The sequence below is a fragment of the Fundulus heteroclitus genome, chromosome 13, assembly GCF_011125445.2.
Source record: "Fundulus heteroclitus isolate FHET01 chromosome 13, MU-UCD_Fhet_4.1, whole genome shotgun sequence".
NCBI lineage: Eukaryota > Metazoa > Chordata > Actinopteri > Cyprinodontiformes > Fundulidae > Fundulus > Fundulus heteroclitus.
Window position 1 is genome coordinate 3,494,398 of NC_046373.1, and position 288,358 is coordinate 3,782,755.

General features: G+C 39.9%; 9 protein-coding genes across 10 annotated transcripts; 6 read left to right on the forward strand and 3 right to left on the reverse strand.

The window, feature by feature from the left end:
• Positions 1-17,426: 17,426 nt before the first annotated feature.
• LOC105934266 (voltage-dependent calcium channel gamma-1 subunit) lies at positions 17,427-34,513 on the forward strand. Its single transcript, XM_012874171.3, has 4 exons — positions 17,427-17,996; positions 27,576-27,650; positions 31,288-31,434; positions 31,560-34,513. Exons 1-4 carry the CDS (start codon positions 17,759-17,761, stop codon positions 31,787-31,789), a joined length of 690 nt encoding a protein of 229 aa, XP_012729625.1. The 5' UTR covers positions 17,427-17,758; the 3' UTR covers positions 31,790-34,513.
• Positions 34,514-43,148: 8,635 nt separating this feature from the next.
• Positions 43,149-115,817, reverse strand: helz (helicase with zinc finger). Its single transcript, XM_012874169.3, has 33 exons — positions 115,731-115,817; positions 104,391-104,633; positions 104,013-104,049; positions 103,103-103,227; positions 101,303-101,359; positions 101,094-101,142; positions 100,793-100,868; positions 99,085-99,283; positions 95,333-95,440; positions 95,048-95,189; positions 92,239-92,394; positions 91,862-92,132; positions 89,223-89,349; positions 88,877-89,089; positions 87,437-87,567; positions 82,870-83,049; positions 79,439-79,540; positions 76,266-76,444; positions 67,673-67,791; positions 65,578-65,723; positions 61,225-61,372; positions 58,890-59,073; positions 57,786-58,014; positions 55,513-55,810; positions 52,539-52,584; positions 51,334-51,521; positions 51,049-51,253; positions 50,849-50,931; positions 50,233-50,737; positions 48,073-48,337; positions 47,252-47,903; positions 44,867-45,146; positions 43,149-44,762 (listed from the first exon to the last, which is right to left on the reverse strand). Exons 2-33 carry the CDS (start codon positions 104,613-104,615, stop codon positions 44,401-44,403), a joined length of 6,087 nt encoding a protein of 2,028 aa, XP_012729623.2. The 5' UTR covers positions 104,616-104,633; positions 115,731-115,817; the 3' UTR covers positions 43,149-44,400.
• A 2,207-nt stretch (positions 115,818-118,024) lies between these two features.
• Positions 118,025-125,534, reverse strand: psmd12 (proteasome 26S subunit, non-ATPase 12). Its single transcript, XM_036144906.1, has 11 exons — positions 125,336-125,534; positions 124,889-124,948; positions 123,081-123,209; positions 122,562-122,669; positions 121,658-121,762; positions 121,356-121,505; positions 121,090-121,224; positions 120,322-120,434; positions 119,939-120,113; positions 118,589-118,666; positions 118,025-118,446 (listed from the first exon to the last, which is right to left on the reverse strand). Exons 1-11 carry the CDS (start codon positions 125,441-125,443, stop codon positions 118,237-118,239), a joined length of 1,371 nt encoding a protein of 456 aa, XP_036000799.1. The 5' UTR covers positions 125,444-125,534; the 3' UTR covers positions 118,025-118,236.
• A 12,281-nt stretch (positions 125,535-137,815) lies between these two features.
• Positions 137,816-225,281, forward strand: LOC105934268 (phosphatidylinositol transfer protein cytoplasmic 1). Of its 2 annotated transcripts, XM_012874173.3 has the most exons (10): positions 137,816-138,121; positions 201,201-201,349; positions 207,470-207,558; positions 210,442-210,449; positions 212,740-212,811; positions 216,111-216,206; positions 216,731-216,886; positions 218,021-218,084; positions 219,120-219,259; positions 220,278-220,399. In XM_012874173.3, the coding sequence occupies exons 1-10, from the start codon at positions 137,951-137,953 to the stop codon at positions 220,281-220,283; spliced, it is 951 nt and encodes a 316-aa protein (XP_012729627.2). In that variant the 5' UTR covers positions 137,816-137,950; the 3' UTR covers positions 220,284-220,399. The 2 variants fall into 2 exon arrangements, with proteins under 2 accessions (XP_012729627.2, XP_012729626.2); XM_012874172.3 differs by lacking the exon at positions 219,120-219,259 and having other exon boundaries at positions 137,817-138,121; positions 220,278-225,281.
• Positions 225,282-229,300: 4,019 nt separating this feature from the next.
• Positions 229,301-231,702, reverse strand: LOC105934280 (ecto-ADP-ribosyltransferase 4). Its single transcript, XM_036144907.1, has 3 exons — positions 231,622-231,702; positions 230,542-230,584; positions 229,301-230,198 (listed from the first exon to the last, which is right to left on the reverse strand). The coding sequence occupies exons 2-3, from the start codon at positions 230,578-230,580 to the stop codon at positions 229,362-229,364; spliced, it is 876 nt and encodes a 291-aa protein (XP_036000800.1). The 5' UTR covers positions 230,581-230,584; positions 231,622-231,702; the 3' UTR covers positions 229,301-229,361.
• Positions 231,703-232,003: 301 nt separating this feature from the next.
• On the forward strand, positions 232,004-237,221 carry LOC105934279 (ecto-ADP-ribosyltransferase 4). Its single transcript, XM_012874190.3, has 3 exons — positions 232,004-232,147; positions 232,358-232,497; positions 235,773-237,221. The coding sequence occupies exons 2-3, from the start codon at positions 232,360-232,362 to the stop codon at positions 236,649-236,651; spliced, it is 1,017 nt and encodes a 338-aa protein (XP_012729644.2). The 5' UTR covers positions 232,004-232,147; positions 232,358-232,359; the 3' UTR covers positions 236,652-237,221.
• A 1,988-nt stretch (positions 237,222-239,209) lies between these two features.
• On the forward strand, positions 239,210-240,712 carry LOC105934249 (NAD(P)(+)--arginine ADP-ribosyltransferase 1). The gene is made up of 2 exons (XM_021322379.2): positions 239,210-239,273; positions 239,392-240,712. Exons 1-2 carry the CDS (start codon positions 239,214-239,216, stop codon positions 240,229-240,231), a joined length of 900 nt encoding a protein of 299 aa, XP_021178054.2. The 5' UTR covers positions 239,210-239,213; the 3' UTR covers positions 240,232-240,712.
• Positions 240,713-254,836: 14,124 nt separating this feature from the next.
• Positions 254,837-256,305, forward strand: LOC105934254 (ecto-ADP-ribosyltransferase 5). Its single transcript, XM_036145855.1, has 2 exons — positions 254,837-254,842; positions 254,938-256,305. The coding sequence occupies exons 1-2, from the start codon at positions 254,837-254,839 to the stop codon at positions 255,685-255,687; spliced, it is 756 nt and encodes a 251-aa protein (XP_036001748.1). The 3' UTR covers positions 255,688-256,305.
• A 21,361-nt stretch (positions 256,306-277,666) lies between these two features.
• LOC105934247 (ecto-ADP-ribosyltransferase 5) lies at positions 277,667-280,642 on the forward strand. Its single transcript, XM_012874148.3, has 3 exons — positions 277,667-277,818; positions 279,587-279,683; positions 279,787-280,642. The coding sequence occupies exons 2-3, from the start codon at positions 279,606-279,608 to the stop codon at positions 280,537-280,539; spliced, it is 831 nt and encodes a 276-aa protein (XP_012729602.2). The 5' UTR covers positions 277,667-277,818; positions 279,587-279,605; the 3' UTR covers positions 280,540-280,642.
• The last annotated feature ends 7,716 nt before the right edge of the window (positions 280,643-288,358 follow it).

The window sequence follows — 288,358 nt, forward strand, 5'->3', positions numbered from 1 at the left end:
TTAATGTGTTTTTTTGTTATATTTTTCATGCAGTGAAAAACAATTGTCAGAAATTATGTATTATAGACAATATAGACAATTTTCTAACACTTAAGAGCCTTTTTAACACTGTGTTAAAGGAGCTATAAGTAAAATGTTTAATGTAAAATCAACCTAAATCATTCTCATTTGTCACCTAGGATTAAAGGAACATTCCCTCTAAACAATCGATCCTCTCCATCAACAATGTCTTAGTCACGTTTTTCTCCTTTCAAACCTAGAGATACGGTCCGGAACTAGTTCGGTACAGAGTGTAGTCCGTGTTTACATCCTGGTTCCTCAGCCAATCATACGAGAGTTCCCAGGATTTGCAAGAAAGAGCAGAGCTTTTGGTATTTTATCTTGGCAAAAGACCTGCAGCCTGCTAATACGGAAGCCAGTAAGAGCAGAGGACCAGAAGTAGAACAAAATACAACATCATAGACCCGTCCTGTGTATGTAAAAATTCACACCAGCAAAACACCGTTTAAAAATGGCATATTAGATTGTTGTGATTGGCAATCTGTTATACCGATTTGAGCCACAAGGTGGCAATATTACTTATAACTCCTTTAACACTGTGTTACAACTCAACCCAAAGGGGTTAATGTATAATTTTCAACTCAGTTGAATTTTAGTTCTATGGTGCCAATTTACAACACGTCATCTCAATCACGGTACAAAGGCAATTCAATCAAATCATACAGACAGATTGGTAAAAATAGTTTTCTATTAAAAGAAACCCAGAAGAGTCAGTGACTTGCAGCACTCATTCCTCCTGAAAGAGCATGTAGTGACAGTGGGCAATTACTTGCACTGTGTCTTTGACTTTGTAGAAATCCCTCAAAACAAGCAGGCATTTACTGACAGTGAGGGGAAAGCTCTCCTTTAACAGGAAGAAACCTGTTAAGAAAAACTAGGCTCAGTGTGAAAGGCCTTCTGCCAAGACCACTGGGGTTAGAGAAGACGATAGAGCTTACTCACAAAAATATTAGGTTTAGGTAACATTTTATGCAAGTTTATGTTGTTTACACCTGTGCTAACTTGTAGCTTATTCTTAAACACTCGTTCTCTCAAATCTCCATGGATTTTAGCTGGAACGATCTGTGTGTGTTGCATTTAGGTTTTGCTCCATGCTCTCATAAGGTCTGAAATGTTATAAATTCACTCTGTGAGTGTCAAGTATTCAGCACTGTGAAGGAATAAAATATTAACCTCATCCAAAGTGTAAATTTGACACACCAGTGATGGATTGTATGTGAACTGGCACAGTGGTAAAATTAACACTTTGCGAGTTAAATTTAGAGAGCAGATTTTGCAGGGTAGTATTGTTTAAAGTACTTTGAAGTTTCTGTTATAACCAGTGATTGAAATCTGTTCTTCTTGTATCCCTGATTCAAACTATTGTCTAGATTCCTCAATAAGAATTTCATGTCAGATTCTCCAAAGCAGGATGACACTGGTTGCTTCATGAGTACTCCACATAACGCCACTTTCTGAAAACAATCCGTCCCTTTAACTGGATTATATCTTGCAGTCACTGCCTTTGTGTAAAGAGAGGTTTTGTATTGTAGCAGTTTTTCCTTCATGTTGCAAGGCATTGCACAGGTTGACATGTTGACAGGATGGATTTTAAAGGGGCAGAGCAACCTAACCATCAATAAACTGTTTTTTTGCATCAGGATGGAGTGATGTGACTTTCTTTTGCAACTGTTGCATGATAAATAAAGATGGATTTTCAATTTTACTGACAACAATGGGTCCAGATTTTTCCCAGATTCAGAAAACATTTTTACAAGACATTTTGACTTTTTTTTCTTTTTTTTTTTTTTTTTGAGAAATGCAAAAAATCTAAGTGGAGCATATATCTGTAAATGTTTAGGAAAACAAAGCAGAGAAATCAGCAGAAATTATCATTATTTTTGTTTACAAAATGTATAAAAATGTTGAAATGAAATGTCATATTTCAACCTCAGATGTATCAAAAACTAACAAAACTGGGCGTTTTACAAACCTTTAGTATATTATTATTTCTTTTGATAATGTTTGATGACTGTATTTTAGGAAAAGTATCATAACTGCAGTTTGTTATTGCAACAATGTTAATTCAAGATCATGGGTTAATTTTCAGATTTTAAGTTGGATTTAAAGTCTGTTTTTATTTCCTCTGGACAAGGAGCATATCACTTTATATAATGTAAATACAGCCCAGTAGCAATAGGGAAATAGGCCTGTGTTCATTTGATCACACATAATTTTTGAACCTCGGGGAGGCATGTCATCCTGCTTTGTTAAAGTAAAAAAAAATTGAGACAACAACTTTATGTGGAAAGGAAGGCTAGAAAGTTACAAACATTCACCTTTAGGTTTCCAACTATCAGCTCCACCATTGAAGCCACTGCAGAGATGCTGAAGTCACAAGACTTTCCCATTTTACCATTCAGCATTATTGGCTTTTTCTTACGTTGCTACGTTTTTTTTTACGATGCCAGCTATACTTTCTGGCTTGACATTCCTGATGTCTACAGTCTATGAGAGGAAACATTTTTCTGCTGTACAGCAAATGAGTGTGTTTTTTTTAAATGTATTTCCCATTATAGCTATCTTAAGTTGAACAATTAGTTGTTCCTTCATTTGAGATAAAAAGCTCAATTCACTATAATAATTGCTTGATTTAAGTAATTATCCTTGATTTTAATTAGCCAGCTGTCGAGTAAACCAGGCAGGTGGGTCTTTTTTCTTGTTGAGGAAATAAAAACTAAATTGGACAATAATTGTCTATTATTGTAATACTCCAACTATGACAAAGGGGAATTTGATTTAATGATGATTCAGTGATTAGACGAATTACACATTTTATTTTTAAGTTTCTATGGTAATTCCTTTATTTGTGCAAGACAGAGCACAGTCACCATTACTGATATTTTTATCATTACAGTGGACATTATGTTCAACATCTAAAATAAAGCAGACTTTTTCAGTTCAAGCCTAAGTGATTATTCAAAAATAAACAAATGATTTCCACCTTGGGATGATGACTAAACAAAGTCTGTTATCTGAAAATATTGTCTGTGAGCTTATGATTCATCGATCCATTAATTATCTACCCGCTTATCCATGCCGGGCCATGGAGGGCTGGTACCAATCTCCCCCTGGAAAGGTCACCAGTCATCAAGGGCTTAACATAAAGAATCCTGTAAAAAAAAAAAAATGATAATAATAATTTTTTACATATTATTGGAATTGTGTGCTTTTTTATTTGTTGTTTCATTTTTAGTTTCTGATTTCTCTCTATTTCATGTATTAATTTATTGGCCATGTATTTGGATTATTTTATCTTTTTTTTAACCAATGTACGAGGGACTTTACTGATTACAGCTAAACAGTGATTTTTGGAACAGCTACCTTTTGGATGCTTGTATTCTAAGTATAGCTTTTACTTGATGCAAACTTTGTCCAAAGTGCTCATCAAAAATCTCAATAGCTTGTCTATAAAAAAGGAGTTGGAGCAAAGTTGATGTTTGTGTGTAGCGTGGGTGGATCAGAGTTTCTGTTCAGCCCATGCTTGAATAGTTTCCATCTCAGCTTTATGGTTTGTATGCTGCTTAGATTTTTTTTTTCCCCCTCAGAGGTCGTAATTGGTTAGATTTCCCAGCTAGTTTGTGACTCCATAGCTCAGTGGCTTCCATGTGTGTTTCCAAGGGTGAATACTCTGCTCTGCCAGCCATAGTTGTCATTCAGGTCACTGATGTTTTCAAGGAGACTCCTTGAATTAGACCAGACACATTTAGATCCAGCATGAGATTTATGTGTATGTTATGCCAATCTGGTTTGATGTCCAGGTTTTCCATTCGAGCCATGAACATGAGCGATGCTTCTCCGCCCTTCCCTCTGCCCATCACTGGACCTGTGAAGCCCTGTGGATCTGAATGTCTTGAATCCTGACTGATATTTTCACCCACAGGAAAGCTCCCCTACCTCCTGTTGTGTCTGTAAGCGAAACATCTTCTCCGGTAATTGAAAGGAAAATGGCGAGGTCACCTTTCCATGCAGTCACAGGAATAACCAATGTGCTTGTTAGCATTCATAACTCCCTCTAAGTCTTTATATAGTTAAAGCTCCACACTTTCCCAGCAAGCCGGATACATGCAGCAGCATATGTTTTTTACGGCTAACGTTTCTTTTTACATGGGACATTTTTATCAAATGATTGATGATGATAAATTTGCCAATCTTACAATAAAATGAACGATTAAAAATTATATAAATGAGTCAACATCATACAGTTTTTTTTAAATAAAACACCTTTTCCTGCTCTTAATGCACAGGCTTCAGAGAGGTTTATGATCAGAAGCAGCTATTAACTCCACTAGTGGAATGGAAATGATCAAATTTCCTCTGAGGTCCTATCTTCATGGGCATCCTCTCTTCCTCCCTTCCTTTCCTCCCAACTTCTTGAAAAGCTTTCACACTGCAAAAAGAGAACTAAAAATAAGTACAATTTTCTTGAAATGAATGTATTTGTCCTTGATTTGAGCAGGTAAATAAGATTATTTGCCAATGGAATTAGTATTTTTTTCACTAAAATAAGATAATTAGATATACTTCACTTGAAATAATATGATGGAGATGAACTGTGCCTATTTTAAGTGCAAAAATCTTATTCCATTGGCAAATAATCTTATTTACCTGCACAAATCAAGGGAAATTATCTAATTTCAAGAAATAATTTCTTATTTTGAGTTCTATTTTTGCAGTGCATTGGTTTATATGGATGTCCACTTTGGGGGTAACACTAAAAATTATCAACCCGAATTCAACTCTGGCATCAGACTCAGTGCCCAGTGGTCCGGCTATGGTCATGAGAAGAACTTCCAACATCTGTAGGTATAGCAGACAAAACAACTCTGGCATCAGACTCAGTGTCCAGTCTGGTCCTGTGCCTTATTTTACATTGCATCACCACTACACTCCCAAAAAAAGGTAGCACTTTATGGTATGAGCAACTAATACTAATTACAGCCTGATATTTGATAATCACAGCATGACACCAGACCCCCACCCAAATCAACCCAAGCAATGATAATCATCGTTATCAAATTATTATCACAATTTGCCTGTGCAAATTCTCAATTATCCAGGTCATCGCAACAGCTAACAGGCTTAAATAGAGGCCCATCCTCCTAGACGCATTTTACTTTGCATCTGACAGAATGCGCCTTGGAGGAAGGGCCTCCATGTCTTTGATAAACAGCAGTTGCTCATTGTTCCGTCCATTCTGGGCGGCAGAGACTAAGCTTCTACTTACATTAGGATTTAAAAGCGAGAATGATTACCATACAGTAGGTATGAAGACATCTTGTATGAAAAATCGGCTTGTTTTTCAATGCAACAATAATTGAAAGAGAGGATCTCGGCAGTTACCAGCCACTAGCACTCACCTTGCATCTAATGAAGACCCTCGAGGTTGGTCCTGAACCCTCTTCGCCCTCCGGTGAGGTCTTCATTGGATCCACTACACTTTGTCTACCAGCCTGACATCAAGGTGAATGAGGTCGTTATCTACCATCTGCACTGAGCTCTGACCCACCTGGAAAAGACTGCCAGCAATGTTGGAGTTCTCCAGTGCTTTTAATACCATCCAGCTGGAACTTCAGAGGGTTAAGCCGGATCTGTCAGGAGTGGACCGCCACCTGTCCCAGTGGATACGGGACAACATCCCTGGCTGCCCACAGAATGTGAGGACACAGGGGCGTGTCTCTAACAGGCTGGTGTGCAGTATGGGAGCCCCGCAGGGAACGCTTCTGGCAGCGTTCCTGTCCGTCATCTACACTGGAGATTTCTCCATTAGCTCCCCAGAAGTTCTCATATCTGCCATATCGGCCTCATCAGAGGTGACGACCACTCAGAGACCCTGGATAGAGTTTTGTAGACTAGTGCCAGCAGAACCTCCTTCTAATCAACAAGGGGAAAACCAACAAGCTGGTGGTAGATTTCCAAAGGCGCAGACCCACCACACGGACGGCGGTTAACTTCAAGGGAACCGACATTAGAAAGTGGACTTTTTATGATTACCTGGGTTTTTAAAACACTGCTGCTCTTTACAGGTAGAGCATACTTTACCTGCTGAGGAGACTGAGGTCTTTTTAAGTGTAGAGGGCGCCACTGAAGACCCATTGTTCCGAAGGTATGTTTCGTCAATGGGGTATGAATGACTTACGATGTAGAGGCAGCTGACCAATGAAGACCCATTGTCATGTGACTCCACTGCTTATGCAGCTTCATTGGCTCCCGGTTTGTTATAGAGTGCATTTCAAAATTTTAGTTTTGATTTGGAGAACTCTGCAAGGACAGACACTGGTGTACATCTCTGAACTACTAAATCCTTACTAGGGGTCCCTACTTATTATCCCTCATTCATGAAAACTAAAGGACACAGAGCTTTCTCTTCTGCGGCTCCAAGACTATGGTACTCCCTTCCTTGGACTCTGAGATCAGCAGACTCAGTGGTTTCTTTTAAAGGAGGTCTAAAAACGCAATCTTTAAATTTGCATTTGTTTAATTTTGTCTTGTGTCTTTTTTATCTACTGTTGTAAATCATTTTGTGATTTTTTTTTATCAGCTATCTTCTGTGGTGTAGTTTGTTGGAGCAGCAGCTTATCTACAGCTGAAAGGAAGAGGTTGGATAAAGGCATCAGGAGGGCCCCCTCTCTGTCCTGGGATAAACCTCGACCCAGTGCAAGTGGTGGGAGACAGAGCAATTCTAGCAAAACTAACATCTATGTTGAACAGCGTCTCACACCCCATGCATGAAGCTGCTGCAGAGCTGGAGAGCTTTTTCCGTTACAGACTGCTGCATCCTAGATGCTCAAAGGAGCGTTAATTGTAGATCCTTCTCCCAGCAGCTGTTAGACTATGTAACTACCAATGCTCCCAGCAAACATTAAACATTTTTTATTACCCTGCCCAGTTCCATTTTCCTTTAAACAGAGTATGCTATTTTTAGTAACTGTACAGTATTTTTCATGTTTTAACTTTGCCCTTCCTGTACAATCTTTCATTCTAATTTTGTTTTTATATTTTATTTTGTGTAAATCTGCATGCTTCCATTTTCCCTATCACTTTACTGCTGGTTCACCAGAATTTTCCCACTGAGGGATAACAAAGGATATTTCTAAAATATTCTGAAATAAGATTAGTAAAAGAAGGAGAAACAAGCAATTCTAACTTAGAGAACAGCAACCTACAAGCTAAATACCGTGTTAACTTTTCCCGCTAAATAAATATTTTCAAGTGCTGCAAAACCCTCAGAGTAAAGATGGCTCACTAAGGTTTATAAATGACAACTTAATTTTTTTTATGCTAATATTTGGGGATCATAAAGTCATTTCCATTTTTAGGCTTTAGAAGAAAGTGGGAAAAACATTTACATTTTCTTGAATAGACTGTCCATAATCTACTGTAGGGGAAATTATATACAAATATTGCACAACAGCCTTTTTTATTGCATTCATGAGCACAACTCATCTATAGTGAGCATAAACCATCTATAGTGAGCATGACCCATGTACGGAGGCCTTAGTCCTCGACACGGCTGACCTGGGTTCGATTCCGGCCTGAGGTCCTTTGGCGCAGGTCTTTCCCCATCTCTCAAAGCCTCTTTCCTGTCAGCCTGCCTTGTAAAAAATTAGCCACTAATGCTGAAAAAAACCCATAGAAAAAACTAAAACTCCTCAGTTTCACATCATCTCTGGCCAAAGTTACTAAGAGCCACAGTGGAGGTAACCTGACCCTAGCTAGATGTATTTCACTCCGCCTAGCTCCACTCATCCATCTGGGACAGATCCATAGGAATGGCGTTTCAGAAGGCTGGGCCTTATCAAAAATCCTTGCATATGATTGGATAAGCCACTTGTCTGTCATCTTTATCGACGTGCTATTTCAACCACTCACACCGAAGCCAACCCGTGAGAGCGACGCAGTAAAAAACAAAAGTTTTTTTAATTTTTTTTGTTAAATGTGTTTGCGGCTCTAGTGGCACGCGTTTTATTGACAGTGAGCTGACAGGAAGAGGGGGGAAGACAGGCGGCAAAGCGCCACAGGTCGGAGTCGATCCCGGGCCGACCGCGTTGAGGACTAAAGGCCTCCTAATATGGTTTGCGCTAACCGCTCCGCCACGGGCGCGCCGCGGAAAACAAAACTTGCCAAATCCGGTCAGGAGAAGGGCGAAAACATGGTTTCCACCAACAAAAGCCTTCAGAGCCGTTCTCTGATGTTCTTTTAATGAAACAATATTAGGTAGATTGGACAACACGGAAGAAATAGCAGCATCAATGTTAACGCTTGCTTCCTCGATGCGAGCCGCCATTGTTGTCTGAATCAAAACAGTCTCACGTCACGGTCGCTTCTCCACTACGTCACATCTATGAAACTCCAGCCCTGCGTCCTGTTTGGCTGGACAATATAATTGATTGCAGAAATCACTCTCTATGGGAGATGTCCCAGATGGATGTGAGTGAAGCTAGGCGGAGCGATATCAATCTGGCTAGAGTCAGGTTACAGTGGAGGGCCCAATGAGCCAAATGCAGCTTGAGAGTTGCAGGATGCAGAACTCTGGTCTAACTGGTCAACATGTGTAGCTAGACTTTATCCAGGAAACCACGGATAAAAACAATATTAAATTCTCATTATTTATCTGATACCTCAAATCAGATGACTGGTTTCTTGTGCTTGTTAGTTCCCAAACCAACATTTTAGAGTTACCATCTGGTTCTATAATTATTATCTGGGTTTTAATTAATTTTATGAAAAGCGATTTATTGGTAGTTGGCCTGTCATTTTTATTTGAAAGTATTATTTATCTGGAACAGTACAGTATTTCATTTTGATACGGGCAATGCTAAATTTCAGTTCCAAAACATTGAATGTTATTTAACATTATTTAAATGACAAAATAACTAAGACAACATTAACCTATACAATGCAAATACATATTCGAAACGTGAATATATATTTGAAAAGTTAATGTTTATTTGTTTATTTACTTAATTTACTCCTTTGCTTGAATTCCAAAAGACGACACATGACTGATTTGGCACAGATGACAAAATAATAAAAAATAAAAAATAAAGAAGAATAAAACAAGAGAGCTGACTTAATCATCTGTAATTAAGGTAGCAGTGCATAATGACTGCTTTCAATCATTTAGATTTACTGGCTCAGCTTCAGTCCGTACATAATTAGTCCACCAGATGAGGTTAACTCCCTTGGAAGATATTTGTAACACTCGAAGCATCCCTGAGGACTTAAACTCCCCACACCCAGCTGTAAGGTTATAGTCTCAGTGTGATGAAGGGTCATAGGGCAAAGCAGTCGATGCCTTTGAGGTCAGGTGTTGCTACTTTTTAAAAGGTCATTTAGACACTTCTATCAAACAGTATAATGATCAAAGGGATTTGCAGCCAGGGAGGGTTTACTGTGTAGACTTTTTATCACAATTAGCACTGGGTGTGAGGACTAAAACTTCATCCACTTCCATGTATGCACCTTTTTAAAATTAACATTTTAAAAGGAGAAATTATTTTTAAAAAGTGAAAGTAATATCTTCAGGGCAAGCAGAAAAACACACTGGTCAATATTTTAGATCTCTTTTTTTTTTAAATGGTGTTTAAATAAAATAGCATCATACATTGCCATTTATATTCCTTAAAGTGGCCTAATTACGTACTATGACTTTCTACTCCAGTAGCTCTCTCTGGTTGCGTTCATAGGTTTTCAAATTAAATTATCGCGCCCTGTTGGCTTATAATATTTGATTCATGTGTTTTAAACTTTGTTTGCTGTACTTGTCAGTAAACAAAGCTCTTTTGTGTATATTAACAGTTCTGAAATTAAATGCTTTTAAGTTATTTAATGTTTAATCAACTATCCCACAGTCTTTTAGGTATTGCCCGGTGAATATCAGCCCAGTTGACTTTGGTATTAGGACAATAGATCAAAGAGTGACTCTCGAGCACTAGGATTCTCTAACAGAAAACTTTGTACACATATGGAATAAATTTCTTTTCAAATGTACCCCATGAGGGATTAAGCAGGTCAGAAAATGGATGGATGAATGGATGTCCAGATTTGTTTATGATCATCCCTCTATTTCAAGGTTTTAGGTATCGGATTCAAGGATTTGGCTTGTAATTGTTTTCATCTTGAGCTGTTTCAAACGCTTCTGTGGTTGAAGGTAAGAATATTTCTAAGAGTTAAAAAAGGCTCCAAATCAAAGTAAACTGGAATTAACAGAGAGGAGATCAGATGAGCCGGAGACACTGGTTCAGAAGTCACATATAACACACAGAAACAAATCAAATACCTAGTTTCTGAAATAGAATATGGTTAAAGTAACAATAACTAGCAGTATGACAGTTCAAGTTAGGTTTAAAATAGCAGAATGTGAAATATTGCATCCGAAAAAATTCTCTGAGTATGAAAGCTGAAATACATCAATATGTATATAAGTAAATAATAAAGATTAATTCTATTTATTCCTAAAGTAGCTTTGCTTGGTCATAGCTCTTATTGAGATTATGAAATTATTGTATGTAAACCTGTTAGTGGAGACCAGATGTTCATTTAACTGCTAACGGAATAGTATAATCAAAGAAAGATATAAACTGCAAGTTCTGTAAACCAAAATAAAAAATAGAGAAAAAACCAATAGGAGCACAGACAGATGCACAGAACTCAGCAGAATATCTGATATGTTAGAAAACACCAGAACAAAGGCGGGTTTAGCTTTAATGTAGCTGGTAGTTGAAGGTTGTCTTCCCTTTTGTCCTGCTGCTCCCTGCTTCCTCACAGTGCAAACCTGGTGTGTGTGTGTGTGTGTGTGTGTGTGTGTGTGTGTGTGTGTGTGTGTGTGTGTGTGTGTGTGTGTGTGTGTGTGTGTGTGTTCCTTGAGGTTCTATAATTCATCTCTGTGCTCTTGCATTAGTGACCAACAAATCTTCGCATCTCCTCCGGACTCGTCTGCTGCTCGTCAGACACTAAAGGCACTATATCTTGCCGGGTGTCTTCTCCACTCTACACCAGATACTGCATTTACCAGCTGGATTAACACTCAGGGTCAAGCCTTGCTCTGAGAGAGACATTTTTTCATCAATTCTGACCAATCTTGATTTAGGGTTATACAGTATATCTTGTGCCTCTCTGTTGGTTAAAAAAAAACTCAGAGCTTTTGCAGGAGTGAGCTGATATTAATTTAATGTCACAATTCTAAGATAAAATCTTTTATCCTTGCTGATCCTGCATAGTCGTAAACACTTAGTTTGGGGGAACACATGAAGCATATTTATGGCATGTTCCCCAGTTTGTTTGAACAGGGTTAGCTGCTACTGGACTTTTTTAATTCGGTTGGTGCAGTCCAAGCTCCTTTTGCCAGAGGTGTGACTTTGATTGTAAGGTATGATGAATTAATTATATTTGGATGAAGAATGACATTAAAACCACTGATTGGGCACGGCACAGAGAGCTGCCCCATGAGGAGAATCTTAAAGGGGACATGTTATGATTTTCAGTTCTTCCTTTTTAGATTAAAATTATTCAGTTGTAGTCTATATAAAGCGGAACTGCGATGCTTTGGTCTGAATTCCCCGTCAATTTACCCCCACATTCCCCCTATTGTACCCCTGTTCTGGGGTTCGTCTGAGAGCAACTTGTTTTGATGTGATCTCTATAAATCTAAAGGAGGCACATCACACCCCGGCCCCTCCAGGTCGCGACCAGTTCCACTCCACCCTGTTCAGACATTTTGTAGTATACTGGAGGACAATGAATACAATTTTGACTCATTCGGCATCCTTCAGCTTGGACTATAAAATCACTCCTAGAAATAAGAATGCCAGATTGGTGAAAGCAGTCAGCTGGGAGTCCATGACTTTGGTTAGCAGTCACGCAGCAAATGCTGTGGCATGATTGTTGTAAAACCTTTAGAGAGAGAACTGAATGGGTGAAAATATGAGCCAAAAAGAAAGATATTTGCGCAGCACCTGAACAGAACACATTAAACTTTCTTGCACTCCTACAGACTACAAGAAAGTAACTTTAAGTAATCAATTAGAGCACAAAGTCACATGAAAACTAAGAGGTTACAATGACACATACACACTAATTTGTCTGGCGAAATGGACATTAAAACATTAAATTCATGAGAGAACAAATGTGACAATTAGTTTTTATTTCTTGATTGATGTTTTTTCTGTCTAAACCTTTGATGGGGGGATACTGTTAAGAAGCCCCCGCCATTCTCTGAACCTCTCATTTTAGTTGGTGCAGTGATGACATCATTTAGAGAAATAATTATGTCATATTTTTTTCTGCCTCTCTCAGGCATGAGGTACTGAATAAATAATAGAATCCCACTTTTTATTGGCTGTATAAAATTACTCTGATTGGCTGATCTTCCCCCTTGTGATGGAGCCTCTCCCACAGACTCATGGGGGGGAGGGGGGGTGGTGGGGTCTTAGTCCAGTGTCTCCGCAACACAGAACCAAGAGGCGTTACTCGGCTGACGGAGACAGAAGTGATCACTCTTTAGAGATTCAGTTGCGATAAATGTGTTTGTCTGCGTGCGCTGTGTACCATTTAATTTTTCTGTTCACTTTGAATATGTGCTCAGTGTTATTTAGTTTTTCTTTCGTGTCTGATTTGGCTCTAAATCCAAAGGGGAGCCTGCATGCCAGAGTGCCTTTTTGTTTTGGCAGACACAACAAGTGTTTGTGCAGCCTTTTCCCCGTCAGCCCAACCAGGAGAAAAAAATAACGTTGGCTCTGTGAGTAAGAAAACAGCCCAATTTCGGACCACATGCGGGGTGATCAGTTAGTGGCGGTTCTGCCGATGACAGCTGTGAGGTCCAGGTGGTTCCAAGACTTTGATTTCCTTCCAAATGCAGTTGTAGATCAGCATCCAGATTGAACAACAAAAAACGATTTCCTTTAGACTCCCTAGAAATAGACAAATGTTTGCTAATCTCTACATCTTTAATCAGGTACATTTTGGACATCATGTAAAATGGATTTAGTTGTTTTCTTTAGCTTTGTTAACCATTGCCAAGGAGATCTTAGTGTGATTAATGATCAAATAAATTCTTGTTTTCTTTTATTTTTATCTCATCACAAAGAGAGCTGATTTCCCACAGGAGGGTTATCAAAAGGGTGGAAACATCATTTGTTTTGATACCTTACATGGTCAACATCCTACAAGGCTAAGTTATATAAACAGTTTTAGACAGACTTTAGTACACAGACACCAAAGGTGCAGGTGTTTGCATATAAGAAAATCTTCAAAAAAATTATTGACAGCAAAATAAAGAAGCCCTTGGGCGTCTTATACATCTTTCATAGATCTCACCGAGGTCGATAAATGATTCCAAATCAAAAGGCAAGGCCTTGTTTTTACACTCTTCCTCTACTTCATAAAACATTTTCTTGTGTAATGGAAGAAGAAATGGAATGGATTTAATTATTTTTCCTGCCAAAGAATGTTGATCTACAACACAGAAAACTGCTTTTTGAAATTTAAGACATTAAAAAGCTGCAAATGTATGTTTACATCAAAGCTGCAAATTGTATTTGAGTTGCTGTTAACCATGCCCTTTGCACCTGATGAAATTTCAAAAAGCAGCTCACCTAAAAGTCCCAAAAGCCTAAGAGCATCCTTATTTGCTCTACAGTTTTATTAATAGAGATTTAATAATAAAAACTTAGCAGCTTCCAGGACGTTTTTTTTCAAGCCTGAATTAAATTTTTGATCGCTTACAGTTTCTCTGTAAATATATTGCTATTGACTTTCATTTTACACTATTGTAACAACCCGAATAATTCACACATCAAATAAAACCAAAGTCTCTGAATCAAGTTACATACACGTGTAATAAAGTGGACTTAAAAGTGGAATAAGAATTCAACACAGAAAGAAAAAAAGCTGGAAAATGGATGAAAAGCCAAAGAAAAAACAGCTAAAGTGTTGATTAGAATCAGTCCTAATTGATGGTTTATGAAAATGTTTTTCTAAGCAAAGTATCACACAAAAAAAAAAAAACATCTCAGGTGTGAAGCAAAGAGCCCTTTCAACACCTTCAACATCTGCTATATTTGCTATAGTGATAGCACTGGTTACGGGCGTAACTACGGAAAATCTGGATGAGTCAATGAAATAATGTCCAATCAGAAAAGTCTTTGAATGCTTTCGCATTCAAAGAATGTTTGCAGGAGGAATATCTGCACATCACCCCAAACAGCACCATAAGCAACAGATACGGTCAGAGGTGAGAAAATAATGGTTTGGGACTATTTTTCAGTTTATGTCACAGGCAGATAATCTTGATAAGTAATTGGACGTGAAATGATGATGAGTTTTTCACCAAAGACAAACACATGGTGAAGGAAACTCTAATAAAATGGTCATCATTCCATCATCATTCAGCTTGAATCAACTTTAAAAATCTTTGGAAAGAAAACTGAAAATCATGTGCATAGAAAAGGAACCCTGAACTTTATGATATGAAGACGGTTAGCTCTTTGTGTTTGTAGATTACTTTGGATGTTGCCTAAAACTGGTTTTAAATTTCAAATTCTTATTAGCTGTATAATTACTGCATAAAACAGCTTTTATTTTTTTATATTTTCTCTGCTAGTTTCAGAGTAGCTATTACACAGGACCTAACTTGAAATGCATAATTTTTGATACAAATAATTCTGTGGCCTCTACCTCTTCAACAAAGTCAGCATTTTTATGAACATACAATTTACAACATGCAAATGAATATATTTTACAGACCCAGTATAAAAATGCAGACGAGGAAAATAATTTTTTTGGTTAACGCATCCATTACGATACAAAGAAATAACTGAAAGCCTGACATTTTATTTTTTTTAAAGCAACCAAAGCAATTTTCTTTTTTTTTTTTATGTGAAGTTTCCTCAAAATTACTTGCATCAGGCTGTAAAGGGTTAAGTAAGTGTGTGAGTATGTGTGTGCATATACACACATACTCACTGGGCGGGGGGGACGGGGATAATGCAAACCCTTTCATCAGAGGTCAAAGCAGTTCAGTGTTCTTCTAATTGTGCTGTCATGAAATTTATCATGTAACATGCAAGCTGCAGGGTCTGGAATGTAGCTCTTGGGGGAGTTTAGCAGTGTCTCCGAGGATGGCATGATCTGACCTGTGGGTGAACTTGCTGGGGTCTTTCGATGGAAAAGACTGGCAGTTTTTGTTTCCCACTTGTGAATTACTGCAAATTATTGGAAACTGACCTTGTAACCTTTCCCAGATTTATGAATAGCAAGAGTTCCTCCGCCGAGAATATTGATGTCTTTTCTTGTTGGTATTATCCTACGTTGGCACGAGTCAGGAAGGTCGTCCTGTAACCGCCGGGTTGCCGGTTCGATCCCCAGCTCCGACCGTCTCTGGGTAAGACACTTCACCTGCTGCCTGCTGGCGGGGGTGAGAGGGTCCGGTGGCGTCGACGTATGGCATCCTCCATCGCCGTGTGAATAGGAATGTGAGTGATGCTTTGTCGACGTGTGTCACTAATGGGTCGTCTAAGTGTGAATACATGCTGTTTGCATAGGATCGCAGGTTAGATCACTGTTAACGCTTGCTTGATGGTGGTGTAAAATAATATGCTGACCAAATTAGAAGTTGCTGTTTACTTCCTCTCCCTTGCCATGGTGCTGAGGGAGCAGTAAAAACCCTGTTCATGTTGAGCAACAAGTCACCAAGGCAACCAGCCACTTGCATAGGGTACAGTAGGCCCAATGGGCCAAAAAAAGAGGTGCCATTTACTCAAATAGTCTACACCCACCAGTTTCTCACCAAAAACAATGCAGCTGCTGGGGTATCATGTAACTCGGGGACTGGCTTTTGCTCTCTGACATCTCTTTAAATTACTGGTACAAGAATTCAGCTGAACTGCACCCACATGTCTGAAACTGAGGGAGCAGTATCACATTACCCATTAACTAATGATCTTCTGTCTGATAATCAGGCAAAGATTAAAAGGTTACCTGATCAGCAGCACCTGACTATAATCGTAATGTCTTAAATCTTACAGAAGCAGCAAGTGTCTATTTAGTTTTTTTCTCAAACTGCTTTCAACCAAATTTGCGTACACAATCAAATAATCTGACTTTGGTTCTACTTTGCTCTCAATGAAGACAGTTTAAGTGTATGTATATTTAAAGACGTGGTGGGATTGGTGTAAATGTGCATGGTATCGAGCTGGGCTCTCTGACCGAGAACTGTTGATGAGGTTGACAGCCTGGGGGAAGGAAATGTGTCAGTAGCAGCTTGTTTTTGTAAATAGCGCGCAGTAGTGCTGACCTAAAAGGTAAAAGGCTAAACAGTTGGTGTCCAGGGTGTGTGGGGTCTACAGAGGTGTTTGTTTCCCTTTTCCTGACCCTAGATCTGTACAAGTCCTGAATGCAGGTAGGTCCGCCCTGATGAGCCTCTCTGCAGACCAAATTGCTGGTTGTAGTTTTTGGACCTTTACCTGTTTTGTGGATGAGCCAAAGCACACAGTGATGGACCTGCACGAAAAAGACTGAAGAAGACTACCAGCTGCTGCCGTGGCAGGTCGTACTTCCTGGGTTGCTGCAGGAAGCGGTGCTGTTTTCCTTGATTTTAGGACCTAATAAGGAGAAAATGGAATAGTGTATGATATGATATGATTCAATGCAACATATGGTGCATTTATCTCCTGTTGCCCTTCATGAAAAACTGGGTATAGACAATGGTTGGTACATTCTTATAAATAACATTTTTAAATCCATAGAAGCTTATTTCTATTTTTTTGTTGATTGTGCTTAATTTCTTTGCTCTTTATCTTGTTGCCCTTGGTGAGGAGTTCATGTTTTGATACAGAAGTTCAAGAGAAAGACCTGGTTTATGTTACCACTGTGGACTCAGTGTTTAACTCAATAGCTGGTATTAATTACTAAGTGTACTGGCCTTTGAAACAAACCTGACAGGAAGGAATTAAAACAATATTTTATTCCACGAGGGAAACTTGTTTACAGCTAGATCCTAGCTGCTGTTCATTATAAACACAGCCGCTTGGTCCTTTTGAAACGTTTATAGAGAAAAATCCACGCAAAGACAGCACTGAGGCGAGAGTCAAAGTAAAACAAGGGAGAGATGGTTTGATGCTTACCTAAAGCAACCACTTTAAAATTCAGCATGCATTAATATAGATCAAGAAACTGTTATGTTAATGCACTTATGATTGCACGTTGCTAATCTCAACACGGCGATACTGTAATAGGATAAGCACAGAGCCTGACAACCTGACTCACTGGTCATTTATAGCACACAAACCCTGAGAAACACACCCATTCCCCACCATGGCAGACAGTCTGGTCATCAACTTCTCTGATCTGCCTCAACAGCTGACTATCTGAACTCAGCCCGCCAGTAGAGCGGCAGTGCATAATGTGAGGGGGGAAAGAGGGACATGAAAGTAGGACAGAGGAGTCTAGCCCCCTTCCTTTCGAACCAAAGGCACAGATTTGCGGCAGCGGGAGAGAAGACGTTAGACCTGGGTGGAGAGAGAAAAGACAAAGCCTTCTTTTTCTCTTAGGCTTGCCACTTAGGTGAAGAGGTCTCCGGGTTTCAGACCAGTGGGTCCACTTTGCAAAACATTGGGTCTTGCAGGTTTCCAACCGACCAGAATTTGCACCAACGGGAGACATGCACAAGCGTACCAAGATAAAGATTGCCATCTTCGTGCTGGTGGTGGGAATGGCGTGCATGTTCACGGCGGTGGTAACGGACCACTGGGCAGTGCTCAGCCCGCTGGTGGAGAAGGCCAATGAAACCTGCGAGGCGGCCCACTTTGGCCTGTGGAGGTTGTGCAAGAAGCACATCTACATCACCCCGGAAAACTTTGCGGAGGGTCATGGCTGTGGACCAATCAGCCTGCCTGGAGGTAAGAGGGAAAAAAAACGGCAAAACATGCTAGAACTCATCCATGTAACCAAAGCAAATCTTAAAAAAGATAGATCTTTGCAGATGTGAGTGAGATTTTAGCTAGAAATCCTTGCTGCATGAAGCACAATTATTATTTTTTGTGGCACAGCCTCTGCTATGAAGTATGAAGCTACTAAGAATAGAGGTCCTAACAGAGGAAGTCATGTGACTGTCTAAAATCCCCCTGGAGATCCAACAAGGATCCTGTTGCAGTTGGTTTATTCAAACCCTTTGACGATGCTTAAACTGTTTTTGTAAACAAAATCCTCTTAAAGTTGTTAAAATGTGTTAAAGTTGAAAGACAGAACCCCAGACAGGCAAATAAGACCCCTTCAGTTGATGCGAAGTTTTAGGACCACAACTCAATTTCAGTCTTGTTTTTTAAAGAAAAAAATAACCTTACAAAATATTCTCATCACGGTCACCATGCTTTAAATGTGCACAACTATTTTTCTGTGTGTATTTGCATTGATTATTTTGGAAACTTTAACCTGGTTAATTCCATTTAATTATGTATCTAAAGTAGAGCACAGACTGCACTTTGTATTTGTGGTTTTTGGTCACTTTTACCTATGAGATCATGCTGAAATGATATTTTGTCACAAAACAAAAACCTTGCTTCAAGTCAAAGTGAATTTAAACAGAGTGCGGGCAAACAATGGACCTTTTGTATTTTATATTGCAGAACATGGCATTGTCTTGTTAGAGGGTGATTCTGCTGATGTTCCTTTACTTTCAATACAATCACTGTTTTTTTTTTTTTTTGAGATGCTATGAAAAAGTGTTTCTAGCGATTTCATCTGTTATTTTCCTTTTTGTTGCTGGGAGATTTTCCAGGTCATCAAACATAATATTAGACAAAGACTACCTGGCTAAATACAACATACAGTTTCTACATGCTGATTTTAACTATGGAGGAAGGAGAGCCATCCAAACCAACCCCGGTCCAATGTGGAACAAACAACCCCCTAGCATGACAACATCATTTTATTTATGATTTATCAACCAAGCACAATTACTTTTTAACATGGGGGCAGATTGGTTTGGGATAGCGTTTTCTCCTCCCAATAAGCGGAAATCATTATTTGAAAACTGCTTTTTGTGTTTCCTCGTGTTACCTTCTTCCTGCTATTTAAATTTGCTTGTTGGTCTGAAACATCGTGTGAGGGGGAAAGAAAGCAAAAACATGCTGGAGGGCACATTTATTTCCACAGCCCTGTGTTATTGTAATATAGAAAGCACCAAAAGTAGCTTTTGTGCTCGTTGCTGCTGGTATTGATGTAATTCTGTTTTTATTTTACTAATAATTTTAGTTTTACTGGTTGCAACAAAGTTAAATTAAAAGAAACTTTAGACTGAATACTAAAATTGTTTTATCCAAAGAGGCTTTCAATGTCATGTCTTATTGTTCTGCTACTACAGCAGCTGAAATTAAATTACAGTTTTACCTGATTTCATCTGATGTTTTTTTTTATTTATTAGGCAGAAGCGGCATCAACATCCCTTGAGTTTTTCTACAATTTGTTCTGTTAAAATCACACAATTATATTTAATTTACTGGGCATTCATTTCAATGGGCCAACACAAAGCAGCAGCAAATTATAAAGTGATTCATTTTTTACTTAAAAAAAAAGTCTGAAAAGTACGGCACTCGTTTCTATCAAACCCGCTTTCCTGTAATACCACTAAAATTAAATCCAGTGAAACCAATTTTCTTCAAAAATCACCTAATTAGTAAGTAAAGCCCACCGCCGTGTGCAAAGACTTCAGAGGTTTGTTAGAGAACATTTGTGAACAAATATGCGACAAAGGCGACAGACCGCACCAGACAGCTCAGAGATAAAAAAAAATATAGAGAAGCTTTAACTTCAGAAACATTAATAAGCAATAAAACAATTTCCCGAAGAACTTTTACCAGAGTGCAGTTTAATTCACTATCCCAAAAAAAGAAGAAGAAAAATCAGACATAGAGCTCCACCTAAATTGACTGGCGGGACAAGGATGCATTTAATCAAGAAAGCAGCCGAGTGGCCCATTGTCCCTCGGGAGCAGCTGCACAGACCCACAGCTCAGGTGGGATAATATATTGCCAAGACAACTAGTAGCAGCGCACTTCACAAATCTGGCCTTTTGCATGAAGAAATAATTGTTGAAAGTAAGCAGAAGATGTTTTAGTCACAGTTTCACACAAGAAATGTATGAGGAACCGTGGCTGTGGACAAATTATGCTGTGGGGATACTTATTTCACCACGGAGGCTGGACCAGTTGAGGACAAGATTTAGTAATGGGAAAAAATGGATGTCTTTATGTTGTTTTATTGTATAGAAATAACTTTTATTGTAAGCTCCTGTAATTGTTGCTAAAGGTTATTCTAGTATTGACTCTTAGGGGCAGAAAGGAAATGCTCGCCCCACTGGTTGTGCTGTTAATTTTATCATTATTTTTGTTGAAATGTGTTAATAAAAATCAATTTCCGAGTTATGCGTTAATTTTGGTTGGTCTCTGAAATAAAAATCACAATAAAATAAATCGAAGTTTGTAGACACACCAGCTCTCCATGGTAAACGTGCGTAAAGACCAAACCGCTGCAGGAATCAGCCAGAGGTACTATAGCTTATAAGCCACAGAATATTAAGAGATCACCACCAAGCACTAACACTTAAACAGCTAAACTGTTTTCTCCACTCAGCTGCCACAGAACCTGCTGAGAATGGCTTATGGCGGGCTTAGAGACTAATCCGTGCAAAACAATGACACATATACTAGACTCCTAATGGTAAAAGGTATGGGTCAACACACAGAAAGAATTGTGTTATACTTTACCTAAAAGGGTCTTTGTTAAAGAAAATTGGAGACGTGTGTTTTTGAATACTGTAAGCAGCAGCCAGCTCGATAGTGGCGTTTTCATTTTTAGACCACTGCCGAACAGTTTATAAATCTGAAAAATTTTGTTGTTTTGTCTGGCTCTAACTCTGATGTAGCAATTTAAAGATCATGAAAGTTTATGCCTGTCATCAGATGTTTTTAAAACTGCTTGTATTCATCAGCAGAAAGCAGCCTGCCCTCATCCACCGATGAACAGCAACTTATCAGACCGTGTCGGGCAGCTGCTGAGGTTTTTATGTCAGCTTTTGGAGACATGGCTGGAGACGCCCGTCTGAATCCCTACTACTCAGATAATTCTGTACCGATGGTGGCTGTTGGGATGCCGGCACTCTGTTTGCGCTGCGGGTCTCCTTCAGGAACAGATGAAATGCCTGAGGCGGGGCTCAATGGTGCAGACGTGCTGAATTTTCTAAATAACTTGACCCACCCAGACACATGTTGAACTCTGCGGACGGCAATATTAAGATACAATTATTATGGCTTATTGTTTTTTTTTTATCTGCAAAAGTTATGTGTGATTTGGAAAATATCCATTCAGTGGTAAAAATAAAAATTGTGATTATGGCAGTTTGATTGATTGTACTGCTTTAACTGTGCAGCAAATACTTTAAATAACTGATATTAATTGATAAACCGGACAGTGTCCAAGCTTATCAAATTCAAATAAGTCTGGTAACGTCTCAGTAAAGCTAATTTTTCTCAAAATGAATTCTTGATCTTTCCAAGGAGTAAAAAAAAAAAAACACCCTTGAAGGAGAAAAACAGGATCAAAGCATTTTTCAGTGAGAATTTTGACGTAATAAACATTAATTTTTTATGAAAAACGAATAAAATGATTAACCTTCATACTTCCTTGTTTTGTTTAATATTTGAGAGTACTACAAATGGCTTTCAAACAAGGCCATTCACCAGCAGGAATGTAAGAAAAACATTTATTTGATAGACCAGCTTGTTCTTTTGAAAATGATGCTCCATTTTAGCTAAAACTAAAAGTTGCCGTGATTAAATCTCAAAATTCAGCTGGAAAGCTGAAATCGGCAGGGGAGCACATAGTCTTTAGTGATTAAAGGTCAGAGTCCAAGGGGTGGTTTACGCTGTGATTGGAATGAGACAGATAGACGACAATGAAACATGCACTTTTAACAAAAACAAAAGCACAGGCATAAAAAAAAATATGAGTGAGAAAAATATGGTGGCTGTCGCATTAGTTAATCTGGATTTCCCCACTGGCTGGACACATGTCTTCAGACAGAAGTCAACATCTGAGAAAAAACAGGACTCGAACATTTGGCGAGGAGATCCTCTGCAGTGAGACGCACAACTTGAAAGTATTGGCTGCCCTTTTTTTTCAGGATGGTTATGCTGACAAAGTGCAGATGGTGAGAGGATGGAGGATAAACTTAAGACGTCCTCTGTTTGTCTTGGGGTTCTTCAAATCCAAGCATAGAACCATCTACTCTGGTTATCATCTCTAGTTAAATCAGTATTCAGAGAAGCTGCTGGTTATTTATAGTCAACATTAGATATTATACATTTATTTATTGCATTTGAAGAAAATAAAAATGTAGGATGACACTTTGGGAGTCTCCATGGCCACAGTGTTGTAAGAAGGCCAATACAATAAATAACCTAAAAGGCTCCAGAAATCGGAAGCGTGCGTTTCATTTTATGATACGCCAAGCTAGCACTGCAGTTGGTTACAAAAATAAGCCGTGTAAATACTCAGCTGTGCTGGGTCAGAGCCATGGGGGTCAAGTGTTCATGCACAAGCCCGTGGTTTCTCTGAGTGACAGGGCCTGATGGCAGATTCTGGCATAGCTCTAAGACCTGCAGTTGCACCAAACTCTTCCCTAAAGACCTGACTACGGTGACACGTCTCCTTGCAGGCCACATGCCGACTAAAGTTACTTTCCTGTCCTGGGATAGGCTCCATGGTCCAAAAAAGCTGGGGACTCAATGGTATTCTACTCTTAAAAGCACTCTAGTGCCCTACCAACAAATCAAATATGGGGACAGCAAGCCAGCCGTATCGTTTACACATGCACCGACCTGCGTGTGGTGCTGAGGTTCGGAAAATTTTACACTTCATCTTGCGTGCGAGGGGGCGTTCATGTTTGTAAAAGCAGACATGAACTAAATGCAGTTATTTTAGGACTTGCTAAAGTTGCATAAGAGTCTCCGATCTCATTTTATCGGTTCTAACGTGTCTTCTTGCAACAGAGTGAACCGACAGCATGCATCAAAACAAGAGAGTACAGTGACATGACAGTGTGCAGAGATGTTGTTAAAGCGACGTTCTCACCTGATGCTTGGAAACATGACAGACTTCCTTATTTAGAACAAGAAAGGCGTTACACAACATGTCAAGGGGACAAGGGCCAGTAAAAAAAAAGGGACACAACTTTAGCGTGTTACTGAGAGGCCAACACATGTCCACATATAATAATAGATTCATGTTTTTTATAAAAATGGCTGTCTTCATATTTACAATAGTATGTAGAAAAAATGTAAGATGGGGACAACGAGGCTTGGAACAGGTAATGATATGTTAGGATGGTAGGGAGTGGGGGTCTTCAACATGGCTGCTTCCCATGTCCATGTGAGCCCCATAGGGACTTTGTGAAGACTGCATGTGAAGTGCTCAGTGGATCTGGGCTTTAAGTAGACCTCTTTGTGTTTGGACCTATGGGGTTGAATAACTACAACTACAAGCATTTTGGCACCATGTAAGTCATAGCTCAGTCTCGAAGGGGTGTTACACACTTCAAGGACACGTATGGGACTCATTATTACCGAGAACTGTCCCTACATCACATCTGTACTGGCAATTAACATGGGGTCATTAATAATCTGTATAATCCTCAAAATACATAAACAGTCTTATCTGGGGCCCATTGTTCAAGGCATCTCCGTCTTTTGTCGGCCCCGTATGTAAATGTTTACTGGGACCTTCTGGCAGCTGTAGGATAGCAAGTTAACAGAACGTTAGGAGCAAATTATACTGTGTTTGCTAACAAAAATGCTTTAAAAAAGTTGCTTGCGGTAGCGGTCCAACTGTTAGGATCACCACTACCCCATAAAACAGATAAACCTAAACCTGCACCTTTTACAGGTGGTAGAAAGGAACTCTGCATTTTTAAAAACAAAATTGCCAACATAATGTTGGTTGTGCCACTATTATAAAGTACAAGGGAGATTGAATATTTGCAATATATGCAGATCTGCAGATCTGTCCTTGTTCTTGTTTATGAACAAACAAGCATCAGCAGTGAAGCACAGCTTGCTGCTTTAGGGCATAAGAAGAGTAAAAATTTTAAACTCACATGACCCCATTACATTTCTGTTTAGGTTCAAGCATTTTTAATTTATTTGTTTATTCTTTTAATGTGGCTAATATTTAGGCAAATAAGCAGAGCAACGCGTGTGCTCAGAAGTAGTTTTTAAAATCAGTGTTGCTGTGAGCGCAGCATGGAAAATGTAACACTTCGGCTAGCGTAAACTAATAACCAGAAGTCTAGTTTGCAATGACTCGACTAAACGTATACCAGCAACCGACTAACCGCAACTAATAAAAAAATATATATATGAAGAGAAAATATTTCACAATGCACGGGAGGTAATTAAAATGTGTTTTAAAGTTAGAATAATAAATCAGAGTAAGAATTAGAAAAGTGTGTTAAAAGACGAATAGTCTCTCACAAGCTGCTAGGAAAGTTACTTTTGGGGATCAAGGTCAAAATGTGAAGATTATGACCCACCAGGGAATCTGCCAGCAACCGCCTCAGAATCTGCTGAGGACAAGCAGAAGGTGCCTATCAGAGTTTGAGATCTGCTGTCGTTTTGGTAGATCATGGAACAGGCTGCATGCCCGCAAACATGGGGATTCCTGGGGGTTACGTCACCTCTTCAGCTAAAAGAGGCATCCGCACGGAGGACAGCAGTGCTTCTGTCGGCCACTGGGGTAACTTTAAAATAGGACTGCAGCGGTGGTCCCTTTCGCTTAGGGTTTATATATGTAATATCACTTCTGATGTAAAACCAGGTACAACTTCCTGAAAAAAAAAAACGATACGAAGGGATCATACTCTTATCGAAATGAAAGACGTCCATCCATCCATCCATATTCCAACACGTCTATCCCTTATGGGGTCGCGAGGGGTACTGGTGCCTATCTCCAGCTGTCAATGGGTGAGAGACGGGGTTCACCCTGGACAGGTCACCAGTCAATCGCAGGGCAGAAATGAAAGACGTGAAAAACAAACGCAAAGTATAGCATAGAACACAATGTAAGCAAACGTTTTACACCACCGCAGTCCAAACAGGGCTTTTATGTGCTGCTCCTGACTCGCCCTGGCTCTGAACAGAGCGCAGCGTCTCAGCTGTGCCGGCTTCCTGGAGAGGAGTCGTCACCAGGGACTCATCAGCCAATCCGAAGTAGACTTTTGGGTTACTATGGCAACAAGCTGACAAGGAAAATAAGGTATATGTTACCATAATGGACTTCCTTTATGGAATTGTACAGATGCAGCATATCACCTGCGACCTTAGGAATAATGGTTGTTTCCATGTCAGCAACGAGGTGCATCCAGCAGTTTCATAATAATTATTGGTATTTGAGGAAATCAGCTTGTTATTTTTGAGAAAGTCACAATAACAGCTATATAAAGGCTCCATATTGGCTAATTCATTGCACCCAGCTGGCCCGGCCGAAGCTGGCTGCGGAGGAAAGAGTCTTTGGAAATGAAATTTGGTCAAACTAAGAGGAGTTGTTAAATCTTAGAAGTTTTCCTGCATGTTTTCATGTCATGAAAAAAAAAAACATCCTTGACATGCAATGTTTGTTAAACCGATGGCCAGAAAAGAAACCAAAAAAAAAAAAAAAAAAGAAACATTAACTTTGTTGTCTGTTCAACCAGCGACTTTGATACCCTTTTCATGACAGGAAAAAGAAAATACATTTTCTGAGTGTTTGGTGATTTCGAAGCCGTTTCCCAGCCTTTCATTTTTCTGTCAGGTTTGACTCAGAGGTATAACTCACTGACAAGCCTCTATTGTCCCTCTTATGTGCCGTCAACAGTGAAAACAGTGGGGTTTGTTGCTTAGTAACTACCTACCCGTCTTCTTTCTCTTTATGGCCAGTCCCTGTCCTCATTCATAAAAAAACACATCTTTGTTTGCATGCAGGTACGTGACGCTGAAAGCCATCGGCCTCAGAGGCAGGGTTTAGTAAAAATTGAACATCTGATTCTTTCTTTGTTTGTCCTGTACAAATAAGATAGTATATGCTTATTAATGTTGTGTTGTTTCATTTCAGGAACATGGCAGATTGTACCTTATTCTAACATATAAATATTTTTACAGCATGGGAAATATTTCCACACAACAACGTTTGCTTCTTACTAAGTATGAGTTCTGATTTCTTTTTAACTTTGACAGAGATTTAGCTCTTTCAATCCCGGCATGCATGATATTTCAAGGTGTTAATTTTTATCTGAGGTAAGACATCATATAACTTGTACGGTATGAGGATTTGTGATAACTGCCCTGGGCTCCCGTCACATACTTGTAAAGTGTGCGGCATGAGCAAACCGTTTTCAGTGTTAGACGGTAATTCTAGTCTGTTTCTAAACTGGATTCGATATTTTATAGACTTGGCACAACGTCAAAGAACATTTCCTCTACCAAACCTCTACCATGAGCACATGAAGAATCTGAGCTTTATTCCAACAGATCCCAAAGGTTTATCGCCTCATCTTCTGGAGAAAAATGTAACTGTGATTTGTGCCGTGACCGCAGTTAGGTTGTGCGTCAAACTGCACAAAGCAGAGCGTGTTTTCTGAACGCCAACCGATTGCGGTGTTAATATTATCTGGAGGGTGTCGATCTTAAGATGCTTTTAGAGCTTAAATGTGACAGATCTGTGACGGTGTGAAGTGTTTCGAGAGAAGCCCGACATTCACAAGGTGTTCAGCGGCAGGAGGAGTTCAGAAAGTGGTGTAAAAAAGATGTGGAGCAGGACTTCAGCGGACGTGCGAAAAGGTTCGGTGGCGCAGCAGAGGAAGAGGATGTCGATTGGGAGAATATTCAGCTGCATTTATTGTGTTTTCTGATGAAAAAAATAAATGATTTAAATTCAAAGCAACAGCTTACTATGAACTGCTTGTAACACCATTTTTTTAAAGTACGTCCTTCCTGTTGTTTACGTGAAATGCATTTAAAAAAATCTCAAACACAAAGAAACATGACCTTATCATTAGTTTCAATCATTATACTCGGGTATGTAAAATCTTTTAACTATCCCAGCTGCAAGATTTTTATTTGGCTTACTTATTCTGAAGTGCTGATTTTTCCTTGCATATTTCAGTTTTTAAAAACAACTGTTTTGTGTTTCATTTTATAACACATCAAACATTTTGTTTATCAATTAGTGTGCTTTTATTGTTGTGAACAGGGGCTCCATTTTAAAAAAACAGTACAGCAGTGAAGTTTTTTTTTTTAATTAGATTCTGATTTATCTGTAAGCAGAAAGCCTCACTCTAATCATTTTAATTTAACGTGTCTATAAGGTGAACATACACTTTCTCTAAATATATTTTAGAGCTGTCACATCGTGCAGGACTTTAAAATCAGTTTTTCTCTTTTTTTTCACAGAGGAAAACTGCACTTACTTCAGGCACTTCAATCCAGGTCAAGATGCTGAGATTTTTGAATACAAAACACAAAAAGGTAGGTTGTTCTCTACGTGTTCTCCTTTTGAAAGGAAATTCCTTACCATCCGGTCAAAACATTGATGCAAAAGAAAAAAAAAAACATGATTTGCTTTGTGAATCTGTTCCATCTTGGGTGACAAGAACCAACTCGGTTCTTCAGGTCATGCAGGTGCTCTTTATATTTGGCGCTGTTTTTTTTGGCAGGGTACAAATGTACCAAGTCCTGCTGGAAAATGGTATCAGCGTCAACACAACTTTCTGATTGATGGTTCAGGAGTGGAAAAACAAAAGGAGTTCAACAGTTGGAGGCACATACCCCGGATCCGTCTGTCTGTGGTGGATGTTTAAACACCGACTCCAGCCACAGTCCACATTATGTGACTCTCCCCCAAACTCTTGAATTAGCTTTTCTGAGTAAACTTCTCGAGGCAACAGTTTTCCCTGATGCTTGTGCACTTTTTTATAGCTGTATATATAATTACTACATATATTTCCATTAAAAACAAAAAAATGTGCGTGTTAAATATATGTTTCATTTGACTTACACAATAATCAACATTTCCAAAGGGGCAAAACCTTTGGTTTTTATTTACTTTTAGTGGAGGCTGCATGGTGGCGCGGTTGGTAGCACTGATGCCCTGCAGCCAAAAGGTCACGGTCTGGTTCTTTCTGTATGGAGAGGGGTGCTGGAACCTATCTCCAGCAGTCGCTGGGCAAGAGGCGGCGCACACCCTGGACAGGTTGCCAGTCCGTCACAGGGCGGCATAGAGACAATCGGGACAAACAACCATGCACACACACCACACTCACACCCAAGGGCCTTTTAGAGCAACCAATGAACCTAAAAGTCATGTGTTTGGACTGTGGGAGGAAGCCAAAGCACCTGGAGAGAACCCATGCGTGGAGAAAACATGCAAACACCACCCAGAAAGACCCAAGGAACTTCTTTCTACAAGGCAACAGTGCTACCAAATGTGCCACTGTGCAGCCCCTCGGTCTCACAATTTTCATACCAAATTGCTGAATAAAATTTACTTCTCAGGGATAGTTTAAGTTTTTGGAAGTACCTCTACATTCACACATTAACCAAAATACCAAATAGACTTAGGACGATTATTTTCTAAACTTTAATTTCTCTCTGGGTATGGTCCAGCCCACATGTTAATTACCCTGCTCACTATCAGAACAAGGCCCCTGCCGAGCTGTGCATTTCAGAATCAAAGTATGTCTTATTCTGATTCTGATTTGGATCGGGCTGCGCGTGGAGCCCTGTCACACTCCCACGCAATCATCGGGGTTAAGAGAAACGTGCGTGAAGTCACACACACTCCTGCAACCCTGAACCCCCACATGCTAATGCAAGCATCCGTGGGTGTCCCTGGTACACATGACTGGCCCTTAAGTGGTTGTGAGTTTGCTGGAATAATTGGCGAGCTGAAGCAGGATCCATGCAGCATTTTGCACTCTTGACTGAGCCGTTGGGTTGAATGAACACAGTAGATGCAACGCCGGCAGAGACATGCCTGTCCATGCAGCTTGTGTCAGAACCACCGCAAAACAGTTTTACACAAATCATTTAATTAATGACACCTCTAATGTGTAAGCTCTAGGTAACAAGCTGCAGCTCCTCCATTCTTTGTGCAACAATGCTTGAACTCTGAATGGAATGTATTAAGCTCTATTTTCTTTAAGTTTATTTCCTTCACTGAGGCTTATAAAAGAAATATCTTTTACACACCTATATCATTTCTACACATATCACAATAAATTAAACCTTAACTATATGCAGAAACAAATGTAGGTCAATAGAATAAATTCTAATAAATAAATCAACTGGGTTTTTTTTCTAAATAGAAGAGTTGAATGTTGTTGAACTGTGTAATTGGAATAAAAGAGGGCATCCAGGACGTTCCTCCCAAAATCAGTGTCTGACTTCAAGAACACACTGCCGGAAGAATAGTTTAAACCTCGGAGAGTTTGGGTCAGCTTCGAGCGGATTTTGGTCAACGTGAAAATCCTTTGAAGATGACCTGCATGTTAAGATTGTGCCAAGAACATTTGGAAATGACGGCAGAAACTTCCTTCACCTTTTAAAAGTGTGCCGGAGCCTCCGGCCCCTTTTCCATATGTGATAGTTTTCAACCACCTACACACTAAAAATAAAAAAAACACTAAAATAAAAAAAACAGGGCTCAGTGGGTCATCGTAGGCAACTGAACCTGTACAAACAAAAGTGAACCTCATTGATACTACAGTCATTAATAATATTACTCAAGTAAAAGTAACAAGTACAGTGTGGTAAAACTTCTCCTAAAGGTGCATGCTGTTTAAGATGTTACTCCAGTAAATGGAACTAGTTACTGTCACCTCTGTTTGGGTGTATGTTTCTTTAGCTCCTTGCTGACTCACAGACAGACACACTTTGAAAAATGCAATCAAGCAGCATAAAATGAACACTTTTTTTTTCAGAAATAATCTTCACGCTGAAGCAGAGCTAGCTGCTGCAGGAAGTTAGAAAAGGAGTGGCTTAAAACTTCCATTAACATTTAACACGTAGCAGCCATATTGGCAAAACACTGATGTTGTGAGTTATCAAAGTAGTTTTCAACATTAGCATTGCTGAAGATATATAGATAATTTGATGCAAGCTTCTCAGCTTAGTCTCCAGTGTTCTCAAAGTAATGTTGGCCTATGGCACACCTAAATTAAAGTGTTTTATAAGCATACCTTTGACAGAAAGGACAACAACAACCTAAAGTCTGCTCAGGCATTTACTGTAGTTGCATGCCAAAGCTTTGCAGAGATGCAGCACTTCAAAGCCCAGAGAGTTCAGGGTGTGGCCCATCCTCCCCTGCCAGCAAAGGATGAAGGCTCTCAACCCCCCCCCCCCTCACCCCCCAAAGGAGTGCCTCCCCTAATGGCATGGTTCACAGGCGGCAGATCAAAAGCTTCTGATCATAGCCACCACTGCAAAAACACAAACCAGCTGCTCTTGCCATTACACACATGCAAGCTACAAACATAAAGCAAAGCACATTTATATTGATACATTTGTGATAATCATGACTGTTGCCTTTGGGACTTGGCGAAAGTCTATACGTGGTTTCAGTTTACAGTCAACAAATCCCGTAAAAAAAGGATAATTAACAACGAAACAACTCTGCCAAGTGTCGCCACTGTTGCCAAGGAAGCATCTTCTTCTGTGATGCTGAAATATGCTGATTAACTAAATGACACAGTCTGTCATGACAAAAATGTGCAAGTACACGTGGAATCAAAGGCAAGTCTTGCATGGATGGTGGGCCAGCATCTCCTTCTGCCACCCTACACAAAATGGAGCACACGACTGCTGACTGAACCACATTCTGACCCCACAAAAAGTGTTACAGAGGCCCTATATACATATATATATATATACATACATATATATATATATATATATTTATATATATATATATATATATACACATACCATAGGTGTGTGCACAGCACAGGTGGTTGATATTTTCAGCCATGCCACCCTTGGACGAGAGCCAAGGAATGTATAAACAAATCTAAAGAACTGCCACTATGTGGGATAGTTCAGGAATACAACAGGTGATTTTTTTCTTCTTCTCTTTCTTTACTTCTTTTTATGCTTTTTTCCCCCCCAGAGTACAACATTTCAGCTGCTGCCATCTCCATTTTCAGTCTGGCTTTCATGATCCTCGGATCCCTGTGTCTGCTGGGATCATGCACTGGGAAAGGCAAAGGAAGAGACTACCTCCTCAAACCTGCAGGAATGTTCTTCGCATTTGCAGGTTGGTTCAGCTCATAGGCAAATCTTCTAATTTTCCTGCAGTTTCGCACTCTGAGATGAAAAACCCAATAAACATTTACCCAGATGACTCTGCGGGCCTGCTCACTGATATACCTCCTCCTTCAGGTATCTGCGCTTTCACCTCACTGGAGGTGATGCGTCAGTCGGTGAAACGCATGATTGAGAGCGAGGACACTATTTGGATCGAGTACTACTACGCCTGGTCCTTCGCTTGTGCCTGCTCTGGCTTTGTCCTCCTCTTTCTCGCTGGCATCGCGCTCCTCGTCCTCTCAATGCCTCAGATGCCCAGGAATCCCTGGGAGACGTGCATGGACGCCGAGCAGGAGCAAGAGTGATGTCAGACGGTCAAATCCAGCCATGAATGAGTCCGCTCTTTTGATTTAAGACTTTAGAAATATTTTGAGAACAAGAGTTTTTTTTTTTTTATTCCTGCAAAGAATGAAGTAAATAAGAAAAATAACATATTGCTGGTGTTTGTGCATCATAGTCCTCTTTTCAAACAGTAGTTGAATGGGGCCTTTTGTGTTAATGTGATTTCCTAAACCTATGTGCTCAAAAAACAACTGAGAACACAATTCACACACTGGCCTTTTGTGTACAGCTCATCATTCACAGCCTTCGTGTTTTTCTTTTTCTTGACAAATTTATGTCGACAAAATATTCTTAATGTGACCATAGTCTTACCCGGGCTCTCATGTATTATTGTCATGCACGTTTAGACACGAATGGCCCTCGGGATTTTAGAACAAGATCAACAACAGCCTACTGACAGAGTAAATTTGAGCTCCAGCTCCACATAAAATAACCCTAGTGCACCTAATGTATTTTTGATGGCATCGCTCAAGGACCTGCTCACCGACAATGTCAAATAAACATCTCGAGGATTATTAAAAGAAGCTTCATAGGTAACGAATGTAGAAACAAGCAGTGGCTATGAGGAGGTTCTTTGAGTGTGTGCGTGTCAGACTGAATGCTAAACACCCCTCAGTCTGCAGCACCAGTCCTGTTGGAAAAGGTTCAGTTTTAGCAGGTGCAGTGCACATACACAAGGCCTCTTACTTGTCTACAGCTCCCCAGTCTCACCACCGATAAAACACAGAAAGTTTAATGTACCCGAAACATGGTTAACCTTTTAAATTTTAGAAAGTGTTTATTCAGACGTACAATAATTATCAATTCTGCTGGGAAAAAAAACAAGAGTGTAGGATTTCTAACCCAGAAAATCAGGACCCGCCATCCTTCTGTAATCCTACATGCAGGAAGAGCTGTAAGGCAGGGATAGTTTGGATGAAGTTCAGTGAAGTTATTAGTGATAATTCCCTTACCTGCAGTGGACAGATTTCATATCACTGCGAGTTTGTTTTAAAAAAAACTAAATAAATCCTTAGAGAGCTGATAAGCTAACTGCTCAAAAGTCGGAACCAACATTTTAGCTGATTTCAAGCTAAAACTGTAAATGATAAGGCATTGACCAGGACTCAATGTTAGAGGTCATTAAATGTCTACCCTTTCACAAGTTTGTTTACGGCTGTTTCATAAGCCGGATAACCTTGGTGTGCAAAAGTCATGTTTGCTGAGTGCCGTCTCATCGGGTGATCTGCACGGGTCATTTTCAAACGTCTATAAGACCTGAAAGAGCACAAAAAAAAAAAAAAACACCATGTCCCACACTGCTCCACAAATGACAACCCAATACTAACATTTAATCCACTGTCGGCAGAGAAAAGGTGACCGATGCAGCCGACAGCGTCAAGGAGCTTAGGGGAGAGACAGAGAAGCTAAGAAAACAGCAGCTATCCTGACAATGTGTTGTGAAAGTGAGGCTATTCAACCAAATAATGCCAAATGTATCATTTCAGTACGATTCAATGTAAAGCTACTCCTGAAACCTCGTCCTCTTTGTTAAAGTTTGAACTTTCCATAAAAATCTAATTCTACCCATGAGCAAAAATGCTACTTTTTTTTTGTTTTTGTTGAATATATGCATTCAGTTCGATCTTTTTGATTGTGATCATGACCCCAATGTATCACTTATGATAAACAAATGGAAGATATTTGAGAGAGCCAGGCAAGTCAAAACTATTACTATTCTATGGCAAATACTGCTTGTAGAAGGCTTTAATTGTGTTAACAGCGACTAATATAGATTTAGGTACAATGGATATAAACATATTCAATTTATATAATATTTTAAATTGCTGAAACTAGGTAGAATGGGGGTCTGGCTGATACACCGTTAGCCTTTGCTTTTCTGAGGAGCTCTTTACTTTTCTACAAGCTCAATAGTATCAAGAGAAATTCCCAGAAACTCACATAAAATCCCAACTACCACTAATGAGTGATTTTTAAGCTGTTTTTTAAGTAATTGTTGCACCATCATTGTTTATGCAGATTAAGCATTCTTGTTGCCTTTCAAAGTGCAGTTTAGGAAACGCCATGGGGGACACTCTGGAAAAAAACTAAAAAACTTTTTTATTTTTTGGTTTTTATGATTTCAAATCTTTATACATGACATTCAAGAAATATAACTAAAAAGTCGTATAAGCGATGTGGATGATGTGACTGAAAAAAGCCTCCGAATTTATTTTGACCTTGCTGGACCTCACGCTGGAACCGGTCGGTAATCGTATGCATAAGGTGAGCGGTGCAAATGTTAATTAAAGCTTTTTTCACAGAGCACTGGCAAAATGTCAGATCAGACTACACTGTTCTGTCAGAGCTGCAACAACCAGTATCTTGACCTTTCTCAGGGCTAAAATTTTGTGTTATTTTCAGTAAAATTTATATCAGTATGCTAATACACAGTGGCAGGCAATAGTTTGGAAGCGACCGTTTATTTATATTAGGTGTCTAAATTGTTCTTCATACTGTTTTATGGAATAAAAGGAATGCAGTTTGGGGGAAATGTTAACATAAAATGTGTTATAGGTCAATTGTTATTCACTATATAAATATATATTTACAGCATGCAAATGAATGAGCTTTGGAATGGAGTTGATTCTGTATTTCTTACATGTTGCAAATTTCTAAGGAAAATAAAAAAAAATGTGAAAAACAAATTTGGTATCACTTTGTTCTTTGGTGACTAACAAGGTCCTGGAGACACAGGTCACACGTTGATGGATGGAAGTCATGGGACATTAATTCGTTTTTGTTTTTTATCAAATTTGCCTAGGTGTTCTTAATTAAAAGGAAATTCTTTTTTTTTTTAATCAGATCTGCTGCATAGAAAGACCCAGATGCAAAAAAATATTTAGTAGTTGATTTGGTTCAGCAAGAGTAAAAGCTACAGTCATGACATGCATGCTGCTGATTCGGTGTAGTTGATTAATTAATTGATTAATCAGGTTTGTTAAAAATAAAATAATGTGGATGGGAGGATTTTGTTTGCATCGCATATGAAATTTGTCATGGGTGTCTTTTCATGTATGATTTGGAATAGCATTCTACAGTGTACCCAATGTGTGTATATATATTTTAAAAGCTAACATTTGTATTCTTATTAAGGCTAATCATCTAGTCCAGGTGATTATTAAAAAAAAAAAAGTGCTGGGATTTTAAAATGTGGGTGTATTTTGTTGCTTTCCTCCCTCTTTTTCTGTCCGTTTCTTATCTACAGTACACTTTTCACAATGCCAGTGTATTGTGTGAGCATTTTAAAACGAGACAAGCAAAGAAGAAAAAAAATGCATCTGGGCTAAGAAACAAGACCTTAATCAGCATCTTAGGATGCAGACGACCATCAAGCTGTAACCACATTTTGGAAGGATTTGCATTTTTGTTAGACAACAAAGTGTCTGAAGGTCTACCATAGGAAAGCGAAATACAGTCTGACTTCTTGGAAGGGAAACCACTGGATTGTGAAGCCATTTAAAAATGTGCTTTAAAAGGGTCAAAACATTTCCTCTTTGGTGGTAGATGTTGGGATTGAGTTATAAAAATGCTCCAGAGATTGTATTTCTTATCTTAAAGTAGACTGAATAATCAACTCCCAGTGCTCCTCCTGTTGGGTAAAAATATTTGTCTTTTATTGACCACATATTTTATTTTGCCCCCCTTTGATTTGATTTTCATTGTAAATGTGGCCACAAACGTCCACCAGCTTTAACCCAAAAAGTGAGCTTCGGCCCAGGCATTCATCAAACTCAGCTGGATGTTTTCAATCAAACGACGACTCTCATCCTGTTCTTGTTTGTGAGGACAAAAAAATAAATAAAAATTCTGGACGAAGAAAATTGAAAGCAGTCATCCCTCCCCCCAAGACTGTTAGCAAATGTGAGCAGGTCTTTCTTTTGATACGGCAGAAGAGCGAGAGCTTTTCATTTCTAAGATCTACAAGGATTTACGGATCAATTTTGAAATGCTTGAATGGCTCAAAAAAAGACTTTTTTGGGATATTGACACATTGACATATTTTGCGTCTTCTATTTTCTAATAATTGCTCCAACAGTTGATCTTTTTTCACCAAGCTGCTTGGTAATTACTCCGTAGCCCTTTCCAGCCTTATGGAGGTCTACAATTTGGTCTCTGGTGTCTTTGGACAGCTTTTTGGTCTTAGCCATATTAGCAGTTAGAGTCTTACTGGTTGTGTGGGGTGGACAGGTGTCTTTATGCAAATAACAACCTCGAACAGGTCCTTCTAATTTAGAATAATAAGTGGAGTGGAGATGGACTTTTTAGAGGCGGACTAACAGGTCTTTGAGAGCCAGAATTTCTGCTGATTTGCAGGTGTTCAAATACTTTTTTTTTGCAGCAATAACAAATAAATAAATGATTAAAAAAAAAAATCATACATTGTGATTTCCGGATTTGCTTTTTAGATTCTGTTTCTCACAGTGGACATGCACCTAAGATGAAAATTTCAGACCCCTCCTTGATGTCTAAGTGGGAGAACTTGCAAAGTCGCAGGGTGTTCAAACACTTATTTTCCTCTCTGTAAAGGGGAATATTTCAAGCCCTTATTTCTTGTCATTTTGATGATTGTGACTTACAGATGCTAAAAATTCTGAACATTTTAATAAGACATGAGAGCAATAGAAAAAGGATATTTCAAAGAGAGATGACAAAGGCTTCTGAAAAGTATGTTCATTTCTATGCACCCAGTACTTGGTTGGGCCTCCTTCCGTTCCCTAATGCCTTCATTTCAAAGTTTTACTCGTTACCCACAAAGCTCTCCATAACTAGGCCCACTGCTCTGTTGCCCTCCTCTTTCCTCCCCCACTCCGGACCAAGCACCAGATCTGGGGTGACAGAGCCTTCTCCGGAGCTTTGAAAATCTCTCCCCAAACATATCTGTGTCTGTGCAGACGTATCCACGTTCAAATCAGCAGCTCTAGAAACTCGCCTTTTCAGAAAGGCTTTAAATGTGTGATTTTGTGTCCCGTCTTATTCTTATCCTGTTTTATGTCCATGGTTATGTATTCAAGTGTCTTGCTTTAAGATTTTGATTTGTTCGTTTTTTTTGTACTTAAGTGTTTTGATTTTTATAAATTTGCCTGATTTTCTGTAAATTGTCTGAATCTTAAACTGCATTTTGCATGAATTAGTGCATCAGTACGGTGTGGCATAGAGGCATTCAGCCTGTGGTTCTGCTGAGGTGAAACCGAAGCCCAGATTGCTTTGATAGGGGCCTTCAGGACATCTGCATTGTTGGGTCTGCTGTCTCTCGTCTTCCTCCTGACAAGAATCCGTAGAGTTTCTTTTGGGGTTCAGGTCAGGCGTGTTGTCAGGCCAGTCAAGCACAGTAACACCAGCGTTTGGTACCTTTGGAAGTGTGGGCAGGTACCAGGTCCTGCTGGAAAATAAAATCAGCGTCTCCATAAAACTGGCCAGCAGAAGGAAGCACGAAGTGCTCTAAAATGTGCCTGTAGATTGGCTGCATTGACTGTGGACTTTAGAAAAACACAGCGGACCAACACCAGCAGATGACATGGCAGCCCAAACCATTACGGCACTTCTGTGACTCTTTGATTTGGTTTTCAAATGCAAACTTTCCTTTCATCTGTCTTGAACGGAGAACTTTGGACCAACCATTCCATATCTGACCAGGTAAGCTGCCCCCTACATTGTCTGCAGTTCAGGAGAGGCTTGACACGAGGAATACAACATTTTGTAGCCCACGTGTAGGATTCATCTGTGTAGTAGCTCTTGATTTACTGATTCCAGCTCGAGTCCACTCCTTATAAAGCTCCCCCCAAATTATTAAATTAATTTTGCTGGACAGTCCTCAAAGCTGTGGCTATCCTGGGGCACCATTTGCTACCACGCATTTTCCTTCCACTCAGGTTTCTATGAATCTACTTGGATACAACCAGCTTCCGTGAATCTACAACCAGCTTCCAATGAGCTTTTTTTGTTCATAATCAACATTACAAGAAACAAATGTGTGAAATATTTCATTATGTATAATAAAGCTATATGGGTTTCACCTTCAATAATGAGTTGCAAAAAGAATGTTTTCCGTAAAAACAACTCAAAAAAACGGCCAATTGTTTTTCATCGTTTTGGCCAAGAACTTTTTTTTAGCTTATTTTCACCAACAAAGGACATGGGTTACTCTTGTAAAACATTTGCTGTTTGGCTTAACTTTATGAATGGGGGCACCCAGTGTCTACTTTCAAGTAAAACCTGCTGATTGATTGCTGTCCTAGTTACAATGACATTAAAATAAAATAGGAATATATAGCCCCAACTCAAATCTCATAGAATCTGTAAAGGGAGCACAAGATGAGGGTGATGGCAAGGAGGCCTTCCAACCTCTAAGACTTGGAGCTCGTTAGCAGATAAATCATCCAAATACAGACGGAAATGCTGGCCAGGGGTTTTAAGAAGGCTATGATTGCTACATCAATTAAAAATAATATTCATTACCAAGGTTATGAATAGTTTTTGACATATTATAGCAAAAACAGTTACCTTTTATCATTTTCTGAGATATGCCCGTTTCATTTCAGAATCAGAAACAAACTTCCTGGTTGCATTAAATTATTTTAAACCTAAATTGGGGGTATGAATAATTTTAGGCATAACTGTATTCACTGTTGTGCTATTTTGTATCATATAGTACACATTTTCATTTTAATTTGTATTTTCTTTCGATTTTTAACAGCTCCATCCTGGGGAAAATCTTACCCAAAACAGATTTTTTTAAGTGTATATCTGCATCAGCTGCTGTGGCACTCAATACTGTTGCTAGGGGGCTAAATTTGAATTATTCTTGATTTGGAGATGCAGAGCACACAAAATACCTATTGGCAAAAAAGAAAAAAAAAAAAAAAAAGAAAAAAAAAGGCCCACAGGCCAGGACATCCCTCACACTTAATAGGCTGAACTTTACTCTGTTACAACAAATATTAGTGACCTTGGGGAAGAAAAAGGATCTTTAAATGAATGTTTTTAAACAGCATTCAGGTCTAACGCAGGTCAGCGGCTGCATTTTAACAGGACACCACTGGCAACCAAGTTTTAAAAACGTGTATTTTTTCCCCCAAACAGAAAATTGAGAGAAAGCCACACGGCGTCAGGTCTAGGAAACGCCCCGTCGAGCAATTCAAGCACAGAGGTCCCTTTTATGCGCCCCAGCGCTGCTCAGAATGAAAAGCGAGAAAACTCCAGCAGTTTCAATAAAAACACTTTAATAGAGAAACAATTAAAAAAAAAAAAAAAAGGAAAATAAAACCTTTTAAAACACAGCCTAAATCAGTTCTTATAACAACCACCAGTTGAAATGAATATTCATTACTTTTGAAGTCACGAGGGAGAAACCGGTGGGAAGTGGGAAGCAGGGAGAACAGGTGTGCCATTGATTCACTGCAGCGGGGGTAGAACAGAGGAGTGCCAACAGATAACAGGAGAGGATGGTGCTTAAAGAAGGCTGAACACAGCGCTCTCTGCTGGCCGGGCAAAAGGTTGCTCCCTTACCTTTCTATGCTATGCTATGCTGTGCCACACCCTTGAGCTGCTTTCACTTCGTCCAGGCAACTTAACGAAATATTGAGCAACGTCGGGAGCTTTCAAATCCAACTTGGATCAACTCATTATTACTTGTTTTGATGAGGTATACGCAGGGCCAAGAAATGAAATATTAGAAATAAACCAAGGGGGGAGAAGAAAAAAAAAAAAATGCAACACTGCTAACGAAATCCCTTTAAAATGTCTTTGGCTCAATCTCTTCTGCCTAAATAAATAAAACTGCAGGTAAAGAAGCGGTGAAATATTAGTATTGCACAACTTTAGAGATTAGCCAATGACTGCTGTGCGCGGAGGGGAAGGAAAACGGACCCCCCCCCCCTCCCTCACACACACACAATCCCCAGGGAGCAACCTCAGCTTTAGCCCTTCTAACTGCAGGAAGAGAAAAGAATGGGAAACCTATACAACCATTACGTTTTTTTTTTTGATCGACACATTAGTAAAAGTAACAGTTTTTTTTTTTATGTAGAATGTCACAAGTTATTATTGTACACATCAAATAAAATACCAAAATTTAACTCTTCAGGTTTGAACAAAAGTTGTTTTTTTTTTTTCCTTTACTGTTTTTCATCCATAAATCATTACAAACCGATAAAAACGGGGATCAAAACCCAACAAGGTCATCTCAACATGCAAGAAAAAGAAAAGAAGAACAGACTAACCATTGAAAAAAATAAAAATAAAAAAAATGAATGCGTGTGTTGATTGTTGTACAGCTGTGGTGAGAAAACAGAACGGGACAAATCCAGCAACGTGTACTTGAAAATACAGATATAGTACAGTAAATTAGGTTGTCTTAAAACAGCGCAACAGAAGTTCTCCTCTACTGAACAAGACAGACGCCTTTTTTAAAAAAAAAAAAAAACACAAACAAAAAAAAACAAAAAAAAACCTACAAAGTTACAAGATGATGCAACTACCAGTCAGGTTGTTGTCCATTTCTTTATTTTCTCTTTTTATTTTTTGTGAATTTGCATAATTAAAAAGGGCATACCTCTTCATTGATCGGCTTCTACAAAATCGAGGCGCTCCCAAAGTTTTTCATTTGTAAATACATAGAAAATGTATATTTACAAGTACGTGTTTATCTGCTAAAATCAGAAAAAAAAAGAAAAAAAAAAAAAAATCAGGACCTTGTCTTTTAAAAACGTCAAAACCTGAAAAATAAAACCATGCTTTTAATGGAGCTTTGCCATTTAAAACGTCTTCGATTTTAGCTGCAAGGCTTTTAAAAGAATGAGACTAACAATAAAACCATGACACCAGCGAACACGTTTCTTAAATTCGTCAGTCTGCGGGTTTATTTCAAATTTGAAATAAACTCGCCACGATTTCTCCACAAGTGTGGTTTTCATGAGCCTTAGCAAGCATGAAGCAGGAGCTAAGCGATTCTCAGGGGAGCTGCTATAACGGGAATTCACGAGAATCCGATTAAACCAAATAAGTGGACCATCTTTTTTTTTCTTTTTTTTAATAAATCATAATTTCCATTCCAGCTCAAGTATGCAGAGGTTCAACACAAACATACCTGCAGTCAAAGGTTTTTGAACAAACTTCGCTGATGGTAAAACATTTTTTCAAACAGGAATCAGTTCTTTTCAAGCTATCCACGTCTACAGCCGGTTGGTTCGCATTCGCTAAAAACTAATTTTTGGGGGTGAATTATTTTTTTTTTTTTGACCAAGTTAAAAACAATGCTCATCAATTGGAAATACACCATTACTGGTGTTAAACCAATTAACAGTTTAAATGGGACATATCATGCAAACTCCACTTTTTTTAGCTTTTAAATACATTTTGTTGTGCCCAGTTGAATGTAGTCCATCCAGCAGCTGTGTGGATATCTTTATATTCTGTTCGGGTCATATTTTTCAAGCCATTCAGTTTTTTTGTTTTTTTTTTTTTTAAACAGGGCTGTTAAGTCGTGACGCATCTACCACTGCTTCCATCCGAATCCATCGTTTATTCAATATGCCGCTGTGCTGTGTTCTGTGCTGTCTTAATAGATCGGAGACAAAAAAAATAAAATAAACTCCAGCTGTCATTTAACGTTTCCTGTGCGACGAGAAAGAAGTGGAGATGGCTGCAGTTGATTCTCCAGGAAATTACTAAAATGGTACGATTTTTGCTGACTCGTCGCGTTAGCATTGAAGCGTGAGAATTAACCATAAGCATAAACAACAGGCGTCATGAACAGCTGATGTGGACCCGTAAGTTCACCGTGACGTCAGACCTAACCGGATAGTGGCCAAAGGTTCCTCCAGCTGTAAAACGGCCACAGAGAACCGCAGCGCTCCTCTTGCTGTGCACTGCCTATCAGCTGCTCTACCGGGGCAGGCAGCCTAATTAACCAGGTATTATGCTAGTTAATTAGTTGGGTTGCTCTGTAAAGAGCAGAAAAGTTAAAAAAAAGCATAAAATTGTCTGCACCCTAGATGTTTTACTTGAAAACTATGAACAAATGTATTACTTTTTTTCCCCTCAAGTCTGTTTCACATTAACAATAAATGTGGAAATAAATCTTACCATGGTTTTAGGGCTGTTCTGTCTATAAAATATCTGACCCATTAAACTTCACCCAGCACTCTAAAAACAGCTTTGCTGTGAAATAAAATAGAATTATTGTACTGCTGAATTAGCTGTTTTAAAATTACATAAAGTTTTAACCATTACTGAATACAATTGCCAAGTCTAAAAAAATGTTGCTTGCAGAACAAAATGGTTTTATTCTTCATAAACCAAAATTCTGTTCTGAAATTAAGATGAAAATATACATCTTGAAATAAAAACTGGAGATAAGTTGATACACACTGCTCAAAAAAATTAAAGACTTTAAAAACCCGTCAGCACTCAATCGGAAATAAAATCCTGTTGGATATCCAGACTGATAAGGAAAGGCTGTGTTGGGTTTAAAAAAAAAAAAAAAAAAGGCGGCGCCATCATTTCATGACAATGATCAACCTGCAGAGGGCTTCATTCAAAGTCACAGAAAGCGAAACTGAAAAAGTGATGCGACAGGCCGGTCGCCTCCGGGTTTCTGCAGGCCGTACAAATTACAGACATGCCTGACAGCCGCGGCACGTGCTCCTTATGAGATGAAGGACGGTGCCTCCTCCTCGACCCTGACCAGCGCTTCAATGAGCTCCTGGACAGTGAGAGGTGCCACTCAGCTGCATCGGATAGACCTAAACACGATCTCCCAGAGAAGTTCTGCTGGCTTCAAGTTAAGGGAGCATGGAGGCCGGTCAGCGGTATCAATTCCTTCATCCTTGCCACACGAGGCCGGGCATTACCATGCACGACTGCAACCTAGGACATCTGCACCAGGAAAGGGTTAAATAACGTTCTGAGCAGTTCATTCTGAAAATCTTTTTTTTTTTTTTAAATCTATAAAATACTACTTTACTCAGTTTTAAGCGTATTTTTAAAATTTGATGACGTTTCCCTTCCAAAAATAAAAAAATAAACCCCACCTGGTAAAAGGGGTTCACCAGTCTGCGGCACTGTTATTTTGGGGGTCAGAGGCTAAAAGGTTTGGGAACCCCTGATCTAGAGGTTTGACTTAGAACTACACTCTGAAGAAAAGGTGACGCTTCAATTTTTCTGAGCAGTGTATTTCACCTCAACAGCTGACATGTGTTATGTCTCCATGATAATTTAAAATTTCCAACAACAAAAACAGCAGCTGAAAGAGTGGCCACTGGCTGCAGCACTTTTGCTCCGGCACTCGATCACTTTCCTCTTTTACTCCTCGGGTGTTTTCCTTTTTGTGTGTTCAAAAACCTGTTTACTGCATGTATTGAGCCCACAGTAGTTCTGACCTCGCTCAGACCTCAGCGCCTCTCTGTTCACATACACAAACCATCCGATTACTGCAAACGTCTTACCACACAATTCAAATTTAATGTTTGGAAAAATATGTCAGGGACAGATTTTACATTTAAATACAGCCAAGAGTTTAAAGTAATGTCAACGTTAAAACTGTTAAAAATTAAAAAAAAAAAAAAAAAAAAGTAAAAAGGAAGCAGAGCAGTTCATATCATCACTTAAAAATGGCGCGTGAAGCCGACAGAGGAGGAATGAAAGCTGTTCAACGGACGTCTACACCCTGTACTCCTCCCGATGGGATCCTGGTGAAAAGTTTGTATTTTTTATTTTTTTTTTCCTTTCTATAAATAATCACATTTAATCACTAAATCACCAAAGATTATTTATGGTCATGATGACTAAGAAATGAAAACAAAAAAAACAAACAAAAAAAAAAAAAACTTGTAATGCAAATACTAACAGGATTCTTGTGGAATACAGTTCAGTCTTTTAATTTCTTTGTCTGTACAGTTTAGAGGAAAATGCATCTACTTCTATACACTGATCCTTTCGGCTTCGCTCAGTCGACCACTTAGCTTTCATGCATTACGACGACTGCAGCGGTGGGAACTCCCAGTGTTCACTTACAGAAAAAAAAAAAAGAAAAAAAAAGAAAAGTTGTCGAAAAAGAACAGTAGTTAGGAGTTAGATTGGATTTAAAGAGACCAACTTAAGCAGGGAAACTAAGCAGATAGCTAAGTGGTCAACCAAGTCTTCTTTTTTTTTTGTTCTTTCATTTTTAAAATTTTTTTTGGTTGTTTTTTTTGGGGAGATTTTTGTGTTTTTAAGCATTACGTACATGTACAAGTGTAGTTAATATAAGTATATATTCATATATACATAATGAGTATGTATATATAAACCAGTAATTTGCTATATATATACTGACTTCTTCACAGATATGTCAGGAGAAGAAAAAAAAAAAAAAACAAGGAGTTAAAATAAAATGAAAAATAAAAATCTAAATCTATTAGAAACAATCCTTTAAATGCACTTTTCACTATTTTTTTTTATTTTAAGAAACTTTTTACCTTTTTTTTTTTTTTTTTTTTTTTTTTTTTTTAGTTTTTGTTTGTTTGTTTTACTTACTATGTGGGAGAGGTGACTCTCATTTAAAGTAAGAATAATAACCATTGCTACCGTTTGAGCTTCCGATACTCAGCTCCTGGAGAAGGGAGAGCGGGTCGCTGTTCTTCTTCGCCTGTTCGGGGCGAACGGCCCTCGGTTTGGGGGGAGCTCGGAGGGCACTGGCGTAGGACATGGTAGGTGGCTTTGTTAAATTCGGAGCCCCCGGGGTGGGCTCTGCTGGAGGCTGCGGCGGGGGCGGCGGCGGTGGGGGCGGCTGCTTTTTGTTGGGCATGAGTGGGGGGAACTGGTGCTGAAGGGAGTTGAGGTTGTGTGGGTGCGCCTGCTGCGCTGCTGCGGGCTCGGCCTTTACCTGCTCGTCTGTCTGCCGATGGACCTTGGAAGCTGCGGGTGAGAAGGTGAACACGATACATAAAAAGGTCCAAAGCTACGCTGCGAAAGAAACCAAGAGCTGCGGGAGAAACTGGAATCCCCCCCCCAATACCTACCAAGAAGGTCGCGATGCTGAACTAGTGTGCTGGCTCCGTTACATGGAATGTTCTGAAATGGACCTGGACCCCCGCCGTTACTGGGCCAGAGGTGGTCGTGGGAGGGGTAGCTGTAGGAGCCGTGCGGGGGGTGCTGCTGCTGATGCTGCATTTGCGGATGATCCTGGGGTTCTGGCTGACAGGGGTGGGCACTGAGGCTGTTGGCTGGAGATGATTCATCTGGGTAGCTGGAGGAGATGCGGCGCTGATAGAGGGGCCGGCCTGGACCTCTCGGTTCATACTGTGCAAACAGGAAGAAAGGGAGGATTTATCTGCCTATGCTTAGCTCTCTGCACAACACTGAGATGAGACTGAGTCAAGCAAACTAACATTTTAACTAGAAACCAGTCATGCAGTGTAGCTAAATATCACAGTGCTGCATAAAAAGAAAATGGATTTAATAACTCAAGTAAAAGACAGTGACAATCCACCAGACATCAATAAAAGCACAATTACAACTTCAAAGAAAAATACATCAAGAAAATGTTGTTACTGTGGACAGACTCAGCGACATAATTACAGAAATATGGACCTTTCACTTTTCCTTTTTATAAACCAAATTTCCCTCCTTTCCCAGTCAATCTATTCCAATTTCAAATTGTCAGTCTTTGATTGATTTTTTATTCTTCTTACAGCACAGCTTACCTGACTCCGCCAGATAGATTTGCTTCGCATATCCATCTGGAAACCTTCCGTTGAAGTAATTTTGGGAAGGGGCGAAAATACTGTTTAGCTGATTGGCCTATGTTGGTGATAGACGGGCCAAATAAACCAATCAGATTCTTCGTCGCTCGTAACAGAGCGACGACGAAAACACAACCACAAGCCAAGCTGCTCTTGCTGCTGCAGGTAAAGGCTCGTTAGCTCAGCAAAGAAATACTCTGTAATTCCGATAAAACTTGCTCGATAGCCACGCTAACGCTAGTTTCATCGGCTGAAGCCGCCATGTTGTTTAGACTGAACTGTCGCGCTTCCCGTTGCGTCACACCTCAACCCGCCTCAAAGCCAACGCTGATTGGACGTTCGTTTGGTGAACGGCTCCAAATTTTCTTCAACGGAGAGTAGCCAGACTGATCTGCGAGTGAAACCTTGAAAGCTCGCGAGATCAGGATGGTCTCACGAGGCTACAGCACAGCAACAAGTCCCTGCTTTCATTAATCACATCTATGACTTTTAGGGGACTAAGAAACACTAGATATCCACACTTGTTGGGGCATCTGATATTTCTAATAGATCCTTATGTTTGATGAAGACCAAACATTAGCAGCTGATGAAGAGCAAACAAACAACAGTAATTATGAAAAAAAAACAAAGACTGAATTGTAGGTATTAAAATATTGAAAAATATTGGTGTAACGAAACACGCAGCTTGCAAGATGAGCAGATATATAAATATTTAAGAAAAACTTTGTTGTTTTCACAAACTGAGTAAAAGTTTAACCAATCAAAACCTGTAAACGGTGTAGAATATTTCAGGTCTGCCACATATTTCCTGCTTGCCTCATTCCAAGAAAAAGGGCCTGGGATATGCTCGATTCGTTGGAACTGAAGTTGTGTTGTAATCTATCCAGCATCAAATTAACTACTTCATTAAGTAGTTCATATTTTGAGCTAGAGGTGATAAGTCAAAATAGGGAAATGGTCCCTTACAGCAGCCTCAGCAGGAACACAGATGCTAACTGCAGTCTCGTTAGCCAGTCACATAATACTTCCAGCACTTATAAACTGCAGCAAGGTTGCAGCTTTATGAGCGTGACGGTCAGTACGACACGGATGTTTGAGAGCAACAGAGTAAAGTCAGTAAAGCTCTTGAACGCGCATCAGCGCAGCTATAAACCTCCTAAACCACATTACCCAACGCTAGCTTTTAGCAGCTTAACGAACAGCCCCCTTCGAGCTGCACTACGCAACGCTGCGCTTTGGTAACACATCCAGGTCGCTGGTGTACGCCTCTCCACCGTTACTCTGGGAAACGATCTCAGGACCCTGGACAGGGCAACAATTTAAGAACTACTTTCTTTCTTACTTCAAAATGAGACTCGAGCAGAAACCCAAGTTCCTAGCGTTTGAGATTTTGTCATATCTGGGATTTAAAATGATATTTTTCACTATTATAGCAAGTAGAAAGGTAAGAAATATGTTTGCTACTGAAATCTAAGCAGGTCTAGAACCTGCTTTAAAGACGCAGGTTCTAGACTTTTAAATAGCGTAAGCTATTGTCGATACATTTAGCATACTTTTGTGATGTGATTGCTCTTTGAGACCCACCCTATGTGTGACTAAATACTTTAGTGTGCTTGTCACACTGCATCATATGTGTCATAAAGCCAAATAAAGAGACTCTACCTCATCTACACTGTGAAGGGCTGCAGCTGCTGATGTTCTAGGGGACAGTGGGTGGTAGGACTCCGTGTCTGGGCCTTGATTTTGTTGCTGTTGCTGCTGCTGTTGTTGTTGTTGTTGCTGTTGTTGTTGCTGCTGCTGCTGCTGCTGCTGGTGGTGATGAAGTTGCATCAGCACTTGCTCCTGCCTGCTGGGGTGAGCCATGATGGGCAGTCCATAAAGAAGGCTATGGCTCTGGTTCCCTAAAAGGTGGTTCTGCTGTGATGCAGACGCAGGCCCGCTGTGGGGCCACTGGGCTTCTTGCAGAAGATATTTGACTTGTGATGGGGGAGGGCTGCCGGACTGAGCCGGTGGCTGATTTGGGTAGCTACTGGTGTTGTACAGGGGGTTCCCTGGGTGTTGTTGCTGCAGGGCTTGATTGTTGAGAAGATTTTCGTTGAGAAGATTGCGACCGGTTTCATGAGAATAGAGTCCAGAAGGAAAGGGGCCAGCGTGATTGGACAGGGGAGCTAGAGAGGATGAGGGGTCTCCAGAGGCACGGGACTGAGACTGTCGATACTGGAGCAGGCGGGACTGAGGCGGGGGTTGCACTTCTGTTGCCTCCCTAGGTTCCGGATGCTCCTGGGGGGGCATCTCTCTCAAAAGGCCTGGGTACCTTTAAAATAAAAGATTAAAAAAAAAACATCTCTTTTTAAAGCAACATAACACAAATCATTTTTATTTGATATCCAACTTTAGTCTTGTGTAACAACCAATAGAATAATACAACTATAGTGCATCGCTGACATGTTTCTACCATACTGATATACAACATCTAATCTAACCTGGAGCACGTTGGCCCTGCAGTGGCCGAAGAAACCGCCTCCTCATCAATATTGGCACTGAGCCCCCAGGTGGCAGCCCGCAGCAGCTGAGGAGGAAAGCGAGCCATGCCAGACTGGGCGAGGTGGGCGAGCTGTTGGGGCAGAGGAAAGGCGACACTGCCCTGGAGGAAAGGGCCTGCAGCTTCCCCCCACTGGCCCAGCCGGGCTGCCTGCTGTTGCTGATGCTGCTGGCTCAGGGCCTCTAGAGCCAGGGGACTCTCCAGATCTGGAAGTAGACATGTATGATTAGTCAATCTTGTAATTTGAATGCACCAACTCACAATATTATTATTATTATTTAAATTTTTTTGCATTTCAAAACATAAAAAGAAGGGGACCCCATCAATTACAGCAAATTATCCGTTGATCATGAAAAATTATGAGGATTTTCTCCAGGGTACATTTTTAAATGCTTTTGACAACTTTTAAAGCAACATTCAGTACCACAATAAAAAAGCAATTTTGTTCAAGTTGATATCATTAACATTGGTATTCATAATACATACATTTCTTTATATAGCCCTTCGCAATAACCACTAGGTTGACCAGAGTGCTTAACCAAGAGTAAAATGCAATAGAAACACATAAAACACAAGGAATATAACAGCGTGAAGAATTAAAAGAGGAGAAAAATGGAAAATGAAAAATAGCTGTAAAAAAAAAAAGTGTCACAATACTAGGTATTGAAAGCCATCCTAAATAAATATGTCTTAAATGTTGACTTGAAGAGGGCCAGGTCAGAAATAAGTCTTAATTCAGCTGGGAGAGTTTATTTCAAAGTTAAGGCGCTGCCACAGAAAACGCTTGATCACTGCTGTGTTTATGTTTAGACCAGGGTTCTTCCAATAGGCGCTGAATTTTGGCCCTTCAGACTCAAAAAGTTAACAGATCACACAGATACGATGGAGCCAAATCGTTAAGAGCTTTGAAAACAAGCATTACCATTTTTAAATCAACCCTAAATTGAATGGGGAAATACAGGGTCTCATAAACAATAACCTGCAAAACTACGTTTACACATTACAGCCACAAATCTTAATGTATTTGACTGGGATTTTATGGATTTTAGAGACCAGCACAAAGCAGCATCGCGGAGTCAAAAGCTGAAGATCATGTTTCACTTTCTTTCCACTTTGTGTCGGTTAATAACATAAAAACTCCAAATAAGATACACAGAGACTGTAAAGTGACGAGAAGGTTCAAGGTAGGCGCCAGTTTTACAAGTAGTAAGTGCCTGGAGTTTCATTGAGTGCAGCTTTCATTTTCCTACCCCTAATGCTGAAGGTACTGATCATAACTTAATGAAGCGACCGCTTCTAACGCTGATTAGTTCAACAGTCCACCACAGCTGAAGCCGTGTACGGCCTGGGATGCAAGACAAATGTCCAAAACAAAACACAGCCGTTCATCATAGAGATCCTTCTTCGTTCCGCGATCCTCCATTCATCATCAAAGTCATGTTGCTACAAAGAGCACCATTCCTTATCTCAGATAATCAAAAACTCTAATTAGGGAGTGCTTCACCCTCATTATCAACTTCTGAGTTACTGTAATGGGATTTTTAATCAAACTTAAATCTAATCTGCGGTGCTGCTTATCAAGGCAAATTAATTATTGAAAAGAACAGAAAGCAGGGAAAGGAAATTATTGCAGCAACAGTTTAATCAAACGAGATTTGTTTTATTTCGGCACCTTAAATACACAATAACATAAGCAACCCTGAAAGCAAAGCACAGATTTAGGAATAAGGGAAGGATGCTTCCAGTATTCTCTTTGGATGAAATATGTCTTTTATTCATTAATGGAGATAAAAACCAAAATATTTAACTACATTTTACATAAGGCATTTGCTAAAACCTCAACAAAGCCAAAGATTTGCTGCAGCCAAGTTAACTCTCCTCATCTTTTAAGCTTTTAATGAAGTGACTCAAAATGATCAAATACTATTTTCTTTCTGCTGAGCTGCTCCATCTATTGTTTTTCCTGATTTATGTTTTCACCTGAGATCCAACCAAAGGACTTTTTTAGGATTTACCTTGAACATTAACATTCTAGCATTGTGAGAGCGTGTATGTGAATTTAAAGCTTTCTCAACAAGTTATAAAATGTTTTTTCACTCACCTAAACTGTCTACCAGACCTCCATCCTGTCCATCCTCCCCAAAGTTGCTGACCCTGTTGTGCTGCGGCAGGCCTGGGTGCTGCCCCACTGGGTGGCCCATATGAGTCCTAATGGTGCTGCTCATCTCCTCTGGCCCCGCAGACTCTGCCCCGTCCACAGTGGGCGACTGCATGGATCTGTGACTGGGTATGGAGCCGCTGAAGAAGGAAGCGTGGCTTCCACCGGTGAAGGCAGGACTGAGCTGTTGCTGATGATTCTGTTGGGGCATTCCTGGATGTGGAGGCTGGCTGACCCGATAGGGAAGTCTGGGAATGGGATACTGCTGGGGGAAGGTTCTTCCACTGGCATGATGCGGAGGAAACGCTGGGCTGGGGGGCGCCAGGTGGTAGTTGAGGGATCTTTGGGTAGCCGAGGGGTCTTTTCGGTGAAGCAGAGCATTAGGAAATCCAACTAGCCCCTCTGTTTGGGAATCTAAACTGCGGTTTTGACCTGTGTCTAAATCTCCCTGCACAAAAATACACAAACATTTTAATGTAATAGATGAATAATAAAGGCAATTTCAATGATTTCCACAAGAAAGCAAACATGTATTTGTGAACTAAGAGGAAAGGCTTGCCTGTTTTTCCCTCATGTCTGTGTTTTTCCTTTCTGGCGTCTGAAGACGGGTCTGCTCAGCCTTTGTGCAGCCATCTACTTTACCTAAAAGTCACAACATAAACACCCTCAAACGACTTGCTGTTGCTCACAGGTACTTCTAATTCACGGTTATTTGTAACTGCGGCTGATAGCCTGACGTTTTAATGAAAAAAAGCAGACCGTTCCTGGCGAGGTCAGCCTGCAGGTCCTTCTCAGGGCTGGGCTGGGCCATCCCTAAAGGAGAGGGGTGGGCGACGCCGCTGTAAGGGACGGGAGAGCCTCGGTTCTGTGGCTGCAGCAGATTTAGGTTGTAGGCCATGGCTGCCGGGTGACTCATGATGCGAGGATCCACGGCGAAGCGGTTCTGATAACCTGGCCAAGGCAACTTAGGACAACAAGACTGTTTTTCAGACACTGGCCTGATCTAATGTACAAGCTTGCGGTACATATATGGGGGAAACCTACCGGCAGAGGCATGGGCATGACCATGTTTCCTCCGTACACAGCTGGGACATAGAGGATGCTGGCTCCTGTGTGGGGATCGATCCGCTGCACAGGGCTGGGCGACTTCCCTATGCCAGCTGGTGCAGCACCCAAAGGCGGCGTGAAGGCCCGGATAGGATTTCCCATCAACACCGCAGGGCTGGATTGCACTAAAATTAGAAGGATTAAAAATGCAATTTAAAAAAAAAAAAAAAAAACTTGGCCGTCCTTAATTTAATGACAATGATGCAGCTTACACTGCTGACTGTCAAATACGTGATTCCTTTAAATCGCTCTGTTCCAAATTCAAAACTTTTCTAGATTGAGTTTTTTGTTCGATTTAGCCCTTCTGCCTTCTGTAAACCACGAATACAGAAATACCCCAAATGTATTTCTGTCAAGATCAAACACAAAAAGCAACAAAAAGACTGACTGGGTGATGAGAGAAACAAAGAGATGGCTGGATGGACGGACAGATAGATAGAGCGATGAATGCAGAGATGCAGAAAGAGAAGGATGGATGAATTAATGGATAAATTCGCCTGCAGGAAAGAATAGATGAACAAACAGATTCTTAACAGATGGATTGCTAGCAAACGGATTGACAGAGGAACAGATGCAACATTTCAGACTAGGGTACAAGAAATACTGTTAAAAATACGTTTTCATTTATGACAACAACTTTTTTCACTTATAAGCACCAATGCCTTGACCTGTCAAAAACCTTTCCGCTTCGCGTAGGAAAGTTGCAGCCCCTATGATTCCTTAGATGGAGTCAGATTTAAGATGCCCACAGCTAACTTTTTAAAAAGGACAGACTAATGTAGCTTGCTGACACCAACTTATGGCGTTTCCCTGGTAGAGATTACTCTGTTGTTGGCTGCTTCGCTCCGATGGTGTCAACAGCCTCAGGCCTCGGTGCATCCATCTGGGCTGCTGCATCACAGAGAGCTCATGTTGTGTTCATTTAGAGGCAGATCATCTAACTGCATGTTTCTTGTTCTTGACTATTTTCCCTACCTATACTAACGGCATGCAGGCAGGTGAAAATTCTCACTAAACCTAACTAGACTAGTTTCAACAAACAAAAACAATTCAGTGACTTTATTTTTGATTAAAACATTTTTTTATTTGATCACAGGGAAGGAAACATGAATATTTATGGAATCAACAACAACAATACTCACCATACCCATCAGGTGGGAGGTGCTCTGTGTGGTTCGCCTGTTTCCCCTACAGGAAAGCAAAGATATTAGTCAGAAACCACACTTCATAAGAGCAGGAGAAGACAATGTAATGGAATAACCAGTACGGTTGCAGTAAAACAAAAAACACACAGTGCTCCATTGTATCTAAATTTACACTGCTTTCCATTTCAATTGAGATACAAAGCTGGAAACAGAAGTGTCACTGGCATATTTCATCTAGATCTCCACCGACTGACCGCTCAGAAAGTCACAAAGCTGATCTTTTTAAGGCAATACATTAGGCGCTACCAGGCGGCCTGGATAGCACCACTCTTCTGTGTAGACACTGTTACTGAGGGAAGAAGACGCAAAGGTGGCGGTTTACAGTAACAGTAAACTGTTTAAAATCAAGCCAGAGGAAGCACAGGGAGTTGAGTCGGTATATAAGAGGGAACGGTATTTTCTAAAACATGCAGGGACATGTTTGCCTTTCAGATGGTAAGAAAGTAGTAGGAGAGAGCCAGACTTTCAGCAGATAACAGGAAGTTAAAGTGGAGTACACCTCTGATATTGTATTTTGAGCTTTTTACATCCATCTTTGAACACGGGATATGGAAATGTAGGCAGCTTTTTAAAAAAATCTTAAAGTTATGGTAAGGATCTGCATTCTACAGCAAACAAAGATAAGAGTGATGTTTTAGCAATACCGACTGCACTATTTAATAAGAAAAGATGCTAAAGACGGGTTTAAAATGTAATCGGCAAGCATTTCCGACCTGCTTTTGAATCAACCAGCAGTCGACGAATTTCAGGATTTTCTTTTTTTTTTTTTGGTCTTAAAGTGAAATCTGAATAAGCTAAAACAGATCCCGACTGGTCAAAGCTTTAGAGAAAGCCGGGCTGCTGCTACGGTGCCGCAGAGGCAGAAAAACAGAACCCACGTACAGAGGCCTCAGTCCTCGCCGCGGTTGTCCTGGGATCGAGTCTTGACCCAGAATAAATCAATAAAAAAGCAACATTTTCAATTTAGTGCAAATACAAAAAGATAGCATGGTACATTTTAGAGAATAACTTGTGATAAGTTAGATACGTATAAAGATTTTCAATTATCTGGGCTTTAAAAACTTAGAGATGGTAGTTTCTGTCATTGTAACCTATGTTTTTTTTTTTTTTTTTTTTTACTTGTAGCTTCATGTGTGAGCGTGCTGTGAACTGCATATGATATGGCCAAAACGGAGGAGAGGAAGTGTGTGTTTATCTCTAAAGCTGGCTGCCGGAGCTGGGGCTCATTAGGCCCAGTGGGTGATGGCAGCAGGTTGGCAGCTCTGCTGATTTCGTTAACCTTTACCTCGGGGCAGGCTGCGAGAATAGACAGGCACACAAAGACGATTTAAAGCCGGCTAAACAATCCAATGAGAGGAAACCTTCTGCCGAACAAACAACGCTGGATTTTTATTCAGATTTTGATTTTATTTTTTTCTCTCCCTGGATGACAAATTGGCAATTACGAAATCATTTCCCGTGGTGAACAACTTGTTGACTATTTTAACAGATGTGTAATTTGTTTCCCACCTTCTAAAAGCTTTAGCATTTTATTTTTTTTATATTTACAAGAGGTGCGTGATTTTGGCACTTTCTTTGCCAGATTAATAAAGCATGAAGATATCCAAGTCCAACAATATTTTGTAGAATCCAGGTACCCTGAAAACACATTATTATTCTACACAAAATTATTCAACTATACATAAAATACAGAATGTTTATTTTTGTTTTTAGGTTTCATTTAAAAATGTTCAAATGTGTACCCTAACTCCAAGACTCCAAGAACATTATCCAATCAAGCATCGTCTTAGTTTTAAAGCTCAAAAAATTAAAGCAGAAACACTTTGTTGTGCTCTGTTCAGCCTTCCTGTTACCTGCTCGCCATTTTACTCTCTCTCTCAGGCTGGATAAAATGGAAATATGTCTTAGCATAACTTCCTGCAGCTGAAAGCTTTCTCTGACTTCGGCCTAAACACCTTCCTGTCACGGAAACAAGGTTTTCTGTCAGTAACAGCATCAACACCAGATTGAGTTGGTCGCCTGGTGATGCTTAGTTATGGTTCATTCATGACTAAAGAAACTTTTGATGTTAGGGTTTCCAATAATCAGTCTAAGGTTTTGTTTGACTAAACATTTGATTCAGTAGAAAAGCTGATTTATCTCTGCTTTTCTACAAAAAAATGCAAACAATGCAAAATTAAAAATTGTGAAACTGAATCAACCTTAAGTATAAAAGCACAAATATTCTTAACTCTTGCTTCCCAGAGTTAAGGATACCCACTTCCATGGGAATGAACTTCCTCTAAGGTTTTGTTTTCACATTGCTGCGATCCTACATAAACTCTAAGCAGAGAAGCCAAACTTGATCAACGACTACTGCTGTAATCTGAATGATAAGGGTTAAACTGTAATTATTTTTGTTTCCAAACAACAAAAGTTGTAGCTGAATGTAATTTTGTTCCTGTTTTTATAAACTTTCAATAAGGCAGAGGTGGGCAAATAAGGCTTCAGAAAGTAAAAACCCTAGTTTTCCTTCATCCTGTTCACTTAACCAGGTGATATTAAACCAGTGGTTTTCAACTCAAATCCTCAGAGGACAGTGTCCTGCAACCTTTAGATGTGTCCCTCGCCCTACACTCCTGAATCAAATGGCTAAACTAGCTCACTAGCATGCAGTGAAGCTCTGCAGAGCTCTGCTAATGAGCTCATATTGGAGTCAGGTGGGTTGAAGCACAGATGCAGCTAAAAGTTGCAGGACATCGGCCCTCAAGGACTGGAGTTTGAGACCATGTAAGCATCAGTCAGACCTGGAAACGCAAATAGATGGAACTAGTCTCTGTACAGGCTTTTTGCTTTCTGAACCAGGAATACCAACCTCTGCAATTAGGTGTCAGGATTTCTACTGTGCCGCTCTTCCAGATCAACTACCTACCTTTGGAGGGGACTGCTGCTGCTGCTGCTGTTGGTGGTGATGTTGCGCAGCCTGCTTGTTGGAAGCAGGCAGAACATGCTGAGGATGTGGATGATGGTGGGGATGAAGGCCCTGCGACGAAGACTGGTGTCCCTGAAGGGGCCTGAGGGCCCGCGGAATGAACTCGGGGGCCAACGGGTTGAGGACATAAGTCTTCTTGAGCTCCAGAGCCTCCAGCTGAGCCTTGATCTGCTCGAAGGTGATGCCATGGAGGCTAGAGTTTTCATGGCAGATGGAAATGAAGTGCTCCCAAAATTTTCTAGAACGGGCCCAAGGAAGAAAAATTAGATAAAGTGAAAAAACATAAATATACTTGCTAAAATTAAAGCAGGCTAATTTGACTTCATTTGCAAGTTGTCTTTAAACGCAGACTTTCTAAACCAGTTTCATCCGCTCCCTGACCTGAGCTTCATTCTATGTATTAACGGCGAACTCGGCTACGTCACTGATCTCGACCTTTCGGTCCAGGAAATTTGGGTAAACAATGCGCTCATCCTAATCACATCAATTTTACTGGCCTGACGCTGACAGGCTGACAGCCAGCAACAGCCTGACAGGGAAATCCTTGACATGTTGTTTTGACTAGCATTGACACCCCGCAGCCATTATGGAGACAGCTGTGGAGGTAGGACACATTAATTCGAACCATGATTGATCCAACACAGTGCTCGGATAAATTACAACCAATATCCAAGCACAGAAACAAATGCATTCCAGTTGAGATAACGTGTTCGAATATAATTTAGGTCGAAAACAGATATAATTGTCAGTGAATACACATGACTCAGTTTTTATTCTACTTTCCTTCAATTTGTTTTAACGAAGGAAGGGACAATCCACTTGCAGCTATTGTTTAGGAGAGAGCACACAGCGCTTTTAAATGATCAATTTATTGATTCCCTGATGAAACTTAACACTTCTTGTTCATTTACCTTCTGTGATTTTGCAGCTCCACCCAAATAAGACCACATTTTACACAACTAACTTTTAGCAAGTATGGTCTATTTTTGTGTGCACCACCTCTAAAACTACAATGTATTTCGTATACATTGTTTAGATAAACTAACTTAGGTTTTCTGTGCATAATCTAAGCCTTTGTGTATGCTTAAAGATCAAATTAGCAGCATCAAAAAAGCTGCATCTATGTTGCATTTTTTTTATTTTTAAAACATTTAAAGCAAAGGACCAAGTCTCCAAAGTCATGATTAATTGGAAGCGCATGGAAATATATTAAAAGCCAAATTATGTCACATCAAAACAATGTAACAAAGACGCCAACATAAGCCTAAGCAATTATCCTAATTGCTGAGCATGAAAACAGCAGGACACCAGCAGGACGGGAGTTTATTGAAGACTGTGGCTGTATGACGAGTCAGATGCATTAGAAATGAATGATAAAGCTGCTGATCAGGTGAGCTGTTGTCACTACATTACATTAGTCTTCTTTATCCCAGTTAACATGAGATGAAACGATATTAAGGCTGATCTACATGAAAAGTAAGAACAGGAGAGGCTGCAGGGTCCAAAATGTCATGGAGAAGAGAATTAAGTTCAACACTGATCAAATGTAGTCCTTTTTTATAATAAATGTAAAGTCTTTATATGAATATATATAGAGTTTTCAAGAACAAACATGAAATGTATATTTATTTTCAACAAGCATCGCACTGCCAGTTGGTACTGTCATAAACCTATTCTTAAATAATTTCTACTTGCCACAGAGTTGAGTGAACATAATAGTGAAAAGTAAAATATAAAATTGACAAGTATATACATGAAAATATTCAGCCTGAAGTTAATCTTTCACTAGAGCTGCGCTGTATTAGTTATAACATCTCTCTCAATATTTAACTGTAGAGAACCTTTCCACTTTTAATATGAGATTGTACGTGCTGACTCAGACAAGTTTGAACTGAATCAATTAAAAAGGCACCAATTTTTCCACTTTAGCAAATGCTTGATGTAATGCAAAAAGCATTTAGGAATAAAATGAAGAAACATGGTGTTTTCCCTTTTAACACCGACATAGGAAGCATTCATTATTTTCTTATGTGTATGCGTGTGTCATCCACCACACAGGAACCAGTTTCTAATTAAATGAAAATTTTAAATTAAAAAGGAATAAAAATGTTTTGCTCTCAGCCAAACGGGAAACGTGGGTTTTAATTTATATTTAATCTTGGAACTGTTCTGCTCCAGTTTGGAAGATTGTGGCCAGAAGTCCAAAGGATTACCTGCAGCGTCCAACAGAGCACAGTGCTATGGGGTCTCCTACAACTGCCACCAGGGACTGCGCTCTGGTGATGGCCGTGTTGAGCAGCTTGTAGTTTGACAGAAAACCATAGTCAAGGTCCTCGGTCGAATCCTCCACTAGCTGCTCTTTGCGTTTGATGGCGGTCTGCTTGTGCTTGCAGGTATGCCGTGTCCGCACTGTGCTGAGGAACAGCACCCGGAACTGCTTGCCTGCAAAATTGACATTTTGAAAATTATTCATTTTTACAATAATCCTGCTTTACTGTTCAGTAATGCATTAGTCCAAGAAGATTACTCAAAACATTTAGGTTTAGCATCACTAATGTCTACAGGAGACATTTATTCCTGTGTCAATAATTCTAGTACAAAACAGGATTAAATGTTAGTTTAGTGGCAACACGTCTTTAATAAAGATATTCAAAAAACAAAATGAAGCACCTCCATAAAATTCTAAAATCACACAAAAGGTAAAATTTGGCATTATTATTTGTATGTAGCACCTGTAGTTGCACAAAAAAACACCAAAAGAAAAAAGATCACATTTGCAGAAAAAAAAAAACATAATTTAATATTTGTTCTGATAGCTGATGGCTTGCTGATAAAACAGGAAATATCTGAAACAAATTTAAAATCAAAGCACTAAGAAGACTTTAGTTTCCCTTTCTGTTTGCATGTTGCACAGCGTTTCATGTGTGACTAATGAGGAAGTAATGACATGCACAAAGTGGCTGCATGCAACACGGAGCAGCATCAGACTGAAGCAGCACAGAAGTGAAAATAAACAAACTCTCTCTGAGTCTCAGCATTACAAAGAAAGATGGAACCACTGCCAAACTGGAATTAAATACCACAAGGAACAGTTTTATAACAACGCATTTCTAATTCTCAGCCTATTTTTGTTGACAAAAGACAAATCTATCATAAAAAAGCTTCCAAAATGTCAAGTTTAATGAGGTAAATTTCCATTGAATAATTCTAATAAGTTTATTGAAATAGAAAAAAAAACACTGCAAAGTAAACACAAGCATGACTCATACAATGAGCAGAACTAATTTTCTGCATTGTTTGAAAAGTTTTGTGCTCACCTTGGACATTAAGCACCCTCTCGACGCTGACCTCGTGCATTCTTTTCTTTCGGAGTTCAGCGCGAATGCGGAAAACTTGATCGGCGTACGGCGACACCACCCCGATGCTGCCCTCGTCCAGCTTGCCCCAAGCAACCGGCCACTTCTTACGCAGCTCTTCCACCCGCTCCACGATCTCAAACACCTACAGGGGCGATGGGGCCATTAGTAACAGGATTTTACATTCAGCTCCGACAGTGACTCTAAATGTTCTAGATTAACACATTTATTAAATTAGTTTCAGCCAAATGAACAGAGAAAGACTGTGACAATGAAAGACGGCTAAATAATTCTAAACAAACACAAACCCAGCACGTTGGCATAGAAGTCGCTTTCTCTGAAAATGAACACAAACACGACAAAAAAAAAAAAACTAAAAAAAGAAAAAACTTTTTCTTTTCTCCACCTTACAAAGTCCAAAACAAAGCACCAAATTGGGTAGTTAAGCTTATCTGGCTGTGATTCTAAACTATTTTTTTGTCTCCAACCAAGCAAAATGTTGTGGATTATATTAACATTTTGAAATGCATGAGTGTCTGGGATAAAAAACAAACTAGAGGACCATGTAAAGACTAAACGGGAAGGAACAAATATGCAAATGACGAAGCTGTTTGGATCATTAAAAGGCTCGCACAGAGGCACTATACAGAGAAATGAACAAGCGCTCTATCATGAGACACTTCCCCATGAGATGATTCTCGTCCCTGACAGTTTAAACACTTACAGGCATCCCGCGCCGTACCAACAACTCCACAGTCTTCAAACCGGCAGCTGACAAGATGCTGAGCTCTGAATTATTTAAGAAAATGTTTAAAAGACGGTTGACGTGCAAAGTCCGGGCCTGCTTGGGTCTAGTTTTATGCTATGGGATTTAAGCTTAGAGTCCTTTTAATGTGCAGGACAGCAGCTTCTTTGGCTGCATGGAGTAAATAGTGAACCGCCTACTGCTGCACCCTGCCGATCAGCTGGCAGAAAGACGGCTTCCGCCTGTGTCCCTCACATGCAAGGCAGACAAATAAGGCTGTTTGGAAATAAAAAAAAAAAAAAAAAAATACGGTCATGGTATGGAAACTAAAGGAGCACCAGCCCTCACTTGTATCAAGTGAGTCAGTAAAGCAGGCCTGCTACCACAGCAAACGGCCCGACTAATTAACCAGCAAATCTTACATTTGATTGGCTGATCAGTTACTCAACAAAACTGAATATCATGCTGCACATTAAGCGTGTTCACTTGAAAACTTCTAATATATCTACTTGATAATTGTTTAACATTTTGGCTGAAAGCTCCACTGTGAGCTTAAGTCTGGATTGTAAAATAAAATAAAATTACTGTATGGTAATATTCAATCTAATTTAAGCAGCAGTTTGATACATGTTTGCTTTTCTTTGCGAAATAAAACCAATCGTGTCAGAGTTTTGTTTTAATGTTTTGTGCACATAAAGTGAAACTGTGTTTCATTGCTCAGTTGAGACAGAAAGACACATTGATTGCTTCAATGCAGACTTTCAAAGCCAATATAGAAAAAACAAAAAAAACAAAAGACAAATCCTTCCCTTTTTAAAGTAAGCCCACATACCCTGAAATGAGATTTATCAGGAGAAAAGGAGACGACACCATGCTGTTTTCACACCACGGTCCCTACATACACATGACCTGAAAGGTGCTGAGCAAAGTCGGGGATATTTTTCACCCAGCCTAAAAGGCAACAGCGGGAGGAACAAAAAAAAAATATTTGAAGAACAAAGGGGGCTTTATGACTTGTGTAGCAGTGAGGGATCAAAGTCAGTCTATCAAAACAGGAGGCTGTGCCTTAATAAGAGCAGACGTCCCGTTAAAACCTGCGAGATAAATGCTGACCAGCTCTAAGCCATGTCCTGACTATGAAAGCAAGTATATTTGGTTTCTTAATCTAGCTTACCTACAAGCACAAAGAAACCATTATGAAAGCAGAAAGCTTGTTCAGTAGTTACCTCGTTTCACAACTCTGAGATAAGTCCTTGGGCTCTTTATGTTAGTCAGCAATCAGTCCGTTTTTCTTTTCATATTTCAAACTAAACTTATGCACTTTAAAAGTTTTTAAACCCCTTCAATGAATTTGTGCTCAGAGCCCAGTTCACACTACCGTTATCGTCGTTACATCCGTAAAAAAGAAAGAAAGAGCCAAAAGGATTTGAATTGCCCTTCGAGGACAAAACATATTTAATGAAAACCACCACTTGAATTAATAATATGAATTAATATGACTGTTTATTTCATCAGATAGATGCAGTAATGCAGACACGCTCCACCCCGTACCTCCGCATTGTTGTAGTAGGCAGTGCTGTTCTTCTCCTGGACATCTTCTCCTCTGGCTGTGAAGAAGGTCAGCGGGTAGAAATCCTTATGGCATGGCTGCTTTCCACTTGCGATTAGCTTCCCGTCGTAAAACAACTCGGATGTGTAGCTTTGGGAAGAGAAGAGGCATGGCAGGAGGAACGGGAAATTAGTATTTACTTCACAAATGAATATTCCTCATTAAAACTAAATTAAAGCGTTCAGACCTGAGGCACGGAGGCTTACAGGGCTGTGATAGAGAGCAAACCTTTGTGCTTAACACGGCTCTGTTGCAGCAGAGCAGAAACCGCCCAGTAATCACCGTTGGGTCTGAAACTGTTTTGAAATGCACCGATGTGTTCAACCACATGCAAACAAAAAAAGTATTTGCTGTATCCTGTGAAATGACCCACTGTTTTAACCTCACATTTTAAAAACGTTACCAGTGTTAGAGTAGCCCAACATGAGGCGAAGTATCTAAAATATTTCACCTATTCTACTCTGACCACTTTGTTATACAAAGCAGAAACGTATTAGGATGAATATTAATTAAATGTATTGGGTTTGATTTAATCTGTAAAGTCAACGGTATTATATTAGCTCTTACTCTGCAGAACACAAAACTACTGTTATAAACAGCATGGTTGGGAGAAAAGAGATTATGGAATATAAACAAAAAAAACAAACACTTTCTTTTATCTGTTGCCCAGGTTAGAAAAGCAGACGGACGACGGTTAAAGATGTAAATGAGCCCCAGACTGGACACAGTCTTTGCATTCTGTTTTTTTTTCTTTGTAGGCTGAAACAGCGTTAAGATCCCCCGCAGTGTTTTTACTCAGTTCTTACAGATAATGCCGACACTTCCTGGAATCCCACAGAGCCAACACCGACACTAATCTGTGACTAAAGTGCCATTAAATCCTTTATTAGAAAATATCTTTAGCTGAAGAAATGAAAACACTAAATCATTGTCAGGAGTATCTGAAATACACAACTCAAAAAAATGTAAAGAACACATTTTAAATCAGAGTACAACATCAAAGCAATGAAACCCCTAGCAGAGAGGGTTGTTAATCAGTGTCGGCTGTTGTTGTTTATTATTAAGAAGCGACAATCAGACAACCCCCAAAAACAGGAATGATTTTGCACAGAGTTTTTTCCCCTCTTCATTTTTTTTTTTTTTACTGTTTCAGTAATTTTGCATTTGACCAGGATCAGTTCCTCTACTGGTAACATGAGGCGATTTCTGGACACTACAGAGGTTGCAGCAGGTGCTCCACATCCATCAGGTGGGCTCATCAATACCTGCCATTGCCAAAAGGTTTGCTGTCTCCCAGCACACCCTGAACATTATGGAGGAGATTCCAAGAGATAGCAGTAACTCTAGGAGAGCTGGACAGGGCCATCTGAGGTCCTTAACCCATCAACAGCACCAGCATCTGCTCCTTTGTGCAAGGAGGAACAGGACAAGTTCTGCCAGAGCCCTATAAAGGGACCTCCAGCCGATCACCAACATGAATGTCTCTAATCAAACCCTGAGGGCCAAACATCCTGGAGTAGGCCCTTCGCTCACTGCCTGACAGACGGGAAAGGGCCTGGAGATGCTGGGGTGATCGCTTTGGAGGTGGATCAGTGTTGGTCTAGGGAGGCATAGCACACACCTGCTCACGTTAAAGGATGGCACCCTGACCTCCATTAGGTATCAGGATTAAATCCTTAGACACGTTGGTGCAGTGGGTCCTGGGTTCCTCCTAATAAACGGTAATGCCCGGATCATATGGCAAGAGTATGCAGGCAGTTCCTGGAGGATGTAGGAATTGACACCATTGACTGGCCTCCATGGTCCCCTTAACCCAAATCCAACAGAACGTCTCAGAGGTCATGTTTAGGCACGTATGCCATCAGACTGTTGAACTGCTGAAGCCAAAAAATGGACTCTGTACAACATTCGTAGACTACACTGTTTTTTTTTTTTTTAATAATACTCACCTGTACACTGTGAAATCGCACACTGTCTTTTTCCCCTGCATTGTTTACATTGTTTACATTTAAATTGTTTACATAAATCACCGCTGCACCTTATCCTGTAATTTACTGCAATTTACTGTGATTTTCCAAGCTGTATACAAACGAAATTTCGTTCTGTACGCACTCTGTGCATACAAAATGACAAATAAAGTTGTCTAAGTCTAAGACACCATCCTTCATCACATAAAGGAGAATGCCCCGATGTTGCCAGGAATGCATACAAGCACGTGGGGGGGGGCCATACAAACTACTGAGGAACATTTAGAGTTTCTGCAATGATCTTTTAGTCTGCTGCATCAGTTTTTCAATCTATTGTTGATCCTTTTCATTTAATGACGAGGGATCATATTGTTCCTAACACATTAGCCATTCCATGTCGGTGTGACTACGCTGTATTTTATTTTCCAACTGAGACATGATGTTTTCGAGGTGTTTCTTTTAATTTTTTTTGATCAGTTTAGCAGGCTGTCAAATATCCGTTTTTTTTTTTTTTTTACTACTCTCCATGTGTCAATGTACGTGTGAAAATCAGTTGTAAATAAATGCAAGAGAGAAGATAAAAGCTTTTAGATCAGGGGTCACCAACATGATGCACCAGGTAGCCCCCCAGCACCATATATGGTGCCCTCAAGCCTGTTCAAAGAAATAACAAAACCCTCCAGTGAGGTGCATCTAAAATCCTATTTTATTCAGTTGCTCTTCCTTATTAATCATACTTGAATTTACATAGATTTAAAAATGACAAAAGCCTTAAAAACATATTTATATTACGGAAAGTTAAGGTGAGCGTGGACTCTTGTTCAAAGGTCAGTACTGGTGGCCCTTCGTACGACACAGCGGCGATTAAGTAACTCTCAGTTTCAAAAGGGTTGGTGACCCCTGTTTTAGATCCTGTAAGAAAATTTGTTTTAAACCTTGACAAAAAGAAACTGTGGTTTTTAAATTCAAAAGTTATTGTACTGTAAGACTCTCATTCAGCTGCATGGGAATAGGAAATACCTTGAAACTAATAATTTGGTTTCTTTCAGAAGAACCAACATAGAAATAGCCTTTGAAATATCATGTTTTTCCAAAAACCCTCAGTAATTTCAAATTTTCATTTCATCTTTTACCAGTACTTACTTGCATAAATAAAAGTAGCTCTTGTTTTTTTTTTCCTATAAGAGTGTTTAGTATAATCACCATTGTTGACATATTTTAACTTAACTGTCTGTGATTTGGGTCTTAAGTTTAACCAGTGCTTCTTAAATAGCGGGGTGCGCCCCCTAGAGGGAGTGTGAAGGTATTGCAGGGGGTGCAAGGACAGCTTTGACTTGTTTTGTCCAGTAAATACTGGCCTTCTAAATGTGACAACACCTCCTGTTTAATATGGACCTGCGGTCAGTAGTATGATGGATATTATTAATAAACTACTAAAAAAGTACAAACGTTAACGTAACTTAAGTTTGTCCTTAATATTAATGGCTTGACAATATTTTTGCCATACGAGGTTCATGGCTAGTTAAAAGTAACGCACCATTTTTCCAGAGTGTGAACATTTTGGCCTTTGTTTTAACTGCAGGTACAAGTCGAGTTAAAGATGTTTATATTGTTGTTAATGTTATATAGTTAAAAAAGTGTGGCAATCATAAAACATTCTAGTCGTTAGAAACCATTGTTATATGTTAGACATGAACCAGTATGTTATGTTATACATTTTACAAGGGATTCTGGGTAATCTTCACAACGACAGCTTTAATGCATTAAAACAGAAAAGGTTAAGATTTGTTGGGATGGCGGGCCTTGAAAATGTTTCCTTCACCAAAGGGGGGACACAGGAGAAAACATTTGAAAACCACTGAGTTAGATGGTGACTTTAGTTTAGAAAGTTAAATTGGAGTACATTTAAGATCGTGCTTTTATCACAAAGCGGTTGGAAAAGGAAAAATCCTTCCTGTCTGGGCAACTCTTTGAAACAGTGATCCATGCTTTTCTTTCATCCTGTTAGGTTACTGTAATGGTTACAGTCGTCGCTTTTGTGTCTGTAGTTCCCATTTTTGTGTTCTCTTAATGTATGTTTATAGTTTGCAGCTATCTTCAGCACTTTGCTTAAGCTGTAGTTGTTTTAAGGCGCTTCATGAATAGAGTTGATATGGAATAAATTACAGGCTATCACAACAGTGGGAGAACTCCTCTCTCATAACATCTGTACAATTTCCTTCTACGGGGAGACGTGGCTCTATAATCTGAGCATTCAGCAGAACCATGGCCTCCCACTGCCTCCCTAGAACTGATTAGCTGCCAGCAGTGTTGAGTGCTCACACCTACTTGATGATAGCTTCATGGGAGCGGTAGTTCTCGCACAGGAGGATGCGACAGGGGAATTCAGGGGGGTAGTGCTCGTACAACCGGTCCAGCAGTGACACGTGCAGGTTACGTTCCCGTGCAAACTCGCTGTACACAAATGGACTGAGCTGCAAATCAACAAAAATTAGGGGGAGAGATGGTTTATTTCAAAACTCGACCCAACAACTTTACCAGGTTCTATTTCATTTAGATGGTAAATGTCAAATAAAGGTCACCTGGTTTGCCCAGTCCAATAGGAGGACAAACATAAATCATGTTTTCCATCTCAACCAAGCATTAAAGTTAAAAATGAGATCAACAAGGGAAAGAAAATGCATCAAGTACTTCACGACAAAATAAATTTAACCTCTTAAGTAAAACATTTGGACAGAATCTATGTAATAATAAAAACAATAATAATAATAATAATAATAATAATACATTTAATCTGCTAAGCATTTTTATTCTAAAAAAGATTTCAAAGGGTAAAACAACAACAAAAATCTGTAAAAACATAAAAAATACAACAAACTAAAAACTCAGACAAGTGGGAAATGCATGTTTAAAAAGAAAAGTGTTTGATGCTTTTTAAAAGCAGCAGTTTTCAACGCTCTGGTTTATCCAAGCATTTTCAGATTACTGTACCTCAAGAGCACACAGGCTTAAATTGGAGGCAACTGCACCATCGCTTAGATTTTCTGAAAACTTTTTGACACCTTTTCAGGAGTCTTTGCCAATTCTGGTGGCTCGCACTTAAGTGATGAAAGTGAAGGATTCAGAAGCCAAGTGCGATCCTCAAGGCTTCTGGATCCACCATAACTGACAAAGACTCCTGGACAGGTGCTGAAATGTTTGTTAAAATGACCCGGATAACTGAGAATTAGAACAGGCAAAAGAAAATTAAAAAAAGAAAGAATCACACGCACTTTGTGAAGAAACTTTAGTTTGTTTTGTTTTAAACAATTTTAATTAAATCTCTCTAAGGCTAAGACTAATTTTCTCCAAGACTACCTGTCTTCAGTTACTGTCTGGCCTCCAGCTAACTTAAAGGCTGCGTCTCACACGTCATTGCCTCTATGCTCTTCCACGTGGTGTGAACGTCATTAACTAACCACTCTTTGGGTTTCAGAGATAACATGCTTGCTGCTCTCTGACAGCTGCTTAGGAGCAAGCAAAATGGGAATTCTGTTTTGAGCTTAACTGCATGACCCCAGTAGGTACAGAACCTCTCCAAAACACAGGTAACGTCTGAATCTTTTCACCTTAAAAGCAATATTGAAAGCTGACTGGAGAAAATCGCCTGAACCCCATATTTTAATATGTTCCAACTTGATGTGAAATATCTAAAATATTTTACCCTTTCTAGCTTTTCTTTTTTTAATACAAAGCACAAGCTTAATTAAATGTATTGGCCTTGATTTAATCAGTAAAGGCCACAGTCTTGAATGAATATTATATTAGCTCTTACTCAGCACAACTCAAAACTACTGCTGTAAACAACGTGGTTGGGTGCACAGAGATTAAGGAATAAAAAAGAGAAACCATTTTCTTTTTTCTGTTTTCTGGGTTAGAAATGCAGATGGAAGACGGTTAAAAGCTGTAAATGAGCACCAAGCTGGATACAGTGTTTGAATCTTGTTCTTAACATTGTTTGGTAGGTTGAATCAGAATAAAGACCTCCACAGTGTCTTTACCCTGTTTTTACAGATAATACTGTACACTTTCTAAAAAATCGCAGGATAAGAAAAATTAGGCTTTAAATCCTTGTGCTCGCTTGAATCACAACAGTTTTTATTTCTATCCGTGGGCGGAAAAGTCTAAGGAGCCATTATTGGCACCTGATATTCAAATGCCTGTTAAGAGCTGTGCTGAGTTCTTTTTTTTTTTTACATCAAATTCATAATTTAAATAAAACATCCAAGCTTTTTGAAAGCAGCATGTAATCTGCATTTATAGTTGAAGGAAATAAACATGCGTCGAGGCAGCCTTTTGTTTCCCCTCCTGAACAAAACTTTAACAAAGTGAATTGAATCCTCTCTGCGGATTTCCCTCGTGCTCCACTCAGCCTCCTACTTGCCTGCATATGGTCCCCAGCCAGCACGATGCGGGTGGTCTTGCTAGCGAGAGGAAAAGGCATGATGGTTTCACACTCCATGGCCTGAGCTGCTTCATCCAACAGGATATGGGTAAACAACCCTGCCAGGAAACACACACACACACAGACAACTGTCAGTTTACTCTCTATTCCTCAAAGCGCTGAATGCCAAACACGGAGACGGCGAGCGTCGAGTCTAACAGGTAATGAGCCTTTTGTTGTTCGAAACGCATTCAACATCAGCAAAGAAAGTCAGATTAACCCAGGGGTGTCAAACTCATTTTGGTTGAGGGGCCGCATACAGCTTAATCTGATCTCAAGAGGGCCACACGTGTTGATTTTTATATTAAATTAATTTTACTTTTACACAATATATTATGAATAACCTCAGCGTTTTTAAGAAAAGTATGTGCAATTTCAACAATACTTTTACTCAGTTAAACATTTACTTGTGCATTATGCATAATAACTGATCACAGTGATTATACAATGTTGAAAAACATTTATTCACATTTTTTGGAACTTAAAAACACTGTCCTGCATGACAAAATACATCAAACAGATAAAAATTAAGAAATGATTTAAATTTTTCCACACCTGAAGCTTAATCTGCTAATTAAAACACAATGCCCCTCGTGGACAATATAGGAACTGTAGATTTTCAATTAAACGAAGTACATGTTTTTTTCAATAACTGTTTTATCATTCTCTACCTTTTCTTTTTTTCTTCTTGTTCTTACTTTCCTCTCCTACTTTCCCATTGTAGTGTCCATATCATTTGAGATATTCCCCGCATGAATCATAATAAAACTATTCACATTCATAAATCAAGCGGAGCACTATGGCAAAAGCCGTACTGCTCCACTTGTGAAAGTCAAATCCGATGAGCTCTTTTTGCCATTAAGACAACAATTCTTATTGCCACATTTATTTATTTTTAGACAGGACACTGGAGAAAAAAAAAAAAATTTTTTTTTTTTTTTTTTATAATGATAATGCATTTAGCCACAGGGCCGGACAAAATACAAGAGGTGGACGTGTTTCTGATCAAAAAAGGCAACTGGACCTCAAATATAGTCTAAAAACTTATTAAAGGGAGGGTAAGCAGAAAGCCGTCTCTGAATGACAACATTTCGAACCCTGAAGCAGATGTGCTGTAGCAGCACGAGAGCAGCCAACATGAATTCACCCCGCCTTGTATGAACGGTTCAGACTGGTGGTATAGTGGGAACTGGGATATTTCACTGACCATCGTTTCAACAACGTCCGAGTATCGTCACCGATCAAGCCCGTCCCTTTATGATCACAGCAATCGCCTGATGGGAGATTGCTGTGGGAGAAGGGAGATTCCCCATCATGGATGCGCAGCCGACAACTGTGCTGCAACCGAGCAATGCTTTCATCTCAACATGGCGCGAAACCTTTCTTCAATCTCGACCGCAAAGACTGGAGGCAGTTCCAGCGACAAGAGGAGGTCCAACGTGGCACTTGAAAGGTGCATCTAATAAAAAAGTGTCTGGTGAGTGCATGTAGACACAGCCTAAATATACGTGATTAGCATTTAAATCGCCGCATTTTGTGCTCATCGGGGGCTCCCAAATGTTCTGCGATCGCATTTAACCGGTGCTGCCAAGCCAGGGCCGGGTTTTATAGAGCGTTAGGGAAGGGTTGAACCCTGATTTCAAAAGCCCAACCGGTGCTCAGCAGCATGAGTGGTGGAGATAAAACAGCATGGCAAATGAGTGCTGGAGCAGGGAGTGTGGGGGGGAATAGAGAGGCTGAATAACAACCAGCCAGCAGCCTCTGAAGCTACACCAGTTTCACAGGGAAGGATACGCCGACATCAGATGTGACAGCTGGAAATAAAATCTACTTTCATTTCACAACATTTCTCCAAATGTTGTGATAAAAAACGCCTGCCCGGCCTGTCACACGGCTTATTACATGTGGGCAGCATCATCTCAGGACAATTCTGATAAAGCTTGCGGTGAGCTCTTTTATTTCTCTAAAACTGGTTCCGACTATGCAATCGAAGTCGTCGTGCCGAAAAGCCTATGCTGTAATTACTGAATCCGGGCAGCTTTATTCAGCCTCTGGTATAAACTGTGTTGAAAAGAAATCCCCAAAGTATCATGCCTAGTTTTTTTTTTTTTTTTTTTTTTTTGTACTTCAATCCACATGAACACAAAGCAGCCTAATAAAGCTCAAAAAATGATGTACAGGAGCCATTAGAGATGAGAATGTTTCCCCAGGCAAGGAAGCGGAGATTAGTTGGGAGACAGGCGGGGAAAAATATGGTCTTTATGAACAACATGTTGGCAGAGAGGCAGGGAAGGAGGGCCACGGTGCTCCACGTTTCACCTTAGAAATGGCCACCGGCATCGGGGGAACGCTTCTCTAAATCAGAGCTCCAAATTACATTTCTATGGCCGTTATATGTTACTGAGCTTCTAATGGTGTTTGCATTTGCAGACGCCGATAGTTAGATGTGAGAGGGTTAATAAACAGAGGCGAGTAAGATCAGAGGCACTGTGCTGCAAATGTGATTAAAAAAAAAAAAAGAGAGAGGCAACGAGCTAAAATTAAATGACAGCTGCCAGTAATCACACGCCCCCTCGAACACTTTTATGTTTTAATTTACCTTCCGACCCTTTCTACGACACAGAGACGGTTGGGAGAGTCTGGGAAAAGCTCTGTGAATGAAGCTACGGCAGTTTTTTTCTTATTAATCCTGGGCTGTAAATGTTTGTCAGATTTATCATAAATGATTTTATGAGGCTAATATTGGAGATCTTTTCCGACGTATTGTGGTTTCTGCAGCAGTTTGACACAATTTAGGACCCAACTTAATATCAGATCACAGCGTAACCTTTATTGATGGGAAGTGTAACTGCAGGCTTGAATCTTTACTGCCAAGCTGTAAAATCCCAGAGTCTCAAAACCTATAAATATATACATGAACTAGAGAGGTTCTCATAGAAGGGGGAGGGAAAGAGCACTATTTATAAATGCATGCATATGTCCAGCACCAGGCCTGCTTATAAACTGGATCATTTACATTTTGATTTATGTTTTATTCATTACTATACAAGTTTGATAAATATGCAAATATACGGTAGATGTAATCTGAGCGGACGTGTTTATCTGTCACTCCTGTTTCAGAAATGAAAGACTTTTTGAGACCTTTGTAAGGCCATGTTGATTAAATCTTTAACCAAGAAGAAACAGAATACACTTAGATAACTTTGTTCCTCAACTTAAACAACCTTTGTAGGTTTATCGTGGTGTTTTTAATTCCAGCATGTGAGTCAAGCTTCTCAGACTTTTTTCCGCAGTCGATTTTGTAAGCATCAGAACATTTACTGACGACAGGTTTTAGCCAGCTATTACAATCTGTGTTTTTTTTTGTTTTTGTTTTTAAACCAGACCTCGTTAAACATAAACTGCATGGCCAAAAAATAGTCGCCACCTGGATTTCACTAAGCAAATAGGTACCAGCCTCCCACTGGATAATTACTGCATGGGCGATTATGCTTTAGCTGCCAACAACTTATTTAACCCCAACCGGTGCAATGAGTTGTTTCTCATTTCTTCAACCACCATGTGGAACGACACTTCCCGGGGTCGTGGAAAAGATGTCAGTCTGGTTCAGAATGGTCAAATCATTGGAATGCAGCATCAAGCAGAGAAGACATCGAAGCAGATTGCAGAAACTATCTAAACTGGGTGAGGAACTGTCCGACGCATTATTAAAAACTGGAAGGATAGTGGTGACCCATCGTCTTCGAGGAAAAGATGTGGCCCGAAAAAAATCTTTATGATTGTGATCGGCGATCACAAACATTTGGTAAACTCAAATCGAAGAAACAGTAGAACTCCGGGCTATGTTTAATAGTGAACCTAAGAGCATTTCCACACACAAAATGTGAAGGGAACTACAGGGATTGGGATTGGACAGCTGTGTAGCCTTAAGAAAACCACTAATCAGAGGCTAACCAGAACAAAAGGCTTCGGTTTGCTAGGGAGCATGAAGAATGGACTCCAGAGCTATGGAAGAAGGTGATATGTTCTGATGAGTCCAGATTGACCCTGTTCCAGAGTGATGGGTGTGTCAGGGTAAGAAGAGAGGCTGGTGAAGTGATGTTCCCATCATGCCTAGTGCCTACCTTTTCCCCAGGGTGGAAAGTTTGATTTCATGATGAAAAGTATGGGCCTAAAAGCATGACATGACTGAAACATCACTGGTTCAACTTTGTAGTCCAACTGTTTTTAATATATGCTTTTAGTTTAGTTTCTCCATTTTATTTATTTATTACAATTTGCTTTTATTCCATTTTATTTTCCTATGTTTTAATCATGTAAAGCCATTTGCGTTGCCTTTGTATTGAAATGTGCTATACTAAAGCTCAAGGTGGTCCAACGAAATATTAGATCAGAGATAGATTAGAGTGTGTGACGTTTTTTTTTTTTTTTTGGTGGTGACTTTTTTTTGGCCAGGCGGTGTACATTCTCCAGAAAGAGGATAAAGTGCAATTCCACAAGTGAATAATGATAACGTTTCTGAGCTGGTTTCTTTTGCATGTTGTAGAAAATCCTTAATGTTTAGTACTGCGTTCTCTTTGACTGGACTGTTGCATTATGAGCTGCATATTTTGTCACAGTGCCGTGACTCTTCAGCCAGAACCACAACATACAAAGTGAATGACTGCTGCCAAAGCAGGTCTGCAAAAAGAAGTATTGATAAATCAATAAGAAGCAACACATATACAATCTTAGGAATATTAATCATGATTTTTAAGCATTAGGAAGTTCTGGACATATCTGAGACCTCTTGACCCTGGTAGCAAATTCACCTCAGACCTTGTCCAGTCTTCATGAAACAAACATGGATATGTATTTATTCTGTCAATACAGCTTGATGCATATTCTGCACATTTCAAGGATCCTCTTGGAGGCACTCTAGTGGTCGAACACATGCCCAGTCGTGCAAATTTCATTAGTTTGCATCCAAAATACCCATAAAATGTAAATGATGACCTCTACTGAGGTTAGCATCTGCATGACCATATTTTTAGCTTGTGCAATCTAATCTGCTCCAAGATTATTGTTTTGATGGATAATAGTCGAACAGTCATTGAAATAAATATCAAAATGTTTTCAAAGGCTATAAACACAAGACATAGAGGGAAATTATTTAGCTCGGTATTAAGTAAAATTAATCAGTTATAAGTCACAAGCACATTTAATTGTTAATGATTCTGACGTCAGAGTTGGAGGTTAACATGTTACAAAGATTTTTTTTCATAAACTGCAACACATTAGGGCTGCGCGATATAGCTTGAAAATAAAATCTGATTTAACTATACCAAATCCAATTAAATCATTTTCTCCTCCTGTTCGTTTCACAAAAATAAATTTTAAAAAGTTGCTATTATTTCCAGCATTTCATCTGGGAGTTGACCTGAATTCAAAGTGCAACTGAACACAAGCTGTGAAACATGCTTGTAAAACAAGATGGCGACCCTGCCTTTGTAAACAACGAAAATATAACAAAATGTTTCCCATTAGTGGTTTTACATAATGAGCTAAGAACAGGTTTCACTTCACTGGTGTAACTTCAAACTTTAAAAAGTAAGTAAACAAGTAAATAAAGTGCCTCATATTAAAGTTTAAAAAAAGTTTTCTTTTTACATTATTTTGACGACATATTTTCCTAAAAATATATTCAGCATTGCATGCTAATCTCTTCATGGAAGCCGAATGAGTGCATAATAAAATCCTGATTTTATTATGCACTTATTGAAATGAAATCAATTCAATAAATTGAATTGATTTTCCGAAAATTAAATCTTAAAGAAAAATTGTAAATTCAAATTAATTTATTAAATCAATTCATCACCCAGCCTTACATCAAATTAAAGATTCTTCAGAATAAACAAACAGCATCAATCCTAGTTTTAATCCAGTCAAAACAACTGTAATTCAGAAGCATTTTAACAAAGGTTTCTGTATTTTCCTTATTTAGATGTAACTAAACAAGATGATTTAACCATCCATGACATTTAGTGAAGGGAGCTTATAAAACATGCATGCTAGTTTGTATACACATCATCTTTTTTTGTTGTTGGATGCAAATTGTACTCCCTGGCCAAAGAATCTTAAAAATTGCGTAACACGTTCAAAAGAGTTATAAGAGCTTCTGTTACAAACAGAATGTAAATAACTTAAAAGGAAAAGCAGGGTGGTTCTCTGTTTTCAAAAACAAATGCTCCAGTAGGAAAAAAACGCTGCAGCAAAGTAGAACATGCTCATGAAGATAAATGTTTAGATCTCGAACAATTCACGACACGCCAAATCTCGCTGAAATCATGGGGGACAGGATTAAAGTCTGTTGTGAAAATAATGACCTGAAGAGTCTGGTAGCAACTTCAGGACCGGCATGTTTTACTGTATTAAAATAGAAATGTGGGAAATTGGGATTTAAAGAGACACATAAAACGCCTAACTTGAACAGAATCCAGACAGTCAACGGTTAAATTAACTGGATCAATAATCCAAGACTGGCTAATCTTTTCCTACATTTGCCAGGAGCTAAAACGGTGGAGCTTTGTTGCAGTAATTTTGGGAATAACTTTTTATTTGCTGCCAGGCTTTACATGTTTTATAAGCTTAATATTAGGATAAGAATGACGGTTGACTTATTTGGTGTTAATACCACCTCAAGTAAGCTTACGGTTACTGTAAGTTTAAAGAAAAAATGGTTAAAATACAGCTTCTAAAATCCAACAGTACAGATTTAAATGAAACAGATTAATTACATTGAACTGCCTGTAAGATAAAAAAAAAGGCAGAGCATTACAGCTGAACAGTTAAATGTAACTGAACAGATTGTGGGAGTTCAGCAAAATAAGAAACTTCACGTAGATCTACCTATAAGTGGACTGCTTGAAATCTGGGAACATTGTGCTGCATTTTAAGACAAAAGAATTTTAGACTAATTTTGCTTCTGAAGGTTAAGAAATAACACCAGACTTCTGGTTCTATTGTGTCACTTTTAAATCCTGAGCCTTGTTGAACAGCCCAAATTGGTCTAGGCATATCAGACATCCGGTCTGTGAACTGACATTTAGGAGAACGAATGTAAATGTCAGCTCATGGCTAAAAGATACAACATTTGGAGTCAAACTTTTTAAAGTAATCAGCTGTCGTCTGGTTCTGAGCTTTCAAACCTGGCCATAGAAAACTTCACTTCAGGCCCAAACTCCAAATTTAGCAGTTCAAGACGAGCAAAATTAAGATGTAGCCATTTAGTCTAATTTTCATATATTAAAGCTGGTGTTTATTGATCATCACTTTTTTTTGAGGACACAGAGAACCAGATGGTACATGTGCTCAAAACAGGGACGCAAAATCTGAGCTGCACAACATATTGAAAGGCAGCTGTCACCAAGATATCAATTTCTGTAAAATCTCAATTGTGAAATACTGTTTTCATGCAATATATTAATATAGTGTTTTATTTCTAGAATCGTGCATGTCAATAATATACCTGGCCTATTTGAAAGAACATGATACATATTTTAGTAGCCAAGACTGTAAAACTCAAAGTTCATCATAATTTCCACTTCCATAGTGAAGCAATTACATGTTTTCTTATACCCTGCAGTCGTCCTGAAGCTGCATACATCTCTTGTATTCCAAAAAATATATATATATAAAACACAAACCAAACAAAATATACACAACTGCTCTGAGCTTTACACACGTTATCCCCCACCCAAATTATTTATCTAAGGCACTAAACAAAGACGGAAGAAGAGAAGGAATTGTGTTTGCACTTGGAGATCCGTTATCGCTGCTTAGAAGACTCGCTGTCCCTCTATTGCCTCGTTTCCTGTCGATTTTCATCCCCATCAAACACCAGCAGAGCAGGAGATGCAACATGGGGAGGAGGGCTAATGATGTGCAATACATTAGAAACAAGCAGATGGTGTACCCAGGCAAGAGACGAAGCCCCCTCCCCCTGACACATTAGTGCCAGTTATTAGCCTGTACCGACAAATCGGTTTGTTTTTCCATGACTTTGGCACAACTTCTACCTCAATCTTAATGGTTGTCAATGCTGGCTGTCAAAGTGACAATAATAACTAATAATAGAGGACTAATGGATAAAAGGTACATATGCACACAGGCAGGGGCTTTAACAAAACATACATCTACTTGTTTATCAGTAGAAAACAAGATGGACTGCAAAATATGAGGTCCTTTCATGCGGAGTAGTAAGTAAAAAACAAAAATTAAAAAAAACCAAAAAGGTCTTTGAATTGAATCAAGCCAAGACATGAACCTAAGGTCAGTGCTATTGATGTCGCCTGCGCCTCAAAGGATCTAAACCTTAAGAAGTCTTTTTGAAACACACAGCTGGAGATTTACTGCTGGAGGTTTTCAGTTCCCCTGATCCAACAAATAAAATTTAAACAGTTTAGACTCCTTAAGAAGGCTGATGGAGCTTTGCATTAAACAAACAACCACCTCTTTGAATCTGAGGTTATGGACAGTTTAATTCTGGACTTACCAGGCTCCAAATCCAGCTGGCAGAGGTACTGGGAGGTGCTGAGTGTGACCACGACAACACGGTGCCTGAGGATGTCCTCCCTTGTGGGCATCTGGAAAGTGACCTGTGTGCTGGAGATGAGACAGTACTGCTGGACCACAGGGTGGACGGTCTTCACCCAGCGGTTCCTGAAATATACCCTGGAAGGACAAAAGAAGGCAGAAAGAGGAAGATAAAGAGATGGAGCAAAAGAGAAATGCTTAATGTAGGCCGACATTCTAGGATATCTTCTGTGTAAGAAGACTCGAGCAAAAGAGCAAACAAGCCTAACTTAGTTTATACTGTGCCTAGAAAAGAAAGCATCGGCGCCCCACCTTGGCTTTGTTACATTCCAACCCCTGCAACCAATGACCTTCAAAAGTCACATAAGTCCACCAATCTATGGTGGGGTGGTTGCTCATATTACTATTAAATGCCACCACCATCATACTTCTAAACTGACCCTAGCCAGATGTATTTCGCTCCGCCTAGCTCCACTCATCCATCTCGGATGGATCCATAGAAATGGCGTTTCAGAAGGCTGGGCCTTATCAAAAATCCTTGCATATGATTGGATAAGCCACTTGTCTGTCATCTTTATCGACGTGCTATTTCAACCACTCACATCGAAGCTAACCCGTGACGCTGTGAGAGCGACGCAGGAAAAAACAAACCTTTTTTTTTTTTTAAATGTGTTTGCGGCTCTAGTGGCACGCGTTTTAGTGACTGTGAGCTGACAGGAAGAGGGGGGAAGACAGGCGGCAAAGCGCCGCGGGTCGAAGTCGATCCCAGGACAACCGCATTGAGGACATAAAGGGTCCTAACATGGTTCGCGATAACCGCTCCGCCACGGGCACCCCCTGGAAAACAAAACTTGCCAAATCCGGTCGGGAGAAGGGCGAAAACATCGTTTTCACCAACAAAAGCCTTCAGAGGCGTTCTCTGATGTTCTTTTAATGAAACAATATTAGGAAGATTGGACAACACAGATAAAATAGCAGCATCAATGTTAACGCTTGCTTCCTCGATGCGAGCCGCCATTGTCTGAATCAAAACAGTCTCACGTCACGGTCGCTTCTCCCCTACGTCACATCTATGAAACTCCAGCCCTGCGTCCTGATTGGCTGGACAATAAAATTGGTTGGAGAAATCACTCTCTGTGGGAGATGTCCCAGATGGATGTGAGTGAAGCTAGGCGGAGCGATATCAATCTGGCTAGGATTATGTTATCATACTTCTGCCTGAACGGTTCAAGACCGCAAAGCGACCCGCAAGTGCGGATTACAGAAGAAGACGTCTCAGAGCAGAGCGCCGTTTACAGAAGTCAGTCATGGAGAATGTAATTGTTTCGAGAAGTGTTCAGTAAAGTGTTGTTAAAAGAAAAAGACCTGAAAAGATAAAAAAAAAAAAAAAATGCAGATACCGGCTGGCATCTCTCCTTGTTATCATTAGAATGCTGTTGCGGAATGGGAGCCGTCAATATTAAGACAACATCATAGCGAGACGAAGGCAAGAAGAAAGCAGCACAGCTATTAACAACGGACTAACTGCTACTGCTGTGTGTGGATGTTTAGTGACAGACAGGAGAGTGATGTGAAAGACAGGATAAAATGCGACATGACCGTTCAGACTGTGGACGCTTTGAAAAATATCCGATTCATTGGTACCACATATGGATGTGGCACAAATCAGATTTTTTTGGGTGGGTGAAAAGATCGGAATTGGGTCTCATTTCTCTGCAGTGTGAACGTAGTCCAAGTGTCACATGATCAGTATAAACACGCTTTTTCTGAAAGGCCCAAGAGGCTGCAGCAACAATAAGCAAGGGGAATCACGCCAAATAGACCAATGAGCTCTCCGAACAAGGTAGGGAGAAAGTTGTGTGAGGGTTGACGCATCAGAAAAAATCAAAATCCTTGATGTTCCCCCAGAGCACCATCAAATCTATCATCTTCAAATGAAAGCACACGGTACCACAATAAACCTGAATGGGTCGCCCAGCAAAACTCAGAGCCCAGGCAAAAAGGCATACAGCTAACATTCGAGTGGTTTAATGGGAAACATTTAGTTGTGGTGAAATGGCCTAGTCAAAGTCCAGCCCTCAATCCAATTGTGAATCTTTGGTGAGACTTGAAGATTTGCTTTTCACAAGCGAAAACCATCCAACGCGAAGGAGCTGTAGCAGTTTTGTATTGAGGAAAGGGCAAAAATCCCAGAGGCAAGAAGTAGTGAGCTCAGAGACTGACCCAAAGCCACCAGCGGCTGGAACTGCAGCAAAAGGTGGTGAACAGTTGTATATGCTAAGCCTTTCTGTTGTCCCATTTGGTTTTTTTTCGCTTTCCGATAAACAAAAGATAACATTTTCAAATTTTTTGGCATGTTCTGTAAAGGAAATAGTAAAAACTCTTAGACATTCCAATCTAAGTAACGTTTGCGAGGCAACAAATCATGAAAAATGCCGAGGAGCAAAGCGCACTGTATTTTTCCTGCCATTTTAATGGGGGGCGGCGCCCTAGTGCCCCCTGTTAACAATCACTCTGGAGGCATCTTAGAGGGGATTCTGGAAAAGTTTAAACTTGATGAATCAGATTATGAACTTCTATGAAGCCAGAAAAGTACCTGCATAGGAAACGGGCCTGGGCTTGTCTAGAAAGACATTTCTCTAAAGAACCTCTCGGGTTACTAAAATGTTTTTGCCGGTGACTGATGAAGAGTAAGAAACCGCGGTAGTGTTGCCTGAAGGGTGGTTCAAAAAGCAGGAGAAACCTTGTGTTTACATCCCTAAGGTCAGCAAATATCTGCTTGTCGCTGCTGTTGGATGAAAACAACACAGGAACCTAACAGATTTAGTTATACTGTTGTATCGGTCCGGCTGCGGGCCTTTCAATAACTATAATTAAGAATAAATGAATCGATGGATCCTCTCTGCCTACACATGTCTGACACAGAGGCCACAGCGGAAATAACTTTAGTGGACATTGACATCAAAAGGAAATGCCTAAGACGCAGAGGCTCGGTTTTGACTGACTGATATAAAATATGTTCCTTTCTGAACTATTGTTCAAAGCTCACAGCAACCTTATTGCGTCTCTAGATTACGGTATTCCATGCTGATAAAGTAGATTAATGTGAGGTGAAAGCATGCTACAGAGTACCTGAGAGGTCTGGCGTGCTCGTTGCCTGCTTCGACATATGGATGAAGATAGTCTTTAATGTAAAGGTCAGCGGCGCTGTTGGAATGAGTGCAGATCAGGACCCTGTAGATAAAAAAAAAAAAAAGAGAAACAGCAACAACCGTAAGCTGTAGTGTGCTATAGCACAAGGCACTGAGGCTTTTTTTAATGGATTTAGATAACACCCATTAAAAAAATCTTCCAAAAAAGTAAAAATAAATAACAATTAATTAGAGTTACATTAAATACATTATGGTATCCTGTCCTAAATTTAATCAGACTAAGATAAAAAAAAAGTTTACAGACAAAAAATTTCATAAAAAATTAACCAAGCAGTACAAAAGTGTTATTCTTCTGCTTATGATCTTCAACGTCAAAAACAGCGCAAAAGTAGAGACAAACAACTCTGATTAGAAGATCTTCAGAGACTTTTAGAAAACTATTTTTTTTTTAGTTCAGATGTTTATTGCTGCTTCTGCATCTGTGAATACAGAGGAAAAACTGGGGGGGAAAAATCAGAAGGTAACGCATCAAAGAAAACACAGTTCCTCCAGGTTGATGAAATACCGACCATCTGACCTTGAAAAGTATGGAAGCCAAGACAGAGCTCAACAACGGGTGGGAAATATGAAGCAACATTTCCATAAAGAATACAGCGGTCATCTGTATTAGTGAGAAAAATCGCCGAAAAATCCAGAAATAACCCTTTACTGTAGGGGCGGCAATTATTGCACCATTTACCATTTTCAAACTCATGATTTTCTTTTTAATCACCATAATAATTCTCATTTATCATGAGAACAATGGATTTTACCTGTCTGCAAACCTTAAAAAGTAAAAGTAGAGTTAAGTTTAGAATTTTATTATTTGAGTGTAGCAGTATCTGTAAAAGTATGAGGAAATGTAGTTGTGTGTAGTTTAATGACAGAAATCAAATTAATTAATGTTACTGGTGTCTTCCAGTGGCCTATTTAATAATCGTGAAGTTGCACCTTGCTGTCTTTCTGTTTGTGGGCTTTGACTGCAGTGACATGGTCATACCAAAACAATCTATAGCCAAAAGACGACTGCGATGGGTTGTTAAAACCCTTTTATCACTTTTATTCTTATTGCAAGAACTACCACAACACCATGTTTGAGTCCGTACTGTAGAGGAAAGGTGAAATCTCTGCAGGCAGTCCAGACTTGTCACTTTTAGAAGAATAAAACATGCCCCTCTCCTTTAGGATAGGTTTGAAAAACGTACTTTTTCATTTTAAATTAGATTGTAGTTTTCAACAACAAAAAAAGTTAATGTTTTTGTAGTAGTGTAATTGCTGCTCTGCATAGTTTGTGAATCAAGGCATTCTGGGTTTCTTGAGACGATTTTCCATCACTGAACTTTATATAGTGCAGGTCCAAGTCATTAAATACCTTTGCCTTAAGAAACAAGCACTTGCGAGTCAGAGTTTGAGATTCTATTAATATATTTCTATGTGCCTGAAGCGGATTTCTGAGGAAGGCTTCACTTCTCAATATGTGCTACAGTGAATATAAGACCAGGCTGGAATATAATGAACACCATGTCACCTTCCAGCAGACATTCTCATTCTCCAACCAAGGAGAGACTTCAGTCAGAAACAAGCATGAATAGCAGTGAAAGACACCCAATACGATCCTTTCCAGTTACATCAGCGGAGAATGGTGAAATGTTGTAGCGATGGTTCCTTCAGACACTACCCAGCTCTGAACACAGTGACATATATTAGGTACACCCTAGAAAGGCGTTTCACACACTATATGATTAGCGGGTGGATCTCAATTGTGCCGAAGGCGACCGCGTTCTCTTGTCTTTGCCTTTGAAGCATCCATAATTCATCACAGAACTCAATTTAAATGTATTCAAAGCGAAAGCAGTAATGAATATTATATTGCTAAACTTTTTAAGGCTATTTTCCCTTTACCCTTGCACACACTTGCTGTTCTCTTAATAAAAAAAGCAAAATGTAAGCCTCTGTTCAGGAGGGGGGGGGACTGTCCGAGATATTGCATTCATTTTTCATAAAGACTAGGGAACCAATTACCTGATGGCGCTACATCTGTTCCTTCCCAACTCAGGAAACTCTCGGATTTCCTGTGGGCAGCGGCACACGGTGCGGCGGCTCGATAATGAAGAAAAATGCCAGTAGGGGGACTCGTGCAATCTTATATTGTTGCACATCACTGTGGGGCCTGCAGAAGTGGCATAACTTGACTGACTGCCTCGCTCTATGCATGGACTGCCATTCAGGGGCCAGGAAGTAAACTGTAATCAAACTAACCATGTGCACTCAGCACAGATGACACAGAGTTGTCCAAATGACCAGTGGGCTTTTCTTTCAAGTGACAGAACGCGCAACAATGCAAAGACAAAGCTAATCGCTCGGCACAAACAGAACCCTGGAGGAATACCCGCGTACGGCCGAGTGAACAACGCTCCCGCCACATCTCATTTCTTAATTGACCTCCCTTAAAATTTGACACATTTATGTGCCAAGTCCCTGATGCTGTTACACAACAGCTTCCTACTCGGTTACATGGAAAAACTTTCTAAAAACATTCAAATAGGTTTGTGGTATTTTACTGTCTTTCATATTTAAGCCATTCTTTTTTTTTTTTTTTTAAACTAGGCAATACATTTTTTGACCATAGTCCCTTTCAGAAACAACTGTCCTTACAGGTGTGGGATGGACCCTCTACCTGACTTTTTCCTAATATTTAGAAAATGGCTCAGGCTCAGTAAGACTGAATAGAAAATGTCTGAACACAAACTTCTGAAACTTGCTACAGATTCTTAATCGGATGTTCAGCTGAATTTCGACTGAGCCTTTTGAACACATGGAATGGCTTTTTTTTTTTAACCCATTCATTAACCCACTGTCGTTCTGGCTGCATATTTAGGCTTGATGTCCTTCTGGGAAGTGAACCTGTGCCAGTCTCACATGTTGTGCACTCTAACAGGGTTTTTGTTTCAGGATTGCTCTGTAAATAGCTCCATCCTAAAGAAAAAAAAAATCTTAGCATGATGCCGTGTTTGCCCGTTTGCTGCATTCCTTAGATGGCTTTATTATTATCCTTACTGCTTTCAATGGTCGATTCCTTCATGCCACTCTTGCATAAAAGCCACATTTGTGTCATGCACAACCTATTGTCATATCCACAGATTCTCCCAACTGAGCTGTGCATGTCTGCAGCTCCTCCAAAGTTATAGTGTGCCTCCACGCTTGGCCATGCCTTGATGCTTACTGCACGGCGTTTCAGTGGGATTTGCTAATTACCACAGCGTTACAATCCCCATGCTCCTGTGAGATATTACTGCTGGTCAAAAGTTAAACGCAAAAGTAAACGAATCGTATTAAAAACAAAAAAAAAGCAAAGACGACAAGAGCACAAACCTGCTGTTGTCCTGGCGAAGGATGTGTTTGACAGCCTGCGCCAGGGTGAAGGTCTTGCCAGTACCATAAGGCCCGATGATGAGGATTGGGGGAAGAGAGATGGAGATGGGCGTGGTGATGGCCAGGACGGCCTCTTTCTGCTTGGCATTCAGACGGGGGTCCAGCTGCTCATCCCACTGCCTGCAAGGAGAGGGTGGAAGGACGCGGTTTTAGACTAAGTTATTTTAACCTTTTTGTCTTAACCTCACTGATGTCCAATATGCACACAAAACAACGCCTTACAGCAACTTGTGAGACAGGGCGTATGCACCGTTTCTGGGATCACCATAAAAATACCAATAAAGACGAAGCAACTATACAGAGTTCAAAGTCAATCTGTACGTAGAGGAGGTTGATGGACAAAAGGTGTTATTGAGCCAGGCAGTAGACATGGCAAATACACTGAGTACACTTCAAGGAGTTGGAAATAGAAAACGGCAACAAACGTTTCCTTTATTTGACCAAAGCCGCTCATGTTGTTGTTCTGGTTCTGCGTTATGCACCTCTATACACGTTTAATATTTCCATTCAGTTGAAAACGACGCCGCTTTTGACAGTCTGAACAACTTGTATCAGAAAAAACGTGAGCGTCGCAGTTGCGCATCGATGCTCGAATCCCCCAACCACCCCCTGCTGATCGGCTGCTAATAAACCTGCAATCATGATTCCCTTCACATCAGACAAATAAGCGGCAGCAGAGAAAGACTCTAAAGAGAGGCAGCACAAATTGAGAGAGACACAGAGGTGTGTGTACAAAACAGCTGCGCGTGCGACCGCAGACATGCTCGTGAGCGATCGAGTCGATGTGGACGTGGAGTGTACGCGTGTGCCTCTGCACATTAGTGTCCTCATTATAAAGGCCGAGTCCTCTGAAGCTGTGAATCCACCAACATCAATTGATTGAACTCCAACTGAGACATAAATGAGGGTATCTGTGTGCGTGTTTATATAAGATGAAGGTATAATGCTTGGAGTGGAAAAAAGACTAACCTTTTTTCTTAAACATAAACAAGTTTTACTTATTATTATTATGGGTTCAATCAATCCTTATCTTGCAGAAAACAAAGTAGTCCTTAATCACCGCAAGGAGAAGAGGCTCTGATTCAACTTCCTTATGTAATCCAAGGTACGTACAGTTACAGACTGAATTGTTCATACCACTTGGCAGTAAAATAAACGTGTGTCGTTTCGCCGCTCTTCTGGACAGATTCCTGCAGCGGAGCTCTAAGGAGGCTGTTCGTCAAGCTAACAACAGCTAGCATTAGCTTATGTTGTTCGGGAGGTTTATAGCTGCGCTGATGGACGTTCAGCAGCTTACTGACTTTTTCTATGTTGCTCTCAAACATCTGTCTCATTAAAAATGAGCGAAACGGTCTAATTTCAGCAGGATTTTGACAACTTTCAGCGTAGCGGTCCATTACGCTGAAACGTGTTAGCGAAAACCTCCAGCGGGGAAGGTACGGCTCAGACGCGCGTTATCCCGAACGCTTTGGGGGCGGAATACAGTTTCTTCCTGTCCCAAAACCTAAAAGGAGTCTAGAGAAATGTAAAAGATGGACAAAGGCTATGTGGCTGACCTCATGAGGAGCTGAACACAGCAGTGAACAACCGCAGCGCACGTTCGCCCTGTATTAAGGTAACCCAGTTTGTCTTCGTAAACTTGGGAAAAGAGGATCCTCATAAAAAGAGGATTGCGGGTTTTTTTTTAAGGTTTAAAGAGCAAAGCCTACTTCAGAGATGATTGTGAATGAGGCTGTGGTTTATTGCTGAAAAATTAGTGATTTCATTTATTTTACTCTTAAAATGGTTTCCCAGGCACAGATGTGTGCAAACCATTAAAGAAACTGTGCTGGTACTGGACCCCAGTTCACTTAAATCAAGTTCACTCTTTGGCTTTCATCAGAATTTCAATTATAACAAACTGTGACATAAATCCCGCTCTAGAGTCCCGGGGAAAAAAAGGGCTGCTGCCAAGAAAACCTCTGAGGGATTATAGTTGACTTTGTCTCTTGTCAATAAAGATTACCGTGTCTTTTCCCTCACCTGTCCGACATGAGAGGAAGAAAAACTGGGAGAATAACAAAAGCTTTTCCAAATGGCTGGTGAGTTTGCAAGGTGAGGGATGTACTCTTATCTCTCAAATTGAGGTGAAGTCCTCTCACTGATTTCTCAAACTTATGTGATGTGTTATGAAAAAAAAAAAAAAAAAAAAAAGAGTTACGACTATGACTGGGTTCATTTGCTGTGAAAAAAACAAGGATTTTCTGAGTACAAACTCTTTTCACTGCTTTTTATAATATTCTAAATGGCAGATGCAGCCCTGATCAGCATCTGTCTGCTGTGTGGGCATTTCCATTGGTTAAGTGATCAGAATCAGAAAAACTTTATTAATTCCATGAAGGATTGGGTTCAAAACCCATATGTTCAAGATTGCCTTTTCATTATGATTTCATATTACTTTCCTGTGTGTAGTTTGTGTTGTTTCTTTTCACTATGATGATGTTGCTTTTACCATTTATTGTTTTTACCTGTACAGTGTTTTGAAAGGCGCTTGAAATAAAATGTATTATTATTATAATATTATTAAGGGCAGCTACCGGAAAAACAGACAAGTATGTGCTACAACCTTTTATACACAATGGTCAGAAATGCACTTAATTCAAGTTTAAGAACCTAATTGCAGAAGGTATAAAAGATTTAGAATGAATAGTTTTGATCATAGGCATGTAATAACGCCGACCTGAGGGCATCACACTAAAACATGTCGATAAGACATGCATCTGATCCAAATTACAAATTCAGTATTCTGTTTGCATCAAGACAAATGCTTTAATATGCAGTAGACCGATTGTAATTACATGCACTAGAAATTGTTTTGCTCAACAGAACTGGTCATATTCTCTCAGTATTTCATACCTTCTGATAAAACGGAATACTTCATGAGCTTAATTTGTGAAGAGGAAGGATTTGTTACTGAAGAGAAGCATTTCAATGTACAGCCAACTGAGCAAAGGAGATAACACAAAATAGGTAATTGGAATGTTTGGTTGTAAAAAAAAAAAACAGCAATGGTCTTAGAAAGTATTTTAATTAACTGCAACCTGCAAAAGCCTTATTATGGGATGGATTTGGTGGCTTTTCAAATGCCTTTATTGCCTCTTTTAAACAAATAAATAAATATTTCCCTTTATTGTCTCACAGAAAGGAAATGTGTCTCTGCCTTTAACCCATCCCTTAGGGAGCAGAGCACCGCCTACACTGAGTGGCGCCTGGGGAGCAATCTGGGGCTAAGGGTCTTGCTCATGGTGGCAGTCTGTAGGAATCGAACCGGATTCTCAGAACTCAAGGCGCGCTACTCTCACCACCAGGCCTCAACTCCCCCCCCTCATGATTATTGTTGTAGTTTTTGGTGAAACATTCAGTAGTAGGTTGCTATGGAAGATAAATACACAGTGAGAAAGTAGGAAAGCCCACCTTTATTGCATTATTATTCTGAATGCAGGGATAAAATGCTTTTAATTAAAGATGTAAGGCATTGGGTGGAGATCAAAATCGGACAATCTTTCGGATTGACAAGCCTGACAGATGAACAGAGAGCCTTAAACTCAAAAATCCCTTTATTTTCAGATCTGTGAACACACCGCCCTAACGGCTTGAACTGACAACGCTATTTTGTGTGCAAGTTGGTTTACTGGTCATTTGAAGTTAGCCATGTTCAGTCACACTGAGCTGCTCAAAGTAATTCAGAGGAAGCACTGCGATGAAAGAAAACAGAAGGTTTTTAAGGGCAGTTGCACTTTCTACAGAGAACTGTCGGCCAATCATTCAGCCTGCTCCTTTAAACAGAAAGAGCAGGTACCAGGAAGTCTAAATGTAATAGTCTTTTCTTTTGTAGTTTCATCCTCTATCCGTCATGGAACATGCTGGATCTGGAAATATGAACTGCATTTATGAAACCTGAGCTATAAAAAGGTAAAAGTTCACATTGTTGCATTGTGTAACGTGGGTTGGATTTGTGGTTGAGAGAAAGTGGCGGTAATATTTAGCAGGACAGTCAAAAACAACCATACTGGTTTCCATTATACTTGTCCTTAATTAAACACTCTTCCTCTTCCTCATATAAAGGCCGAGTTGTAAGGCCGCCGCTTCAACATACATGAAGAACAGAGTCTGTGCAACTCGTCGCTTTTGAGTTAGGAAGATTAAAATATAAAGTTCATCTCAAAGTCCGCACATACATCAGCAAGCATGCGTCTCCAGTAACGCTCTACGGAGAGCAGCGGCGCATACCTGTGACATCACTAAAGAGACGCCACACAAAGACAATTGTGACAATAGAAAGAAAACCACTTTTTTTAGTAATACTTTCAATTCCCATTACTAATAGAAGGTTCTTTAAATGGTTTACAATTGGTTTTAAAAGGAAAATACTCCCCTGATTTATAGAAACCGCTGTTCACATACACAGTTTGAATCCACGTACGTGTGTGTGTGTGTGTGTGTGATGGTACACATGCTGGATACGTACCTGTTTGGGCTCCAGGGGATGGTGGGGACAAGGCTAACATCGGGGAAAAGGATGGTGTTGTCTTTGATGCGATCCAGGGCGTAGTGCATCTCGCACAGTGGCTGTCTGTTGAGCTGAAACTGGAGCTCCACCTGAAACAGGCAGCAGAGAGCTCGCTTATTGTCAGGGTCCGACTACAGGCCACAGGTGCTTTAACTTAAAAAACACATTACAACCTCGGATAGCAACGCAAAAAGTATTTGGTTTGTCAGCTATGTCAGCACCGTTCTCACTAAGTCACTGAGCAGGCTGGAAATGAGTGAGCAAGAGAAGCTAAAGACAACAAATGGAAAAATAATGGGAAGATTAAAAAGCATTAGGGGGAGGATATAAAACTCTGAAGTACTTATTTTAGTAAACACTCACAATGGGGTGCCAAGCTGTTGCACACAACTAGTAAATTTAAATCTTCTCAAAATTCTACACTTTCCTGTACTTGGACCTTTTTTTACAGATTTTTTTTTTTTTTTTTTCAAATACGTCTTCATTTTCTCATCCAATCTTTTAGACGTAAGTGTAAGTAAGTACTTATTTATTTAAATATTTTTCCAGACTCTGTTGGCACCCCTGAATTATTCATGCTACACAGTGATAGCCTGAGGGTTATTTTATGACTCTTAAGACAGAGCCTTGTTTCAATTTCTGATGTTTTGGCTGGAGAAGAGAAAAACATGAAGATGAAGCAATTGATGGAAAGCAACTTTAAAAAAAAAAAAAAACATCTGAAAAATTATTTTGGTTTACCAAACAATGCTAACAAATTACACTGGTGACTTTTCTCCAGGGATTTCCTCTCTCTCTTTTTGTTTCTTATCGAAAATTACAAAACAGACAAACATGTCAGTTAAGTTTAAACCAGAGTAGAGCTGGGCGATAATTCCATAACAATATATATTGATCGATAGACGTATATCGATGATCTAAAAAAAAAAAAGTTCAATAGAACAGTTTTCCTTCCTTTTGCATTCTAGCCTATCATGTAGGTTAATATTACATCATTACATCATCCCAACCAATCACAAACGCAGACCCAGAAATGCTCTGTCACCAGGCTCCGCCCCCAACAAATAGTTTAGAGAGCATTTTGTTTTTTCATTTTGAAAATAATTGTAGTTTTGGTAAAAAGTTGGTTGAATAAAGGGTTGAGTTTAAATTCCGCGTTTGTGTGTTCTTTATCTAAAAACAGGTCGCTAAGCAACAGCATAAAATGGCCAGAGCTGCGCTTAAAATGTTTTGAATTTGTTGATAATTATCGATATGGATCAATATGATTTATATTTTATCGATATGCTTTTTTTTCCTATATCGTCCAGCCTTACACCAGAGGGAAAGAGCAGCCTATAAATGTTTTCCTGGTGATGACAGTGAAACAGAAGTCCTGTTTAACTTTTGCAGCAATACCTGTATTTCTCTGTCGGGCAGCAGCATCAGCTCCTCACAGCAGCTCTTGCAAATCCTCAGGAAGATGTAATCCTTGGTCTTCTCCTCAATCACAGCCTCATAGACGCGCTCTTTGACACCAGAAGGAGCCTGACCGCCGAAGCCTTCACGTCCCAACGGAAGCAGCAGAACTGAGTTCACCTTGGTCATTACTAGTCTCCCCGCCAGAGTGTCCTGACAAAAAGGGGGGAAAAAATACAGTTTAGGAAAGATGGCAAGCAGTTGCTTTCTGCTGACTTACATAAAAAAAAGATGCAATGGTTGTTCTTTCTGGGGTGAAAGGACACATATTTCACTTTTTGTTTACCTCAGAAAGTGTTTCAGTGAGTTTGAAGCGTGCAAAGAGCTGTCCGTTCTGAGCATACTTGGCTCCGACAGAGATGCCAGTTAGCATGAAGCTGGTTACCAGCTGAAGGTTCGCCTTGATGTTGAACCTGGTGGACGAACATGAGCCTCAGTTATGTGAGGTAAACTTTTCAGTCTAACCCCAAAAAAAATAGACTAAAAAAAAAACAAGCCCCGAGGAAAATAAACAACGGCTGACTTATTTATATAAGATGATCTGTGTGAGAGAAACAAAAGCTTTATTCAGAGGCAAATTCAAGTGTTATTGGGGAGAGAAAAAAGAAATACTAGTTCAGACTGTTAAAAGATTTTCTCTTTGGTCTCTGTGGAATTTAAACTGATGAAATAGGAAGACATTTTCTTTATGAACTTTGATGGATGATTGACTTCACCAAATGAGGTAACACAAAGTATAGACAGCGTATAGAGGTTTAACACAAACGTGACTACATGAAATATAGTCGTGTCACACAACCGAACTTCTGAGTTTCCTCTGAATATAGTCTTTTCAAAGGATTAAGTCACATAAAGCACTAATACTTAAAAACTTAAAACACACTAGAGTATGTTTATTTTGGTATTGATGTTATTTAAAGTTTGAAAGAGCCCTTAATTCCAGTAAGATAAACACATCTAAAAAGGAAAATCTTTCCTTCAAAAGAAGATTAGCATTGGAAAAAAAACTAAAAGAGATAATATGAATACACAACAGAAACATTGATTTTATACCAACAAAGAAAGGAAGGATCCCTTTTCAAGTCTTTATTTTAGGTCCTTGTGTTTCAGTATTTATTCTTGTGAATGAATGGACCAAGTTTAAAAGATTTTTTTATACTGAATAAACCAATTAAATAAATAAAGTTAAAAGTAAAAAGCTGTTTTTGAGATATTAACGCTACATGCCTAACGCTGCGAATTTATGAGGGTCAAGCCTGACACCTTGTGGTGGTTTAGCATTTCATCGCAGCACTTGAACTACTTGATGTTATACGAAACCCATGGAGGTGAATGCATGCTAAACCAAGATCAACACATAAAGCAAAAAATAAATAAAATACAGTCACTCTGCAAAAGCATTAATAGCTTTATCCTATAAACTTATTCAAATGCATTCACATTACAACCACAGACTTCATATTAGGAATCAATTGTTGAAATAAATCCAGAAAAACTTCCCTCTGCAGTTTTCTACAAGCAAGCATGTGGAAGAAGGCACAAAAGGCACAAAAACTCAAGTTTCTGGCCTAGATACAAAATTCTATTTGCAGTGGAAAACCAAGACCCAGAACACAGCGTGCCCAAAGCGGAAAAACCGAGCTGACAGCATCACGCTCGGTCCCTGATGCTTCAACAGGGAGTGTGGAGCTGGTTGAAGGTCATAGGGATATAGCTGGAGCTAATGTCATGCTTAACCTAGAAGAAAACCTTTTAGAGGCTGCAGAACATGTATACAAAGACCCTAATCTGCCACGTTGTCCTTTCGCTGCAAATAATTAAGTTATTCTTATACAAATTGCATTTGTTTTAGTTTATTCCATATAATACAATTCTACATCTACTTATGTCAACAGTATGTTTGCCTATGTGTAGCACCTCATCAAAGAAAATTCCTCATACGTATGTGTAAACTATGCATTGGCTATAAAACTCATTCTGATACTGAAACATACAGCCAAGGATACAGAGGAGTGGTTTGGAGCAAAAGCAAATCCCCAGGAAAGAACGGCCTAAATTTCAAAGCTAAGTGTTGGCAAAACTTGAAAACAGATGTTTAGAGACACTACTTATCCAATTTGACTGAATTCAAGCAATTTTTTTATGTGAGCAGAACTTTCAGTGTCTAGTAAAAATCCAGTAGAAACATACCCAAAAGGTGGTTCTATGAACTGTTAAATCAGGGGGCTGAATAAAAAGCTAGCTAGCCATTTGTAAAATTAAATAGAAAACCATCCGTCATGTTCCCTCTACTTCACAATTATGTGCTACTCGGTGTTTTAGTATCAAACAGAACCCAGATAAAATGCACTGAATTCTGGGGTTGTAATATGACAAAATGTTAAAAAGGTTTTTTGTTTTGTTTTGTAGAAAACTCTCAGTGGTCTGTGTTTTACCGGTTCTAGACCACGTTTAGCAGGTGGCCTGGGTGGGGCCAGTGTTTTTTTAATGGGAGCACAGAACAAAAAAAAAAAACCAGGGCAATTGTTCATTGTTTAATAGATTAAGTGACGTAAAGAGCCACTTAGGGCTTTGGAACTGCCTGGACCTGATCTAGCAGATGAAAACTGTGATGCTAGCTCAATATGGCTGAAGTTAAATGTAAAACAGCTTAATTTTTAATTCGCTGTCAGAGTAAAACTGTAAGGGTAAAGAACTAAAATTGTTCCAAAAGACCAATCAGTTACAGCTACTTTGCCAGCACGTTATTGTAATAAATGTATTTAACGTTATGTCTTTAGTACAGAGGCCAGGACCAAGAGCACTGGCCCCTGCTGGCCCGTCCAGAACCGCCCCCCCTGGAATTTACCACCCATAACGTTAACATAAAAGGAGACAGGAGAACAACCATTAAAGAGATGAAGTGCTGAACGTTTTTCTACTCACTTGCTGACTTCCTTGTACTGAGCGATCTCTTCTATATAGAGCAGGTCATGCAGCCGGGCCTGGTAGTTGTCTTTGGTTAGAGTCTTGTCCATGACCGACTGGGTGAAGAGCTGGTCGGCTGACAGAGGTATATGGTAGCGAGCGAGGAGGCTCCTCTCCAGGTCGGCCATGGTTTCATTGGGCGTGAATTCCACGATGGTTTTACAGGAAGAGTCCCAGCGCTTGGCGGTCATCAGGAGCTGCTGCCTGGCAGCCAATAGGTGTTCCAAGTCTGTAAAACGCAGGGAAACCAGGAAGTGGCGCCGCATAAACAGGTGAGACAACACAAATGAGGCTAGTCCTTCCATTTCTAGCTAATCCTGCTATTTCCACCATACCTTCAATCGAGGCAGCGTCCACCATGATCCTCTTCATCAACACCGGCTCGGAGCCAAAGTCAAACACGATTGTCTGTCTGAAGGTGCCGAAGATCTCAGTGCTGAAGCCCACAGCGACTTTATAGATGCAATGATCAAGACCATTGTCGGCTCCAACTGTCAAAACAGATATTTGTTTTAGTGAGTGAGTTTCAGCTTGCAATCCATAGTTCACAAACAAAGAAAGCCACCTGAGGCTGAAAGCGGTGATTAAAAATCAACACAGGTTGTGACTTTTACCGTCTATAAATGTAGGACATGTTGATGAAAAACTAAATACAACCATTTCATCACAGTTACTCACAAATAAAAAAGGTATCTTCCCTTTAACTGTCCATTGGGGACATTGTCATATAATTTGCATATTTGTTCATACATTTGGTCCAGGCTTGAGGAGAGATTTTGCCCAGAAAAAGTTATTAAAAATAATTAATAATAGTGATTAAATGTGTCATTTTAGCACAACAGTTTCAGGGACAAAAACAACATTTTGGTGACGAGGTAGCAGCTGTTGTGGTGTGCCTGTGAGACAGCGCTGAGGGAAAAAGGAACCCTCCTAGCAGCTCTCACTGCTGCCTCAATACAGTGACTCCACAACGACTGGTGCTTTTGGCAAAGTTGCCATTAAAACAGAAAAAGTTGCTCAGTCGTTGCAAGTCGCTTTTTGAAGGAAAATTCTGATAAGTCGCTAAATATAGCAACAAAGACGCTAAATGGGCAACACTGGACCGTCCTCTGAAGTTTTCCTTCTCTCCTAACAGCAGTGCACCGGTAGCCGCTAGCAGCTTTGAAGCCAGACAGGAAGAAGCAGGCCATGTTGGTTTTTCAAAATAAAGAACATCTTAACTTTTCATGATATTTAAATTCATTTCAAACTAGGATGATGGTAATAACCCTATAATAAATAGTGTATATATAGCTCATATACTTTATATTGCTTTAACATGTATATTAAAAAAAAAATTATTCTGAAGGTGTGGCGGCTTTTATTTAGCCGTGGTGGTGCGCCACGATTAATTACATGTAGTGGAAACCCTGCAACATGTTTTACATGGATACAAATGATCAAAGGTGAAGACCCAACCTAAATTGCTTCAAATGCTGCTTTTTGTAGAGGTAACTGAGCTGGGCTTTTATGAAATTTAAAAGGATTAAAAAAAGAAGATATGAATATGAATTAGCAAGCATAATTTTGATTAAAGCAGTACTTGATTCACATATATTCACCCATTACAAGGAGGCCAAAAGAAAGATATAGCGTCCTGAATCAAACTTTATGTACAAACAAGAATTTAGAAAAGACTGAATGTTCTGATGTGCCTAAGTATGAATATAACAGCTAGAGAGCAATAACGGTAAAAACAAGCCTGCAATAGCTGCTAAAACTTCTGAACCCTGAACAGAGGATTTAAAGGTTAATGTGGCTATTCATTTGTGGGGAAAACTGTTATTACAGCTATAAATAGAAAGACAATGCCTAACTTTTCCTTTTGGCCTTTGTGAGCCACGCAACCATACATGCATCAGTTAGGATGGGTGCACATTTGAGCTCTGCGGCATGAAGGAGGAGGAGTGGTCACAGAGTTTTCTTTTGGGGTGTAACAAACAAGGTTCTCAGAAAAACACGTTGGGAACCAGTAATCTAGAGCTGTGCAGAATGGCTGGTGTTTACTAGACGACAACAGAACAAGCACCTTCATCATAAGCTAACAGTTTAGTTTTTGTGATTCATTCAGCCAGAAAACAGAAGCTGTCGTGTTTCTGGCTATACTTTTCACGAGCCTGCAAAGGCTGCTCTGTGACTACCTCGTTTTTTACCCGAGCATTTTATAAGCGTTTGATCACCTTAAACTTCTCCATGATTATTCTGTAATTCCATACATAAAAATTGCATGGTTGAATCAGGCAGGGCTTTAGTGGTGATTGAATCAGGGCTACTGACTTGACTTTGGTCAAAGTTTTACAAATTTCATCACAAATTACAATCTGTGATAGCAGATGTTTGTGATATTTTTCGGACTGCAAGGCGTACTTAAAATCCTTACATTTTCTCAATAAGTAATGATGCGCCTTATATGATTACCGTTGTGCTTACTGACCGATTTTATGTGGTACAATGTGCTCAAAAATCTGTTAAAATGTGTAAAACTCTGGTTAGCAACAAAGCCGCTCCGCTCAATGGATATTCAAAGCATTACGGTACGCTGTGTCACTACCTGCATGGACCCCTGAGCTATCTACAAGACTGCCTGACTGTAATGCCTAAACCAGAAACGCATTCATGTAAGGCAGCCCGCGCCAGGAGTACGCACTAGCAACAATAAACCAAGTTAATTCAATATAAAAGTTACGTTTATTTTGGCCTTATTGTTAGAAACAAGGCAGTGTAATCCAACTACTATGTCCTCTCAACAGAGACGGATAGCTCTCTCTCTGATGAGAGTTGTGTACGTGAAAGAGCGGAATGATATTACACACTTGGGAAGAATATTTAAGGCGCCTTATAATCTGGTGCTCCTTATAGTCCGAAAAATAGGGTAGGTAGGACCCTAATTGATTTTACGGTCTTTATTTGGTTGACCATTCAATATGACTGACTGCAACAAATGATGATCTAGAATTTCAGAGTCCCCCTTCCTTAAATACATCCAGTGTTATCTCATACCTACAAACTAAGAGCAAAGCATCTCTTTGTTTACATCTCTGTCAGATTCAAGCTCCAGTCAAACCCAGAGCACAATCCTAATCATGATGAATGAATATAACCAACCCGCTGATTCCTCTCCTGGCGTCCACTCTTGGCATCCTTTGGGAACCGTCTGGAGGCGGTCCCCAGCCGAAACGCCAGTGATGAAGAAGTGTGGCCGATGGGCATCATACAGCAAGGCAATGCGGAACAGCTTTCTGGCCGGCTGGTAAAGAAAGAACAATACAGCGTGAAAAGATAAGATTATATTTTAGTTTCACTAAAAAACATCAAGTACAAAAATAAACTGTGTTTTCTTGTATTTAAAAAGGATCCACGAAGACAAACCGGTGAACGAATCGTTTTTACCTTGCACAATAAGGAAAAGATCCAGGAGTGGGAGGACTTTTTAGAGGTGACCGTCACAGAAAGGTTGGAGCTGGTTTCAACAGTCACTCCTTCTAAACTGTCACTTAACTAGAAGAACAAAAGACAACGAATTATTAGTCAGAAAAAGGTTTTTGAATTAAAAGAAACAAAAGCACAGTTAATCTCATGGCAATTTAAGCAGCCATACAGTTCTCAATTAAGAGTGCTCTCAGTGTATCAAAACAGCAGTGAGAGAAAACTTCTGTGTAGCGTCACAAGAACAGAGACAAATCTGAAAGTTTAAAAATATATTTTTTTCAAATTCAACTCAGATTGTACTATGCTTCGCCAATAAGGCCTAATTAAAAAGATGAGGCCATTTACAAAGATCTGTTTACAAACTCTATGTAAAGACAAATTTAGTGTTAATGTTTTTTCCCCCTTTATATAGTATAAAAAAAATTATTTATGGGTTTCAGGTCTTCAACTTGACTGGCCCCGACTGGTCACCAGGGGATATGAAACTATCTTTTTTGCAATGACCGAAAGCACCAAACCATTTTTAGCTTCACCAAGTCAAACTGAAGACTACACTCTTCATTGTGGACGACTTCCTGAGAAAAGGATATTTAATGTTGACGACTTTCAGTAATGATGAGGTGTTAAAAATGAAGTCAGAGAAGGAAACTGTAGTCTAAGGCTGGGTGACATGGCTTAAATATAAAATCTCAGATTTTATTATACCAAATCCAATAAATTGATATTTCTCCTCCTTTTCATTTAAAGGCATACTATGCAACATTTTTCAGTTAATTAATGTGTTCCATACCATTTTGGATGATTAAATGAGTCATTTCAGGTCGAAAAAAGGTTTTCTCGGCCGCCCTGGGGGTCTGTGGGGGAAATACCGCACTTGCAAGAGCAAGAGCTCACGGCCCGCACTCACAGAAGTCTCGCTTTACGGGGAGAACTCCATGTGTTTTTGCCCTGCCATTCACTATATGCACGCGCGAAAGCAACAACATAAACATGCAAGCATATCGAGTTTTATTTTTATTATTATTATTATTATTATTATTATTATTATTTTTTTTTTTTTTATTTTTTTTTTTATGTTGGCGAGACGCTACCGCGGCAGCCGCGGCGAGGCGGCGGCGGCGGCCGCGGCTTGGCGAGGCGGTGGCGGTAGCGTCTCGCCAACATAAAAAAAAAAAAAAAAATAATAATAATAATAATAATAAAACGGACGAGGCGGCTGCGGCAGGGGCCGCGGCTTGGCGAGGCGGCGGCGGCAGCGGCCGCCGCCTCGCCAAGATAGCGCTGCGGGAAGCTTGATGTTCATACCTTCACTGTGTTAGTCATTGTTTGTACTGCCGTTTTTTCCACTTTTAGTTGCGTTTGCCTGTCTGCTAAGCTCAAAACAACCGCGCCTGGCTTGTCGGAGAAACCAGAACAGCTGAGCATCTTTACGACAGTGCACTTTTACTTTCGCCCTCTGGGGGGAGCCTCGCTGGAAAATCAACCCCGGTTGCATAGTATACCTTTAACAAAAAGATATGAAAGAAATTATTTTTAACATTTATTTAAAGCATTTTATCTGGGCGTTGACCTGAATTCAAAGTGCAACTAAATACAAGATGTGAAACATGTTTGTTTCACAACAAGATGGCGGCCCTGAAAATTTAAAAAATGTTTGCTGCTAGTGGTTTAACAAAATGAGCTAACAACAGGCTTCACTTCACTTGTATAACTTCAAACTAACTTAAAAATAAGTAAACAAACTAATTGAAGCTTCTTGTCTTAAGGGAAAAAGTTTCCTCTTTACAATATTTTGACAATATATTTTCCTAAACATATATTCAGCATTGCATGCCATCTCCTGATGGAAGCCCAAAGAGTTCATTTGCAAAATAAAATCCTGATTTTCCAACACTATAGGATGTGTTGAGACATGTCTGTGGCTCATGAGCAGCGAGAGCACCAGCGGGGCTTTCCATAGATAACAGGAAAGCTTAGGCCTAGTCCACACCTAGCAGGATATCTGGGAAAGACGAGACCTTTTTCATGCGGTTATGCCTTTCAGCCACACACAGACGGCATTATACATCCCTTAAAACGAATGATCCTAAGAACAAAGTGGAGATTTATAAAAGCTCCAGTTTTGAGCCTGCGTGTGTGCATGAAAAGACGGATATTAATGTCTGCCTCATCACGGTCTGCGATGAATATTGTTGCGCTGTGTCACGCATGTGCGACCATTGTTTATACACTTGGCCAGATAGTGGAGTTAAAAATGAATCTTGTCAGAGAGGTGCTGATTTTTACATTGCTTCAGACACTTTTTGTTGGTACTTGGGCTTTTTTTTTTTTACAAGCCCAACTGCTGCAATACAGTGAGGGGCGGAGGAGAAAGAGCGATCGTAGATCAGCTGCATTGCATACATATGCCGCCGGCAGCTTTGGACCAGAGCCTGGACACTCTGCTGGCTGGGGGGAAAACTGAGAAGGAAATGATCTTCCCACTGGACCGTGTCCACTCGATATTTACTTCGGACACTTTGATTTCCATTGTTAAATGAGGGTTATTTCACTTCTTATGTGGGGAAACTCATTTGATGACCCCGTTGGGTAATGCTCTAAAAAAAAAAAAAAAAAAAAAAGTGCCAATATATCAACATAGTTGCTTTGACACAATCCCCAGTTGACACTGTCTTGAGTTTTATTAACTTTACATTCTAATATGGTGTTAAAAAGAACCTCAACTTCTTTATCTGTCCACAATTTTGAACCATGATTGATTCCTAAGAGGAAGTCGTGGTTGTTTTGAAGGATTCTGATTGGCTGACATAAGTTTTACTTTTGCCCTACACTGCCCCCTATGCTTCTGGCATATTTTTAAAATACTCAGTGGCATATTTCTGCGGGTTGGTGTGGATGAAAACTTAAAAAAAAAAAAAAACTCCCGTGTGTTTGTTGTTTTTAAAAACCTTGTGGGGGAGATTATTAGGGGAGATATTTGTTTTTTTAAAAACCCTGCCGTAAGTGTGGATACTGTCCCACACAACACGCCCACTGACCTTAGGGTTAGGGGACAGGGAAAGGCGTACTTAGCGCGGCGCATGTTTTTTTGGCGGCGGCTGCTGCTTATTTGAGTGCACACATTTTCTCTGTTTTATCTTTCTGAGCATTTAACCTCTGCTTAGGAACATGCTTTAGTTTGGTAATGTCGGTCTTTTAGAAACCTCAGAAGTATCTACACTCTATAATATACATGTTTGTGCAACGTTAATCACGCTAAATGCTAATTTAATGACAAAGACAACTTGGAATAGTATAAAACAGACGTGAAAAAGCATAACCTCTGCTCCTCATGCAAACAGATGGTCAATCAGTGCCTGATAAACTGTTAAAAGTTCATAAAGAGAAATTGACATTAGCTAAAATCCTCATTGGAAGGTCGGAGCTTTGCAAAGACTGAATGTCAACTTTATTACAGCAGTTAGCAGATTAACATGAATATTTGTTAGGTTAACATATTTCATTTATACCTTAGCAGACAGAATCAGTCTCGGATTCTAGTTATTTTTCAAAAAAAAAAAAAAAAGCTTTTTTTTTTTTGCTTTACACAAATTTAACAACCAGAAGAGCCAATCAGAAGTTCCAAAAACAACATCAGTTTCAGTTACTTCACTCCAGAGGCTTTCAGCCATATCACTTTTGTCCTTGCACGCCTGCTTCACGAAGCTACTCACCACTTTCTCCGGGGAAAGGGAGTTCATCCACTTTTCTATCAGGGTTTCCATGTAGTTCTCAGTGAAGTGTTTGCTCTCCTGCTGCTGTTTGAGGCGAATGAGTCGCGAGGCGTAACGCTTCTGCCACTCCATCAGCTCTTCTTGCGAGTGGGCCGACGTACACTGGGCCCCGTACCGACACAGGCCTTGCTCCAAGTACCTAAGTGAACATTTAACAGCTCGTTCAGACAGTGCTAGATTAATTAAAACAATTTTCCGGCTAGTTGGTTCACAAGGCTGGTACATTCAGTTGCATTTTAAAATTTGGACAGGTAACAAAACAAAGGCTGCATCCTCAGGTAAAATTCAGGGCATGGACAAATATGGCTCTTTAATTCAGCCGTACCAATCACTTTTTTATCCTTTGATACCTAAAGAAAAAGAAAGCGCTTTTGTCAAGCAGAAACGTTAACTTGAATAAGGAACTGACCACGATTGTGTAATCAAATAAAGTCCAACAGTGATTACAGGGTGAGGGATATCATTGCATGGGCGCTGCAGACGAACCTCCTTATTGCGGACATGGCTGCATACTTAAAAGATCAGAGAGAACCAGATCCAGTGAAATGTGGCTCTGCTGTGGAGGGTATTTGGGAAACCCTAGTGCTGCTGCCATTGGGTCTATGTAATCAGTAACGGTGATTACAACAATATCATGACGCTGATATTTCCAGTCAACACATAATTCTTAAGAATTTATCCTCCAGCATTTGTTAAACTTTTTTTTTTTTAAAGCCCCTCGCTGCAGCCTGCAGGTTTGTCAGCAGAGTTCGGCTCCGCTCACAGGTCAACGCCGTCCGAACTGTGCTATCAAGATAATTGTGGGGGACAAAGTGCTTGTTTCAGAGACGGCGTAAAAGTTTTTCCTTAGACTGCCAGAGTCTAAGGTTTTGGGAGTTTGTCAGGCTCGTAGATGATGAAGGTTGGAACACTGCGAGAAGATCTCCGTGCTACTCAGGCTACTTGATGAGCAGATTAAGTTGCATACGTTTGTTTTTTCAAGCTGCTGAATCACTGCAAAAAGTGAGAGTTTGTCTGCTGCATTTTTCTTTTGAATAAATGTTTGTGGAAATGTTTAAACTAGAACCTGAACCCACACTTGACAGATAAACACCGTCTGCATGAGTTACAATGTGCAGGCTTGAAGCGTTCATTTTGCTTCTGGCTGTTTCAAGCTTGTAGATGGTGATGCCATCTCAGTGAATAACATCTAAACCAGATCAAAATTCAAAAATAATTGACACATATGTTACATCTATAATTTCATCTTAAGATTTTAAAACCAAGATCTATTCGTGATTAAAACGAGGACAATATTTGTTTATTTCCAGTTCAGCAACATCTTATGACATTCCTAACATTCTTATTATTGAGGCTTTTTATTCTTAAAAACATTAGTGAATCTATTCTTATCTCCTACTTTAATGCATCTCTTTGTTTACATTTTTGTGGCATACACTAATAGATAAATCTAGAAACAAAATACCCTGTTCCAGATGATTCTCCTCTACATATATTACAATTTTGGAGGAAAATATGTCAATTATTTAAACAGACGACCGTAATAAACCTGTCGCCTTAGTCACAATGCTGATCATTCATTGCTCACAAATAAAAACGTAGGATTTAATATTTTAATGAAGAAACGAAGAAGAAAACTGCATATTACCTTTTACAGAGGGTGTACTCCTCACTGCTGGTGACCCCTCTGGGAGGAGGCCGGTACTGCCAGCCATCTTGGACTTCTGTACATAAAAGTAATACATCAAAGCTATATGAATACTAAACAGTGAGAAAAGCTCTTACAGCACAATGATTAGGCAATAGACCAGACAATACCTGTCAGAAAATGACTGACGGCAAAAAAGAAAAAGACACCAAATGGTTTCTTGCGTGGCAAAAAAAAATGTATAAGAAGTGTTTTAAGGAACAAAAAGGTCAAAACAAACTCGTAATACAGATCTGCTCACCTTCGTCCTGGTCGTCTGTGTATTCGGGTGGCATCTCCCTTTTTATTGCCTGGATGAAAAAGGCAGGAGAGCAGATAAAAAAAAAAAAGCACAAAAATTATTCAGCAAGTGCTTTCAGTCAAATGCGCTGGGTTTCATGTCCAGCCAATGATTGTTGTTTTTAACTGAATAACACCGCACACCCATCACCTAAAGGCAAAGGCAGTTACCTCGATTTCGGAGAAGAGCATTTTTAATCGGGTCAGGTCTTTTGTAACGATCCCATTCTGGCAGGGGAAGAAAAATGATATTCATTAAAACGTAAATTGCAATAAGTATTCCATGTTGATTACAGTCTTATTTTAACTTCTGTGTGTATTTTCTTTCAAGATTTTAAACAATAATAATCAATTCATTGTCTACACTGGTACAGAGTTTCTAATCATATCTTCATGACTAAAAGGTCCAGATTGAAACGTTTTTGGACCAGTCGCAACATCTAGCTACAAAGGTTCAATCTAAATTTACTTTCAGTATTTCTAATGAGTTCAGGCCTTAAAAATGTGAAACACAACCACAAAAAACAACAGACTGCAAGTAATTAACCAAGTAAAATAAAGAGATGGATGGATAGAAATAAAGAGATTTTACAGATGTATTAAATGCATGAAAACCAACTTTCGGTTTATAAACACATCAACCAACAGCACGCACTTTAACGCCCTTTTTTTCTTACGTTAGAAAAATAACCTGATAGAATTTAGGGACATGAGACTTTGCTGCTTAAATTTGGATGATTTATTGTGCTACCATCTTGTTTTGCAGAATTTATAACCACAATCTGCAAAAACAAACAGCGGCAGCTAGTTTTTTTCCCCTCTGTATTTATTTTGTAGTCCTTACAAGATAAATATTATTCTGTTTGAATCTGAATCAAGAGATTTGACTTTAAAGACAAACAGGAAATGGAAAGACTGACTGGTGCCTCGTAAAATCAAAGAATTGAACGATTTCCAGCTCTTTCTGGTCTAAAAGTAACAGATTTACATGGTCTAGGGTTGGTTTTTCAACATAATCGATTTTTATAAACTGCCGTTATAGTAAGCAAGTCCCAGATTTAGGTAAACTTCAGAGGCTGATGTGAACTAATTAAAAGAGAGAAAATATTTGTTTTTATCTTGAATGTGGAATAGGGAAACAAATATTTCTATATATGTATAAATATTAACTCAGATTAAATTCCATACTGTTTCTCAGGCTCTGAGTTTGTGACAGAGTCATGACATCAAAAGCTGTAACTAACCAAAGCACGGTTATTTTTAGTGGTAAGTTTTGTTAACCCATTTAGACCCAAACACCCACGCACGATTAGAGCCAAAACTGAACATAGTCTTTTAAAAAGTGGATTTAAACATTGGTTCAATGTAATGCAAGGTTGTCGCTCTGCCCTGACAATGCCAACCATAACTGTCTACTTATCATTGATTTATTTATGCTCAGGTGTAACTGGAGATTGCCTTTCTAGTTTCAATTATACAGCCACCCAAGTGCTGCTTGACTTTATGCATTTCTCTACATCACATAGGACTTTTTGAGGAAAACAAAAAGGCAAGCTGAACACATTTCTCTTTTTGCAAGGTTTATTTCTGATGCAATATTGTTGCTTTAACAGCTTATATAGATCTGGGAAACAACTTCAAGTTTCAAAATAGCCCACGTATCAAGGTGGATACTAATGCGAATGAAGGCTAAATCATCCCTTGTATACTGATGAACAGACCAGCATGTATAGAACATAAATAAATTTGTCATATTTGCTACTGGTCAAAAACTACCATCAACAGCAATAAAATACTTTATTGAACTTCTCAGGTGTAACCTGACCATTTGTATGTTCGGTTATTGATATTGTGGCTTCTATGACACAATAACTTAACAATACAGAGGTCAGATATCGTATAAAAAAGAAGTGAGATATCGTTCTCCATGGATCGTGTTAATGTTGGTAGTTAACTGCACATTCATCTTACCACTGGCTCTCCATACAAGGCCTTCGATAGGATCGTGACCACCTCTTGCAGGCTGCCATCCAAAAGCATGGAGCCCAAACTGGCCTGTAGAGAACCATCAACCCGAGCAACCTCATCTGCCAGAACTGCAAAACAGTGCAATGATTGAGGGAATAAAAAGTTCAATAAATTATATTTTAACTAGTTTCTGTGTTCAACAGAGTAAAGACCCGGCGGGCTTGCTGGAGCAAACAGTAACTCAGGCAGCGTGACAGGCTACAGCAAAGACCTGCTGTTTGACGTCTGCGGTGTTTCATGTTAACTTGCTAACCGTCCTACTTTATATCTGCAATGCTGTCAGAAAAAATAACAGTTATTATGATTTTACATTACAGCTCTGTGCTGCCTGCAAATTCTCAAACATGTTCCATAGACGTATGATTGTCTGTGACATATTCTTTCCTTTTTCCCTCTATTCTGCTCTGAACTCACATCAATAGCTGACAAAAAAAGGATAGATAGATAGATAGATAGATAGATAGATAGATAGATAGATAGATAGATAGATAGATAGATAGATAGATAGATAGATAGATAGATAGATAGATAGATAGATAGATAGATAGATAGATAGATAGATAGATAGATAGATAGATAGATAGATAGATAGATAGATAGATAGATAGATAGATAGGCTTAAAAGCAAACACTACGCCACAATTTTGGATCGAGTGCACAGAGCAGCTGTTGAGAAACCCCGGATCAAACATGGGACAAAGAAAATCAAAACCTAGAAAGAAACACACCAACTTCTGGCTCAAATCTTCCTTAGAAAAGACGTCCCAGTTTGTTTGTGGCATTCAAACTAAACAATAATGTGTGGACGCAGCCAAAAACCAAACCAAACCATGAGGAAAGCACTGCTACCCACCATGTTTGCAGTCTTCATCTGCTCCATCATAGTTTTTCTGGTGAAGGAAAAAAGAAAATATGTTCAGAACTTTTAGTTAGAGATTTAGAAACAAGACTTTAAATTACCAGACGGATTTTTATGCTATTAAGGAAATGATAAAGTGTCCATAACTTTAGCCCAAAAGAAAAAGCACTAGATTATTTTAGTGTTGAGCTCCTAAGAAGTTGTCTCTCCAAAGCTTTCTTTAAAGTTTTTTTTTACATGTTCTGCCAGTTAAAAAAAAAACAAAAAAAAACGTAGAATTAAAAACAAAGGGGAAAATGAGGCACTTAAAAACCATGGTAAAAGACGCATGGTAATCAGCAACCACTCTTAAAGAAAGCCTCTGTTCCTCACCAGCTGTAGGAAGGCAGCAATTCGGTAGAGCAGGGCGCGGCTGCGGAGCGGTCCGGCGGCGGCCACTGAGGGGGGGCTCGGCAGTACAGGGGCACCGGATGGCGAGGTTTGGGGTGCAAGGACCACCAGGGCGTCCGTGCTGTGGGTGACTGCCGCCTCGTACTCCCGCCTGGCTAACGATTTGCTGGCTTCTTCACATGACTTCTCCGCTCTCCTGTCTGCCATGACTTAGGGACAAAACATCTGGGGGCAAACAAAGACAGACGCCATCAGTCAGCACCCACCTAGAAAACAATTCAGCGCTACCAGGTGACGTTCCTTCGCAGGTCTTATCTCCGTTTATCCATATTCATATTTAAGGGTCGAACCAGCGACCAGGAAAACAAAAACCCCTTAGCGCTAAACTTCCTAGACTTTGTTTACAACAAACACATGTAGTGGCCAGAAAAAGCCATTTAAAAAAAAGGTAGGAAAAATTTTAAAAGAACTTTAGCATAAACTAAGAAAACTTATCAGCCAAACAGCGGAGAGCAGGGAGTGATCCATTTATAGGAGTGTCTCGATTGGAATATCATCAAAATATTATTAAAAAGTCAATATATTTCTGACTTTGCAACTTTCAGTTAAAGTTTTTCCTTTTACTTTAAGGGCGTCAAATACAATGAATATATTAGGTTTGCAATCAGTTAAATACTAAATCATTTAAATAATCTGCTCCAGCTCTGTTAAAGGCATTAGACGCGTAGCCAAGCTGGACGCAGCTACTTCACGTCCCGATGCGACGGACAGAGAGCGCTGTTTTTAATGTCTTTTTTTTTTTTTTTAAATCACTTCTTAACGCTGCCTCACACAGGTGGCAGGGGAGCTGAGAAAAACTATAAACGGCGTCTTAAAGTTGACTTTTTTTCATGCCGTTGCGTGCTTTGAGATGGAAAACAGAAAAAAGGAGAAAAAGATACTAGATGCTCCTTTTCCTGCACAGCACTCCCAGCCCTGTTTTGGAACCAGTGCATAGTTTCCAACCTGGTTTTTCTCTTTCCGCTGTCCAGGCGCCCGCTCGCAGCCGGGACGCAAGAAAAAAAAAAAAAAAAAAAAAAAAAGCAGCCCTCGTATTTTTTTGGGTGTTGTTGTTGGAATAGATAACTGGTTCCATCAGAAGCTGAGATGGTGTGTTGACGGTGACTCACTGGACCAACTAGAGTGTCGCGGTAACAATGCTTTAGAAAAACAGAACCTTGAACTAGAAATGAAGTTAAAGCAACAGAGCAAAACAAGCTGGACTGGGTAAAGCCAACGTTGGGCCCATTTCAGACCACAGCAACTCACTCCTTCTCCACACAAACTGACTTTCTTAAGGGCAGGACAAAAACCATCAGCCCTGGCTGGGAGGGGGGGGGGGGGGGGGGGGGGATATCATGACAAAGTCGGGGTCTCCTGATTCACGTGGTTCACTCGCAGCAGACGACGATGAGCGGCATCTGTTACGGCATTCGAAAATGGGAACGCGCCTCAAACGACAGCTGGCACGTCGCAGCTGAAATTTCACAATTAAATACTGTAACGTGCTGCAACAAATGACCGAAGCTGAATAAGCCAGCTGCAAGTCACAGACGCATGTTAGCGTCATCTGTGACACAGCTAGGAAAGGCCCTCCACCAAGAAAACAGCAACCGGTTGTGCTGTTAGCGAGCTTGAAATCTCCCGCCGGTGAAACGCTCACAAGAAGTATAGAAAGTAAGCAAGAATAAATGGGAATTTATGGGACTACATTGGAAATTTACACAATACAAAGCTGTCCCATGACAGGGCAATATACTATAGAATAAAAGACACAAACACTTCAATATCTCTGTTATTCCTCCATCATGTGTACATGTAGTAACCTGCCTTGCAGACACTTCTATGCACAAAGTTCTGATCTCAACACTACCAAAGAAGACTGAAGGCTCCATATTTCTGGTTAGCTCCACTATTAGGGTTATAAGAAATGTGGTTTGTGGTTTATTGTAATATTTTAGGCGCACATTATTAAGCATCATAATTCTTTACAGGTATCGATACGTGCATAATTAATGAGCTACTACATGTGTTCTGGTGGGCTACCGGGCGTAGGGTCAGTTTTTTTTTCTTAGTAGATTGATTTAAAGTGGTGGATTTCTTCTGTGTCAGCTCAGCACATGTTCTCACTTTTGACCAATTCTGTCTGCAACAGGCTCACAAACAGAGTAGAGAAAGTGGGGGCAAATCAGGCTAACCTCAAACTCTTTGAGCCTGACACTGAACTGTCACCTATAAGTCTGGAGAGTAGGGCTGGACGATATAGAAAAAAAGCTTATCGATAAAAAAAAAAAAAAATGCATATTGATCGATATCGATAATTATTGAAAATATTTAAAACCATATTTTATGTGCAGCTCTCCCTGGACATTTTATGATATTGCTAAATTATTTAATTTTAAAAAAGAACACAAACACAGAATTCCAATTAAATCTTTATTTAACCACCTTTTTTTTAACCATAACAGAATTTTTTTAAAGAAAAATAACTTGAGACCTGAGTTATGTTATTAAATAATGACAAAGAATAAACTAAAGCGACCAGTAAAATGACCAAAATAAATATACCAATACCATTTTATCACATAGAAGGGAGCCCAGTTTAGCTGCTATACCTGCTTTGTTTTGGAAGGAGCTCCGTATGATTTCTCCGAAGATGACGCGGAGCGGCGGCGGGGCTGACACAGCTCGCGCTGCTGCGGCAGTGAGCGGCTTACGTGATGAAACAAGTTGGTTGCGTTACCAGACTTTGTTTTTACCGGTTCCTTGCAAGTTTTACAAATCACTGTAGTTTATTTCTGTCAGGCTGGCGAACTAGTAAAACCCCGTTTTGGAACAATTTCCTCCGCCGCTCCTTGCTGCGACATATTCACGTGCTCTGTGTTGTGGTTTGAGAGGGTGGCGCTTTGTGACGGCGTGCCTGGGTCCGCGATTACGATTGGTCGAGAGGAAGTAGTGACTGTAGCATCAACTAATATGATAGGCTGAGAGGAAAGAAGGAAATCGAAGTTTTATCGATCCTGTTTTTTCCTATCCAGGGTTCCCACACCTTGGTGAACATCAAATTCAAGGACCTTTCAAGGACTTTCCAGGACCAATTTCCTCAAATTCAAGGACCACACGTGGCGTCATTTACCTACTGTGACCGCTTAATAGGTTATCATATTTTAATACAATGCAAATTCAATAAAAGACTAAACGGCATAGAAGTTGTTGGGTCAGAAGCAATGCAAGAAAGTGGACTTAATTTATAGCCTACATTGATATTGATCATATTCATAGCCTACATTTATATCCACAGTACATGGCTATGCCATACTACATTACATATAAGATGTACATTAGCCTACCGCTTCATGGAATTTTATGGAAAAAAAGTGCAGCATTGAGATGTTCAGAATTATATCAATTTGTTTCACTTACTGTCATCTTTGATTAAGCTAGTTTTTGACTTCTGTTTAAAGTGCCACGGTTGCCAGAAAGCTGCTCAGAGATATTTAAATCATTCTCAGGCTTTTGTTACCTTTGTTAAAGACACAATTTCAGTGCATTTTTTTTACACCCAGTAACTATGCATGTGACAAACTTTCCTAGTATCCTTAACAAGTAAAACTGACAAAGAATTGGCATAAACTCTGTTGGTTTATTCAACAACCCAACTCATATTCTACTATATAAAACAGAAGCAACAACTAAACCAATTAAATTGAAAAAGGAATAATAAATAAAACTTGTTCAGTTCATTGAAAATATTTAGCGTGACATTGTAAACAGCAATAACATACAATATGTAAATATAAATATTTATTTATTTTTATTAATGTTTATTTTATTACAATACTAACCCTCCTCCTTTACCCGGGTTTGAGACCGGCAAAATGAACCATAAAGAGACACTATGGCGGAGTTAAAAAAAAAAAAATTTTCAACTTTTTTTTAACATTTTCTTTTTAGTGGTTAGTGTTATCCGTTTATCGTTATCGAGGTGAACTGCTCAATATATGGTGATATTGATTTTAGGCCATATCACCCAGCCTTACTGCTAGGCTCGAGCAGCGTCAATCTTGACAGAGCAGGTCTGTTCAACTTTTCTGCCGCATTTTACCAAATTTACGATGAATTAAATACATCAGCACTGTTTTGACACTTAAAAGGTTGGTTAATATTCAGATCTGCTGACTTTTCCTCCCTATAGCTGAATGGACAGATCAAATTGAGATGGAGCAACGTCTATTTCCAAATCAGACTGGCACATGGGGTGACTTGGACAGAACCAAGTCAGAGGTGAAGGATAGTGGGAATAAAATGTAGCATTTTTTAACTACTGTTGCGCCGATGCCATTTTTGGCCCCGATACCGATACCTGGCTGCGCAGTATTGGCCGATACCGATACCATCTGAAATTGATGTGTGTGTGTATATATGAAGAACTGCATACTAATTGGATGTAAAATAATTGCCATTGTGGCTTTGTCAAGCTGCTACCTTTGTAAAGCAGGAAAAAATACTAATACAAGATGAATCCAGTAGAACTAGTGAGTGTCGAGGGAGAGAAGGCTGCGTTCAAGTGACATACAAACATCAAAATGGTATCGGTGCCCTATTTGTTGGTACTCGCCGATACCGATACCACCATCTTAGTGCTGGATCGGAGCCCCGGCCGATACTGGTATCGGTACAACACTATTTTTAACACCTATTTTCAGTATGCAAATTTAAAAAAAGAGGAATTAACAGAGCTGTGCCTCAGACTACAGATGCTAAGACGATTTTATAGAAATTAAAAAAAGATTGCTCCCCCACTTTTAAACAGAGACGCCGTTGCATCATTGTATCAGCTCCACACATTTCTTTCCATAAGCATCCACCATAGCTGAGAACAGCACACCGATCTTCACTCTTCTTCAGACGTACAGCAACATAAATGGCTTTACCAATCTGTTACAGCCACAGCATGAAGTTATTCACACGCTGGCCAACTTGATGTAAGAATAGATTGTTGAAGTGTAACAGTAAGATCCTCACAGAGACACTTCCCGTCACAACAAAGCCCTTTAAGGATGGCGCGTCGAGCATGTAGTGTTCGTCAGAGGGGACACACGGATATGAAGTAGACCCAAGCATTAAAAGTTACTGTTACTTTTTACAGACTAGAAGGAGCAGGCTCCTACCGAATAAAATCCACACGTTCTTGTAGATTTCATTTTAATTACAGAAAAGCAATTTTGGCTTTAAAAAGCACATCGAGTTTTACAAGAACGCCGTGTTAAAATTCCACCAAATAGCTGTGAACCAGACTTGAGCTGAAGCCCGAACGCTTTTAGAAACTGTTATACGTCGTCTTCGATGCTGCAGACGAGTGAGACGTCTACTTGCTGCCGCTAATAATTAATAACAAAGCTAAGGTGATGGAAAACAGGGAAGATTCCTCTGAACAGCTGATCGTAAGTGATATTAATCCAGCTACTGTCTGCGCCTACCCTTTCATATTAGTGCTGGAGTGCAGACTTGCATCATGTTCAAAGGAATACCGACATTTCACCAGCTTCAATTTAGCCCTGGGACACAGCAGCACAGGCACAGAGCCATCCTTCATTTTGCTTCAATCAAATGCAAAATGACTGGGATACAGCAATAGAAAAACAAGTTTATGAAAAGCCCCCCCCCCCATAGTTATTAAAAATGAGCTACTACAGTATTGTGAATTTATGAATGAAATGGGTTTATAACACATATCAGAAGTGTTACATTGAAGTACTATCAAAATGATCTTGGTTCACGCTCTGGTAAAGTTGTGTGTTTTCTTTGTCTCCATACTTTAGGGAAGAATCAATTGTCAGTGACTTAATATCCTTTTTGAACACACTTAAAAAAAATGGAGGTTGTGCATGTCATAATGGACCGTTTGTACGTGTATGTAAAGTGAGACCTGGCTAGGGTTACAGGATTCTTTAAAACATGCGAGGCCTGCAGCCAACACGCCGTCCCGTTCCCATCACGCCCAGCGTGTCGACAATCGGCTCAGACAAGTTGAATTAGGGAGACATACCCAGGGTATTTAGGGTTGGGTACGTTTTCACATTTAAAACCATACGGTACCAATACCAGGTACCTAACCGTACCTATTTATGGGACTTTTGTGTGTTCATGTAGTAATAATAAGTGTAGGTTTATTATTAAAATCTCTAAATTTCTCAACTTAACATATTTCTCAATGTATGAACTTGTTTGGATCAACAACCTTATTAAATAATTTATGAATTTTAATAAAGTGCCAGAATCCACAGCACATAAAAAAAATATATATAAGCAAAACAACAGTTATCAGAGGCACAGGGTGAACGAGGTGAATGAGGGATTGAAGCGGTGTGAATAAAATTCAAGGAATTGTTTTAGTGCAACAGTTTAAGAGAAAAAAAAAACGATATTAAAGACAGAATATTTTATTCAGCTTTGTAAATCAGGACAGGATACATTTGCAATCAGGGAACAGAGGCTTTCCTCTCTGCTCTCTTCGCTCCGACTACAGGCGAGTTTTCAGGACAAGGATCCCTCAGTGTCACGGTGATGCGTTTAGGTACCAAAACATGGTACCGTTTGATTTTACATAAATTGGTACCCGGTGGTACCGACTGGTGCCTATAAAAGTACTGAATTTGGAACCCATCCCTAGGGGTATTACGGCATCATGATGAGCCATCGAGTGTAGGCCTTTTGGCAATTACACCATCTCATATCTGCGTAGAAATAAGTCTGGTAAGGGAATGGTGTCGATGGTCAATAGTCGGCTGTAGGTGCAGCTGGAAGCGGCAAAGTCCAATTCCTTCAGTCGTTCAACATCCAGGGTGAGGACATGTCAGCCGCCTCACAGTTAGAGTAAGGGTCTGCTAACTCTACAGGGAATCTGCTAACAGCTACTGGTGCTATTCCTTTATGGAAGCTGCTAAGGACAGTTTCAAAGGACAAAACTAACCATTTATCCCTGTTTTGAGAAAACTGGGAAATCTACTTTAAATGCAGAGCCGTGCAACGCTGACCACGTGGCAACCTGATTATATAATTAGTCATTAATTACAACAGAAAGGCTTGATTTCATCTGTACAGATACCTCTGACCCATAACCTGGGGGATTGTACTGTACTTGTAGATTTGTGGTGACGCAGAGAGACGAATGGCTTTATATCTTTTGACTGTTTTTGAGAAATTTTTTTAATTCATTATAAATATTACTAAGACAGTCCACATTTTATTTGTTGGAAAGTAGAAACAAGTATTTTGTTGTAATTTAGAGTTATTAAAGCCCACCTTGAGTCAGCAGGTCAGACATTTACTAAATTGGTGATGGAGAATTGGTCAAAATCTCTTCTGAGCCAAAACTAAGAATCAGCCCCTCATCCAAACTGTCGGGCTCCTATTCTATTCTCTAAAAGCTACACTAGCGTTGAATCATAAAGCCTGACACCCATCTGATTTAAACGGATTAAGTAACTGTTTGCATCTCGGTGTAGTCATTCCTTGTTTCGTCTTCTGTGTGTTTATGCTATTGTGAAATTTCTCTGTTTTTCCCTTCCTGATTACAGTTGGATGTGCAAATGGTTTGTTTTTGCTACGAAAGGCAAGTAGATCAGAATGAGTCGAATAGGACTGACCCGTCAACACATCATGGTACACATGAGAGCTGATTTAAAATTTACAATGTAAGATACTTGCAAATAAAATAACTGATGCTTGTTGGTGAAGGTGTTCCTTATGTCTCCTTCGCTTTCTTGAAATAGTGTAAGTTGTGAGCTACTGGGTTCCAGCTAAGGACTTGAGAATCTTTGTTTCAGGAAATGTCCATAAAGGTGTATAGACAATAGTGTTTGTGACCAAATTGTATTTTTTTAGCAAAGCTGACAAGCCAATGCTGGTTTAAGCAGATTCTGATTTGTTTCTAGCCTTCCTGCTGTGGGTGATCGTTAATTTGATAGGACCAGAGGCAACGCTTTACCATGTATGTCAGAATGCTGTCACTTTAAACCAGGTTAAGACAAAAAAAAATAGTGTTTCAACTGTCTTTAGCATTTTATCCTAGCAAGCAGCACACTTAGCATTACTAACCGTATGCGTCAGTCTGTGCATTATTTCCAATGTAACGCAGACCACTAGTGTAAATCTGTGACTTTCATAAGGTTCCCAAAATGCTTTACCTTTTCTATTCTAGCTATCTGTTGTAGCAGTCTGAATGAACGGCCAACACGCCTCTGTAGGAAATACAAATTAGTTTTTAGACGGCTTCTCTGTGCTTCCTTTCACTTTTAGAAACACCTCACTGATACTGAAAATAGCCAATTGTAACCCCAAAAATGTACGCTGCTCTGCTCCGCCGTTCACCACCAGCTGTTCCGGTCCCGATTCCCAACGGAAGCAGATCGCTCAGCAAAAGCCGGTGATAAAAGTGGAAGTCGGACCAAAAATCAACTTGTTCTGTGGAAGCTAAAATTGTTAAAACTGCTCGACGGTTTGTTTTCTTGCATCCAGACATTTTCACGAACTGTGTTCTGCAATTGGTGAGTGCTCTGAGGGCAGAGAAGCTATATTTGTTGCTTATTTTGGTCCATTTGATGTTCAACCTTTGAGCTTTGATGAAATTAATGTTTATCACATGTGTATGTGCAATAATATAGCGAGGTTAAGAAAATCTAGCTTGTTTTTAGTGAATTACTTGGGAAAACACGGATGTGATCGCTCGGTTTCCCGTTGGTGCGGCGTGATCTGTGTACGGTGACGACAAAAACAGAATCGGGCCAAATTTTGCCGGATGGCCATCTGCGGGCCGCCGCCCTGCGGAGGCTGTGAAGATGCTGTCGGTTAATAATGGGGGCGTAGTTACTGCGGAGTTTGTGCCGTAGTCAATGTAAATATCGGGTTATTCTTTTTCACTCAGTAACAACAAGAGTGCCGTTGTCAGTGGGACCCGGCGGCTGTTACTAAAGACACAGGCACCGATCCGAATACGACCCGGTTCATGACTCTCAGTTTCGCCCATCTGGTCACCGATTAAGACTGAACATTGTCTAGTTCCCGTCACCAGGTGCTCCTTTCTTTATCTCAAGAAATAAACTAATATATACAAGTGTAAGAACAGATGTGTCCAGGGGTTTGGTATGCAGATTGGATGAAATGGTCCTCTATACTGTAGAATCTGTTTGATTTTTATTGCTGCATTATTGTTTTATTCTATTAGTGTATAAGTAACCACATCGTGAGCCTTGTACAATCCAGAGTCAAATTCCTCGTACACATACCTGGCAAATAAAGCTCATTCTGAATATGATCCTTCAACAGCACACTGAAGTAGACATCAGAGGACCTTATACCTACTTTTAAATGTATAACCCAAAACACTCAAGACGAAAGCTGAAAAACTGAGTCGTTTATCTTAAGAGACGCACCGATCCGATACCAGGCTAAGGGATATGGGCTCCGACATTGACTAATCTGCTGGATCGGATATCGGATGAATGACGCTGATCCAGCATTCCGATCCAGTCATTACTTTCTTTTTTTTTTTTTATTAATGTCATACACAGTAACACAGTTACAGCAATCTAGTCACTTCAATTATATGTCTGTAACGGCGGTTGCGTCATCACGCACGGCAGCTAGTGGCGAGCAAACACATGGAGCAAGAGCCGGACCGAGCCAAGTCTGCCATTTGGAACCATTTCAAACTTGATACTCCAAAAAGCCTGACTGCAACATCACATCTGCAACACAAAAATTGGTAAATTCAACACCATCATTCATTCAACAGCAGTATCGGCTCGGGATCGGCTCAACCCAGGTATCAGATAGCAAACAAATCTGGACCGGTGCGTCTCTAATTTATATTCGACGACACAAAAAAACCTGTTGCGGGCCACATCACCTCCAACCGTCTCCTCTCGTCCCTCCAAACACCTCAGGTTCCACTGGGCACCCAGTGACGCTTCCAAAACGTTCGTTTCGCTAAAAGGTTCAGTACCAAACACCTCCGCGGCTTTAAACCGCATCCAGCTCCTATTAATCCGGGGCATAGGTCAAGGTCATGATGCTGCTGACTGCATCTTGGCTTTTATTGGAGGTGAAAAACAACAGAGGCCAACACAGGATCTACACAGGCAGTCAGGAAAAGGTCCTTTACGGCACCATCCTGCTGATCACTTAACGCTTAGACGTGCAAGGGGGGGTGTCATTTGGCAAAAAAGGTGCTCGAATTATGGTAAAATGTGTTGATTGATAGGATACAACTACTTAGTCGAATTTTAGATAGCAAAAAAACAACATTTAAAGTGTTTGACAGCCCTATGTGTGGCAGAACCCCCCCTATAACTTACTTCATACCCACAACAAGTAGTTTGGGCGGCACTTATTAGGTTGGTAACCTTCCTGATTTATAGTCCAATGAAGTCAAACACTGGCACCAGCTCAGTGAGCTGACTTTACAGGTAATTTAAAAAAAAAAAAAGAAAAGAAAAACGTGCTTAAGCCCACACACAACGTTACTTACGCACAAGCGTTAGCAACTGTGTGCGAGGTGGGGAGAAAAAAAAATAAAAATAAAACATGCACATTCATCAGAACCGATTCCGAATAATTTCAGAGGGGAACTAAAACATGAATTTAACGACACAGACAACGAGAGGGGGGGGGGGGTGCTTATATCGTTTTCCAGCAGAGAGTTGTGGCTGTTGTTTGTCTCCCAAACTTCTCTGGACTGCTACAAATCTGAACGATGACGGCAGCGTCGCCCCCCTCTGCTCCTCCAAAAAAAAAAAGAAAAAGAAAAAGGAGAGAGAGAGAAAAAAAAAAGATCCGCTTAAAATGTTCCCTACGCGTCGCTAAAGCTTGCATATCGGTTGAACGGCTTCGGTGCCGAAGCGGAGGACGTGCAGCTAACGTTGTTAGCACAGCGGCTAGAAAACACAGCGGCCTTTTTTTCTTGGCACCAAAACTGATGAGAGCTCCCAGCGAGAATGGCTGGCCGGGTTGGTGCTAGCAAGGCTAGCTAGGCTGGCTGGCTGGCTTCGGCTAGCTCCGCCGAAACAAAACGGACTCGGGCCTGACATTTTTTTTTTTTTTTTTTTTTTTTTTGCCACCGTGTTTAGGCACGCAGCGTTCACATGACACCTTGTCCCTGCCAGTGCACGGACTGAAAACGTCCGTCGCCGTGCTACTCGTTCGTGGGAAGGGGTTCGTTTCGGTGGGTTTTGCGACGAAAAGGACAACTACAGGGGCTAAAAATGGGAAGTCAACACTTACCTAGCTTTACTTTCTACGCCATCTTGGATCCACTTGTCAGACTATCGCAAAGCATAGTGGGATGTGCTGATCTGAAGGTTGAGAGAGGGGGGGGGGGACTTGCTGCAAAAGTGCCAATGTTTTTTGGCCTTTTTCATAAAGTAAAAGTGTTGCTTTGAAAAAACATCCCAGTCAGTGAAACAAACTATTATTAGCAGCAGTATTATTTTTTTAAAACTGCTTAAATGCCCCGTGTCTCACTCTCATTATTAGGTTCGTGATAATTCAACATTAGCTTGTGGGATTTGTTGCTCGCTGCATGTTTTCCCCTCGTCCTGAGACCAGATAACCCTCACCTGCTCATCTGAAGCAAAAAATAACAATAATTTTTTATCAATAAACAGATCCGTTTTAGACCTTCTGAAGATGTTTTCCTTTTAGAATCACGGCCGATCCTGTATTTTATGAGAATCCAGCTAAATTAGGCTGTCATTGAAAAGTTAATCTACTACAGCGATCCAGTTTGAAAAGTGGAAATTATAGATTCGGTTCACAAAGAGTGATACATTTTGACTGTTTCTTTCAGTGAATTTATGAATGATGCCTTGCAGCTGCTCAAAACACTCAGAAAACTGGCATAGGGCCAATAAACAAAGTTTTATTCAATGCCACGGAGAAGACGTCCGACCTGACGGTCTTCCAGCTCACAGCTTTGGCCATACATAGGAGAGTAAGCCACAAAACATCATTGCAAAAGAAGCCGGCTGCTTGCAGAGTGCTGTTTTTTTTTTTTAAGTGTTTCAATGGAAAGTTGAGTGGAAGGAAGAGTTGTGGTAGTTAAAGGTACACAAGGAACAGGGAGAACCACGGGGCGGACTGTGTTATGAAGCAGCTTTTGGAGGATTTTGAAGCGAAGCCCATTTAAATTTGCAATAAATTCCCAAAGCATGGATTGCTGCTGGTTTACGGCTTCAAGAGCCAACACACACAGAGACGTGTCCAGGACATGGGCTACAACTGTCCCGTTCCTGTGTTAAACCACTCAGAATTGTCTTACCAGGCCTAAGGAGAACAAGAATTGGACACGTCCCAAGTGATCTAAAGTCCTTTTTCAAAATGAATGTCAATTTTGAAGCTCATTTTGAAATCAAGGTATCGCTGTGTTTGATTGACCTAACCCTCATGGAGAATGTAATATGGTTTATTGTGAAGAGGAAGAGAGACGGCAGACTCAACGGCTCAGACATGCTGAAGGCTGATCACCTCCATGCTACGCTGCGCTGATTCAATAATTAATGTAAAAGGAGCCTTGACCAAGTATTGAGTGAGTGTACAAAACTTAGGCATACTTTTCAGAGGGCTGAAAAACCTGCATTCATCATTCATCTTTTAAAATCAGTAGTATATTTTTTTTTTCTGAGAAAGTTTTCTCAACTGTAGCTTTCAGCTAAACTTTTAACTTAGCAAAATTCACAGATACAAACACATGAAATATATTTCCTGTGTACTGAATCTATGTAGTATGCGTCTAAATTTTTGAATTGAACTAATGAAATAAATGTTGCTTTTATGTATTAATTTATAGAAACATCTGTGAATGATTTGACTCCGTACAAGTCTGGGAGATTTATTAAAAATGGGAGGAATGATTTTATACTGAACATGCATGTCTATTTTAGATCTTTAGATTATTATTATTTTTTTAAATGTTAGATTTGTCTTGATTCCTATACTTGCCCCAGGGGGACCTTTTGTGAGCACAGCTTTATTTTTAAAGGCATCATAAGATAAAAGTATGGAATCCACCTTTAAGTAACAGGTAGAATTACATGTCCAGGCTTGTTTTAACATAACTATCCACTCTGATTATCTGGATCTTACAAGAATCTAGTCAATAAAACTATCAAACGTATTAGTAGATAATGAAATTTGCTCTTCAGAAATGATTGTGTTTGACGCGTTGCCATAAACTACATTAATTCACCTGGTTTGAACTCAGACGTTATGAGAGTTATTAAAAAATTATCTCAGCTTCACAGAATTGTTTAAAAGCATAATAATCTAAATATATCTAAATATATATATATAATAAGAATAAAAAAAAACAATCATTCTAAATATTCTGGCATTTAGCTAGAAGAAATAAGGTTTAGTCCTGCTTAGACAGTTATAAAAAAAAAAAAGTAACAAAGGTTATATGCCTTTATACAGTGTTTGTTAATATCTTGTTATAACTGTATTACAGTAATTCTACCTGAAGAGTAAAGACAACACTTATGATTGAGCTGCATTAAACAAGAGGAACATGCAAAGAGTGGAGGTACTCGTATGTTTATTGTCAATGTTTTACTAGACAATAAATAAAAAAAAAGGAAGGGGGCGTGTGTGTGTTTCGCCGATGTTTTTCCCCAATCGCACGACACGCCAATCAGGCCACAGCTAACGCACTGTACCAACAGCACAGCCCCCCCGCACATAAACAAAGGTAAATACGAAACAAAGCACAAAATTAGAAACTGTTCTTGAGTCACTGCAAGTTGTGGATCATCTCCTCCTTGGCAATGAGATGTGTGGTCTTGTTGACCAGGGACATGAGGGAGTTGAGCTTCTGCGACCAGTCGTTGAGCAGGTCGTTGGGGTCTTTGGGCCGCTGGAAGTTGATGATGCCAGCGAGCCGGTCAACCTTGGCGTAGATGGTCTTGTTTACAACTAGGCTGGAGAGGAACTCCTCCGACTCCTGGCAAAGCATTTTAAGCGATGCATTATTAGAGTGGGTTACTCAAAGCCTAAATTCTGAATATAAAATGTGTTTTTTTTTTTTGTTGTTTTTTTTTGCATTTGAGCTTTAATTAGAACAAACTGCTAAAATATTTGCTTACATCAACAGAGAGGTCAAGCAGTCCAGCCATCCGTTTCATTGTGATTCTAGTGTAATATTTGGCCATTATTCGGATGTTCTGAGGGAGACAAAATGAAATTGTTCAATAAAAATTACAAGCGATAATCAAACCTAACATCCACAGATCTATGCTGGGGGTGTTGCAGTAAGGATGCGGGAGCTTTTATACCGGGCCGCATCCTTCTTGGGATTCTCCCCGTTTCATTTACTCGCAACTTCTAATCTAAAATGAACGGCGGGGCATTTCTATCGCTTAAATTACCACTTTGCTCCACAATTTAAAATACTTTGTAACGTGAAACAAGAAACTGAGCCTGCATAAGTGGCTTCCCTGTCCCCAAAACACCCTAGGGATGATGTTCTTAGCAAAAGGCCAGTCTCCTTTGTGCCACACATAGCTCTCTGGCTGTCTTTTTTTACAGGGTGCTTGCTCTTTTTTCAAATTAAAATTCAGACTTTTTCCAGACTTTTTTAAAACTGATATTTTTTTCCCCCAAGACCTTAACTTTATGTACTTGTATACTTGTGTGCCTACTTCATTGGTTGAGATTGTACAAACTGTTTATTAGAAATGTTACTTTTTATAGGCTAGTATTCAATGAACAAATGCATTATTCACAGTAAATTATGCTTTTACTGATGAAATTGTTTCAAAACATGAAAATCACAAGTACATGAATTTCACATCAAACAAGTGTTTGATTCCATTAGGCTAATACAGTACGTGACCAGTTAGTAAAATTATAGTTTTATAGCCTACCTTCCTATTTCTCATTTCACAATGCCTTTGAGCATACTGTAAAATTCTACCACACATTTTTTCCCCATACTTTATTAAGACTTTCACACAAAATTAAAGACTTTTCAAGGTCTGGAAAACAGTGTTTCAAAATTCCATACTTATTAAGACTTTCAAGACTTGCGCAAGCACCCTGTTTTAGTCTCATCCCACCACGACATCTTCTCTCACATGTTTGAGTCTCCAATTTACATTTGCACTTTTAATTTTTCCTTAAGCAACGGCTTTTTCCTGACCAATCCTCCACAATCCTCCACGCTGTGCAGCTTAGAGCCGTGCTATGTCAAGACACGCCTATCTCGGCTGCTCCTCCAAGACAGCCGTTTATCTATTGGTTGCATCGCTGAATAATGTCCTTCCATAAGTGTGGCTGGTGAAGGTTGGCGCTTCAACTCAACGGGGATAACTACATGTGAACGCAGTAATTAAAAATACAATTAAATTCAAGGTCGCGAGTCATCAATCCAGAGAATGTGATTCACATTTGGTGCAATTCCAAACAGTTTGGGTCCACTTCCACGAGCGACTTACATGTTCCACCACCCTGTTCTTCAGATCCTTCCACCTTTTCTCGCCCTCCTCTGAATATGAAAAGACGTCTGTTGCCGGGCTGTCAGGCGAGCCTTCTCTCAGCTCCTTCCCATAGTCCTCCACCAGGGAGGCCCAGCGCATCAGCTCCATAGTGGTAAACTGCTTCAGAAGGTCCCTGGGGATAGAGGGAGATTATCTCATGTGTCCACACCTTAAGCATGGCCATCCTTTCTCATGACAGCACACTGAGGCCGTTGCCTTTTTGACGAGTTTGTGACAAGAAAAAGTCCACCGCACATCTAACTGGACTTAGCTTCTCACAGGCTGTGTTGATTTATTTACGGTGGAGTCAAAACACAATCAGACACACAGTTCGTCTTTACTTGTATTTAGGGATTTCTTCCAATTTCTTGTCAGCGCTGATTCTGTGCACGAGGTCCGACTGTTCGTTGTCAAAAGGAGACAGGATCACGTACAGCACCACGCTCTTCAGGGCCTGCAAGCAAAAATGCATTTACTGCTTTCCTTCCACTACTCCACAGGCAGAAAGCACAGCAGGAAAAAAAAAAGCTTCACAAGCTGCTATTGTAGCTCCACTACGCGATTGTCAGCAGAAATGAGTGGTATATGATCGCAGCATCGCTCTCCTTGTGTAGTATTAGAGCCGGGTTTTATTAAATCATAGCTGTAATTATAAACATGCCACATTTATTTTTATTTTTGTAAGAATTTGCCCAAGACTGATTTCAGGAAATAGTACACTGCAAAAAGGGAACTAGAATTAAGTGAAATTTTCTTGAAATCAGTGTATTTTTCCTTGATTAGAGCAGGTAAATAAGACTATTTGCCAATGGAATAAAATTTTTGCTCTCAAAATAGGAACAATTCATCTCCATCATCTTATTTCAAGTGCAGGATATCTAATTATCTTATTTTAGGGGTAACAATACTCATTCCATTGGCAAATAGTCTTATTTAGCTCCTCAAATCAAAGAAAAATATACTAAGTTCAAGACATTTTTACTTACTTTTAGTTGCCTTTTTGCAGTGTAGCTAAGAGCTTACACTGCTTACATGTCTGATAAATTAGCAAAACGTAAAACGATTTATCTCCGGAACCAACGATCTTCCTCAGTACGTTAGCTCTGTACCTGCTGCCACTTGCTGCTGTCCTCCAAGATGCAGGGGGTGTCATAAATGGCCTTGTAGTGCTTGCATATTGACAGGTAGGAGCCCTCGTGCTGGTCCACCTGAATCATCAGGTTGTAATACTTTAACTTCAGCTCCTGAGTAATAGGACAACATAAGGGGAGAAAAAGGGTCACTTTCATTATGCTATTTGGATGAAAATGATGCAACAGCTTCTTAAATGCTGCTGTGAGAAGAGAAAGAATACAGAAACGGCGCCGCCTCTGACCTCGGTCCCTTCCTCCTGAAAGAACTTGGTGTTTATCTTTTTGCTGATGATCTGGGTGCGGATATAATCTTTGACAGCGATGCAAAGCCTCATCTGTTCCAAGATAAACTCCACCTTCTCCTTCTTCTCCATGGAGCCATACGTCTCCACCTGAACAGCAAATAAAGCAACAAAAAACAAACAAAAAAACCCACAAATCTCATGAGGTTATTCTGAACAATTCTTTCATACACAGATGCGCCAACACCTTCATCAGATAATATCACGTGTACAAAAGAGGTAGAATTAATTAGGTCTCTCACCTGCAGCTCCTGCAGAATCGCCGCGGCCTCTTTGACGTCTCCGTTCTGCTCTTTGATGTTCGCCAGGGTCTTTGTTAGCCTCGCGCGCTCGATCTCTACATAGATCTGTCAGATGGGAGAAGTTAGTGCAGTTATGACATGCAGGTAGCAGACATGTTATTACGGGATTCAAAGGGAAAGAGAAACAGACCCAGTCAAACTATGGAGCAGGCATGGGCCGGCTCTTCCCCCACCTGTTTGCCAATGACTGTCAGCCTGAAAGAGGCAACTAGTTGTTTTGTTTTTTCGTGTTTGCAAGAAATATAAATTTGACCTCTTGAAAATATTTCTAAGTGCAAAAAAACCCACAAAAAAAGTCATAAGGTAGACACAAAAGTACCTACACCTATTCCACCTTTTAAAGAAAACTGATGTAAACCTTGAATGCATGTCTATTCAACGGCCGATTTAGCAGGTGGTTTATTTGGTTAAGTTTTGGCATCAAAATCAAAAACGGGTTATGAATAACAATATTATTACTGCAATAATCCATATGTTGTAGCAACATGTTGTATGTTGCAGCACTTGGAATCGTCGTCGCATTTTGGCATCTGTAATACAGTTAAACTGTTTTTACCCAAGGTTACAATACTGCCTCCCTTTGGGAAGTCCTATAAAAGTCAGTTTCTTAGTAGATGAGTTTAAAGAAGTAAAAAATCTGTAATTTTACAAGAACTTTAACAAACAGGGTTGAAATGCCCATAAATTAGATGCATAAAAACAGGGTAAAAGTGCGAGATCTTTGGTCATGATTCCTGTCAGCCGTTTGCGTCTCTATATTACTCTCTGCTAATGAAATATCTCAATCACAACATCCAGTTGTGTCGCTTTTAATGTGTTTCAGTGACATGAAGAGATTTCAGACCTTGCCAGCAGTCACAGTGCGAAGGGTGTCAATAAGTCTCAGCTTGATGGTCAGATCAGTCACTGCATCCACATACTTGTAGCATTCTTGCACCATTTTGGCGACAGCCTAAGATAATGAGGAAAAAAAAGAACAAAGCCTGCATTTGAGCCACAGTGAAAACACAACAAAGTCAAAATTGTTCAAGGACCTGTGAAGTTGACGACAGATGATTTCCAAACTCACTCCTGATATAACCAGCATTAGAATAAACCAGCATAATGAAAACGAAAAACACTGTGTTTTAAACGATTTGTGTTAGAAGTTTAATCCATGAAGAAATAAGAACTTGTAATTGAAGAAAAGATGAGAATGTTTGTAATTGTGTGTTTGGAGGAAGTTAAAGGCATGTGATTGACAATAATAATAATTAAACAAAAACCTCAAGCACTTTGCATTGTCTTCGTACTGAAATGTGCTATACAAATAAATGTGCCTTGCCTTGAAGAAAACAGCAGTCAGGGTAAACGGAGTACTGACCTGTTTGAGCTGACTCCTGCGTTTGGTGAGTAACATGATGTTTTCATTCAGAGCGTCCCAATCCTTTGCCTCGTAACACATCTGGACCACAGCCACAAGGATTCTGGATGTAGACACCATGTCTGACGCCTGTGAAAAGTGCAAGCAGAACCTGTACATTAAAAATACACACACACACACACACATCCAAGCTTAAACCTGTTAGGGATTTTTCAAAAGATTTCCTTTTGGTAAAAGTTTTTTTAAATTATGCAGTCCAAGACAAATGTCCCAAAACGTCTTTTTCCAGCCACTGGGTCAGTTTTTTTGCAAACCTAAATGGCTCTGAAAGAAACTAGAACTAAGTTCAGGATTTTGGTGGCTTGAGCATTTCTTGTTTTACTACTGCTTCTGGCTAAAATTCAGCATGGTCTGGCATTTCCGGACGTTTTTTTCCCGTTGTTGTACAGAGCAAAACACTCATTTAGCACTGCCCCTCGCCCATGTGTGCACTGCAGGTCAGCTGGCTGAAATAAGGCTACTACCCCTTCCCCTTGCTGACGAGACAGACAAATTTGGCAGTTTGCAAATATTTCTGGTCATAAAAACTAACACACAGTCATAATGTGGACCCTTCTGCATTATGAGCTAAAGGAGCATCCACATTATAACAGAGCAAGGCCCTAAACCCCAAGTTGCCTTCCGATGTGTGCATCAATCTATAAGAGTGTGAACGTTACTGCTATAATAGCACTTTGAGGAGTTGGCATGGCTACGTAAGGTTAAATCCATTTCTGCTCTAACTAAATAGGGACCCTAAATCAGTTTTTAATTGAGATTTGTTTTTTAAATGGGTCTAAATTTTCCCAGAATTATTCTTTAAAGGTTTAGCCACGGTGTTTTGATAAAAAAAATATATATATAGTAATTTGGTAGAAAGAAAATTAAAAGAAAACCATAGTCAACTACTATTAGTTTGTTACAGCTGTGCTACACTGATCGGTAAACATTACACTGAGACGTGGGAAGCGGGTTTGAACCGGGGGAGATTTAAAGTACCGTCTCACGTCGTTCAGAGTTGTGCCAACAACAGCCTACATCATTAACACCGCACTAATTACATGCTTTGATCAAGAAGAAGAAAAAAGGTGGAATTCCCCCCCAAAAGGACAATAAACTACATTTCTATTCTAAAAAGCTCTCAAGATTCCTTGGACAGGAACAACTGTGGTTGTTACCAATACATAAATATTTAAATTGTTCCTTTTTTTTATATAATGTGAACTCTTGATGATCGGTATTCTAGGACAGGGGTCTGCAACCTTTACAATCCAAGAAGCCATTTTTGCCCACCGTCCAGCTAAATGAAACTCGCTTAGAGCCGCAAAAACTACAAGACTTTTTTAAAGAAAAAGACAACTTAGAGCTTTTACCAAATATCTACTACAGGAAGTTGGTTGACATTTTCAAAGACTTGCCATTTAATTTTTGTTTAAAAACATTTTTTTTGCAAAAAGAGGGTTGCAATATTTTGTCTATGCAATATTGATATTTGAGGGAAATTAAATAAAATAAAAGCACATCGTCTTTAACCAAATAAGAAGAAAAATAGATCTCAAATAATTATCATACATACTTTTAGTGTCATTCTTCCGGGAAAATTCTATGCAACTATTATGGAAAACTGCTAAAACCAGCATTACATCTTTTAATATCTAAATAAAGAAAATAATTTGGTTCTTGGTCGAGGACATCAGCTTTTCCAGTGTTACCTTACAGGTAAACCCAACTTCCCCCCGTCCTGCATCAGGTGAGAGGCTTTCACTTACTGTTCTAGTCTGTTTCTCCAGTGACAACAAACTCTCGATTGCCTCTTGTAACTTCCCGTCCTGCACAGGAAAACACAACAAGATAAACTTTGTTAACACCTATAAAAAAGGACTATAACACATTGCCTTTTCCGTGTTATAGGATGCTAAAGTAAGTGGTTAACATGTTGGCTACATCTGAAGCTAACCTCGATGCTAAACATGGCTAGCATCACTTTAACAACAACCCCTGCCGTTTAAGTAAAAACACAGACGCGGCGTTAAGCGTGGGGAAAATAAATATTGAAAAAAATCGGACTTATGAGTTATCTTCGCACGGTATATCTGGACATATCAGCATAGAGCTGACGCCTCCTAGGTTTTACGTTAGCTTGAGCGCTAACGCACCGATCGAAGATGCACCATGACTCAGCCAGCGCTGGCCTTCTTTTATAACAGCTCACTTACTTTGGCCATTTTTTCGCACTCCGGGAGCCTCTGGTCTACAGTGGAACTGTAGTCTATCTCCATCTTCACAACCTTCCCATCGGACCTTTCTGATCGCTCCTCAGACATTGTTGCGGTTGAAAAAAAACGGGACTAGCTACGACTCTTCAGTGCTGTTTGTCTTGTCAATGAACGAAGCTGAGAGGTGACCAATCAGAACACAGAGAACCAAACGGAACCAAATGGCTGGTTAGGTGCCTGAAAGACCCATAGCGAAATGTTGTAATTTTGTTCAGGCGCAGTAAAGGCAGGCTTCTTCTTCTTCATGAGTTTATCGGTGTGCATTACCGCCACCAACTGGTACGAGTGTGAGTGAGAATAGTACTATATTTCTAAAGATACTTATATTATACATATCTATATAGCTCTCTCTCTCTCTCTCTCTCTCTCTCTCTCTCTCTCTCTCTCTCTCTCTCTCTCTCTCTCTATATATATATATATATATATATATATATATATATATATATATATATATATATCAATTTATAAATGCGAAATCCTCCTAATTATTCCTGTTATTATTAGATATTTAAATAAATATTGATAACATTCATGAAGGCAGACTTTGTTTTGCAGCTGTCTTTTGTAGTCCTTTCTAAAACCACAAACTATGAACAGATTCCAATCTGTAAATGCACAAATAAAACCAAAAAATGTATAACGTATATAAAAGCACGAAATGTGAAAGTATATTTAAATACATGACCACTAAGTACATAAAACACACAATTAATATATATATATATATTTGTAAAAGGCACAATTAAAAACATAGGTTTAAACTATCAGAATCAGAATCAGACATACTTTAATAATCCCAGAGGGAAATTACTTTTGTTACATGCACCAGATATACACACACACACACACACACACACACACACACACACATATATATATATATATATATATATAGATATATATATATATAGTATATATATATATATATATATATAAATATATTTGCAACCCTATATGGCGATTAGCATTTTGAGATGTGGAAATCCAACGTTCTAAGAATTTAATCAATGTCAATATAAATCAGATGTAATTTACTCAAATTTTATGCAGCCTAACAGAGTGGTTTTCCCAGGCATAGGAGGCTTGTTTTTTGTTGTCACCCGAATTATGAGCCCTTCAAAACTTGTATCTTTTGGATCCAAAATCTTCAAAACATTTTCAAGTCAACTAATGGAGAAAGAAAGACCATCAATAATTAAATTATATAGTATGACAGATGGACTAGAAGGGTATTCTGTTAGTCTGACAATGTTCCATTAATTGAGATTAACACCAATGTATATAGTCAAACATTAAGTTTCATAAAAGTGAATTGACTTTGCCAACTCCTGCGGCTGTGACAAAGGTTTGGCCGACACTCGCCCCTTAGGGTTAGTAGAAGGGAAGATTTGCAAGGCATTAAAGGACTGCATCTTTGGACCTTTTCCTATAAGATTTCTTTTCAGCAGATTTGAAGAATAAAGCAGTTTTCAAAAGGGCTGCTAGATATAGAAAATCATGCAATCGCAACATTGTTGGTGGTTACTACAATGACCCTATCAGTAGCCTTCCTCCTTTGTCTATTTTGTATTGATTGAACAGCACATCATGAAACACCAGTCGCCTTCAACATATTTTTTCTGAAAGAGACCTTGCTGATGCAGTATAAATACTTTATCTTGTTGCTGTGCTCAGTCTTGCCATAGTGTATGACCTGTGATTTGAACTTGTCTTCCACAGCCTTGCCTTGGTAGCAGCATTTGGCTGTTCCTCAACCAGCTTTAAGCTTCTTACACAGCTGGTCAACTTAACACCTGTGTTTCAATTTACTTGAGACATTGATAGGAATTAGCACCTGTTTGAAATAGTTGGCTGATCATACACCTGACTACAATCCTACAGATTCTCTGACTTTTTCCAAGGGTACCCATAAGAATTGATGCTGGTTTGCAAAGGCTGGAAACACCAAATCACTCACTTTGCATTTCGTAAATTGAAAAAAACAAACAGTCATTGTTTATGTTTTTGGAAGCATTTTCGTAAATGCCTGAAACAATTGCACAGTGCAGTATATGTATTCATTCGTTTAAATTTCAGGGTAATAACTGAGACATTTCACAGTTAAAAAACAGGAATATTTTGCCATTTTATTTATTGGTCCTAATGCTTAAAACAGCACATTTACATTTGACAGTATATTTAGTGGATCTTAGACAGGGGTCTACAATCTTTACAATCCAAAGAGCCAACTTTGCTTTCAATCCACTATATTAAAACTCATTCAGAGCCGCAAATGTTGCAGGACCTTTTGATAAAACACAACTGATGATGTTTTATAATATCTACAAGGAAATCTGTCATTTTTACAGAACAACCATTTTATTTCTATTTTTAAGGTTTAAAAAACATTTTAAAAAATTGCCAGAACAGGATGGATAACTTTCTTTCTTTTTAAAGGATGTTGATATTTGTAAAAAATAAATAAATAAAAAATGAAAGAAAAAGTGTATACTGTATAGCTTCTAACCCAATGACAAGAAAAAAAAGGACAAAAAAATGATTGCCGGTCCCTTTACTGTCATTATGTAGTGAAAACTATTTCTTGAAAAACAAAAACTTAAAACCTTCCAAAACTTGAATTTGTTATTGTATCTGTATCTAAAAACATTAGTTGGTTCTTTACATTTTAAGCCTAAGAGCCACCATTGAAGGGTCCAAAGAGACACTTGCTGCTCTGGAGCCACAGGATGCATAAACCCAGTGAAAACCAGCAGCAACAAAATCAGCATTATTATGCAAATGTTTCTGCTGAAGATTTGTAATTGGCTTAACAGGTAAAACCTAACATTACTTAACCTAAATAACATATACAAAATTATGTTCTTTTAACTTTATTCATAAAGCACAAAATCACAGCAAAAGTAGGTTTAAGGCACTCTACATAAAACAAAATGCCTAATGCCCATCAAGCCACAGTCACCCCTATGTCTTAATGGGCATTGATGGGCCCATCAAGCCACAGGGGTGACTGTGGCTTGATGGCTTGTTGTCATGTATGTTTCAATGACAATAAAGATGATATTACTATTAATTCTTAAATTCATTTATCTCAGTCATAAAAGTAGATATTTCCCTTTATTGTCCCACTCATGCCTTAGGGAGCATTTTATTCCATTCAACACAGGAACCAATCTGTGATCAAGGAGCCAGGGTGGCAAACTGATTTCCAGAACCAGCCCAACAAAGGACAGTCAATGCAAACCAGATGGGACTCAAACCCACAAGCCCCCAGCTCTGGAGGCTGATGCCTTATCCATTAGGCTACTGGGTCACATTTTTACCTTCCAGCAGCTACACTGCTTTGCGATCACTGAACTTGTGAGTGGATGGAAGTGCAGGAAACAAAGCACACTGCAATGCCCACGATCCACCAGCAGGTGTCCTTACATGACATGTACTGTGCTTTTCTATCTATTCTCTGTGAATCTCTGTAAAATAAAATAAATAAATAAAAAGACACTGAGTTCCAAGAGTTTGTTTGCAGAACCAGGCAACTGCAACAGCTAACCTAGCAGCAAATTCTAGAGAAGTGGGCAAAGATCTCCAGGGACGTGAAACGAAAAATACAAAGATGCTTCCCAGGTTGCCTTCAGTGAGCAGTTTTGATAGTAAGCAAAATATGCCTGAAAATAAAACATTTTTCTAATTAATTACAGAAACTGTAATGGCATTAGTTAGTAGTCACATAAGTACTCGGTGTCTGCAAGTACTCCAGTGTGGGTCCTTGTATTTTGTACACAGTTTAAAAAAATGTTTCTACTGGTGCATTCTTATAGTTTAATGTTGATTGTTTGCTTCCATTGCTCCAAAGAGGACAAGACTTTCTGCAAACTTGCAGTACCTTAGGGCAGAAGCCAAAAGAGGTAAGCTTTTTCAAGACAGACTCCAGTCTGGGGAGTCTCCGACGATGTTTAGAGTCCTGGACAGAAGGTATGGAGAGACCGAGGACCTTCTCAGCTCCCACCAAACCAAGAGAGTGCAGGGAGGGAAGAGAAGTACATCTTTTTTTTTGATATTTTTCTGATTTAATCTGTAATACGAAGCTTAAGCGCCCTCGGGAAATTTGTGATGAATGCTATTTAAATACACATAACACACATTTTTTTTAGGATCAGTTTTGCCTAAGAAGTTAAAGGTATACTATGCAACCGGGGTTGATTTTCCAGCGAGGCTCCCCCAAGAGGGCGAAAGTAAAAGTGCACTGTCGTAAAGATGCTCAGCTGTTCTGGTTCCTCCGTCAAGCCAGGCGCGGTTGTTTTGAGCTTAGCAGACAGGCGAACGCAACGAAAAGTGGAAAAAACGGCAGTACAAACAATGAATAACACAGTGAAGGTATGAACATCAAGCTTCTTGCAGCGCTATCTTGGCGAGGCGGTCGCCGCCGCCTCGCCAAGCCGCGACCGCCGCCGCCTCGCCAGTTTTATTATTATTATTATAATTTTTTTTTTTTATGTTGGCGAGACGCTACCGCCACCGCCTCGCCAAGCCGCAGCCGCCGCGGTAGCGTCTCGCCAACATAAAAAAAAGATTATAATAATAATAATAATAATAATAATAATAAAACTCAATATGCTTGCATGTTTATTTGACCGGCTGAGCGGAGCGGAGCGGAGCGGAGCGGAGCGGAGCGGAGCGGGGGGGAAACAAACTTTGCACCGCTGACCGGCTGAGCGGAGCGGCGCGCATATCGAGTTAGTTTTATTTTTTTATTATTATTTTTTTGGAATGTCGGCGAGGCGGTAGCGTGAGGGAAACCCTACAATGTTACTTACAATCGCATCAGCAGAAACGCGAGGTCCGCGTCAGCCTTGCAGCCTTCTATGTTCACCCGTGTACGACTCCTCTCTCTGTCCAGAGCCCTTTTCCTCTTTCTTGCCTGCTCCAACATGGGCTTTCGCTGTTTTCTCGCTGGTTCCGCCATGATAACTGCACAAATATCGCCACTGCGCTACCAACGAGCACACCTTTCACTGCGGGCGTGTAGCAGTTCTCGCCGTAAAGCAAGACCGACTCTCATGATGCACACGAGACTACTGAGCCTGTGACTGCGGGCCGACTGCTCCTGCATTGCAAGTGCGGTATTTCCCCCACAGACCACCAGGGCGGCCGAGAAAACCTTAGTTCAACCTGAAATGACTCATTTAATCATCCAAAACGGTATGGAACATATTAATTAACTGAAAAATGTTGCATAGTATGCCTTTAATTAACCCTGCATCTGGGTTCAAGGCATTTACTTTTATCGCAACATCTTTTATAATTAAATGTAACAGCAGTTCATTATATCTTTTCTGTGTAGCTGTTAATGTTTGTATTAGAGTGCAGGTGAGACTACAGACCAGTATAAAGTAATTCAAATATGTTTTTATTGCATTGCATTGGTTTAAGATTAATGTTCCATGAAAAACTCATTTGTGTTAAAAGCATCACTGTATCCTGCAAAATAGGTAGAAATAGCTCATTCATTATTCTGGTTATTCAAGGTGGAGTAAAAAAATAAAAGTGTGGTTCAAAGGGTTCGCCGTCCCAGGCAAGAATGTATTGAGTAGGAAAAAACGCATGCTGACCAGGCGCAGTTTATCAGCATCTTTACTGCAGAAATATGGGCCCAGATTTTTGCTGATTTGATCCAAACATGTCAGTCGTGTCAATACAATCAGTGGTGGTACAGCTTCCTCTCTAATGTAAAAATGACTGTTTCATTATGTGTCAACATGTTGTTTCTTGTTGTCCTCAAGACGAACAGGGCCCTGAGCAAGTAAGCGTGATTAACTACTCTAATAAGAACGACGTCGAGCTCGTCTTTCAGGAAGTATCTTCCCGTCAAAGCAGGTAAATATCGATCTAGCGGGCGCCGCCGTTCGTGGATAACACCATCAGAGCCACCGACTGAATTTCTTGTTGCCTCCAAAGATAATGAATAATACTAACAGTTATTTTAGATGAAGGCCTGAGGAAACCAGCTGAACAAGTCTTCTAACCTGAGATATCAGGTTAGATCATATCAGTCGTTTGTTCATCTGACTGAACTTGAGCTATTTTGCAAAGAACAAAAAGGGCAGAAAGGTCTGTCTACTTACAGCTGTAAATATTGACTCAATGTGGCTGAACACACGCATACCATACTTTTTTTGCAGCTATTTAAAAAAACGGAAACGCGTTGATCACATTATGTGTGATTTTTGTGTGTCAATCACCTAAATAGCTGATAAAATACATCAAAGTTTGGGATTGTAATGTGAGGAAATGTGAAAAAGTTCAAGGGGAGTGAATCTTTTTGCAACGCACTGCCCTGTACCACTACTACTTCTCATAATAATAATGATAAAATGACATCACGTTAGATTTGTCCTCTGCGTTTAAACTATCCCTTGGGAAGCAGTCGGTTACCACTCTGTTGCACCCGGGGAGCATTTTGGGAAGGGTTTAATAACTAAAAAAAAAAAAATCTAACTTTTTTTCATAGCAAAAACTTCCCATGCTTTTTTTTTTAAATCAAAATAATGCCTTTGGCTGTTTTTCTGAAATTAAACATATTGTTTGGTCAACAATAAACACATTTAAGGACATTGAAAACAAATAATTGCACCCCATTAATGACACGTAGGTTATCAGGCATGCAGGACGGGCACCCTGACTGCTCTGTAGCTACGCAGCCCAATACACAACAAATGAGTTGCAATTTTGGAGATGCTGATATTTGTGAGGGGCTATTTATCAAAATCTTCAACAGCCTATATAAAAATTCAGCATTTGCACGCTAGAAAAAACATAAAAAACAAAATTAAGCATATTATTAGGCCAACAATCAGCACCTTTAAGGACATTTTAACTATATAAGCAGTTAGTCAAGGAGCGCTATAGTCCAAGCACTTCTTGGTTGTTTGCGCAGACACGTATGAGACGTGCAAGACCTTCAAAACAGTAAAGCCACACACAGCCTTTCAGAAGTGGGGTGTGAAAGCGAGGGAGGTGGGGGCTTCCGGTGCTGTATAGTAGTTTGAGTCCACCAGTGTTTCCACCCAGACTCGGTTAGTGTCTCAGCAGCAGCGGCGGCAGGAAACGGGGTCGAGGAGGCTCTTCTAGCTGCTGTTATTTTCCGATGCGAGCTGCTTTTAACTAAAGCAAGTAGCGCTGCGGCGAGCAGAAAGCCACACTTGTGTGTGTGTGTGTGTGTGTGGTGGCGGGGGCTTTATTTTAAAGCCAATCTATGCCGTGAGAGAAACAGAGAGAGGGGTTATCTTATGCTGAAACCAGGGGGTTTCGATACGCGCTACGGTGCTCACAGCAAACATTTAATGAGCATAGTACTGCAAGACTTTAGTCCTAACGGTTCCTCCTCAAATGATAATAATAAAAAAAAAACACAAAAAAAGAAAAGAAAAAACAGGTAGAGACGTCCGGTACAGATCGTTTCAAAATAAAGTACATATGTAAAAAATAAATAAAGAAATTAAAAAAAAACTACAATTTTATTTACTTTATGCATAAATAATGTTTTAAATAATAATATGTTTGATTACTAAATGCATGATTGTATAGGGGGTTGCTGGAAAGTCAACCCAATTCAATCAACTCTCCACTGTTGCCTCTTGCCTGTCCAGGAGGAGGGATTCCTGCAAAGTCAGCACCTCCATGCAGTTGCTTAGGTTCCTTTAGAAATAAGAGTTTCATCTGTTTGAATGGCAAGATTAACGCGTCCACATTCTTTATTAACCATGATTTAATCGGAATGTACGTGACTGACTTTAAATCCGTCTGTACAATAGGACTGAATTTATGACATATTTTTGCGCTAAAACAGAATTCCATTTGTTTGGTTTAAGTGCTTTGAGATGGCATTTAATGCAGCATATAAATAAACTGAATTATATTGTCGATAAAGTTTTACTGAGATGAATAGATGTTTACATAAATTACTGCTGCACCTTATCCTGAAGCTTACTGCAATTTACTGTGATTTTTCAAGCTGTATGCAAACAGAATTTCGTTCTGTGCGCACTCTGTGCATACAAAATGACAAATAAAGTTCTCTAAGCCTAAGTCTAAGTCTAAAAGAAAAAATTAGACCATTTATTCAGGAACATATGCACATCATTCACCTCAGTATCGACAAATATCTTCCTGCTTCATTATCAACTTTTCATATGGAACATATTATTCACTTTAAACACTGATAAGATACATTTATGGACTGGCTGGTTGAGTTAGAATAGTGAGGTCTGTGTGTTGAAGAAAGTACATGGAAAAATGGCTGCCAGACAGGATTGTCTGTTACATAATGAGCTCTCCTTGATTTACTATATAGGGTCGATGCAGGACTATTTTAGATTAAAAAAGTGTGACATTAGAGGTCATCGTTATATTGTGGCTCAAAATAAATTTTCTTAATACTTGTTAATACCACAGCTTGGACTTATAAAAAGTGTCCAAATCACTTTTGTCTATTTTATTTGATTTATTTAACCCTTATAGATTCCATACAAGTGGTCCACCAGAGGTCAGGTCTACTTACCACACACTCAGCTTTAGCAAACATCTCCACCTTTTCTAGTAGTGTGTTGGTCAATACATAGACTCCACTATCTACACTGAAGTATCTATCACCAAGATGTTGGATGCAGATTCTTTAAGTCCTATGAGTAGCAAGGTGAGGCCTTCATGAACTTGCTTGTTCAGGGCATCCCACAGTTGCTTTATTGTGGTCCAGTCAACACCTGAAACACAATGTTGTACACCGCAAACCATTCCTGAACCATTTCTGCTTTGAATCAGGAGACATTTGTCTTGCTAAAAACGGACAGAGCCACCATTTCTATGTACGGCCATACTTAAATTGCAACAATGCTAATGTAAGTGATACAGATCAACGTATCAACCACAAGGATGGCAGGATTCAAGGTTTCATTGCCTCTGTCGATTTGCCTATTTCCCATAGAGCTTCCTGGTTTCAAGTGTTCCTCACTTGTGCCCATAGTTTAAAAGAAAAGATCTGTCAGATTCCACCACCTTCTTCTACTGCTCCATGGTCCAATGCTCTTATGTCAATTGGACATCCTGACTGGTCTATGGTTATGCAGCTCAATACACAACTAAAATGTTGTGATACACTGGGCTTCTGGCAACGTTCTCTCTGAACCAGCATGAGCGTCTTTTGCGATTTGAGCTACAGAGGCCTATTTGTTGGACGGGACCACATGGGCCAACCCTTACATCAATGAATCTGGGCTGCCCGTGACACTATCATCAGTTCTCCATTGTTCCTTTTCTCGGATCACTTCTGATTGATGCTGACCATTGTAGGTCAATATCACCCGTAAGAGTTGCAATTTTGGAGATGCTCTTTGCCGAATATCCAGCATAACTGAGTCCTTTTCAGGCTTGCTCAGATCCCCATGCTCGGCAATTTTTCATGATTCCAACAAATCGACATAGAGGACAAAACACTTTTTTACTAACCAAGGTACCACCAACTGACAGGTTGCATGATGAAGAGTTACTAAAGATAGTTTTTCAATGGATCTGTCCCTATGCTTGACAAAGCTAATGAAGGAGCTCCTGCTAATGCTTACTATATGTACTCTATATTACATCCTATAGATTTCACTGCTAGTTTTGAATTAATCTGTTTAGCTGTGTTTCTCTCATCAATGAAGTAATTAAGACTACAGTTCCACTGCAGGTCTTAATGCTCAATTCCAATTTTTTTTCTGAAATTTGATTATTTCTTGAGAGGTTGTTAACATTACTTTTAAAATGCTGCCAATATTATCTTACTCCAGTGTGAACTGCTTGTGGCTCCAAACTGACGGCAAAAGAACAATAACCATGAGTTCACACCCAGCACACTTGGAAGAAATAGGCGTTATGGTTTAAAGTGTCCAAAGGAAGGCATTTACTATGTCAGCAGGTGCCGACTCACTGATAAAAAGAGAGTGAAACTCTATGTTCTGGCATTTTACGGAGCTTTGACTGTCGATTTAGCACAGAGGTCTGTGTGGATGCAGTGAGCAGCCTGGAGTGGTGGGGCAGGAATGTCAACAGCTTCTACAGACCTGAGTTCATTCAGAATTTTAGGATGGTGAGGGAAACTTAATTATATATCAGAGCCTTTCCTCTTGACTCCTAAGGCAGGACACTCATTGCAATCCATTGAGTCGCATTGCAACAAGGGGCAGATTACGAAAAGTTCCCCCGGTGGAAATCCAGTACAATAGATTGCAAGAAGTGAAAACCTCTTAAGGGATTGAAAGTCCTCAGTGTGCAGCATTGTATAAGAATTTTGCCCGGCCGTGCAGTACGTCCCTCATACAAAAGGGTTCTACAATAGAGGCGTCACGCCAAATACTAATGGAATCTGACATGTCAATGTCAACTTTATTTCTATAGCACATTTAATACAGATACCTTTGTCCAAAGTGCTGTACAAAACATATATATTTTGTTGTTAAATACGTTATTTTCTAAATATATAAAATAACGAATGCACAACAAATCAAAAATGGCAAAAGATAAAATACTGAAAAAAAAATACAAATAATAAAAGAATCTGCTCAGCTTGATTTAAAGGCCAGTGCAAACAGGTGGGTTTTGAACAAAGACTTAAAAATGTAGCGACATCTCGCTGTCCCTCCACTGAGCAGTGCTGTGGCAGGCATCTGCCATCTGTCTTGTTAATGCTATCACTTCCAGCTGGCGCAAAGTTGTGACTAATGTCGATGGAAAGTGATGTCAAAGTCGCATTAAATCCGCCCTGGTTGTTCCCACTGCAGTCACATTCCAAAAGATCAGATATAGGATTCAGGACCGTACATGGAAGTTACTCAAATCAGATCAAAATCAGATATGGGCCAGATCTGAGCATTCCCACTAGTTCTAAAAACCCTGATCCCACCCCCCCCCCCTCCCCCCTCCCCCCCCCAAAAAATAAAAAAAAATCAGATTTGAGCTGATGATGGGAACGGGGCCTAAAAGAGCTGTTGCAGCTGTTCAATCTATTTTTCATTAATCTGAAAAAGTACTGCTGGACCAGTGCCTCTGTATTCTCGTTTTTTTATTTATTTTTATTTATTCATTTTTCAAGTCTGCTTCATCCTCTAAAACCCTTAGCACGTTGCTGCATATGCACATTTTCACCGTCACCGCAGGGACGCTCAGAACTGCTGCAAAGTCAGTAACTTGATCAGTGGCGACTCTGCACCAGATTTACCAGGGTGGCCAAGGTGGGGCCATTGTTTATTCATAGGGGCACATAACAAAAGAATGAAACAATAAAACAGGGCAATGTTTAATCATATTTAATAATATTATTATTAATAATAATAATAATAATAATAATACATTTTATTTCAAGCGCCTTTCAAAACACTCAAGGTCTCTGTACATGTAAAAACAATAAATGGTAAAAGCAATGTCGTCATAATTAAAAGAAACAACACAAACTACACACAGGAAAGTAATATAAAATCATAACGTAAAGGCAATCTTGAACATGTGGGTTTTGAGTTTTGATTTGAACAAGGGTAAAGACTCAATATTGCAGATGTCAGGGAGGAGAGAATTCCAGAGTGTGGGCGCAGAACGAGAAAAAGCTCTGCTCCCCATGGTGCTAAGACGGGCTGAAGGAACAACTAAGCGAGTGGTAGAAGAAGATCTAAGTATGCGGGAGGGAGTAGAAATTTGAAGTAAATCAGAAAGGTATTAAGTGAGCCACTTGTGGCTCTGGAACTGCAGTTTACAGACCCCAGATCTAGAAGATGAAAACTGTGATCACATCTCAATACGGCTGGAGCTAAACGCCTTCATTTTTAAATTCTTGTTAGAGTGAAACTGTAAAGGTGAAAAATTAAATTGGACAAAGTGACCAATCAGTTATGGTTTCTTTGCCAGTGCCTATAATCGTAAGACGTGTATTTAATGTTATGTCTTTAGTACAGGCGCCATAACAGGGACCAGGACAAGTTCTACAGGGGCATTGGCCCCTGTGGGCCCCTGTCCAGAACCGCCCCTGTAAGGCGATGCAATATGGAGGAATGCTTGGATGGAAAACCTTTTACGGATCCGTAGTGCACTGTTTCATGATCAACTTGGAATGTCTGTAATTGAATTGAAGCTGTCTAAATGAGTGGATTGATTTTCTGTGTATATAAACTGGATATAAACTGGATTTGTTTGGCTTGTAAAGTGCTGTCAGATGCAATTTGGCACTCCGCACACATGTTTTAGTTTTTATTCAAATAGATAAAACTAAATGTTTTATAGCCACCGACATACGTTTTGCGCAAATCTAGAGAACCTCACGGCCATTGAAGGCTCTTACGTCGACAGGCCACGCTTCTTCACTTCCGTTCGTGTCCCCCTGTTGTCAAACGCCGCAGCTTGACTGCTCGGCGCGGTGGGAGGGGACAACCCAGAACCAACCGGACTCATTTGTGCCGTCACACAAGGCAATGCTGGAGGCAGACCGTCCGCTGGTTCCGATGAAAGGAAGAAGTGGAGCGTAACTCGGGGCTGTCCATGCTCTCACATGCGCTCGCGCCAGACGTCCTCCAGATAAACTCGGCGCTCACACTCATCCTCCGCGGAGCTGCGTTGACACATTGTGAAACACACAGCGGGGACGCGTATAGAGGGAGAAAGATGTTAATGAAGGAGTACAGGATATGCATGCCCCTCACTGTAGAGGAGGTAAGTTTTGTTGTCCTTGATTTCCACTCTTTGGTTTCTTTAAAAAAATATATATATAGCCTATATATATTTATATTTTATTTTGCACGAGCCCAGGGCTTTCTGTGGTGCCCAGGCGGCATCGGCAGCTGGAATAGCGCTCCGGGGCTGATTTGATTCCAGACATGCGCCTGGAGGTGACGCGAAGCACGATAAATGCTTTCAGATGAACTTGAGGCGCTCCGTTGAATGAAACATCCGTTTTCTCCCAAGTCTCTCCGCAGAACGGCCAAGTTAAGAGGGAGAGCTGTTGAGTTTTGCCTCCCGTTTTCACGGGTTCAGGAATAAAATGCTGGACCATGCGCTGAGGAGTATCATCCTTTCCTCCGCCTTGCAGACGCGTTTACCTTGTTAATTTAACCAAGCGCAGTGCATCCCTATTCTGAAACTGCGGAGAGGTCTTCTCCGGACTCAACAGTGTTATTTCCCCTGCAACCCTGCAATCCTCCGTGTGCAGCACTGATTGATTAATTTCCATGAAACAGTGACCCACTGTTTGTGTTCAGTCTGATCTGTCTGTTTAATCTCAGGGCAGAGTCTAAAATTAGCAGGTGAAGACTATTGTTTTCCTGTCCTGGCATGCATGTAACTGTACATTTGGGTCAATTATCAGCTCTGCTGTTGGTTCTGTCCATGCCTCTGGTTGTATGAGATGTGTGTGGGTGTATGTTGGTTTTCCTATAGCCCAGGGCCGCTGTCAAGTGGGTTTACAGCCTGTGCTGTGACACCATGTCAGGTCAGATTTTAAGATAAAAACACTGATACCTGTTTTTTTTTCTGAAGGGGGGGGGGATTATAATTTTGATGATTGAAAGTTTGATAATGATCATGTTTATATTTAGGGATGGTATTTATTGGCATGAGAGGAAACGGGGTTTCACTCATATGTCCTTTCCCTCCCACTAACTAGCTCTTAAAAAGCAGCGATGATTGCTTTCTCCACTGACATGTGTAACCTCACAGATGGGTTGCTGGATCTGAGGAAAGCACTCTCTACAGATAACCCGTTTTATTCTGAGCGGAATGAGGTGCGTTTTCCGCTCCGTAAAACAGGCAGATGAGATGCCTTGGCATTTAAAATCTTGCAGAGAATACCACATGAATGTTTTTTTTGTTTTTTTTTGTTTTGTTTTTTTCCACCCAGTGATGGTCACCACAGTGCTGCCAGTTTCCATTTTCCTCTGCTGAAGCAGCGGCGAAGGCATTACACCACTGACTCGGTTTGGAAAGCCGAGTTCAAACGGGAAATGTCACGTTTGTAACGCAAGGCTTTTGGCTCACAGGGAATATGTTCTTGAACACCAATGCAGCGTGTGTGTGAACGACATCACACAGATGTGTTGCATGAATGCTTGCGTTTCCCAGTGGTTGTTACATTTACTGAACCAGGCACCGGCCTCTGTGCGTGCGTATGTTTAACAAACTCCTGACACTGGTTTTATTAGATGGCGGCTGAGGATCAGGAAATGTATAGGTTAAGGCACTAATTCTGTGCTTGACGGCGTACGTTTGGCAACTATTTTTAATTAAAACAACAATCTGGAAAAACACTTTTCTTTCACTTATGCAGTGGTTTAGATATATAGTGGTTTAGTACATCGCTTATGCAGCTCAGGCAGTAAGATATCCACCCTCTTAATCTTTGTCTTTGCCTCTATCTAACTTCAAATCCCGCCTCAGAAGCGAAAGTTTTTTAAATTGCTTCTTGCTTTGCAAAGTATTTTAGAAGTTATGTCTTTAACTCCAGTTGAAGAGACATATTAGGTATGTAAACATTGCCAGTACTTAGTCATGCTCCAACTAGAATAGAAATGCATTATTTTAAAGCCCCAAAACAACCCTGCACCCAAGGGGCGTGCCACTGCTGCTACTTTGGCTGCTTATGGTAAGCAGAAGGTTTGGCATCAGTAGTATCCATTGTTTGTTGGGTAAATGGGAACAAATTAATAGTCTTGTTGGCTAATAAGCAACGGTCTAAAAGATTATGTTATCTTATTAGCTTCTGTAAAAAATGGAGTATTTCAAAAATAACTTCTGATACGCATATGAACTGTTTCTTGCTGCAACTATCAGTTAGTTTTATGCATTTTGGATTTTCCGATCGGGATAAGTGAGAAACCTGATTTTTCCCATTCAGAACCTCAACAGAACCTTGGAGCGTTCTATAATTTTTTCCTTCACTTTTACAAAGTAACACAGCAAACTGAAAACGTCAAGAAAATTTGTACCATTGTTTTATCAAATCGGTCAGTATGGTGGTTCTTTTGGGGGGTTATAAGATGGTACTATTTTCAAAAAGTTTAAGAATCCATCGTTTCTGGTGTTTTCTGACATTGAATGCCTTGCAAATGCCTTTCAATCCAAGAAGTTGAGGAAAGGTCCCACAGCAGCAGTCATTTTGAATATCTTAAGGATTTATGCAGAAATTTGATAGGTATTTCTGGAGAAAACACAATTATTAGCACAAAGGAGAGGGTGCTCCAAAGATGACACACCTGCAGAACTGCCATTATTATGGGAAACGAGTAAGTTTCGTGTCATTTGTAGCAATTTTTTGTGATTTATTTTTTTTATGTTAGACTAATTGTACCAATTCCTTTTCAGAATTAAGTTAAGAGAAATCTATGTGGTAGCTCTTTGTTGGAAAATATGTTTTCTGACTTCTGTAGATTATTTTCACATTGAAGTAGCAAACCTCTTCAAAATGTCTTGTGTAAATACTTCACAATTTAATATCTCAGTACTTCAAGCGATTCAGAGCTGAAAGGTTTACAAGTTTGCAGCTGCCAGTTCTGGTCTTTTCCTCGCTACTTTGGCACAATGCAGTATGAGACATGTTTTAGTGATTGTGATGGACACTGATTATTGTCATCGGTGTACTGAAGAATATTGACGGATGTTTTGTTATCAAGGTGAAGTAAACAGTTGCTGAAGCTAAGTGCTGAAGCTCAAAGGCTTGCACTATGCACCAGTACTCAGGGACGCCGTTTTTATTGCATGCACATACAATGGCAAACCATTACGCAAAAAATCTACTTTGTTGTAATTCACATTAGAGAAATCAAAGGCTAAATAGCCAATTCAATCCGCTATAATAGTGCATAACCACAAAGCACTTAAAAGGCCTGAAATGATCCTGACACACCGTTTAACTTTTTAATTGGATAATATTTACAATCATTCCAGGGACTTGCTTGTTTTGTGTGTAGCCTGGATTGTGTGGGATGTCTAGTTTTACAGCCTTTCTAGTATCTTTGCTTTATCTTTGTTTAGTAAAAAAAATAACTGAATGGTTGTGTTGTTTTACACTTGAGGTATAATTTCAAACATTCTTGAACCTGGCGAAAAGAATAGAATAATTGACAGAGGGTGTAATTTTCTTTCACCTTAACTGTAAGCTAAATAGAAATCCGTAAAACAGGAAGCAAAGCACTTAGTGCTAATCTAATTGTGTAACAAGTAGAAATCATATCCTTGTCACCGCAATCATAGTTCAAATAAGGGTATCCATGCATGTGTAGTCAAAACTATGAGAGTGAGGGAGGTTAGCAAAGCGCAATGCACAAACAACCCTGATTGTTCTTTTTTATTAGAGGTTGTTTTGTCTCGACTTCTTCTTTAGCCCTCGGCTCTATTGACTCCGTTAGCTTGGTGGTTTGTACAAAAATGTTCAGTTTTTTTTTCACTGCTTTAAGCAGACAAAGCTACGTCGTCAGAAGGGTTATTTGTAAGGAGCCTTTTTTCATACACCTTTTGAGTCATTATCTTAAGTCTTTGGAATACCATCTTCAAGGTTTTCCACTTACGACATAGAAAAACTGGTGTTGAATCAGTGGTCTTTAGCAACTGGCTGAAAGGGAAAAAAAGGCATTTTTAAAAAGTCATTTTAATAATACACCTGTTCATTGTGCTCATCATTGCTGGCCCTCTGCCATTCAAAACAAAATATTTTGATTGATCAAAATTTAGCACTTCTATTAGTCAATGAAAATTTAGTTCCAGACACATTAATTCAATGATCCACTTTGGAAATTTCTCTTAGCGTTCTATTTTTTTTATAATGTTTGCTGTTTTTGATGATAGTTTTTGTTTGTCAATCACAACGGGTCCCTACCTACATTGCCCTTTTAAGCAGATGTAGGCGCTGACCAAACAAATCAGTTAGCCTTCCTGGGTAAATGATGCGGTGTGCTTCAAGATGGAGGCTGGATAATGGAGCCGATAGCCAGGCTCTGTTTAGAGCATAAAACAGATGCTTGTCCCTTGGATAACAAGCTGGATTATTTATAGCGATTTAACAAAAAGCATGTAAACCTGCAGGTAAGCCTGTGTTTTTGTTTTTCACTGGCTCTATAGTAACCTCTCTGACTCTAAATCAGCTGGACGTGCTAGCTTTGCTAGCAGTCAGCATCGTTTTCTGTTGGTGACGAATCTTTTGTTTTGCTACATCACTTTCGTAGAAGCGTTTTCGAGATCACAGCTGAGACATGCTAACAATGCAAACAACAATTAAAATAAACTTTAAACTTTTCTCGTTAAGTATATATGTACTCATGTTTGAATGCTTTTGTTCATGTTCAGTTTTTGTGGTGACAAAAAATAGATGTGACGCAAATTTCCATTTGATGGGAGTTCAGATTTTTGACATTTACCCCAATTGTACATGTCGTCTTAAATTGGCAGATGGCTCAAGAGACAATCAGTTAAGGAAGATTCTTGTGTGCCTTTCTTGTTGTATTTTCACCCAAAGTGCATAATAAACTATGCCTTAATATATCTACTTGTAGTTTGAGTGTAGGGTCCTCAGCAGGAAATTTTCTCAGCGTAATGGTGGACAGCTGGCGGCAGTGGTTTGTGTGTGTATGTTTGATTGTACTCTTTATTTTCTGTTAACACTGTGCCTGCCTTATCTACTGCATGCTGTTAAAACTTCCTGACTCTATAAATTGCCACAGGAAGGAAATAAAAAAAACACTTCCTTTAAATTGTAAGGTAAACTTTGACTCTGCAGAAGTGAACTGGCAGGAATCAGTTCGATTGTTCAGGTGTCAGCGTATGATGATGGTTCTCAGAAATGCCTACACTGAAGCCAAAAAGTAAGAAGCTCTCCTGCAGATGAATTGGAAATTGTGTACGTTTGTGTCTCTAGGTGCAGGAAGGTTGCGTGATTCAGCAACACTGAAAGTTTAACATTCACTTCATCCAATAACTGACACAGTTGGCTTCGGCATTCAGAAAACAAGACATCAGTCCGGTTTGGATGAGGCGCAGAAAGCATCGCGTCATTACTTGTTTACAGTTGGCACTCCTCTGGGAAATTTACTGTAGAAGAGGCAGAATTTTTTTTTTCTCTGTGTGCTCTTATCACGGCTCAACACATTGTGACGAGTTTCATCCCTCCTCTCCTAATGGGTGACTCAAAGTTTCCTGCTTGTCGGAAGACAAAAGGAAAGAGTAGTTGATGAAGTTAAAGATGGAACGTTGGGGGTGGATAACGAAGGGTGTGCCAGGGTCATCTCCTTTGTGCCGGCTGCTGAGGGGAAGGTGAAGAGGCCGAAAAATGATGGTAGAGATGATTTTTTTTAAGGGAAAAGGGGGAGGGGTAAGGGGTCATGCAGGAAGTTCTGGGAGATTTTGTTTTTCTTTGAAGCTCCAGGGGGTTACACACTAGTACAGCGTGTGTGTGCGTACATTTCGGAGTCACGGGTACATGCAGGGTCACATCTCTTTCTGTGTATTGTCTTTGAGAGAAGATCACCGTCTGCTGCTTGGCTGCGTTGCGTCATCACATCCCTACTTAACTGCAGATGTTTGGCCGGCTTTCTGTGCTGTGTTTAAACAAGTCCCAATAAACATCGTGCTCACCGAGGAAATCCTTTAATGTGTTGAGCTGTTCATTGAGTTTCGATAGTCTGTCCCTCTTAATCATCTTTGGGTGTGTGGTTGATGCAAAAAGTGCCTCCAAAATCCAGGAATTTACTTAATTCCTAAACAGTTATCCAGAAAGTCCATTTTAAGCATGGAAATATCTGTGTTTTCTGATAGGGTTAGGGTCTCTGCATTGCCTTTTACGGGTACGTCTCCAAAAAATGTGAATGTTGTGAAAAAGTTTAATATTTTTTGTCATCTATTTCAGAAAATGAAACTCAGATAGGTCCAGTATTTGGAGTGAACTCTTTCAAGCATTTATTTCTTGTAATTTTGATAATTATGGCTTACAGATAATGAAAACCCAAAATTCAGTGTCTCAGAAAATTAGAGGTTTATTTAAGATCAGTACAAAAAGGATATTTTAAACATAAATGTCAGGCATCTGAAAATGATGTCCGTTTCTATGCACACAGTGCTTGATTTTGCTTCCTTTAGCATGAACTACTGCATCGATGCATCGTGGCATGGAGGCCTGTGAGACTGCTGAGATGTAATGGAGGCCCAACTTGCTTTGATATAGGTCTTCAGGTGATCTGCATTTTCGGTTCTTGTGTTTCTCATCTTCCTCTTGACAGCAGCCCATAGATTCTCTATGGTTCAGGTCCAGCCAGTTTAATGCCCAATCTAGCACGATAACGCATTGCTCATTAATCCAGCTTTTGGCACCTTTGACATTGTGGGCAGGTGTCAAGTCCTGCTGCAAAATAAAATCCGGATCTCGATAAAGCTTGTCAGCAAAACAAACCATGAAGTGCTCTAAAATTTCCAAGTAAATAGCCGCATTCACTGCGGACTTCACAAAGCACAGTGGACCAGCACCATCAGATGACATGGCACTCCAAACCATCACCGACTGTGGAAGTGTCACACTGGACCTGGCAACATGCACTCTGTTTCCTCCAGGCTCTGGGACCTTGATTTCCAAATTAAAGGCAAACTTCACTTTTACCTGAAAAGAGAACCGAGCATCTCTCCGATCCTTTTTCATCTTAGTCCAGGTAAGACGCTTGTAGCCCATGTGTAGGATTCATCTGTGCGTAGTGGTATTTGATGCACTGCCTCAAGCCTCGGCCCACTCTTTGAAGTTCCACCAAATTCTTGAATGGACGTTGTTTGACAATCATTTCAAGGCTGGAGTTGCCACTCTTGCTAGTGCTCCTTTTTCCTACCACACTTCCTTCTTACACTCAATGACCTTTTGTTGCGTGCCATCCTTGTGGAGGGTGTCGATGACTGGACATCTGTCAAGTCATTGGTCATCCTCATCATTGTGTAGCTTATTGACCCAGCCTGAGAGACCGTTTAGGCTCAGGAAACACTTGAGGTATTTTTGAATTAATTAGGTGATCAGGATGTGACACCACAAGTTTCTAATATTTAATATATTCTATATTCAGATTCGCTGATTTTGAATTTTGGGTTTTCATTATATGTAAGCCATAATCCTCAAAATTACAATAAATTAAGGCTTGAAATATTTCACTCTGTGTATTAAACTTCTGTAAAACATGGGTGTCATTTTCTGAAATGATTGACAAAAATATTGAATGTTTTCATGATATTTTAAGTTTTCAGGTTGTGCCTCTGTTGGTTCTGGATGGGCTTAAGTTACAAGCATAAAATGGAAGATATTTTCTATACATCAATAGGTAAACATCACATTTAAGAGCCCAGACACTTAAAAATCTGGAAAGTATATTAAAAAAAATCACAGATTAAAGGCATACTATGCAACATTTTTCAGTTAATTAATATGTTCCATACCGTTTTGGATGATTAAATGAGTCATTTCAGGTTGAACTAAGGTTTTCTCGGCCGCCCTGGTGGTCTGTGGGGGAAATACCGCACTTGCAATGCAGGAGCAGTCGGCCCGCAGTCACAGGCTCAGTAGTCTCGTGTGCATCATGAGAGTCGGTCTTGCTTTACGGCGAGAACTGCTACACGCCCGCAGTGAAAGGTGTGCTCGTTGGTAGCGCAGTGGCGATATTTGTGCAGTTATCATGGCGGAACCAGCGAGAAAACAGCGAAAGCCCATGTTGGAGCAGGCAAGAAAGAGGAAAAGGGCTCTGGACAGAGAGAGGAGTCGTACACGGGTGAACATAGAAGGCTGCAAGGCTGACGCGGACCTCGCGTTTCTGCTGATGCGATTGTAAGTAACATTGTAGGGTTTCCCTCACGCTACCGCCTCGCCGACATTCCAAAAAAATAATAATAAAAAAATAAAACTAACTCGATATGCGCGCCGCTCCGCTCAGCCGGTCAGCGGTGCAAAGTTTGTTTCCCCCCCCCCCCGCTCCGCTCCGCTCCGCTCCGCTCCGCTCCGCTCAGCCGGTCAAATAAACATGCAAGCATATTGAGTTTTATTATTATTATTATTATTATTATTATTATAATCTTTTTTTTATGTTGGCGAGACGCTACCGCGGCGGCTGCGGCTTGGCGAGGCGGTGGCGGTAGCGTCTCGCCAACATAAAAAAAAAAAAAATAATAATAATAATAAAACTGGCGAGGCGGCGGCGGTCGCGGCTTGGCGAGGCGGCGGCGACCGCCTCGCCAAGATAGCGCTGCAAGAAGCTTGATGTTCATACCTTCACTGTGTTATTCATTGTTTGTACTGCCGTTTTTTCCACTTTTCGTTGCGTTCGCCTGTCTGCTAAGCTCAAAACAACCGCGCCTGGCTTGACGGAGGAACCAGAACAGCTGAGCATCTTTACGACAGTGCACTTTTACTTTCGCCCTCTTGGGGGAGCCTCGCTGGAAAATCAACCCCGGTTGCATAGTATACCTTTAAAATGCACAAAAAAGGCTTTTTCCTTTTGACTACTTTTAGCCATTTCTTCATTTCAGACATAAAATGATTTATAAATATATTGAGCCACAAGCCTGAGCAGAACTAAAAAGGAAAACTAGAAAACCTATGATGCATGCCCTTTAAAAAAACCCTAATTTTCCACTTAGGGTTATGTAAGATCTGAAGCTGCACTTGAAAGTATTCCCTGTTCAAAGTTTCCAAGCTCTGTTCTGCATTCTACTCGCCACTTACATACAAACATTTGTTCATATTAACTTTAATATTCACTCTGTATTAAGTCAAGATGTCTGATAAGTTTCAGGGATTTCAGTCACTCCTCAGACACTTTTCTGGAGTATTGGTTTAAACCTCCATCTCTGAAGATTTAGATCCAACTTTACCCTTAGCTGCTTAAATGAGAAATAATTCTTCTCTTCTTAAGTACTCTCAGAATAACTTCTCTCTCATCTCCTGCATCAGAGCCATTTATCAGACACAGTCCTTTTTCTTTTTTTTCGTGAACAGGATTGGGAGACAATGCATCACAGGAGTAGCTGTAGATATGCTTCTCCTTCACTTCTGTCTAATATTTTGCTGCATAACGTCTCCCATACACCACCCTATCTTTTGTCTGACGTCCTCTTTAAGCAAACCTCAAGAATGCAAACGGTCCTGACTCACAATTTGCCCTCATGAGCTGCGCCCTTGCTTACTAATCACTACCTTTTGTAGATGAATCAGAAGGTTTTATGACAACCAGAATTTCAGGCTCAGTTAGTCTCAACTTGCTGACAGAAGGAATCTGAGTAAGGTGATCAGTACTACAGCGTAGGGGCAATGGAAAGAGACAGATCTTAGGTGTCGCAAATGTAATTGTCAGTTTAGTGAGCCCGCAAGGAGTTCAGCATGGACGGGGAAGAGAGAAATCCATTTCCTTTTTGAATCAATTGAATATCTACATGTTTTTAGTCCATCTAAAATAGGTGATGCCTTTTTCTTGAGCGGTTAGTTGGTTGGTTTAGTGTCAGCTCTGTTATTAACTCAGCGATTGTCATGTCAAGGCTTAGTAAACTGCAAGTACCGAAAATGCACATGTATTCCCAATTTAAACATAGTGACTAAAGATGCACATCAGAAGTTCCTGGCTGACACTGGTTTTAATTTATTTTTTCAAAGGGCTATTAGACACATGGGAGGGAAGAATGTCCTTTGATAGAGCTGGTTAACAGGCGGGAGTTATGGGTAATGAACAAAATTCAGTGATGGTTGGCACCCACCTAATGAGGCAACATTCTGTTAAAGGCAGCAGCCATTGAAAAGCAATGATCCCAGGATATGTGCAATCCAAATGTTTCGTCATTAGAGTTCTTAGTTTTGGGCTTTTGGTGACTAGGCAGAAATAAAAAGTTGAATACATTGTTTTTTTCCTCCCAGTATTTAACCTGCTGGTTGCAGATCAATAAATTGATGGCCAATTCCATTCTCTTGCTGATTGTTGGCATTTTTCATAACCAGTATATATTTGGAACTGACATAAGGATTTAACACAATATCATTATTGATAAGTTATATTTAAGTATTTTATTTTAGAATACAAAGGAGTAGAATAGAAAGATCCTCTATTTTCCCACAGTGGGGAAATTAAGGTGTACCAGCAGCAAATCAAAATCATATTAATACAAGAGCACCATTGTAATAATTTCAGTCCAGCTTGGAAATCCCGCAGTGACAATTTCCTTTGAAGAATAACTGTTTGTTTGAGTAGTATTGGCAGACTGAGATAATGGATAGTTTTATTTGCAGTGAGATGACTGTGTAAACGGGAGGATGTGCGGCTGGCTGCTCGGATGGATGGATGGCTGGCTGGCTGGCTTGGCTGGAGCGGCACTTGGGTTGCTGGCTCAGGCCAACATTTTTCAAGGCATTAGCATCTCTGCAAATGTCGAGCATCGTTTGGGTTCTCACTGCTGGGTGTTAAGTCACCTGCAGCTCTGTAGCTGGAAAAGATAGAAAACCATTAGTCTACATCAGTTTGTTCACAAAGGTGCAGTTTAAAACCAAAATGTCCAGCTGTTGAAGCAGAAAAGATGAAAAGAAAATTAATAATATTTTGCTTTTTATAAAGAATTATTTATAGCAGTACTTAAAGTGATCGTGTGTATTGACTTCCAAAAATGACACTGACAGCTTGAACCGTTTTATGCAACACTACCTTTAATGGGCTAAGGCATTATTGACTGACTTGGGTGAAGTGCAGGTGGTGGCGTCTCTATTCATTGTCTACCCTAGTCATGTGAGCAGAGAAAGAATATGAACAATTGGTGGGTTGTTTAAAACATCCTTTTAACTACGACCTTTCAACATTTTTTTTAATACTAGGGCATAGTTCCTTGATGTGGGTTAGCATTTTAAATTATCAATGGGCCAGGGAGCTGAAAAAGAACAAGAGGGGAACTCATTAAACTGGAAAAATCCAACAAAATTTATTTAAAGGTCCCATGACATCACTGTATCAACCATTTCATGTAGTTGATATTGCTGCATGTGTAAATTCTCTAAATAATTTATAAAAAAAATACGTTAGCCTGTTGTCTTGTCTGGCCAAAATTCCTTCCTCAGTAAAAGGGTTGGCTGCGGTAATGCTATGCAGCTCTAACAAGTTGACTTGACTCTGTTTGACTTCAACCTTACTTGGAAAACCGGTCAAACGCGACCCTCTCCATCCACGCCTCCCTTCTCGCCGCAACACTTCGTTACAAATCCATTATGGTTATATGACTGGTTGCAGTGTTTGTATTACAGGATGTCAGACAGTTTAAAGTCTTTGTTCCAAAGGCTTTAAACTGTCTGAAAACCTTTGGACTGGTGACTCGATTCAACACGGAGGGGCCGAAATACAAAGCCACATAGACCCCGCCGTGGCGGGGGAGCTTACAGCCAGCTTCTTATGCAGTTGGGAGCCAGAACCATCGCGGTGCCTCAGTGGAGAAGTCGCTGCCAGCATACCTGCAACACAGTTAGGTCATGCAGCTGTCTGCGAACTCTGCACTGCGGTCACACTGACAGTGGCGGTGGTCGTCAGCCCACCAGACTTTTCAGTTACAACCACACCTTCCTTACATTGGACAGCATTTAGAAATGAAATAAACTTACAGGTAATGACATTGTTGTGGTCGCCACCTTCCGTGTTGGTGTTTGAAGTTTTTTGTTTTAAATCCATTTGTCGGATAAACCAGACTGGAATTCCTCCACAGGAGACCCTCTTCAGTGAAGCTCCTATAAACTGTTCTGTGATTCTCTCGTCTTTCAGAGTACTCCATGCAATTTAGACCACCCTCGTACATATCTCCTTTTTTAGTAACAGCTTTGGAGTTGGTTTCAGGTTGGTTATGGGATATTTGCGCTCTGCAGCTTCAGCGGCGACTGTCTCCTGGTTGAGCCGATACAAGGAGGCTGATCTGGGGCTGCCGTCTGCTCGCTGCTCCGCCTACCTCCTCACAGGTCAGCCGATGAATGAGCTGGGGGGAGGAGGGGAGGGGGGAAGGCTGTTTGCTTGATGGTGTGCTCTGATCGGAGAATATGAATTACGTAGAAAGATAACCCGTTTTCTGATCTAACCGTTTTTCAGCCAATTGACGAAGCTGACAGCCCCTGAGCAGGTCCTTTGGTATTCATTTTAGACATTAACACGCCTTATCAGTGCACAACAGATCATGTTATACCCCCAAAACTTTGAAGGGACGTTTATCTCTTATTGCTTGCACAGGACGTTGGCTTTGTTCATTTTTATAGAGAAATTCCTGCCTGACAGCTCTGGTCTTGGGCTTTCCATGCTTCTCCTTTTAATACACTTTTGGGATTTGAATTTGAAGTGGAAGCAGTTGCTTGCATCTTGTGTTGACAATTTATTGCTTGTGGTACCAATGTTGACTTTGTCCACAACAGACTGCTCTATTTAGAACCACCATGTTGTGTTGGCGGCATCGCGTGGCGAGCAGTCGCGTCAAACGCGGGACACCCATAGATCAAAGAAATGGGTTTAAAGGGTTGGAATTTTGCCTGCATGATCAACTCTGCCTTGCAGCGAGAAGGTGCTGGGATTTGAATCCCACCTAGGACCTTTCTGCTTGACATTTGCATTCAGTCCCCATACACACACGGGTTTCCTCCTGGTGCCCAGGATTTCTCCCACTGTTCAAAGATATGCATATTAGGTCAATTGGTCTCACTAAATTTTCCTTAGTAGTGTGTGTGTGTGTGTGTGTGTGTGTGTGTGCGCATGCATGGTTGTTGTCCTCTTTCTGTGTTGCCCAGTGATGGACTGGCAACCTATCAAGGGTATTCCCAACCTCTTGTTTTATGTTGTCATGATGTAAAGCACTTTGAACTGCCTTGCTGCTGAATCGTGCTATAAAAATCAACTTGACTTGTCCATTGACTGGTATACTTGCTCACCAGCCCCCTTATCGGTTATAGATGAACAATTGTATGGAGCTCAATTATTATCCACTGATAACTGCATGAACTTTAGCCACTTAATCAAAACCACTAATTTCTGTCCCTAGAGGACATGTGATGTGCACCTACTTATTTTTTTAATACCACTTTTGGGGTATCTGCTTTTAGGCTCTCGAGTCGATTACTATATGGGTTTACATTCCAGCGCAGTAGGGCGAGAGAATTATTTGAGTTTTCATTTGTCCCTTTAAAGCAAAATAAATTAAGGGAATTCTCACCAGAAATTTGCCAGCTTTTGTGTCCTTCTAGAGGTTTCTTTGAAGGAGTCCAGTCCTTTTGGATGAGTCCCAAGTCCAACACACCTGATTACAATGAATGAATGAATTACTTCCTTATGCATTAAGGCGGCACAGACTTTACTTAATTATGTGAGTTATGTCAGCTGATTCAGAGCAGCATCCAAGAGTTGCAGGACACCGGCCACTCAGGGACTGGAGTTTGACACCAGCAGTCTAGTGCAAGTGAAGATGACATGGAGTCTCTGCAGACGATATCGCCCCAAGTTCCTTTACTTATGGTTGCACTTTTCTCCTGTGTGTTTGTTAGCTTTTGCGTAGAAATCTTTCTTGAAGCTTGGTTAGGTTAGATGGCCACAAATTTCTGGGTTGCAACTGATGCCCCATAAATGGACCTGGATAACTAACTCTTAACTAGTACTGCTAATACAATGGAAATCACACAGGGCTTGCGATAAAGCTGACTTCCTTAAACACAAGTCACTGGACTGCATCGGCTTTCTCAGATGCTAGGCTGAAACCATTCCCTGTCAGCTGGTTTACTAAGCAGTCATTTTGCCTTGTTTAAGTTTTTCACAAGCAGTTCTACCATTCATTCAGAGTATCTTCTTTTTCAATGACAAAATCCCTCCCGTCCTCGAATGAGGTTTAGGAAATGATGTTTGCTTCTTTGGTTTCATGTTAAGGTTCAAGGCCTTTTTTGCCATCTGGTATACAAGAAAATGCTGTGATTTAATCAACATCCCATTTACTGCCATTTACTCTTCTCGAGGAAACCATCACGGGTTATGATGGATCATTATCCTCGGATGAGAACTATTCTCATTTCCTAGATGATGGCTGTGTGTTTCGACTTTATTTTACTGTCTATGCATACATTGTGCTGACGGGGGAAACAAGATGTTTCATTACATAAGAGGGTACATGAGATGATTAATCAGTGCTAACAGGCCCACTTCCCGTCAGGTTTTACCTGTGAAACAGTCTTCCTGGTTCCTTGTGTGGAAAACATTATCAGGATTGTTTTCTGAATTGAACTGGACTGTTCTGTTGTTTTCATTTAACATGCACAGTAATTTCGTTTCATTTGAAGTGAAGGCATTTATGTACTGCATCCTCTTTGTCGCCATGTGTAGGAAGTGAATCCCCCCCCCCTTCTACCCCATTATCTCTCTCCTGCACTAACAAACAGCATGAGGAATAAAAGACATTTTCTACCAGCAGTCGCAGTCTGAAGGCGGCAGCTGAATCTGTAAAACTTGCTGAAAATGGGGTCACAGCAGGTGATTATTTAAACAAAAGCAGATTTTCTTCTTTTCTTCTTTCCTTTTTTTTTTAACGTCTCCGTTCTGAAACTTCTTACTGTGAGTTCAAATGCTGCATTTCGATGCTGGCTGACAAAGGGAACATGAAACATCTTTTTGTTAACATTTATGGTACACCATGACCCAGGCATGTAAGGAGTATTATTTCTCTTGTCTATTTCAGCACAACGTTTATTAAAAAAGCCAAGAGAAAATGAGAGTTAACGAAATCATGTGAGTGAAGGTTCATAACCTTCCAGGACTTGACGGCAGACTAAGCAGCTAAGTACTCTCAAGTGCCAGCGTTTCTGTGTTTATCTGAGGGGGTTTTCAGGCTGTGGTTGAGCAGCTCTGACAGGAAACGTGACCAGAACGACACAGATCACGTTCTTCTCTTCAACACATTGTTGTTTGGAGCATTCAAGTGCACTTGTGCCATTTTAAAGGTTAGAATGTTTTTGACGGTGAGGGATAACAGGGAAGTTGATAAAACAGATATCAATATTTTTTTTTTTTTTTTTTAATGCGGCTCCTTTTCTCACAAAAAATAAAATTCCTCTTAATTTTTCAACTGTCATCTGACACCTAGGGACTTAGAATAGAATAGAAATACCTTTTTATTGTCCCACAGTGGGGAAATTTGGTCATGACAGTGACAAAAACAAGTAGATAGAAGACACCAGGCTTACACACAAGATTAAATAATATGAATAAAAAGCTTATTTAGAGTTAAGCTGTGAAGCAGAGGAGAAAGAATTTATCAGGTAAGGAAAAATTATGGTGCAAATCGATAATAAGACATATTCAGGTTAGAGTTAAATGTTCAAGTTGAAATAGATTAAAAGCAGTTGCCGATTACAGAACCATGTAAAAAAACAAAACAGTGAAATATGCATGATTGCACAACCAAGCACTCCCAGAGAAGCTAAAAAGTGGGTCGAGACTAACTACCAACAATAAGGTCCTATTTGGACAGCTGTACTTTAGTTCAGGTTTATCAGACTTGTTGTAATTAGTCGTGTTTCCATCAAAGGTTTTTTTTAATGCACATTGCAATGCTAGTATTGCATAAGAAGGGTTGGATGGAAACGCCAAAATTCCAATTAACTTGCTCGCTTGAGGTGTTTTTTGACTTGACAAAAAGCAGAAAATGCGCTAACTTCTTTTTTGCAGTTATTTTAAAAGTCCGCTCAAAATTGAGAATTGGATGGAAACACAGCAACTGAACACAGTTCTGTTCCCATGAAGACTGAGGCATCTAAAGATAATTACAAAGTAGGCTTACTATCACCTGAAGAGGTGAGGATTAAAGGACTAATGTCTCAGCAGGATCTTAAAAAAGTAATCCATGCGTTTATCTTCAAGTCAAATTAATCACTGCAATGGTGTTTTCATAGGTTTGGTAAAAAAGTCAGTTAATTAGCTGCAGCTGATCCAGAACGCTGCTGCCCGTGTCCTCACTAAGACTAAGAAAGTAGAGCACATCCCCCCAGTTCTAAAGTCCTTACACTGGCTCCCTGTATCTCAGAAAATAGACTTTAAAACCCTTCTGTTAGTCTATAAATCCCTCAATCACAGACTTGTTATTTGTGTATCAACCATCCAGACCACTCAGGTTTTATGGCTGAAGTCTACTCTGCAAACCCAGAACCAGAACCAAACACGGAGAAGCAGCATTTAGTTCTTATGCTTCATTTATTTGGGACAAACTCACAGAGGACTCTAAAAGTACATTTAGAGTTGCCTTAATATTAATGCTCTATTCAAACTATTGTAGTTATCTGAAACTTGATTAGATAAAGTTTGTAGTCCAACCTATCTGGACCTACTGCTACTCTTTCACTGCAATGTACTTTCCTCTGTGTATTTTCCATTCTTATGCTCTGTTTATGTATAACACTTTGAGTTATTATATTGAAATGTGCAGTACAGTCAATCTTACCTTGATTGCTGAAACTGCATCAAAAGATTTTGATACTAGATTATTGCAGCCTTTTTATTTATATTTACTTCCCCCCCTCTAACAAATTAACAATCTCCTTTGGTCAAATTTTTTTCCATCATAAAAACCTAACATTTTAATATTTTCAGTGATCTGTTGGCCTGTGCTCTCTGTCTTGCTTTCTGCCAGAATGAATGAATCACGAAGGGATCTTGATGTGTTGTAGAAAAAGGTATCTTTTTATGTTACTTCTTATTCCTCTTTGCTTCCTTTGACATGATTTTTAAACTCTTGAGAGAGACTGAAAATGGCAAGCTGAGAGTTTTCTTCCCTTAGTATTAGCATCCAAGCCCTTGAATGTTGCTTTTAGCAGGACCTAGTAGCATTTTTGGTGCATTCACTGATCAGAAACGTTTGGATTTTGGAGTTACAACTGGCTGATTACCACCAGTCCAGGATAGAATTGGGTAATTCTTGTCAACAGCTAGCTTGTCAATGCATCTCTGCTTTCTAAAGTTTCCTGAAAAGTACATACTTAATTAATAATTAATAAATGTTACACTTCCCAGAATATAAAAACAAAATTAGACTTTTTTTTGTATGGAAATGGCCTAATTTTTTATTTTTTTTAAATGAGCATAGCCAAAATTCCAGAGTTTTTGCACAAGTTTCCCCCCTCTGGCGATAAGTTGAAATGACATTGATTACGGTGGAGACTCAACAAAGTAGCCAAGGGTAAAAGAGAGCGTGCAGCGCGTCACACTCACGAGAACACCCAGAGAATTCGGCCCGAATCGCTCTCTCATGAACTGACTAATGCAGCCTATAGAGGAAACTGAGATTAAAAAGAGTCATATCTCATTTTACACGTCAGGCATGTATGGGGAAAGAAGATACATAATCAACTTCAAAACTTGCGCCTTGCACATTCAATTAAAAAAACAAAGAAAAAAATCACTCCTTGAAATAACTATGTTAACAATTTTGGTACACTTCTGATTGTAGACAGTAATGGGTAAAATCGGGAAAACATGAAGCTAGTAAAGTATTTATGTATCTTGAACTGAGACATTTGTTATCACTCTGAGTGAATAGTGCAGTAATAATCAACATGTTGCTCATCCCGCCTGAGGAGACAGGTTAAATTCATTCTGAAATACTGTCTTCATACATTTCATGCCAGACTGTTTCAAAACCGAGTTGTGAAATGGGGTTTAATTATTGAACGGTGCCATTATTTAGTCAATAAGAATTTATAAATAACGGAAATTAGTGTTTACTGAAGATGTTTACCGTCATCTTTGGATTGCTAATCATGTTTCTGCCCAAGGGTCACAAATGCATTCAATAATCTTTGTTTGCTGTTAGGCACTCATTAATTTTTTTATTTTTTTGCAGTTTTACAAAATAACTGTGTTACAGAGGGATTGATTTCTGTCTCTTTCATCACGTTATTTTACAACACACTTGTTGCTGTGATAAAAATAATTATTTTTAAAATTATGTTATGCCTGGGAAGAGTGTTAACCATCTTGTACCAACAAACCTTTATCTGCTGCTGTGTCTAAATGAGTCTGTGGATAACTTGGAAGCTTTGGCCTTAACAAGTCCTGCGTTTATGACTGATGACCTTAAGGACCAAAGACCCCCAGCCTCTTTAGTGTTTTGTTACTCATTGGGAAGATCGGTACCAGATAAAGGGGAAGAGAATAAAATACAACCCACCGTATCACATATTTCTGCAGAACTAGCCCAAATCCATCATTTCTCCACCATTTCTGACTGTGGATATAAAGCATTTAGGCTAATATGTTTTTGCCAAACATGACTCTATGCATTCTGACAAAAATATGTCTGTTTTGGTGTCTATTCACTGCAAGCTCTATTTGCAGTTGGATTTTACAGCTTTATTCCCACCTACTTTTTTTGTACCTCTAACCAAGCCATTTCATGCCCATGCACTAAACCGATAGATATCAGTTTACTTATTAGTCAGGGTTCGTTCACAATTTTCATCCTTTTCACAAGCATACGTGGTGGGCTCCAGGTCTTGTGTAAGCCTAAACGATGACTCGTTAAATACGGCCTGCATTTTAGCACACTTTGCTGTTCTCCTACAACAAACCTAATAGGCAAAGCGTTAAAGTCTCACACAACACATGACATTCTTCATGCAGAGCAATAACAAAGCCCACATGTGCTGTGAGTGATCCGTTCACTGCACTGTCTGTTCAGAGAGCAACCTAATACCCGCCTTCTGTCGAGCTGCTTCGGCTGCTTTTCACAGCTCCTGTTGCCGACACAGCATGCGCCGGAACGCTGCCCCCACCACCTCCCGCCTCGTACATCTTTGCGCGGACCGACCCGACACTTCCTGCATGTTGCAAATAGGTCCTAAATAAGATCACTAGGAGAGTAGATGTGTCATGGTGTTTTGATCAATTTTAAGAACACATAACAGCTCGAAAAACTGCTTAGCTAACGGCTAAGGCTCCCTCAGAAAATGAGTGTGCATGCGCATCTAGGGCTTGACAATTAATTGCATTTGCAATATAGTTGTAAATCGTAGAGCCTTGCAATTTTTGGCAATGTAACAATTAATGGATAAGAAATGTCCTTTAGGTGTCGGTAATCTTTTTTTTTTTTTTTTTTTTTTTTTTTTTTTTTTTTTTTTTTTTTTTTTTTTTGGGGGGTTTCGCAATTTACATTTGGGTGGTCCCAAAAAAAGAGTGTGTTTTGTGTACTCTTTGAAAATGTTAAGGATTGTGAACAGCCCCTTAGATGTTTTGCTAAATTATCGTGAGAAGAATTCCTGAACATGCAAAAATTTCACCAACAAATTTATTTTGTTGTATACTTCCCAAATACATTGTAATAATTTCCATATTTTCATTGATTGTTGTTTTAATCCCAGTTTGAGAGAATAAGCCTTTTTGAAATATGATCCTTGATTCAATCAATCAATCAATCAATCAATCAATCAATCAATCAATCAATCAATCAATCAATCAATTTAACAATTTCATCATTAATTCACAAATCCACTTGCTATACACGTGTGAAAATGCAACAGGAAGGAGAAAAGATCCCGTAAAAACATGCCCGTCTCAATAATTCCAAAATACATTTTCTTGGCCATATACATTAAATTACAATATAGGTTGCAAACAATATATTATTCTACTCATTATTCACTCAAAACTGTATAAGACTTAATGATTTTCCTCTTCTAAAGTCTTTAGAATTGATTTGTAGTAGAGCATTTTTGAACTTCCCATCCAAAGTGTTCCATAATGTTACTCTATGCACTGAAATGCACATTTGTTTTAAAGTAGTACACAGTTTTACTTTTGAAATCATACTTCCTCCTATAATTTCAATCATTTGAGTTTAAGACAAATAACTTTTGCAGATTCATTGGCAATAGTCTCTTTCTGGCTTTAAACATAACTAATAACATTTCCCAATTAACCACGTCTTTTAGTTTTAAGATATTTGATTGAATATAGAATTTATTCGTATGTTCTCTAGCATTCATGCTGTATAAAGTTTTCATAGCTTTCTTTTGTGTCACAAACAGAGGTTTGATGTTAGTTTTATGTGTGTTGCCCCATTCCTCTATACAATGTCATATATGGAATCACAAATGAATAATGCAAAGTGTTGACAATTCTAAATGTTAGAAGTCCAATTCTAGTTTTTGTTTTATGTGTTTTAAATGAGATTTCCAGTTAAGTTTGTGATCCAGAACAACCCCAAAAAATGCAACTTAATTTACTCGTTCCACTAGATTGTCGTCTATGGTCATTGTAATAGAATCATCTATTTTTCTGTTACCAAAAATAATAAAATTTGTTTTAGTCCAGTTTATTGATACTTTATTGTAATTAAACCACTCATTAAGTCAAGACATCTCACATACCATATGTTCTATGATGTTTTTTTTTAATCACAGAACAACATACATTTGTGTCATCTGCGAACAGGATGAATTGTAACATGTTATCGAGTATTGAAGGATGGACTCTAAATTGTGTGAAAATGATCATATAACCTTTCCTATAAATTTTGCATGCTCTCCTTTTGCAAACTGTTAGAAACGTATACCTACAACTTTCTCAAATCCTGTGGTAGCTGAAAGGATTTTCTTTTTTTTTTTTTTTCTTACTGCTTTGTTATTGTTTGATAAATAATGGCAATCACATGATTGGAGAACCTAGTAAAACTCATCTTTTAGAAATGTATTTGATGCAATAAGTAATAATTCTTCAAAACATGAGATAGTGTAGCAGCGAAACAGAAATTTAGACTTCTTTTTTTGCTTCTGGACAATTACCTGCATTGTATGTGTCACCGTTGGTTTTTAAATACATTATAAACCAAGAGATTATTGCTTCAGACCAAAGATTAAAGCACATTTAACGGTTGTGGCCAATGCACCATTTTCCAACTCTTGTCCTCAAAATGAGTTTATAATCTGATTTACCTGGATAAGACTGGTGATGAGCCAATTTTCGTCAGACACTTAACATTTAACTTGCTATGTTTTGTGCTTATTGTGGCTCTCATTAAAGACTGCCGTGGAGAAACCACATGACAAAGTATGGATAAGCACATTGCGGTTCCCCAAGTATAATTAAGGTCTGTAACGTCTGCATTGCTTCTTTAAATGTCATGTAAATAAGATTCTGCCTTTCCACATGTATCCCACGTTTTGTCTATCTAATAGCTAGCATTGTGGGGGGCTCTGCTAAATTTCTGATTTTCCTTGTCGCCAGATTTTTACTGGTTGCCCTATCTCAGCCTCCTCAGACTTACACTGCATGTGCATAAAAGTTTAAAAGTTGGGTGCCATTCCCTGCTTCAGCTCCTCAGAGAGACGCTTGAGAGGGTGCAATTGGACGCGGGAGAATGCATTACAGGAAGGTAGAGGAAAAACAACACTCCATTACCAATTTTTCTGCTCTCAGCTACAATATAAGGCAATTGGTTAGAGATGGTTAGAAAGTGGTTTGAGAAGGATCAGTAGATCGTTTTACAATTGCGTCTTGTTTCTGGGATTTTACGGCACCAGTGGCTCGTTTTTCACAAAGCAGGCTGACAGGAAAGGGGGTTTGAGAGAGGAGGGAAGGCATGCGGTAAAGGACCTCAGGTCGGAATCGAACCCCGGCGTGCCACGTCAAGGACTAAGGCCTCCGTATGTGGGTCATGCTGATACTACCCCTGTGCCATCGGAGCACGCCCCCATGGTCAAAGTATTTTTTTCAATTAAATTGAGAAAGTGAAACTCGTATAGCTTCATTACGCACACAGAATGATATATTTAAGGTGTTTCTTACAGTTAATTTGAGCGATTTTTGTCTTTAATCCAGTGAAATCCCAAAATGTAGTTTTCTCGAAGAATTTGAATCAAAATTTTACATGAGACTAAATAAAAAAAAAGGTTTTAGTACATAAATGTTATGTTATTACAAACAGATGTTTTGGCTATAAAATCATGGACAAAATGTTTATTTTAATTGGACGTTGAGTGAAAAGAAAAAGTGCAGCAGACAAAGCATCAGGATTTACTGCTGCCTTAAGAGAGAATTGTGAAACAAAGACCCTTCAGGAGTGTGGGCTAGACACGTAAGTAATAGACTCTGTCAGGAGTTGCTTGGAGGGGTTTATGCGTCACCAAACACAGATGTCCAAGACACGGGCTCCAACTGTCCCATTGCTTGTGTCAAGCCACTCACGAACCAGAGACAATGTGAGAAGTGTCACTCCTGGATTGAGGAGAAAAAAAACTAGACCGTTGCTTCGTTGTCCAAAGTCCTCTTTATTGATTAAAGTGGTTACAGCAAACAGGCTTAAATCGGAGGCAACCGGACTTAGTTTAGCTCAGTTCTTTCTGAAAACATTTTCGACACCTACCCTGGACTTTATGTCAATTCTGGTGTCTCGCACTTTAGCAACCTGCAGTTGGTGCTCTGCTCTCTTATTAAAGTTATTGTTTTTTTTTTTTTCAAGAGTTGAATGCGGTTAATGGTTTCTAAGCTCATTTAAAAACTGTCAGGGAGGCTGCACCTCGCCCCTGATTAATCAACATGATTTTACCGGTGGCCACTTTAATAGCGCTGATGATGTTAATGTGCTCCTGCAATTACTTTGCTATTGAGTCAAGCTCATGTCTGACAGGGTGCGTCAGTGGCCATTTCGGCATGAAAACGATTCATATTTTTGTCTTTTAAAGGATGTAAAAAAAAGTTTTGAAAAGCTCACTTCTGTTGTGTGTCACCAAGGATTATACGATCAGAATAAGAATACACCATCATGCTGTGATCGTCATGCTGTTCTGCCGCGCCTGCTGCCCACACACAGGTGCAATACTTTCTTGGACGAGCGATCTGTTCGGCACACACCGGCATATGTAAACATAGACATGCTATACATAGCTTTACACTAAAACGCTTCATTATCATCTCCTGTTGCTATGGAAACCAGTGCCATCTATGGCTGCCATTACTCGGCTAGCGGAGCAGATTGTAGTTATTTTTTTTTACTTATATAGTTGAGGCCATCCTCAACTGTCCAATAATGAGGCGGTTAGAGGAATCCTACCTTCTCTCACGGCTGGTATTTGGCGGTCTCTGCCCTTGCGCATGTAAAGCAACACTTTCAACAGGAGTGGAGGTCTGTAGGGTTGTCGTCTGTGTTTCAGCTTAGACACATCAAAACTAAAAGTTACCTGGCTCTGTTGGCATTACTTTAGAACATTTGCTGTGGAAGAGGTTTTCGTCACAAGTCTGTACTTGAATCAGGGAAAATGTTGCGATTTTAAATGCAGTGGAACTTTTTGATAATTCTGTTCAACTTGTCTGATTGTAGTGGGCTAGCACAGCAGGGAAGACGTGTTTCCTTTGGGGTGGGGGGGAGGGTTTAGCAATAGAAGGATAATCTCGAGTCTTATTTCCAAGTAGAATAAAGGTTATCTAACCCATGTCAGCAATTCTGTAAGACTCCTTAACCTTTATTCATACAGCTTGTTCAGTTTCACTACCGTAATTAGTTGTAATTGCTCATCGCTCTCTGCATTGTAAAACTCTGTGGAGAAGTTCACAGTGGCTCAGATGGGTAGTATTATAAAGTCCTATTTCAGGGAAATGCTTATGTAAAGAGAAAGCTCAAACGCAACATTCAGTTCACCTGTCGTCAATATGTACAGTATGACTTTTTTAAATTTTTTTTTTTTTACATCTTTGCATTTCGGAAATGCATTGTTTTTCTTTTATTGGTGCAGCTAACCTAGCTAAGAATATCAAACACATTATGTTTTATGTTAGCATGTTCAGAATCAGAACCAAGTTTATTGCCAAGTAGGTTTGCACTTACAAGGAATTTGACGTGGTGTTGATGGTGCAGACAAAAAAAAAATTAAATAAAATGTGTATACCGGTGTGTGTGTGTATATATATATATATATATATATATATATATATATATATATATATATATATATATATATATATATATATATATACACACACAGAAGCTTTATACTTGATACTATAAGTTGTGTTAGCAAACTGGCACCAACTCATAAATTGTTCTCCTGATTGATTCAGTTCACCTTTTACCATTTTTGTCTGATGCATGTCAATTTTAACAGAAAACAACGTGCTAACGTTTAGATATTAAATGTAATAACTGAATGGCATCATTCAGTTCACCAGTCATCATTATGTCTGATGCGTACATCATGAGTGGAATTTGCAGTTAATCACAAACTTAGCAAATACGCTTGCGGTGATAAACACACTTAATAGCCAGGTGTTTATTGTTAGAATGTAGACACCAGCTAATTTGCTCTTGCTACTTTAGCACGATGGAACCCTGAGACTATGCTAACAAATGATGTTTAGGTGAACATGAGCCACTTTATATCATAAGTCAAAGATGATTAATTAGTGAGTTGACAGTTAGAAATTACAAATAAAGCAACAAAGTTTTAGAACAGTTTTTATCAACATCTGTCCTAATTGTTCAGAAAGTATTGGAGATCACAGTTAAGCAACTTTACAGCATTTGTTTAGCCTTCCTATTATCTGTCTTTTTAATTATCCAAACCAACATTGGACTCTGCTGGCACAGAGTCACTGCACATGTCCAATCCTGAAAGAGTTTTCTACTGCGCTAACGTCTTTTTAGCACAAATAAGGATTTTAAGGGTTTCTTGTGTTCTACGGACAACAGCAGTGTAAGGTCAATATTCCTTTTATCACTTCCAAATGAGGGAACTGTATAGGAAAAGCGAGATAATCAACCCGCTGAATGACACTAATAAACCATGTCTTATCTTAATGGCTCCTTCTCGGTGAAGCTTGATGCGCTCTCATTCCCTCTCTCCAGCGACAGGATGAAGGAGACAGAGAGGGACTGTGCAGTTATGCAGAGGAAGGGGGTGGGTGGGTAGTGGGGGTCCTGGCAGAGTTATTGTCGGGACAAATTTCTGTTTATCACATGACATTCTCAACCCTTGCTTTAGTTTTTCTTTCTCACTGCTATGTGTGTATTTTTGTTTTGTTGTGCCCTCGAAATGAGTCAGCAGTGACCATGGCTGATTTGTGACGTAATCTAGGGGATTAGTGAGGTAAAATGCTGGCTTAGATGTATTGACTGAAGGAACTATGTGCGTGTGGTTTAAGTGCACATGAAAGCTGCTCGGTACAGGGGGGAAAATAACTGAGGAACAATCTTTAATAGCAAAAAAAAAAAGAAAACAATATTCCTTTCTATTAATTTCAGAAGATTTGGAAGAATATTCTTGATGTTAACAATATACACAGTTTGTGTGACATGTAGGCTACAGTGTTTGATTTTATGATAACCGTGAAGCATTTAAATTGTCAAGATTCAAGCGCGATCACAGACAGCAGTCTTCTGATTAAAATCATTTTGCTTTAGTAGCATGAAGCTGCCAAACAGGATAGGTTTTGTTTTTGTAGAATCACGTGACTCGTTAGTAGGGATAATACACGGCTAAGACTCCACATGGTAGCTTTGCCTGTCCAACCCAAAAGCACTCCCCCACACAAATCTCCAGGAATTCAGTGTAAAAAAAGGATTAATCCTTCAAAGAGATTAAATTAAAGAGATTTTTTTTTTTTAAAATCTTTAAAAATGGCGGCATTTGTCTTGGTTCTTCTTAAGCTTTTAATTTGTAATCTTCCATGGGAAGTGGAAAAAACAAGTGGGAGATTTACTTTTAATATGCAGCGAAGTTGATTTGTACGTCATCCCTTTATAATGCTTGAGCACAGTAAGAGTTCATCTGGAAACTTCCGTTGAAGTAATTTGGGAAGGGGCGAAAATACTGGTTAGCTGATTGGCCTATGTTGGTGATAGACAGGCCAAATAAACCAATCAGATTCGTCGTCACTCGTAACAGAGCGACGACGAAAACACAACCACAAGCCAAGCTACTCTTGCTGCTGCAGGTAAAGGCTCGTTGGCTCAGCAAAGAAATACTCTGTAATTCCGATAAAACTTGCTCGATAGCCACGCTAACGCTAGTTTCATCGGCTGAAGCCGCCATGTTCTTTAGACTCAACTGTCGTGCTTCCGGTTGCGTCACACCTCAACCCGCCTCAAAGCCAACGCTGATTGGACGTTCGTTTGGTGAACGGCTCCAAATTTTCTTTAACGGAGAGTAGCCAGACTGATCTGCGAGTGAAACCTTGAAAGCTCGCGAGATCAGGATGGTCTCACGAGGCTATTACCAGAGAGCATTCCCATTGAATTAGATAAAAAAAAATAAAAATTCACGTGTCCTGTTGTGCCATTTCAGGCACACTATATGAAGAAGTTGGTTTGCTTATATGTGCCAGGGAAGACTTGCTCTACAAAAAGGATATCTCAAGATGCAATCCTAATTGTGTGACTGACTTAATTAAATCAAGACTGGATCCAGCATCAAAGCAGGCAGGCCATATTGATGTAATAGTAACCTGTGTTTGTATGACCATCAACCATTTGGATTATTTGTGTGTGTGTGTGTGTGTGTGTGTGTGTGTGTGTGTGTGTGTGTGCGTGTGTGTGTGTGTTGGTGGACGAGCGTAGGTTTAGAAATTGGTGTATATGTGTTGAGTGGGTGTATGTGAGCAGGTTTGTCATCTGGAGGTGTACAGTTATTAGAGTGGCGAGAGTATTTGATAAATTTTTTTTTAGAAGTGATTATTTGATTAAATAAATAAAATATAAGCCATGTTTCCATCCAATTGTTTTTTTTTAAATGTCGCAAAAAAGAAAATGTCTTTTTTTGCAAAATCCAAAAACCACCTCAAGCCAGCGTAAAACCTTTTTTGCAAATTTGAGGAATTTATGTAGAATTTTGCCATTTCCATCAACCTTTTCTAATGCTATCCTTGAAAATGCGCATATAAAATAGTTGATGGAAACATGGATATTGGTCCTTGTAGTATTCCAAGGGAGCTTTATGCGTGGTGTCTGTGAGGGGTTGTTCACTAATGTCAGGAGCAGAGATGACCTCAGACTGTGTGAGAGATAGTACTGTCTGTTATATAGAGGTTATTAATTCAAAGGCAGAACCACTAAGGGGATGATATTTTAAACCAGCAACAGTTTACATTGTATTAGTGGTTACTACACTTAGCATTTCCAACTCTTAATAACAGCCTATGTATGTGTGTTCCCTACAGAATATAAATCCTTAGCTGAAATTTCCCAAAGGCTGCAAACATTTCCAAATCCAGCACATTCCTTGACAGACAAAGATGGAAAATTCAGGAAGCAAAAAGAGAGCCTTGCTGTTATCTGCTGATAACACCGCTTCTCCAATTTGACACCATATCCCAAGGGTGGAACAAGCTGACTGACCACTCCTCTAAGCTCTGCTCAGAAATGATTAAAACTGCTAAAGGAGGAAATGCCACAAGAGCAAAGTCAGTTTATACATGGGCTTTATTCATAAACGTTTTAACTGAGACTTCATATTGCCTTTGCCTCTAATATAAACAATCAATTACGGCAGGAAGGATATAAAAAATATCTTGAACTCTGGTCGTTCTAACTCAGTCATCTACAAATCTATGATCAGCCCATTTTTTCTTCTAGTTGTTGCACGTGTCTCTATCGTACTTAGATTAGTCAAGATACTCCCAAAGTGATGTTTAGCTTGTAGTTTTTATAAAATCTGAAAAACACTTGGGGCAAACCTGACTGTCCAGGCTTCTAAAAAAAAGAAGTGCTGCAGTTATAAGGAGTTGGGGTGGTCTTATTATCTATATGATCACAAATATTTTATAATGAGTCAAAAGTCATATATACATTGCCAATTTTTTTGTTGTGTGCTGATAAATAGCCAGCAGCCATTTAATTCTTGTGCAGGAGTTACATGTATTAGAATATAACATTGGGCATAGATTTGGTACAAGAAAATACATTGTATGCCAAAAAAAAAAAAAACGTTCTTGCCTGAATGCAAAAGAAATGTCATTGCAGATTCAACATTAGCCTGGGTAGGTGCCAGTAAACTCACTGCTTGTTCAGAGCTCTCAAACCTGAAAGAGTAATGATACTTGATATCGGGTACCATGCATTTCCAGAAGTAGGTCTGCTCAAACCCTGAAATTATGCAGTAAGTTCTTATTTGGGGCCAACATGTTTGTTTTCTGATGACATGGGAAATCCAGGTTTGTCGAGATATCTGCTGGTGACTGGGATGAGCTGATTTTTACTTTGATCGGCCCTGATTGATTTCCAGCAAGTCGGAAACCTAAAAGGAGAGACAAGCGTTTTCTGATTACCAAGCCACGCTTAAGTGCTAATCGCAAAAACAATAGCTCTCTTATGTGTTAAGTTTTCATTGAGGTGTTTTACCATGAAGTGAGAAAGTTTAGAAGCTGGAGCTTGTTAACAGGACACCATACAGATGGGCTAAATGTTAATTCGGGCTATTGCTTTTAGAAAGGAGGATAACTTACAGTTTATCAGGAAGGCTGGCAACGTCACTGCAAAGTTTCTGTTTTATCCTTTTGAGCGTTCATAATCTGTTTATTTTCTACAAACATGGAGGGAGCCTGTGCTCCTTCAATGAACGTTCATGACGAGACAAAGACAGCTGATTTAATGCTATTTCTATGCCTTAAAGAGAAACTGGAATTCACTAAAACTGGTATATCAATGTTGTTTGATAATTTGGCCTAATCAGGGAATGTTAACAGCAGTTATCACAAACCTGCATTTAAGTACTTACAACATTTCTGGGCCAAAAATAGCTGAACCTGAGGATTTCAAACATGTTCTCTTTGCAAACCTGGCAAAGTCCAAGAAATTGCTTTATACATATTTAATTTGCTTACTTTGTGTGCTTGTGTTTCATTGAGTCCCCATGACAACAGCTTAATGTTCTTCACATTCATCTTTGGTACATCAGCTCGTGGAAAGGGAAAAGCACTTTCTCGAATGTCCCTTTTGGATGTCCCCGCCTGTTCGTTTTAAGCTATTGGTGCAAACAGTCTTAAGTGTGCATCTCGTAAAGATTGTCTTCCCTCTCCCTTACAGTTCACCCTCCTGTCACTTTCCAGGTTTTACAGCCCTGGAAAGGCAAACAGCGGGCAGATGTGCCAGCTCTTTAAATAGAACTGAAGAGGCCTTAGCGAGTGGACCGCTCTGCTTAAAGATTGGTTGCTCCTCTACATGACACGCATCCCTTTTAATTAGTCAAATTTATTTATGCTTAGATTTTGCACTAAACCGATACAGGATCCCAAATTTATTTCATGCATAAACCTACCAATCTGGATTATGCACAGGAGAATAGATTGACTCAAAAACAAAAACAAAAAAGAAATTAGGTGTTGGAGATTTAGCATGGCAGGCAGGCCCTCATACAATACAACATAGGCTCATAGCGTATGCATATTCTTGCACGACCTGTTCTTGTTGTTGGTGACTGAAGTCTCTGTGATTTTAGCTCTGAGCTGTTTTCCAAAGCTGTTACAGGCTGCATGGGGTCACTAAACCCTGGTGTGATTCATTCTATATCGATTACCCTGTGCAGATTTCTTTCTCCCTCTTTTATTTTTTATTTTTTATTTTTTTTACTATGTTGCGTTTTGCTTTGGGACCCACAAGTGTAGTGTTTGGACTGTGGTAACACACTACTGATCACTTCCCACACATTTCTTTTCTTGGTGAGCGTGCATGTATGTTTCTATGACTCACTCCCATCCCACATCCCTTCCCTTCCGAAGAAGACCCTTTTCAATGTCCTCTGCCAAAATTCCTGAATTCACTTGGGGAGAGGAAAAAAAGGGTGTATTAAATTGCTTTCTGGTGTGTCTAGTTCTGTATGGAAAGTGTGAAATGTGGTAGGGGATCACATAAGGCTCCTCAACAAGCTGGACACAACAAATCTCAGGCAGGATAACTAATGAACACAATGGCTGTAAGAGGAGACACATTTAAATAATGATCAAAAACAAGAATTAGTTGGCCTTGTGTCATTTTAAAATGTTTTGCTCTGAGTCAGGTTAATATAATTTATTTGTTTCGGTATCAGTTTTCTGTTGTGCATAATCAACTATTATTGCAGTGCCTTGAAGGCTTACATTATAACAGCACCAAATAACAGTTTTTTAGCCTTATCATAAACTGGGATTTATTGTGCCTATAATGTGAGGATACTGCACACTGTTTACTGCACACTGTTTACTTCCCAGCCATATTTTCTTCTTGCCGCTCTTAGTGTTCCACTGAACAGCTGCGATTGGCAAAATGCACCGTCATAATCATTACAAGGATTGATAATTTCATTTTGATTTTAGCTGAAGGTTACAAGGGTCATTGGTTGCTTAAAGGGGGGCATATCATGCAAAATCCACGTTTTAAGCTGTTAAAAATACATTTTTGTTGTGTGCTTGGAGTGAGTTTCTAGAAATGCAGAAAATTTTAATATAGTTTCTCCAGGTGCTGTGTGGGTATATTTATATTCTGCTTGGGTCATATTTTTCAGTCTCTTCAGTATTCTCTGTTCCCTAACAATTACATGGACAATGGCATCACAATATTTGCTGCAGAGCTACTAAACAAGGTTATTGACTTCAGGCTAACCAATTTCCAGAATTCCCCATTTTTATTTTTCGCTTTGATTTTCTAGTCCAAGCTGAAGGATGCTGAAGTACAAGCGCCATCCATCCATTTTCTGATCCGCTTAATCCCTCATGGGGTCGCGGGGGTTGCTGGTGCCTATCTCCAGCGTTCACTGGGCGAGAGGCGGGGTACACCCTGGACAGGTCGCCAGGCAACACATAGACAGACAGGACAAACAACCGTTCATGCACACACACTAAGGACAATTTAGAGAAGCCAATTAACCTAACAGTCATGTTTTCGGACTCTGGGGGGAAGCCGGAATACCCAGAGAGAACCCACACATGCACATGCAAACTCCATGCAGAAAGACCCAGGACCTTCTTGCTGCAAGGCAACAGTGCTACCCACTGCAGCACTGTGCAGCCCTGAAGTACAAGTGGATAAGTCAAAATGTTCAGTTGTCGTTAGGTGTATTAACTCACACAATTCATTACACTGCTCCCCAGCATGCTAAAAAAATGGTCAAACGGGGTGGAGTAAAACACTGTTACCTGGAGGGGAGCGGGGTGTGAAATATCTCCTTTGCATTTAAAGAGACTGTCACTGCACCAAAAGGAGTTGTTCTCAGACGCACCTCGGAACAGGGGCAACAATAGCAAGAAATTCTGATCAAAGCAAAGCAAAGCAAAGTTCCACTTTGGCCATATCCACACGAAGACGAGGTGGAACTTTTCCTCTGGGCTACACTTGACTACAAGACCAGGAAACAAAACAGTAGGTTGAAAAGCCTGTCCAATGGCGTACCGCGCACGTGACGTCACCATCTCATGAGCAACGCCCCTTGCCGCTAAGGTAGGGCAAACAGTGTGAGAGCGCACGTAGCAACCAGCGATACAACGATATGACCGACTTTTCAGCTGTTAAACTTTCACAAGAGGATGTCCAGGTGCCCAGTTTACTGGTAGAACTGTGGAACAACATACCAACGTTCAGCTCAAACGATGGATTGAGTGTCAAGGGCTTAGAGAGCCTGGAAAACGGGCCGAGTTGATAGAACGGTAAGTCGATGTTTTTTTCCTGCTCGGCGTTCATGGCGTCAGCGGCCGTTTTTTTCTGTTTGTAGTCACCGTCCAGGAATCTGTATAAATTGTCCGGCCCGCCGAACAATTTAGTCCGGTCTGGTGGCCAAATGCATTATCAATATCCAACGGCTGTATCTCCTCGCTGCATCGACCGATCTGCACCAGATTTGTTGTGAGTCATGGGGGAGCGCTGCCGAACGCGTTCGTGTGAATCGCCCGGTGGACAGGCCGAGGAAAATGCGTGCCAGCAACTGCGGTGGGGGGCGGCCCGAAAGAGTGGAGGAAAACGCATATTTGCCCTACCTCGTACCCTGTGATATGACGTCACGTTATAAAAATAGCTCGCTCGCGGTACGCCATTGCAGCTATGGAGATCGCCATTGTGGACAAGGGAGCGCACGCGCGTTAAAGTAGAGGCGTGGTCTACAAAGGCTGACATGTACAAACCCACCAGTGTGTAGCGGGTAATGCGTATAGGGTTGTCATGACGAAGTCTCCGCGATGGGCGACTTCAAACTTATCCACTATGGAAGCTGGATTCAGATGTATTTTGTTTCGCCGCTACTTTGTTGTGACGGGATCCCCTAACCAACAAAGAAGCTTGTTCGCATACACCCAAACCCAGCTACGTCTGGATGTGGTCTATACATAGGCCTCAACTAAATGATTTAAATGTGAAAAGGAAGAACTTAAAAGCATGATAAGTCCCCTTTTATAGCTTTATTTTATATGGTGCACCGTTTCTTTATTTTCCATGCAGCTGCCACAGTTCTGTTTTACAATGGCAACAAATCCTGTTCTATTTGGGTAACATTTTCTGTCCTTTCAAGTTTAGCTTTATTTGCCAAATGAATTTCTGTAAGTAAGGTTTAATCTGACTTTATAAAAGATTATGTTGAAATTAAAGTGAAGGCCTCTTAATGCTGCACATTAGTTGCCTTAGTGCTGATGTTGTTAAGCGGCGCCAGTTTATCTGGACACTAAGGCACAAGGAGAGTGGTAGGACTGAGCTATTGACGTCTCTTGGAGGCAGGAATGTTTTAACTGGGCACTTAATTGGACGGGCCTCCGTCTCGCCTCTGCCGGATTGGAAACATTTTCTTTTTCCAACTTCCTTCCTTCTCCTCTGCCCTGCTGGTGATGTCACTGCACATAGTTACACACAACCAAAAACAGATGGCCAAAGCCGCATGCTCATGCATGCTGGATAAGAATAAACATTCCGGATACTTTGGTATATACAAAATTGCCCATGGAGGTGGTGGAGAGGGCAAAAAGAGGAAGAATAGCGTGGCTGCTGGGATGATTTGACCTTAACAGGGCTTTGTAGTCAGTATGAGGGAGCCTGGACCAGTGTGCATACTTTTAGGAGCTGCTGTCTTTTATGTGTGCTCGTTTTGCTCCAGAGGAAAACTAATTGTACTCTGTATAATATCTGAGGCCAAACTGTTGCATGACAAAAGTTGAACTGTGAATATAAAGTGATAGAAGGTTGCAACAAGCTGCAACGCAACCAGAAATTATGTAAGATATTTCATTTTAGGTCATAAATCTGCTGTTGTAATAATGTTTTCATGTGCTGCTAGTTAAGATGTTCATTATTTGCATACCGTCTTGTCATCAGATTTATTGCTTGGTAGTGTTTGTCACAGTTTCTAACTTGGCTGCCTATGTTTCGGGGATGGCTATCGTTATGGGTGTTGATGAAAAGCACATGAGCCGGGGCGACTGCAGAGGCATGACGTAAGCAGCTGGCTGGGGAAGTGGGATCTGATCCAGAGGGTGGAACCCTTCTGCTGAGCCTGAATGTTGAGCTCCCTTGAGTTTTTTTTTTTTTTTTTGCAGCAATGGGCTCTGTCCAAAAATGTCAGACATGGTTAAAGTTAAAGAAAAATGTAATTTGTCCCTGATGTAATGCAGGTTTCATTTATCCCCACACATTTTGTTGTGTGTGTGTCGCCTTACATGAAAAGTAGTTTTTGAGGGGGTAAAGAGGAAGTTAATCTCAGAAAGCTTGAAACGATCTACTTGATTTTCAGTCATGACGCAGTATAGTTGTGGTTCTGTTTAAATGAAATAAATAAATAAAAAGACTCCAATCTGTTCCGTACGAAACACTGGCAAAGACGTGGGCATTTTGCAACAATCATTTGTGTGTGGCTTTTTGTTATCAGGCTGCGGTCACGCGCCACCTAACCGAAACAGTGTGCACAAGGCCTAGATGTTCTGTTTAAATTAATGATCAGATTTATGAAGCCACAAATTGGCTCAGCGTCATGGAAAATCAGTTATGGGGACACATAGGAAGTGGGCACACACACACACATCACACACACGCAATGTACATGAGGTGGCCTTTAGGGCGACAAAGCTTTGAATGAGTGGAAAAGAGCGCCTTCCATTCAGGTTTGTCGATCTGTCATGGGCTTTGGTTAGGTTAAGGACTGATCAAAACTGAAAGCATGTTTAAGTTTGTTTTAATATTTCACCTTTGGCTTCATACTGTATGTTCCTACAGGCAAATAAAGGAATTATTTTAGAATGATCAGTTTATGTAAAAGACTCTAATCAAAGCTGCTTTTGTTTTTGACCAAATAGAAAAGTGAAGCCAAATCGTGCAGGATCTTGGCAGCCTTACTGTGTGTGTGTGTGTGTGTGTGTGTGTGTGTGTGTGTGTGTGTGTGTGGAGGCTGTCTTGTTTATGTAACCTCATTAGAACCTTTTTACAAAATCACTGACCTTGTCAGGACCAGTTTCCTTTCCAGAACACAGAGCTTGGTGCTTTAGGGGTACAGTGTGAGGTACCACATTGCAGCACAACTACCCTTATGAAAGATTTATAAATAGTTTACACTCTATTTCTCAGTTAAGCTGCGTATCATCAATACATATTTGTAAATCACTATATGTACGATACCTTGTGATGGACTGGTGACCTGTCCAGGGCGTACTTTGCCTCTTGACTAATAACCGCTGAAGATGGGCACCAGTAGGGCTGGGAAATATGGCCTGACATCTATATCGCAGTATATATTGTACACTTCACCAAAAACAATCAAAAAACTATTTTCCCTTGAGGGGGCGACAGTGGCACAGGAACTAGTGACGCCGGGTTGCCGGTTCAATCCCCTGCTCAGGCTGCTCCGACTGTCTCAGTCGTTGTGTCCTTGGGCAAGACACTTCACCGGAGTTGCCTTCTGGTCAGAGGGGCTGGTGGCGCTGTTGTATGGCAGCATCGCCTCTGTCAGTCTGCCCAGGGCAGCTGTGGCTACTAACATAGCTCACCACCGTCAGGGTGTATGTGAATGGGTGAATGACTGACTATAATGTAAATCGTCAGACTAGTTGAAGTGCGATAAAAGCACAAGCCATTTAGCATTTACCATTTGATCAGCTGTGATCAGTAACCGGCAGGTCAAACATTTTGGTTTGCTGTGCTGAGGCTTTTAAGCAGTAGTCACAAACCCAATTTCTCGAGGGTCCTGCAACTTTTAGATGTTTCTGTTGCCCTACACACCTGAATAAAATGGCTAAACTACCTCATCAGCATTCAGCCAAGCTCCACAGAGCTCTGCTAATGAGCTCATATTGGAGTCAGTTGTGTAGGAGTAGAGACACGTCTAAAAGTTGCAGGACACCAGCCCTCAACGAATGGAGTTTGAGACCGCTGCTTTAAAGTGTCATTTCAGAAATCCAGGAAGAATATGGTGAAGCGTGAGTCGAGGCTTGTATGGTTTACGGAGAGATTACGAAGAGATTAGAGTATTGACATGATTCTGAACACATACAGACCCCAATGGAGCTGCTCAGACAATGTGGATTAGTGCTGGGGATTTGCTGTTTTTTTGTGCAACTTAAAGGTGTGTTTGGAGTCTGAGAAGCTGAAGTTTTCAACTCGTGCAGTAAAGGTTTTGTTCCTCTCCAAATAAATCATTTCCATCTTAAATAGTGTTTTATACTACACTGTTGAATATATTTTCACATTTTTGTGTACTAAATGTTTTTTACAAGAACCACGTGTTTTTCTGTAGAGCTCTTCCATAAATTAGAATATTACTGAAAACTTCATTTTTTTTCCTCCATTCATTAAATGAAAATATTTAAACCAGTTTGGGTGTTGTGGACAGGTTTTATTTGTTTATTCTAGTGATTTGTGCTTCCTGTGACAAAATGTACACATTTAGCCCTAGCAAGGCTGGCTGGCCTTTTTAATGCATGTTTACTTTGGTGACTCTTGCTCTGTGTGTGTGTGTGTGTGTGTGTGTGTGTGTGTGTGTAACTGTCTGACCTTGGATCAATAGTCCATGTTAGCAACAGTGTTATGGAAACATGGTTAGTTTTTTGCCTTTAGCAACAGAAACACAGATAGCCAGAAGGTCAAGGGAAGTCAGGCAGAAGCCTTTTAAGTCCGTCGCAATACTGTACCAGCATCTGTTGGAGCACACAGACCTAATGAGTCAGCCTCTTTTCTCCTATTGACAAAACAGAAGAAAGCCAGCTCACTGTCCTTAAATAGTAGCTGAAGTCAATATGGGATGCGGGTCTTGGTGTTTTTTTTCTAGATTTTGATATGATGCACTTAAAACATAGCCTTCAATGCACTTCATTTACTTATTTATTTATTTTTTGCTTTGCTAAAGAGAATTTGATAAAAAAATTTGCAAGTGTTGTATTTTCCTTAAACATGTGACAGCATTTAAGAGCAGATAAACAGATTTTCTGCACTTTTCATCTCTTTTACTGCTAAGTTTATTATCAGTGTAGTATATTTTTCGTAGTACAGTGGTAATAGATTATTTTAAATAACGAGACATTTAGGGCTGTACAGTATTAGGAAAACATATCGTATCTAATAATGCTGGTCAGTGCTACGATAACGATAAGAGTTGCAAAAGATAAACGAGTAATTAAAAAGCTTTTGTCTTTGTCTTTTTGTCTGCTTTGGGCTCATAACACACATATGCAGCCCAGATAATGAGTAGTCTAACCAGCTACTGGAAAAAAAATAAAAGGCATTGTTTCCATCTCCAGAGCGAGGTTGAGCTTCTCTGTGCACCATACCGGCTAGACAAAACTTCGGGTCACGCTGGCATTTTTTTCACTCTCATTTCAACAAAAATCATTTTTCACCGCTGTTACAATTGGATATATAAGCAGTTTTGAAACCATAGCTGTTTTATAATTTTGGTTTACTTTGAAACTGGTAACTGGTCCAACCCCTAGTTTCAGTGTTTGCTGCACAAGCCTGAAGTTTGAGTAGTTATACTTATAAGCGAATTGGGTAAATGAATGAGATCAGGCTACAAATCTTCCTTTCTTGAGTAAGGCTCACAAAAGGGTCACCTTCACCTGTTGTGTGGCGATAACTGAGTTTTGACTTTAACAGAGAATCATTAGGATGTCTGACTCATTCTGAAATATCTTTTTTAGACAAATAAATGCAGCTACTTGCAAATGTTGTAATATGTTAGAATTTCTTGAAAGGATGCAAACATTAGCTTTTGACCCAATGAAAGATGAAGGTTGTCCTGAAATGTTTTTTTCACACAAAATGTAATCTTTGTTTTTTCACAAGTCATTTCACGGCAGAGGCAGCTAATAGTCTATGCTTACTGGCTTACTGGGATTGATATGTCTTGCAATAGATGCTTCCTTGACCCATACCACTACATGCCACTGCCTGAGTACATGTGTTGGTTTATTTATTTTGCTTGTTTGTATCGTCTTCCCCATTACATTTCCACTTTTAAAAATACATTTTAAAAAAAGCATGCAATGAACTCCTGCTTTGTCTCAGCGGCCCCTTTAAGTTATTGAATAAATTTTACTGGCAGATGGCTAAGTGCATGGGCCCTCTCTCTTGTCTTCAGCCCCATGCAGGGACCGCTCACATCATAATAATACCCATCCATGTGGAGGCACTGGAGAAATTAACAATGTTGGTCAACCTAACCATTAGAGGGACTTTTCGTCATTGCACAATGGTATGTCAGGAAAACTTTGTCTCCCCTGTGGTTTTACTAATTTGTCTGATTGTTCTTACATCCATTTTTTTATAACTCAGTTGAGAGAAAACATGCTGCATGCACCTCTGCCTCAGCTTTGCTGGCACATGGTCATCTCCCCTGAGGGGGCTGCTTATAATGGACATTCAATAAGTAGAACTCTATTGATCTTATGCAGGTGGGAAGGTAAAAGAAACCCTGTTACAGCTTCAGCAGCATCCAGAGTCTGTGTCAGCTTGCCATTCAGACTCTACAGTACTTGTACTATTCTAATACTTCGCTATGCACGTGGCTATATTTAAGTTTGTTTGACTCCACTGGTGGGCTGGTTCCATAGATTGACCAATCAAGTCTGCTGCAAGTGTGTGTTGCAAAAATAAATTGTAAAGGTTACGGAAAAGTGCCACTTGTTTTGTGTTTTAGCTATTTTTTTATTTAAACATTACTGCCCAGTGTTAATAGATGACAAAAACACATTTCTAACTACTTGGAAAAGATTTCGTCTTAAACTTTTTCTTTCCTGTGGGTACCCTCCCTGGCTCTTTGACATTTCCTCATCTGCATTAAAAAGACGACTGGCATCAGCTTGCAACTAGCAGCACTGGTAAAAAAGAAGCTGTTCTTTACTTCCTGGAAAGGCTTTGTGCGTTTTCAAAAGAAAGTAACAGAAAGAGGGGCTATTTTGGCACACTTTGGTTCCCCATGTTGAGAAAGTGCCAACTGAGCTCATTTCTATGCTCAAACAGTTTGGGGATTTTCTCATACTCTGTTCACAGCATTGTTAGCCAGGGAGTGGGACTGAAGGTCTGTGACTCAAAAAGTTGGAAAAGCTGAAATGGTTGCCAATTTACTTTTGAATAGAATAGATGGTCTGACTCAGCTCAGCTTTTTTGTTTGCTCTTTCCGTGAGAGCTGCCTCTATGTTGTATCAAAGTAATCAGCCTTTAAGATCTAATATATCCGCATCTAGAGATCTTTTAAAGTCTTACTTTCAGCGAGTGCCTTTTATTCTGTCAAGTTCACATTAAAGGGGACATATAATGCTTTTCAGTTCTTCCTTTTATGTTGAAATCAGTCAGCTGTGGTCTATATAAAGTAGAACTGCAATGCTTTGGTCTGAAGTTCTTGTTAATTCACCCCCATGTTCCCCCTTTTTACCTGGGTTCTGAGGTGCATCTGAGAGCAGCTAGTTTTGGTGCGGTGTCTTTAAACTTAAAGGAAGCAGGATGTAATGAACAACTGGACATTTTGACTCATCCATTTGTAGCTCTGGCATCCTTCACCTTGGACTACAAAATCACTCTGACAATTAAAAATGGCAGATTCACAAGATTGGTAAGCTGGAAGTCCATGACCTTCTTTAGCAGCTTTGTGCCAAATACTGTAATGAAACTGTTAAAAAAGTAATGAAAAACAAAAACTAGTAAACTGAATGGCTTGAAAAATATGACCCAGAAATATAAGGATATCTACGCAGCTCTTGAACAGACTGCATACAAATGTGAGACACTTACATTAGTTTTAGATTTATTGGGAGCAATAAACAGCAGGGATTGTATTAAAATGGAAATAATTGCTTGGATAGATAGATAAACTGATGAGGTTTTCCAAAGTCAGTATCATTTTCTGTTTTCTGTTGAGTTCTTCCCTGTCTATTTAAATTTTGGGCAATTCTGATGTTCTTCCAAGGAATTATAACACAAGTAATTTGTGCAGTCTTTTTTCCCCAACAGTTCAACAGAATATAAACACATCAACCTCCTGTTCACTTTATTGAGTTTCATAGAAATCAGGTAAAGATTAGGTGCACATGCTTTGATGCATAAATTGGAAAAATCTTGTAACGCTTACATTTTCTGTGACAAGCGTTAAAAATGTATGTCGGGACTCTTGGTATAGAATAAACAGGGTTGACAAGAAAATCCCCATTTAATGTTTTCATGTCCCTAACCTTTATCTTATTTTTCCGATTACCAGTCAGAGCTGATCAAGGGTAGATCGACTTGAGTCTACTTGGATAATTTTTGGTCTGTGGTGCTATTCATGATCAGGATTGTGTTTCAAGTATCTGTGGTTCTAAAATAATTTCTTGGAAAATCCTCACCTAAAAACAACCAAATGAGAATGTGTTATACATTAAAGTGTAATTCACCCCAAAATCAACTTTTTTTGCAGATAAACTGGACATATGGTTGTAACTTTAATGTTACTTTGCATTTTTTTACACTTTCATTTTCTTGTTTAGTTCTGCAACATTAATCTTAAAACCATCTTGCTGCTGCCTTCTTGGGGTTGAACGGTAGCTGCTGCAGTTGAATTTGCTATTTGTTGAAACGGTACATGCTTTTGCAATCCTAGCCCCGTGCTCCGGTATAAAAGCCCTTCAGTCGGACACATGTCCCTGTAGCAAGTCTGGAGTGTGAGCATTGCCAGCAATGATTATAGCATTTTTCAGGTTAGCATTTTATTCCAATGGGTTAGCTTCGCATCAGCACGTTAGCTATGATCCTGCTACCATCATTTACCACTCAGAAACTGGACTCATCCTGTCCTCAAATGCCTCAGCAGCACCAGCTTTGGACATCGCTGAGTCAGATCCTTGAGCCAGCAGCTTGAACTGATAAAGCTCAAGCCCACTAGGTTCCAAAAAGCCTCCCTCAGTATCCAGTGACGAGGGGAATGAAAAATCCTCCACATCAAAAGACCAATCGGTTGCGTAACTACCACCATCTCTCTCCTCATTCTCCATGTTTCAATATGTCAAATCAAGCTAGCTTCCACTTTCCCTAGTTTTGACCACACCCACGCTTAACCCCCACCAATCAGCCCCAATCTTAGCTCCTCCCTTCAGGATTTCTTGGCACAGCCCACCTTGGTGGAATTTTTCTAAAGTTGTTCTGGGGGTGAGTTACATTTTAAGTGAGAATTGCATTATCTCTTACCACAGGAAGTCCATCTTACCACAGGAATAAAAAAAATCTAGTGTAGAAAATCACCAACACACAGTCTATGTTTTGTTCTGTTTCCTTAAGTAGACTTTATAAAGTGACTATCTGCACTCCCTGGCAGCTGTTTAACTGTCTCATACTATGATGAGGCTCTAGGACGGAAGTCTAATTTAGACAGGATTAAATGCACTGTGCCAGGCTCAGGCATTTTTAATTATTAGTACTTTATCCACTGTCTTAATCCACTATGCATCTGCTTTGTCAAATCAACTGCACAATTTCTCCTACTTCACTTTCTCTTCTCGGTTAACTCAAAATATGTGACGCTACCCAGTGCAATCAAAGTGGCATATTGGTAACACAGATGTTTTGGTTGCATAACAAGGAGCACATTATACCAATAAGTACAAGTACTGAGTTATCACATTAAAATGTAATATTTCACAAAATGCTAGTTGTGTAGTTTTTTGGTATCCTCCAAGGTTTACATTTATTTTAAGTCTAGATGATATGAATAGGAGTGTAATTACAGGCGAGAGGAAGTTAATTTCCTGTCACTGCAAGTGACGCATGACGGCAATCCCTTTCACATTGCGAGGGAATAGTAGCTGTCCAAGGTATTGAAGCATATTTACAGCCCATAGATGTAGGTGTCTAGAGCCAAACTCACACATGCACATTTGGTTCCTTCTAAGAAAGGCTAGCGTCTACACAATCCCGAGTCTACTGAGCTTTCTGAAATTACTCATTACTTTTCCTTTGGTGGCAGGTTATTTATTTCTGCCTTAGAAATGTGTTTGTGCATGCAAAGACAGCCTTATTAAATTTTTTGGTCAGTCTTTTTGTTCTCCTGTTTAGTTAAAAGCATTTTGTCGGCCTAATTTTGTCTCCCAAATGTCAAGGGAAAATTGTGGCAATGAGGACGTTTTAAGTGAAGTGGTGTTGTCAGGGAGCTTACTGTATGTACTGTCAGGGAGGGCAGAGCAAGGTTATTTCTGTTGTACTAATTCAAATTGCTTCACAAAAGACGGACCTTAAGAGGAAACTAACATAAAACACGGGAAATACCCTAAGACCATTACATTACATTTTAGACATTGCATAAAAAGAAGCGATAAGCTGAAAATTAAAAAAACAAAGCTAAATAGAACAATAAGTGGATTTTGTCAAGAAGTTTATTTGGAGAAATAGTGTGTAAATGATTTTTGCCAGTATAAGCTTAATATTAGAGGCCAGTTTTGCATCCTGGCACTGCCCTGATCCGTTCATCAGTCTCCAAAGAATAAATTCTATTAATTCTGCTCCACTGTAGTCCTACTATACAAATAATTCGTTGTTGGTTGTGTCCAACTTTGCTAAATATTCTCTGGGGATTTTGATGTTGCCTCCACATTTCTGGTTTCATATCAGTTGATTATTATGCTGTAACTGCACCAGTTCACTCAGAAACCTTAAAAACTCTGACACTCCATATCTGGCAAAGTCATTGTGAGTTTTGTAAAGAGTAATTTATCCACAAATGTAGAAACATGACATTTAACATTTTTGTATAGACTCGTGTGAATAACTTTAAATGAGGTTCTACTGTGTGCCTAAACTGGGACTTTTTGCCACATGAGCAACAACATTTTTGTCCAATGACTTAACATTTTTCAATTGTGAATAAGTCCAAATTATATGTTTTCTTTGGATTTCTATACACTTTGTATTTTGTAGAACTGCACAGAGGTATCATTGTTGACTAGAATCAGATGGATTTTAGCTTGATCACCTCAGACAGGGAACTGGTCAGCTGCAGATTTAAAAAAAATCTGATCTTTTTCTGACCAGTGAATGCACCATACCTAAGAGCAAGGCAAACCACTCTTTTGTGTACAAGCTGCTACTGAGGGAAGACTTCTCAAAGTAGGCCCTTAGTAGGATGTGGGATGTTTACATGTAAAAAGAAAAGTCCTGTTTTGTGTGACATTTTAAAGCATGTCTGCAGTTCATTTAAAAAGAGAGAGATTATAAGAAGAAGCCAGAAATGGTGAGTGGACTGCAGAAAAATTGCTGTTTTATCCTTTTGAGTGTTTGACCACTTTTTGTCATGGAGCATGCTGGATTTGGAAATGACTTTTTGGAATCTAAAAGTTCAATTCAATTTTATTTATATAGCGCCAATTCATGAAACATGTCATCTCGAGGCACTTCACAAAGTCAAAATCAATCATATTATACAGATTGGTCAAAAATATCCTATATAAGGGAACCAGTTGATTGCATCAAAGTCCTGACAAGCAGCATTCACTCCTGGAGAAGCGTAGAGCTACAGGGAGAGTCGTCTGCATTGTCCATGGCTTTGCAGCAATCCCTCATACTGAGCAAGCATGAAGCGACAGTGGGAAAGAAAAACTCACCCATTAGCGGGAAGGAAAAACCTCCAGGCAGAACCGGGCTCAGTATGAACGGTTATCTGCCTTGACCGACTGGAGGTTAGAGAAGACAGAGCAGAGACACAACAAGAGAGACAAAGAAGCACAGAAGCACACATTGATCTAGTAATCTGTTCTAGATTTGATGGTAATAACGGGTGAGCTGTCTTCTCTGGATGATGTCTCAGATAACAGAATGCCAGACCAGATGTACCTTTTTATGAAGATAAAAGAGAGAGAACAAAACGTTATAAGCAGAAATGATGACAAGCAATGCATAATTGAAGAACAGTAGAACTGTTAACAAAGTTAAGGTAAGGGTTTACATTCTCTGGCGAATATATACATAGGACTTTTCCACCAAAGCAGATCGATTGCTTTGAATTGGTGTTGGATCTATTTCCTAGCTGTTCTTCACAAGAACCTGTTTTTTTTTTTTTTTTTTACAACATGAAGGCAAACTCAGAGCTACATCATTATATCCCGTTAATTCTCATCCAGGAAATTTCTAAATTTTTTTCCCCTGAGTTTTTCAGTGTCCCTGTGAACAGATTCTGGTCTCTGATCGGCAAACGCAGTGCTGGAAAACAGGAGCTCAACTTCTACCGCAGGATTTAGTCACACCACCTGATGACATTAAAAGGCTTAAAATATCTCAGAACTGATTAAGAAGTTTCAGCTGAAAATATCAGCTGTGATTGCAGCTCTGTGTGGTAGACTGCCCTTCTTTGACTCTTTGATGGGCGATATCAGAATAAACAGCGGGAAGATCAGAGCTTGTGTTCTAAAGTAATCCAGTGACTTTTTTTTAATGAAAAGAAAGCACTAGCAACAGTGTATGTGTGTGTATGTATGTATGTATATATATATATATATATATATATATATATATATATATATATATATATATATATATATATATATATATATATATATATATATATATACTGTATAATATTTGTTACACCTAAATTGTAATAATCAAAAAATGGTATCAAGTCAAAAACTTTACAAAAACTCTAAATCAGAAGTTAGCCACACAATTTGGATTGCCGCATCTCAAGTTTATTCCCAGTATCCTATCACACTTTTGCGTAAAAAAGAATTTTCATCACAATTACATCATTCACATTTATAACTGACATCCTACTAGGAGTGCAATCAACATTTCTTGTTAAATAACATTAAAGACACTTATGTACATGTATCGTAACAAGAACTTTTTTTTACGTCAATAAAGAATGTAATGAAGAAAACCAAGCAAACATGTGGCTTACTTTCACTTATTAAGCTCCATCCTAGCACTCACATGGGCACACCTCCTCAGCAGAGTGAGAAGCTCTGTTAATACGTTCCTCAGTCCACACAGCACCTTTATGGACCCATATTATTCACAGCTGCTCAGAGTGATTGTTTATGTGAATGTGCCCAAGAATGAGTTTGTATCCAAGAGTCTACAGCTATAACTATAATTAGCCCTTGTGTTTTGGTTGCTGTAGTAACGCCACAAAAGTCCTTGCAACTATGGTGTGTGCGTGTGTGTGTGCGAGAATTTCCCATACCAAGTGTTCAGGAGCAGTCTAACTGCATTGCTGCATCGGGTTGACAGCAGAGACACTTTTAAGTAAACACAAGTCTGAGAAGCATACAGGGCTGTTAATGGATCAGCACCTCAAATGCATTAAAATTCCTGTCATCAGTCTTGTGTTTTTAAATGAGCAACTTTGCCTTTAGGGCTGAAACAATCTGATAATTCGTGATTATCGATGCATCGATTATTTAAATAGTCATCAACTAATTTAGTAATCAAATTAACTGGGGTATCCAGACTCTAAACCTTACCATTTGCTGAAAGAACAACCCACTCATAAGTAATTAAGGCAGAGCTTCAAAGTGTATATTGTATTTTGTATTTAAGATGTAAAATCTTCATTGTAATTATGCTCTATGCAGAACCTCTTAAGGGGCTTAGTTTTAGTTTCACCTGGTGAGATTCTAGGAATGTTCCCATAAACTGACTTGTACCACTTAACGGACATGTGCCTGTATGATAAAAGGTTGAGCAGCTGCTGTGGTACGATGCTGTTTTAGGATGAAATCTCAAGGCATCAGTTTCAAAAAGGTGTGTATCCAATGGGTGGAAGATAAAAGTTACATGAATGTTAGTTTGTGAATGAAGTCTTATAAGAATATTCTCACGCTACCATTCCTGCTTTGGAGTGGCATTATTAGGAGGCAGTGGCGACTCCTACTGTTTGGGAAGAAAGCTGCAGCCAGTGTAACAAAAACCAGAAACCAAAAAAAGCAGAACTGAGTCCTTATAACTTTTTATCCCTTAATTTTCGTAATAAACTGAATTTATTATAACTATGTTTAAATAGAATTTCAATCTGTCCAGATGATTGGATCGATCTCTTTGTATATTTTTACATATGAAATGAATTTCTTTTGTTTTGTAAAGTGCCTTACGATTTTTTGCGAAATGGTGCTCTACAAATAAATAAACTGAATTGTATTCAACTAAACATTGTTTTATTGGATCTCTTCAGTCCATCTCAGTTTCTTTCACCATGGACGCGGCAACGGTTATTGCCGAAGAAAGAAGTCATCATAGGCCGTGTGGGTTAGATATACTACATGGTTGTTTGTACTGGGTGTCTCTGTGATTGACTAGCGACCTGTGATGTTTGTCATTCTCTTACATCATCCTAATTGCTGTTTTGCATCCAATCAAATTCTGCTGAATTTAGTACAATCAAAGAATGCAAAATTGGAATCATCTTTGTTTGTAAGTCACATTTAAGACTGTGTAAAGGTGCTGCACATAGATGAATAGCATGGGGTGAACTGAATCCCTGTCTGTTACCCATATTTAACTAATATAGCAAATCGTTGGCAGTGCATGGAGACATGTATTGAATTAAATACAATGCAAAGGTACCAAATTCAATAAGAATACTTTACTCAAGAACCAATCTATTTGAAAATTTGCCTTAATTTTTTTGTGCAACAAAAACTGCTAATAAAACAAAAAGTCCTTTTTTTAAGTTGAAACGAGTGTGCAATTGTGAGCATGGTCGGAGAGAAGCTGAGCTTAGCTGTTGAACTTTACAGTCTTTCCTCATTAGGAACCATTGGTGTGTGTAGCATTGCATTACAGTGAACAGTGTCGTGATTAATTGTCCCCTCGCATCACAGTTACAAGGGCTGTTCATCTGTAATGTAAAATCCAAGACAGAGGAACATCATGCACATATTAATAGTTGTTACAGGTAGCAAGGTCATGTTGTTTTGTTTTATTTCTTTGGCTCCCGCTCTTCCGCCGAAGGATATATTTGCTTAAAAAGTAGAACCTTTCAGTCAAATTGACAAGATAATTACGATTAGGTCTTGTCGGGAGGAAAATAACGAATTCACATGTTTAGATTGAGAGAGGGGGATGAAAATATAGAGATGGGGAGGTGCATCATCCTTGGCCCTCGTGGATGAAGTGAAAGTTCACCTAGCCTGGCTAAAAATAGTTCTGTAAGAGGCTCTCCTCTTATCACACTCACAGGCACCAACAGAGACTCACATCAAAGCTGCATTCACTCGTCCTGACCTTTGTCCACTCTCAAGTTGCACGTGCAATATTAGCCACTAACATGAATACACATCATTTCCATCTACAGTATTATGTCCAGATCCATTAAGTACATACAAAACCGGTTTTGCACAAAAAAAAAAAGCACTGGATGTAGTATGTTTTACACAGAGTCTTTTTGAACCTTTTAAAAGATTATTTTTTTCTCAGCATGCCATGCTCTGAAACAACAGGGTGCTAAATTGTTGAAAATGCACAAAGACAAACAAACACATGAAAAGCCTTTAAGCCTCACTGGCCAATGAATAATGTCCCGCCAAGAAAATCAGGGAGAGAAATGAAGGCATAAAGATTTGTCGAGGTTTGAAGTTTAAAGGCATTTCTTCAGAAAGCGGTCCTTGGTTTTAACAGAAAAGCAAAACGCTTTAAATTCACACGGATTTCTCAAATAACGTAATAAGCTTACCTGTTTGGGTTTGTCTGCACACATGAGTATATTTGAGAGTTGGATGGGAAAAGCTAGTCATTATTTGACATGCAGTCAAAACGTGTGCAGTTACAACATGTGCAGGGCAAAACTTCTCAAAACGAAATGCACAGATTTCTTTTTAACATCTTCACGTCTTTGAGAAATGAGATCTTCTGCAGTCAGAGTGACCGTAGGAAAAGTAAATCTTGGGTGTCAAAATGAGACTGAGTTTCTGCAGAATGTCAGACGACTGATAGGAAGATGACATGACAAGAAAAGGTCGTGATGAAAGAATATTTCGTTTCATTTTATTTTCATTTCACTCACTCAATAATGAATGTAAGTAGTTCATGTAACGGCTAAAACAAATCATGAATGAAAAGGAGCTGAAAGAAGTATAAGCTTATATCTGCCCCCTATTCACATAAAAGGAGTATTAGCTGTTCAACTCGAGACTATTACGGCCATATTTCAAATATGCAAAAAAATACACAAGAAAGCTTATTCGATGGCATATCGCTTCATCACAATGATTTTCACATTTCTTTTAAGAGCATAAAGTGCTTCAGATTTAAAGAGTTTTAGATGTAGAGAAGCTGTAAACGAAATGACAGGAGATAGATAGAACAATTTGAAGCTGGAGAGGAAATGGGACTTTAACACAGGTTGTATTGTGTTGTGATCCACCATGTGTGAATAAATGATGGCATATTATACCCCGAGTGCTCAAATAGCACTTGGGAGACTTTTGTTATTAACCTTTCCTGCTGCTGCACAATTTTAGCAGAATTTCTGAATGGGAAACAGAATTACAAATGTATTACCTTGCTGATTCTTTGTATACATCTGCAGACATGTACTGCATTTGTAGATTTAAGATGTATACTTCTCACACGCACCCTATATAATTATTGAAAACCAAAATCAGTCAAGGTCTTAATTTATTTGCAGTTTGCTACTGAGTTTTTTTCCTTCAATATGCAAAGCATGCCACAGTAGCATTGGCGTATCACTCGACCGAGATATGATCAAAAACATGAAACTGCAATGTTCTGGTGAGGTTGTAAACGATGACTAAGGATTTGCAGAAATATTAAAGAAAAACACTGATGTATTGCTTTTAACTTCATGTTGAACTTGAATATTTAAAAAAAAGAATCTCACGTGAACACTGACCCAAATGAATGTTATAATAACAGTAAAGGATAACATTTTATCTTGCAGAATTGATGAGTGTGCTCTGTGTCAGCCGGTAAAACCACTGTGTTCTGGATGCAGGTTGACATTATTAGTTATATGTTGGACATTTTCATAACATGTTTACTCCCGCACCGTTTTCATATGAGAGCTTGGTTCGCATTTTTGCACATTTACACATTTTGTGGCAGTGCATTAAAGTTCCCTGTGTGTGTGTGTTAGGGCTTTCTCCCCGATGGAACCGGCTAATGGCTTGTTTACATCCTCTCAAGTTTCGTGGGGATTTACAGTCCCTGTGTTGGCCGAAGGGTAAAAGGAGAAAAGAACAACCCTCTTCTTTTGACTCCTATTACCTTTTTCTGGGTTTAGGTATCTTTTGCGCCTCCTTTCCTGAGGTTCATCTCGAAAATCCTGTGTGCCATGTTATCACACATTAGCTCCGTTAGTGATTCCCCCTCATTTTCCAAGATGGGTTTTTGGCATTTCATTACTTTCATTTCTCTTGTGATTTCTCTTGTCCCTCTCCATTATTTGAACTCGTTTTATTTTCTTGATGCTGGCTCCTCTATTCTTTTGCAAAAAACTCCTGCCTCCCTGTACCCAATCCGTTTTGCTCTTCAGTGTGCCGAGGGCATGAGTTTAATTTCCTAACTTTTTTTTATGTGCGGCATGTTTCCCTGTGATATTAAAAATCAAGCACCATTACAAATTAGTATTAGTGGAACCAAGACGAAAAGTCTTTTTACTCTGCTTTGCATTTTCATAATCCACACCGTCAACAAATTTAAACTATAACCGTTATTACCGTTTCTCCCTAAAGTAAGGTTTTAATTAGGAATACCAACATACAAATGGGTTGTATCCTTTTGAGAATCTCATTTTGAGCTGTTTATAGTGCCTTGGGGGATAAATTGAAGCAGTTTTCAGCAGTTACTACCATTGTCCTTGATGGTCAACAAATTGTTCTCCCTATTATGAGGCGTTGTGTTGCAATTGTAACAAAATAATATGCTTAAATTTATCAGTGCACTTTCATTTTGGAAGGAACAGAGCTGAGTATTTGCATGTTTTGTGTTTGAAACAACAGGATAATGGTTACTGTCATCAGTGATTTGGGGAAAACTCCTGAGAAATGAAAAAAAAAAAGTGTAACGGTGTGGCATCTTTCAAGAGGAAATCCGAGTTATTTGAGGGTGAGGCAGACACAGAAGTCTTTCTCTTCCCTTGTAAATGAATCAGCTTTCGTCACTGTTAAGATCTGCTTTTATTTTTTCTGTATTTATTTACCAATGCGTGATCATTAATGGAGATTCCAAAATTGATATTAGGGCAGTTCTACTTTATTTTACAGACAGTGGCCTAAGAGTTAGGGCGTTTGTCCGGTAACCGTTGGGTTGCCGGTTTGATCCCCCGCTCTGTCTCAGTCGTGTCTTTGGGCAAGACACTTCACCCTCATTGCCTGCTGGTGGTGGTCAGAGGGCCTGGTGGCGCCGATGTATGGCAGCCTCACTTCTGTCAGTCTTCTTCTGGGAAACAAATGCCCAGGGCTTTAAAACCTGGGGCTTGCAATGGAAAAAGGGCTCTTGTCTTGTTAACCCAGTATCTCAAATACTCTTGTGAACTGGAAGTATCATTACATCTTTTAATAATCTAAATTATTTAGAAGAAATGTTGGTGTTTAATACAACCTTTTATTAGAGTTAACATCCTAAATAGTTTTTTACTGTTTTGTTTTAACATTGGCAGGTTATAGCAGTGCTGTCCAATAGGCCTGGACGATAATTTAATAACGATTATATATCGATCGATAGACGTATATAGATAATAGAAAAAAAGCTCAATAAACAGTTCAATAGAATAACAGCTTTCCTTTGTTATGCATTTTAGTCATTTAGGTTAATATTACAGTCATTACATCCTTCAACCAATCACAGACGCAGACCCGGGAACGCTCCGCCACCAAGCTTTACCAGTTTTGGTAAAAAGTTGGTTGAATAAAGGGTTGAGTTTGAATTCAGTGTTTGTGTGTTCTGTATCTAAAAATAGGTTGCTAAGCAACAGCATAAAATGGCCAGGGCTGCACTTAAAATATGTTTTGAATTATCAATATCGATCCAATATGATTTCTATTTTATCAATATGCTTTTTTTTCTGTATCGTTCAGCCCTACTCTACAATGTGAAATTCCCACATTTTGACAAGCTTGGCTAAAAATATAAAGGTATTAATAAAATAAATAAAATTAAACAAACTGTATATGATCTACTTGCTTTCATTCACAACAGAAAACAATGTTACTTTGCTTCAAATATTGTATAACAAAATGAATATTATGGTTTTATTTATGTTATAATAAGGTTGTCTGTGACATTTATTATTATGATTCTGATATAGAAACACATCGTATATGGAGAGTGAAAGCCAGGGTTTTCATGTACTCATAAGAATGATTTACAAATGAATAATCTTAGTAGTGAGATGAAGTCAGTTTAACCTAAAAAGGTAAGTTATTTAATAATGTTGATGACTTTCACCAAATATGCAAAGTGATATAGTAAAATGTGTAGTAAATGCTTGAATTTAGCAACTGTTTCTAAGTAAACCTACTAAATAAAAAGAACTCTACCCATTTTTATTTATTTTTTACTTTTTATAGATTAATGCAGTGAGGCTAACAAGCTAATAACAACTGGTTAATTGGCAGGACTCTTGGCTACGTTAGCACATGCTTTTTAGAATAAAACATCGCAAAGTAATTAATCACTGTATTGTTTGTTAGTAAGATGGTTATACCCCAGCATTCCTTGGGGAAGTACATCGCATCTTAGAGGATTCCTATCTCTTTAACTCTGTTGGATTGAAATCAAAGTCCTCAAATCTGTCCTGAATTGTGATTTATCTGTTTATATCTTGTTCTGCAGATTTTATTTCAGGATTAAAGCTGAGACCCGTAAGCAGAGTTGTAGCACAACGTTAATGATGAGGCGTACTTTGACGTACCGATTACCTCCACTCATGTTCCTCCCCAGGATATGTGTCTTGCTGTGTTTGGAACTGTTCTGAATGCATACACGCATGATAAAGGCATTTAATAAATTAAATTTTTGAGCCTGAATCCATTTTATGTTATGATTGTCACTGCTGCTGCTATACATAAAGAATGGGCTGTGCTTTTCATGTGTGGGCAGAAATCATTTAACTACACCCATCCTGATCCACACACATGCAGGCGACACGCAGCGCGGATCGGCCCTCACGGAAAAGACATCAGCATTAACAGAACGCATTAACCATATGTCCCTCTCATCCCTTTCACCCCAATCACTGTATCCACATAAACTGTTACACGCACACAGACACACACCGCAGTGTCGTGTAAAAGGCTGCTTATTGCGCTGCTCTTTTGCGACATTCACTTGCTGCAGCAGCGCTTATGCTTCAATCTGCAATTCATATGGGCTTTACCCCGTGGCGAATATCTAGCAGGGTTTAGGGCTACTTGACTTTATGTGCTGCACCGAAGCACTTCCCAAACTGCAAAGGTGTAGCATTATGACATATGGAAGTACCGGCCAAATTGTCTGGGATTTTGTCGTCTGCTCCGTTGTCCAGTAATTGGTTTCCTTTCGGATCCAAGTGCAGATTTATATTAAAGATGTGGGTGAGGTGGTATTGAAATGCCGGCCAAGCATTTCATTGGCTGCTTCCAAGTCTGACTTGCTCTGAGATGAACATTATACCTTATGCGTATTACGTTATACAATTTGTTTTGGAAGCTGTGTTGATAAAGGTTATCAGTAATCCTAGTTAGATTATAACAGTAAAAATAGCTGTTTTCCAGTCAGATGACACATTTGCTAGTCCAACACTCAACATCGCTCATCATTTTCCACAAGATGTCATGCTCGTTGTCTTAGTCAGACTAAAATAGCCCCCTATCCCCCAGATTGTAACCTTATTTGCTGGTATAAATGCGTATGCGTGTGTTCCCAGGGCCTGTTGTTGTGTGTTATGTTGCGATGAATAATGGGTTCGGTGGCGTATGACGCGAAATGCGCATCGGGGTTGTATGTCTCAGCTGGCCGGCACGGTCCCGTGTTGGCAGGAACTGAGCGGTTATGTGTGTAAGCTGAAGTGACAGATGGACACATTTTAATTTGTTTCACTTAATGGTCAAGGCAGCGGACACAGCAAGAACTGAAGCGGGTTTAAATGATATAATTTATTTAGTCACCTTATTCAAATATATCACCGTTCTTTTTGGTTTAGTGTTACTGGAAAGTTGGTGACGGGTTTTTTGTTTTGCCATTTGTTTTACCAATTGCAATGGATTAGTTATACCTTGAACTATTTTATGTTTAGTTATGCTATCAATAGAAAGAATAAGGACATTTTAAGCATATTAATTGTTCTAATTTCTTGTTTACTACTGCTGTCACTACTAATACTGCTGCTACTGCTAATAATAGTAATGCTGGTTATGATAATTTGTAATAATAATAGCAATATAATACGTTTACATTTTCTGCTCTGTTTGCACACAGAACTTCTTCCATCTCTTTTGACTATAATTGAGAGGAGTTGATAAAACTAAAACAATCTTTTATCAAAAAAATGGAAAAGATCTATGTTGAAAAGAATGAAAGGGGGCAGAAAAACGACTGATGTAAGGATGTTTATTTCCTGCCATCTATAACATCTTAAGAAGCAATATCAGCCGTTTTAACTATCGGTAAAGACCCACTGGCAGATTTTTGTCACTGGTATATCAACAGGAACATCATCAACACAGAATGTGTCGTTCTCACATCCAAAAATGCAGTCTCTGCTTCCTGTATTCATAGCCATAAGGATAAAAAAAGGTGAATTTCTGACTTGTAGACATATGGAACATGTTTGACTGACAGAAAATACTGGAAACGCTAAGACTGCTAGTAACTTTCTTTTCCTCATCACAGTCTTTGGCATCTTGCTCATTTGGCTGTTTTGTCTCCATCAGCACATGTGCTCTAATGACACCTAAAGTCCACGTATTGACTGTGAGGCTCACACAAAAAAAACTATTCTTATCAGTGCTGAGCAGCCTTGCGTACTGACTCCTGCTTCATTAAATACACGTAGAAAAGGCGAGCAGATTACACTTATGTTGCTTAGTATGGGCATGGCACGACTAGCATTGTCCATGATTAGTAATGAAACTAAACTAACAGAGCCATATATTATGGTTTGCATTGGTTTGTGTGTGGTTTAGTTTGAACGGCTAGTCTAAGATTGCACCTGCATTCAAAGCTTCACCCCCGCTCTCTATTACTCAGGCAGCTGTTAACCCATCTAATGTAGTCCACCATTGTTAAAGGGCTTATAGTTTGTGAGGATGAGACAGGAAAGAACTGATGAAGTGTAAAAACTAACATTCAAGCACCTGTTGTTAACATATATATTTTATTCTAAAAAATATTCAGAGACAATCTTGTCTTACTTTTTAGTTTATTTTACATATATTGCCTTATTTTTAATGAATGTTGAAATTGCATCAATAAAATGTAATATTATTCAATAAAATATACTGTTTAGAGATGGTTAAACCAAAAATAAACCCTTTATTAAGTCAGCCAAGCTTTTTTTCAGCTGATTGTGTGGCAACCAGCAAGGGGATGGCATTATTTTTACTTGCAATGGAGCACTTTTTGCAACACCCACCACTTACCCCCACTTTCCAACTTGTCTCAGCGAGTACCTCCTGTGGCAGCTTAGACATTTATCAGCTGCAGGTTAACTTAAGCCCACTTTTAGCTACTTCTCTCCTTACACAGGAAGAAGGGATTGTTCGCTAAAAAGAAATCACACTTGCGGAGAGCTCATGTGTTCCCAAAAATGTAAACCTATTAATGGTTTTTTGTGCTGTCAGTAGTCACGTTTCCATCAACGTTTTTTAATGCACATTCGGAAGTATTACATTAGGCAAGGCAAGGCAAGGCAAATTTATTTATATAGCACAATTCAGTACAAGACAATACAAAGTGCTTTACATGATTAAGATATACCAAAAAATAAAATGTAGATAGAAAATAGAATAAAAGCAAGTAGGGATAGAATGTAGTAACAAAAAAGAACATTAAAAACAGTAAAACTGTTTAACTAGAACAGTCAAAGGCAATTTTAAACAGATGTGTTTTTAATCTTGATTTAAAAGAACTCAGGCTTTCCACACTTTTACAGTTTTCTGGAAGTTTGTTCCAGATAAGCGGAGCATAGGAACTAAATGCTGCTTCTCCATGTTTAGTTCTGGTTCTAGGTATGTGGAGTAGACTGGAGCCAGAAGACCTTAGTGGTCTGGAGGGTTGATACACTGATAACAAGTCTGTGATGTATTTAGGAGATAAACCATTTAAGGATTTATAGACTAACAGAAGTATTTTAAAGTCTATTCTCTGAGATACAGGGAGCCAGTGTAAGGACATTAGAAGGGGTTGATGGGAACAACAAAATTCAAATTAATTTACTAAATTTCGCAAAAATGTCGCTTAAGGTGTTTTTTAACTTTTTCGAAAAATGGTGAATGCGCCAAAGGACAGATGGAAACACATTTGTCGAATCGGTTCTGACGTAGCGAACGTGTACCTCACATGACTGATCAGCTGTTTCTGCTGCCGGCGTCTTCTTGGATCTTCCCATAATGCTTGGAAACAGGTCTGCAAGCAACAACGGGTACGTGTGGACCGACGAAGAGACGCAAGCGTTTCTAAGTCTCATCCTTTTAAAAATAAAAAAATAAAATAAAAAAACTAAGCACATTCATTAAAGCCTCGTTCCGTTGCTGATCTGTGGTCCGTGCTAGTTGGCAACATCAACTTCCTGTTTATTACAGCCAAAGTCAACGTATGACGACGTTGCATTGTGCATCACCCGTTTAATCCGCTACAAACCAGTAAATGGAAACACGTCTGAAGCGCATTTTCTTTTTTTGCGATAGTTTAAAAGTTTGCTGAAAATTTGCATGAGAATTGGATGGAAACACAACTGGTGGCCATTAGTCTTTTGAAGTGAAAATTAAGCAGTGGGGATCACATGGAGCCGTGTTAGGTGGAATGGTTTTTCCTCTACGTTTCTCTTAGACGTTCTCAGAACCAGCCAAGCAGAAAATAGGCTGTCTGTTTTGGCTGCAATGGTGCTCCCAGCGGACTTTAAAGTGGCCCGCTTTAAGTGGAACACGGTGATTATCAGAGCTGTTAGCCCGACTATTACCTCACACTGACATTTAAATAAGAGAGGTTTGCTGACACGGCTGTCTGGTTGTACTGGAGGTCAGCCACGCGGCCTCTGATAGTAGGCTGTCATAAGATCCCTTTGCTAATGTTGGCGCTCATTTGGTGTGGTTCCTCAGCAAAAAGTGCAAGGGAAAAACTTCATGAACTTTTTTTAATCTAGTAATACACGCTTTATAGATATGAGCCCTCTCACATTATTGAATCATTTTCTTATTAAATGAGGTTATTTAATCATACATTTCTTGGAAAACATCTTTATAGGTAGGTGTCCTGATCCATCATGTTTAACTAATGTAAGCCATTATTTGTGTGATCACAGAAAGGGATATTAGTTTTGCAGACATCATTAACCACTTCAGCAAGCTCGTAAAAGAATATACATTTTGGTCAGTTCATAATGTGTTGTGGTATAATGTCGAGATGAATAGAGTAATGATTTGTTCAAGATTAATTCAATGTCTACTGATTAACAAGAATAGAGCTTAGCTGCAATATTTACATTCAGCTGTGCAAAAATGCTTTAAACTGCACAATAATTGCATAAATAATAATATTGAAATGTAAACTAAGAAATTTTTGGTAATCTAAAGGGCCCATAAGGTGAATGTAACAAATATTAGCAAACATGACCAATTAAAGATTGTAATTATCAGTGAAAGGCTATTTATTGCCCCATTTTTCTTTTTCACAATAACAATACATAATAGGGAAATTCTCAACCCTGCAACGTAACGAGAATAAATGAGAATTTCCTCTATTTTTGGAGTTTTTTTTTTAAAGAACCCCTCAAGCTTAATTTGTTATGTGAGCGAAAGTCAAAAGATGAATCATTATCTACACAACAAATTCTGTTTTGTATTTTAGCAGGCTCATTAGTTTTTCTCATATTGAGAGATGGAGAAGTCATGGTCCTGAATGGCTACGGTCTCCATTTTATTTCATCCCTATAATGCAAACCTTGATTTGTGGATTTCATGAGTCAATCCTAGAAAATATTTACCTGTCTCAGGTATTGCTCCTAAACAACTTAACTTCTTTTCTCTGTGCTATTTGCACTGCTGGTACTGCAGTTTGTTAGGCTGACTCATTGTGGGCAAACTATGTAAAGCCTTTATTTCTTCCATGAGCAATCTTGTCATAAAAATAACAAGGGAGATAATGTCTTCGTGAAAAGAAAATTGTTCCATGGCTTTCTCGATCCATTCTTGCCCGTTTTTAATTTATTGCCTTCAATCACTTAAGCTCCCTCTACTCTCCATGTAGAGTGCCTGGAAACACAGTGATGTGCAACTCTCTAATCATATCAAATCTATTTCTCTCTGTTCCTCCTGCTTGGGTGTGCAGTTCTTCGGTCTCTTCTGTCTTTACTCAACTTCTGGCCCTCTCTTTTTATTCCTTTCCTTCTCTTACTTATCCACTTGCTCCCATTTCTACTTAAAACAACTCTAGATTATTTTTTTTTTAGGTTTAGAAATGTATACAGTCTTAAATGTTCTTTGGCTGTTTTTGTTTTTGTTGAGCTATCCATCGAAGACCAATGAATTTAAACTTATCTAATGCCCTATTGATGGCTGCAGTTAAAAAGTAACCCTAACCCTAACCCTAACCCTGAATGTTTTTTTTCTTGATTGCTGTGCTCAGATGATTAAATGTAATTTTATTCTCAGTATTTATTCTTTAAAAAATCTAAATAATGTATAAGGAGTGTAGTCTCTTTTAAACTGATGCTTTAGCCTTCCCCAGTTTTGAGACTGTGTGAAATGTCTATATTAGCCTTTTTATGTATAAATAATGGGACTACTGCAAAATGCTGCTTCCTTGTTTTGTACATTTGTGACCAAACCGAAACTTCATGATTCGACATGATGATAGCGACACTCCCTACTTAACTGACTTAGACTAACCAGCAACAGCCAATCAGAGCAAATTAATCAAATAAAGACAAGACTGCTGCAGACCTCTTGCAGTTGGCTGTGCATGTAGCAGAATGATCTGTCCTGGTGTGAAGATTCCAGGCAGGAGACAACTGATGGTCTGTTTTGCTTCAGTAAAGGCAATTATCGAGACTTATTCAATGAATCAGTGTAATGCAATTTCATATGATGCTGTGCAAACCCTTCCGCAACAGGTAGGTGCCTGTCTTAAAAATGGAGAGAATCGCTGACATTCACGGCGTTCTCCAGTATTTCAAATCATCAAAATGGCCCTCGTGAGGGGCGTTGATGACGTTTGCGAGTCCTTGATATATTTAGCTGATGCTGCAGCTCGTCGTCAACAAATCGGCATGCATAATGGCATCTGTTGTGCAAATGGATGAGATCTGTGAACCTGTGTCCCAAGCCTTTGTTTCTATCTGCAGGGACGGTGCGCTCATTCTGTCACTGTAGCTCAACGGTTGCGCTTGTTTTCTGTGTTGTGTGAGGGGAAAAATAGACAAGGAGCATTTGCATTATTTACAGTAGCTCAGCACCTGGCAGACTCAGTCTTCACATCCCCAGTGCTGTTTGTAGATTTTCTTGATTTGCTTTGCAGACCTTGGGTGAAAAGGTGAGCCTTAATTAAGGGAGCAGAGGAAGTGGTTGAGGAGACACAGGAATGTTGTGACGTAAAAAGTAGAATTTGTTCTGGCTCATACCGTGGGCTTGTTGAGCGATCAAAGTGGTTAGCTAAAAGCTTAAGGGAATAATTTAGTCTAATTTAGTGCTGGATGTATGTGGCTTAATAAGAGAGCTGTGCTACAGACCTAACACACCTCAACACAAAAATGATTCCTGACATTTATAGGTGGATATTATGCAGCGTAACTGCAGTCCTGACTGTGCTAGGAGCGTCCGTGACACGATGGGCTTTTTCCAATCCTACATGTGCTCCAAAGAGTCCCAAAGCGGCCTGTAAATGTGTTTTTTGGCGACTGAATTTCATAATCTTGTAACTGACAGCCGTTCACTAAATTGCACTTGGTGAACTTTTGCCAATCTTTCTAGCGTGTGCTGTTCAAGTTGGTGTTGGAAATCTTATTTGTGAGGAGATATTAAAATAGCCTCTACTAGACTTGACTGAATTTTCACAAAAATATTTTTATTTTGCTCTCCAAGGCCATCTAAAAACGGTACTAATTTGCATTTTAAAACCAGAACAAATGTTTATTTTAGTTAAAAAATGACTAGTTAAAAAAAACTCTTTTTTAACTAGTCATCTTCCATTAGACCCAGGAAGATACTACATTATATCATTAGAATAACAATGAATTAAAATATCATGGTTTTATGGTTATGGGTACAGTTTGACATCAGAAATTAAAAAGTGAAAATGTATATACTGTGTCACACATACTGTATTAAAGAAAGGAAATGCAGTTATTAACACTTCTGTTTGTCTGTGCTGACATGCATACCTACACAAACTGGTGGTGCTCCTCTTGAATAAAAAGATATGGCTCTCCATTCATAATATGGAAAGGATAAAAAAAAAATATCTGTGGTTGCCTCTACCACTAAAAATAAATAATTGAATATCCTAGATAGTGTGGTGCAATGGTTGAAGTTATTATTATCATTGATCTTCCTCACAAATCTGTTTTTAGGGCAATAGAAGACATTCTTATTTCCTTTTTGTGTGTTTCTTGGATGTTTGTTGAAACCTGATGGCAGCAGCAACCAGCAATGCATTCTGCAGGAAAGAAAAAAGTCGAAAAGCCTTTTTGTTCAACAGGTCCTGTTGTTGCCAAGGACAGCAAAGCCTGTGTTTACAACTATTGGTTTCTGATGCCTTCATACCTTTAGATTTTATTCAGCATCAGAATCCTTTTAAAAGCCAGTACATGAAAATGAACTCGCTGCACCCAATGACATACACGGCACGGTTTACAGGTAGATATCTGGCCTGGTTGATTGTAATCGTGCCATCACATAAGGAAGCAGTGTATTTGAGCTGTGGCCTTAAAATACATCTACAGGTCCTCCATTTAATTCAGATGATGTGAATGAACAGATCAGAAGCTCACGAAGCCATGAAATCTTCATCTGCACTTTCCTAAACTGTTTAAATGCACAGCAATCTTAATGCAGGTAAGTTCTGACTTTAACGACAGTAACGTTTCTCTATAAAAATCCTCGTCATTCTTGCATTAAGCAAATAAAATTGATTTTGTTAATCCAATCTAATACATAATGTAAATGGTTTAGTCTGATTTAATTTCAGACTATCACTGAAGAAGGTTTTTGTCTTTTTTCACAGTTTTTATGAAAGTCTGTAATTAAATACAGGTATTTAATTACTGTCCTAATCCTAATCCTGGACTAATCCTGTCCTTTATAAACGACTGGGTTATTAGGGATATCATCATATGATCTGGATTCTACAAATAAAAAAAATTGTTGTTTCCATCAAAGAGATGTAGTTTCATGGACAAAATGACAAAAAATACAATACAATACTATTAATACAATAGTTCTATTTTTAGATTATTGTAATTACAATAAAACAATTAATCTACAGCTTAGTCTTTTATTAAAGCATCTACCCCTCAATTCACAGAGGAAATAAGTGAGACTCTCATAGAGGTTGCTGCGCAGAAAGGGAGGCTCCTGTCCCCCCCCCTCATGCTCTATACTTAATCAGAATTTATCAAAAGCTGTTTGATTTGCATCACCATTGTACTACAGTGTGTTAAAGCCTCATTATTCTGATTGGAGTGTCTATTTTTCAGCTGATTACACTTTTATCCCCAAAGCAGATTTGACCATTGCATGGTCTGACAATGACCACCCTCACACCTCCGTAAAACAAAAACAAAAGCATGTATCGGGTCGAGGGAATGATTTTAAATCCTCAAGAAAATCCACTGATCATGTTATTAACAGGGTGTTCATTAATCAGACTCATGTTGTGATTCTTTCCTTCCACCCTTTGCTCTTAAAATAGATGATGAACATTTTCCTTAGCCTAATTTGCTCATGATTCCTTTGATTTTAATAAGAAATTATTATGCAAGGCAACCAATTTGTTTTTCTAGACGCTGCAAATGTCTCAACAAATCCCCCACGTTTCCTTCCACCAGGCCCAGATTAACGTCCTTGGGGACTTTACATAATTGTTCGATTTATTCTCCCACATGCCTTTAAATAATTGTATCCGTCAGAGATTTTTTTTTCTAACAGCGGCTGGGTGCTGACACCATCTGTGAACGCCTGTGGGAGCTGTTGTGGGTGAGCACCTCACGTTTCCCCCTGACAGCATTTCACAACTGGGCCAGCAGCCGTGACAGGTAAAGGTCAGGGAGAGAGGAAGCCTGCGATTCAGGGGAATACGTGGGATTGGTCTCCGGTTCATTACCAGGCCCCAGCTCTCACCTCGCAGATTTTTATCCCCCCCTCTCTCTGTTTGAAGCCAATCTATGAGAGACGAGAGAATCCGTGCAGACACCGAGCAGGAAGCGGCTTCACACTGTAGAAATGATAAAAGGATTTAAAAAAAAAGAGACTTTTTTGCTACAGGAATTTACATCTTTTATATAACATTTTATTTTATATTTTGTTTTTATTTTGGCCCTTTTATCTTTCTATTAGATCCTCGATAAAGTTAACGTTGCCCTTATTTGATGCTGGTAGCATTTAACCTTTTGAAATCTTTTATTAGAATGCTGATCTTTAATCTTCTTTTCCACTTAGGCTCAGTCAGAAGTTTTAGAAAAAGATGGCATTAAACCCTCACTGAAGTGCTGCCCTGCAGTTTATTGACTTGATGTCAGGAACCAGTACGAGAGCTATTTTTTACCCTCAGTTGACTGGGCACGATTTAATATGCTGTCAAACCCGATGCAGCTTTGCTATTGAAATCTCTAACCTGACCTTTTCTTGAAAACATTTATCGCACCTGAGGAAAACTTGAGTCCCCTCCGTGTGCACTGGCATGGATTTTTATGAGCAAAGGCATAAATACTACGGGCATCTGTCAAACTATTAACACACCGTAGTGTTTGTCAGTGAGGGTATTGAAGAAATGAAGTGACTGTCATACATTTTAAAGCAAGATGCACCAGTCAAGCTTTTCCTTGCTGATACGGATTTTCTGCTCTCTTTGAGGTCTAGAGCAGTAAAATGAGAAATGCTGTTGGTTGTCTAATAGTCGTTAATGTTGAATCCAACAGAAAATGAAGGAGTCAGGCTTTGTTGAGTTTATGCTCAAAGGTGTGTATGTTTAGACTTTGTTGGACTTTTCTTAAGCTCAAAAATGTCTGCTGGTGGTTTATGGATTTATAGACTAAAGATGGTGAGACATCTTGGTTTTGTTACTTTAATGACTTTCAGTATATGACCGGCTTTTCACCAATTAAAGCTGACCAATGGAAGATTGTCCGATTCTAAACTGCGGCTGATTGAATGGTGAATCTCTCATTTTAATCAATTACCAATTTAAAGGTTGTTTTGTTTTGCTTCTTTTTTGTTACAATATCAGATATAAAATTAAACTTAGCTTGTAGTTTATTCCATCTTATTTATTTGTTTTTATATCATTATTGCACACTCTGAGGTTCCTGTAGCACTTTTATGTTTGAATTGCATGTTGGGGTAAAACAAAAGGCACATGAAGAGATGCTCCCATCATGCCCGGTGCCTAACGTGCAACCCTGTGGGGATAGAGCTATGACCTGGGGTTAATGCAGTTGGTCAGGTCATGGTTCAACACCGTGATGTGCCCAAAGAATGAGGTCAGCTGCCTATATGTTATTTTATCTGTGAATCTCTTCTTCCCTGATGGCGCGGGCATAATCCAAGATGGCAACGCGAGGGTTCATCAGGCTGAGATGAGAGAAAGAGATTTTGTTTTCGTGCACGGTTCGGCCAACACTGAGTTCTGGCCTTAACCCCATTAAGAGGCTTTTGGTTGTCCTGGAGAAGAATTTGTTGAGCAGTCCGACTCTCATGTTGCCTGCAAGATTTTGGCGAAACGTTATATGCTGTTTAGGCAGATATTCAGGGACTTCTTAGTTTTGAGTAAAAAATGGAAGTGGGGTTGCGGGTGGGGTTGAATGCTTTGATGTGGACCACTAGTGGGCCTCCACTCACACCCAGACTACACAATGTCAAGATTTCTAGATGTCTGTTTTCGTTGCTTGCTGGTACTTTGCTGCTCTGAAAGAAAATTGGGTTATTCATAAATCTAATTGACTTATTTGTGCATCTCTGACTGAAACGTAAAATTGCTGCAGCATGTAAATCTGTTTCATCCTCTTTTTTTTTCTTCTCCCTCCTAGTACCGGATCGGACAGCTGTACATGATCAGTAAACACAGCCATGAGCAGAGCGATCGGGGAGAAGGGGTGGAGGTGGTTCAAAACGAACCCTTTGAAGACCCGGTTCACGGCCAAGGACAGTTCACAGAGAAACGAGTCTACCTCAACAGGTCAGTGCAGCATAACTTTAGATTGTTCGCCATTGACTCATTGTGTTTTGGATAGAGGATTTAGTAATAAATATTTTAGAAAGTATTCCTGGGCGGGGAGGGGGGGGGGGGAACCATAGCAACAAGGATGTCAAAACAATTGGCATCAGAACCTACCCACACTCTTTGTGTATTGATGCATTTCTGAGTGCTGCAGATCTGAAATTTCCCAGAAGTTGGATCACCAAAAGGCCACTCAGCCAAATGTTTGCTTCGTTTTCTTTTTCTCTTTGTAAAGCCTAACTTAACACCTCCAGTTTCTAAACTCAGCCAAATATCAAATCTGCTCAAACTTGATATTGATTCCCATGATTTTTTTTTCAAGGTGCAAAATGCTGGAGTATTTTTGTTGTTACCTTGTCAGGCGTTACGCGATAAGGTGTCGATGTTTTCCACCAGTAGAAGAAATTAACAGCTGTGTGCATTTGCTTGCAAACGGTTGGCCACTCTTTAGTAAATATTTATTGCAGAAGAGGCTTAAAATAGATGCTCGCTTTTGCTATGTTTTTTAATGTAAGTGTTTATGCTCCAACTCAGTTTTATGAATTGTTATCAGCCTTCCTACGCAGTTTTTTAAAACTTTGAACAAAGAGTTGCAGTCATGTTGGCAAAATTCAATTTAAAATAAAATTACATCTAGTTGCTAAAAACAAAGAATGAAAACAACAAAATGATAAGATATTCACCAATAATATCGCTGGAATTGCAAATTAAATTGCTTCTTTAAATGCAAAGAAGCTTCTGACAGACATTTCAGGAGATTGTGAGATTATTTTGGTGCAGGTTTCTTCCGAGCAGAAACACTCTCATAGGTGAGTCATCAGAAAAAAAAACAACTTTCCTACATTCTTGCCAAAACACCCAAATCAGAGAAGTTATCCTCAACTAAGCGGATCCAATACATTTCAGAAAGCAGTCCTTTGGACTGTTGTGGAAGGTCATGTTTGGAGAACTAAAGGGTTTGGAACTGTGTTACAGTCTGTGGATCTCAAAACATTTAACTTGTTGAAGAAGGAATTGATTTAATTAAACGCTGTGTGTGTTTAACATTTAGATAAGCTAAATATGAGCCATGGATAGCTCTAAATGCACTTGAAAGTTGCCCATTACCCTTGAAACCTTCTGAGTTTATTTTCCTAGATTATTTGTGACTTTCTTCATTCCGGATAAATGAGGGTGCAGGACAACCCAAAGGCTTTTTGCAGAGTGAATAAACGAGAGACCTTTAAAGAATTAGCGCTGCCTAGAAATAAGGTTTAATTCTAAACCTTCTGTGACTCATTCCTGAAACATGCAATATGGGCAAACCTTAATTTAGGTTTATTTTACCTTTTTACTCTTAAGGAAACTGGAAATAATGGCAATTATAGCACACCTCCTATTATTGAAATAATAATAATCAAATTTCACTGTTCAAGACCGGGGGTGTCAAAATTTTTGTTATACGTCTCAACACTCTGTCATTAGCCTCCTTAGACTGAGCTCCACACGGATTATGTCGGCAAACTGAGTACAGATCGAGCAATGGTGAAAATCAGATTGATCAAATGTATAAGCAGAAGAGAGAATAGACACAAATAATATTGAGAGAGAAAATGGAAGAAGGGAAAAGATTCTGTTGGCCATTTGTCTTAGCACAATTTCCTGTGTCAGCATTCACTGAGCTGGGAAGCCAATTATGCTGAGTCAGCATACCTCTGCACTGCAGAACAGGAGAAAGTGATTAAAGCATTTTCCAGCCACTTGGCCCTTTAAGCTGTTCAAGTAGAAACAAATGAAATATTTTGTTAGCTAATATTGATAAGTAAGATACCATACTCAATATTGTGCATATAGAAAAAAGAGCTTGAGAATGATGGGTGTCACAAAATGTTGAAACCTGATGGTTTTGAGTAAACATGCAAAATAAGCTTCTTGCAAGCAGGGTTGTCTCAAGCCTAAAATTACAAACCCTGCACAGAAACTGAGAAAGATGCTTGGTACAATGTCATTTTTGAATCTGAGGAAGCATTTTTTTTAAAAAGGCTCAGGGCCATTTCTAAAAAAGAGCAAAAACAAACAAATAAACTATAAAATGGCATAGAATCTAAATAAGTGTGTTACATTTTGTCCTGCAACAGAATTTGGTTCCTTATGCTACATTTGCTGCAATTGCTGTAAGATAAATAAATAATTCAACGTGACACATAGGCGGTTTTCTGTCTTACAGAATACATAGTTTCAGATGCCCGGAATGATCACATCTGTGCTGTGAATTAAAACCCCTCACCTCTGACTCAAAGAAGGAAGAGAAGTTGTTTGCAGAATAAATGGAAAAGCTTAAACGCTCTGGATTATCTCCAGATAAAATCAGAAATGAAACGCAACTTATCAAATGCTAAACATTAAGCCAATAGAAAGAATATACAGTAAGCGGCTGAATTAATTATAAAACTATTGTCCACCATTAACTACTGTTACTCAAAATCAGCCCTCTAGCCATCTGGCTCTGCAGCAAATAAACATTAAGCCGATATTCACCAGCAGGGAAGTCAATCTGGACTTTATCTGTCACACTTCAACACTCTTACCCTTACGTTACATAGCAAAGTCCTTTACACGTTTACTTAATCAATTGGGGGTTAGTTAACTGTTATCTTTATTTAAATGTTTTTTTTTTTCTCCTTAGAAATTGTCAGCATGGGGTGTGTCCCCTGCAGAAATGGCCCGTAGTCTTTAAATGAACAAGGACGGAATGGGAGCAATCTACAGATGGAGGTGTAGGAGGAGTGTCAGTCTTGTGTTGGGGGGGGGAGAGAAAAAGCAATTGTGCTTGCCAACGTTCACAAAATATCACAGCGGAGGACTGATTTTATTCTCAGCAGTCATGAGGCGGCGGGAGCCATTTTTGTCCTCCTTAGCAGACAAACGAGGTGAAGACAGATTCTATAGGAAGCTGTCCGTGACAAATGGTTGAACTTAGTTCTTCATGTTTTCCGCTCGGCTTTCTGATAGTTTAAAGTTGGGGAATGCCAAGCATGCACATTCTTACGTGAAGTCCCCTGAGAGCTGATGATGGCCGAGTACCGGGGTTCTGTGAACATAGAACACATTGTAGATAACACAGAGAGGGCGGGGGTGCCAGAATGCTCTTAGGGGCTTAGAAAGATCTCAACGTGATAGGGCTGCACCTGCAAAAGTGGTTTTGTTTTTTGTTTTAAAAAAAAAATGCATTATAAAAAGTAATACACCTGTTATATCCAGTGTTGTAGTCAAGTCACTATGCCTCGAGTCCGAGTCCAGGTTCGAGTCACCAGTGTTCAAGTCCGAGTCAAGTCCAAGTCATTAAAAAAAAAATCCGAGTCGAGTCCGAGTCGAGTCCACTACTCATCCGAGTCGAGTCCGAGTCGAGTCACTATTGACGTGTGATGTATGACATGAAGCAGTAACATTCCATTTCACTAATAACTCTTTCGCTGTAGTTACCCTTGGTTTTACTCGGTAAAACTACCGCTTTTTCCAAGTCTAAGACGTCTCCTAACCATGGTTTTTAAATATTGTTGTTATGGAACGTGCAACAGCGACTCGAGGTACGCTGATAGGCCGCATATGAAGGATGTTAAAGCCGCAAGCGGCGTCGATCGGCCCTCGCAGCCAAGCGCACTCCGGCCTATTGGCCACCGCCGCGGTGCCGGCCGGCGGGCGGGGTTCGCACACCGCCGTGGCTCCGGCCGGCCGGCGGGGTTCGCGCACCGCCGACCGCCCGCCACCGCAGATGCTGTTACGCATTTTCCTCGCTCGTCCACCGGGCGATTCCCACAAACGCGTTCGGCAGCGTTCCCCCATTACTCACAACAAATCTGGAGCAGATCGGTCGATGCAGCGAGGAGATACAGCCGTTGGATAATGATAATGCATTTGGCCACCGGACCGGACTAAATTGTTCGGCGGGCCGGAAAATTTATACCGATTCCTGGACGGTGACTACAAACAGAAAAAAAAAAACGGCCGATGACGGCATGAACACCAAGCAGGAGAAAAACAACGACTTACCTTTCTATCAACTTGGCCAGTTTCCCAGTCTTTCTAAGCCCTCGACACTCAATCCATCGTTTGAGCTGAACGTTGGTATGTTGTTCCACAGTTCTACCAGTAAAATGGGCGCCTGGACATCCTCTTGTGAAAGTTTAACAGCTGAAAAGTCGGTCATATCGTTGGATCTGTTGCATGTGTAATGGCTGGTTGCTACTTGTGCGCTCTCACACTGTTTGCCCAACCTTAGCGGCAAGGGGCGTTGCTCATGAGATGGTGACGTCACGTGCGCGGTACGACATTTAGATATTAAAATCATACACCAAATAATATTCTAATGACATATTAAAATTATAGCCTAATGATATAAAAAAAAGTCGAGTCTTTTTCTCAATTTCCGAGTCAGAATGATCTGAATGTAGGAGTCCGAGTCCAAGTTCGAGTCATCAGTGCTCAAGTCCAAGTCAAGTCACGAGTCTCTAAATTTAGCTAATGACTCGGACTCGAGTTCGAGTCTCGGACTCGAGTACTACAACACTGGTTATATCAAAGCACTAAATATGCAAACAGAACAGGGTTGCACATTTTTAGCCATTCAGCTCAACCCTCCTACCCTGCCCAATATGCTTGCTAATTTCCGTTGATAGTTACTGAAAAGCAAAGGCTCCCAACACTGATGTTGTGGGTAGGATGTCGGAAAATGAAATAAAAATTAGATGGTATCGTTTTTGTTCATTGCAAGTCATGTCATGTTTAACGAACAGATGACACGTTTAGAAAATACAGTTGCATGTCAATAAAGTAGAACGTCATGGGTAGCTATTTCTTTCAGCAATCCAAGTCAAAAAGGTAAACCAATAGAGATTAATTAATCAAAGAGTTAATTATCTCCCAAACAATCATAACCATCAAAAATAAATTTCTGTTAAAGGTGCAATTTGCACAATTTCACCACCAGCTGGGCTGTTGAGCATTATCTGTAGACTAAAACAAGACGTGTGGCAAGCCACTAAATCTCTCAAACCTAAGCCCAGAACAGTTAACTGTTTCAATTTAAAAAATTTTCTAAAAAAAAAATACAAACATAAAAAAGCCCTGAATGTACGTGAGGATCACAATGGGCAGCTCACAAGCTGCACTGCAGAAATGGATCTAAAAATAAGCAAAATGTTCTTAAACATAGTGTTTTTGTCCTTGATCTGAGCAGGTAAATATGATCATTTGCCAATGGAATAAGTATTTTGACCCCTACATTAAGATAATTAGACATCCTGCACTTGAAATAAGATAATGGAGATGAATTGTTCCTATTTTAAGTGAACAAATCTTATTCTATTGGCAGATCATCTTATTTACCTGCTCAAATCAAGGACAGATACACTCATTTTAAGACAATTTTACTTATTTTTAGTTCTGTTTTTGCTAACTGTGCTAGCATAAAATCACATACCAATAATGCCTGGCCCATTGCTGGTCAAACTCCAACAATTAAGCCACATACCACAATTGTAGCATTACACTGAATCAAATCAACTGTAACACCAACAAATACAAGAATAGAAGTCCAGTTGTTTTATTTTTTAACCTTTTTTGAACCAACAAAAACAGGCATTTGACTTCATGGTGTTACTCACCTGTCCAGGAGGAGAAAAGCTAGCTCTGAGTCAAACTGGAGCTGCAGTGTGTGGCAGAAAGAGAACCAACTGCGATCTGAAAACTAGATGCAGATTGCTCCCATCTGCTAGACTAAATACTTTGCTCCTGTGTCTTTTGAGCGAAGATTGTTTTGCGAATCGATTGCAGAGATGGAGCAGACTGCAGAAGAAAAGGAGTGGAGAAATAATGCCGGCGATTGCACCGCTTTCATAAATTCCCCCACTTTGTTTTAACGAAAACCTATGTCTACTGAGTTAATTTCTCCCTTTTAGCATCTGTATAATGTAATCTAAAATGGTTTGTACAGTGAAGCAGAGGTAAATGTTAGCATCTGTCAGGTAAATGTGTTCTTTAATATGTTAAAGGTTAATGTCTATATCCTGACAGTCCCTCTCCCTTTGACTCTGCCTGCAGTAAATTACCCAGCTGGGCTCGGGCAGTGGTTCCTAAAATCTTCTATGTCACAGAGAAGGCCTGGAACTACTACCCCTACACCATAACGGGTGAGTACGCGATGCAGCTGTACTGTGCAGGCTGTTCAGCCCTGCTGTGACACTCTACCTCCTCGGTCCGTGCCAGGTACCGAAACAGAATAGCTCTGCACTGCAGTCACATGAATGCACAATGCAGTTTTTAAGGTCACCTTCTCAAACAGTTTTCAATTAGTTTTTCGAGCCGCGGCACATTTTACTCACCACTTATCACTTTGTACAGACACTTTACTGGATGTTTGTAGCGCATCGGAGTAGTGTGAAGAGACAAGGGAAGAAACGGGATCCAAACAGCAAGTCCCCGCAGCACATTTCTAACACATTTCGATAAAAAAAAAAAAACCTTGTGGAACTGCCTCCAATAAAACCCTGTGAAACTCCAGACATATGCTTTGCGGTTCTGCAATCTTGTTGGCATTTTCTGAGCGACGTTTGGAGGTTTAAACGCGGCGAAGACAAATGCTTTTTGTGGTTACACTTGGGCAGAGTGGCTCAGGTAATTGGAGTGCGGTATTTATTGAGTACAGCGGTGGAGGTTCAAACCCCCAGCACCCCTTCAGGTGGATTTCAGGATCAAAACCTTAATATCTTTCAGTAATACAGGTCATTCAGTGAATCTCATTTCATAGATTGTTGTCACATCAAGCGATCGTTTGGATGATCCTGGCTTTCAGCTAATAAAAACCCAGATTTCAGTTTCTCAGAAAATGTTATGGGAAAAAAATCAATTAGACCAATAAAACATATTTTGATAGATCAATGTTGACCTATTTAAAAAGTATATCCATGTACTTTGCAGTATTTGCACACAGTCATTTACTGTGGCTCTGTTTGCTCTTCAGCTCTCATGCAATATTCCTCTTGATAATACCCCATAGATTCTTCATAATGTTTAGGTCAAGTGAGTTTGTTGGCGGAGCATGGTGGTGAAGTTGTTAGCATGGTTGCCTTGCAGCAAGAAGATCCTGGTCGGGGGTCTTTCTGTATATAGTGTGCCCACGGGTTCTCTCCAGGTACACCAGCTTCCTTACCTGACTCCGCCAGATAGATTTGCTCCGCATATCCATCTGGAAACCTTCCGTTGAAGTAATTTTGGGAAGGGGCGAAAATACCGGTTAGCTGATTGGCCTATGTTGGTGATAGACGGGCCAAATGAACCAATCAGATTCGTCGTCGCTCGTAACAACCACAAGCCAAGCTACTCTTGCTGCTGCAGGTAAAGGCTCGTTAGCTCAGCAAAGAAATACTCTATAATTCCGATAAAACTTGCTCGATAGCCGCGCTAACGCTAGTTTCATCGGCTGAAGCCGCCATATTCTTTAGACTGAACTGACGCGCTTCCCGTTGCGTCACACCTCAACCCGCCTCAAAGCCAACGCTGATTGGACGTTCGTTTGGTGAACGGCTCCAAATTTTCTTTAACGGAGAGTATCCAGACTGATCTGAGAGTGAAACCTTGAAAGCTCGCGAGATCAGGATGGTCTCACGAGGCTACCAGCTTCCTTCATGAGTCCAAAAACACGACCGTAAGGTTAATTGGTTACTCTAAATAACCCGTAGGTAGGTGTGCATCCTTGCATGGCTGTTTGTCCAGAGTTTCCCTGTGATGGGACTGGCCATCTCATCATGTTGTACCCAGCCTGTCACGCAATGATTGCATGAGGTAGTCTCCAGCCGCCCTGCAGCCTTGCAAGGATAAGGGAGTATTTATAGGTAATGGAATGGCTGGATTTTCCCGGCTATTAAAGCAAGGTGATAGCATGGCTTCCCAAATCAACAGGTATGCATCTGTGTGGTGGCTGTTGAAGACACTCCATCCTTCCACAGGGTCGTCGAGGCTTTAGCATGACTGTAACGTAACAGTTTTTGCCATTTAGTGACATTCGTCTGAAAAATTTAATTTTTGGTTTTCTTTTGCTGTAAGACACAACAAAATGAACAGAAATAAATGCTTTAATTAAAGTTTTTTTTTATTCAATATCTATCTATCTATCTATCTATCTATCTATCTATCTATCTATCTATCTATCTATCTATCTATCTATAAAATATGATATGAAAGTCATCCTCATCAATTTAATTATGGAAATAAATAAAATTTCCAGTGATATGATGATTTGCTTTGATGCAACTTTAATTACTGAAGTGACCTTGTAGTCCTTTGAAAGTTGTAGATTAAAGGTGAAAGGAAGGAGGTGATTGATAAGCAATATACCATCATCTTAATCAGTATGTATATGTAAGGTCTTTTGGTCTAAACGTGCAACATTTATGGCCAATTTTGACCAGATGTCAAAATGATCAGAACACACAATTTTCAGCTTTCAATGCGGTTTCAGCTTGCTAGCAGGACACATGGTAGGACACACTGAGCATATTTCGGACCTTAAAACACAGCCATCACATGTTAACACGTTTACGGTTTTGTCGTTTTGATCCTGACTCCCAGCGAGGCACAGCAGTGGATTTAGCTTCTTCGAGCGAATCCCCGCGATCTCAAGCGAGCAGCAATAAGACACACGCCAATCGGTACTGCTGCACCCAAAAACAGGACTTTTCCAAACTTTTAATTGTTCCCATCATTAAACAGAAATCTTATCAGTCAAAGGAAATTGGTTATTGATGGGGGTAAATGGATGAGGGAAGGATGTGAAGTGGCAAAATTTGGTTTGTATAAAGAATGTGCCTTTATTCATATAAACATTGAGCTCAAGAGCAAATCTGAGACACATTTTTTAAAGTTAGTTGCTTAATTGAAATGTCAGTTTTACTGTTCATTTGTTAAGATCTCTTGTTCTATTGTGTAGCTCTTATTGACGTTTCACTAACTGTCTTTGTTGTGCTTCTCCTCTGCTCTGACCTGATGTCTGTGACTCACCCTGCCTTGGTCTGAAGAATATACTGTAAGTATCAGTGTATGTCGTCAGAAAATGAGGAAAATAAATACTATAGACTGGTTGTTTCTATAACGTTTTTGATCTTTGTCACAGTTAAAAAAAATCAAAAATCAAATTGAACTTTTATTTGGTGTGCTAGGATGCTGAATGTTTACATAATCGTGCAAATGTCTCTTTGAGGCAATAAACTATAGAGTCGTCTGCTGTTTGACACATTCAGTATTCTTTCGTGGGAAAAAAAAAGAAGATTGTGGCGGAAACATTTGTGGGGGAGAGAGGCAAAAAAGCATCAGCAAAACCTGCGTTGCTTCTTACTGCAGTTCTCGAAAAAGACTTGCAGAGTAAACCCGAACACAGACACGCAGCAGGTCTCCGCTGGTGCGGCCCGTCGTTAACCCACAGGATGCGTCGTCAGGCCTTGACCAAACAAGCTCACACGCTGGAAATACAAAAGCATGTTGTGAGGCTTAGCTGTAGGGCTGCAGCAGTTCAGAGCGAAAGATGAAGACACCATGAGTCACTCCGCTGTAAGGAAGGCGAGAATACTTTGACAGCAATAAAATGCTTGTCATTCTTTCCACGCAGGACCGCTTAGGAGTCGCCACATCCACAGAGGATTAGATTTTTTTTTTTTTTTTAGCTTGGCAAATTTGCCAAATTCCTGACATTTATTTTATTTATTTATCTTTTACTTTTGACTTCCTTACATTAATGATGGCAGAAGGTTCAAGCGCTAACTTTGACATTCGGTGCAGATACAAGCACTTACATCAAAGCATTTTCAAAAAGCTGTCGTGTAGATGTTCTAATTAAACCATGCAACATCAGCGCTTTGCAAAAAAAAATGTTTTTTTTGTCATTTAGCCATTTCACTTTTTGTCAGTCGTTTGTTAAAATGACAAACTTTGATGTACTAACTGGGTTTTTGTGATGGAGCATAATTGTATAGTGGAAGGAAAACGATACATGGACCACCCACACACCCCCTCTCTTTTTTTCTCTCTAATAAAATCATGCATGGTGTTTTGGTCAAAACTGAACTTTTTGGCTTATACAGAAAAATGCTGTGTGGCAGCACTTCATAATCTCTACAGTAAAAAAATGGTGGTTGCAGCATCGTGGCGTGGGGATACTTTTCTTCAGCGAAAAGGTGGATGCATGGATGGATGGATAACTTTGCTGATAGGTTCACAGATGTCCACAGATGCTCTATGCCAAGGGTTCCCAAACTTTTCAGCGTGAGAACCCAAAATTTGTACCAGAGACTAAAGTCCTAAAATTACAAGAATGAAGTTATATTTTTATAAGAACTCTTACAAAGAAAAGTGCAGCCTTCCACCGGCGTTAAGATTGTACTTTGGTATCAGTTTCACAAATAAGGGAAGAACTTATTGGGACGCCCAAGAGGTGTCTCGTGACCCTCACTTTGGGAAGCCCTGCTGTATGCAATCTAAATGAGCATGAGCTATTTTGCAAGAAGAATGAAAACAATTTCTGCCTCTAAACATGCACGGGTGGTAGAGACATACCCCAAAAGATTTACAGCTGCTGTAATTGCAGCAAAAGTTGGTTCACCCAAGTATTGACTCAATAGGACTGAACAAATACGCAATCAGACTTTTTTAACAGATTTTCCACTGTAAAAAATGTTGAGTACGTAAGTCTAGCTTTATTTATACAGATCCGTTCTGTATAAATAAAAAAATCGCACAGTGCTTCACATGAGCCAACAATGCAGAAAACACGAGATAAGTTAATGAAAAGCAGGTTTTAAAAGATTTGCATTTAACTGGTAAAATAAAAACACTTTGGAAACAATGTGTTTTTCCTTGCTCTTTACAATTGTAAGTGTTGGCTTATCACATAAATCCCAGTATTCTCACTGTCCACTTTCCCTACATTCTTGTTAACAAAGAGCGATTGGTACAAGTCAGTGACTCGATGCATTTGGTTTCCTCAGAGAGAATTTTCTTTCCACTCACTTTCATTTTCATAATTAACTGAACTTGACTGCACTGTTTAATAAACTAGGATCGAAACTGGAATCTATGTACAGCAGTTAAACTTGAATCTGCTTGTATAAATTAATTGAATTGAAATTATGCTGGTTGTGAATCGGCGCCGTTATAAACAAACATTTTAATAATTGAATTAAAATGTATTGCCGTATAAGGTTGTAATCTGACAACGTGGGAAAAAGTGGTACGAGTAACTGTGACATCTAAGGGGTGGTAATTGAACACAGAAGGGATTGTATGGCGGCAATATTTATTTTTCCCTTTTACCTCTTTCACAGTGCTCATTTCTGCCCAAGTTCTCCATCCACATAGAGACGAAATATGAGGACAACAAAGGCAGCAATGACAATGTAAGTACAATGGGTGTTTCCCCAAGTCACCTGCTTACGGGAACAAATTTTAGTGCATATACTGTTTTGTTTTTGTTTTTTGTTTTCTTTGCATCTACAGTTTCAAATTTCAGGAACAGGCATCCCTCCTGTTTTCCACTGCAGATGGCCTAAAGGCTGATAGGGCCCTGATACTGTGGATGCTGCACAGACCATATTTGTCCATTTAGGCAAATTTGTGATGTTGTGTTTGGTCTCAAATTGACTTAACCTCTCCTGTCATTAGTGATGGAAATGTGCTCCATTAATCTGGCCCTAGCACTGTTTGGCATTTTAGCAATCGGATGTACATGCATCAGCTAATGGGCATGGTTTCCAAACAAATGCACACAATATGTAAGGTCCGTCTTTAGTAGCTAAGTTAAAGATTTTAGATTTGAATGTTGTCCTCATTGCTGCCTAATCATGAAATATTCTTTCTGCGCTTCATTCAACTGTGGGCTCAAACTCCGCTGGGTCTAATGTCAGCCTGGAGACCCAGACAGTTAATTAGCCATGCTCCCGCTCAATACTTTCATCTTAATATAGCGTTTTGGACCTGTTCTCTTCGTGCAGAGAAAGCGCTGAACGAAATGAGACGAGGTAGCAGACAGAGTGGTGTAAGAAGGACCTCCGCAATGCTGCAGGAGGGAAATTCTCCTGGTTCGAGTGATGATTTACAGGCCGCCTTATTAAAATGCCCGTTCCACATGAGCTTTGAGTGGGCCAGGTACTGCTGCACTTGTTGGATAGCTAATTTAATTTGGGCTGTTGGACCACTCGCTCCGGTTCAGAGGGACATTAGTCATCAGTAGAGGGTGCCAGCGCCTGGACAGTGAGGAATGAAAGGCTGCCGCGTAACAATCAAATAGCTTGAAGTGCTTTGCATCACATTAGGCGTCTAGGAAGGTTGATTTAAAAATCTCTCCCATGAGTCAATTCAACTGTCCGGCATTTGGGGGTTGGCCGTATCAAGTGTCCCGTCGACACGTCTGAGTAGTTCACATGTCCTGATCGAGCCGGAGGGGACAGGAATGGGCACAGAGCTCCCCAAATCTGTCGAGATGTTTCAGATCCATGTGTTTTTGCTTTGACATGACAGAGTGTTGGATCAAAGGCTGTTGAAATTAAATTCTAAAACCCGAAGCCGCCTTTGGGCGATGCAATTTAGAACCAGAGATAAAACCAGAGAGGAGACGTAAAAATATGTGCTCGCCTTTGATTCTCGATTCGGGACGCCGGGCAGATTAAGATCTTTCTGGACGTGAGCAGAGATGCAGGGATCTATGTTGTTTACTTGCATTGAGACACTCTCAGTAATTCAGTAACGTTAATAATGCTGCGGCGCTTTTTCTTTCATGCTGTTTGGGTAAAGGAACTTACCTGACTCCGCCAGATAGATTTGCTCCGCATATCCATCTGGAAACCTTCCGTTGAAGTAATTTTGGGAAGGGGCGAAAATACTGGTCAGCTGATTGGCCTATGTTGGTGATAGACGGGCCAAATAAACCAATCAGATTCGTCGTCGCTCTGACGAAAACACAACCACAAGCCAAGCTACTCTTGCTGCTGCAGGTAAAGGCTCGTTAGCTCAGCAGAGAAATACTCTGTAATTCCGATAAAACTTGCTCGATAGCCACGCTAACGCTAGTTTCATCGGCTGAAGCCGCCATGTTCTTTAGACTGAACTGACGCGCTTCCCGTTGCGTCACACCTCAACCCGCCTCAAAGCCAACGCTGATTGGACGTTCGTTTGGTGAACGGCTCCAAATTTTCTTTAACGGAGAGTAGCCAGACTGATCTGCGAGTGAAACCTTGAAACCTCGCGAGATCAGGATGGTCTCACGAGGCTATAAAGGAACTGCTACATAAACTAAAACATACGTTTTAATGATAAAGACAGGAGTCTGAAAAATAAGTAGGTGTCTGTACTTCCTGTCATCCTTCTGTTAATCTGGCTCATTTCTTTTCACTTGCCGTGAGCTCAGTAAGAAAGGAACAGCAACAAAAATCTAACTGCAGTGAAAGAAATTGTTGATCAGAGAGAAGACAAAAGCAGGGGATGTTGCTTCTGAAGATGAAGCGTCATGCATTTGTGGGCAGGAAAATAACTGGAAAAGCAAAAACTGTTGAACTGTTTATTAAAGAATGTGCGACAAATCCCACCAGGATCATCAAACATGGGCACAAAACAGCAATGTAAAGAAGGTTTAGGGATCGTCGAATGACCCGAAAGGCCCAGGGATTGGTGGGCACAAGTTCATCTGCCAGGGCGTGTTTGATAAACAGGTTTTTACAGCAGCTGTTTTTCAGATGTTTCTTAGAGGTTCTGCTTGTCGATTATTTTTTGCAGTGATCTAACCCGGATTTCAGTCCGCTCGAGCTGAGTTTAAAACAACTGAAACACTTCAGAAAAAGCTGCTCTTCTTTCATTGTATGTTGAATTAACCTCAACACCTGTGGTCAGGTCTGAGCAGAAACAACAGCAACAAAACCCCCAAGAAACACTACAAATCCAGTGATATTGGATTAAAGTATGCGCTATTAAACCGCCTCCACATGTTTTATATGATTTGTATTAAGTGCCATTTTGAGTCCTGGTTTAAATCATGTGCGATTTCATGTTTACAACAGCATCTCATTCATGTTTTCCCTAAAGCTCCTTTGAGCTGTTATTCTGAATGGGCCGCTAATTATATTGAAAAAGTGAGGTTTTAGTTATTGACGTGTAGAACAATTATTTTTGTGCCATACCTTTTAAAAATCAGAAACAAAGGAGTTTATTTCCCCTTTAATGTTTAACTTGAAAGCTAGCAGTGTGAATGGCTGTGTAGTAATTTTAGGTTGGTGTCATTTAATCCGTGGATACAAAAAAAAAATGAATAAAAAGAAATCGGATCTGTATTTCTTTTTCTATTTTTCTACTTAGATTGTTGAGATGCATCAGGACAAAAAAAACGTGAATAGTTGCAATTACAATTATGAGCGAGGAGCAAAGCAGAAGGCTTCCACCTTTTGCAGCATCAGCTGACTGACCTGAAAGTCTGCTCTGTGTTTTTTAGTGCAATGAGCAACTGAAGAAGTGAGCTTAGAGCGACCCCTACTGGCTGTTGAGACCAAGCGCTTCTGTTGGGTTTACTTTCTGAGGCGAAAGTGACACTGCGATGTGACACAAAGAATTTGCTGCAGTGTTTGCTTCCAGTTATTTTTATCATGAGAGAATAGTTCAGCTGGAACATAATTGTTGTGTTTAGCATAAAAAAAAATTACTTTTCTTTCAGATCTTTGACACCGAGCTGAAGGACCAGGAGAGGGAGATTTGCTTCGTCGACATCGCCTACGACGAAATCCCCGATCGCTACTATAAGGAGTCTGAGGTGAGCTGGTGCAGGAGTGTGTGTAGGTCCGGCGTATCTCACTCCAGCCCTTAATGGCCGGTGTATCTGCAGGTTTTAAATGTGTACTTGTTCCTTTACTGCTAATTTAATTGGCTAAATTACCTCCTCGACGTCTCTTCAAGCTCTCCAGAGGTCTGATAATGAACCAATCGACTGATTCCAGTGTGTTGACCCGAGTGACATCTAAAACATGTAACACACCGGCCGTCGAGGCCCAAGTTTAGACACCACTGTTGCAGAGCCTTAATGAGTGCTAAGTCACGACACAATCAGTAGTGAAACACTGATGGATCAGTGTTTTGTGTGGCTGGCTGTCTGTGTCATAGTGGTCATGGGAAAACGTTCTTCCCAGACATCTTCAACTTTTACAGCCCTGAATTAGGATTTCTTTTTAACCTTGAGGTGTAGTTTGTGCAGACACTTGTTTCTCTGATTCAGTCATATAGCTACGTTGCTTACACTGCAGTTAAAAACAAATAATTTCACCCTTCACACACCTGCAGGACTTGCGATATTTCCAGTCAGAAAAGACAAAGCGGGGCATACTGCAGGAAGGCTGGAGGGACACACAGGACCCCATCATGTGCTCCTACAAACTGGTCACAGTCAAGTTTGAAGTGTGGGGTCTGCAGACCCGAGTGGAGCAGTTCGTACACAAGGTAAGCAGTCGGCTTGTTTGAGACATTTAGAGCCAACCATCCCATATATGCAGCCTACAGGATCTTCAGTTGGTAGAGAATGATCAAATATATAAATATATATAAATAAAGTATAAATAATATGATAACAGATGGGCAACAAAATACCCATCTCCAGCATCCTTTAAATTGAGGATGCTGGAGATGGGTATTTTGTCCCAACCAAAGTTGTTGCAGGACAGCCTTAATATCCTGCTCTAACAGAGTAAATGAGGTTTAGAAAGCTATGATGATGTTCATCAGTGTGTACCACCAGTCTTCAGATGAGCTCGCATCCTCCTTCTGCGTCGGCAGTTTGCCAGGCTAACACGACTATGTTGTCTCTCTCCTTTGATTTAATTAAAATAGCACAAACGTCCAGCATTCCCTTCCAAGATAAAGAGATAACACCCTGATTCAATCATTGATAATTTTGCTCAGAAGATATTTTGGTGCGGTTCTAATTCATCACGTCAGCACAAAATGTACAGTAAAAATTATCCGTTGCATAAAGTTGGGGCTTTGCTTTGAACATCATAAAAATATATACTAATATTACAGCACACCTACCAAATAAAGTAGTTTGTTTTTTAATATATATTTTTTATTATCTATTGACATCTGATGTGTTTATGTTCAGAAATAGGGAGCATGGCATGTCTTTCTTGCAAAACCAGCTTTATTTAATTCAGAGTAGCAATTTTGCGCTGAAAAAGCACAAATTGAACAGTTAAAAAATCATAATATGAATTAAATTGAGTCATATTCTTTTCCGCCCATCAACCCTTTTTGTTGTTGCAAGCAACAGCCAATATTCTCTGCTGGGTCTAATTGGCCTGAAACGCCACAAACTTAGTTTTTCTAAGAGAATTTGAGAATGCAGAATTGATCTACAACAGTGTTATTATGTTTTGTCACCCCTAAAATAGCTGTTTATAAGGATATCCTGAAGCTTTACTCCCAAAAAAAACCCAGATGGTAGTTTTTACACAGTTAAACTTATAAAAAATGTTTTTTCATTAAATGCAGTAAACTGGTTGGATGATTTAAATGCTATATTATTTGCAGTGTGCAGATGAAATATGTACTTTGACCCATGTTTGTTTTGTCTTGCAGGTGGTCAGAGATGTGCTGCTGCTGGGACACAGGCAGGCGTTTGCTTGGGTTGACGAGTGGATAGGTATATCTGCAAGCATATTTTGAACTAAGCTGCAATAAGCGGCTATGTATTTGTGCTAATTTTTAACAAATCAGATTGCTTTAAGCTTATAACTGGCGATGCATGGGCATTCATCCTACCTGCATTTAACCGTTTGTTTACCAACAGCATAAATCCTTCGCTCACTACTAACCCACTAATGCCAAACACTCTTTCCACTCTTCTTCGTGTCTGCGCCAAATTAAATGAATCTACATTCTCTCATGTTTCGGGTGAGAATTTCAAACACATTAGATTTGATAAAACATTTGTAAACGTAAAAACTAATTGGTTTTCTGTTTTCAAGACTTTACTTTCAAAATGTTTTATCAAAGCTAGTAAATAGTTTGTGTTTGCTTTGGTCTGTCCTCTCACAGTGGCATGAAGGAGTCATTTAAAAACTCAAGTCGGCTAAGGCTGCTGCAGTCACTGAAACATTAATGCAGGCTCTGTCCGTTCCCCCGGCTGCACAATGGGCTGCTTTGTGCGCACCTCTCAAGTGACTGCAACACATTTACTCATTCTCAGCTGTTTTTGGCTTTCCCCAAAGCTGTGGAGAGCACACAAAATAAGCCAGCTATCTTTACTCCACTTCATGTTTACCACTAACCTCAATACGCCTTCTTTTCTGAAACCTGGATTCTGCTAATGCTCCTAAAGCAAATTTCCCTTGAGAAATGTTTTCTTATCCCCCTGTGGAAAAAAAGTTGAACCTTTTTACATTTTTCTTTCCAGTGATTAAACCTCTACTTGCTTATTCTGTAATCTGGAATCATACCCACAGCTCCTCCATCTTTTCCTGCTCTCTTGGCTTGGACTTGTCTTGCCATCTCCTGCACACTCTTTGGGTTCTGGGCAGCTAACACTTTACCCTCCACATCTCTAACCTCACCAAAGCTTACAAATGCCACCAAATCCTCCCCTTCACTTAACTGTCTGTGAGCTGGAAAGCCGTGATGGAACAGTGCAAACATTTTGACCTTCATTGCACCCCTGCCTCCCCCCCACCTTTTACAGATATGACTTTCGATGACGTGCGGGATTACGAGAGAAAAATGCATGAGAAAACCAACATTAAAGTTTGCAATGAGCAGCAAGAGCATTCCACAGCAAACCCATCATCACTGGATGACATAGAGATCCATGACAAAGCAAGTGTATGTGTCTTTTTTTTCTCCACGTTTTTACTCCAATTCTCTTCTTCTGTCTCCTATTTTCACAGTCGTTGACTTACAAATGAGGCGGTGAGAGCTTCATAAGATAATACACATGGAGTTAAAAATGTAACATTGGCCAACTCTGTTTTAAATTCAAAGTATTAAAAAAAAAGATGAAGAAAGCGTTACGGTAATATAATAACAGTGATAAATAGCAGACTGTGAGCATAGAAAACCTGGAACCTGTGCTTTGGTTAGAAGCTGTGGTCATTAAAGTGTTGCACTGATCAGATTATTCTTTGGTTAATGTAACAAACAATAACTTCAGTTTATGACTTAATTTTAACCCAAATACCCTCTGAAAGGGATAACAAATTACTTTAATACACACAACCACAATAATTAAAGACATTTAGCTATTCTGGGATTTATTCTTACTTTTACCTTTTGTATTCATAAGCTGCACTCTCTAGCAATGTTTTCTGGTAACGGGGTTAAACTACTACATATCCTTAAAATTAGGAATGTCTTGGGAATTTGAGTCAATTTTGATGTATTCTCTAAAGATTTTACATCATATCCTATATCAACTGATCCATGTTTAGGCTAATTGATCCTGATAACCACCTGCAAATGTTATCAGAGCCAATTTGGCTCATCAAACCAACATGGCTCTGAATGACTTCCTGATAGATAATAATTTCTGATAGATATCATTTATCAGAGTCACATATTTTCAGATCAAAAGTGAATTATAAGGTTATTTGATGTCAAACCACGTTTGAAACGTCTCCAAGGCGAGTATGAATTGATTTATCGTCCAGTTGCTGACAGGTTTTTGTTTTTTTTTAGCCCCATTTGCAGCATGCAAAAGGGGCTAAAGGATGAGCATCCAGCATTTCCTGCCAAAGCAAATCAGCAAAATAGATTCTTTGTAGCGAGGTCCACATTTTTAAAATGTCAACACATGAAGACATTTGACTAATCTATGCGTTGTCTCTTGTAAATCTCTTTCCAGACATGACAATGGATGAGGTGAGAGAGTTTGAGCGCTATATTCAGGAGGCCACCAACCAGAAGATTGGGGTGTTTCCCCCATCCATCTCCATAAGCGAGACTCCCCTGTCCTCCTGCGCCCTAACCGGCCCTGCCAGCGCCCCCACAACCCCAATGTGCACGGATGCACCCGAATCCCTCTCTGTTCCCAAAGACCGGCCTCGTAAGAAGTCTGCCCCCGAAACGCTGACCCTCCCCGAGCCCGTTCCCAGCGAAGCCGCACAGGGCTCTGCCTTGGACCAGTCACCCATTTCCAACCATCTCCAGTCCTCCACGCCGCCTTCCGACTCTGACCTCGCTGAATTGGGCGAGCCGTAGAGCAGAGGAATGTCTTCCCCTAACCCCTGTTATATACTCGTTCTTCTTTACCCGTTGTCTTATGAGCCCAATGAGGTTGCTCTTGCCTCCAAGCACCAGTGCCCTGAAATTCAACTTCTTTAGCCATATCCAATGATTCGCCATAATGTTTAACACACACCAATCACTCAAGAAGTCTTCATTAATGCCACTGATACCACCCAGGCAGCTGTAGGCTTGGTCACCCTGACGTGGCTGAGCGCGAGTCAAGCGAGCCAGATGTCAGATTTTTTCTAACAAACACATTTAATGCTTCTTGAAAGCAAACAGTTTTTTTTTTGTTTAGTGGCAGTTGTTTTTGTAAATAAATCCTTTTCATTGTTTCCGTAGTTACGTTTTCTTCAATCAGACTAGATGGCCACGAGTTATTGCATTTTTGAAGTAGTTGCCTTGACACCACAGAGCCAGTGGAGATTCAGTTCGGATCAGTTTATCTGTTAGTATTTTGCATGAGAGCTGAAGGCGTGATAGAAATAGGCTCGATGATTCAAACTGGAAGAGCACAGTAGAAGTAGAACAACGCTGGAGAGGCAGTCAAGTACTTTCACAATAGATCCCACGAACGTGTTTCTGTAGCCGGTCGGCCTGGTGTGTGGATCAGATTGTACTCCTTATTTCCTCTCCAAACTGAAAAAAAAAAAATGCAAAATACGTACAATCATGAAGATAATACACCTCAGGTTTCCCCAAACTCTACCTGGTTCGCCATCCAAAGGCAAGGATGCTGTTGTACCCAATCCTCCCTGCTCTATTGCCAAACCTGCATTTTATACCTCCAGAGATGTTATAATAATAATAATATTAATAATAAAAAGAAAACATTATATATAGTAAAGCAGTCTACTTAAACCTGGGAATGTTTACACATCTTAGACGTTTTAAATGAAGCTGTATGTGCAGTCGCAGTTTGAAGTAGGAAGTTTTAAGCTTGCAAAGCTGAATTGGCCGGGTCAGTTACCGCGTCCTCATCATCTTACTGAAGCTGATTCAGAGATCAGTATCAGCAGAACTACATGGTATTTACAAAGTCAGATGTTGCCTGAAACTATTGCTGGATATCTTGTGATATAAATGTGATCCACCTAAACGAAATCAGTCAAATTACTTATGTCACATGTTGGGAATACGTAATTATGGGTGAGCTTTGAGCGACAGACCCTCGTGCACAGCGGAGAAGATGAAAGGTCAGTGCTAAATTTGAGAAGAAGGGCACATGTGTCAAGCTGACTTGAGTATGTGCTTCATTATGGTGCACAGTGGGTGAAGATTTTAATTTGTCAGCCCAGATTGGTAAAGGAAAGCCAGTGCTTTTAGGAGAATTGAAAACATAATTTGCAGAGAGCCGTGTTTATTTTAGGCTTATATTAACGGAGAAACGAAAGATGGATTCAATGTATTCTCTAATGGAGAACGACGTTTTCCAACCAATATTATTCAAAGCAAGGGTTTTATATGCTGCATGGGATGTTCACAACTTGTTATACAAAATATATGATGTGTAATATACTGTATATGGATGGATTGTTACAGTATATGAAACAATGTAATTATGAAGAAAAAAGAACCCTAAATGCTTCCATTGGAAGTATGAACTAATTTTGTACAGTAGAAAATCAGATTTCGACTGAAATGTAAGCATGTCCAGAGTATTTACTGTAGGCCTATAAACCTTTTGAACTCAGTGCCTCTGCATGCTGCAATTTTATCATCAACTTCCTGTGTGTACATTCAAAATGTATTAGTTCAGCTCAAAAAAAAAAGATAAATTTCACCACTTTTTTCTAAAATGATTTTTAGCACAATGAGAACAGTTTAGTCCCACATAAGAAAGCCTAGCTATAATATCAAATTTACACCTCTGGTGAAAGGTTTACGTGGACTCACTGTAGGCATCAATGTCTAACATTTTGGATTTTTAATCACATATCCGAACTGCTTCATTCATATATATATAAAATCTTCAATGGCTGTCACAAACAATATTTGGATGCACAAGTTTAAATTATTAAGCGATTGAGAAGTTACACGTGCAGAATTGGACATACAGTACATGCTGACGAAATTTCACTAATTAAGGCTACTTAATGGATATTCTCTGGGCAGGAGAAGACCAACATTTTTTAATGATATATTTTGAATTAACATGAATCATATAATCTCACACACAAACACAAAGAAATCTTAGTATGAACAAATGATAATTACAGTTATCCATACTCTGAAATGGAAAGTTCGGTTAAAAAAGGGTCTTGCTCATCGTGGCAATTTGCAGGGAATCAAACCAGGTAACTGGCTGCAGGCTTCTCAGAACACAAGTGTGCTGCTCTAATCACCTTTTTGACAAATTGTGATTTAGTCACAGATATTTTCCCTTAGAGATCAGACAGTAGAGAAGTTATCCCACTTCAGTCGATTGCTACAAAACATATGAATTCAAGGTAGAATTTGCTTAGGGAAATGCATATGAAAAAAATAACAGCAGGGCTTTATAAATTCAAACTTGTGCAATTCTTATTTTAAAAATCATTGAAGTTGTTTGCTGTAACCTGGTAAAAAAGAGTCCTGAATTTGTATGACACTTATGCCTACGAGGAGTCAGTGTAAAGGTCTCACCAGAATGACATTGTTACCTCTATCCCCACAGTGGCTGCAAAGATTTGCTTCCCCTCTAGTAGCTGAAGCTCTGGGTCTCTGTTTTTGTATTACATTCCCTCCACTGTAGCCTGGTTATCCTTTACAGTTTGAATAAATCCCCACATTACAAATGTTTCCTTTTTGTTGTGGCGCTTGTGAACTATCTTGGATCCTCTTTCCTAAAAGCCCCCCCTCCTACTTCAGTTTTCTCCTGGGCTTTTGAGTTTAACCGTCCCAACAAAGTTCAAGTACTGCCACTGCAAACAAGACGCAGAGGGGTGTAACTCGAACCTTTGAAACTGTAAAACCAGATTTTCAAGCGACGGGGCTAAATCGCTGTGTTTTTCATTCAGTTACTGACGCTGGTGTAGATTCTCAAGTCACCCAGGTCATGATAATCCTAAATGCTTACATTCAAGGCAACTGGACTTCTTCTGTTGTTTATTGTCCCGTTGAGCTAAATAGAGGGTAAGGCCAGTGTCCTAATTGCCCCTTTAGTGACTTCAGTGGCACTATTAGTGCTGCGACTACAACTTATAGCCTGTTGCTTCCAACCATGTTCAGAACTGAAGAGGCCTTTTGAATGAGGTTAAACATCTTCAAGAAACAAACAAAGGAGTCCAGTTACCTTTTACGTCGTCACTTATGATTCAATTACTGACATTACACCGATGCATTCTGCACTTTCCAGTCTTTGACACCTCAATTGACAATAAAGGAATGTGTTTATTACTGTGTTGTGGGTTTGGTGGTCCAAAATCCCCTCATGCAGCACAGTGACTTTGAAGAGACGGGCTTGAAGAGAAAATATTCAGTTGTCTTACCATATTATAGCGTCGATAATTTGTAGAGATTCTCATTTAGATTTAGAGAAAATTTAAACTGTAGCTATTTATTTGTAACTGTAGCTTTTGTCTTTGCGTTTTCAAGATGAAAAGAAAAATTCTACATACCAGTCATTGGCTGTCTGTATATGTCTATTTTATATAGAGTCTAGATGCTTACTAGTCTGGTATTGACCACCTCTCTTGTCAGGAACACAGCGATCCAGGGACATATTTGATCCACCGTGGGCTATTAAAATAATGCAAAGTGTATGTGGACCGTTAATCTCTGCTCTGTTTAAAAGAGTAACCCGATAGCTCTTGTAAATACAGCTGTTAATGATTGATATTGTAGACTTCTTATGTTGGGCCTGCTCTGAGTTTCATTACTGGCGTGCCATGATTGTGCCGACGGACTGACAATGGACGAGGTCGTTCTTTTTTTGTGTGGTGAGGGTTTGTGATTCCTTCACAGACATGAACTAAATGGTTTCATTTGAGTCGGGCTTAATATGTTTTTATCTATGACGTTTCTATTGAACATTTTGATTTTAGTTGAGTTAAAAATGTTTTTTTTCTTCTGTTTAAATATCAAGATTGTAGTGGTGCAGTTTTTGCTCTCCAGTTGCTTCTAATGAACCCCATAGGGGTATATAATTTTCTAAGTTGTAAAGCAAAGCGATGCTTTGCATTTTAGTGATGTGGCTGCTTTGTCGTTTAGCCGCCTTGTTAATTTTAAGGCGAATTCTTTTTTTCTCTTTTCTTTTAAATAGTAAACTTTGCTGTTATTTGATTTTGTGAACGCTGTAATGCATTTCATTCCTCTTCACCTCCCGATTCGGTTTGCATTCAGACGAGCTGTCTCCTGCTATCTGGAATCTGTCTCATGAACTTTGAACACGTCTGACTTAAAGCTCATCTCAGTGTTGGCTGATTATTCAGGTGCACTTCGAGTCGATCCTGCTTTGTGAAACAGACCCCAGAAGTGCCATTCCTGTTTAGCTGCTGAAGGTTGCTCTTTGTTCTTCCACTCGGAATATTGTATTGTACTTGGTATATTTTTACTGCCCTTTTGAGGTTTATTTGGTTCTTTGTTGTAATTATTGTTTAACAGTTTTCTTAAACGGATAAATAAACTTTATTAGCTATTGTTACGGTGTTACTGTTGATTCTGTTTTACATGCATGCATCGTATAATTCCATGAAAGTAATTTCTCTGTTGTGGTGTATCAAATAAATCACACTCTTGCAGTCAGAATTGGGGGACAAAAGCCCTGGTTTCAGAATTTGACGAAAGCAGTACAGCGTCTGTGGTGAAAAGTATAAAAAAAACCTGGCAATATTGTTGTAAAAACATTATCAGCAAACATGGCAACAGGTAACAGACCCCTTGGTTGTGCAATTTAGGTTATTTAGTTAACCAAGCATGTACTGAGTGTCCAGAATCACCATTCACCAACTTTGTGTTTATAAAAGTTGGGAGTGAAACGAAGAAAGAAAATATTGATTGAAATTTAGATTTTTTTTTTTTTTTTTGTGCAATGGGCACATTGTGGCTCAAATTCTTTGAACGGATGCAGTTGAAACCAGATATTCACAGTTAGGCCCAGAAATATTTGGACAGTGACAAGTTGTATTTTAGCTGTTCACGAAAACCTGTTCAGGATACAAATATGTAATCCAAATGGGCTTGAAGTGCAGACTCAGCTGTAATTTGAAAGTATTCACATCCAAATTGGAGCAAGGGTTTAGGAATTATCTGGATGATATGATTGTAAGGCTGCATGGGATCATCCCTGGTTAACCTGTCATCAATTAGGCAGTTAAAAGGTCTGGAGTTGATTCTAGGTTTTGCATTTGCATTTGAAAGCTGTTGCTGTGAACACAAAACATGGGGTCTAAGGAGCTGTCAATGGAGGTGAAACAGATCATCCTGAGGCAGAAAAAAAAGAAAAAATCCATCAGAGAGATAGCAGAAATATTAGGAGTGGCCAAATCAACAGTTTGATACATTGTGAGAAAAAAAAGTGCCCTGGTGAGCTTGGGAACAGAAAAAGTCTTTGGGTAATCACAGAATCCTTTCCATGGTAAGGAAAAACCCTTCACAACATCCACTCAAGTGAGGAACACTCTCCAGGAAGTAGGTGTATTAGTATCTGAGTCCGCATAGAACTTCATGAGAGTAAATTCAAAGGATTCACCACAAGGTGCAGACCCTTAATCAGCCTCAAAAATAGAAAGGCCAGAATTGACTGCAAAAAAAACAAACAAAAAAAAAACACCAGAAGAAGCCAGCCCTGTTCTGGAACAGCATTCTTTGGACAGAAGAGACTAAGATCAACCTGTACCAGAATGATGGGAAGAAGAAAGTTTGGAGAATAATTGGAACAGGGGTTTCCTTCCTGTTAAAGGGGAGTTTTCCTCTCCTCTGTCACTTCATGCATGCTCAATATGAACGATTGGTGCAAAACCATGGACAATGCAGACGACTGTCCACTGTGGCTCTACGCTCTTTCATGAGGAATGAATGCTGCTTGTCGAGACTTAATGTAATCTACTGGGTTTCCTTAGATAGGAAACCTTTTGACCAAGCTGTCTGGATGATATGATTATATTTGACTTTGTAAAGTTCCTTGAGATGACGTGTTGTGAATTGGCGCTATATAAATACATTGAATTAAAAAAATTACTGATGTGGGCTAAAAGGCCACTCTGCAAGGAAGAAGCCATTACTCAAAAATCACTAGTAAAAAGCCAAATTAGTCATTTTAAAAGATGGATTCATTGTTCTGATGAAAGTAGTGGTCATACTGAAAATCATCCCATCTGGAGCAAGATGGGCGAAGCCCGCTAGCCTGAGTCCCACAACATCAGAACTGTGAAATACAGGGGTGGCAGTATCATGCTGTGGGAGTGTTGTGCTGTAGAGACTGGGGTGCTTCACAAAGCAGAAGATCAGAAGAAAAGAATATCCATAAAATAAGAAGCAACATCTCAATAAATCAACCAGGAAGTTCAAGAGTGGGTAAAAAAATAGTTTAAGGGCATAAAGATTAATGTATTTTTTTCAGTGTATGTAGTCGGTGTAATGTAAAGTGGAAGCAAATGGGGAAAAAAACAACACATTTCAGAGGGAATTTGAGTGTTTCCACTAAAGATGGGTGTTATATTTTATTACCATACAAGTAAGGCCCCAGTTTGAAAAGGGGTGTTCACCTGTTTAAAGTTAACTAGAGAATTAAGAAGGAAATGGTACAGGACTTATTTCATTCAAAATGTTCAGGAAAAATTTAAGAAAATCTGAAGACTGGCGTGCTCAGCTTGTGCCCTCTAGTGGCTGTTGTGTTAAATACGACCTTTAGTTACAGTGGAATTAGGCTGGAGTGTGAATGATGAATACACTGCCTGGCCAAAAACAAATATATTTTGTTGGACCACCTTTAGCTTTGATTACAGCACACATTCGCCGTTGCATTGTTTCGATAAGCTTCTGTGATGTTACAAGATTTATTTCCACCCAGTAGTGTATTTATTTTTCACCAAGATCTTGCATTGATGACGGTAGAGTCTGCCCGCTAAGCAAAGCCTTCTCCAGCACAACCTAAAGATTCTCAGTGGGGTTTAGGTCTGGACTCTGTGGTGGCCAATCCATGTGTGAAAATGGTGTCTCATGCTCCCTGAACCACTGTTTCACAATTTGAACCTGATTAATCCTGGCATTGTTATTTTAGAATAAGCCAATGCTATCAGGGAAGAAAAAAATACATTACAGGAATCACCTGGTCATTCAGTATATTCAGGTAATCGGCTGACCCTCGTTCTTTGAGCACATACTGATGCTGAACCTGGACTCGACCAACTGCAGCAACCCCAGATCATAGCACTGCCTCCACAGGCTTGTACAGCAGGCACTAGGCGTGATGGGAACATCACTTTACCTGCGTCTCTTCTTACCCTGACGCACCCATCACTCTGGAACAGGGTCAATCTGGACTCATCAGAACATATCCCCTTCTTCCATAGCTCCATTCTTTATGCTCCCTAGCAAATTGAAGCATTTTTTCTGGTTAGTCACTGATTAGTGGTTTTCTTAAGGCTACACAGCTTTCTGGTTCCAATCCTTGTAGTTCCCTTCACATTGTGTGTGGAAATGCTCTTACTTTCACTATTAAACATAGCCCGGAGTTCTACTCTTGTTTTTCTTTAATTTCATTTCACCAAATGTTTAAGTGATCACCGATCACATTCATTAAAGATTTTTTTCGGGCCACATTTTTTCCTCGAAGACGATGGGTCACCACTATCCTTCCAGTTTTTAATAATGCGTCGGACAGTTCTTCACCCAATTTAGGTAGTTTCTGCAATCTCCTTCAATGTTTTCTCTGCTTGATGCTGCTTTCCGATGATTTGACCGTTCTGAACCAGACTGACATCTTTTCCACAACCACAGGACGTGTCGTTCCACATGGTTTTTTAAGAAATGAGAAACAACTCATTGCACCGGTTGGGGTAAAATAAGTTGTTGGCAGCTGAAGCATAAGCGCCCATGCAGTAATTATCCAGTGGGAGACTGGTACCTATTTGCTTAGTGAAATCCAGGTGGCAACTATTTTTTGGCCATGCAGTGTATGTTTTACTTCCATTGAAACCATCTGTGAAATTAGCAGGTCCCACTGGACCAGTGAGCAGAGGAAGAATAAATTACAGATTTACTGACTGCTTATTTTACTGGACCGGAAAATTGTTACAAAGACCTGTTACTGTGAAAAACGGAGGAACTTTGACGCAGCCTCTCCAAAGCCTTTCTTTGTCTTTCTTAAGCCATTCAGCAGTCGACTTGCTGGTGGTTTTGGATCTTTTGTACAACCCAAGTGTGCTTGAGCTCAAAGTCACAAATCGACAACCCGACATTCTGCTTCAGGATTTTCTGCTGAAGAACAAAAGTTGTGGTTCCGACATCAAACTGATCAGGTTCACTTTTGTCTCATAAGTCCACAGAATGTTTTCCTGAAAGTTTTAGAGGACTATGAAGAGGATTTCCTAGGAAATGTATTTTCCAATTATGCTCTTATTGTTGGTCTGTCATTTAAAATCTATAAATACTTACAATGGATGGCAAGACACTGTGACTTTTACCTCTCATACGGGATAAATGATACGTGAGGAAAACTTTTTGCCAACAGCTTTCTTAGTTCTTTTTTTATTTGCAATGCCCTTGTACACTATAAAGATTACCGGCTGTGATGGAGTTCGATTGTGTTATGCAAAGGTGAAACTCTGCGAGTTGAATTCATTCTACGGTAAAGTTTCACAATAACAAAGAGCAGCAAAATGGACAGAAGAATCAAGAAAATGATGGTAAAAAGGAGCCACAATCCCTCCGCAGGTAATGCAGATATGGAGTGCAACTGGTTGCGCTCTCTGTCATACACACAGTTCAGATTACTCCTGAGTTTGTAGGTGACTTCACATGAATTTGTTTGTTTCTGGATGCCAGCGACTGTAAAAACTTCATATGGAGGAACCAGAATTTGGTTGTTTCCTTTAAAGGCAGAGTATTTTGTTATGTTTGCTCCAAAACAAGAGTAGATCTCAAAACATGAACCATTTCTATCAATATTCCACTTATCGGAGCCTAAAATGAAAGTGCTGAATCGAACCTGACCGGTGGAGATGTTGAGTCCCGAAAGAGTTTCTGTACTGTGCTTTGTACTCAGACATATCACCTGGTTTTGTTTTAAAATCTGAATGGCCTGACTTAGAGAGGAATAAAGGGAGACTGGTTCGAACGTGCGCCTGTGTTTTGTTGTTTTTTCTGCGGGTTCAGAGTTCTTGTTCCCCTGTTTCTGCACCATATCTGTGAACAGGTATAAAGCAAGTGAATGTGATTTCTCCATGTAATGTTCCGCAGGTTCTTTTAGGTTCTGCTCTGATTTACTCCAGGCTTTGCTGAAATTTGCACTGCAAGTGTCCCATTTTTGTTTCACGACCTCATCATCCACGACGGTAACTTTGGTCCGGCAGCCGGCAAACTTGTCATCGAGGTCAGGGGTCGTATCTTGAGAACTCTGAAAAGAAGAGCAAAATTAGTTATGAGAGTGTCCACCAGGAGGCAGCACACACAGAGGATTGCTGCAGAATAGCATCTTAAAAGTCATCAAATCCAACCAGATGCATGCTCCTGTAACAACCTAAAAACACCTAAAGGCCACTAAAAGCACCAGTTTTACATTCCAGCCTATTAATTTGATATTTACGATTTTTTGCAGTTTAAAGTATTGTTTGTGTTAAATAAGATGCATTATGACATACCTCTCCAACAGTATCCTTCCAGCTAAGACAAAGATATATGACAAAAACTACAAGCAGCCCATCTAAAAAAACTAAAGAAGCAATGACACATGCAGAGACCTTCTGGTGACACGGCTGCCTTTTGTTGGATGGCATCATACATCTGAGGGAAAAATAGGAAAATGCATCATGCAACGTAGAGTATGCATAATCAAAGTAAATCGAGACAGTCACAAATTCAAAACATTTCTGGCTCAACCTGACCCACTTCCAAGCGTCATGTAAAGAGACATAAATCTGGTAATGTACTTAGAAACCAACATCATTAACACAAAACATGTTCTGGTTTGTTACATTTAAAAATGCAACAAGCCAGAACGTTTAAATGCACCTTTAATCAGATTATACAATGTTACACTCTAACTGTAACTATAACTGTAATAACTAACGTGCAATAACTAATGTGCAATTCTATTTAATACACTGTGCAATAATCCTGAAAGAAGTGACTTCTGCTGCTATTGCCACCTGAATATATGTCAATACATATGTATATAAGTCACCGTGAATGTACATAAGACATCCTCTGCCTTATTTCTATTTTGTATTTTTATTAAACTTGTGAAATGTTACAGAAGACTGAACGCAGCCCTCCTGGAAAAATACGGTTAAACAAGTATTGACAGCAGGACACTAAAAATGGTCCCACCAGTGATTTTGTTAGACACACTGATTAAATCCAGTCAAATTAAAGAATGGATTTTGAAATACATTAGAGTGAGACCTATCATTTTAAAGGCGTTCTTGTCATTTTCACCGAGGGTCCAAATAAATGTGGTTGGTGGGGTAACTAGAGTATTCTATACGGCAGGAATATAAATCACTTCTCTCTCACTCACTCCAGTGATTTGTAAAGATGGTTTTCCTGGGCCAGAAGCAATAAAAACTATATCTAGTAATCATGGCTTGGTTTGAAGTCTTATCCTAATGAATTATTTTTTAAGTGGATGATTAACTAATCTTACACTTAAGCTTCTTTCTGAATTCTATCAGTGTTAGGGTTAGGGTGTCTTTTGCAACCATCTAACCCTTTCATGGATCTGTCATCAACAATTTTTTTCAAAAATGTTGAACTGATCAAAGGCAATCTCCCACACAGAGTAGAATAAGATACAAGCAAATATAAGTTTGATAACTTACCGCAGCTTTTGCGCCCCTTTGATGAAAGTCAAATGTAAACCTCTTACGTTTCTGTGTTTTGTGCCTGAATGACTCACCTTTGTTTGCATTGGCCAGTATTGTCAACTAAACTGGACGAACCAGATTCACTAGTTTTACCACCTGGAGAACCGCCCTCCGGTAGTGCCAATGCAGGCTGAAAGTGGAGTGTATTTACAACATGCGTGCACACGCATACAAATGGCATGTGAAAACTACAGAGTCAAACACAATACATTGCTACCTTATGTTTTTTTTAAAAACGTGAGACTAAGGGTGAGCTGTTGATTGTTTTGTCGGTCTTATCTAAGAATAAAAACTGTGCAAACAAAACATGCAAAGCAGAAGTCATTTTGAGCAGCAGTGTTCATGAAGGTGTGGGCTGGGCAGTCGCACCTGTATATCCTGCTCCGCTGTTTGTTTAAGCAGAAAAAAAACCTTCATTTCCTCTCCTAGCTTCTCCACTTTTTTGTGCTCCATGGATTATCATGCCTCTTGCAGTAAGAAGGTAAGCCTTAAATGTTTCCATTTTGTTGCTGAAGAAAATTACAGTGGTTACTCACGGCAGATTACAAGATCAACAAAGTCTTGTGTTATCCCTCAGTAAAGGTTAATTGTGGATCTGCAGAGCCTTCAGCAAGTTTTTGGAGTAAAATGTGTGAATATTCAAGCGTCTAAGCAACATTTCTGATCCTTTGTGCTTTTTTTTTAAAATCAGATATGACGTTTGGGAGGGAAACAGTGCGTTGGATCAAATTCCTGAGAAACCTGGTACCTGTTTGTGGGCTGTTGCTGGTCGTGGTCGTTTTGTATAATGACCCATTTCTGATCCTGTGGTGGCCCCAGAGACCTGCAGAGGTAAGATCCTGTTTATTTTTCTTTTTGTATCAATTAAACCAAAGAATAACAAGCAAAAGGATCGAGACACTTTAAACTTTATCGTATTTGCTCATGTTGCAGTAACAAACTTCAATGTATGTTCTTTGGGTTTTATGTGCCAACACAAAGAAGACGTCTTTGTTAAAGCCATGAAACTGATACACTTTAGCATTTTTATTCAGTCCCCCTGAGTGAAGTATTTTAGAGTTGCTTTTTGCAGCGATTATAGCAGCATGTCTCTTGGAGGCGTGTCTCTACAAACTTTGCACACCTACATAAAGAGTTATAGCCACCCTTCCTTGTAAAAAAAAAAAAAAAAACAGTTTCCCGTTTTTGTCACGGGTTCTGATCTGATCATGAATCATTTATATTTCTCTCAGACAGTATCTCTTAGCTGTAGAGCATTTTCAAACGCTTTAGCTACTGTAGGTGTTGCTGTACAGTCGTATATGTTTTAGATTTTTCAGCTGTTTTTCCTCTGTTTAATGTTAATATTTTATTTTTATCTGACTATGCCATCTTATCCATGACTGTGTAATACTTTTTTTTATTTGTGCCTCTCTTGTGAGTTTATTCTCTGCTGCTTTAAAACCTAACTTTAGATTAGCTTGTTTTTCATTACTGATCTAGTGGGTAACTCTGTCTATGTGCTTTTCCACTGTCACGCCTGGATTTTGCCATTGTGGGACAATAAAGGTATTTCTTATCTTATCTTTCACCGTGTGGGTGGTGTATCCAGGCGTGCAAACCTTGTCGGTTTTCCTCCACAGATTTTGCATGGAGGCCAGAGCACTCACTCCCATGCTATGAGTCTTTCACATGGGTTGTGGTAAAAATGTAAATACATTTTTTTTTTAATAACGTTCATTGAACAATGGCCTTCTTCTTGCCGCCGTTCCAGAAACGGCAGTGCCCGTATTCACAAAGATTCTCAGAGAGCTCCTACTTTGGCCTAAAAATTCCTACCCAGGAGTCTTAGCTTAAGAGGGATTCAGATCGCTGCTGAGAGCGACTCTGAGGAGGGAGATGATAGAATTTTTTCTCAGTGAGGAGGTGTGGTTGACCCCGTCGCTAGATGTGACGCTGTCTTTTAAGAGCTGTGATTGGTTGATAGTAACAAAACAAAACACAAATGCGCTCCTGGTGATCAAAGGAGAGAAGTTAACCGATTAGACTGGATTAAGAAATCTGTGACATGATGAGGAAACTTATAAAAATTAATGATAGCATTACAATGTTTGGAAGCACCTTATTTATCTCAATAATATTTAGTGTCACCATGTGTTATCATAAGTACATTACAATGAGAACATAAGACAAACACGGCTCAGGGATCTCACGGATAACATAACAAGCAGACACAAGACATAATATTTCCACACATTTTGTGAAATCAGTTGCTTGCACTCAACAAACACATTTCCCGAGAAGCTTAAAGTGGGCAAATAATGTTTAGGGTCTGATAGGATTCATATCCGAGTCAAAAACGTCTGATATCAGTCCCACCGGGAGGAGACCCAGGGGAAGATGCAGGACACGCTGGGGGGACTATGTCTCCCGGCTGTTCTGGGAACACCTTGGGATTCCTCCTGAGGAGCTGGCCCAGGTGGCTGGGGAGAGGGAAGTCTGGGCCTCCCTACTGAAACTGCTACCCCCGCGACCCGACCCCGGATAAGCGGAAGACGATGTATGGGTTACTGTGTTGTTGCATGAATTAATCCCTCAACGCTCCCTCAATGATACACTCGTGCCCGCACTAACGTCTCTGCTGTTCTCTTAGTCTTAAGCCCTCTTTTATAGAACTGTGCAATCAGACATTCCCAGACGTGCAAAAAACATTAACAGCAGTGTGTTTGTAACATGTAACAGATCACAAACTTCCCAGCGGGGGTGATAAGATAAGAAATTCCTTTACTGTCCCACAGTGGGGAAATTCCGGTGTGACTGTGGCAGAAACACACACAATTAATGGTAATGAAAAAAAAGAAGAAAAAAGAACAACCAAGTCTAATCTAAAGTTAGTTCAAAAGAAATGCCAAGAATAATATATAAAAAGTATAAAGAAGAGTAAATATTCAAAGATTCTTTATAGTCATTGCATGATTCTTTATTGTGACACTCTTGTGACACTCTTGTAAAAAGATGAAGATATTGTACAATTATTGATAATATGGCATACACAGATAAGAATAAAATGAAATCAAGTTTAACAGTGGTAAAAACTCCAGCCTATTTACAGAACTTTACATAATATATGTAATATACATGATAACCCTTACAGCTTTTGTAATGAAGCTGTTTTATAATATATTAGTTTTTGATGTAATGTTTCTAAAGCGTTTATCTGATGGAAGTGGGACAAACAGTGCATTGCCCAGGTGGGTGAGATCTGTGGCAATGCGTCTGGCCCTTCTCTGGACTCGCGCAGCATAAACTGTGTCCAGATCTTGTAGACAGCGTCCCACTATTCGCTGCGCTGTCCTCACCACCCGTCTCTGCTTCCTGAGAAAGACGAGTCGTTGTGTGATTTGCTTATTACATTTACTCGCCATACTGGTCATTTTAATACTTAAATTGATATTAATGTGCAATCACCTGTCAGCATTTTATAGTGATTGCCTGCTTATATAAAGCGGTCTGTGTGGAGCAGCGTTTCTGTCAACACAGCTCTAGGACGAGAATAGAGGAGTGTTGAAAGGTAAATTGGCCCCTGGATCACAGCACACATAGGCAAACTTTGAAGGAGAGATCAATGCTCCTTTTCTCTGCACGTCTTGATGCTTTATGCACCAGCCTGGAAAGTGAGAAGTGGTTCCTGCAACTTTTATTTTACTGATGTAAAATTATAAGAAAAATTTTAGAATGGAGAAATTCTTAGATGCTTCCTAAAATGACATCACTAAGAGCTCCTTTTAGTCTTAAGATACTTTGTGAATACGAACACTGATAATGTCTGACTCATAGTTTTCCTGTCTCAGCTGCTGATCCCTGCAGCTCCTCCAGAGCAAACATTGGTCTCTTACCTTTATATTTCTAGCTCTCTTTGTGTTCCTCTGTCACATAAAATCCCAATAAAAAACTACTAATGTTTGTGACTTATGTTAAAATGTGAAAATATGCAACAAACCTTTGCACTTTTTCACTGTAGACACAGCTTGAATAAAACTAATTCTATTGACTCAAAGGTAAATGTTAGTTTATTAATTTCCTTAACAAATTTCACATGCTCAACCATCTCCTATCTCTTTTTCCAGAATGCGGTTTTACCCCTGGACATGGCCCCGGATTCCATTGACGACATGTATGACGGTTGTCACTCCAAATCCATGTCTCTCATACACCTGTACGGTGTGTTTGAGTGGCAAGTCAACAAAAACTTTAGTTATGCTTGGGCTTTAGTTGAAAGAAATGCAAAGGAACCTATCCACAAGCACCTGCGAGATGACCATTCAACTTCTTTGTACATATTCACGAAACTGGCCAACATCCGGCAGGATTTCGACACAGCAGTGAAAACGGGAAAACACAAGTACAGCACCATCGGCTTTAGGTTTCATTTTTTGTACTTCCACCTGACGGATGCCATTCAAGCTCTGAATCAGAACCACTCGGCGTGCAGATCTGTTTATCTTAGGACTTGGAAACGGTTTGACCGGAACGTCGTCAACACAAACATCCGCTTTGGGGCTTTTACTTGGGCGGTTTCAAGCAAGCAGTCGCTTGAGAATAATGGCAATGTTTCCTGTTTTGAGATCCAGACGTGTTTTGGCGCTGACATCACACATTACTCCAGCACAGACCAGAGGGGACAGGTGCTCATTCCGACCTATGAGGTTTTTAAGGTCACAGACGTTTTGACAAACGATCCATGGTGCAGCGTGGTCTACAAGCTTCAGAGCACCAAAAAACCAAAGACCGACCAAAACTGCAAACTGAGTCAAAGACTAACAAAATCCCTTTTGGTTGAGGGAATAAGAAACTGGCAGGGAGGTAATACCTTGACCATGTCAGCATGTGCAGTTCTGCTAATGATGGCTTCCTTCATTCTGGTAAAACGGCAACAGAAAATGTATGTGGCTATAGTGCTGGGTGCTATGGTTGTGCTGATAATTATCATTTTACTGTTGATTTAGACACCATCTTTATCCAAATAACAAACACTTGCAGGTTATTAAAATATTCCAAGAAACTGTGAAACATCTTGTTTATATATTTAATTGCAAACAATGGTTTGCTGTTTATTTGACCAACATTAATGTCTTTGTGTTTCTGTTCTGTATTGCATATGTATCCTGGAAATGTTGTACATTCTCCTGCAAAATCAAATAAACCAGTATCCCAGTTGCATTAACTTTGCAGGCCAAATTATAAGGGCCAAAGCATACAGTGAGATAAAACTGACTATAAAGGCCAAATACGTCTTTAAATTCAGTTTCTGTTTATTTCTGGGGTTGCTTTTAGCTGGTCCTTTAAGTGTCTCTTTGCAGACAGTGCACACTCAGTTTTCCTTTATGCATTTGTGGTTTAGTATGTCTAACCTCCTTAGGAAGTGGTCTGCAGGGGTCTTTTGTGAAGTAGGTTGACTAAAAGCAGGATGACGTTTGTGCTGTTTTGCAGATCTACGGTTAACACATATAAAAAGCATTGATTTATGGTGGAAGCCATTCATGATACTGGAATGTAAATAAAAGTATAATCTCCAATATAATTGTTTATTTTGCGTGTGTTGTCAGGTAATATATGACCTAGGTTTTATTCTGTAAGTAGGGTATATGATTGATCAGGCAGCCTATGGTGGGTTAGCTCTGAAACTCCTCCTCCGCTTTCCTGTCTAGAAATAATAAATTAGCTCTGGGGAGAGGGGTTCATCAATCAAACATTTTTCTTCTCTTTAAAACTTGTATTTGCTTTTATATTGACCTTTATCCTTGATTTAATATTTTTTTTTTGGTCAAACAATTGGTACTTTATATATTTCATCTAAAGGAAAGACAGAACTTTTTTTTTCCCTTTCTTCGATCTTGATTCTCATCTGAACAGAAGCTCTTCCTAAAACTCAGGTAAAGACCTATTTTGAATGTGAAATGCAGGATTGGCACGGCTTGTTTTAGGGTAAAGGTAGTGGAGCACAACATCTGAACTGATAGAAGATAGGTAAAAGTGTAATGCAAAAACAATGGCTGCATTCCTGTTTTCAGTCAGTAAAATTAAGTTAAGTCCCAGATTTATGACACATTTCAGGCCCGTGCGGAGAATAATAAGTACATTATTGTCATTATTCTAATATTTATTTCAGATATAGCCGTGGGGATTGTATTTTTGTTATCAAATGATGTTTCACTACATGTAGATCAGTCAAAATTTTAATAGCTGTCTTAAATAAGGAAACATTCATCACTAAATCATTTATCACTTTTTAAGCTTACTTTCCAAAGCTTTCACACCAGAACAATTAAAGGGATAAATTGATCCACTGTGCTACATATGGCAGTTTCACCGTAACCGTTCAGACATTTTATATGAAAGCTTCAAATTTGCACAGCAGGAAGGTGGTAAAGAGCAAAAAGGGCTCTCACTTTTTAATGACACATGACAAAACAAAGTTTTTATCTATTAGTACAGGTTATAATCCAGAAACCTGTAGCAAGACAAAGTTTAGAGGGGTCGCTTTGCATTTGATGGTGTCTTCTGTGTTCACTATCAAGTTTTCTTGATGATCCCCTCAAAGGTTGGAATTACAGCTGTGAAAATCCAAGTTGGCCAGATCATCTTGTTGGCTGCTGGTGCTTAGTAGCCCTTTATACTATCGTCACAGATAGATTTAGGTTTGAAGTAATTTTTTCATTTTACCCACACGTAACATCTGACTGGGAGTCATTTTTACATTTTGGACTGGTTCAGTAGAACTCTTGACTATGCATCTGCAGAAGGGGCCAAAGAGAACTTGTCAAGATACAAATGGGAACAAAAAGCTGGTCAGCACTTATTAGAAGGATTTGATGCTGTAATAGCAATAAAAGAGTTTTCCATTGATGTATTTGGAATGGTATACATCATTTTCAACATACTATTTTTTCAAAATTTTTTGTGGCTGTAGTGGGCTTTAATGATGGTAGGCAGACAGGAAGGGGGGCTGAGAGAGAGGGAGAAGACAGGTGGCAAAGGTCCATGGACCAGAGTTGAACCACACTGAGGACTGAGGCCTCTGTACATGGGTCGCATGTGCTACCTCTGCACCACCATTGCACCCTTTAGCATGCTGGTTTTTAAATAAAATGTAAATGAAAACAGAAGAATATTGTTTCTGCTAACTGATTCTCCTCCTGAAAATGTTTCATTATGTTCTGGGTGATACTAGTCTCTATTCCTGTTAGAAGAATCCACTTGGTTGAATAGAAATAATGGTGATGAAACACAAGCGGTGCTTGTATCACAGTTTAGAAACTATGGCTGTAGAATAATAGGAAATTAATGATTCAGCTGTTTTCTAAAATATTTTGCTCTGGTTTAGCAACTTAAAATCATGAACATTGTAAGAGTAAAATGCTGGAATTTTAATCTATAGCATGCTTTGTGTGGGTTATTTTATGTTACATGAATAGATCGTACACAGAAGTGAGATGAATGATTGCTATAAGAAAGTTAAAAACAATCTGAAGTTATTGAGAAGTATCTTTGCAGGTCTACAGGTAGCAATGATGACAATGTGGATGTCCCTGCTCATGTTGTTTGGAGCATCTGCTTCAATCGCAAAGGTAATGTAAACTGTGGGAAACAGGAGATGTGTAAGTTCTTTAATTAGATAAATGTCTACTGAAATGTGTGAAGAAAGAAAAATGAACTGAAAGGTTTAATTTCTATCTTGTCTTCTAGCTGATTTACAGATCTGAGGTTGATCCTCTAATCCAACTGGACATGGCCCAAAATTCTGTGGATGACATGTATGAAGGTTGTGAAGACAAGATGGCAACCAAAGTAAAGACTGAGTTTCTGGTGAATGAGAAAAAGACAAACAAACATTTTGCACTGGTTTGGAATGCAGCAGAGGAATATTACAAGAAGAAATGGAAGCCCAAACCTGGAAAGAAACGTCCAAAGACCCTGGAGAAAGAACAGAACATGGCCATCTATGCTTTCACTTTGGACAAACCGGAAATATATGCTGAATTCAACAATGCTGTCCGAACACAGAGAGATCAGTATCAAGGCACATTTCAATACCACTCGCTGCACTTCTTCCTCACAGGCGCTCTTAAAGTTCTTAATTCTTGTAAACCTAAGTCAGAAAGATGTCTTACCGTTTACCGGAGAGCAAACAAAAAATTCAACCTAGGCATTGTACGCAAGAACATTCGTTTTGGCGCCTTCACCTCCAGCTCGATGGGGGACTATCCCAATGAAATATTTGGCAATGAAACATGCTTCAAGATTTACACCTGTTTAGGAGCAGATGTCTCACTGTACTCCAAGTTTGGAGAATCAGAAAGAGAATTCCTGATTCCTCCTTATGAAATCTTTAAAGTTATAGAGGTAAAGAAACGATCTGATGACAAGAACCTTCCATGTGAGGTTGTTATGCGATTAAAGAGCACAGAAAAGTCTCTTTCAAACTTAAACTGTGCATATTTCCCTGATAGTTGGTCCAACAATACCTACATAAGTGAAATGTTAGTAAAATATGCACAAAAAACAAGCATAACAATAACAGATTAGATTTATTTTGAGAGGCATTTCAATATGGATTATTGAGATTTAGTTTATCTAAAAGACTAAATTTCAGATTCAAATAAAAGCTACCACATATATAGTTTCATCATCGAAAACATTGAGACCCTTTGATAAACTGGGTCAAATATACTTTTAGTTGTATTCTTGCTTTTAACTGCTGCACAGATGTTGAAATTATTTGAAAAGAAGCCTGGCTGGATCAACACATTTCATTGTAAACTTAAAAAAGTTTAGATAACTGTTTTAAAGCTACTGCACTTCACATGCATCTGTAAAAATTATTTGTTGCATCAACTCGTTCCAATAAATGTTGCCACAAAACAAGTATGCCTGCTTGATCTGAAGTTATTTTAGTTTAGAGTGGTTTGTTTATGGAAGGGGTCACCAACCTTTTTGAAACTATGTAAAGTAAGCATATTTTTCATGCTATTGTGTGTTTGTGACCTTTGGTTTATAGACTGTAGGACTATTGAACCTGGATGGTTTTAAGGTGTTTTAGTTTCCTCTGCAAACTGAGTGCACACAGATTTTGAAGTTGTTTTTATCGTGGTTGTGTATGTCAAGCCCTCTCAGGATGTGGTCTGTACAAGCTATTAGTGGAGGAAGTGTCTTGACAATAATTTGCAACTAGTAAATTCCATCCATCTATCCATCCATTTTCTGACCTGCTTAATCCCTCATGGTGTCGCGGGGGTTGCTGGTGCCTATCTCCAGCGTTCACTGGGCGAGAGGCGGGGTACACCCCGGACAGGTCGCCAGTCTGTCGCAGGGCAACATAGAGACAGACAGGACAAACAACCATTCACGCACACACTCACACCTAAGGACAATTTAATTGGTCCAGTAAATGTAGTCCTCTTCTATAAGCGTTTTATCTCATTAAACACAGTACAGCAAATGTAAGTTACAATTATTTAACTAACATTAAAGAAACAACTTCTAAAGGAAGGCTGCAAAGCTTAACTAGACTCTGACTTGTACCCTGTCAACAGAAAATTTGAATAGCTACAGTTTAAAATTTAAAATGATTTAATTACAGAGCTTAGATTTAAATTCAAGGTGAGTAGAAATCCTCCTTTAGAAAATTAACGTTGTAACAACAGTAGATTTGTTGATTTGGGACATTTCTCGAAAGTGTTAAAGGTAGAGCAATTTTTCTGGAGTATCTTCAAGTCCTTTTCTGCATAACGGCGCATGCGCAAAAAATCTCCCAAATTCACTCTGGTCTTATTTCTTTCTATTGAGGCCTTCCTCTTCTTCTGATAAACTTGTTCGCTGTTTGCTTCTTGCGACTCTCAGCCATGTTCAAAGTATGTGGTGTCAGCAGCGGAGCTACAATGAACAGCTAGCACCGAAGCTAACCACTCAGTTAACCATTATGCTAACTGGATACATAAACAGTAGAAGTGCACATGCGCAGCCAGCAAGCGGAAACTAACAAGGAAAATGTGCACAAACTGGTGTTACGTGAGTGCGTCAGGATGATTGGCATGTGGGACAAACAATAGATAACGTGATTCCCCTGGAACCTGAGGGACAGAAGGGGGTGAGAGCGGAACTAAAACTCTGACCAATCCCTGCCATTCGGACCGAACGGCAGGAATTGGTTAGCATTTTTACAGGCCTGCAGCTTTTACGTAGATCAAATTTTTTAACCTCCTTTATCTGAATATGAAATGTATTGACCACTTTCAGAATTGAAGGACTATTTCACCCAATATAATATAAAGTGTTTCTGAACAGGGTTACCAACTATAGCTTCAATGATGACAGCATGCCCAACTCAACAGCAACAATAAAAATATACATACAAAAAAATAAACAGTTATATTTGCAGAGCTGCATAACTATGAAAGTGACTAAATCTACAGTTAAAAATAAACTTAATTGACTGAAAGGGGTCATGACAAAAAAATAAAAAATCTGTGGTTTTTGGGGTATAATAGGATCTGTTGTGCAATGATGAGGCCGTGTGAATGTCAAAAGTGAGTACCAAAGGACCTGCTCAGGGGTGGTCAGCTTTGTTTCTTTGCTGAAAAATGGTCAAATCTTTCTACGTAATTCATATTCTCCAATTAGAGCACACCATCAAGTCTTCTCTCTGCCGACAGAGAGCTCGCTGCACAGCTCTGATGCCGTGGATCGTAGACTTCAGTCCCACTGAAGGCTTTAACGCCAACAGGTTAAAGCCTTTGGTCAGCTTGCCCTCACCCGTTCGACATCCTGCATCACAAAAACTTCCACTATTAGCCATAATGTGTTGGTGTTGTGCCGAGAAGAGTGGTATGGATCGAGGTGGGAAACGGTGTGGGGGCGTGTTTGACCAGTTTCCCAAAGGTTAATCAAAAAAAAAAGATTAAAAAAATAAATAAAACAACTGGACTGTCCTGTTTTTTTGTTTTTTTTTTAATCTTTTTTTGGATTAATCATGACCTGGAGGACTGAGAATCTTCACCAACATAATTTCTTAAAGGTTGTAGTCAATCAGAGTAAAGTCAACTAGGTAGAGTCAAATACCCAACCCTTTTACTGAGGAGCCAAATCTGGCCTGCAAACACAACCCCCTTCAAAAAGGTGATGTTACTTTTTTAATGTAATTCTTTGGAAAATTTACTTATGCATATTAACTACATGAAAAGTTTATACAGCAATGTCACCACCGCTTTAAAATAACAAGAATTCAGATTTTACAAATACCAAAATGGCAGTTAAAAACCAAATTGCACAGCATTGAAATTTAAGTATAGGCATATTAATATAACTTATCCTTCTTTTACAGACGTTCCCTTTTTATCATTTATTTTAAATTTTACAGTGGGAGGTTACCAAATACACACTTGGTGGCACTGTTGTCCTGAACTATTTTAGACTTGTGGGCCAGGTTTGTTGTGGCAGACAAATTACTCTTTAAGAGACAATAATCATAAATGTAAACTATTTTTAGTTTACATTTATGACATTACATTTTAGTTTACATTTAATTTAGCTCAAATATATATTGTTAATGTGCAGTTGAATGACAATAAAGTCTGTGTATAAGTCTATTTATTACCTAGGAAGACATGAAATTCAAATTAATTCAAATTAATAAAAATCCTCAGATATTAGCAAGTATAAATTAAAAAAGATGAGGACGTGTGAAAGCAATTTCCTAAAACAAACTTAGAAACAAGATACATACATTTGCTCTGTTGCAAGCTGTAGATAAAACGCCATCATATCTAAACTGCATAGGAAAGGAGAACTGAAATATAAGTTTTCATGTGTTTTTCTGTACTTGTTTTGCGTCAACCAACCTGCAGTGATCAGACTTCACAATGCAAATGTAATGAGTTGCATTACAAGTTAGATGTTACACTTTTGTACGAGTCATTTCTGCAATCATGATCTCTAAAGCCTTGAAGAAACTAACATATTGTCTTATTAAAGACTGCTGAAGATCCAATGTTCCTTAGAAGCAATGTGGTTTGAAAAACTTTTCTGTGCACCATAAAGTATTCTGTACATAGCACCTGCAAATATTCTATTTATATAATTTGCAGAGAGTGGTGGTGCTGGGTGTCTATGAGGACAAGGTTTGTGTTGACAGATGTCTGGTTTGAGAGATAACATGTAACATAATGATTTGACAGTGTCCCAATCACTGCTGAGGTTGTTACATATAGTAAACGAATAAATATAACTTAGATAAATACATAAATAAATAAATACAAAAGTCAATCAGAAACGTGTGAAAAACACATATATATTAAATTAATTATGTCTTTGTGTTCCAAGAATTGAAAGAAGTGTCATCTTTATTCAGAACAGAGAAGTGAATCATCAGTTTTCATGTCAAACCGGTGATCATCCTGTGGTTCTGCTGAGGTGAAGTGAGTCATTTCTGTCTCTTCTGGCTATTTTCTCTGGTAAAAGCATGATAACCTTCTGCAAAAACCTTCAGCCCGTGAAACAACGTGTAGTTTTTTCAGTCTTGAATACGTGCTCCAAGAACCACCATCACCATCTCTACAGGTTTCAGAATATGACAACGGAAAGATTTATTTGCTACATGTATATTTCACTATCTTGCCATTTTAACCATGTTTAATGACTTTTGGGCTGCACAGTGAGACAGTGGGTAGCACTGTTGCCTTGCAGCAAGAAGGTTCTAGGTTCAAATCCAACCCTGGGTCTTTTTGCATGGAGTTTGCATGCTCTCCCTGTGCCTGCGTGGGTTCTCTCTGGGCACTCTGGCTTCCTCCCACAGTCCAAAAACATGACTGTGGGAGGAAATTGTCCTTAGGTGTGGGCGAGTGTTGCCCAGACTGGCGACCTGTCCAGGGTGTATCCCGGTGAACGCTGGAGATAGGCACCAGCAACCCCCACAACCCCATGAGGGATTAAGCGGGTCAGAAAATGGATGGACAATTATCTGGTTCCCTACCAGTTTTGCTATCAACAAAGATAAAGCCTTCAAAACCTATTGTGACCCTGCCTGAAGCTAGTGACTAATAAAGGAGTTTGGTGTTAGTAAAAACATGCCCCAAATTTTGGATATCCTATGGATATAAAACTGCAATATTTAGAAACAGAAAAAAAACCTACAAATTTCACAAAATAACTGACCAAAAATCTTCTGACAAAAAGCAATCAACTCATGAGTATTTCAGGGAACCAGGCTTAAATGTAGTCTGATCAGAGCAGGTGATGGTGGGAGAGACAGCTAAGAGATAAGAGTTAAAAAGGGTTAGTTTTAAATTTTAATTATTTTCACAGGATTTGCCTCTTTTACAAGATTTACAAGTTATTTCTATTCAGTTCTTTTTTTTTTTTTTCTCCCAGTGTCCTGTCTAGCAATATGGCAATAGGAATTGATATCTCAATGCCAGATAGAGCTCGACAGATTTTGCTTTTACAAGTGGAGCAAACAGCTTTCGCCATAGTGCTCCACTTGATTTATGCTTGTAAATAGCTTTATTATGATTCCTGCAAGGAGAATTTCAAATTATATGGACATGACAATGGGAGAGTAAAGGAAGAAAAGAAAGAAAAAAAAGAGTAGAGGTGAAAGAAAGAGGAGATAAAAGGAAGAGAATGATAAAACGTCCTCTGTCTGCTCCATCACCTGGAAAGAGACACAAAAAGAACAGCACAACCAACAGACATAAAGCAACAGATACACTCGAATAACACCTAGATGCCATTGCTAAATCATATATATTATTATGTAAGCTGACATGTGTAATGTGATATTTGAAAAAAGAAAGTGAAAAAACATAAATAAATAAATAAATAAATAAATTATAAGATTACTGTATATAAGTGAACACTTAATACCTGGGACCCAGCACCTGTGGGAGATGTGAAAGTGCACTAGTTTAGGTGAAGATTATCCAGAAATAGCTTGATAGTGATTGTGGAGAACCGAAGACCCACCTTCCCCGAGCATAGAGGCAGGCGTCAGGGGACCCGTAACCCCGGACTCCCAAAGGGGTCCCTAAAGCAGGTCGCCCAGGAGGGGCCGACACAGGATATCTGCAACCCCTCCCCCCAAGGAAGGAGCAGAGACGACCCCGAGGAAATCCCCCAGCCACCGCAATGCCGACGCCCTCAAGAGCCGCGGAGACGAGCCCGTGGGCTCTGCCGGCAGCTAGCCCCGCTGAAGTGGTCCCGGCCATGGGCCCTGAGGGCCAGAGGCCCCAGGGGCGCCCCGCCCCCGCGACGAGGGCCCCGGCCGCCCCCCGGGGGGCCAGGCCCCGCGAAGAGGCCGCCGGGAGTGGGCCGGCGCACGCCCGGGAACCCGCCCCAAACCCGAAGCCAACCAATGCGCCAGGGGGCCAAGGCGCCCGCCAACGAAGTGGAGGAGGGCAGGACGTGGGGGGATGGGCTCCGCACCTATCAGAGACTTGAGATGTTCTTGGGAGAGGGAGCGGACCACACCCATACCTGGAAAAAAAAAAAAAAAAAAAACAACTCATTCACCCCATCTCTCCCTTGTGCCCCACTCACCACACACAGAGAAAAAAAAAAAAAAAAGACGCTGTACACACATTCCCACATAACACTCACATCCAACACTGACCAAGGGGGGGCGGGTCACCCCAAATCGACTATACGACTGCTTGTGCCCGACCCCCGGCCCCGGCCCCAGACCAGACGCCCCCCGGACCGGGCCCCCCCAAGAGGGCGGGCCAACATGACCCGCACGAGCCACCCGGCCAGAGCCCCCCCTCCCCCTAAATACCTAATAAACCCCCTCCTCCCCCCACCTTACCCTTGCCATCCCTGCCCCCCGCCCCCTGGGGGGTGCAGAGTCCTCAGCCCCAGACCTGATAAGCCGCTGACTGCACACCGCAGCCCCCCACCAAGACCCCGGACACAGTGGCCCGCACCTCCTCCAGGCCCCAGACTCCTTGCCGCCATCGGAGAACGGGAGTGTGCAGAAGACCCTGACCCTCCCTACGCCTGCTCAAATGTTGTGTTGTTGCATGTTGTTCTCAAGTGCGTTTAAAAACTGGGAGCGCCGAAGGGGATGCACGGCACAGCCCACCCCCCTTCCGGAAGGTAGCTGTTGCCAGCGCACCCCCTCCGTGTGACTGCCCAGAACCCTCAATGTCTAAGTGGGAGAGGAGGTGAAGGGAGCCGTCCGAGGTGAGGCCCACACAACATAAGCCCCCCCCCCCAGACGTCTTCCCCCCACCCCCCCCCCTACCATGGCCTATATGAGTGTGCGATGTGAAAAATGTTTGAAGTGAAAGTGTCTAAGATGCATGATAAAATTGGGGAGAGGGGCGTCACCAGAAAGTGGCAACCTCCAGTAACGCCCCCTCCCTCATGACCTACATGTGTGGCGGCGTGATGGAGCAGGCAGAGGGAGGAGTCCGGGGATGGGGAGCAAATGACTGGGAAGCCAACCCAGGGAGCCAGCTCCCCTACTGACTCCAATAGGCACCCCCGCTCCCCGAAAGCCCCACCCAGAGAAGGGGGCCTCGCCAGCGGCACCACCGTAGCCCGGGGGCCAGGGAGAGGCCGCAGGGCCCGCCAGCCAACCACCCACCAGGACCAACACCTCAGCCCCCCCCCAGCACACCCACCAAGCCTACTTACACTAAATAAATAATAATAATAATAATAATAATAATAATAATAATAATAATAATAGGGGGGGACCCTGGCCAGCCGGCCCGCACGAGCCATCCCAAACCCCACCCCCCAGGTGAAACCCGCACCGGAAGACGACACGGACCAGGACCGGGACAGGGGGCCGGACACAAGCCCACCAGAACGTCAACCCCCCCCCAACCCCACCCCCCCCCCCCCCCCCCCCCCCCCACCTGTGGATTTAATCCCTCCCCAACACTAACGTTCAAACAACTCACCATACATTCGACAGTAGACATCCAGGCTGGGTAGATCCCTACTCCCCCTCCTTTCCCCCTCCCCTCACTGGCAGAGTGCCTATCCAATGAAGGAGAAGAGCATCTGCCCAGAGGTGTTAATGACCATGCCCCCCTACCAGCTCAACGGGCCCCGAGGCCCCCCAGCGCACCAGAGGCCCCGTGCAGGGGCGGACACCCGGGCGCGCGCCGGCCCACACCAAAAGCGGCACACCCCCCGGAACCGGAACCCCCGAGGCCCCGCCGGGGCCCGCGCCCGAGGGCGGCGCGCCCCAGGGACCCCAGACCCACCCCGGCCCCACCCAGCGGCAGCACAGCTACCAGGTCAGTAACCCACGTCCGTCAACACGCAGCTCCCAAAGAGCGCCACAAGCGGCTGCTGTAGGCCACCCGTAGGCCTCCCAAACTCCTCCCAGATGGGGGCAACAGACCCCGGAGCCGGATCCACCAGGCGCCCTACTCCAAGTGCCCCCAGGGCCCCAGGAACCCCTCCATCCAGCCACTGCGCCCTGCAGGAAGCAACCCACCGCCCCCTATTCCACTAAGTGATGGTGTTGATCAGAGGAGCCCAAAGAGACCAATCAGATGTGGAAGCAGATGCTGTCTCTAGATTAATATGATCCAACAAAAGATCTCTATACTGATTGATACTGAGATTTTGTTTACTTTTCCAATTCATGAGGATAGTTTTCTTTGCGATGCATAAAGCAGTAAAAACCATGTAAACTATTTCTTTTTTCAGAGGACTTTCCTCAAAATTACCGAGCAGGCAAACTGATGGGGATGGTGTAATTTTACAGCTCAAGCACCTTGATAAGTGCTTGAGCTGTATTCAGTTCTACTGGTAATATCTCAAGAAAACACTTAAGTTTCCAAAAATAAATGAGAGACTTGTAGAGAAGCCCAGAAGGATGCATACACCTGGCAGATTTAGCTTAAAAGTAATTTTCCTTCAAGAGTTTTGCTTTAGATAGGGATTGAGTCTTAAAGGATATTAAAACACAAAAACATCCAACCTGCCTCAACCTCTAAAAGAAATATTGTTACTGAAAACAAAATAAAACAGTCTAAGTCTGATCATCCTACCAGTCAGGGCAACTAAAACAGAAGTTGTCTTGGTTGACCAAACTGTCTCTTTCCTCTTTCTAGTGCAACATACTTGTTTTGAGATTTACATGTTTATATTTTCACACTATGACATCTGATTGCTTTTCAAAATATTTTTCATTTTGCTTTTTCATTGCATGAAAGCTCTATTGATTTTAACTATATATTGCAATGATACTCTGAAGCAGTATTCATATTTTCATCATGAATGGATTGTGATGCCCATAAAACAATAATATTGACATTCATAGAGCTTTAACAAAAAAACAAACAAAACAAAAACAATCAAAATTCACATTTACATCACCTTGCATTTTGGCTCTCAGAAATGCTTTCACCTCCTGCACAATTCAGGACACAAACAGTAATTTTTTTTCACTGCATGTTTAGATTTATTAGGTATGCTGAACATCACTTAAGGCAGGGGTGTCAAACATACGGCCCGCGGGCCGGTTCCGGCCCGCCGAACAATTTAGTCCAGCCCGGTGGCTAAATGCATTATCTTTATTCTATATATTCATATTAATATTTTTTCCCCCAGTGTCCTGTCTGGCAATGTGGCAATAAGAATTGTTGTCTTAATGCCAAAAAGAGCTGATCAGATTTGACTTTCACAAGTGGAGCAGTACTGCTTTTGCCATAGTGCTCTGCTTGATTTATGAATGTGAATAGTTTTATTATGATTCATGCGGGGAATATCTCAAATGATATGGACACTACAATGGGAAAGTAGGAGAGGAAAGGAAGAACAGTAAGAAAAAAGAAAAGGTAAAAGAAAGAGAAGAAAAAAGGAAGAGAATGATAAAACAATTATTGAAAAAAACATGTACTTCGTTTAATTGAAAATCTGCAGTTCCTATATTGTCCACAAGGGGCGCTGTGTTTTAATCAGCAGTTGGTAGCACTGAGCTTCAGATGTGGAAAATTGATTTTAAATCATTTCTTAATTTTTATCTGTTTGATGCATTTTGTCATGCAGGACAGTGTTTTTAAGTTCCAAAAAATGTGAATAAATGTTTTTCAACATCACTGTGATCAGTTCTTATGCATAATGCACTTAAGTAAATGTTTAACTGAGTAAAAGTATTGCTGAAATTGCACATACCTTTCTTAAAAACGCTGAGGTTATTCATAATATATTGTGTAAAACTGAAATTCATTTAATATAAAAATCAACAAGTCCACTTTTATTAGTTCTATTTAATCTTGCAATGAGTTTACTCGTGTGGCCCTCTTGAGATCAGATTAAGCTGTATGCGGCCGCAAAACCAAAATTAGTTTGACACCCCTGACTTATAGGATCCTTCTTATTGTCCTTCTTGAAGCAAAGGATATTTTGCTTCAAGGCTAACGGCGTGGTCTGGGATGTCTGGTGTGAGCCATGTTTCGGTCAGGATGAGCACACAGCAGTCTCTAAGCTCCCTCTTTGCAGAAAGTTGCAGTTGTAGATGGTCGATTTTACTGTCTAGTGAGCGGACGTCTGACAGCAGGATGGAAGGGAGCGCCGATCTGAATGGGTTAGCCTTCAGACTGGCTGCTAACCCTCCGCGACACCCGCGTTTCTTCAGCCGGCTACACCGCTTACGTTTGGCCCTCCTTCGGCGTTAGGTGCATCTTCCACAGCCTCACTGGTCCACTTCTTTGATGTCTTCGCTACAGGTTTGCAGAGCTTTAGTTTCTGCTTGTAAGCAGGAATCAGGTCAACCATGACGTGGTCAGACTGGCCCAGTGCAGCACGGGGAACGCCGTGGTAAGCATCTCTGACTGTGGTGTAGCAGTGATCCAGAATGCTGTCCCCTCTGGTCGGGCATTTAATAAACTGTTTATATTTAGGAAGTTCATGAGTAAAGTTTCCTTTGTTAAAGTCACCAAGGGCAATAACTAAGGAGTCCGGATTTTTGTGCTCCACATTCAGAATCTGGTCTGCGAACGTGCGCCGAGAGACCTGCACGTTTGAGTTCGGCGCGATCTAAACACCGACCAGAATGAATGAGGCAAATGAGGCAAAAGAAGGAATGTCAGTTGTTTTCTTTATCTTCCCAGGTGAACCTAATGTTCTTGTATAATGCTATTGTCCACTGATGTGCTGTTTGGTGATGTCATTCAATAGTTTAATAGTCATTCAAGAGTTTAACATCCTTTTTTGTGCTTTGCATCACAGCAGTAGAAAGTGCTCCGTAGAGGTCGTCACATATGAAACATTTACCAAATGCAGAATGAAATAGCAGTTCAGACGGATGACGACAAACATTTCAGCTTCCTGTTTTTGGTTCTGAACATTTCTCCTCTTTTGTATAAGGGTCTGGTTCACACCATAAAAGCAGCATATATATATATATATATATATATATATATATATATATATATATATATATATATATATATATATATATATATATATATATATATATACAAAAGAGGAGAAATGTTCAGGCTGCAATCAACCTTGGACTCATTCCTCCTGCTCACACTTCTATAAAGACTCACCTCAGTTTGTCCTTAGTCACCGGTTTGTCTCCAGTCCTCTGTACATCATGCCTGTCCTGGTCCTGGTCCTGGTCCTGGTCCTGGTCCTGGTCCTGGTCCCGGTCCCGTCTGCCAGTTCCTGCATCCCTGCATCCCTTCAACCTCCGTCTGGTAAATGACTCTGGCTTTCATCATTTTTTTTCCCTACCACTGTCTCTTTACCTTTTCAAGTGGCCAAATCCTGAATTCAAAACTACAAATTAAAAAAACAAACTCTTTACAGTTCATGACAGACACATTTGTCACGACATTTAGATGTTTTTAGAAAAGTAGTTTATAGAAGATGAAAAACATGAATGATAAGTCACTTTTCACTGATGGGCTGTTTACAAGCTGATAAGCATGCACTGTTTAACTTCCTCATTGTGGTCAGGCACACTAAACCTCTTGTCATGTAAACTGCCTAGAAGCATTATGAAAGGGGAAACATACTTCCATCTTTACAACCCATTATTGGTGACCCTTGCATGCATCTCTTTGGTAAATAGCTAACAATGGATATGTGATCAGGTCTACAATGTAAGTAGTTCAAACAAAAGCAGCAGTGACATTCCTGAGTTTGGCACTGGAACATGTTGGCTCTGATCAGTGTGTGGTTATGGCTCTGGTTTAGAGTTCGTTAGAGACACACTGGGACTTTGATGTGCATAAAGTGTCCTACACATTAGAGTTGATGACATAATTAAAGAGCCAGGAAGCAGGTAATGGCTGGCATGTAGAGAGAGACTGTAAGCTGTAGCTAATGTATAGAAAAATATTCAGACTGTAGGTTAAGAACTGTGATACTTAAATATGCAATGAAAATATGACAAAATATGAAAATACTCTTTTTTCACTGATGAGACTTTTGAGTGAAAATCATCAACTGATGATTGGCTAGCTTGAGGACTCCTTTATTTCTCTGTGTTAAAAAGACAAATAATGATGAGAAGAAGGGGTTTCTCGATTCTAGTAATTCAACATTTTGTATTATTTTTCCTACCTTCCTGGGTTTCTTCTCTCCTCTTCTCATTTTAACTTTACTGTGGTAAATAAATCTTTTGTCTAAAAGAAAAGCCCATCTCATCTTATATAATCATATTTCTGGGCATTCATCTGTACAGAAACACTTTAAACATCTCTGGAATGGGTTTTTTTATTCTCTAAAATGCCAGACATGATTTGATATGTGAATAGTAACCCTAATTGTATCTAATGCATAGAAAAAAGGTTCAGAATTGTTAAGAACTGTGATACTTAAATATGCAATAAAAATAGGACATACTGTGCTCTTCTTTTACTCACTTTACTGACTTTTGTTTGAAAATTATCAGCTGATGATTGGTTAGCTGAAGAACTCCACCTTCTTTTTTCTGTATAAAAGTAAAACTGTAAAAAAGCCAAACAGGGAGAGAAAAGGTTTTCTCAATTGTAGTCATTCAAGTTTTTTTTTATTATTTTTCCCCCCAATTTTCCTGGGTTCTTTCCTATTTTTCTTCTGTTTTCTTTACTTTACTGTGGTAAAGAAATCTTTTGTTAAAAAACATCTCATCTGGTACGAAAACCTTTCTGGGCATTCATCTATACAGAAGCTCTTTAAACATCCCAGGTATGGTATTTTTGCTCTCTAAAATGCCAGATGTCATTTGATATGTGAGGACGTAAACCTATAGAACAGTCATAATGCTGAAATTACCAATGTAACAATGCAATTTAATATTACATTAAGAGTGGAAGAGAACATATACCCATTGTACGTATACAATATGTTTTATAGTGTTGTTTACTCTCGAAGTCCAACTTCGAGAAACGAAACTATTGGGAAAGGTATCGTCATTCATACCAGCTCTTTTAATACTGATGAATTTGTCTAAAATGACTTAGTGGTCGTAACTGCTTAGAAACAAATTAACGGTTCCTTTTAAATTGACAAATAAATCACCTAAATGGTAAAGAAGAGCTTTTTCAACCTAAGGGATCATTAGTAAAGCGAATTTCTTTGGACCTGGTTAAGTCAGTCTGGCATACCAGGCTAGGAAAGAACACCTCCATGAAGAGATATAGCTACAGCAGAACATCAAAGAAGTTTTGGCTCCATCCAAAAATGTTCTGATTATGCCTCCTACTTCCGGTTCCTTGACCTTTCATGAGGTCAACAGTAAGAACGCTATCATAGGTAGGAAAGGAGCTTTGGACAGCTGTGCCGATTTTGTATGTACAGCCTTTACCTCCGACATCATTATGTAATGGAAACGGACATGGATGATTCTAGTCAAATCCAGGCCTACAGCCGTCCAAAAATGAACTACAAAGTGCACACTCTCTGCTCTCCGGACAATTTTGTTAATTTTGATGAGGTGGGCTGTGCTTATACGTCATCTCACGCAAAGGATTGTTGGATACCTTAAGGCTTGTTTGTGCCCGTAAGGGACGACACAAGGATCCTATATTAAATTAGCTGTGAGACGAAGGATACAGGCTCCCTTTCCTACCTCTTTTCTTACTGATTGCACTATTCGAATAGCACGTATCATAGCAACCGCTGACGCACTTTTGCTTTGGCTAAAGAGTCCTTACCAAAAAGATGTTTTCGGATGCATCCCTGGAGTCCTAGTCTCCAGGCCAGGGGTGTCTAAACTTTTTCACACAGGGGTCAAAACTGTCAAGTCAAAAATACTGGATGTCCAAAAATTAGAGGAAAGAAAAATGTAAATAACCAATAAATTATGTTATTTATTTTTACCTGTTCCACAAAATATGAGCATGATATATTCTAATTAAAAAGTTAATGATTTGTCAAGCTTTCTGTAGGAAGGGAATGTGTAAATCATTGCAGATCAGGTTTGCATATTTGCCTTTTTAAAATATGTTCATCCAATTTGCAAATGCTTTTAGACATGATTGGAAAAAAAAAACACACACAATATTTTAGTCTGTTCTCAGCAATATAAGAGCAGGATTAGGGTCAGGCTTTCTTTGAAAACTCTTGCTGTCTTTAGCCAATTTTAATTAATGAATTCAATGCAGGTTTTTGTGCACAAAATTTTGCATTTGAGTAAATGTCATATTGGACAGACATGGTCCTATGTCTCTAAATCAAAGAGAATGTAAACAGTTTGGTTATTAATAGGAGAACGCTTTGCACGATACTTCAAATGTATTACATTTGAAGTACCGTGCAATATTACCGTGCAATATTAATAGTACCGTGTAATATTTGTATTACAAATATTACATTTTCGAATGTAATTTTTTAACTTCCCTTTAATAATTGTAGTCAAATCAAAACTAAAAAGTTTATATGTAGCCCATCAGCCACCTGTGCTGATGGGCCAGCCTCTTTATCTTAAACTCCTGCCTTCAAACCTCTACTTTTTATCCCATAACTTCACTTTCAGCTTCCAGCTACTTTCACTTGATTGGAGACTGGAACAGGAGAAAGACATGGAGAAATATTCAACATGGTGTTTAATAAAACATTTTTGTGTCTTGTTTTCAGAGTTGTTTGCTGAGAAAAGATGGCAACACTGGGAATTTGGACAGCAGTCTTACTATTACTTGGATTGTGTACTTCACCATCACTGGGGGATGAAGAGGTGATGGGTGCATAGTTTAGGGATTGCTGTATTGGTGCACAGGGACATTTAAACAACACAAATACTGACAATCAGTAACACGTTTCTTTTGGGTTTTTGTTTAGGACTGTTACCCACTGGATATGGCTCCAAACTCTGTTGATGACATGTATGATGGCTGTGAACGTGAGATGAAAAGAATAATAGAGCCTCTGCTAAATGAGGAGCAGCGAGAGGAATTCAAAGATGCCTGGAGTGCAGCACAGAACTACTATAAGAGGAAGATTGTACACTACATCTTGTATAAATTGAAGTCATTACTGTTAAATACCCCAAGTCTGAAGAAAAAACAAATCATGGCTATTCATGCTTATACCCTCGAGACACCAGCATTATACAGTAAATTCAATGAGGCAGTCCGAACGCAAAAACCTGATTATAACACAGAAAATTTTAAATATCATGCAGTGCATTTCTTCCTCACAATGGCCCTGCGCTCTCTCAACCACAACTCCAATTGTGTCACCAGTTACCGGAGAACCGACTGTAACTTTGAAACGGCCGTCAACAGTGAGATTCGCTTTGGTGCTTTCACCTCAAGCACAGAGGGCTCTCATCCTCCTGTTGCATTTGGTAAAAAATCATGCTTTGAGATTTACACCTGCTTTGGAGCAGGCATCTCAAAGTTCTCAGAGTTTCCAGCAGAAAAAGAGATTCTGATTCCTCCATATGAAGTTTTTATAGTGAAAGACATACAGAAAAGATCTGCACCAAATTCACTTTGGTGTGATGTTGTCTATAAACTCGAGAGCACAAAAAAAACACGTTCCGAATTAAACTGTGCCCTCACCAAAAACCCATCGGCAGGTTATTAGTGAAATATAAGTGATAAAAGCCGCGCTATGCAGAGCTGGACATTAATTGAGATTCTTTTTAAAGATATACACTTCCAAGCTTATTTTTTTACACAGCAAACTAATTAAACCATTAGTAATTAGTATCATAACAAACATACAGGAATGAGTGTTTACATTTACAATCACTATTATTTAACATTTTAAATTAGAAATTTTATAAAAGGGACAGGACACATTTGAAGGGTTTATTAGATTGTGCAGCAACCGTTCACTTTTCTGTTGCTTTTCTGTTCCATAAACAAGAATCCTGAACCCACGCTTCTGCGCTTTTTATACATCACAGCAAATTGAAACTCAGTTAAGTACTGTGTGTATGGATTTAATGAGAAATAAATCATAAAAGTATTACTTGAATCTCTCAATACTTACGCAAACTGAAAAACAAATGCCTGTGAGTTATCTGTTATTTTCCCAATAACTGCTTTCAACAGGTCCAGCAACTTGTAGCTTCATGTAATATCTAACATACTGGATTTGAATCTGACTGCATGGCAGGATTGTATTGGATTGATGTGATTTTAATTTGAATCAAAATCTATTCAGTGTGATTAAATATGAATTTGATCTTTATCTTGATCTTGTAAAGTGAGACGACCTTTGTTGTACAATTGTGTTTCATGGCTGGAATACATTTTTCTCTACAGTTATAATATTCACTAATTGACTTTGCTGTTTTAATAAAAATCACAACAACATGCATGAGCCTTGCTGGATGTGTGTTAAGTTTAAGATAATTTATTTTCATTAGAACTTCATCTGGTTCAGTTTTAGAAAATGCAAATGCTCCTGAGGTTATACCTTCATGCAGATTACACAATTGTTTTAAATGTGTTGTTTGAGCTCATATTCAAACAACACAGGCCATTTCCTATGATGACTTGGTTACGGTCCAGCCAGTCTTTTACACCTATTCTGAGGATCATCAGAGAGCAACTCGATCTCGTGCTGCCTCTTTAAGCACCATTGAGACACTTCATACCCCGCCCCCTGCAGGTCGCAGAGTGTTCCATTCCACCTTGTTTGGCAATTTTTGTAGTATGCTGGGGGAAGGTGGGATTTCATGATCAAAAACATTAAAACCATTTCACAAAACAAAGTCAAAGATCTTTTAATTGTTCCACAAATGTTCAAAACATTTTAAAAGAAGCTGAATCATCACATTTGATTGTAAAAGTTTAAATAACATGTTTCAAAGCTACTGCACTTCACATGCAGCTGTAAAAAGTATTTGTTGCATCATTTGGTTCAAATAAATGTTGCCACAAAACAAATATGCCTACTTGATCGTATGTTATTTTAGTTTAGCGGTTTGTTTATGGACTGTAGGACTATTGAACCTGAATGGTTTTAAGGTGTTTTCATTTTCTCTGTAAAGTGAGTGCTCACGGATTTTGAAGTTGTTGTTTTATCATGGCTATGTATGTCAAGCCCTCTCAGGATGTGGTCTGTACAAGCTATTAGTGGAGGAAGTGTCTTGACAATAATTTGGAACTAGTAAATTGGTCCAGTAAATGTAGTCCTCTTTGATAATCGTTTCATCTCATTAATCACAGTACAGAAAATGTTAGTTACAATTATTTATTATCAAACAGCAGTCGATAAGAAACAACTTCTAATGGAAGGCTGCAAAGCTTAGCTAGACTCGAACTGGAAGCTTGTCATAAACAGAAGATTAAAATAACTACAGCTTATAAATTTTAAAGGCTTTAATTAAAGAGCTTAGCTTTAGAAAAATCGACTTTGCAACTACATTAGATTTGTTGATTCGGGACATTTCTCCAAAGTACTCATGGTGATGATGACAGTATGCCCAACTTAACAGCAACAATATTATATATATATATATATATATATATATATATATATATATATATATATATATATATATATATATATTTATAAACCGAATAGCGGTTATTATATTTGCAGTATAACAGGAATTAAAATTTACAAATTCCAAAATGCCAGCTAAAAACCATATTGTAGGTATGCGAGTATCACTCATTACACTTCTCCAGACATTTCTTTTTTTTGGGGGGGATTTTTCACAGCTCTAGTGGTTCACTTTTTCTGAAAGTAGGCTGACAGGAAGTGGGGAAGAGACATGCAGCAAAGGACCGCAGGTCGGATTCAAACCCAAGTCAACGGCCTCTGCCTAAGGCCCCCGTATTACGGTCGCGCTGCGCCACGAGCACACCTAGACATTTTGTTTCACAGTGGGAGGTTACCAAATGAACACTGGATGGCGCTGTCGTCTTGTACTACTTTAGACTTGTAGGCCACAAGGCAGATAAATTAAGCCTTATGAGATTTTTGACCAGAGTTTTAATGCGGTTTGTGATATTTCTGTACTGAATTACAGATGTAAATTTCCATTCCCAATGGGAGTCTCAAAAGGTTGAATTGGATGCAACAGGAATTTTTGAGTTTTTTTAAGACATGTCAGCTCTCATCACAAAGTCTTTTGTTCTCTTAAGAGCTTGACCTCCAGGTCTATACTGTGAAAACCGTTTAGACAAAGGCAACTAGACCTAACATATAATACCTGAATATATTTTGTTTCTTATCAAATGAGGTTTCCTAATTCTCAATAAAAGGATGGATCTTTGTGCTTTTATAGAAAACTGCTGCCTTTTTGTAAGATGAACTCACATGAAAGCCACTTGTCCATGCTGAAAAACTTGAGAGTCTTTTTTGGTGCTGTACCTGAGCTGTTTTCGTCACCTGCCTGCTGTTATGAATTGAAGAGGACCTTTCTGGGGATTAGATTAAATGAATTTGAGAGATGAAATCTGTTTTTCCTCTAATTTATGCTTGTTGGACTAATAGTTCTTATATACCAGCTCTCTAAAAAATTCTATTATGCTTATCAAAACTATATGCCTTGGTATTTCTCAAGAGCGTTTACGTTGCCCTTTAGGTCAGTACTGCTCAGGCTATGGTTGGCCTCTATGGATTGAACAATTGCATTGCACAAAAACAGGCAGACTGGCATAAGTTATTTTAGTCAACACTGTTTTAATTATGTTTTGTTAGGTGAAAGACAATACATATTGACTGTCTTTTTGGTATTAAAATCCAGTTTAATGCTAAACTTGCTTCAGCAGGTGGGTAAACCAGATGATCTATGACTGTAGAGGCACTTTAGTCTCAAGACTTTCATGCTCTCTATTTGCAAATAGCAGTCTAAGAATTAAGGTCTGTTTTCTTCATCCTCCCAGGTGAACTTAATGTTCTTGTCCATTAATATGCTGAAGTCAATCAATAGTTCAACAATCGTTGCCATGGCCTTTCATTTAATAGCTCCTGACTGCCTGCAGTAACAGCCACTTTAAAGGAGCTATAAGTAAGATATTTGTTGTAAAATCAATCTAATTCATTGATTCATTTCTCACCCAGGTTTGAAGTAAAATTCCCTATAAACAATCTGTCCTCTCTGTCAACAATGTATTAGTCAAGTTTTTCTCCTTTCAAACGTAGAGGTACGGTCCAGAATGACATCTGTTCAGAGTGTAGCACATGTTTACTTCCTGGTTCCTGTGCCCAAAACTATTTTGACAAAACAGCAGCAGCCGGCAAGCAGGGAAGCCAGTAAGAGAAGCCGACCAGAAGTAGAAGAGAAAACATCATATACCTGTCCTGTGTAAGTAAAAATTCAGTGGCATTTCACAGGAACAAGACTGCCGTTTACACTGTTGAGTAAACGGTAGGTCTCAGTGAAAGACACAGTGCATCCATTGATCGGATTTTAACCACTAAGGCTATTTTCACACTAGCCTATGTTTACATGTACAAAAGTAATCGGAAATAAAGGGCTGATCAGAATAAATATGCATATCATGTAAACAAGCCAGTCAGAATGTGAAGGTTTTACATAGACCAGCCAAAGAGACGTTGATGAATTTTCAAAAATATATTCTTAATTTATTACAAAAATTCAAAATATATTCAAAAAATGATAAATTGGGGCCCAAATACTGAGGTCAACATAACAAACTACAACTCAGGTAGTAACACAAAGAACTCAAGCACAAAACTGACCTAACAAACAAGACATGAGGGGGAACTTAAATAGTGGCTGATCAGACCACTGCTAATTCACACACAGGGGGTAGATAAACACACATGAACTTAAACAAATACTGGTCAGCACATAACTAAATCTTTAAATTAAAGAAATATTACTATTTAACTAAGTTACAAAAAGAAGATACATTAAAGAAATAGTAAAATTAAATAAACTAAAGGCAAAATTTCCCCTTCCCCTGGCAAACAAATGGAACGACCCGCTGATGAAGTTTGACAGCCATCAGCTGGAGCTCATCTGTAGGATTTCAGCTACAGGTCCAGAGGAAACATTCCTGTCTCTGTGTGACAGTTGGAACAACTGTCACATTCCCCCTCCCTTCAGAAGGGTCATCACACCAACGGGACAGGTAGTCTGCGGTCACATTCAGCTTCCCAGGTATGTGCTGCACTGTAAAGCGGAAGGGTTGCATTGCAAGAGTCCATCTTGTAATACGACTATTTGTGTCCCTCATTTGCTGCAGCCACTTGAGAGCTTTGTGATCCGTCTGAAGGATGAACTCTCTTCCAAGGAGGTAATACTTCAGAGAGTCCAGGGCCCATTTTATTGCAAGGGCCTCCTTTTCCACCGTAGAATAACGGACTTCTCTGGGGTGTAGCTTACGGCTTATGAAAGCTACAGGCTGTAAAGCCTCATCGCCTTGCAGGAGGACTGCTCCAATACCCCTTTCTGAGGCATCCGTTTGTAGAATAAAACCTTTGTCAAAGTCTGGACACTTCAGGACAGAACCATGACCCAGTGCTTGTTGGATATCATGGAATGCTGCAATTGTCTTTTCCGTCCACTGGACTTTACTGGGACATTTAGGTCCAGTCATATCTGTCAGAGGGGCAGCTCTAGCTGAAAAGTTCTTTATGAATCTATGATAGAAACCTGCCATCCCCAAAAATGACCTCAATTGTTTTTTGGTTTGAGGCAATGGACAGGATTCAATCGCATGAATCTTGTGAACTTGTGGCTTGAGTTCACCATTTCCAATTATGAAACCCAGGTATTCTGTCTCAGATTGTGCAAAAACACATTTTGCTGGGTTAATGGTCAAACCTGCGTCTTGGAGGTGGCTCAAAACTTCTTGTAAATGCTGAAGGTGCTCTTCCCATGAGTTGCTATATATCACAATGTCATCGAGATAGGCACAAGCATAGTCATCACATCCACGCAGTACCTGATCCATAAGCCTTTGGAAGGTAGCGGGTGCGCCATGCAGTCCAAAGGGCAAAACTGTAAACTGGTAGAGTCCCCAAGGGGTCCGAAAGGCCGTCAACTCCCTGGACTGCTTGGAAAGGGGTACTTGCCAGTAACCTTTGCACAAGTCGATAGTTGTCAGGTATTTAGCTTTGCCCAATTTACTGACCATATCATCAATGCGAGGAGTAGGGTAGGAGTCAAACTTCGACACAGAATTTAGATACCTGAAGTCTATACAGAAGCGCATGGTTCCATCTTTCTTCGGCACCAGGACGACAGGATTACACCATTCACTTTTGGAAGATTCAATTATTCCAAGGGACTGCATCAATTCCATCTCTTTCTTCAGGGAGCTGAGAAGACGTTCTGGAATTCTGTAGCTCAGACGTTTAACTTTAGCATCGCTTTTCAACACAATCTTGTGTTCAAGAATGTCTGTACGACCCGGATATTCTTTAAATATCTGAGGATTACACAATGCTCTGACCTGAAGTTGTTGTTCACTTGACAGATGTTTCAAGTCAAGCTCCATTGGTGTTGATAAGGGCAGGTACTGATCATCCACAGCTTCCTCCTCTTCCACAGCTCTAATCAGCATCACTTCTGCCCCGGTTTTAGGTCGCTCTGTCCACTCCTTAAGGAGGTTCACATGCAGCACTTTGGTGGAATGTGGTTGTCCTGGTTTAACAACTTGGTAGGTGGTAGGTCCAAGCTGTTTTGTTACCTCAAATGGCCCCTGCCACTTGGCCAAAAGCTTGCTCTCACTGGATGGTAGCATAACCAGAACCTTCTGGCCTGGGACAAAGGTCCTCTTCCGGGCTGACTTGTCGTACCAGGCCTTTTGGTACTTTTGTGCTTCTGCCATGTGCTGCTGGGCCAGAGCCGTCATCTTTTGTAGCCTCTCTCTCATCTGCATGACATAGGAGATAACATTAACAGGCCCCTCCCTCCCCTCTTCTCCAGCCCAGGTCTCCTTTAATAGCGCCAGAGGTCCCCTCACCTCATGACCGTATAAAAGTTCAAAAGGAGAGAACCCGGTGGAGGCCTGTGGTACTTCTCTGTAGGCGAAGAGGAGATAAGGCAACCATTGATCCCAATCCGAGCCGGTTTCGTCCACAAACTTACGCAGCATTTGCTTCAGGGTTTGGTTGAACCTCTCTGTGAGCCCATCCGTCTGTGGATGATAAGGGGTAGTTCGAACACCCTTAATCCCCAGTAGCTGATATACCTGCTTTAGGAGAGTAGACATGAAGTTAGTGCCTTGATCGGTCAGAATTTCACAGGGAAAACCAACCCTTGAAAAATGCTGCGCCAAGGAGAAAGCCACGGCTCGTGCTTTAATTGTTTTTAAGGGGAATACTTCTGGGTACTTGGTTGCATAATCGGTTATCACCAACATGTATCGGTGTCCAGTTTTGCTCCTTTCAAGTGGACCCACAATGTCCATACCCAAGCGCTCAAAAGGAGTGTCAATTAGGGGAAGAGGCTGCAGTGGTGCCCTTGAAGGAAACTTATTGGAGGTTAATTGGCACTGAGGGCAGGTCCTACAAAAGTGGGCAACATCAGTCCGTAATCCAGGCCAGTAGAAATGGCGCCTGATGCGAGCCAGGGTCTTATGTGCCCCTAGGTGGCCAGCCCAGGGAATTGAGTGGCCCAAAATAAGCACCATCTCTCTTGCATCCTTAGGAACCACAAGCTGCCTAAATGCCCCCTGTTGCCGATAAAGGATATTTTTCTGTAGAACAAAGTCTTCAGCACTACCTCTGTGGTTACCTTTCTGGGGTCTTTTGGCTTTCAGAAAAAGAGCAGCCAGACTGGAGTCATCCCGCTGGATTTGAGCCATATTTGAAGGCACCTTAAAACCCTGGGGTAAATCCTGAACCCCTTCTGTAGATGTAACAGGCGTTGACAGAAACTTCTCCCGCCTCTTTTGACGACGCGGTTTTCTAGATTTTCCGGGCTGCACATCTAAATCTGCATCATAAAAAGGCAGCACACTCAAAGTTGGAGGAGATTCTTCTGGCTGTTTTGCTTGAGAACGAGTTACTACATTACAGTTCTGTGGTTTATGCAGCAAGTCAAACAAAACGGGTAAGTCACTACCCAATACCACTGGAAAAGGTAGATTTTCTGCAACACCAACATTCAACAGGTATAGTTGTCCTTCCACCTCAATATACACATCGGCTGTGGGATATGGCCTTTCATCACCATGCACACAGCGGATGGGGATGGTGTCTGATGTGCAGATTGTATTAGATGGAACCAGCTCTTTATCAACAAGTGTCTGAACACTGCCAGTGTCGATTAAGGCCTTTACACTTTTCCCATTAACTTTGACGTCACTCAGTTTCACAGACTGTTCAACACTGATGCAGTCCTCCCTTTTGCATGGAACAACACACAGTTGAGTGAGTTTAGGAGGGTTCTTTGGGCACATGGGTTTTGTATGGCCTTCTTGTCCACACAAATAACAGACAGGCACTTTATGGTATTGCTTGGGTGTTGTGCTTACTGACTGGATTTCCCTTGGAGAGGCCTTCCCCACAGCAGATGCTCCCTTTTGGTGGTGTTGTACAGGTGCAGCTCTGCGTGTATCTTTAGACGCCTTCCAAGAAGAATAACTCCATGGTTGTCCTTTCCGTCTTGCAGCCACAAACACCTCAGCCAGAGAAGCAGCTTTGGAAGCTGTTGGAGGATCATGTTCCCGGACCCAAACCTGAAGCTCAGGAGACAGCATACGGAGATATTGCTCCAAGACAATGATTTCACCAATGTCCTTCACTGTTTTACCTTTAGGTTGGATCCATTTTTCGTACAACTCTTTTAACCTTACATACAGCTCCTTGGGAGTTTCACCAGGCTCCAGTTCTGTAGAACGAAATCTCTGGCGATAGGTTTCTGGGTTAATATCATATTTTTAAGAATTGCATCTTTGACAGATATATAATCATCCACTTCTTCAATGTCCATATGCACATAAGCACTTCTAGCTTTTCCAGTGAGCAATGGAACAAGACGAAAAACCCAGTCCTTCTCTGGCCAGTTACATGAAATTGCAATTCTCTCAAAAGTCATTAAAAAATGTTCAATGTCATCAGTTTCTGTTAACTTTTCTAGTTTAGGCTCCAGGAAGGAACGAAACTGACCTGAAGTAGAGATGACTTTATGGTCTCCTGGCAGCAGGTTTTTATCCTGTGGTTCTGGTTCCTCCGAGTCAGATTCTTGCAGCTTAGCAGGTTCAGATGTTGGAGAAATCCGAGCTTGGACTTCTAACTGCAAAAGACTAAATTGGTGCTGGAGAGTCTTGAACCGTTGATCTTGGCGAGCCGTTTCCTCTTTCATCATTCTATTCTGTGCCTCCTGCTGGCTCATGTGGGCACGAAGAATACTGACAAGATCGGCATATGTTGGTTCTTCCCCCTCCTCACCTTCGGTGCCAACATGTCCTCCAGATGTCCCTGGTTCGGTGCTTTCAGTCTGCTCAGCCAGGCTTGCTGTTCCTTGAGACTCCACAACATTGCCTCGTTTACTCCTTCCTCCACGCTGCATGTTTCAATCATCAGGGTTGGCAATGGGAAAAAAAAACTTTGTACTCTTGGCTGGTCAAATCCCACTCCTGACACCAATGTGAAGGTTTTACATAGACCAGCCAAAGAGACGTTGATGAATTTTCAAAAATATATTCTTAATTTATTACAAAAATTCAAAATATATTCAAAAAATGATAAATTGGGGCCCAAATACTGAGGTCAACATAACAAACTACAACTCAGGTAGTAACACAAAGAACTCAAGCACAAAACTGACCTAACAAACAAGACATGAGGGGGAACTTAAATAGTGGCTGATCAGACCACTGCTAATTCACACACAGGGGGTAGATAAACACACATGAACTTAAACAAATACTGGTCAGCACATAACTAAATCTTTAAATTAAAGAAATATTACTATTTAACTAAGTTACAAAAAGAAGATACATTAAAGAAATAGTAAAATTAAATAAACTAAAGGCAAAATTTCCCCTTCCCCTGGCAAACAAATGGAACGACCCGCTGATGAAGTTTGACAGCCATCAGCTGGAGCTCATCTGTAGGATTTCAGCTACAGGTCCAGAGGAAACATTCCTGTCTCTGTGTGACAGTTGGAACAACTGTCACACAGAATATGATGATCGGATTAAGCTCAATCGGAATGAAATTGTATTCCCAATGAGAGGGGTGGTTTATGCTGATTGATAATCCGATCAATTGACATAAAAACGCTTGACAAGCTCAAGTTATTCCGAAAGTGGCAAACTGACCCGAGTGCTCATGTGCACAATTTCATAAAGGCGCGTGTCCGAGTGGTTCTATTCTGAATAAAGCCAGGTGCATATAATCGCACATTATGATCGGAGTAATTGATTGTGTGCCCATATAAATGGTCCAGTCCAATTTTTTAATCCATTTAATTTTTATTTGTGAAATCTTGAGCATGTAAACATAGCTACTGCAGGTCTTGATGCTCAATTCCGATTTTCTGCTGAAATCAGATTTTTACTATTTCTATTACATATTACTATTAAATACGACTGTCATCATAAACTTCTTAACCAATCACTTAATCTGGGTGGCATTAACCTGGCCTCTGGTAATAAAGTAAAAAATCTTGGTGTTATTTTTGACCAAGACATGTCATTTAAATCCCATATTAAACAGGTTTCCAGAGTTTCCTTTGTTCACCTCCGGAATATCGCCAAAATTAGAAACATTCTGTCCAGGAGTGATGCTGAAAAACTGGTCCATGCATTTGTTACTTCAAGGCTGGACTATTGTAATTCTTTACTATCAGGAAGTCCACAAAATGCAGTTCAAAGCCTTCAGCTGATCCAAAATGCTGCAGCAAGAGTTCTGATGAAAATCAACAAGAGGGATCATATTTCTCCAATTTTAGCTTCCCTTCATTGGCTTCCTGTTAAATCAAGAATAGAATTTAAAATTCTTCTTCTAACGTATAAAGCCCTTAATAATCAAACTCCATCATATATCAGAGCTCTGATTACCCCGTATGTTCCTAACAGAGCACTTCGCTCTCAGACTGCAGGTCTGCTGGTGGTTCCTAGAGTCTCTAAAAGTAGAATGGGAGGCAGATCCTTTAGCTATCAGGCTCCTCTCCTGTGGAACCAACTCCCAGTTTTGGTCCGTGAGGCAGACACCCTGTCTACTTTTAAGACTAGGCTTAAAACTTTTCTTTTTGACAAAAATTATAACTAGTGACTCATGTTACTCTCAGCTACCTTTATAGTTTTACTGCTATAGGCTTAGGCTACTGGAGTATATCAGGGTCTAATTTTCTCACTATATTGAGTTCTACTGTTCTTCAATTATGCATTATGTGGTGTCATTTCTGCTTTAACTTTCTGTTCTCTCTCTTTTCTCTTCATAGTAGGTACACCTGGTCTGGCGTTCTGTTAACTGTGACATCATCCAGAGAAGACGGCTCACCCGCTACTACCATCTAATGTAGAACAGATTACTAGATCAATGTGTGCTTCTGTGCTTTTTTGTCTCTCTTGTTGTGTCTCTGTTCTGTCTTCTGTAACCCCAGTCGGTCGAGGCAGATGACCGTTCATACTGAGCCCGGTTCTGCCGGAGGTTTTTCCTTCCCGTTAATGGGTGGTTTTTCTTCCCACTGTCGCTTCATGCTTGCTCAGTATGAGGGATTGCAGCAAAGCCATGTACAATGCAGATGACTCTTCCTGTGGCTCTACGGTTCCCCAGGAGTGAATGCTGCTTGTCGGGACTTTGATGCAATCAACTGGTTTCCTTATATAGGACATTTTTGACCAATCTGTATAATCTGACCCAATCTGTATAATATGATTGAACTTGACTTTGTAAAGTGCCTTGAGATGACATGTTTCATGATTTGGCGCTATATAAATAAAATTGAATTGAATTGAATTGAATCATACATGTCTGAACGATTCAAGACCACAAAGCGACCCACATGTGTAGATAACAGGAGACTTCAAAGAGCAGCGCATTGTTTGTGGAAGTAATGGTGTTATTTCTAGAAGCGTTCAGTAAAGTTTTGTTAAAAAAAGAAAAACTCGGGGGATTGAGCCAATAATATTAAGACCAGCCTGGGTGCCTGGGGATTATTCTGGGGCTAATGGTCTTGGTCAGGGACCCCAGTGATAGTCTGTTGGATTCAAGCTTGCAGCCTTCCCAGGACACATGCACCGGGCTCTCACCACTAGTCCACCACTCCCTCTTTGAGAGGGTGTTTGCAAATGTAACATGTAATATTACTTAAATTGTTGCTGCAGCTATATGTAGATTTCTGTTACCAGCTGAAACATAATTTTTGAAAATGTGAATAAAGACAGTGGCATGAATGGTTTCCGAGACTCACCATGCAGAAAACAAGGTTGAGCATATAAATGTGTACAAGTTCTACAATGGAACAATCTGCCTGCTATAAATGTCATGTTGAAGTACTGTGCGATGTTTCTACATTTTCAGATGCACAACAGTAAAAATATGAGAAAAAGCATTTTTTTTTAAAACAAGAGCTACCGAATTGTTACCCTAATAAAACGTTTTTGCTTTGCATCACTTCTGTAGGAAGAGGTGTGTCGAGGTTTATCAGAGGTGTGATGCATTTCCCAAACGCAGCTTGAAAAAGCAGATTAAACAGACGATGACAAACATTTGTCAGCTTCCTGTTTGTGGTTATGAGCATTTCTCTCCTGTTGTTACTATCACGTTACAGGGACTAGTGTACACCATAAAAGCAGCATAAAATAATTATATATGACTTGCTGTGTAACGGACTGAATGCACAGTTATGTTTTTGGAAAAAAAAAAGCTGAAGATCATTAATGCAGTACCACTATGTATCACTAATACCATTTGCGGTGCAGAGCCAAAAAATGGTGGCTAAAACACCAGAGCAGACCAAGTTTCAGACTGGGGAAACATTAGCCCCTGTTGCACAACATGAAGAGATTAACTCAGTGCATTTAGAGTTTCAATGCTTGCTCAAGATGTCCTAATATATATCATATTAGGACATCTTGGGTAATATTAATTAGCTCAATAAAGGAACAAAATCAGATTTATGGGCTATGCATGACAAGCTAGCTAATGAGCTAGTACAGCTCCGCTTAGCACAGACCGAAGCTATTACAAGTCACCAGGAGCTAGCAGACACACTCTACAGGGCACTTGAATGTGGTACTTGAGCAGACCCATCAAGGTTTAGCTAAGGATCAAAAAAAGCTGATGGACACATTTTTGGATTTAGGGAATAGAAGAAGAAGGCAGAAGAAGTCAGAATCTCAATTCAATTCAATTCAATTCAATTCAATTTTATTTATATAGCGCCAAATCATGAAACATGTCATCTCAAGGCACTTTACAAAGTCAAGTTCAATCATATTATACAGATTGGGTCAGATTATACAGATTGGTCAAAAATGTCCTATATAAGGAAACCAGTTGATTGCATCAAAGTCCCGACAAGCAGCAGTCACTCCTGGGGAACCGTAGAGCCACAGGGAGAGTCGTCTGCATTGTACATGGCTTTGCTGCAATCCCTCATACTGAGCAAGCATGAAGCGACAGTGGGAAGAAAAACCACCCATTAACGGGAAGGAAAAACCTCCGGCAGAACCGGGCTCAGTATGAACGGTCATCTGCCTCGACCGACTGGGGTTACAGAAGACAGAACAGAGACACAACAAGACAGACAAACAAGCACAGAAGCACACATTGATCTAGTAATCTGTTCTACATTAGATGGTAGTAGCGGGTGAGCCGTCTTCTCTGGATGATGTCACAGTTAACAGAACGCCAGACCAGGTGTACCTACTATGAAGAAAAAGAGAGAGAGCAAAAAGTTAAAAGCTGAAATGACGACAGTCATTTCAATCTCAGACTGGTAACCTTAGAGAAGGGGCTGGGGGCAGCAACATCATCAAGTTTGTAGCAAGATTTTCCTTTGTTGTCCTTAGAACCAGATAATTTCACCTCTCCCATTGTAATAGACACAACGCATCACTTTTAAGCATCAAAGCCAACCAGAAAAGCCAATTGCCCCCATGCCATATTGGTGTGTCTGCATTATTACTCAGGCAAGGTAAAAATACTGGACCTTGGTAGATCCTGCAAACAAAAGATTAGTTCATACAAATATGAAAACATTTATCAGTGCAGCAACCTAATATAGTTAATATTATGATATAACAACACAACAACCCTTGCAATCACTATGTTTGTATATTAAAATTGGAATACAATCTTACACTTATCCAAAAAAAAAACATGTCCTGTTTGAAATACCCAGGAGGATGAAGTGTAGCCCAGCCAGATCATGAATTGCACAGAGGCTGCAACTTAATTACTTTGCTCACTTATGAATGCCCCCCCTCCCCCCATCCACAGATACACACATACACACATGGAAATGCTTTTAATTGTTATGCTCAACTTTAGCAGGCAAATTTCTTTTTGGTTTGCTGCTACATTCCTGATAAATGATAAATACTCATATTCATAATGTTTTTCTCGTGTTCTGTTTTTTACACATAGCCTTGCAACAATATTTAGCTCAAATATATATTGTAAATGTGCAGTTGAATGAAAATAAAGTCTGTGTATAAGTCTATTTACAACCCTGGAAGACATGAAATTAAAATTAATTCAAAATCCTAAACAAATCTACAGATATTTCAATCGGCTCAAGTATACGTTGAAAAAGATGAGGACATGAGTAAAAGTAACTTAACGTCCAAAAATAAAATCCTTAAAAACCTGTGAAACAAGACACACATATTTACTCAGTTATGGTCGTCCGTAGCAAGCTGTGAATAAACTCCATCATACCTGAGCTGCACAGGAAAAGAGAACTGAAATATAAGCTTTCATGTGTTTTTCTGTACTTGTTTTGCACCGAACAAACTGCAGTGATCAGACTTCAAAATGCAAATGTAATGAGTTGCATTATAAGTTAGAAGGTGGTACAGTTTTGTACGAGGCATTTCTGCATTCATGATCTCTAAAGCCTTAAAGAAAATAACATATTTTTTCATTAAAGAATACTGGGTTAATATTACTTAAATGTTATTAACTCATTTGTTGAGCATTAACATAAATCCTGAAGATCTAATGTTCCTTAGAAGCAATGTGGTTTGAAAACATTTCTGTGCACCATAAAGTATTAATTCTGTACATAGCACCTGCAAATAGTTTATTTTTATGATTTGCAGAGAGCGGTGGTGCTGGGTGTCCATGAGGAAAAGGTTTGTGTTGACAGATGTCTGGTTTGAAAGACAACATGTAACATAATGATTTGATAGGGGTGCCAATCACTGCTGATGGTGTTGTATATAGTAAAAAATACATCTAACTTAGATAAATAAATAAATACGGTCAGAAATTTGTGAAAATCACATACATATTACATTAGTTCTGTCTTTGTGTTCCAAGAATTGAAAGAAGTGTCATACCTATTCAGAACAGAGAAGTGAATCATCATCCTGTGGTTCTGCTGAGGTGTAACGGAAGCCCAGGTTGACCTTCAGGACATCTGCTTTGCTGGGTCTGGTGTATCTCATCTTCCTCTTAACAACAGTTCATAGATTATCCAGGCCAATATGTTCAGATCAGGCCAGTTGTCTGGCCATTATTACTGTGGTCACTGAACAAGCTTTTGGTACCTTGCAGTTTGCATGTTAACCCTTGTGTCACTATTGCCATCCTGAGTCCACTCGTTGTGACGCACCACCTAAATTCTTGTATGAACCTTTTCCCATCACACCTTTTTTCTTTTACTCGATTCCCCTTATAAATACAGCCTTTGACCAGATTCAGGGGGCTAGGGTGTTCACCGAGTTAGACCTTAATACCTAGTTTGTATTATGGAGGGGGATAAGTGGAAGATTACACTCATTACACTCCACTGGTGAGAAGGACATTAGCACAGAAGAAGTCGGTGAAACTGGTCAGATGAGGCCACTGAGAGACTTAGAGATTGTTTCAGAACCACAGACTGGAGCATGTTCCAGAGCTCTCATGGTGATGACATCAACAGCCTGACCGAATGTATCACCGACTACATGAACTTCTGTGTGGAGAGCATTGTGCCTACACGACGACTACGGTGCTTTGATAACAACCACCCCTGGGTGACCCCTGAGCTGAAAGTCCTCCTGAACCAGAAGAAGAGGGCTTTCTACTCAGGGGACAGAGAGGAGCAGCGTAGAGTCCAGCGGGAGCTCCAGTGGAGGATCAGGGAGGCAAAAAAGGATTATGGGAAGAAGATGGAGGAACAGCTGGCACAGAACAACGTCAGAGATGTGTGGAGAGGCCTGAAGAACATGTCTGGCTTTGGGCAGAAGACCAGCAGGGCTGCGGACGGTGACACCAAGTCTGCAGATGAACTTAACAGGTTCTTCACCCGTTTCGAGTCCCCTAACACCGGACCCCTCCCTGCCCTAAACTCTCCACACGACTCCAACGACCAGCCATCCAGAGACCTACCCTCCCCCCTGCTGTCACCATCACCAACACCAGAGCCATCCCCACCTCTGGCCCTGCCTCCCTCCCCCCTCACAGTCTCACCAATGCTGGTGAGAGGTCAGCTGATGAGGCTGAAACAAAGGAAAGCCCCCAGTCCGGACGGCATCCCCCCCCAGGCTGCTGAGGGCCTGTGCAGATGAGCTCTGTGAGGTCCTCAGCTACATCTACAACCTGAGCCTCAGCCTCGGGGTGGTGCCCACCCTGTGGAAGACCTCCTGTGTGGTGCCAGTTCCCAAAACGCTGCACACCAGGGAACCGGCCCACTTCAGACCAGTCTCCCTGACCTCCCATCTGATGAAGACCATGGAACGCCTCATCCTTGCTCACCTGCGCACCGTGGTGAGCCCCACCCTGGACCCGCTGCAGTTTGCCTACCGGCCCAACATCGGAGTAGAGGACGCCATCATCTACCTGCTGCAGCGGGCGCTCACCCACCTGGAGACCACCGGGAGCGCTGTGAGAGTCATGTTCTTTGACTTCTCCAGCGCTTTCAACACCATCAAACCGGTGCTGCTGAGGGGGAAGCTGGAGGACGCTGGGGTGGACAAACACCTAGCTGACTGGACCATGGACTACCTCACTGACCGCCCTCAGTACGTGCGGCTGCACAGCTGTCAGTCAGAGGTGGCACTCTTCAGCACCGGGGCCCCCCAGGGCACCGTTCTGTCTCCGTTTCTTTTCACCCTCTACACCTCGGACTTCACCTACAACACGGACAGCTGCCACCTTCAGAAGTTCTCTGATGACTCGGCCATTGTGGGCTGTGTGTCTGAGGGGAACGAGCTGGAGTACCGGTCTGTCATCATGGACTTTGTGGACTGGTGTGAGAAGAACTATTTGTGCTTAAACACCAGTAAGACCAAGGAGATGGTGATCGACTTCAGGACAAGTCCCCCACCTCACTCACCCGTGAACATCCAGGGGCAGGACATAGAAACTGTGGAGAGTTTTAAATACCTGGGTGTTCACATCAATAATAAGCTGGACTGGACTCACAACACAGACGCTCTGTATAAGAAGGGCCAGAGCTGGCTACACCTCCTGAGGAGGCTGAGGTCCTTTGGAGTGAGCAGACCTCTGCTTAAGACCTTCTATGACTCTGTGGTGGCCTCAGCCCTCCTCTACGCTGTCGTCTGCTGGGCCCCTGGCAGCGCAGAGCGGGACAGAAAGAGACTGAACAAGCTGGTGAGGAAGGCCACTTCTGTCCTGGGCTGCACTCTGGACTCAGCGGAGGAAGTAGCTGAGAGGAGGGTGTTGTCCAAGCTCACATCCATCATGGACAACACCTTCCACCCCCTGCACCAGACTGTAGAGGAGCTGAGCAGCTCCTTTAGTGCCAGACTAAAACATCCTGTCTGTAAAAAGGAGCGCTACCGTAGGTCATTCATCCCTGCTGCTACCAGATTATACAATGCTGCACTGTAACTGTGACCATAACCGTTATAAGTAACATACAATAACTAATGTACAATAATATGCAACTCATGTAAATTTAATCTCTGGACTATACATATAACTGTATAACTGTTACAATTACTGTAACAAGTGTTTTGCAGTAACTACGTGCAATAATGTGCTGTGTTTATTATTATTATTATTATTATTATTATTATTATTATTATTATTATTATTATTATTATTATTGTGTTATATTATTATGTTATAAAGGTCACTCATTCCTGCTGCTACCTGATCATACTCGCTGCTTTATAAGTGTAACTATTAGAGTAACGACTGCAACCATGCACCATAGCTGCAACAATAACTGTAATAACTTATGTGCAATAAGCTATTTAAACAAGGTGCTATAATCCGTGCATTAAGCCTGTGCAATAATCCTGTATAAACTGTATAAACTGTGCAATAAGCCTGTGCAATAGTCCTGTATAAACTGTATAATAACATATGTGCAATAACATATTTATACATAGGAGTGTACAGAATTGTATATTGTATATAGCTGTATAACTGTATCTAACTGATTCTACTTACCTACTTTGACACCTTCTTCTGACTTTTGACTATTGAGCCGATGGGACAAGTGAATTTCTCCACTGTGAGATCAATAAAGCTTATCTTATCTCTTATAAGACAGCGTATTTGGTCATGCCGTTCGGGTTAACCAATGCCCCGGAAGTCTTCCAAAGTCTGGTTAATGACGTCCTTAGGCACATGGTGGGCCTGTTTGTTTTTGTCTACCTAGATGACATAATTATTTACTCAAGAGACATTACTACCCACAAGCAGCACATCCGTTCTGTTCTCCTGCCACTGCTCCAAAATCAGCTGTTTGTCAAAGCAGAAAAGTGTGAGTTTCTTGTTTGCACTGTGTCCTTCCTTGGGTTTGTGGTCTCCCCGGGCCTGGTGTCCATGGACCCAGCCAAGGTCAGGGCAGTCACTGAGTGGGCCACCCCCACCGATAGGAAACAGCTTCAGAGATTTTAGGGTTTCACTAATTTTTATCGTAGATTAATTCGTAGCTATAGTCAGGTTGTGCCCCCTTCACGCCCTTACCTCATGCAAGGTCAGATTTATGTGGAGTCGTGCCGACTCGGTAGACCAATCCAGCATTCATTCTCGTGTGCCTGTCTAATTATCCGACCTGTTTTCCCCTTAGGACCCCCATACCTGCCTGACCCCTGCCAGATATTGGACTGCAGTCTCCTGTTAACAAACCTGGAAAAGTGCCCTGACCAAGCGTTGGATTGCCCCTCGGATCTTCATCGGACCTCTGCTCCCTCGTAACCGAGGGAGCAGAGGTCCCATTGGCAATCCGTTCTTCCGTTTGGAAGAACGGATTAAGAAAGACCCCTCAAGCCCTTACGCCTGTTTCCATTGACCCTTTTAGTTCCGCCTAGATACCGTCCATCCGCACCAAAACTCTCTCAAGGTTAGTGGTCTCGCCCCTTTCAAGCACGCTGGGCGCGTTGAGAAATCCAGATCACTAACCTGTTGTCTCTGCCTCCAGGAGTTCTGGTTTTAAGCGCAGACGGTTGCTCTGTGCGCGCCATATTCCTTGATGAATAAAGTCGGCATTCGAATGCCACTGATTTCGTTTCGGCTGATTTCTGGGTCCTCCGTCTCAGATCATTACAGTTTTCAGTTTTTCTAAATTTTATTCCATCTTGCTTTTATTCAGTTTTTTCCCCCATGTTTAAATCATGACACTTCAGTACAAAGACACTTTGCGTTGTCTTTGTACTGAAATTTGCTATACAAATAAATTTGCCTTGCCTTGCACTACCTACAGTGTTTGTTCTGGGTTCTGGCTTTGACAATTCTGTCCACAGACAGAACCCCATCACTGGGTATCCAACTACGATGTATCAAGCTGCCATGAGCCACAGGTGTTTTTGGTTTAGTTCTCATTTGTGTTATATTTGGATCATTTTAATTTATCGTTGTTATGAAGGTATTTCCACATCAGCTCATTTGTTAGTGTTGTGTTACAAAGTTCCTCTTGTGTTCTGCTCTTTTAGTTTGAATTCTAATTGCTTGTACTTTTTTTTTTTGATTAGTGGATCATTTCGTGTTCTTGGTCAGCTCCCTCTTTTTTCATTATCTGTTTATTAGATATCTTATATTGGTCTTTCAGGCTTTTTTTCTTACCCATCTGCCCTAATTGGTCACACTGACCCAAACCCAAACACACAGCAAAGCATGCACATACAAAATATTATTTAACTAAAAATAAAATTGCCTTCCAGAGAAGATTTGATTTTGTTGCTTATCTATACCTTTAGAAATAGTTTTTTATATTTGGTAATTCATAAAAAGCTTAGCACTAGATAATTGACTTGTGGAGATCTCTACCCACACTGCCTCTCTGTGCCATCCTCAGTAACATTCTGTCTGGTGTGGTTCACTTCCAATCCAAATTCCTGTACTTCCTGTGGAAGTAAAGGAAGGGGCAACCTTTCACAGGGGCTGCTGGTCATCTACTCCACTGCCATTATTCAGTCAGTCCTTTGTTTGTCCATCACTGTGTGATTTGGCTCACTCTGCAAAAAACAATTAGATCTACAGAGATGATCATCAGGGCCGACTTTCCCTCAATCCAGAAGTTGTACGGGTCAAGGGTCTAGTAAAGGGCAGCCAACCTCTCAGATCTCTGCAGACCTCACACATCCTGCATTCATAATGTTTGGCAATTTACCTCCAGGTCGTTCTTTAAAAAAACATAAAAACAGCCACATAGACAGTTTTTCCCTGCAGACTGTTCCTCTGATGAACATGATGAAGACTGTTGGGAAATAAAATAAGTATATTTACACCATCACAACATTTATTTTTCTTTCTTTAAATGTTACAAAAAAGAAAAAAAAACATGTGAATTCTGTAATCAATGTCAAATTTCTTGACTGTGCACACAGTCTGGGTGAGGCAGGTCACCTAAAAAACCCTCAGAGAATTTGAAAATGGGTGAGGCAGGTCACCTAAAAAAACCCTCAGAGAATTTCAAAATGGTCAATAGACAAGGCAAGTTGTCCTCAATCTTCTCAGAAATGAAAGATGAAGACTGAGGCTTGCTTGGAAGCTCTGAAAACTCAAGAAGTGGCTTGGGTGGGGAGCATAGTGAGGATAAAGGGTACTCTAGTTGAAGCTGTGCAAACAATAGAGATCCTAAATCTGGAGACAGTGGGAATGGTATAAAAGTTGATGGTCCTGGAGTTTAGGGATGTTCTGATACATTTTAAGAGGTGGTAGATGCTCTGTTTAGTGACATATGGGAAGATTGGTGGCAATGCTGAAGGCAATGCAAGTACCCGGTTCGATCCCCAGCACTTGCACTCTGGGTCCTTGAGCAAGACCCTTAACCCCAGATTGCTCCCCGGGCGCTGCATAGAGGCAGCCCATTGCTCCCCAAGGGTGATGGGATAAAAGTGGGGAACAAATTTCATTGTAATGCATGTTGCAATGACAGTAAAGACAATATTATATTATTATATCATAAGAGACTAGCTGGCCGAGCACACACAAGCTGGCAGGACAAAGGCACAGCACACTGGGTGACCTAAGGAGAGAGTGAAAGCAAGGAAGAGAGTGAGACGTTCTGGCAGGCATGAGTAGGCAGAGGCAGGTATTAGTAGGCTGGTGAACAGGTGAGGTGAGCAACTAATTAGTGGCAGCAGATGGAGAGGATCTAGAGCAGGTTGGACGCTGGAGGAAGACAGAGCGGATTGGGTAGTGGCTGGAAATGAGAGGTGACAGGCTACATGAGAAAAGTCCAGATAAATCCAAAAGCAAAATAAACAAAAACCCAAATAATGACACAACTGGGCCAGATCCTGAACTCAAAACTATGAATTACAACACCAACTTCACAGTTTATGACAGGCACATTTGTCACGACATTTAGATGTTTTTAGAAAAGTAGAAGTTTATGAAAGATGAGAAACATGACAGAATGATTAGACACTTTTCACTGATGGGCTGTTTACAAGCTGATAAGCATGGACTGTTTAACTTCCTTTTTGTGGTCAGGCACACTAAACCTCTTGTCAAGTAAAACGCCTAGAAGCATTATGAAAGGCTCAAAATACTTCCATCTTTCTTGCACATTATTAGTGACTCTTGCATGCAGCTCTTTGCTAAATAACTAACAATGGACATGTAATAAAGTATACAATGTAAGTAGTTCAAACAAAAGCAGCAATAGCAACACAGAGCTACAGGTTGAAAAGCAGCTGTAACATTCTCTCAGTTTGGCACTGGAACATGTTGGCTCTGATCTGTGTGTGCGTATGGCTCTTGTTTAGAGTTAGTTAGAGACAGACTTGGACTTTGATGTGCATAAAATGTCCTACACATTGGGGTTGATGACATAGTTAGAGGGCCAGGCAGCAGGGTATAGCTACCATGTAGAAAGAGGCTGCAGAGCATAGAAAAATATTCATTGTTGGTTAAGAACTGTGATACTTAAATATGCAATAGAAAATATGACATATTGTGCTTTTACTGATGAGAGACTTTTATGTGAAAATCATTAGCTGATGATTGGTTTGCATGGTAACTCCTCCTTCATTTCTCTATATAGAAAATGACAAATAGTGATGAGAAGGGGTTTCTCCATTCTAGTCATTCAAGACTTTTGAATAATTTCAAGATTTCTTCCTGATTTCCTGGGTTTCTTTCCTCTTGTTTTAATTTTACTGTGGTAAAGAAGTCTGAAAAAGCCCATCTCATCTTAGAGAAACATTTTTCTGCGCATTCATCTACACAGAAACACTTTAAACATCTCAGGTATGGATTTTTTTTTTTGTTCTCTAAAATGGCAGATAAATCATTTGATATGTGAACATGTAACCCTATAGAAGCCTAAAATAATTAATCTAAAAAAGAAATTTAATACTACATTAAGACTGGAAGAGAACATATTCCCATTGTACACATGCAATATGTTTTATGGTGTTGTTTAGTCTTGAAGTCAATGAAACGATTCGGAAATTTATCTCCGTTCATACCTGCTATTTTAATACTGATGCATGTGTCTAAAATGTCTTAACAGTCTTAACTGCTTAGAAACTAATTAATCTACATTATCCTCTGACTCTCCTACCTTTTAGCCACAACTGTCCACTATTACACTCTAATTTCTTGAAATTTTTGTAATAAAAAAGCTCAACCATGAGCCACTGTTTAAAAGTAAGTCAACCGAACTGCAGATTTTGAATTCATATTTACATCAATAGTCTCTCGCCCAGTGAACGCGGGAGATAGGCACCAGCAACCCAATGAGGGATCCCTGCCCAATGTGGGATTAAGCATGTCAGAAAATGGATAGATGGATGGATGAATGGATTTACATCAATAAGCTCAAAAACTTGGTGTGGTCTTCGAAAGTTCCTTTTAATTTTAATTCTAGTCAAATCCAGGCCTACAGCCTTCTGAAAATAACTACAAAGTGTGTGCTCTTTGCTCTCCGGACATTTATTTTAATTTCTTTTAGGTGGGGAGTGCTTATACGTCATCTCAAGCAAAGGATTGTGCGCCGGTAGCATTGTCAGCACCAGTAAGGGACAATGCAAGGTTCCAAAGCTAAATTAGTTGTGAGACAAAGTATACAGGCTCCCTTTCCTACCTCTTTTCTTACTGATTGCACTATTCAGACAGCGCTTATCATGGCAAACGCTGACGAACTTCTGCTTTGGCTAAAGAGTCCTTACCCAAAAGATGATTTTCGGTCCCAGTCTCTTGGCTGGGGTGTCCACACCTTTTGTCACATGGGCCAACACTGTCAAGTCAAAAGTACTGGATGTCCAAACATTAGAAGAAAGAAAAACTTAAGCAATCAATAAATTATGTTATTTTTATCTGTTCCACAAAACATGAGAATGCAATATTCTAATTAAATAAGTTAATGATTGTTCAAGTTGTTTGTAGGAAGGGAATGTGTAAATCATTGGAGGTCAGGGTTGCACATTTGCCTTTTTAAAAGATGGTCATCCAATTTGCAAATTCTTTTGGGCTTGATTGAAAAAAAAAAACCAATATTTTTTGTCACAGCAATATAAGAAACAGGATTTGGGTCAGTCTTTCTTTGAAAACTCTTGCTGTATTTAGCCAGTTTTATTTAATGAATTCAATGCAGATTTTGGTGCACAAAAGCCTTCATTTGAGTAAATGTCATATTGGACAGACGGTGTCCTATATACACTGAAATTAAAGAGAATTTAAACATAAGGCTTATTAAAAGGAGAATGCTGTGCATTGTACTTCACATTTTTAAATGTAATATTTTAACTTCCCTTTAATAATTGTAGTCAAATTGAAACTAAAAAGTTTCCATGCATCAGCCACCTGTGCTGATGGGCCAGCCTCATCTTAAACTCCTGTCTTCAAACCCCTACTTTTTAATCCCCTAACTTCACAACTTTCAGCTTCTAGCTACTTTCACTTGATTGGAGGCTGGAACAGGAGCAAAACAGGGAATTTTCTTTTACAAAAGACTGATGCAGGGAGAAATATTCAACATGGTGTTTAACAAAACATTTTTGTGTATTGTTTTCAGAGTTGTTTGCTGAGACAAGATGGCAACGCTGGCAGTTTGGACAACGGTCTTGCTATTATTTGGATTGTGTACTCCACCATCACTGGGTGTTGAAGAGGTGATGGGTGCATAGTTCAGGGATTGCTATATTGGGGCAAAGGGACATTTAAACCACATAAATGCTGATAATCAGTAACATATTTCTTTTGGTTTTCATTTAGGACTGTCACCCTCTGAATATGGCTCCAAACTCTGTTGATGACATGTACAATGGCTGTGAACATGACATGAAAAGAAAAATAGAGCCTCTGCTAAATGAGGAGCAGCGAGAGGAATTCAAAGATGTCTGGATTGCAGCACATAACTACTATAAGAAGAAGATTTTATACTACAACATCTTGTATAAATTGAAGTCCTTACTGTTAAATACCCCAAAGCTGAAGAAAAAACAAATCATGGCTATTCATGCTTACACCCTTGAGAAACCAACATTATACAAGAAATTCAATGAGGCAGTCCGAACGCAAAAACCTGATTATAACACAGAAAATTTTAAATATCATGCAATGCATTTCTTCCTCACAATGGCCCTGCGCTCTCTCAACCACAACTCAAAGTGTGTCACCAGTTACCGGAGAACCAAGTGTAACTTTGAAACGACCATCAACAGTGAGATTCGCTTTGGTACTTTTACCTCAAGCACAGAGGGATCTCATCCTCCTGTTGTATTTGGTAACAAAACATGCTTTGAGATTTACACCTGCTTTGGAGCAGGCATCTCAAAGTTTTCAAAGTTTCCAAAAGAAAAAGAGGTTCTGATTCCCCCATATGAGGTTTTTAAAGTAAAAAAGATACAGAAAAGATCTGCAACAAATTCACTTTGGTGTGATGCTGTCTATAAACTAGAAAGCACAAAAAAACCACGTTCCGAATTAAACTGTGCCCTCACCAAAAAACCATCGGCAGGTTATTAGTGAAAAATAAGTGATAAAAGCCGCGCTATGCTGAGCTGGACATTAATTGAGATTCCTTTTAGAGATATGCGCTTCCAAGCTTATTTTCTTACACAGCAAACTAATTAAAGGCATACTATGCAACATTTTTCAGTTAATTAATATGTTCCATACCGTTTTGGATGATTAAATGAGTCATTTCAGGTTGAACTAAGGTTTTCTCGGCCGCCCTGGTGGTCTGTAGGGGAAATACCGCACTTGCAGGAGCACTCGGCCCGCACTCACAGGCTCAGTAGTCTCGTGTGCATCATGAGAGTCCGTCTTGCTTTACGGCGAGAACTGCTACACGCCCGCAGTGAAAGGTGTGCTCGTTGGTAGCGCAGTGGCGATATTTGTGCAGTTATCATGGCGGAACCAGCGAGAAAACAGCGAAAGCCCATGTTGGAGCAGGCAAGAAAGAGGAAAAGGGCTCTGGACAGAGAGAGGAGTCGTACACGGGTGAACATAGAAGGCTGCAAGGCTGACGCGGACCTCGCGTTTCTGCTGATGCGATTGTAAGTAACATTGTAGGGTTTCCCTCACGCTACCGCCTCGCCGACATTCCAAAAAAATAATAATAAAAAAATAAAACTAACTCGATATGTGCGCCGCTCCGCTCAGCCGCTCAGCGGCGCAAACTTTGTGCCCCCCGCCCCCCCCCCCCCCCCCCCCGCTCCGCACAGCGGCGCAAAGCTTGTCTCCCCCCGGCTCCGCCGGTCGTCCCAAATTCCTAGGGGAAACACTGCATTGGAATGGTTTCTCTCTTTCTCTGTGTGCATGTTCATACTTTCACTGTGTTAGTCATTGTTTGTACTGCCGTTTTTTCCACTTTTGTATTCGTTGTGTTCACCTGTCTGCTAAGCTCAAAACAACCGCGCCTGGCTTGACGGACAAACCAGGAGAACAGCTGAGCATATTTACGACAGTGAACTTTTACTTTCGCCCTCTGGGGGGAGCCTCGCTGGAAAATCAACGCCGGTTGCATAGTATACCTTTAAACCATTAGTAATTAGTATCATAACAAACATGCAGGAATGAGTGTTCACATTTACAATCACTATTATGTAACATTTTAAATTAGAAATTTTATAAAAGGGACAGGACACATTTAAAGTGCTTATTAGATTGTGCAGCAACCGTTCACTTTTCTGTTGCTTTTCTGTTCCATAAACAAGAATCCTGAACCCACGCTTCTGCGCTTTTTATACATCACAGCAAATTGAAACTCAGTTAAGTACTGTGTGTATGGATTTAATGATAAATAAATCATAAAAGTATTACTTAAATCTCTCAATACTTACACAAACTGAAAAACAAATGCCTGTGAGTTATCTGTTATTTTCCCAATAACTGCTTTCAACAGGTCCAGCAACTTGTAGCTTTATGTAATATCTAACATACTGGATTTGAATCTGACTGCATGGCAGGATTGTATTGGATTGATGTGATATGAATTTGAACCAAAATCTGTTCAGTGTGATTAAACATGAATTTGATCTTTACTTGATCTTGTAAAGTGAGACGACCTTTGTTGTACAATTGTGTTTCATGGCTGGAATACATTTTATTATATATTTACTAATTGACTTTGCTGTTTTAATAAAAACTACATGCATGAGCCTTGCTGGATGTGTGTTAAGTTTAAGATAATTTATTTTCATTAGAACTTCATCTGCTTCAGTTTTTGAAAATGCAAATGCTCCGGAGGTTATTTCTTCATGCAGATTAAACACTTATTTTAAATGTGTTGTTTGAGCTCATATTCAAACAACACAGGCCATTTCCTATGATGACTTGGTTACGGACCAGCCAGTCTTTTACACTTATTCTGAGGATCATCAGAGAGCAACTCGTTCTCGTGCTGCCTCTTTAAGCGCCATTGGGGCACTTCATACCCCGCCCCCTGCAGGTCGCAGAGTGTTCCATTCCACCTTGTTCAGCAATTTTTGTAGTATGCTGGGGAAAGGTGGGATTTCATGATCAAAAACATTAAAACCATTTCACAAAACAAAGTCAAAGATATTTTAATTGTTCCACAAATGTTCAACAATTTTAAAAGAAGCTGAATCAGCACATTTGATTGTAAACTTAAAAAAGTTTAAATAACTTGTTTCAAAGCTACTGCACTTCACATGCAGCTCTAAAAAGTATTTGTTGCATCATTTGGTTCAAATAAATGTTGCCACAAAACAAATATGCCTACTTGATCGTATGTTATTTTAGTTTAGCGGTTTGTTTATGGACTGTAGGACTATTGAACCTGAATGGTTTTAAGGTGATTTCATTTTCTTTGTAAACTGAGTGCTCACGGATTTTGAAGTTGTTGTTTTATCATGGCTATGTATGTCAAGCCCTCTCAGGATGTGGTCTGTACAAGCTATTAGTGGAGGAAGTGCCTTGACAATAATTTGGAATTTTTGGGGGGGTGGGGTTCACAGCTCTAGTGGTTCACTTTTTCTGAAGGTAGGCTGACAGGAAGTGGGGGAGAGACATGCAGCAAAGGACCGCAGGTCGGATTCAAACCCAGCTCAACAGCCTCCGCCTAAAGCCCCCGTATATCGGTCGCGCTGCGCCACGAGCACACCTAGACATTTTGTTTCACAGTGGGAGGTTACCAAATAAACACTGGATGGCGCTGTCGTCTTGTACTACTTTAGACTTGTAGGCCACAAGGCAGATAAATTAAGCCTTATGAGATTTTTGACCAGAGTTTTAATGTGGTTTGTGATATTTCTGTACTGAATGATGTAAATTTCCATTCCTAATGGGAGTCTCAAAAGGTTGAATCTGATGTAACAGGAATTTTTTAAGACATGTCAGCTCTCATCACAAAGTCTTTTGTTCTCTTAAAAGCTTGACTTCCAGGTCTATACTGTGAAAAACGTTTAAACAAAGGCGACTAGACTTATATATTTTGTTTCTTATCAAATGAGGTTTCCTAATTCTCAATAAAAGAGTGGATCTTTGTAACCTGATTCTAGCCATATGTATTTCGCTCCGCCTAGCTCCACTCACATCCATCTGGGACCTCTCCATAGGAATTGCCTTTTCTGAAGGCTGGGCCTTATCAAAAATCCTTGCATATGATTGGATAAGCCACTTGTCTGTCGTCTTTATCGACGTGCTATTTCAACCACTCACACCGAAGCCAACCCATGACGCTGTGAGAGCGACGCAGGAAAAAACTAAACTTTTTTTTAAAATGTGTTTGCGGCTCTAGTGGCACGCGTTTTATTGACAGTGAGCTGACAGGAAGAGGGTGGAAGACAGGCGGCAAAGCGCCGCGGGTCGGAATCGATCCGACCGCGTCGAGGACTAGAGGCCTCCTGACATAGTTTGCACGAACCGCTCCGCCGCAGGCACGCCCTGGAAAGCAAAACTTGCCAAATCCGGTCGGGAGAAGGGCGAAAACATGGTTTCCACCAACAAAAGCCTTCAGAGCCGTTCTCTGATGTTATTTTAATGAAACAATATTAGGTAGATTGGACAACACGGACGATATAGCAGCATCAATGTTAACGCTTGCTTCCTCGATGCGAGCCACCATTGTCTGAATCAAAACAGTCTCACATCACGGTCACTTCTCCACTACGTCACATCTATGAAACTCCAGCCCTGCGTCCTGATTGGCTAGACAATAAAATTGGTTGGAGAAATCACTCTCTATGGGAGATGTCCCAGATGGATGTGAGTGAAGCTAGGCGGAGTGAAATCCGTATGGCTAGACTGAGGTTAGGATCTTTGTGCTTTTATAGAAAACTGCTGCCTTTTTGTAAGATGAACTCACATGAAAGCCACTTGTCAATGCTGATAAACTTGAGGGTCTTTTTTGGTGCTGTACCTGAGTTGTTTTCGTCACCTGCCTGGAGGTATGAATTGAAGAGAACCTTTCTGGGGATTAGATTAAATGAATTTGAGAGATGAAATCTGTTTTCCTCTAATTTATGCTTGTTGGACTAATATTTCTTCTATACCAGCTCTCTAAAAAAATTATATTTTCCTTATCAAAACTATATGCCTTGGTATTTCTCAAGAGCGTTTACGTTGTCCTTTAGGTCAGTACTGCTCAGGCTATGGTTGGCCTCTATGGATTGAACGATTGCATTGCACAAAAACAGGCAGACTGGCATAAATTGTTTTAGTCAACACTGTTTGTTTCATTATTTTTTGTTTGGTGAAAGACAATACATATTGACTGTCTTTTCGGTATTAAAATCCAGTTTAATGCTAAACTTGCTTCAGCAGGTGAGTGAACCAGATGATCTATGACTGTAGAGGCACTTTAGTCTCAAGACTGTCATGCTCTCTATTTGCAAATAGCAGTCTAAGAATTAAGGTCTGTTTTCTTCATCCTCCCAGGTGAACTTAATGTTCTTGTCCATAAATATGCTGAAGTCAATCAATAGTTCAACAATCGTTGTCATGGCCTTTCATTTAATAGCTCCTGACTGCCTGCAGCAACAGCCACTTTAAAGGAGCTATAAGTAAGATATTTGTTGTAAAATCAATCTAATTCATTCATTCATTTCTCACCCAGGTTTGAAGTAAAATTCCCTATTAATCTGTCCTCTCTGCCAACAATGTATTAGTCAAGTTTTTCTCCTTTTAAACGTACAGGTACGGTCCAGAATGACATCTGTTCAGAGTGTAGCCAGTGTTTACTTCCTGGTTCATGTTCCCAAAACTATTTTGACAAAACAGCAGCAGCCGGCAAACAGGGAAGCCAGTAAGAGAAGCCGACCAGAAGTAGAAGAGAACACATCATATACCTGTCCTCTGTAAGTAAAAATTCCGTGACATTTCACAGGAACAAGACTGCCGTTTACACTGTTGAGTAAACGGTAGGTCTCAGTGAAAGACACAGTGCATCAATTCTTCGGATTTTAACCACTAAGGCTATTTTCACACTAGCCTATGTTTACATGTACAAAAGTAATCGGAATAAAGGGCTGATCGGAATAAATATGCATCATGTAAACAAGCCAGTCAGAATATGATGATCGGATTAAGCTCAATCGGAATGAAATTGTATTCCCAATGAAAGGAATCGTTTATGCTGATTGATAATCAGATCAACGTACATAAAAACGCTTGACAGGCTCAAGTTATTCCAAAAGTGGCAAACTGACTCGAGTGTGCAATTTAATAAAGGCGCATGTCCGAGTGGTTCTATTCTGAATAAAGCCAGGTGCATATAATCGCACATTATGATCGGATTTTTTGCCCATATAAATGGTCCAGTCCAATTATTTAACCTGTTTAATTTTAATTTGATTGTGAAATTATGTGCATGTAAACATAGCTACTGCAGGTCTTGATGCTCAATTCCGATTTTCTGCTGAAATCAAATTTTTACTATTTCTATTACATATTACTATTAAATGCGAGTGTCATCATACTGCTGTCTGAACGATTCAAGACCACAAAGCGATCCACATGCACAGATAACAGAAGGAGACATCACAGAGCAGCGCATTGTTTGTGGAAGTAATGGTGTTGTTTCTAGAAGCTTTCAGTAAAGTTTTGTTAAAAAAAGATATTGAGCCAGTAATATTAAGACCAGCCTAGGTGCCTGGGGATTATTCTGGGGCTAACGGTCTTGGTCAGGGACCCCAGTGATAGTCTGTTGGATTCAAGCTTGCAGCCTTCCCAGGACACATGCATCGGGCTCTCACCACTAGTCCACCACTCCCTCTTTGAGAGGGTGTTTGCAATTAAGTATTTAAGAATTATTACTTAAATTGTTGCTGCAGCTATATGTAGCCTTCTGTTACCAGCTGTAACACAAATTGTGAAAATGTGAATAAAGACAGTGGCATGAATACTTTCTGAGACTCACCATGCAGAATACAAGGTAGAGCATATACAGTAAATAATGTGTACAAGCTTTTCAATGGAGCGAACATCCTGCTATGAATGGCATGTTAAAGTAATGTGCGATATTTCTACATTTTCAGATGCACAACCTAATTGTTATCCTTGATAAACCTGTTTTGTTTTGCATCATCTGTAGGAAGAGGTCTGAAGAGGTGAATCAGAGGTTAGATACATTTCCCAAACATAGCATGAAAAAGCAGATTAAACAGATCATGACAAACATTTGTCAGCTTCCTGTTTGTGGTTATGAACATTTCTCCCCTTTTGTCAATATCACGTACCAGGGTCTAGTGTACGCCATAAAAGCAGTAAAAAATAATTATGTAGTACTTGCTGTGTAAAAGACTGAATGCACAATTGTTTTTTGAAAAAATCTGAAGATCACTAATGCAGCACCACTAAGTATCACTAATACCCTTTGCAGTGTGGAGCCAAAAAATGGTGGATAAAACACCAGTGCAGACCAAGGTTCAGACTGGGGAAACATTAGCCCCTATTGCAAGACATGAAGAGATGAACTCAGTGCATTTAGAGTTTCAATGCTTGCTCAGAGGGAAATAGTCTTATACATCATATTAAGACATCATGGGTAATATTAATTAGCTCAAAGAAGAAGCAAAATCAAATATATGGGCTATACATGACAAGCTAGCTATTGAGCTAGTACAGCTCCGCTTAGCACAGACCGAGGCTACTGCAAGTCACCAGGAGCTAGCATACACCCTCTACAGGGCACTTGAATGAGTGGTGGCACTTGAGCAGACCCAGCAAGGCTTAGCTAAGGATCAAAAGGAGCTGATGGACAAATGTCTGGATTTAGGAAATAGAAGAAGAAGGCAGAATATCAGGCTGGTGGGGTTACAGAAGGAGCTGTGGGGAGCAACATCATCAAGTTTGTAGCAAGTTTTTCCTCTGCTGTCTTCTGACTGGATAACTTCACCTGTCCCATTGTAATAGACAACACATCACACTTTAGCATCAAAGCAGACCTCTCAACTTTTATCAAAAGTTAAGAGTGAGATTATGCTAATTTGGGGGCGGGGCTTGTTTGGAGGCGGGGCTAACCGGACCCTGGAAGAGCCGGTGGAGTCTCAACTCCATCTCATTTTTATCCCACCAGACAACGAAGTAGACATGTATTACTTTTGTTAAAAAAGAGAAAGAGACATATTAATACTTTATTGTTCAGTTAATGGATTAAAACATAAAAAATACACAATTGTTCAAATAATACTAAATAAAATTAAGTAGTTTTAAGTTATTCACCGAATTATTACACTGTTACACATTAATCTATGGGTTTGTTTATCATTGTAGATCTATAACCTGATTGGTGATTCAGGCTGAGTTTCATCAAGCCTGTATGGTCAACATTTTACCCTCAGCAGCAACACTGAAGCACACAGAGGTTCCCGCTGCGTCTTTACGCACGATCCAGCTGCTGATGTCTCCCTCCTTTCAGCTCAATGCACTTCTAGACTGTTACAGTTTATAACATTCTCATCACCTTTCACAGCGACAGGTTTCCCATCTCAGTCGCCGCGCTGACCAGACAATTCTCTATTGCTCTCGTCAGTGCGGCGGTGCGGTGGGCGGATTTTACCCCTGTTGATGCGTTGCGTGCGACTGATAAACAGTGGGGAAATTGCATAACTAAATACTGTAAAGGGCTTCTATAAAGGGAACTAACAGATCTGAGATGAAGCCCCTGATCTTACAAGTTCTTTAAAATGACCCTTAAAAGTGCGCACCTGAATTAAAGCGCGAGGCAGCACGCCCACCGAAGCGCCACTGATTCTATGTTGTTAAAAATAAAACAGCATGAAACACAGCTAGTAACTCTCCTATTGACTTTAACTGGCACACGTTGCTACCTATGTGAGGGAATTAAACATAGTGATTCACGTTTTGAATGGTGAACGGT

Bases quoted from the DNA above. Each gene is read 5' to 3' on its own strand.
- LOC105934249 (XM_021322379.2), top strand. From the start codon at position 239,214: ATGATGACAATGTGGATGTCCCTGCTCATGTTGTTTGGAGCATCTGCT. The intron at 239,274-239,391 runs GTAATGTAAACT...CTTGTCTTCTAG, and splicing joins CATCTGCTTCAATCGCAAAG to CTGATTTACAGATCTGAGGT.
- LOC105934247 (XM_012874148.3), top strand. From the start codon at position 279,606: ATGGCAACGCTGGCAGTTTGGACAACGGTCTTGCTATTATTTGGATTG. The intron at 279,684-279,786 runs GTGATGGGTGCA...GTTTTCATTTAG, and splicing joins CATCACTGGGTGTTGAAGAG to GACTGTCACCCTCTGAATAT.
- LOC105934279 (XM_012874190.3), top strand. From the start codon at position 232,360: ATGACGTTTGGGAGGGAAACAGTGCGTTGGATCAAATTCCTGAGAAAC. The intron at 232,498-235,772 runs GTAAGATCCTGT...CTCTTTTTCCAG, and splicing joins GGCCCCAGAGACCTGCAGAG to AATGCGGTTTTACCCCTGGA.
- helz (XM_012874169.3), bottom strand. From the start codon at position 104,615: ATGGCAGACAGGAGAGCGGAGAAGTCATGTGAAGAAGCCAGCAAATCG. The intron at 92,133-92,238 runs GTATGGTGGAAA...TGCGTTTTACAG, and splicing joins GGACGCTGCCTCGATTGAAG to ACTTGGAACACCTATTGGCT. The intron at 61,373-65,577 runs GTAGGTGTGAGC...CTCTTCCCAAAG, and splicing joins TCCCATGAAGCTATCATCAA to CTACACATCCGAGTTGTTTT.
- LOC105934280 (XM_036144907.1), bottom strand. From the start codon at position 230,580: ATGATGCCATCCAACAAAAGGCAGCCGTGTCACCAGAAG. The intron at 230,199-230,541 runs GTCTCTGCATGT...TCTTCTTTTCAG, and splicing joins GGCAGCCGTGTCACCAGAAG to AGTTCTCAAGATACGACCCC.
- LOC105934266 (XM_012874171.3), top strand. From the start codon at position 17,759: ATGCACAAGCGTACCAAGATAAAGATTGCCATCTTCGTGCTGGTGGTG. The intron at 17,997-27,575 runs GTAAGAGGGAAA...TTTTTTTCACAG, and splicing joins ACCAATCAGCCTGCCTGGAG to AGGAAAACTGCACTTACTTC. The intron at 31,435-31,559 runs GTTGGTTCAGCT...CTCCTCCTTCAG, and splicing joins AATGTTCTTCGCATTTGCAG to GTATCTGCGCTTTCACCTCA.
- LOC105934268 (XM_012874172.3), top strand. From the start codon at position 137,951: ATGCTCTCACATGCGCTCGCGCCAGACGTCCTCCAGATAAACTCGGCG. The intron at 201,350-207,469 runs GTCAGTGCAGCA...CTCTGCCTGCAG, and splicing joins AAACGAGTCTACCTCAACAG to TAAATTACCCAGCTGGGCTC. The intron at 218,085-220,277 runs GTATATCTGCAA...ATCTCTTTCCAG, and splicing joins TTGGGTTGACGAGTGGATAG to ACATGACAATGGATGAGGTG.
- psmd12 (XM_036144906.1), bottom strand. From the start codon at position 125,443: ATGTCTGAGGAGCGATCAGAAAGGTCCGATGGGAAGGTTGTGAAGATG. The intron at 124,949-125,335 runs GTAAGTGAGCTG...TTTCCTGTGCAG, and splicing joins AGTGCGAAAAAATGGCCAAA to GACGGGAAGTTACAAGAGGC. The intron at 121,763-122,561 runs GTCTGAAATCTC...CCCATCTGACAG, and splicing joins GCACTGTGACTGCTGGCAAG to ATCTATGTAGAGATCGAGCG.